Source organism: Bufo gargarizans, chromosome 4 (genome assembly GCF_014858855.1).
Source record: "Bufo gargarizans isolate SCDJY-AF-19 chromosome 4, ASM1485885v1, whole genome shotgun sequence".
In the NCBI taxonomy this organism is placed as follows: Eukaryota; Metazoa; Chordata; class Amphibia; order Anura; family Bufonidae; genus Bufo; species Bufo gargarizans.
In genome coordinates, this window is record NC_058083.1 from 220,033,831 (window position 1) to 220,319,114 (window position 285,284).

Below are 285,284 nucleotides of genomic sequence, written 5' to 3' on the forward strand. Positions count from 1 at the left end.
AGCTTTTCACACACTTGGTAATGATATACGGGAGGTTGCATCGACTGTTTCATTCTCTGCAGTTTTGCCTGTGCATAACCTTCAGCATGACAGGAAGATGCGCATTAAGGAATTGAATGTATGGCTTGGTGAATGGTGTCTGAACCAAGGGTTTGGCTTTGTGTCTCATGTTAGCTCTCGTTGGAATGGAAAAGAACTGTACAAGAAAGATGGTTTGCATCTTTCTCTCAAGGGAACGAATGTCCTTTGCTAAGGAGCATTTAAACTAAGAAAGGGGGGGGGCAAAAGAGTGATAATCTAGCAGTCCGACTGCCCCCCGGAACAATGCCAGAAGATGCCAGTAGCACATAGGTTAAGAAATGACAAGCTCAGAGTCTTGTCTACAAATGCTCACAGTTTAGGAGAAAAGATCAATGAACTTGAGTCTATAATGGCATCTGAGAAAATAGATTTACTGGCTGTTACGGAGACATGGTTCAATGGGAGTAATGACTGGGATATAACCATACCAGGGTTCTCTCTATATAGGAAAGACAGAGAAGGCAAGAAAGGGGGAGGGGTGGCCCTGTATGTGAAAGATAGCATCAAATCTAATTTAATACAAGTTAGCTAGACCAATTTAGAGTCAGTTTGGGTTACATTGCAGCTTGATACTCCTAAGGTAACTTTTGTAGGTGTGATATATAGACCACCTAGCCAAGTCAAAGAATTAGCTGATCTACAAGTTGAGGAAATAGCTAAAATTACATTGAAAGGGGAAGTTATCATTATGGGAGACTTTAATCTTCCTGATGTAAACTGGAAAACCAAAATAGCTAGTTTTGCCAGGAATACAGATATTCTAAATTCCCTACTGGCATTATCTCTACAGCAAGTAGTGGAGGAGCCAACCCGGAAGGAGGCCATTTTAGATTTGGTATTCACAAATGGGAATTTGGTATCTGATATTACTATAGGGGAAAGCTTGGGATCTAGTGATCACCACTCAGTGTGGTTTACTATAAGTACAGTGACTGAGTCACACCACACAAAAACAAAAGTTTTAGATTTTAGAAAACTGACTTTTATAAAATTAGATGAGGATGACAGGCAAATTTATAAGATTAGGCAGAGAGAGGTTATAAGAGCTTCTAAAGCATAGGCAGAAGAGAAATTAGCTCAGTCAGTGAAAAAAGGTGATAAGACATTCTTCAGATACATAAATGAAAAAAGGAAACTAAAACAAGGAATTACCAAATTAAAAACAAAAGAAGGAAGGTATATGGAAGAAGATAAAGAACTAGCTGAGTGCCTCAATGAATACTTCTGTTCAGTTTTTACAAAGGAAAAGGACTTCAGTTAGGAAGGAAGACTAATGAATCTTTTGATGCACGTGTCTTTACAGAGGAAGAGGTTCTAAGTCAGCTGTCTAAAATTAATACAAATAAGTCACAGGGGCCTGATGGGATACACCCAAAGCTATTAAAAGAGCTTAGCGGTGAACTAGCAAAACCATTAACAGGTTTATTTAGCCAATCACTGGTAATGGGAGTCGTCCCAAAAGATTGGAAATGACCAAATGTTGTGCCCATTCACAAGAAAGGTAGTAGGGAGGAATCTGGCAACTATAGGCCAGTAACCCTGACATCAATAGGATTGTTGAACATCTAAAATCCCATGGATTTAAAGATGAAAAACAGCATAGGTTTACTTCAGGGAGATCATGTCAAACTAATCTTATTGATTTATTTTTTATTGGGTGACTAAAATAATAGATGGCGGAGGTGCAGTAGACATCGCTTATCTAGACTTTAGGCCTCTTTCACACTTGCGTTGTCCGGATCCGGCGTGTACTCCACTTGCCGGAATTACACGCCGGATCCGGAAAAACGCGAGTGTACTGAAAGCATTTGAAGACGGATCAGTCTTCAAAATGCTTTCAGTGTTACTATGGCACCCAGGACGCTATTAAAGTCCTGGTTGCCATAGTAGGAGCGGGGGAGCGGTATACTTACAGTCCGTGCGGCTCCCGGGGCGCTCCAGAATGACGTCATGAAGACATCCTGATGCATCCTGAACGGATTTCACTCCATTCAGAATGCATTAGGATAAAACTGATCAGGATTCTTCCGGCATAGAGCCCCGACGACGGAACTCTATGCTGGAAGAAAAGAACGCAGGTGTGAAAGAGCCCTATGTAAGGCTTTTGATACTGTCCCACATAGAAGGCTTATCATTAAAGGGTTTGTCCGGGTTCAGAGCTGAACCCGGACATACCCTTATTTTCACCCCGGCAGCCCTCCTGAGCCTGGCATCGGAGCATCTCATGCTCCGATGCGCTCCTGTGCCCTGCGCTAGATCGCGCAGGGCACAGGCTCTTGTGTTTACAATAACACACTGCCGGGCGGTAACTTCCGCCCAGCAGTGTGTTCGGTGACGTCACCGGCTCTGAGGGGCGGGCTTTAGCTCTGCCCTAGCCGTTTTACTGGCTAGGGCAGAGCCAAATCCCGCCCATCAGTGCCGGTGACGTCACCGGGGTTCCTGTCAGCCCCATAGAGAGCCCCGGTACGTCACCGGAACTCAGAAAAATGCCTTTGCCCTGCGCGATTTAGCGCAGGGCAAAGGAGAGCATCGGAGCATGAACTGCTCCGATGCTCATGTCAGGGGGGCTGCCGGAGGGGAAATGGAGGGCTGTCCAGGTTCAGCTCTGAACCTGGACAACCCCTTTAAATTACAGTCTTTGTGCTCCCATATTGTTGAATGGATTAGGCAGTGGCTGAGGGACAGACAACAGAGGGTTGTAGTCAATGGAGTATATTCAGACCATGGTCTTGTTACCTGAGGAATCTGTTCTGGGACCCATATTGTTTAATATCTTTATCAGCAAAATTGCAGAAGGCCTCGATGGTAAGGTGTCTTTTTGCTGATAACACAAAGATTTGTAACAGGGTTGATGTTCCTCTAGGGATACACCAATCGGAATAGGATTTAGGAAAACTAGAGGAATAGTCAAAAATCTGGCAACTAAAATGTAATGTTGATAAGTGCAAGATAATGCACCTGGGGCGTAAAAACCCAAGAGCAGAATCTGAGGAGAGGGATTTAGGGGTCATTATTTCAGAAGACTTAAAGGGAACCTGTCACCAGTTTTATGGTGTCCTAACTAAGGGCAACATAAATAAGTGACTGATTCTCTTAGCAAAATGCTGGGTCACTTTCTTTAATTGACCCAGTCAATCTGCCAACATCTTGTATTGAAAAGCTCCAGCTCATAATGATGAGTCCTGAATATTCATTAGCTCCTGACTCTCCCCGCCCACCTGCTGCTGATTTGAAATTTTTTTTCCCATATGAATCAGCAGCAGGTGGGCAGGGGAGTGGCTATAGCTCTGAATTAAATATACGCTGGACTCACTGACATCACACTGGACTGAAATCTGCTCATTAGCATGCAGCATCTTTGTGTGTATATTATGAGGTAACCATCTGTCCCACCAGTAAGTGAATACATCTAAGGTACTTTTTAGTAGTTAATGAGTGTATATAATTAGTTAGATTATAATCAAATATTCACATGACAGGTTCCCTTTAAAGGTAGGCAGATAATGTCATAGAGCAGCAGGACATGCTAGCAGAATCCTTGGGTGTATAGGGAGAGGCATTACCAGTAGAAAGAGAGAGCTGCTCATGCCTCTCTACAGAGCACTAGTGAGACCTCATTTGGAGTATTGTGCTCAGTACCGGAGACCATATCTCCAGGAGGATATTGATACTTTGGAGAGAGTTCAGAGAAGAGCTACTAAACTGGTACATGGATTGCAGGATAAAACTTACCAGGAAAGGTTAAAGGACCTTAACATGTATAGCTTGGAAGAAAGACGAGACCGAGGGGATATGATAGAAACTTTTAAATACATAAAGGGAATCAACAAGGTAAAAGAGGAGAGAATATTTAAAAGAAGAAAAACTGCTACAAGAGGACACAGTTTTAAATTAGAGGGGCAAAGGTTTAAAAGTGATATCAGGAAGTATTGCTTTACTGAGAGAGTAGTGGATGCATGGAATAGCCTTCCTGCAGAAGTGGTAGCTGCAAATACAGTGAAGGAGTTTAAGCATGCATGGGATAGGCATAAGGCCATCCTTCATATAAGATAGGGCCAGGGGCTATCCATAGTATTTGTATATTGGGCAGACTAGATGGGCCAAATGGTTCTTATCTGCCGACACTTTCTATGGGAACGCAACTAAACAGAATGGAATGCATTTTGGAGCACTCCGTACTGTTCAGTTCAGTTTTGTCCCCATTGACAATGAATGGGGACAAAACTGAAACCCCTATGACAGATCTCAATACCAGAAAACTAAAATGCTAGTGTGAAAGTAGCCTAACAACTGGGTCACGGAGGCTTGGATGGCGGGTAATTTGTTGAATTGACCATCCTGCTTCTCTTAGTTCAATGATGCGCTTCTCCTCAATGTCTGTAAACTGGGTAAATTTTCTTTGAATGCTTTGTAAAGGCATGTCTAGCAGTCAACAACCTCTCACCAAGAGATACACTACCCAAAAGTAGCCTTTTAGAGGGCAGCGTCGAAAGCATTTTTATGCCCTCTTGTGGCAAGACCCAGTGTCTTATCAGACCACACCTATATTCTTTTATATACCTGCCTGAGCCATAGCTTCAAGTCGTGTTTTGGGTGCCTTATTTTATTTTTTTGGTCAATGAGTGTAGAATAACCCCTTCCGGCTGCCCCAATGTAAAATTACGTTTGAGGCCATAGCCCAGGGATAACCAACCTGCGGCTCTCCAGCTGTTGCCAAACTACAACTCCCAGCATGCCCAGACTGCCTTCAGCTTTCAGCCTACAGCAGGGCATGTTGGGAGTTGTAGTTTTACAGCAGCTGGAGAGCCACAGGTTAGCCATCTCTGCCATAGCCAGTAACAAAACAGCAGGCAGCTGGGACTAATGTATGTTATTGACGATCACACATTTAACCCCTCAGATGTCATGGTCAAATGCAGGATGGATTTGATTTAAATCATAGTTTTCCACATAAAGACAAATTCTTGCTGGTATAAGTTATAATATGCAAGTAGATGTAGATTTTTAGAATAACAACTTTTCATATTAGTTTGATTAGGTTGATTCTGTATTCATAGGTGTGTAGAAGTTAGGATTAAGGTCTTTTTCTCAACTCTGTTCATGTTATAACATTTTTGCTGTGAAGAAGAGGCATGTGATCTCTGCTGAGTCAAATTCAGTTTTGGGAACTGCAAAAGTAAACCAAGCATCTGTGATAATATCTTGTAGGCAGAGAACTACCCAATAATCTTACAAAAACCTCTGGAAGAGCATGGCATTGTGAATGGATTAATGGAATTTATTTACCCAAAAAATTAAACATATACAGCCTTATTGTACATAATTAAAAAAATAATCTTTATTTCATGATGGAATAACCTTTGGATGGTAATATATTTTCCTCGAAAAATTTTTATATAAAAAAAATCTGATTTAAATTAAAAAAAATCCGAGTTTTTTCTATTTTTTTTATTTTTATTATTGATTTTTATCCACCCTGGTCAAATGTGATCACAACATCCGGGAGGTCAAAAACCAGGAGCAGGGGAGCCAGATGGTGTGTGTGTGGCAACTTCGGTCCTCCTGAATGATCTGAGCCTGCCGCACATAGGTTCCTTCGGAGAGTCTGCCTGTGACAGGGCTCCATAGGAAAATGGTGTAATCCCCATAGATTCCAATGCTAATGCCTTGGAGTCTATAAGGGAAGCAATCTTATGATTTATTTTTAAAGTTCCCTAGGGGAACTACAAAAAAAAAGTGTAATAAAATTGCCTCCCTTTTCCCAAAATAAAAATACACAAATGATTTAAAAAATAAACATTATGGGCATTGCCGAAAATGCTGATTCTATTAAAATATAAAGCTATTTATCCCATATAGCAAATGGTTGAACGGGAAAAAAGTCAAAATGTCCAATTTGCCTCTTTTTGGTTGCTTCACCTCCCACAAAAAATTGAACAAAAAGTGATCAAAAAGTCATACACATCCCAGAATGGTATCAATGAAAAGTTTGGCCCCTCAGTAAATAAGCCCCACACAGCAAAACACACAAAAATACAAAAGTTATGAAGGTCACAATATGGCGATGCAAAGATAAAAAAAAATTCCAAAGTGTTTTTTTTTTTGTATTAAAATACAAAATCGTTGGTAATCGTATTGACCCAGAGAATAAAAGTAGGTAGCAGGTCAGTTTTCCTGCATATGAAATGTGGTAAAAACAAAACTCGCAAAACTGGCGGAATTTTTAATTTTTTATTGAATTCCACCCAATTTGGATTTTTTTTTCCGCTTCCCACTACATTGTACAGGTGAAACTCGAAAAATTTGAATATCGTGCAAAAGTTAATTTATTTCAGTAATGCAACTTATAATTAGAATATTGTGAAAAGGTTCAATATTCGAGGCCTAAAGTGTTGCATTCTAGTCAGCTAACTAATCCATACCCCCTGAGCAAAGGGTACCTCAAAATTGTGACTTTGGGGTTTTCATAAGCTATAAGCCATAATCCTCCAAATTATAACAAATAAAGGCTTGAAATATCTCGCTTTGCATGTAATGAGTCTCTCATATGTTAGCTTCACCTTTTAAGTTGCATTACTGAAATAAATGGACTTTGCACGATATTCTAATTTTTTCGAGTTTTACCTGTATGTAACTATAAAAGGTGCTACTAGAAATCACAACTTGTTTGGCAAAAAACAAGCTCCCATATGGCTATGTGAGTGGAAAAATGAAAAAAAGTTATGGATTTGGGAAGGCTGGGTACTGCAAATGGCAGCGGCAGCTAATCCTGTAGTCAATGTGTAGGTCCATGTACAAAGAATTCTCAATGCCATAACCTCTTTAAAGTATGTTTATAACTGACGTACGTTGTAGCTGAAGTCTAAAACAGCCTCTAGCTGGCGTAGACTTCCGCTTCTTGTGCATCTCACACAGGGGATCAGGACTGGCATATGGGAACCCCAGTCTTGATAAATGTCCCTCACTGAGTATTGGACATCATTAAACCAACGAGCAAAAGAAATGAACAATTTAACTTTGGAATTAAGATTTTTACTTTATTTCCAGAGCGGAAAACCTGTATTGTATTCAGTGGCGTACCAAGGGGGGGGCGGGCCGCCCCGGGTGCCACTCACAAGGGGGGTGCCTGACGGAGTCACCCGTCCCCGGCTCCATCCACTGCTGCGACGCGACTCCGCCAGGCGCCGGCTTCGGTCCGGTGAAAGGATTATTGCGGCGGCGGGCGGCGTGCAACATGACGTGACGACGCGACGCCGCCTTCACGGATCAGAAGAAGGATCCATCCATTATACCAGCGGTCGGACGGCGGGCATCATCAAAATAAATGTGAGACACGAGTAAAGTAAATAATTGTGTAATTAAGGGGGGGGTGTACCGTGTAATTAAGGTGGGGAGGGAGGGGGTGTAATTAAGGGGGGGTGTTATTAAGGGGAGAAGAGAGGGTGTAATTAAGGGGGGGTGCAGGATTTGTTCATTTTATTGATGGGGATTTGGATTTTTTTTCTTTTTGGTGCAGATGGAAAGTGATTTTTTTTTAAGGGGATGCAGGTTTTTATTTTATTAACCACCTCCGGACCGCCTAACGCAGATGTGCGGTCCGGAGGTAGCAGCGCTGCGCACAGCAACGCATGTACGCGTCATCTCGCGAGACGCGAGATTTCCTGTGAACGCGCGCACAGGCAACGGAAGGTAAGCGTTAGCGAGTGGATCTCCAGCCTGCCAGCGGCGAACGCTCGCTGGCAGGCTGGAGATGTGATTTTTTTTTAACCCCTAACAGGTATATTAGACGCTGTTTTGATAACAGCGTCTAATATACCTGCTACCTGGTCCTCTGGTGTCCCTTTTGTTTGGATCGACCACCAGAGGACACAGGTAGCTGTGTAAAGTACCACAAAACACCACTACACTACACCCCCCTGTCACTTATTAACCCCTTATGAACCACTGATCACCCCATATAGACTCCCTGATCACCCCCCTGTCATTGATCACCCCCCTGTAAGGCTCCATTCAGAGGTCCGTATGATTTTTACGGATCCACTGATACATGGATCTGATCCGCAAAACACATGCGGATGTCTGAATGGAGCCTTACAGGGGGGTGATCAATGACGGAGGTGATCAGGGAGTCTATATGGGTGATCACCCCTCTGTCATTGATTACCCCCCTGTAAGGCTCCATTCAGACGTCCGCATGTGTTTTGCGGATCCGAAAGTTTGTAATAAATATTATTGAAAACATTGAAAAAAGTTTGTGCATGTTTTCTTAACTTTCTTGGGGGGGGGGGGGGCAAACAAAGGGTTCGCCCCGGGTGCCAAATGCTCTAGGTACGCCCCTGATTGTATTCCATGAAATCTGTTTGGCTCCATTCTTGCCGGTTACGTGTCGAATTCGGCACTTCTTTTATTTTTGTTCTAAGGAAGATCGGAAATAAATAGCGCTGATGTGAAAGAGCCCTTACAAGTATTTTTGTATACTGCTTTGATTATCATTGTCAGTGTTTTGAACTATTACTGTCCAGGTATTAAAACATCAGCAACTGGTATGTCTCATTATTTATATAGCACCCCAAAGTATTCTGCAGTGGTTTACCATTAGGGAACTAACACACAACAGCTTACAATGTAAATGGAATGGGAGGAGTGACACCGCAGGTACAGGGGGATATGCAGGGGCAAATGAATGTACAGAATATTGCAACAAGGGTAGCCAGATGAATACACAATGGAGTGGAGATATTTGTGAGCAGGTCAGGGCATGGACGATGGTGGAGTGACACAGACCTTCTTGAAAAGGGTTTGAGGTACACGTCAAAGGGTTATCTCATGATTAAAATAAAAAATTAAAATCATATAGTACGTGACAATCTCTTTCTAACAAAGCTAGAATGAGCCTTGTACCTCACATGGATTCCGGGATCTCCCAATTCGTTCCTCCTGCTGCTGTGTTAAATGTATTTCAAGCTGGCAGTTCAGGGGGCTTGTCCTTTCTCAAGGGATGTGTCCTTTCAGCTGCAGCTCTCTGCCTATAATTGTCACTGGAAGAACAAACAGCAGCTGGTGCTATACAGATATATACACCTGATTTTTCGCTTTATAAGACACACCTGGGTTTTTGAGGAGGAAAATAAGAAAAAAATTATTTTGAACCAAAAGGTGTGCTTTTGAACTAACAGTGGTCTGTGGATGACGCACTGTACTGGGGGTTCTGTGGATGACGCACTGTACTGGGGGTTCTGTGGATGACGCACTGTTCTGGGGGATCTGTGGATGACGCTTATGGGGGGGATCTATGGATGACACTGTTATGGGGGGGGGGGATCATCTGTGGATGACTCATATATATATATAGCATCTTATGCTATATATGTGTCATCCACCGATTTCCCCCCCTCCATAACAATGTTCCTGTGTAAATAGTGACCCCCAATACAGGGGGTGGAGGCCGGCAACTGCTGTTGGAATTGTAGTGGGGCCCGGTGCAGTCACTGTACTCTATTACACCGGGCCCTGCTCACAGCAGTTTTTATATGTAAACTGTAGTCATGGGAGCTTTGTTAAAGTATTGCAATCCTCTGTAGTACTCACTATTAAACTACTGTAGCATGCCTGCCGGCAGCGTAACGTCACTCCCTCCCTCACGCGCCTGCTCCACCGGCTTCATTAATAACGTGGGAGGAGCAGGTGTATGACTGAGTGAGTGACGTTACGCTGCCGGCCTGCCTGCTATGGTAGTTTGATAGTGAGTACTACAGAGGATTGAGATACTTTAACAAAGCTCCCATGACTACAATTTACATATAAAGACTGCTTTAAGCTGGGCCCAGTGTAATAATAGAGTACAGTGACTGCACCGGGCCCCGCGCGATTCCAACACATTTGCCGGCCTCCAGCCCTTCCTCCCTCCCCGCTGATACATCACAGGCTGCGCTGTGCAGCATAGCGGCCGGTGATGTATCAGCGTCACCAGAGTAAATAATATAAAACGAATGCTGCCAAGACGCACTGCCATTCCCCCCCCCCCCCCCCCAAATACAGGACAATGACCCCAAACACACCTCCAGGCTGTGTAAGGGCTATTTGACCATGAAGGAGAGCGATGGGGTGCTGTGACAGATGACCTGGCCTCCACAGTCACCGGACCTGAACCCAATCGAGATGGTTTGGGGTGAGCTGGACCGCAGAGTGAAGGCAAAAGGGCCAACAAGTGCTAAGCATCTCTGGGAACTCCTTCAAGACTGTTGGAAGACCATTTCAGGTGACTACCTTTTGAAGCTCATCAAGAGAATGCCAAGAGTGTGCAGAGCAGTAATCAAAGCAAAAGGTGGCTACTTTGAAGAACCTAGAATATGACATATTTTCAGTTGTTTCACACTTTTTTGTTATGTATATAATTCCACATGTGTTAATTCATAGTTTTGATGCCTTCAGTGTGAATCTACAATTTTCATAGTCATGAAAATAAAGAAAACTCTTTGAATGAGAAGGTGTGTCCAAACTTTTGGTCTGTACTGTATATAGAAACTAATACCACATCTAATATACAGTTAAACATGAGGCGCTTAGCAAATATAGTTTGATCAAAAATATCTGTGCTCATCCACCACAGCAAGGTGACCTCAGTATGGATGGGAACCTACTCTAATCCCTAATTCTATGCCTTACATGGTGATCTAATTTCAAGGAGAGCCGAACCCACATATAGACTTCTCACAAAAAGTGTGTGATATTTGGCTTGTGGGTGAAATTTCAGGATGAACCTAAAATACATTCTAACCTTTACAGGTGAACCTAATGTGACCTCTAAACTTTTCAATGCACATGCCTAACAAGGAGCTTAATTAACTGGTGTTTAATCCTTTAATCGCCCAATACATTTCCTGGTTTAATTAGAATTGGTATTTCAACAGTCCTCCTCATCATACTGTTCACAATTTGACACCATGAGACCAAGATGACGCCTAACAATTGATCAACAGTACCTCACCATTGCGAGTCTTCAAGCAGGATGTTCTCAGACGAAAGTGGCAACTGAGCTTAGAGTGCCACAGAGTGCCATCAGCAGGTTGCAATGGAGATACAGAGAGACTGGAGGAGCCACAGAAAGGCATAGAAGTGGACGTCCTTTGGCCACATCCCACACTGATGACCACTTCATTGTGAGCAATGCCCTGTGGAATCGCATTATTAATGCCACACAACTCCAGGCACATATAAGGGAGGTGAGAGGCTAGGTTTCACGTCAGACCATTCGAAACCATTTACATCAGTGTGCTGGAGACATCAAGGAGAGCACTATGTATCAGCCGCTGTTGTCACCAGACGAGCCTTTGGTGGGGGTGTTACAGTGTAGGGCAGTTGTGTCTAGTCAGTACAGAACTGCCCTACACTTTGTGAATGGTACAGTGACAAACCTATACTACTTGAATAACATCATTAATCTAGTCATTGTGCCTCTCTGCATGAACAACACAGGCTTAATTTCATCTTCATGGACGACAATGCGCCACCTCATCGAGGTCGCATCATTAGGGAATGGCTGCTGGATATTGGGGTACCTCAAATGGAGTGGCCTGCACTTTCTCCAGACCTGAATCCCATTGGAAGTCACTGTGTAGAGGCTTGTAACTCTGTACCCCAGAACTTCAATGACCTGAGGGCCGCCCTTCGAGAATAGGGTGATGCCATGTCTTAGCCGACAATAAGTTGACTTGTGAACAGCATGAGATGTCGTCGTCAAGCTGTAATTGATGCTCAAGGCCACATGACAAGTTTTTGAGACATTGACATTTTTGGTGGGGGTATAACCACCGCTGTTATTGGCTTTTGTTTCAATAAATTGTTCGAGATGAGGAAATCACCACTGCATGCTTCTACTTAAAGGCTCTACTTTCATCATATAATATCCCTGTACTGTGAACTTTTTACTTTTTCCATAAATTTCACTGGAAAGCCAAATATCCCCAACTTTTTGTGAGTAGTGTATACTGTGACTGCTATCTCTCTGGGTTAGCAGGCCGTGACCAGTTGTCACACTGTGCCAGCGAACCTTCTCTGATCAGGCAGAGCAGACTCAGCTATATACATATCACGCGATTTACAAACAGCCTGTGGGAAGAATGGGTTAGTGATAACAACCAACATGGAGGCAGTCACACGTCCAGATACATGCTGCAAACTCAAGTCAGAATTAGTACATCCTGCAGGGTAAAATAAATACGCAGGTGCACATACTCATAATGAATGGGAAGGCAAGGCATAGCAGCATTCTATAAAAGTACAGTATATGATCTATATATAAACTAATTCCACATCTAATATACAGTTAAATATGAGGCGCTTAGCAAATATAGATGTGGTATTAGTGTATAGATGATATACTTTTCCATGTGGAAATTGACCTGCTGTGTGTATTTAGAAATACTCAGTTGGTTATGTAATTATTATTTTTTTTTGTGGATTTCCAATACAAGGATGAGATTTGTGGAAAATCCACACCAGAAAACACAAATAATAAATCTGCACAGAAATCCGGGGGAGTCCTCTCCTGCATAACGGAAACGGGACAGATCCGTTATGCAGCCCATAAACTTCTATTATGACGGAATGAATAACAGAATGCCTCTAAAGGCATACCATTATGCATTCCATCATAGAATTGCGTTATGATCCGCAGTAAAAGAATCCATAACGCAATTCTGCTTTTACCAGTAAACTAATTTTTATAAGCGGAAATTCGCTCATCTCTACTTATAATCATTATCATTCATTATGGTATTACGATTTGTCCTTAAAAAATGTTGACTGTCTGTGATTTGGGGATAAGTTGTCCACAAAAAAGAAAAATTATGGTTGACAGCCCTGCATGTCACCCCACGAGACCTCATGTCATCATCACGATCTCTTGCCCCATTCTCATACCCCATAGGCCTCAGGCCTATAAGACTGAATGGCTGAAAGGGGAACCATATGCCACGTCGTAAACTGCCACTCCCCCTCAGAGGCAGGTTGGTTACCACCTAATGCAAGGTACTCATCTTGCCTCATGGCAGAAGCAGGCCTGGTGGGAAATGAAGAGTAGCATGTCTGGTCCGATACTACAAGAGAGCTACTGTAACACAAATTGCTGAAATGGTTGACCCCTGTCCACTACCAAAAGTGCACATGAGCATTAGAACTGGACCATGGAGCAATGGAAAATTTTCCATTTACATCATGTAGAGTGAATCTGCATCACTTACCCATACCTCCCAACTTTCTAAATGAACAAAGAGGGACACATTGTGTCCGCACTAGGCCATGCCTCTAACTCTGCCCACATCATAACTATGCACCTAATTCCAACCAGTCATCTTAATGCCCCCACATAGTAATTATTCCCCCTTCATGCCATCGAAATGTATTTATTCCCACATTGTGCCGCCTCACATAATTATGCCCAGCTGTGCCCCCAGTAATATGCCCAGCTATATGCCCAACTGTGCCCCCAGTAATATGCCCAACTATGTGCCCCCAGTAATATGTCCAGCAATTTTTGTCTACACTAGGCCACGCCTCTAACTCTGCCCAAAACATAACTATGCACTTAATTCCAACCAGTCCTCTTAATGCCCCCACATGGTAGTTTTTCCCCCTTCATGCCACAGTGAACAGTATTTATGCCCGCATTGTGCCCCCTTACAGAATTGTGCCACACTCTGCCCCCAGTAATATGCCCACTTATGTGCCCCCTCATGGAATTATGTCCTGGCTGTTCCCACAGTAATATGCTCTGTTATGTGCCCCCTCATGGAATTATGCCCAACTGTTCCCACAGTAATATGCCCTGTTATGTGGCCCCATTAATATGCCCCCAGTAATATGCTCAGTTATGTGCCCCCTCATGGAATTATGCCCAGCTGTTCCCACAGTAATATGCCCTGTTATGTGCCCCCATTAATATGCCCTGTTATGTGCCCCCAGTAATATGCCCAGATGTGCCCCCAGTAATATGCCCAGTTATGTGCCCCCAGTAATATGTCCAAGTATGTGCCACCAGTAATATGCGCAGCTATGTGCCCCCAGTAATATGCTCAGCTATGTGCCCCCAGTAATATGCTCTGCTGTGCCCCCAGCAATATGCCTAGCTTAGCTGTCCCCCAGCAATATGCCTAGCTGTGCCCCCAGTGATATGCCCAGCTATGTGCCCCCAGTAATATGCTCTGCTGTGCCCCCAGCAATATGCCTAGCTTAGCTGTCCCCCAGCAATATGCCTAGCTGTGCCCCCAGTGATATGCCCAGCTATGTGCCCCCAGTAATATGTCCAATTATGTGCCCCTCACAGAAAGTTAAAAAAAATAAACACCACATACTTACCTTGTTCCTAGTAGCAGGACATCAGCTGCTCTGGTCTGTGGAGGAGGTGGAGCCAAGGCTGCCGGCCCGCCCGGCCCCCGCGCAGACAAGAGGTGTGGAGAGCCGGCAGAGGGGGGGAGGAATGATGGAGCAGTGAGCGGATGCTGGCTCTCTGCTTCATCATAATACACAGGCAACTGTCCCTGCTTCCTATGGAAGAAGAGACAACTGCCAGAAAGCGGGACATACCTCCCCTGTACCAGGACAGCCTCTGAAATCTGGGACTGTCCTGCCGGATCCGGGGTGGTTGGGAGGTATGCTTACTTGGGAATGAGAGCACCAGGATGCACTATAGGACTAATGTTAGGACTAACGTTCTTGGCAATGTTCTGCTGGGAAACCTTGGGTCCTAGCATTGATGGGGATGTTACTTTGATAATACCACCTGCCTACGCATTGCTGCAGACCAAGTACACCCCTGTATGGCAGCAGTATTCCCCAGTGGAGGTGGTCTCTTACAGCAGGGTAATGTGCCATTGAGGAACATGACAAAGAGTTCAAGGTGTTAACTTGGTCTCCAAATTCCCATTGTTCAATTCAGTTATGCATCTATTTATACATTATATTTATACGTTGTGCTTGAAAAACATGTCTGATCAATGAAGCCCCGCCTCACAACTTACAAGACTGTCTATCGTAAGTAATATCAGGTTTAAACTGGTCAGAATGTCTGGTTGGATAGTTTATTGGCCAGCACCGATGCTGCAATCCAGAGAAAATAGCCCTAGTCCAGGGCTGGCCAACCTGCGGCTCTCCAGCTGTTGTAAAACTACAATTCCCACCATGCCCTGCTGCAGGCTGATAGCTGTAAGCAGTCTAGGCATGCTGGGAGTTGTAGTTTTGCAACAGCTGGAGAGCCGCAGGTTGGCCAGCCCTGCCCTAGTCACTTGGTGCAGCATAACCCTGCCTCTCTCTCCTGCTTGCGTCATCGCAGGGAGGAGGAGTTTGATTGGATTGGCGATTCAGCATGTGCACTCCTGCTCCATTCAGAGACATCGGGAGACAGTGAAACTTAATCAAATACCTATTTGTTACAGCTCTGGTGACCACGTGGTTCTTCTTGTAATCGCCAGTTCTAGAAGAGGCAGTGACACTTTTACTGTTTTCATTCTATTAACAGCATTCATTGAGCACAATGGGGTCGATTTATCAAAACTGGTCTAAAGGAAAAGGGGCTTAGTTGCCCATAGCAACCAATCAGATCGCTCCTTTCATTTTCAAAAAGAGCTCTGAAAAAAAATTCCCCTTCATTTAGCATTTTTATTATATGACTATTAAATGGTTCAGATATGACATTGGCCTCACATGGTCAGTATTTTTGCATCAGTATCAGTATCAGTGCCAAGACCAGCAGTGAGTCCAAAATACAGAAGAGGCACAAATATTGTTTTGATAACTTTTCTCTGTAGGTTCCACTCTCCTGTTTTTTTGCTTACAGATACTGACTGTGTGAAAGAGGCCTATGTCTACTAATTATACTGTAATAACTATCCTTGTTTTAAAATATAATGTATAAATAGTGCCACCTAGTGGTAAATACATTTAAGGTCTTCCCTTTTTTTTAGGCCCCTTTTACACCAGCGAAATTTCCGCGCGGGTGCAATGTGTGACGTGAACGCATAGCACCCGCACTGAATCCTGACCCATTCCTTTCAATGTGTCTGTGTACATGAGCATTTTTTCACGCATCAGTTCTGCGTTGCGTGAAAAACGCAGCATGTTCTATATTATGCGTTTTTCACGCGGCCCTGCCCCCATAGAAGTGAATGGGGCTTCAGTGTAAAACACATTGCACCCGGAAGCAAGTGCGGGTGCAATGCATTTATCACTGATGGTTGCTAGTATATGTTGATGGTAAACCTTCAGGTTTTTTATCATACACGTGAAAAACACATTGCACCCGCAGGGAAAAAACTGAACAACTGAACGCAATCGCAGACAAAACTCACTGAACTTGCTTGCAAAATGGTGCGAGTTTCACTAAACGCATCCGGAGGCAATCCGTCACACTCGTGTGAAAGACGCCTTGCTTCCTCAGATGGAATGTTATCCTGATTTTGGTTTAAAAGAATAGACAGTGCTCTTGCTGGCTGACATTACAAGCTTCTGAGTGGCAAGGGTAAACCCAGAGGGCTGGGATCACACATTCCGCTTTTTATGCATTTTTTTGAGCCAAAGCCAGAAGTGGATCCGGCAGGAAAGAGAACTATAATCCCTTCATTTACTTTCTAATTTCTTTCCTTCCCACTCCTTTTGAATCCAATCCCACCTTTGTCTCATAAAGCTGCAAGTAAAAGAAGTGCGACACAGATTTTACATTTTATCCTATGGGGAAATTAAAGGGGTTATCCAAGACTATTAAATGCCCCCCATACGCCCGGGCCCCTTACAATGAATATACTTACCTGGCTCCCAAACCGCCACTGTTACTTCTCCCTGTGCGCCGATGAAAACATCTTGTGTCGGGAGGGTGGGGGGCAAGCCTCCCTAGCATCACTGGTGATGCTAGGGAGGCTAGTATATTCAGTGTGAGGGGCCCGGGCGTATGGGGCGCATTTAATAGGCTTGGATAACTCCTTTAAACGCTCTACAAAAAAATAGAGCAGATTTACTAAACCCATAGATGGTGTACCAGATTAATTACAGTGGCTGACGCTTTTGTAATTTTGGGATATTTTTTCTTATTTTTTATATGAATAAGGCCTCATGCTGTCACGGTGTAAGGGGAGGGGAGGGGAGGAATACCAGAATGACAACAGAAGGAAAATAACCAGGAAGTAGGCCTCAAGGCTAGGGAAAGGAAAACGGTGACCACCTATGAAAACCCTAAACCTAGCCCTGACTCCTGTCAGTATGAATAGACCCTGAAGGTGGGAATATTCATACACCGTAAACCTAGGCCCTAGTAACCCTGAATATCCCTAGGAGTAGTGACAGGGTCTGAGACTACTGTTTCCTTCCCAGATGAACGAACCAGCATCTCCCTGAGGCCTAGTGCAGTGACCGGGAACGGAGTACACTGACGCCACTTATGCAGTGGGTCAGGATACGGGTGGTTAATAGTCTATAGTTTGTTCGTGACGCCAATTGCAGCGTGCACAGGGTACCATCACAGGGCCCTTCCAAGGTGTTATAACGCACTTCCCAGGTTAGGAATGCCAGAGTGGTGTGATGGCCTATAATGTCTCTATATGTAGTGATAATGGTGTCAACGGTTTCTCCTACCTGGGTACAGCTGGACTCCTGGCTCACTTGCAATAAATTGGAGTGTAGTGATAGTAGGAGTAATAGGAGGAATTTTGCAGCAGAAATGATGTCCAGACCTTTAGGTGAAGTTCAAACTTTTCTTTACTGAAGAAAACTGGTATCCAAGCAGAATACAGCTTTGGTCTTTGGGTCCAGCAGGTTTTGGCAATGGTTGGCAGGAATGAATCTTCTGCACTATAAATCTGGAGCTTGCAGGAAAAGACATCTGCTTAGTAGCTCTGTAACTGTGGCAGGAATTTATCTTCTACTTTGTACTGTACCTTCTGCTTTGTGGGGACAGACTAGCTTGGGGGTTAGATATGGGATGTGATAGGATAACCTAAAAATATGTGTTTTTAGGGAGCACCTAAAACTGTGGATGTGAAATAAACTGATTGCTTGGGGTAGGGCATTCTAGAGAACTGGTGCAGCTCAGGAGAAGTCTTGGGGACGGGAGTTAGAGGTTCAGATCATGGCGGATGTAAGGGTACTTTCACACTTGCGTTGTTTGATTCCGGCAGGCAGTTCCGTTGCCTGAACTGCCTGCCTGATCAGGCAAACTGTATGCAAACGCATGTCATTTTTCTGAATGATCAGGCATTTTTCAGACTGATAAGGATCCTGATCAGTCTGAAAAATGCCTGATCAGTCAGAAAAATGCATTGCAATACCGGATCCGTTTTTTCCGGTGTCATCAGGCAAAACGGATCCGGTATTTATTTTTTTCTCATTTTTAAAGGTCTGCCTGATCAGTTATTTTCCGGTATAGAGCCCCTAGGACGGAACTCTATGCCGGAAAAGAAAAACGCTAGTGCGAAAGTAGCTTTAGTCATATGTCATTAGCTGAATGGAGGGGTCAGATGGAGACAGAAATGAGGGAGGATATGTAGGGGGTTGCAGCACTGTGGAGAGCTTTTTGGGTGAGAATGAGCACTTTAAATTGATTCCTGTACTGTATGGGCAACCAGTGCAATGAATGACTCAAAGTAGAGGCATCGGAGTAGCGTTAAGGTGGATTTACATGGGCAGATTATTGGGAACAAAAGTCCTGAGAATGCTCGATCCCGACAATCTGCCCATGTAATGGTGCAGCGGATCACCCGATAAGGGAACAAAACACTGGTACATCAGGTGATCCTGTCGTTCGTCCAGGCACACCAATAATCATTTCTGGGCAGCAGATTGTGCTGTCTAAACAGAGATCTGCTGCCCAGAAACAGTGCAGCTGTATGAGGAGTAGAGATCGCGGTAGCCATTCCTAATCCTCCTACTGTGGAGGAGATCGCTGCATGTAAATGCAGTGGTCTCCTTCACTGAATGTGCAGCCGACTTTCGGGAGTGCTTCCTTCACAACAATCTGCTGCTCTGCGTGTGTAAATGCGCCTTTAGACAGATAGATCAGCCATGGCTACTGCAATTGAGAGGGGAAAGTCTGGTGAGGGGGAGACTGATTAGTAATGAGTTACAGTATTTGAGACGGGAATGGATGAGTGCAACAATGTAAGTTCTTGTTGTTTTCAAAGTTAGAAAAAGGCGGATTTGTGTGCATGTGTCACGGTTCCTCCCATGACAGAGGTTAGAAGATCTGAGAGACTGGCTGCATGTGAGATTATCTGACAGTCTCTCTGTTTTCACTTGTTGCAGTGTTGTTGGTAATGACCACACCTCTTATCTCAGGTGCAGTTTGTGGTCATTACTGCTCCTCTATTTAGTCTTGACTCACACTTTATACCATGCGGTTGATATTCTCTGCCTGGAGTTGGAAAAGCTGGAGTGTGGTCCTCATCTGAGTTCCTTCTCATCCATTTTCTATTGAAGATAAGTGTACTTCTCTTTGTATTGTGTTGTTCCCATTTTCTCATTGTTTACTAGTGTAACACCCCAGAGTTGTGTTACTACACTCCTCTACTCCGCTACTATCTTCTAAGAGCTTTTACACTGTCATCAGATATAATTTACATCATGTCTTCACCTATGTGCATGTAAAACCATGTTAAATACAATTATTGCTGTAATTTTCCAGGTTGACCAGCAGGTGGCAGCAATCCATTGGTAAGGTACAAGGTTCTAGTTTAGTGTATCTATGCTGGAATGGCTTATTCCAGCTAAGCTCCCCCTTTGTGGAGGTGTGGACTGTTCCCACATCCTGCCTCATGGGTAGAGAAGGAAGTTAGATTCAGTGTAGCCTCCCCCGTGCTAGGGGAAGGATGTGTGATAGCCTTCAGGAGTCCCCCTGTATTGGGAAGAAAGCAAGGATCTTGTCTCGGCTGAGACATTAATCACATCCCCAGCCTGAGAACCTTCAGCCTCAGCTGGATGTCAAGAAAGCAGACAATCTCCAGAGTTCCAGGACGAAAGCATTTCCTGAGAATATATCTCTGAGTCAAGTCCAGAGACCTAGGAGAAGCCATTCCCCAACCCCCTTCAGAATCATTCTTCTGAACCTGATCCATCACTATCCACTGCACTCCATGTACTCAGAAGCAGTACAGATATCAGCTGGTGATTGGCTCATGCATGGCTTTATATCTACTCCCTTATTTTGCTAAGATGGTCGGATCACTATACAAATACAGCACTTGTTACCTCATGTGTCACCTCTGTCCCCTCATAGAGTGTAAGCTCTTGTGAGCAGGACCCTCATTCCTTTTGTTTTAGCTGATGACCTGTTTGTTGCTATGTTATTTATGATTAAAGGGGTATTCACATCTCAGACCATGGGGACATATCACTAGGGATCTGCACCTACAATGAGAACGGAGCAGGGAAATGAACAGAGGGTGCACTGTGCATGCGCAACCGCCCTCCATTCATTTCTATGGGGCCGCCGAAAATAGCTGAGCACTGGCTCGGCTATTTCCATCTGCCCCATACAAATGAATGGGAGCAGGGGCCGCGTGTGCTTCTATTTACTTCTATGGGAGCAGCAGGGAGCAGAGCTTGGTGGTGGACGGACCCCGGAAAATCCGGGGTCCTCAAGCCACAGCTCCCCCTGCTCCGTTCTCGTTGTAGGTGTGGGTCCCAGAGATGGGAACCGCACCTATTAGACAATGGAGGCATTTCCTAGTAATATGCCCCCATTGTCTGTGATGGGAATACCCCTTTAAGTTTGTACTTGAACCCACTGAGTTATATGTCAGTGCTATATTTATAAAGATTATTATAATATTTTGGTCTGTAAACCACGGATCCAAGAAACAGATACCTTTTATGCAAATTCTGTATTTTCCTCACTCCCATCAATAGAAAGGGCAATTCTTGTCAAAAAGATAGACCAGAATAGGACATGTTGTATAATTATATAAACATATTACTATATGTGTATAATATCTTAATATCCCTGTAGGAAATAATTACAAATCACATGCTGCAAATCTTATTACACAACTACTTCCTTTAGGACAGGTTATCTACACTGACCAAAAATATAAACGCAAGACTTTCGGTTTTGCTCACATTTTTCATGAGCTGCACTCAAAGATCTGAAACATTTTCTAAATACGCAAAAGACCCATTACTCTCAAATATTGTTTACAAATCTGTCTAAATCTGTGTTCGTGAGCACTTCTCCTTTGCTGAGATAATCCATCCCACCTCACTGTTGTGGCATATCAAGGTGCTGATTAGACAGCATGAATATTGCACAGGTGTGCCTTAGACTGCCCACAATAAAAGGTCACTCTGAAATGTGCACAGTTTTGCCTTACTGAGGGGGAAGGTCAGAAAACCAGTCAGTATCTGGTGTGGCCACCATTTTCCTCACGCAGTGCAACATATCTCCGTCGCATACAGTTGATCAGTTTGTTGATTGCGGCCTGTGGAATGTTAGTCCACTCATCTTCAATAGCTGAGCGAAGTGGCAGAATATTGTCTGGAACTGGAACACACTGTCATATACGCCGATCCAGTCATCCAGAGCATCCCAAACATGCTCAATGGGTGACATGTCTGGTGAGTATGCTGGCCATGCAAGAACTGGGATGTTTTCAGCTTCCAGGAATTGTATACATATCCTCGCAATATTACTACACTACTACGCAATACTACTACTATAATATTGCTACAACATGAGGTGATGGTCGTGGAAGAATGGCACAACAATGGGCCTCAGGATCTGGTCAGGGTATCTCTGTGCATTCAAAATGGCATCAATAAAATGCACCTGTGTTCGTTGTCCATAACATACTCCTGCCCATACCATAACTCCGCCGCCACCATGGGCCAATCGATCCACAACATCGACATGAGCAAACCGCTCACCCACAGGACGCCACACACGCTGTCTGCCATCTGCCCTGAACAGTGAAAACCAGGACTCATCCGTGAACAGAACACCTCTCCAACGTGCCAGACGCCATCGAATGTGAGCAGTCAGGTCCAGACTCCGATGAGGACGACGAGCATGTAGATGAGCTTCCCTGAGACGGTTTCTGACAGTTTGTGCAGAAATTCTTTAGTTATGGAAACCGATTGTTGCTGCAGCTGTCCGGGTGGCTGGTCTCAGACGATCATGGACGTGAACATACTGGATGTGGAGGTCCTGGGCTGGTGTGGTTACACGTGGTCTGCGGTTGTGAGGCCGGTTGGATGTACTGCCAAATTCTCTGAAACACCTTTGGAGACTGCATGCCAATTGAACGCTCCCTCAAACGTTGCAACATCTGTGGCATTGTGCTGTGTGATCAAACTGCACATTTCAGAGTGGCCTTTTATTGTGGGAAGTCTAAGGCACACCTGTGCAATATTCATGCTGTCTAATCAGCATCTGTGAGGTGGGATGGATTATCTCGGCAAAGGAGAAGTGCTCACTAACACAGATTTAGACAGATTTGTGTACAATATTTGAGAGTAATGGGTCTTTTGTGTATGTAGAAAATGTTTCTGATCTTTGCAAAATGGGAGCAAAACCGAAAGTGTTGCGTTTATATTTTTGTTCAGTGTAGCTTGCTGAAAAATATATTGTTATGGTGCTTTAAACGAACTCTTCCTGCGTACTTCATTCGGGCAGGCTGTTCTCTGAATGAACCGGATCTGGCGCTGCCAGATGTGAACGGGATTACTCATGAACCCAATAAAATATAATGGGGTCCGGCAAACATTCCATTCGCATCTGTCTGACAAGTGGAGAACCTGCCGGACACAAACCGCTGCATGCTGTAATTTGCGGACCGCAAGACACTTACGGTTGTGTGAATAGGGTGCATTCACACGACTGGAATTCTGCAATTTTGCAGAACGGGTGAGAGCCCCTTCATTTCAATAAGGCCGCAAAAGATGCGGACAGCACACCGTATACTGACCGCATCCGTTCCGCAGCCCCGCAAAAAATGTTCTATTCTTGTCTGCAATCGAGAAATGCTGAACGCACATGGTTGGTATCCGTGTTTTGCGGATCCGCAATTTGACAAATTAATGTCACAATACAGTACTCAGTCCCACCCCATACCTTGTTCAATTATATCGCCATACAGGGCTCAATTTATAACAGCATTTAGTGCCCACTAACTAGGCAGCAAGGGCCTGGTGTAGGATAACTGGTGGTAAGGCTACATTCACACGAGTGAAAAAAAACGATAAAACTGTTTTATTCACTAATGCCTTTCTGAGAAACGGACGTTAAAAATGGTCTCTTCAATTGTATGGGAGCTGTTGGTCCAGGGAAATGGAAAACATAGGATATGTCCCAATTTTTGACTGCTGTTATTCATGGACCATCAAAATAACGGCCATGTGACTAACATTGTTCCTGTGTGACAGCTGTTAAAAACACATCCATCAGGCGCATGTTTTTCACTCGTGTCAATGTAGCCTAACGGCAGGAGCTAAGTATGGACCCCTGTACTCTATACTGCTGTCAGTGATGGACAGGTACAGCATTACAGCGCACCGGGGCGGGATTCAGTCAGCAATCTGGTGATTTTAACCACAAGGTAGGGAGAACTAGCTCAAATCGGCTTATTTCAACCCCTGCCAGTATACAGTACTCAAGTAATGCTAAATAGTGCCCAAATAATGCCTCGCATAAACAGAATTAGGCCTCATGCACACGATCGTTGTTTTGGTCCGCATCCGAGCTGCCGTTTTTTCTCGGATACGGACCTATTCACGTCAATGGGGCCGCAAAAGATGTGCTGTCCGCATCCGTTGCACCGTTCCGTGGCCCCGCAAAAAAAATATAGCATGTCCTATTCTTGTCCGTTTTGCGGACAAGAATAGGCATGTCTACAATGGGCCGCCCGTTCCGTAAATTGCGGAAGGCACACGGGTGGCTTCTGTTTTTTTGCGGATCCGCGGTTTGCAGACAGCAAAAAACAGCACGGTCGTGTGCATGTAGCCTAACTATGTAAACACGCACACAACAGTGCACACCAATGTATTGTTTTTTAGGCCAAAAAAGGAAAGCTCTGTATGGATTTGCATGTTTTTGCCACATTTTTGTACATGCATATGCAGAAGCTTGTCTTATGATTGTATCTTCTCTTGTTCCCACACAACTGGAACGAAGCATGTCGCAGCAAGAGCAGCGCTGACTGACGCCCGGAGCACTATAGTGTTAAAGTGGACTTCCAGCTGTTAGAACAAAAAGACACAGGGCGTGTGTCACAGGGTGTAATAAACCTTTAGCAACATATTGTGTCATTTTCTCATCATTTTGCTAGAGAGATCAGTCTCTAGAGCTTATTCACACGTCAGTGTTCGGTCAGTGATTTCCATCTGTGATTTTGAGCCAAAACCAGGTGCGGCTCGGAACAAAGAACAGGAGCAGATCTTTCCCGTAGGCCCCTTTCACATGGGTGAGAATTCCGTGCGGGTGCAATGCGTGAGGTGAATCCGGACCCATTCACTTTAATGAGGCTGTGCAGATGAGCAGTGATTTTATGCATCCCTTGTGCGTTGTGTGAAAATCGCAGCATGCTCTATATTGTGCGTTTTTCACGCAACGCAGGCCCCATAGAAGTGAATGGGGCTGCGTGAAAATCGCAAGCATCCGCAAGCAAGTGCGGATGCGCTGCGATTTTCACGCACGGTTGCTAGAAGACGATCGGGATGGGGACCCGATCATTATTATTTTCCCTTATAACATGGTTATAAGGGAAAATAATAGCATTCTTAATACAGAATACTTAGTAAAACAGTGATGGAGGGGTTAAAAAAATTAAAAACAATTAATAAACTCACGCGACGCCCGTGTGAAAGAGGCCTAATACCTTATGTCTGTGGAGGCTCCAGTCCTGATTTTGGCTCACACTAATAGAAAACACTGAGGTGTGAATAAGGTCTTACTTAGGCTGCTTTCAAACAGACAGAATTCATGCACACAACCATATTTTTGGACTGTGGTTCGCAGATTTTTATATGATATGGGTCCGGAAAAAAACAAACGGACAGCACAGGGATGTTATCTGTGTGTTGTCCGCATCCATGTGGCCAGGCCACAGATTATAGAACCTGTCCTATTTTTGTTCGCTTTTTTTTATTACAGTTGGTTCTGTGGAAATCGTGGAATGTTCACTAACCGAATCCTTATTTTGCAGTTCTGCGATTTGCGGACTGTAAGGGTCCATTCACACGTCTGTGAGTGTGTTTACATCAGTTCCGCAAATTGCGGAACGGGTGCGGACCCATTCATTCTCTATGGGGAAGGAATGGATGCAGTCAGCACACAGTGTGCTGTCTGCATCCGCATTTCTGTAGGGCCCCCCCCGTTCTTCCGGTCCAGGACAAGAATAGTCAGTTCTATGGGGTGCCGGCCGGGTGTATTGCGGAACAGCAATACACTACGGACGTGTGAATGGACCCTAAAACAAATATTGTCGTGTGCAGGAGGCCTCAGTGTTTGGTCAGTATTTTTCAGCCAAAACCAGGATTGGAGATACCAAATTTATATGAAACATAGAATGTGTCTGCCCAATATACTGAATACTATGGATAGCCCCTGGCCCTATCTTATATGAAGGATGGCCTTATGCCTATCCCATGCATGCTTAAACTCCTTCACTGTATTTGCAGCTACCACTTCTGCAGGAAGGCTATTCCATGCATCCACTACTCTCTCAGTAAAGTAATACTTCCTGATATCACTTTTAAACCTTTCCCCCTCTAATTTAAAACTGTGTCCTCTTGTGGCAGTTTTTCTTCTTTTAAATATTCTCTCCTCTTTTACCTTGTTGATTCCCTTTATGTATTTAAAAGTTTCTATCATATCCCCTCTGTCTCGTCTTTCTTCCAAGCTATACATGTTAGGCTACTTTCACACCTGCGTTTAGGTGCGGATCCGTCTGGTATCTGCACAGACGGATCCGCATCTATAATGCAAACGCTTAGATCCGTTCAGAACTGATCCGTTTGCATTACCATGAACAAAAATGTTTTTGTTCATGATAATGCAAACGGATCCGTCCAGACTTACATTGAAAGTCAATGGGGACGGATCCGTTTCAAAATAGAGCCATATTGTGTCAACTTCAAACGGATCCGTCCCCATTGACTTACATTTTAAGGCTACTTTCACACTAGCGTTCGGGGCTCCGCTTGTGAGTTCCGTTTGAAGGCTCTCACAAGCGGCCCCGAACGCATCCGTCCAGCCCTAATGCATTCTGAGTGGATGCGGATCCGCTCAGAATGTATCAGTCTGGCACCGTCTGTCCTCCGCTCAGCAGGCGGACACCTGGCCGTGCGGAGGCAAACTGATCCGTCCAGACTTACAATGTAAGTCAATGGGGACGGATCCATTTGAAAATAGAGCCATATTGTGTCAACTTCAAACGGATCCGTCCCCATTGACTTACATTTTAAGGCTACTTTCATACTTGCGTTCGGCGTTCCGCTTGTGAGTTCCGTTTGAAGGCTCTCACAAGCGGCCCCGAACGCATCCGTACGGCCCCAATGCATTCTGAGTGGATGCGGATCCGCTCAGAATGCATCAGTCTGTCACCGTCTGTCCTCCGCTGCGCTCAGCAGGCGGACACCCGAACGCTGCTTGCAGCGTTCGGGTGTCCGCCTGGCCGTGCGGAGCCAAACGGATCCGTCCAGACTTACAATGTAAGTCAATGGGGACGGATCCGTTTGAAGTTGTCACAATATGGCTCAATTTCAAACGGATCCGTCCCCCATTGACTTTCAATGTAAAGTCTGGACGGATCCGTCTGAGTAACTCTCACACTTAGAATTTTTTCTAAAATATAATGCAGACGGATCCGTTCTGAACGGATCCCAACATCTGCATTATAGGAGTGGATCCGCCTGTGCAGAAACCAGACGGATCTGCTCTGAACGCAAGTGTGAAAGTAGCCTAAGTCTGGACGGATCCGTTTGCCTCCGCACGGCCAGGCGAACACCCGAACGCTGCAAGCAGCAGTTCGGGTGTCCGCCTGCTGAGCGGAGCGAAGGACAAACGGTGCCAGACTGATGCATTCTGAGCGGATCCGCATCCACTCAGAATGCATTAGGGCAGTACGGATCCGTTCGGGGCCGCTTGTGAGAGCCTTCAAACGGAACTCACAAGCGGAGCCCCGAACGCTAATGTGAAAGTAGCCTTAAGGTCCTTTAATCTTACCTAGTAAGTTTTATCCTGCAATCCATGTACCAGTTTAGTAGCTCTTCTGTCACGAGGGTGTCAAGAACCACGCCTGACTCCGTTATACCCGGGGTCAGGAAGTCGCAGCGGTTGGCTGCGCGCTCTGTGTAAGATAGGGCTGTTTCCTTATGATAGCTTTCTGGGTTTGCTTTGCAAACCCTGTTGGCTCACTCAGGGATCCGTAGCTAATTATCCTCAGCTGTTCCTTGTCCAGCACTCCCAACCTCCTTATATTCCCCTCTCACACTTCTCTGGTTGCCAGATATAGAGCTTCCTGCCTGGACTTCTATACTGACCCACTGGAGCTGTGTTGCTGCGTTCTCTGGTTGTTGGTCCAGAATGTTTCCCTCCGGATCCCTGTTGGACCTTTGGGGTCTGCTGTGGTCGCCCACCTGGGTCTATGTGTTTGTCTGCATTGTCTGTCCTCTCCCTGGTTTTTCCCTCTTAGTGTCAGTGGTGCGGACTAGCGATCCCACCGGCCCGTTCACTATCTAGGGCTCACTTTAGGGAAAGCCAGGGTTTAGGCACGTGATCGCCGCACAGGTGAGGAACCCGTCTAGGGACGTCAGGGCAGTCAGGTGCCAGCCGCAAGGTGAGTCAGGGGTCACCACCTTTCCCTCTCCCTTGGGCAGGGCTTTCCCTTTTCCCTCCCTGTGCGTGACGCTGGTCATTACATCTTCTCTGAACTCTCTCCAAAGTATCAATATCCTTCTGGAGATATGGTCTCCAGTACTGAGCACAATACTCCAAATGAGGTCTCACTAGTGCTCTGTAGAGTGTCATGAGCACCTCCCTCTTTCTACTGGTAATGCCTCTCCCTATACACCCAAGCATTCTGCTAGCATTTCCTGCTGCTCTATGACATTGTCTGCCTACCTTTAAGTCTTCTGAAATAATGACCCCTAAATCCCTTTCCTCAGATACTGAGATTAGGACTGTATCACTGATTTTATATTCTGCTCTTGGGTTTTTATCAACATTAAATTTTAGTTGCCAGATTTTTGACCATTCCTCTAGTTTTCCTAAATCCTTTTCCATTTGGTGTATTCCTCCAGGAACATCAACCTTGTTACAAATCTTTGTGTCATCAGCAAAAAGACACACCTTACCATCGAGGCCTTCTGCAATTTCGCTATTTAAGATATTAAACAATATGGGTCCCAGAACAGATGCCTGAGGTACCCCGCTGGTAACAAGACCATGGTCTGAATATACTCCATTGACTACAACCCTCTGTCGGTCCCTCAGCTACTGCCAAATCCATTCAATAATATGGGGGTCCAAGCACAAAGACTGCAATTTATTGATAAGTCTTCTATGTGGGACAGTATCAAAAGCCTTACTAAAGTCTAGATAAGCGATGTCTAATGCACCTCTGCCATCTATGATTTTAGTCACCCAATCCAAAAATCAATAAGATTAGTTTGACAGGATCTCCCTGAAGTAAACCCATGCTGTTTTTCATCTTTCAATCCATGGGATTTTAGATGTTCCACAATCCTCTCCTTAAGTATGGTTTCCATTAATTTCCCCACTATTGATGTCAGGCTTACTGGCCTATAGTTGCCCGATTCCTCCCTACTACCTTTCTTGTGAATGGGCACAACATTTGCTAATTTCCAATCTTCTGGGATGACTCCTGTTACCAGTGATTGGTTAAATAAATCTGTTAATGGTTTTGCTAGTTCACCACTAAGCTCTTTTAATAGCTTTGGGTGTATGCCATCAGGCCCCTATGACTTATTTGTATTAATTTTAGACAGCTGACTTAGAACTTCTTCCTCTTTAAAGAGGACCTTTCACTAATATACAAACTCAAAACTAACTATACCTGTGGGCAGAGCGGCGCCCAGGGGTCCCCCTGCCTTCTAAATCACCGAGCAGTGCACAGAGCTATGCGCCTCCTGTCCTGGCCCGGCGGTCATGTGAGTGCCAGGGTCGGAAGAGTGCAGGAGCTGTCGGGTCTTCTACAGACCTCGATCAAGCCTCTCGGGGGGGGGGGGGGGGGGTTTTCCCCTGTAACTTGGGCTACTATGTCAGCCCCAGTTACAGGAGAAATCAATAGTTAAAAAAAAAAGTGAAGTTAAATGTCCCCCAGAGGTCTTGTATGACTTTATGGGGGACGCAAAGTGTAAAATAAAAAATTAAAACCACCATTAAAAAAATTATAAACTGTGTTAAAAAAAAGAAGCCATTTTGTCACCTTACATCACAAAATGTGCAACACCAAGTGATCAAAAAGGCGTATGTCCCACAAAATGGTACCAATAAAACTGTCACCTCATCCCGCAAAAAATGAGTCCATACATAAGAAAATCGGTCAAAAATTTAAAAAAAAACTATAAGAAAATCGGTCAAAAAATAAATAAAAATATAGCTCTCAGAACATGGACACATTAAAACATAATTTTTTTGTTTCAAAAATGCAATTATTGTGTTAAAGTGAAACAAATAAATACATTTAAAAAAGTATACATATTAGATATCGCTGCACCCTTAACAACCAGCTCTATAAAATATCACATGACCTAACTACTCGGATGAACACCCTAATATTTTTTTAATAGAAACTGTTCCAAAAAAGCCATTTTTTGTCACCTAACATCACATAAAGTGCAACACCAAGCGATCATAAAGGTGTATGCCCCCCAAAATAATACCAATCAAACTGTCACCTCATCCTGCAAAAAATTAGATCCTAACTAAGACAATCGTCAAAAAATAAAAATACTATGGCTCTCAGACTATGGAGCCACTAAAACAATTTTTTGGGTTTCAAAAATGCTATTTTTGTGTAAAACTTAAATAATCAAGAAAAAGTATACATATTAGGTATCACCGCGTCTGTAACGATCTGCTCTATAAAAATGTCACATAACCTAACCCCTCAGGTGAACGCTGTAAAAATAAATAAATAAAAACTGTGCTAAAACAACCAATTTTTTGGTCACCTTGTCCCATAAAGTGTTATAATGAATGATCAAAAAATCATATGTACCCAAAAATGGTACCAATAAAAACGTCAACTCTTCCTGTAAAAAACGAGCTCCTGCACAAGACGATCGGCAGAAAAATAAAAAAATATGGCGTTCAGAATATGTAGACACAAAAACATAATTTTTTTTTCAAAAATGCTTTATTATGTAAAACTGAAACAAACAAACAAAGAAAGTAGACATATTTTATATCATAGTGTCCGTAACACCCTGCTCTATAAAAATAGCACATGATCTAACCTGTCAGATGAATGTTGTAAAAAATAAAAACAGTGCCAAAACCTTGCCTTACAAAAAATGTAATATAGAGCAATTAAAAATCATATGTACCCCAAAATAGTACCAATAAAACTGGCACCTTTCTCCCCTAGTTTCCAAAATGGGGTCACTTTTTGGGAGTTTCTACTGAAAGGGTGCATCAGGGGGGCTTCAAAAGGGACATGGTATCTAAAAACCAGTTCAGCAAAATCTGCCTTCCAAAAATCATATGGCGCTCCTTTCCTTCAGTTTACGACCACATGTGGGGTGTTTCTGTAAACCGCAGAATCAGCGTAATAAATACTGAGTTTTGTTTGGCTGTTAACCCTCGATGTGTTAGATGTGTTAAAGAAAAAAATGGATTAAAATGGAGAATCTTCCAAAAAAGTGAAATTTAAAAATTTGATCTCCATTTTCCTTTAATTCTTGTTGAACACCTAAAGGGTTAACAAAGTTTGTAAAATCTGTTTTAAGTATCTTGACGGGTGTAGTTTCTACAATGGGGTCATTTATGGGGGGTATCTACTATGTAAGCCCCACAAAAGTGACTTCAGACCTGAACTGGTCCTTAAAAAGTGGGTTTTGGCAATTTTCTTAAATATTTTAAGAATTGCTTCTAAAATCCTAAGCCTTCTAACGTCCTAAAAAATAAAATGACATTTACAAAATGATGCCAACATAAAGCAGAGAACTTGAAATTTTGAAAATTGATAATTTTTCTAAATTTTGGGTAAATTGGGGATTTTTTTTATAAATAAAGGTGAAATATATTGACTCAAATTTATGACTATCATGAAGTACAATGTGTCACGAGAAAACAATCTCAGAATGGCTTGGATAAGTATGAGCGTTCCAAAGTTATTACCACATAAAGTGACACATGTCAGTTTTGCAAAATTAGGCCTGGGCAGGAAGGGGGCAAATGATGTGAAGTGGTTAAACAATGAAATATTACATTCAATGGAGGAAAAGTCACAGGGTGCGTTCACACGACGTATGTATTTTGTGGTTGTCAAAACGCACATCCGCCAAAAATACGGATATGAAAATATGTCCATGTTGCATCTGTTTTTTTTGTGGACCCATTGTCACAATAACATGACTATTCTTGTCACCAAAACGAAGAAGAATAGGACATGTTCTATCTATTTTGCAGAACCGTGGTAGGGATATACGGATGCAGAAAGCACACATTTTTTGCAGCACCATTTAAATGAATCCATATGAGTCTATATCCGATCCGCAAAAGATGCGGATCAGAAATGTGGTCAAGTGAATGGGGCCTAAGGCTGTCACCTACAAAAAACAAGGTTTCTTGCATTACCTTTCAAGACATTACATTTATACTACAGCTTTTGCTGGCTCAGGGGCTCCCGTTCTGGCACTGTTCATGGGGGCACTGTAAGGGTATGTCCACATGGGGTTGACCTACGCCATAGCAAAATCAACAACAAATGGTGCAGAATCCATAGCAAAAATACTGGTTTTCCATAAAGGTAATCGGCGTCAGAAGTTGACATGTTTCAGATTTAAAATCCACATGGCAGGTTTCTTTTTAAACGCTGTTTCAACTAAATTTTGTCACAACTGGGTTTTTTATGCAACCCACCCCCCGCTTCTGAAAAGGGTGGGGGGGGGGGCCAGGCCTGGACCATCGGCCCCAGCGCTTTTATCACCATTTACGCCACAGAATGGCATAAATGATGACGGAAATCTATGCCAGCTTCGAGTGAGAGTAGATTTCAGTCGGGTGCAAGGACTCATATGAAATGCCTGATCTGGCAGCACAGGACCCATCAAGACTGGCATAACAAACGCTGGTCTTGATAAATCAGAGCCTTAGGTGGTCATTTGTTAATCTGAAATACAGAACACCTAAATTAGGCGTATTTCAGGAGCAGATTGCGGCAAAATGGTTAGCTGCATCATAATCTGCGACTTCTCCCCGCTCACGGCAGGCCCGTCTGATTTACCATTTTCTACGCCTATTTCAGGCGTAGAAAATTGTCTAAATGTAAGACAGCTCGGAAGCTGACATCTTACATTTAGAACTGGCGGCAGATCCACCACAAGATTAGGGGTTTAATAAGACCGGCGTCTAAAACCCTGGTCTTAATAAATGTGCCCCACAATTTCTATCCTCTGGAAAGGTTGCAAATGTTGTCTGGGACTAGTGATGAGCGGCAGGTGCCATATTCAATTTCGTCGAAATTCGCGAATATTCGCTTGAATATTTGTCTCATATTCGTCGAAATCGAATATTCGTCATTATTCTAGTTATCGCGATTAATATGCAATTTAAATAATCGCGTACTGCGATTTTAACTTAAGGTAACTTTCCTATTGGTTTGATATCTAGAATTAGTGAAGATGACGAATGTATTCGTCATATTCCTCAAAACGAAGATAACGAAGTATTCTCCATCTTCGTTTTAGCTATCTATTCGTCAACTTCGCTAATTCTAGCAATCATATAGGAAAGTTGACTATAGAGACAGCTAAGTTTTTAATTCGCTGTGCGATAATATTACTTTGCTTTTTTTTATAAATAAAATAATTATAATACTTGATAATTATTATAATTATTCTATTTATTTAAAAAAAAAGCAAAGTAATATAGTCGAACAGCGAATTAAACTTAGCTGTCTCTATAGTCAACTTTCCTATTTGATTGCTAGAATTAGCGAAGTTGACGAATATGGAGTTAAAACGAAGATGGAGAATACTTTGTTATCTTCGTTTTGAGGAATATGACGAATACATTCGTCATATTCGTCATCTTCGCTAATTCTACCAAGCAAACCATAGTAAACCAGGTCTAAGTTGAAATCGCTATGCGATTACTTCAAGTTATATTAATCGAATTGCGATTTCAACTTAGAGCTGGGTTTCTAGTAAGTCTGCTTACTAGAATTAACGAATATGGAATATAGCAGTGCTAAGTTGAAATCGCAATTCGATTAATATAACTTGAAGTAATCGAATTGCGATTTCAACTTAATTCTCACATCCAACAGTACATTCTAGTATGGAGACGTTCCCATGGTGATGGGGACGCTCCATGAGCTCGGAAGTCGGCAGAAGCGGCAACGGGCACTGACTGGAGCAGCCAGGAAGCCAAAGAAGCCAGGAATCCTCAGGACAGGTAAGAACTACTTTTGGGAAGTGGGAAAAAAATAAATCTAACAATAAAAAAAAGAATATTCGAAATAGCGGATTTATAGTGCTTTATTCGAAATATTCACGAATTCGCGAAGTACCGATATTCGCTAAAAAAAATTGCTATTCGAATATTCGCGCTCAACACTATCTGGGACCCCAATTGCTATAATGGGGAGCCCCATTTGAACAACTTGGATAGTTGGGGTTTGAAAAGAGTGGCGCTCAAATACGCATCCTGCTGCTCTTCTAGTCTATGGTGCTGAGAGAAATTCCAAAGACAGGTTGCGTTAAATGGATCAGGCAGACTGTTCCAGCAGAGATTAGCCTGGCGGAATTCACCGGATCCAGCCTAGTCAGCAAAGGGGGACTGGGAACTTAAAGAGGTCCTGGAAAAAAAAAAATAACAGTGGCCCTATGTTGTGGGTGGGTCCAAATTAACAGAAGGTGGGCAAAGACAAAAGAATTTGTAGGGACCAGCAATACCGTACAGTACAAAATACCGCCTCAGCAGAACCAAATACCACAGTGCAACACAAAATACTGCCCTATCACCATACTGAGGACCGCAATGCAGCAGAGGTCAGAGGTACCGGATGTCAACATCAGACCGATATGTACCTGGCCAGCGCCACTCATGGCGGGATGTGGCTGGATCCCATTATAGGCCGGATCCAGTGAACGGCCAGACGGACACCATTGAAATCAATGGAACCAATTTTAACGGTTGCTTAGGAGTGCACAAGTCTAACTGATGTTAAAAACATGTACGCTAGTGCAATATGGCATTTTAGGGGGTTAAAAAAAATCACTCATCTCATCCACTTTTAGGGGTGGACTTGGAACTTAAAGGGGTTGTCCGAGTGTTTTTTGTTTTGCGCTTTGTATGTTTCTAACTAATCAAATGTAAAGTCTTTACCATGCACTTACTGCATCCCCAGTTGCTGCTTTCTCAGCGTTCTCTGAGGGTCACATGACCTGTGATGTCAGCCTCTCTCCCTGCTCTGATGATGTATCGGGCACAAAGTAAAAAATACAATGCAACAGCTCTCTGCAAACCAAATAAAGTACAAAAAGTATTCTAATGCTAATGCTTTGCCTATTATGTAAAATAGAGACACTTGGCAAATACATTTTGTACAAAATTATTTGGTCCCGTCTGCCACACGTCAAGGCGATCTCTGTAAGACGGGAACCTAACACTAAATTCTACCTGTTATGTGCCATGACGGCTACCATGCAATTCAGGGAGTGTAGGTTCCACATGCACGCTGGGCCCACCATATTTTTTACTTTGTGTTTTCAGCCACAGCAAAGTGCGTCTCCTTCTCCCCTGGCTGTAGCGCTGTCCAATCGCAGCTCAGAGTGTCATAGCCAGTGAGGTTTTTTTCTTTTTTTCTCCCTGGCTGTGACGCTCTGCGCTGCGATTGAACAGCGCTTTTTGTGTGACCCGTATGCAGAACCATTCACTTCAATGGGGGCCACAAAAAAAATGGAAAAGACTCCGTGTACCTGCCTTGTCGGTAAGGATAGAACTGTTCTGTTAAGGGCCGGCCCTAATTTTCCACAAAATGCAGAACGCACGAGGCCGGTATCAGCGTTTTGCGGATCCGCAATTTGGAAAACATCCAACGCTAGTGTGCATGAGCCCTAAACAGATTTTTAATATATTTTTTTAACTCGCAGGGACTGCATAACATCCCATTCCCGTAAAACACCAGGACTAATCGGTCCCGTTAGACGATGAAGTCCGTCCTAGTGACAGCTGTTGGGAAAGAAGCCATCGGGCGATCAGGTGACCCCCGAGGAATGCCGAGTGTGGGGGCAGAGAACCCCAGTCTATCCCACTCCAGCGCTCGACTGACGCGCGCCTCAACCAATGGGAAAGCAGCTGCTTGGTGAAGCCAGCCAATCAGCTGCTCGTCCCGGCCGGCGGACGTCTCGTACATCCCAGTTTGAAAAAATAGCAGAAGAATGAGCACAAACTTGGCTGCCTGCGGCTGGTAGAGGAGACTGAGGCGGCTTCCTCCAGCATGGTGAGTGTCCTCATTACCGCACGTTCTGCGGACGTGTCTGTATTGGGCTTGGTGTTTTGCACTGCGTATTATCCGTGCGTCCTGTGAGTAAGGGGTTAATGGTGCTAATTCATCGTCTAATGGGAGTGGGGACGTCCATCAGTCTGACAAGCTGTGTGTGTTACTGGGTTAAAGGGGAACCCCAGTGTCATTCCACCATGAGGATTTCCACAGGCAACAGGGTGGCCCTGCAGTAGATGCCCTGGTGGCATGTGTTCAGCCACTTTGGGCCTGATAGCGGAGATCCACTTTAATATCACTCTGTCTGATAAGCCCAGCTATGTCACTGGTAAGAATGGACTTCTCAGATCTCCTTGACTTTCTTGTCCTGCCGAACATTTTCCAGCACCCTTGACATAGCTGAGAGATCGCCTCACCACCTACCTGTCCGGCACTGTGCTCACAGCAGCGGGGGTTAGGCTACTTTCACACTCGCGTTTTGTGTGGAACCGTCACGGACGGATCCATTCAGATAATGCGACCGCCTGCATCCGTTCGGATCCGTTTGTATTATCTGTAACATAGCCATGACGGATCCGTCTTGAACACCATTAAAAGTCAATGGGGGACGGATCCGTTTTCTATTGTGCCATAGAAATCCGTGTGTGCCAGGACGGATCCGTTTGGCTCAGTTTCATCAGACGGACACCAAAACGTTTAGATGTCCGTCTCCAAAGTGGAATGGAGACAGAACGGAGGCAAACTGATGCATTCTGAGCGGATCCTTATCCATTCAGAATGCACTAGGGCTAAACTGATCCGTTTTGGACCGCTTGTGAGATCCTTGAACGGATCTCGCAAACGGAAAGCCAAAACGCCGGTGTGAAAGTAGACTTACCTGGGAAGAGCGGCTACACAGCGACTGACAGGCTGAAGAAAGTTACTCCATGCACCGTCATATAGTAACCAGTCTGTGCTGACGGAAGTTTCAAATGTTCACAATGTCTGATAAATGTGGGACATGTTTTAAGGGGATTTCTGAATATTTCATACTGATGACTTGTGTATCCTCAGGATAGGCTATCAGTATGTGTTCGGTGGGGGTCTGACCCCCGGCACCCCAGCCAATCATCTGTTCTGATCAACTACTTCCATCCCCCTTCGGGCATCTATTCTTATGACTCTATTATTCCTGCTAGTTATGAATGAATAACTAGCGGTCTGCGACGAAGGTCCAGCTGGGGGTGTCCCTGTGCAGTGTACCGCTATCCAATTAGTGATCCCTGTCATGTAATTCTTTTCTGTCGAATTTGCCTGCACGTGACACGTGGCCAAAAAGTACAAACCTCACTTTAAAAGGGCTCATGCACACGACAGTATTTTCCGTTCCGTATACGGACCGTATTTTGATTCCGTATAAGGTCCGTATTTGGAATCATTAATTTCAATGGTCCGCAAAAGATGCGGACAGCACTCTGTGTGCTGTCCGCATCCATTGTTCTGTTCCGTGACCCCGCAAAAATTATGAGACGTCCTATTCTTGTCCGTTTTGCGGACAAGAATAGGCATCTTTATAATGGGCCTCCTGTTCCGTTCCGCAAATTGCGAAAGTCACACGGACGGCATCTGTTTTTTACGGATTTGCAACTTAAAACGGCACGTTCGTGTGCATGAGCTCTAAGGTCTCTTGCACACGTATAGCTTTTTCAGTATTTTGCGGTCCGAAAACAACAGATCCGCAAAATATACTCATGACGTCCATGTGCATTCTGATTTTTGCGGAACAGAACAGCTGGCCCCTAATAGAACAGTACTATCCTTATCCGTTATGCGGACAATAATAGGACATGTTCTATCTTTAAACGGCAATACAGAAACGGAAGGCATATGGAGTACATTCCGTTTTTTTTGCGGACCAATTGAAATGAATGGTACCATATACGGAATGAAAAAAACAGAACGTGCAAGTGGCCTAAGAATGCTTGAGGGTAGATTCCGAAATTGTAAATTTACAGCAGATTTCACCCCTCACGGTACAATGGGGGAAATAGAATGAAATATCCACAGGAAATCCGGAACGACTGAAGCCGTCTGCAACAGTGAATGGGGTTAGGCTGCAAGGGCTTTGCTTACATCTGCCCCTCTTCTAGTGTGCCATGACTGGTTGGCACCCTCCTTGCAAAAATAGCGTGTGAGCTATTTGGTAAATGTGCCGTATGTGGCGGCTTTATGCTGATGTCCATGATGGTTCCTGTGGCACCGCAGTGTCATACCGCTGCTTGGCTTGGTGTAAGGGTGTAGTCACATGGTGCAGTCAGTTCGCAGTTTATTGCTGTGGTAAAATCATGGCCTCAGTTTAGCAGCAAAGCTCGGAGAATGTGTATCTTTGCAGAGTACGGTTAATCCTTGTGTACTGCGAGAGAGCGCAGCTCCTAGTCCAGACATTGGGTGCCAGGGATTACTGTGGATTAGAACTGGGGTCCTCCTCCTACAGAAGATCAAGTATGATTAAGGCCTCATTCACTTGGGGTGCGAGTAGTGAACGCATAGCCTCTGGGTCAGGATTCAGTCCGTTCGTTTCAGTTGGTGTGTGCACATGAGCATCATCCCTGCGTTCAGGAAAAATCGCAGCATGTTCTATATTGTGGGCTCCAAAGAAGTGAATGGGGCTTGTGTGAAATACGGACAACATCGGGATTCTCTGGAGGACATTTACTAAGCATGTTGCGCCAGAATTGTGGTGTAAAGTGTGACAAAAAGAATGGCGTTTTGATTTGCGCCAAATATATCAACTATTTTCTCCAGAATTTTCACCGTTAAGAATGCATCTCGCCAGAAATGAGTTATAAAAGTGGGCGTGGCTATCACATTTGCGCATATTACACCTCATTTATCATCCTCTTATCGGCAGAAATGGCTCAAATTGTTGCGGACAACTAAGCCAGCTTACGTCGTGGTGTTTTGTGTAAAAAGTCACGTTTATGACATAAAGATGCAATTTTTTTGTCAAAAAGTCGCATTTATAGGAACAAGTGATAGGTAAGTATTAAAGCAGGATGCGTTTTATTTTTATCGAATATAAAGGAGCTAAACAACACTGGTTTTATCAGTAAATTGACATCTAACTAAACAATAACAAACGTCTCCAGTCTGCGACAAAAGTCGCAATTTACCACTGGGAATGTTGCAAATATGTTTCGAAGGTCGCACGTGCGGTCTTGCAGGGGGTTGGCTAAAATGGCACATTTCGGTAAAAAAAAGTCGCAAGTTTAGTGCAAGTTATATTTAAAAAATTCACATTTTAAAAGTGGTGCGTGCCTTGTGATATATGAGGGAAAATAAATTGCCACTTTTGATTTGTAATGTTAGTATTTTTGGGCGCTAATTAAGCCATTATTGATAAATGTCCCCAAATGTGTTCTTCACTGATGGCTGCTAGGAGATGTAGATTGCTATTCTTCAGATTTTCTTCCGGTGCGTGAAAAAACATAAGCAATCAGGATACAATCCAGATGGAAAAACAAACGCTGAACACAATCGCAGAAAAAACTGATTGAACCATCCGATTTTTCCCTGAACAGATCTCGACACAATCCGTATCCCTTTTGTGAAGGAGGCCTGATAGTACAGGGCACCTGACATGTGCAGCAGTGTATGTATACACCCTCTAGCAGAATTGCCTCCTGAATAAATATATGTTATAAGAAAGTACAAGGAATCCTCGTGGATGATAGGTACGTGTCACCGAGGTTGCTGGCCTTGGTGGAGTAAGAGCCGGTTTTTATGTGTCAGCAGCAGTTGCTGTTTGACACATTAATACTTAGTATGGCTGTATAGCTGATCCGGGACGGCTCTTACTGGGAGTAGACAAAGTGCTGGGTGGGGGACTACTCCCCATGTTCCAGGCCGGGTTTTGCCAGGCCTAAAAACCAACCAGCATTGCCAGGTGAGGAGGATTACCTTAGTATGACAGTGAAGCTCAGGAGGTGTGTATGCTGGGATCTGAGGCTTGTGCCGTGCTGGAGGGCTGAGATCCGTCTGTAAGGGAAACAGGCCCCCTAAAAGCCTGCTATGAACTGCTGGAGGCAGAACTGCCAACAAGGTGATATGTGGACTTTCCAATGTGTGTGAACTAACACCAAGACTGCAAAGTGAGGTTTTGTTTTTTTCCTTATGTGTAAATCAACACGGAGATTTTATTTAAGAACTGGTAACTTGCCTCTGTACTGTGTCCGCACACCCTGTCTACCATAGCGAATCCCCACAATATAGATTACCTTATTTTTCACCCTATAAGATGTTGCCCATAAGACGCATCTAGGTTTTAGAGGAGGAAAATAAGAATTTTTTTTTTTTTTTACATTAGCCCTCAGCTCAGACCCCCAATGTGAATGACCCCCATGTCAGAGCTAGTGAAGAGCAAAGCGAGCTTCGGATGCTACATCCGAAGTCGCTTCACTAAAAACTTGGGATTAATGTTGTACGGGGATTTGTCTCCATAAAGCACTGCTTTCCGAGGAGGCGAAGTCAGTTATTCCTGAAGTCACGCAAGACTTTGGTACTTGATTTTTAAAGTGGAAAACCACTTTAAACTTGGATCCGAACTTGGCTTCGGTTCTGACTGGTACCATGGAGCTGAAGCCGAGTTCGGTTCAAAGCTTTAAAGTGGATTTCCTCTTTAAAAATAAAATACCAAAGTTATTAACAAAGTTTTGTGAGACTTCACAAATAACTAACTTCACCTCATCAGAGGCCGTACATTTTAATGCTGTACAGAGACGGATCTGAAGCATCCGAAGCTCGCTTCACTCATCCCTACTCAGAGCTGACAGCCCTTCAGTAGTCAGAAGCTATCCAGGCGCTGTGCATGGAAATTATTACAATGCACTTGTCTGAACAAGCCCTTAGGAGATACAGGGAGGGAGAATCACAAGGTGTCTCTTTTTACCAGGATTCAATGCTCCACAGCTAGAAAGTATGGGAACAAATATCTAAGGGTCCATTCACACGTCCGCAAATTGCAGATCCGCAAAATATGGACACCGGCCATGTGCGCTCCGCATTTTGCGGACCGCACATGGCCGGCACTATAATAGAAATGCTTTTTCTTGACCGTGACTGCAGACAAGAATAGGACATGTTAAAAAAAATTGCAGGGCCGCGGAACGGATGCAGACCCTATTTGCGGACGTGCGAATGGACCCTAAGAGTGACATTGTGCAGACAGATATATACCGTATTTTTCAAGCTATAGGACGCACTCCCCCCCCCCCCCCCCCCTGCAAGTGGGGGGTGCGTCTTATGGGGCGACTGCGCAACGTCAGCGCTCTGTGATCTCATGCTGTGCAAAGACCAGCAAGAACACTAGGTCTCATGGGCAACATCTTATAGGGTGAAAAATAAGGTAATCTATATTGTGGGGATTCGCTATGGTAGACAGGGTGTGCGGACACAGTACAGAGGCAAGTTACCAGTTCTTAAATAAAATCTCTGTGTTTATTTACACATAAGGAAAAAAACAAAACCTCACTTTGCAGTCTTGGTGTTAGTTCACACACATTGGAAAGTCCACATATCACCTTGTTGGCAGTTCTGCCTCCAGCAGTTCATAGCAGGCTTTTAGGGGGCCTGTTTACCTTACAGACGGATCTCAGCCCCCCCACAAAAAATCTACTTACCTTTCCTGCTCCTGAGACCTAGTGTTCTTGCTGGTCTTTGCACCGCATGAGATCACAGAGCGCTGATGTTGCGCAGTCGCTTCATAAGACGCACCCCCCACTTGCAGGGGGGGGAGGGGAAGTGCGTCCTATAGCTTGAAAAATACGGTATATATCTGTCTGCACAATGTCACTCTTAGGGTCCATTCGCACGTCCGCAAATAGGGTCTGCATCCGTTCCGCGGCCCTGCAATTTTTTTTAACATGTCCTATTCTTGTCTGCATTTCTATTATAGTGCCGGCCATGTGCGGTCCGCAAAATGCGGAGCGCACATGGCCGGTGTCCATATTTTGCGGATCTGCAATTTGCGGACGTGTGAATGGACCCTTAGATATTTGTTCCCATACTTTCTAGCTGTGGAGCATTGAATCCTGGTAAAAAGAGACACCTTGTGATTCTCCCTCCCTGTATCTCCTAAGGGCTTGTTCAGACAAGTGCATTGTAATCATTTCTATGCACAGCGCCTGGATAGCTTCTGACTACTGGAGGAAAGTACATATACGACCTGTAAGGCCTTGTTCACATCTCCATCAGAGCAGACCACCGGATCCCCACTTTCCAGCATAAATGACGGGTTTCAGCCGGACAATAACTCTGGGATGTAACTTTTTTTTTTTTTGTCTCGCTGACGGCCGGCATTTGCGCCGGATCTCCGAAACGGAGATGTGAACAGGGCCTTAGACCAGCATATACCTGGTGATACAGTTCAATATCCCCTCTGGTGCGCTGCAGAACGCTGGAGGCGAACTGAAGAGAGATCTGATCCCATCATTTCCTATGTGATTGTTCATAGTCATCTGGGCCACCACTGATGACACCAGATGTCCAATAGCGCTGGACAGAGAAAAACGCTGCATACTGCACTATCAGTCTATAGAAGCTGGTGCAGTACACCTATATATTGGTTGTGTCCAGCTACTGGTCTAAACCAACTGATCTGTCAAGCGGGCCTAAGAGGTGGCAGCAGGTTGGTAGCTCAGTACTTCTGCAGACCTACATGTACTGTCCTGACCGCCATGTCCGCAGAGCTCACATCCATGATGGGGGAGATTGGAATGTTTGCTTTGTCCCTGACGTTACATTGTATGTTTTTTCTAACAAAGCCTTTTACTGTTGTTTTTTGTTGGTGTAGCGTGGCATTTGATGAATGGTGGTAGTTCATAGATTATACATTATTTATTCCGGATATGAAGGCAATGTGATCCTCTGATATTTCATTATTTTTCTTGTTTCATTTTACTCATTTATATAGCGCTACTATATTCTGCAGCGCTTTACAGACTTGATCATTGCTTGCTGTCCCCCATGGAGCTCACAATCTAAGGTATGTGTGGGAGGAAACCGGAGTACCCAGAGCAAACCTATACGAACACAGGGAGAACATACAATGTATACATGTGAATGGATCACGGTGGTGAAGTCTCAGATTTTGGATCTTACCTATAATCTAGAACAGTGATGGCGAACCTATGGCACGGGTGCCAGAAGCGGCACTCAGGGCCCTCTATGTGGGCACCCACGCCCTGAAAAAATTCTATGGCATAGCAATATGCTTTAGTCTTTTCCTGCCATTCATCATCCCCAGGACACACTATGAACAGCACAGGCAGCGTATTAAATGTAGGTTATTTATCTATTATAGATAAATGATAAAGGACATGAAAGATATATTATATTGGTATTTAGGTTAAATTGTTATGTCGGCACTTTGCGATAAATAAGTGGGTATTTGGTTGCAGTTTTGGGCACTCGGTCTCTAAAAGGTTCACCATCACTGATCTAGAATGAAAGAAGACCTCTCCTTACATGTCTTTTAGTAGTTGCTTGCATTCCCCTTATAATACTGTTTCTGGAGCGTCTTTTCATATACGGTAACTTTGTTTTGCCATTCTTCTGTTATTACCTATAGAAGTTTATTAATGAATGTAGTAATGTGTGCAGTAAAGGTCCAGATGGGTGTTACCCATTGGGGGAGGAGGGCTTCATAGTCTGGCAAAGGCACAGTGTTGAAAACTGTATGAAGCTATAACATCTGCATGTACCCTTATGTGTATGTTCCTTCAACCAAAGTGTGGAACGTTCCTCTGGTTCTTGGTTCATGTGCTGCGTTCATCTGTGAGTGCTGATCCCAAAGAACGGGGAAGGAAAGTATAAGGCAGCAGGTCACTGCAAGTAGTTGGCTAGGGCTACTCTTAAGGGGGTTATTTAAGTGGCCCCCCTGCTCTTCACCTTTTCACCCCTATACAGGGATCTGGAGTCCACTGCAGGGGAACCACCAGGCCACTCACTACCTCTTGGAGTAGTCTCCGTTCAATTGCGGCTGACCCAGGCAGGTCATGAGCACAGAAGGGGACAGGCAAAATTGTGGTTGGTTTCCTATATGTCTATCCCTTATTTCATCATGAATGTCTATACTTGTTACTACAGGTACACTACGTGGACACCTGACCATTATAGATACAGTATATGACTTATTCCGGACTATGGCCTTTGATTTGGTGTTTAGCTCCCTTTTTGCTGCTATAACAACCTTCACTCTCTAAAGAGGCTTTCCACAAAGGTTTCGAGGGGCACATTTGTGCTGGAATAGGAAAGGTCCTTCCCTAAAGGGCCACAAAGTTGGGAGCATGCTTTTGTCTTAAAGTTGTGCCACCAGCATACAGTAATTCCTTCTTGTTGGTCATGTCATTGGGGAGGGACTGGAGGGACTCATGATGGCTCATTCCCTGCCTGCCTGCTGGCTGCTATTTCAATGTGCAGTGCGGAGCATGCAGCTAGTTGCAGGCAGGCAGGCTGCGGGCCAAGCCAGTTGGACAGAAGACATATAATTGGGGTAATCTGATAAAGATAGGCAGAGAGTGACATTACACCTTTTAATAGCTGCCCGTCCGGCAGCTGTGATATATAGGGTCTCTTCTCTCTGCAGCGTGAATTCTGTCGGAGTCGGATGGAGTGTGGGACTAAGTTCTTCTGACTGACTTTCCCGCCACTCGCTGCTGTACTGCACTGCTCAACTCAGCCTGGGCGTCACCTGATTCTGACATTAGACGTCGGTGGGCGGAGACTGCACCATGGGAGCAAGCGAGGAGGAGCGAGGTCGGCCGTTGCGGGAAGCAATTGGTAGATAATGATGCAGGGGCGGGCGGCAGCGGACGCAGTTTTTGAAGCGATGACATCACAAAATACAGCGGTAATTAGGAAACAGCGATATCGCAGTTTTTTTAATACCGCGGTATTAAAAAGGGGGGAGGGAGGGAGGGCGAGAGGCGGCACAGAGGATTAGGAGGCGGCGCAGAAGTCTGGAAAGGCGACGCTGGGCACAAACGGCGGCGGGTGCAGACGGCACCTAGCATCCATTAACATCCCCTTGGGCACCTTATTTGTTTGACATGTTAGTAAAAGCTGTTTTTTAGCTAAATAAGCCCACAGATGACATTTATAAGCCCATATTAGCAATCGTGAAGACGCCCTGAACATCAGCATATTTTTAGCTGACAGGGGTGAAACCTGGTGACAGAATCCCTTTAATGTGTTATGTTATTTAGACCCAGCTCTCAGCCTTCTATCTGACTGGCTAAGCATGCTGAGTGCTGTGTCCATAAATCATAACACAGCTCTATGAAAATTACTGTTTCTAGCTGCTGTTGTCCACAGCAGCAAGAAAACAGTAATCTTCATAGTCATGTTAAATGATCACTATAGTGTCAGAAAAACAAAGCGGTTTTCCTGACACTATAGTGCCCTGAGGGTGCCCCCACCCTCAGGGTCCCCCTCCCGTGGTCCCCCTCCATGTTGCCAAGATAGACGCCAAATGAAGGGGTAGTTGCAGGAACAAAATACTTTAATGGTATCGATAAAATATATATGTAATTAAGACACTGAGTGCAGTTCCATAAAAAGGCCCAGCAAAATCCTCAGCACCAGGCCCATGATGCTCTTAATCCGGCCCTGGTCCCGGCACCACATTGATCATCCATCCTGAGCCCCTGTGATAAATCTGGGCAGGTCTAGACAGCCGGGCTAAAGGTGCTATTACACCAGTGTTTCCCAACCAGTGTGCCTCCAGCTGTTGCAAAACTACAATTCCCAGCATGCCTTGACAGCCTTTGGCTGTGCGGGCATGCTGGGAGTTGTAGTTTTGCAACAGCTGGAGGCACACTGGTTGGGAAACACTGTATTACACTGCCCCATCATCCACATCCATCAGCGCTCGTTTGCTGTGACCTGATTACACAGGCCAGGCTGATGCATACTGATTGCTGGAGGAACTATTGCTACCACAGTTGTTCCACCCCATTCTGTTCAATCACTGTCTGCAGCGAATCCCTGGTTACACAGAGATATATGCTACTGACACTGATGAAAAATGCCCATCAGCCCATGATCGGCTGCTTGGTTATCCAGGCCAATTGTTGTGAATGAGCATTTGTAAGAACTCTTGTTTTTTATAATTGGCCTGAAATCATGCAGTCCAATAGGGCTATAATCTTCTGCCGTCTACAAGCTTCGTAAATCTGGGCATGGGTATGGTATTGCTGATCTTCTGCTACAGATCTTTCCTCTCCGGCCCGCGCCGGCTGTGAAATCGCTGATCTTCTGCTACAGATCTTTCCTCTCCGGCCAGCGCCGGCTGTGCTATTGCTGATCTTCTGCTACGGATCTTTCTTCTCCGGCCACGCCGGCTGTGAACTCGCTGATCTTCTGCTACAGATCTTTCCTCTCCGGCCAGCGCCGGCTGTGCTATTGCTGATCTTCTGCTACAGATCTTTCCTCTCCGGTCAGCACTGGCTGTGAAATCGCTGATCTTCTGCTACAGATCTTTCCTCTCCGGCCAGCGCCGGCTGTGCTATTGCTGATCTTCTGCTACAGATCTTTCCTCTCCGGTCAGCACTGGCTGTGAAATCGCTGATCTTCTGCTACAGATCTTTCCTCTCCGGCCCGCGCCGGCTGTGAAATCGCTGATCTTCTGCTACAGATCTTTCCTCTCCGGCCCGCGCCGGCTGTGAAATCGCTGATCTTCTGCTACAGATCTTTCCTCTCCGGCCCGCGCCGGCTGTGAAATCGCTGATCTTCTGCTACAGATCTTTCCTCTCCGGCCCGCGCCGGCTGTGAAATCGCTGATCTTCTGCTATGGATCTTTCCTCTCCGGCCAGCGCCGGTTGTGCAATTGCTAATCATCTTTTTTTCCTCACTAGAGACTTCAAATTATGATATTTTCAGTCTCCAGCTGAAAGTGTTATCAGTGTGATTAGATGATGTAGTTTTTACTTTGCAGCAGAGATCCATTCTGGTGACACGTTGTTTCCACCCCATGTGCCTCTAGGAGAAGGAAATTATTGGCAAAGCCTAGTATTTTGGATTGGTTGACCTGCCTTTCCTCTAGTTCATTCCTTGTATTAGTCTTTGGCTCCAGCCCTCGATAAGAAGGTCTGTCTTTTATGGTCCCATGATTCTCCACTCTACCTCCCCCTTTTCATATTTTTTTTCGTTAAGAAAATCCATTTACAAAATGAGCCCTATTTACCATAAAAACGAATCTGTTCCTTGGCTTACTTTTTCCTTGCTCCTCACAGACTGACGAGCTTTCTATGGCACTGGCAATTTACAGGAGAGAATCTAGACTTGGGGCAAGCCCTGCACATGCCAGTAAAAATGCCTCTTTGACTCTTAGTATTGGTGTACATCGATAAGTTTTCTTTCCCACTGCTTCTTCCTAGACCTTCAGGACAGTGGAGGGGATGCAGGACTCCTCATTGTACTTGCGGCCCATGCTTCCCAACCTTCCAGTCTGTTCTACACGGCCTATCTTATGAATGTGCACACTTTACTCATGAGACGGAAGGAGCCCGCATCTGACCTGCAGAAAAGCGGATTGGATGCGGACCCAAACCGGGGCCGTGTCCATGAGCCCTTACTTGCATGTGTATGTAACAAAGATCATGTGCTTTTTTCTACATTGGATGTCTTGTGTTAGCTCCAGTCTTATGTTTCCATTAGGGCTGCTCGGTCACATCTGGAATGACCGTGGCTCCCCTGACCCAAACTGCATCACAGTGATTTATGATAAAAATCAGTTCCTATCTGATCTGGGGTCTATTGTACTGTACTCCCATGATGCTGTACAATAGATCCACAATCCGATATGAACCGACTATCATAAATCGTTGTGATGCAGTCCGTTCAGGTTCGGGGCATGCGGCCAACACACGGTCATGTGAATTAGCCCTTATAGGTGACTATCAGGTACCTGTTTCCTAGAAAGTTTCTGCTCCTGAACACTGATGACGTTGGGATCTGCATAAGGCCCCTTTCACACGCGCGTGACGGATTAGGTCCAGATGCGTTCAGTGAAACGCGCACTATTTTGCAAGCAAGTTCTGTCAGTTTTGTCTGCGATTGCGTTCAGTTGCTCAGTTTTTTCTGCGTAACCGTCTTTTGGGCGATTTATTGGCCAGTGTCAGTGGGCTTTAACCGATCGTATCCAATTTGTGCTCATCTTGACTAATGTTTTATCACTATTTTCACTATAATGATATCTAAGTGAATGGGTTTGAGCTTTTATCTCTGTCAGTGTCACGCTGGTCCTTCAGTAGTCTCTGATGCTGGACTGCAGGAAACCATCCGAGGTGGTTGACCCCAGCCGTCTTATCTCAGTGACTAGCAATGTAATGGGGAATTCTTGTCTTTGCAAAGATGCGAGTGCATGTGGGAGGCTATAGCATCTTACACTGGTTACTAAGGGAACGGAGACGGAAGAATGTGTGATCTATTGTGTGCCATGTGCTTCCCTCTCTTCCTCCAGTCTCTGACTCACTGCAGGCATCTCTATGGCTTCCTTTCTTCCCTGCCATTTCACTGCAGCTTTTAAAATATGAACTTAATGGGATTATACCACCAAAAACCTTTATCATATACCCATGGCTGGGACCCCCTAAATCACAAAAATGGGCAACCGGAGTCCCCCGTTCCTCCTCACTGCACAAGCATGGCAAGGAGGACTTTGACTATAGTGGTGGTTGAGCGTGTGCACTGGGACTCCAGTGAAAGTCTATGGGTCTAACTGAGACAGCCAAGTACACCACATGCTTGATAGCTGCTCCATTTATGTTATGGGGGGGCAAAGGGGACTCTGAACCTATGCTGTGGATGGCTGATAAGTGGCCTTAGTCTAAAAACTCCTGTAAGAAATTAATCGGCAGTGAATTTTTGAACCTAATAATGGCATAGAGATAGTTTGTATGGCTGAGAGAAGACATCTGTTCAGCCTGTTATCTTGCAACTTGATCCAGAGGAAGGTAAAAAAAACATGAGGTAGAAGTCATTTTAGGGGAAAAATTCCATCCCGTCTCCAATCACATTAAGGGTCCATTCACACGTCCGTTTTTTTCTTTCCTGATCTGTTCCGTTTTTTGCGGAACAGATCAGGACCAGATCTGGACCCTTTCATTTTCAATGGGTCCTGGAAAAAAATCGGACAGCACAATGTGTGCTGTCCATTTCCGTTGTTCCGTTCCGCATGTCCGATTAAATATAAAACATGTCCTATTCTTTTCCGCAAAATTCGGATCCTAGGACAATACAAAGTCAATGGTTCCGCAAAAAACGGAAGACATTCGGATGTCATTACGTATGTCATCCGTTTTATGTGGATTCCGTTCCTGGAAATTAAATCCAGCAAACAGAAACTTTTTTTTTTCAAAGAAATCCAAACAACTTTATTTGCTTATTGAAATTTATACATGTTTCCGTTTTTTGCAGATCCGCAAAAAACGGATGACATACGGAAACATTTTCAGGAACAACGGATCCGCAAAAAAACGGACCGAAATTCGGGATATAGAAAAATACTGTGAATGTAGCCTAACTCCTTGGGGCAATGACCTTTCTCCAGAAATCTAATAACATAATAATCTGCAGTATTATTACACTCCATACATACATCCAGGCCCCTCTTGAACTCTTAGGCCTCTTTCACACGGGCGTCATGTTTTTGGCACGGATAAGATGCGGGTGCGATGCGCGAGTGCAAAACATTGTAATGCGGGTTGCACACACACGTGAGAAAAATCTGCATGTTTGGTACCCAAACCTGAATTCTTCACAGAAGTTTGGGTTGGGTGTTGTGTAGATTGTAATATTTTCCCTTATAACATGGTTATAAGGGAAAATAATAGCATTCTTAATACAGAATGCATAGTACAATAGGGCTGGAGGGGTTAAAAATGTTTTTTAAAATAATTTAACTCGCCTTAATCCACTTGTTCGCGCAGCCCGGCTTCTGTTCTGTCTTCTTCTTTGAGGAATAGGACCTTTGATGACATCACTGCGCTCATCACATGATCTTTTACCATGGTGATGAATCATGTGACGGACCATGTGATGAGCACAGTGTCGTCATCAAATGTCCTTTTCCTGTGCACAGCAAAGATGATAACAGAAGAGCAGCTGGGTTGCGCAAGCAAGTGGATTAAGGCGAGTTAAATTATTTATTTATTCTTAACCCCTCCAGCCCTATTGTACTATGCATTCTGTATTAAGAATGATATTATTTTCCCTTATAACCATTTAATAATGGAAAATAATAATGATCGGGTCCCCATCCCGATCGTCTCCTAGCAATCGTGCGTGAAAATCGCACCACATCCGCACTTGCTTGCGGATGCTTGTGATTTTTGACGCAGCCCCATTCACTTCTATGGGGCCTGCGTTGCGTGAAAAACGCAGAATATAGAACATGCTGCGATTTTCATGCAACTCACAAGTGATGCGTGAAAACCAACGCTCATGTGCACAGCCCCATTGAAATGAATGGGTCCGGATTCAGTGCGGGTGCAATGCGTTCACCTCACGCATTGTACCCGCACTGAACTCTCGCCCGTGTGAAAGAGGCCTTAGTAAATTCACCATCACCACCTCCTCAGGCAGAGAGTTCCATAGTCTCACTGCTCTTACCGTAAAGAATCCTCTTCTATGTTTGTGTGCAAACCTTCTTTCCTCCAGACTCAGAGGATGTCCCCTCGTCACAGTCACGGTCCTGGGGATAAATAGATGATGGGAGAGATATCTGTACTGACCCCTGATATATTTATACATGGTAATTAGATCTCCTCTCAGTTGTCTTGTCCCTAAACTGAATAACCCTAACTGTGATAATCTTTCTGGGTACTGTAGTCCCCCCCCCCCCCCCCTTTCCAGTTATTACTTTAGTTGCCCTCCTTTGAACCCTCTCCAGCTCTGCTATGTCTGCCTTGTTTACAGGAGCCCAGAACTGTACATCGTACTCCATGTGTGGTCTGACTAGTGATTTGTAAAGTGATAGGACTATGTTCTCATCACGGGCATCTATGCTCCTTTTGATGCAACCCATTATCTTACTGGCCTTGGCAGCAACTGCCTGACACTGGTTTCTACAGCTTAGTCTGCGGTTCACCAAAATTCCTAGGTCCTTTTCTATGTCAGTGTTACCCAGTGTTTTACCATTTAGTACTGTATGTACTGGAGACTTGCATTGTTCCTTCCCATGTGCATAACCTTACATTTGTCAGTGTTAAACCTCATCTGCCACTTCCCTGCCCAAGCCTTCAATCAGGGGCCTAGCTAAAGGCTCATGGGCCCTGGTGCAAGAGTTCAGTTGGGCCCCCTTCCCTCAGTGTTTTGTGGCCAGGGGCAGGAAAGCACATAGCCTTCGTGCTACCTGAGGTAAAAATTGAAACATTACCCCGTGCCAAATTCTTGACCTAACCCCTTCTTTCCACCCAGAGGTGTAACTTGACCAGCATGGACTTTCTATAATACCAGTCTTTTTTCTTATGCGGCTGAAGGGTCCTGGGCCCCCTCAGGCTCCTGGGCCCAGTAGCGACTGCTACCTCTGCACCCCCTATAGCTACGCCCCTGCCTTCAATCTATCCACATTCCTCTGTAGCTGTTTACTGTCCTCTCCCGTGGTAATCACTTTACACAGTTCAGGATGGTGACAAGACTGAAGCGTTGTGCTGCAGTTTTGAGACCCTGTGCCGGATCTCAAAACCGGAAAGCGCAATATAGATGTGAAAGTAGCCTTAGTGTCATCTGCAAAAAGTGATCTTTTACTGTGCAAGCCTTCTACAATATATAAACATATTGTAGAGAATGGGGCCCAACACTGACCCCTGTGGTACCCCACTGGTGATGGTGACACTTCCCCCAGTCTTTATGTACAGTGGTCCTTCAAGTTACAATATTGGTTCCAGGAGGACAATTGTATGTTGAGACCATTGTAAGTGGAGTAATCTGTTCCAAAGCCCCAAAATGTCATTCAAGATGAGAGAAAAGGAAGATGGAAAAAAAAAATAAGCAGATAATTAAGACAGATAAGACATGTCCTTATATGTAACAGTCAGGAATGGCTGCTAACTAGCAACTAATCCAGCTATTTTACTAGAGAGGTGTTCTTGATTGGTTGGATCTGAGTCTGAGACATTGTATGTTCAGTCTGGTTTCAACTGATGATGGGTCAGAAAAGACCATTGTATGTTGAAAATATGGTATCCTGAGGCCATTGTATCTTGAGGGATCAATGTACTTGCCTTTTATGTAGTACAGTATGAAATCAAGATATGACATACGCATGGCTATGATGTATAGCATATTCTGTATGCGCTGCCGTGAACAGCACCTATTTTGTTAGGAAGAGCATAAAATCAAGTCGCCAGCAGGCGTTGGGGTAGGTCGCTGCCTTTTTACAGTGGCCTCGTTTTAAGCACTGCCTGGGTCTCCCATGCAGCAGAGGCTTGGCTCTTACATGAGAGCTGGGCTCCTGATCTAATGGCACGGACCGGCAGAAGCACTTGTGGAGATACAGGATGAGGCTCTGGAAGCGCGCCCCTGACAGTATCGCACTGCGCTTGCGCTGTTCTTACCGGAGAAAGGCACAACTGCACTTCACTGTCATAGGAATACGTTTTTGGATGGTTTACAGCTGGCTTTATTTGTGACAATGGATGTATTATTGGTTGAGGGGATCAGTTTTTGATGCCATTTTCTACAAAATGTTTCTGAAAGTTTTTTAAAATATTTCAGACTCTTATGCAAGAAGATCGTTGATGTACTGCACAGAATTACAAAACTTTCATGTGAACTTCTGACCCGCCATTTTCTGTAACTTCTAATTAAGTTGGGTGAGGTGGTGTCATATAACAGCTGTGATAACAGTCCTCCCCTCTGTCCGGGCTTGGTCATTACAAACTGGTCGGTTTTTGGAACTTTGTCATAATTCACATATGAAGTTATAATTAGCTGTGGCAAATGAAATTGTCAGCCAAAAATACTGAAAATTGCATTTTTTGTGTTCGTACTACCACTCAAAAAGATGTATGTACCCCAAAATGGCACCAATAAAAACTCTCATACATCTCTATGGATGGAAAACTACACAGGGGCAGCCTGGAGCGGCCCTGCCCACAGTTCACCCGAATTTGCATCAAAATAAAAAGAAGTATTTCTAAGGAATCGAGGACCGGATTTTCACACGAGAGATATGGTTATGTTTCAGGACATCTGCCATACATAACAGTATGCTGATTGTGAAACAGATTTTAGAGTTGACAGACTCCCTTTTAGGGGTCAAGGTCTGCTTCTGTGCCTCCAGATGTACAGTGTATGTAACAGTATTCCTATATGATTGTATGCACTACTCTCAAAAAGTTGGGGATATTTGGCTTTTGTGTGAAAATTATGGAAAATGTAAAGTTCACACTACAGTGATATTATATCATGAAAGTAGGGCATGTAAGTAGATGCATGCAATGGTTATTTTCTCATCTCAATCTATTTATTGAATTAAAAGCCAACAACAGCGGTTGGAATACCCCCACCAAAAATGTCAATGCCTCAATAACTTCTCATGTAGCCATGAGCATCAATTGCAGTTTGACAAAGACGTCTCGTGCTGTTCACTTAGTCCTCTTATTGTCTGCTGATGCATGGCATCCAACTCTTAAAGTGTGGCCCTCAGGTCAGTGAGGTTCTGGGGTACCGAGTTATGAGCCTCTACACGGTGACTCAGCTGATCCCATAGGTTTTCAATGGGATTCAGGTCTGGAGAAAGTGCAGGCCACTCCATTTGAGGTACCTCAGTCTCCAGCAGCCGTTCCATAAGGATGCAATTAAGCCTGTGTTGTTCTTGCAGAGGCACACTGACTGGATTAATAATGTTATTGAAGTAATAAGGGCTTGTCGCTGTACCATTCACAAAGTGTAGGGCAGTTCTGTATTGACTAGACACACCTGTCCACACTGTAACACTACCACCACCAAAGGCTCATCTGGCTGATGCATAGCACCCTCCTTGACGTCCAACATCGTTGGCGGCCATCATTTCTGTTCAGTGTGAATTGACTTTCATGAGTGAACAGTACTGAGGCCCACTGGTCCCTCATCCAGTGTAGATGCTCTCTGGCCCATGCAAGACGATAACGCCTGTGTCTGGTGGTGTGGTCAGGTACCCTTGCAGGCCATCTAGCATGCAGACCAAGCTGATGTAAACAGTTTCAAATGGTCTAATGTGACACTTGGGTGCCTCTCACCTACTTTAAATGTGCCTGGAGTTGTGTGGCATTCATCATCTGGTTCTGCGGGGCATTGTTGACAATGAAGCCAATTATCAGTGTGGGATGTGGCCAAAGGACGTCCAGTTCTCAGTCTTTCTGTATCTCTGTTGCAACCTGCTAATGACACTCAGTGACACTCTAAGCTCAGTGGCCACTTCCATCTGAGAACATCCTGCTTGAAACCTCGCAATGGCGAGGTACTGTTGATCAATTGTTAGGTGTCATCTTGGTCTCATGATGTCAAAATGTGAACAGCATGATGAGGACTGTTGAAATACTAAATGAACCTGGAAATTTATTGGGCCATTCTTGGATCAAACACCTGTGAATTTTGCCATTAAAGGGGTTGTCTCATCATAGACAATTGGGGCATATCGCACCCATATAGAGAACAGAGCCCCGAGAGTGAAGGAGGGCGCACTGTGCATGCGCAGCCGCCCTCCATTCATTTTCTACGGGGCTGGCTATTTCCGTCGAGCCCACAGAAGTGAATGGGAGCGGTGGCTGGTCATGCGCGGTGCGCTCCCATTCACTTTTATGGGGAGCCGGCTTGGTGGTGGCCAGACCTGAGTCCTTCAGCCACCACCTTGCAGGGATTTGTTCCCGATGTAGGTGCGGGTCCCAGTGGTGGGACCCGCACCTACAAGACAATGGGGGAATATCCCATCTTTGTCTTATCAGGGCATATAGTGTCATAGAAGGGGGAACCCTTCTGTTAGCTAGAGATACTGGGGGTCATTTATCAAAGACCAATAGTTTACACCAGTCTTCGATACTCCATTTGCTGCTGGAAGATGTGCTTAAAGGGGTTTTGTGACATTTAATTTTTACTGATGACGTATACTCAGGATAACCTATAAGTATCTGATCGGTGGGAGTCTGACACTCCGTGGCGCTCACGTTTTATTGTCCACGTGGCCTAGGCTGAGCTGCAATACCAAGTACAGCCGCTATAAAATGTACAGAACTGTGCTTGGTGAGCTATGAGGAGGACACTATGCTCACCGATGCGCCACTTGCCTTCTAAAACAGCTGATCAGCGGGGGTCCCGGTTGTCGAACCACTACCAATCAGATACTGATGACCTATCCTGGGGATAGGCCATAAGTAGGGATGAGCGAACTCGAACTGTATAGTTCGGGTTCGTACCGAATTTTGGGGTGTCCGTGACACGGACCCGGACATTTTCGTAAAAGTTCGGGTTCGGTGTTCGTCACTTTCTTGGCGCTTTTGTGATGCTTTCTTGGCGCTTTTTGAAAGGCTGCAAAGCAGCCAATCAACAAGCGTCATACTACTTGCCCCAAGAGGCCATCACAGCCATGCCTACTATTGGCATGGCTGTGATTGGCCAGAGCACCATGTGACCCAGCCTCTATTTAAGCTGGAGTCACATAGCGCCGCCCGTCACTCTGCTCTGATTAGCGTAGGAAGAGGTTGCGGCTGCGACAGTAGGGCGAGATTAGGCAGATTAACTCCTCTAAAGGACTTGATTATTGATCGATCTGCAGCTGTGGGTCATTGAGCTGCTGATACTCAATTGCTCACTGTTTTTAGGCTGCCCAGACCGTTTGTCAGTCACTTTTTTCTGAGGTGATCGGCGGCCATTTTGTGTCTTGTGGTGCGCCAGCACAAGCTGCGACCAAGTGCATTTAACCCTCAATGGTGTGGTTGTTTTTTGGCTAAAGCCTACATCAGGGTGAAGCTGTCACACCAAGTGCATTTAACCAGCAATAGTCTGTTCATTTTTTGGCCATATACTACATCAGGGGCAAGCTGCGCCTGTCACCAAGTGCATTTAACCCTCAGTAGTGTGGTTGGTCAAGCTGTCACACCAAGTGCATTTAACCAGCAATAGTGTGGTTATTTTTTGGCCATATCCCAGTCTAATTCTGTCAGTAAATCTATACCTGTCACCCAGCACCTAAATACTAGGCCTCAAATTTATATCCCGCTAAATCTGTCGTTACTGCTGTACTGTTCTGGCTGGGCAAGTTATTTAGTGTCCGTCAAAGCACATTTTTTGTTCTGGGTTGAAATACAATTCCCAATTTAGCAATTTCCTAATTTAGTGGTTTCTGCTGTATCAGAGCTATTTGAAATCTATCCCTAAAAGGGTATATAATATTCAAGGTGCACATAGGGTCATTCAGAATAACTTTACACACACGCTACTGTGCATTTCCAAGTCTAATTCTGTCAGTAAATCTATACCTGTCACCCAGCGCCTAAATACTAGGCCTCAAATTTTATATTCAGGTGAATTTGAATACAATACATTGGGCCAAATAATATTTTTGTTGTTGTGGTGAACGATAACAATGAGGAAAACATGTAGTAAATGACACGGACGTGGACATGGTCGTGGTGGTGTTAGTGGACCCTCTGGTGCTGGGAGAGGACGTGGCCGTTCTGCCACATCCACACGTCCTAGTGTACCAACTACCTCGGGTCCCAGTAGCCGCCAGAATTTACAGCGATATATGGTGGGGCCCAATGCCGTTCTAAGGATGGTAAGGCCTGAGCAGGTACAGGCATTAGTCAATTGGGTGGCCGACAGTGGATCCAGCACGTTCACATTATCTCCCACCCAGTCTTCTGCAGAAAGCGCACAGATGGCGCCTGAAAACCAACCCCATCAGTCTGTCACATCACCCCCATGCATACCAGGGAAACTGTCTGAGCCTCAAGTTATGCAGCAGTCTCTTATGCTGTTTGAAGACTCCGCTGGCAGGGTTTCCCAAGGGCATCCACCTAGCCCTTCCCCAGCGGTGGAAGACATAGACTGCACTGACGCACAACCACTTATGTTTCCTGATGATGAGGACATGGGAATACCACCTCAGCATGTCTCTGATGATGACGAAACACAGGTGCCAACTGCTGCGTCTTTCTGCAGTGTGCAAACTGAACAGGAGGTCAGGGATCAAGACTGGGTTGAAGACGATGCAGGGGACGATGAGGTCCTAGACCCCACATGGAATGAAGGTCGTGCCACTGACTTTCACAGTTCGGAGGAAGAGGCATTGGTGAGACCGAGCCAACAGCGTAGCAAAAGAGGGAGCAGTGGGCAAAAGCAGAACACCCGCCGCCAAGAGACTCCGCCTGCTACTGACCGCCGCCATCTGGGACCGAGCACCCCAAAGGCAGCTTCAAGGAGTTCCCTGGCATGGCACTTCTTCAAACAATGTGCTGACGACAAGACCCGAGTGGTTTGCACGCTGTGCCATCAGAGCCTGAAGCGAGGCATTAACGTTCTGAACCTGAGCACAACCTGCATGACCAGGCACCTGCATGCAAAGCATGAACTGCAGTGGAGTAAACGCCTTAAAAACAAGGAAGTCGCTCAGGCTCCCCCTGCTACCTCTTCTGCTGCTGCCGCCTCGGCCTCTTCTGCTGCTGCCGCCTCGGCCTCTTCCTCCGCCTCTGGAGGAACGTTGGCACCTGCCGCCCAGCAAACAGGGGATGTACCACCAACACCACCACCACCTCTGTCACCAAGCGTCTCAACCATGTCACACGGCAGCGTTCAGCTCTCCATCTCACAAACATTTGAGAGAAAGCGTAAATTCCCACCTAGCCACCCTCGATCCCTGGCCCTGAATGCCAGCATTTCTAAACTACTGGCCTATGAAATGCTGTCATTTAGGCTGGTGGACACAGACAGCTTCAAACAGCTCATGTCGCTTGCTGTCCCACAGTATGTTGTTCCCAGCCGCCACTACTTCTCCAAGAGAGCCGTGCCTTCCCTGCACAACCAAGTATCCGATAAAATCAAGTGTGCACTGCGCAACGCCATCTGTAGCAAGGTCCACCTAACCACAGATACGTGGACCAGTAAGCACGGCCAGGGACGCTATATCTCCCTAACTGCACACTGGGTAAATGTAGTGGCAGCTGGGCCCCAGGCGGAGAGCTGTTTGGCGCACGTCCTTCCGCCGCCAAGGATCGCAGGGCAACATTCTTTGCCTCCTGTTGCCACCTCCTCCTTCTCGGCTTCCTCCTCCTTTTCTTCCACCTGCTCATCCAGTCAGCCACACGCCTTCACCACCAACTTCAGCACAGCCCGGGGTAAACGTCAGCAGGCCATTCTGAAACTCATATGTTTGGGGGACAGGCCCCACACCGCACAGGAGTTGTGGCGGGGTATAGAACAACAGACCGACGAGTGGTTGCTGCCGGTGAGCCTCAAGCCCGGCCTGGTGGTGTGCGATAATGGGCGAAATCTCGTTGCAGCTCTGGGACTAGCCGGTTTGACGCACATCCCTTGCCTGGCGCATGTGCTGAATTTGGTGGTGCAGAAGTTCATTGACAACTACCCCGACATGTCAGAGCTGCTGCATAAAGTGCGGGCTGTCTGTTTGCGCTTCCGGCGTTCACATCCTGCCGCTGCTCGACTGCGCTACAGCGTAACTTCGGCCTTCCCGCTCACCGCCTCATATGCGATGTGCCCACCAGGTGGAACTCCACCTTGCACATGCTGGACAGACTGTGCGAGCAGCAGCAGGCCATAGTGGAGTTTCAGCTGCAGCACGCACGGGTCAGTCGCACTGCGGAACAGCACCACTTCACCACCAATGACTGGGCCTCCATGCGAGACCTGTGTGCCCTGTTGCGCTGTTTCGAGTACTCCACCAACATGGCCAGTGGCGATGACGCCGTTATCAGCGTTACAATACCACTTCTATGTCTCCTTGAGAAAACACTTAGGGCGATGATGGAAGAGGAGGTGGCCCAGGAGGAGGAGGAAGAGGGGTCATTTTTAGCACTTTCAGCCCAGTCTCTTCGAAGTGACTCAGAGGGAGGTTTTTGGCAACAGCAGAGGCCAGGTACAAATGTGGCCAGCCAGGGCCCACTACTGGAGGACGAGGATGAGGAGGTGGTGGAGGAGGATGAGGATGAAGCATGGTCACAGCGGGGTGGCACCCAACGCAGCTCGGGCCCATCACTGGTGCGTGACTGGGGGGAAAGGCAGGACGATGACGATACGCCTCCCACAGAGGACAGTTTGTCCTTACCCCTGGGCAGCCTGGCACACATGAGCGACTACATGCTGCAGTGCCTGCGCAACGACAGCAGAGTTGCCCACATTTTAACGTGTGCGGACTACTGGGTTGCCACCCTGCTGGATCCACGCTACAAAGACAATGTGCCCACCTTACTTCCTGCACTGGAGCATGATAGGAAGATGCGTGAGTACAAGCGCACGTTGGTAGACGCGCTACTTAGAGCATTCCCAAATGTCACAGGGGAACAAGTGGAAGCCCAAGGCCAAGGCAGAGGAGGAGCAAGAGGTCACCAAGGCAGCTGTGTCACGGCCAGCTCCTCTGAGGGCAGGGTTAGCATGGCAGAGATGTGGAAAAGTTTTGTCAACACGCCACAGCTAACTGCACCACCACCTGATACGCAACGTGTTAGCAGGAGGCAACATTTCACTAACATGGTGGAACAGTACGTGTGCACACCCCTCCACGTACTGACTGATGGTTCGGCCCCATTCAACTTCTGGGTCTCTAAATTGTCCACGTGGCCAGAGCTAGCCTTTTATGCCTTGGAGGTGCTGGCCTGCCCGGCGGCCAGCGTTTTGTCTGAACGTGTATTCAGCACGGCAGGGGGCGTCATTACAGACAAACGCAGCCGCCTGTCTACAGCCAATGTGGACAAGCTGACGTTCATAAAAATGAACCAGGCATGGATCCCACAGGACCTGTCCGTCCCTTTTCCAGATTAGACATTAACTACCTCCCCTTAACCATATATTATTGTACTCCAGGGCACTTCCTCATTCAATCCTATTTTTATTTTCATTTTACCATTATATTGCGAGGCTACCCAAAGTTGAATGAACCTCTCCTCTGTCTGGGTGCCGGGGCCTAAATATATGCCAATGGACTGTTCCAATGTTGGGTGACGTGAAGCCTGATTCTCTGCTATGACATGCAGAATGATTCTCTGCTGACATGAAGACAGATTCTCTGTTACGGGACCTCTCTCCTCTGCCTGGGTGCTGGGCCTAAATTTATGAAAATGGACTGTTGCAGTGGTGGGTGACGTGAAGCCTGATTCTCTGCTATGACATGAAGACTGATTCTCTGCTGACATGAAGCCAGCTTGTCTGTTACGGGACCCCTCTCCTCTGCCTGTGTGCTAGGCCTAAATATATGCCAATGGACTGTTGCAGTGGTGGGTGACGTGAAGCCTCATTCTCTGCTATGACATGCAGACTGATTCTCTGCTGACATGAAGCCAGATTCTCTGTTACGGGACCTCTCTCCTCTGCCTGTGTGTGTGCTGGGCCTAAATATATGCCAATGGACTGTTGCAGTGGTGGCTGATGTGAAGCCTCATTCTCTGCTATGACATGCAGACTGATTCTCTGCTGACATGAAGCCAGATTCTCTGTTACGGGACCTCTCTCCTCTGCCTGGGTGCCGGGGCCTAAATATCTGAGAATGGACTGTTCCAGTGGTGGGTGACGTGAAGCCAGATTCTCTGCTATGGGACCTCTCTCCAATTGATTTTGGTTAATTTTTATTTATTTAATTTTTTTAAATTCATTTCCCTATCCACATTTGTTTGCAGGGGATTTACCTACATGTTGCTGCCTTTTGCAGCCCTCTAGCCCTTTCCTGGGCTGTTTTACAGCCTTTTTAGTGCCGAAAAGTTCGGGTCCCCATTGACTTCAATGGGGCTCGGGACGAAGTTCGGATCGGGTTCGGATCCCGAACCCGAACATTTTCGGGAAGTTCGGCCGAACTTCTCGAACCCGAACATCCAGGTGTCCGCTCAACTCTAGCCATTAGTAAAAAAAAAAAAAAAAAAAAAAGTATGATGAAACGCATCCTCAGCCAGTTCATGCACCTAGATTGAAATCTACTCCATCCCCAGACTGGAGTAAATTTCAGGTGTGATTTATGACTGGAAAAGGCTTAAATGTTGGTGAATTTGTCAGGGCAGATGGCCCTGTCTCCCTATGCCTGTCCCATTGTTAAGGACAGTGTAAAAGAATCATGTGTGCCAACATTTAGGCACACCAGCGTTTAAAGAAATGCAAAATGGGGTCTCTTGCGACTTTTCTACTCCAAAAACTGGAGTAGGGGGTAATAAGTGACCCCATTGTGTGATTACTGGCAGATTCCCCCGATGATAATGGGTTTGAAGGTGTTTAAACTGTCAGATCCCTGGTTGACACTCCGTTTAAAGGGTATATCCCATGAGTAATGTAAAAAATTAAAATGAGACCTCACATAGCACATGACCATCTCTTTCTAACAAAGCTAGAACCAGCCCTGTACCTCACATGGATCCAGAGATCTCCCCATGTATTGCTCTGCTAGATTTATATCACGCTGGCAGCTCAAGGGGCGTGTCTTTTCTGCTGCAGCTCAGGGGGCGTGTCCATGCTCTCCCTATCACAACTCAGGAGGCAGTTGAAGATGAAACTGAGCATGTGCGGCCATCTCAGTGAGCAGGACAAAGAAATAAGAAAAAAAACTGCAGGTGGCGCTATACAGATACATTTTATTGAATAACTCGGTATCTATGCTACATTTTTTTTATTACATAAAATTACAAAAGTATTCAGATGCAGGTACTGGTTTGAAAACTGTAGAATATTTTTTGTGGTTAAACCCCTTTAAGCCTGGTGTACATACATAAGCTGAAAAACATTTGCCGTTTCTAAAAAACAAGTGTCACAAATCTGAGATGTGACAATATTTGTTTAGAATCTTTAGAAATGCATAGTTTACATTTACACCTATCTGAGTTCTCATCCATACCAGTGTGTAGGACAGTAGGCCAGCACCGTGTAGACGTCATTCTAAAATAAGCATCACCTACCAATACCTCTTCTTCCCAAAAAATAAGGAAACCATGTTGTGAACATGTTACATGCTACAATATTTAAGCAAGCAAAAGCATTTTCAAGGGCGAGGTTCCCCAAGGAAAGGGTGTATTTTCCACATTACGTCCCTAAGTTGGCTGAATGTGTGAGTTGAAGTTTATAGCTCGCTGAGACAAAATTCTGCATGTGTGTACCCGTCATTTTCCAGCCTCTTTATTTAAAATGCTCTTCGAGAAGCATTAAATGTTGGAAGTGGATGATGTCATATGCCATGAAATATTAATGATAACAATTGTGGGGGAGATTTATCATTTTTGGTGGTGGTGCCAAATGTATTAAATGGCACACAGTAATAATATATTTGGCACACCTGCAATGTGGTGTCTACCTAATGTGTGTAAAAGTGCACCAGGCGGTTGCCTGCATGGAGTTGCGACTTCTTAAAAGTCGCACATCATAAATGAGACTTAAAGGTGTTCTATACTGAAATCTTGACCTACTTGTCACTCCACTTCTAACAGTTGCAGTGTCGCCAAGTGTGACCAGATAACACCAAATGTCACACACGGGCATGACTTGTCACTTTTTAACTCCACGAAACTGTCTATCCTGTCTACAAGAGTCACACGACAATTTTTATAATGATAGTCTATGGTGTTGCACTGCGAATGCGGATACATTTTTTGCTTATGTCGCAGTTCGACACCATAGAATATCATTATAATAATTGCTGTGCGACAAAATGCGCTACAAATGTCGTTGTGTAGCGCTAGCCCTAGGCTTAGTGTTGTGTATGGAGACACCTATTAATCAAGAAAGAAGAAGCCAGTGGAGATCTGCCCCTAAAGGGAATATCTCACTTAAGCAATTGGCACTTATTATGTAGAGAACATTAATACTAGGTACTTCCTAATGTATCTGGCCACAAAAGAGATCGGCGCCTTTTCCTATAGTGTGTAAGCTTGACCACCATTGATGGATTGCAGGGTGGTCGTAATCATAGAAATGAGAAGTGTATAATGTGATGGAAAAATAAATCCAGCCAGCAAAGGAAGCAATATGGACAATAACAATACATTAGTAAGTGCCTTTTGTTAACTTTCTCTATATAATAAATGCCACTTTAAGAGGGATGTCCAAAGGGAGGAGCAGGATAGCAGTTGCCATAGATCATTGGCATTACAATCATTTATTATATCACTATGTAAGTACATACTGAATGCTGCAGTGAAGACCCCATCTCAAGTCTTCTTGAAGAACCCTTATTTGGCATATCTTTTCCCAGACATCTGCTGTGTATTTGTGTGCTTAAAATGGTTGTCTGGTCCCAAAACCAATATAGTTATTGCCCTGAAAGGGTGTAAATAAAATAAAGAGGACTCGCCTATTCACCGCCACTCTTTCTCTATGGCCCCCTTCACACGGGCGTCGCTGGGTGAGAGCCGGATGCATTCCGGGAAACCCACGCGAGTAGGCACTACATTGCAGTCAGTTTTGATTGCGTTCGTTGTTCATTTTTTTTCCGTGTGAGTGCAATGTGTTTTGCACGCGCGTGAGAAAAAACTGAATGTGGTACCCAGACCCGAACCCAGACTTCTTCACAGAAGTTTGGGTTTGGGTTAGGTTTTCTGTAGATTTTATTATTTTCCATTATAACATTGTTATAAGGGAAAATAATATCATGTCAATTGAGGGTTAAAAAATAATAAAAGCATTACTCACCTCATGCACTTGATCACGCTGCATTGTCTTCTTCTTTCAGGACCTGCAAAAGGACCTTTGACATCAGCGCAGGTCCTGCTGAATGAAGACGTCATCAAAGGTCCTTTTGCAGGTCCTGAAAAAAAAGACCATGCCGGCTGTGCGATCGAGGATGAGGTGAGTTAATTTTTTAAATAAATTTTTCAACCCCATGAGGCACATTTTACTAAGCATCCTGTATTAAGAATGCTATTATTTTCCCTTATAACAATGGTATAAGGCAGTGATGGGCAAACTGCGGCTCTCCAGATGTTGCAGAACTACAACTCCCAGCATGCAAAGGCTGCCTACAGCTTTCAGCCTACAGCAGAGCATGGTGGGAGTTGTAGTTTTGCAACAGCTGGAGAGCCGCAGTTTGCCTATCACTGGTATAAGGGAAAATAATACAGGGATTAGACTTTAATGGGGTTACTCATCCCTATCATCTCCTAGCAACCATGCGTGAAAATCGCACCACATCCGCACTTGCTTGCAGATGCTTGCTATTTTCACGCAGCCCCATTCATTTCTATGGGTCCTGCGTTGCGTCAAAAACGCATAATACAGAACATGCTGCGATTTTCATGCAACGCACAAGTGATGCGTGAAAATGACCACTCATCTGCACAGCCCAATTGAAGTAAATGGGTCTGGATTCAGTGCAGGCGCAATGCTTTCACCTCACGCTTTGCACCCGTGTGGAATTCTCGCCCGTGTGAAAGGGGCCTATGGCTGGGCCACTGTGCCTTTTATGGTCATCTGCTGCTTGGGGATGAGAGGCTCAGTGATGGAAGGTAAATAAGTGAGTGACCTTTTTGTTTTCCTTATTTCTCTGTCCACCTCACAGAAGTGGTCACACATGCTCAGTTCCATCATTCAACTGCCACCAGCTGATCTATTGTTAGAATCTGTGACAGTTACAGGGAGAGAAGGTTGCAGCAGAAAGGACATGCCCCTGATAAGCAGTGGCGTACCAAGGGAGGGGCGCCCCGGGTGCCACTCACAAGGGGGGTGCCAGCCAGGCCGCCTGTCTTTAAAAAAAAAATAATTATATTTTTTATTCTTCAGGGCCGCACCGCCGATCGCCACAGGCGGCGCGGCCCTGGATGTAATTGCGGCCGCTGTGTGCTGTGGGGCAGGGGAGGGAGAGGCGTGTCCCTCCCCTGTTCTTCTGATAGGCCGCAGGCACTAATGCCTGCAGCCTATCAGAGGCCGGCTCAGGCAGCGCGATGATGTCATTATCATCGCGACGCCTGAGACCGGCAGCACACAGCAGGGACACAGGCCGGAAAGGGCTTGCATTGCTGCTGAGCTGATGGAGGTAAGTATTCGTTTTTGTTTTTTTTCCTCTTTGCGGGGGAGATCTGGCACTATGGGGGGGGGGGGGAATCTGGCACTATGGGGGGGGGGGGGGGGGAACTAGCACTATGGAGGGGCACTATGGGGGGTCACTATAGGGGGAGATCTGGCACTATAGGGGGGAGATCTGGCACTATAGGGGGGGAGATCTGGCACTATAGGGGGGAGATCTGGCACTATAGGGGGGAGATCTGGCACGATAGGGGGGAGATCTGGCACGATAGGGGGGAGATCTGGCACGATAGGGGGGAGATCTGGCACGATAGGGGGGAGATCTGGCACGATAGGGGGGAGATCTGGCACGATAGGGGGGAGATCTGGCACGATAGGGGGGGAGATCTGGCACTATAGGGGGGGAGATCTGGCACTATAGGGGGGGAGATCTGGCACTATAGGGGGGGAGATCTGGCACTATAGGGGGGAGATCTGGCACTATAGGGGGGAGCTGGCACTATAGGGGACAGCTGGCACTATAGGGGGGGGGAGCTGGCACTATGGGGACATTTCTTACTGGCACATTATGGGGGGGCACCATGGGGGTATCTGTGGGCTTTTTTTTTAAATTATTGGCACATTCTGGGGGGCACTATAGGGGAGAGCAGCACTATGGGGCATCTGGTGTTACTATAGGGGCATTATTTGGGGGCACTATGGGGAAGTGGGGGCTCTAAAGTGGTCTTTTGTATTGGAACATTATGGGGGGAACTGGCATTTGGTGGCACTAAGGGGGCATTTTTTTACTGGCACATTATGGGAGGCACTATGGGGGAGTGGAGCACTATTGGGGCATATGGTGGCACTAAGAAGGGGCATTTTTTTACTGACACATTGTGAAGGAGGAGCACTATAGGGGCATCTGCTGGGGGCACTAAGGGGCATTTTTTTACTGGCATATTATGGGGACACTGTGGGGAAGGGGGAGAGGAGCAGTATGAGGGCATTTACTGGGGCACTATATAGGGGTATTTTATACTGGCATACATTATGGGGACATTAGCTCAACTGCGGGCACTAAGCGGGGGTATTTCATGTACTGTCATATTATAGGGAAAATTAGTACTACTAGGGGGTATCATGGGGAGCTATACTACTACTGGGGGCTATGAGGGGGTGGCAGGAAACTAATGTCTGTTTCTCAATCTCTGCAGAGACCGGGAGATGGCAGAAAAATCATCATGGCGGTCTGGTTTGAATGGAGAAGATGAGGAAAGAGAACGTCTACATCAAAGGTGACATCACTGGATGTAAGAGGTATGTGGCGCTATGTAGGAGAGGAGATGCCCCTTATGAACCACTGATCACCCCTGATCACCCCATATACACTCCCTGATCACCCCCCTGTCATTGATCACCCCCCTGTAAGGCTCCATTCAGAGGTCCGTATGATTTTTACGGATCCACTGATACATGGATCGGATCCGCAAAACACATGCGGATGTCTGAATGGAGCCTTACAGGGGGGTGATCAATGACAGAGGGGTGATCACCCATATAGACTCCCTGATCACCTCCGTCATTGATCACCCCCCTGTAAGGCTCCATTCAGACGTCCGTATGATTTTTACGGATCCACTAATACATGGATCGGATCCGCAAAACACATGCGGATGTCTGAATGTTTTGTAATAAATATTATTGAAAACATTGAAAAAAGTTTGCATGTTTTCTTAACTTTCTTGGGGGGGGGGGGGGGGGGGTGCCAAATGCTCTAGGTACGCCCCTGCTGATAAGGGTGGGTTCACATCTGCGTTCTGGATTCCGTTATGGCTTTCTGTTATAATATGGTTATAATGGAATCCATAAGACAGAAGTCAAAACGGAAGCCTTTAGAGGCTTTCCGTTTTGATCCGTCTTAATAGAAGTCTATGAGAATAACTGATCCGTCTGGGTCCCGTTATGCAAGACGGAAAACAAAGTCCTGTCGACAGGACTTTTTTCTCCGTTCTTTATAACGGAAACGGGACGGATCCGTTATTCTTCCCCATAGACTTCTATTAAGATGGAAAGCAAAACGGAAAGCCTCTAAAGGCTTCCCTTTTGCATTCCATCATAATACAAGTCTATGGGCAGCAAAACAGATCTTTCGTTCCGTCTTATGGTTTCCGTTATTTTCCGTTATAACCATTTTATAGCGGAAAGGCATAACGGAATCCAGAACGCAGATGTGAACCCACCCTAAGACCTTCTCTCTAAGCTGCTAACATGAGAACATCTAGCAGAACAATTGGACAAGGAATGGGGAGATCTCTGCATCCATGTGAGGTACAGGGCTGATTGTTACAAATGAATAGCACATCATAAAGTCCTAAAAATAGATGCTCTAGAATTGGGGATCACATGGGCGATGCAAGTAGAGCAGTAAAGCAGACATGTCAGGAGACGTGGTACCGTATTATTTTGTGCCTGATATTTCCATAGCTTTACACAAGGAGATTGCATAGGCCAGTGGTGGCAAACCTATGGCACAGGTGCCAGAGGCGGCACTCAGAGTCCTCTCGGTGGGCACCCATATCCTGGAAAAAGTCTAAGGTGTGCCAATATGCCTTAGACTTTTCCTGCCATTCATCAGCGCAGGGCGCACAATGAACAGCACAAGCAGCGCACTGAATGTAGGCAGGATATTCTAGCTAAATGATAAAATACATGGGAGATATACTATATTGGACTGTTTATCCATGTTGGCACTTTGCGATAAATAGGGTTTTGGGTTGCAATTTGGGCACTCGGTCTGTAAAAGATTTACCATCACTGGCATAGGCTCAGTTCCTGCATATTGCCCTGGTTAGATGCACAATGTAACATTTGAGTGAGATGGAGTATAATTCTCATGACTGCACCATGTGTTGTGTGCAGTTACTTATATTGTTTCTGTGGCTTCCATTGACAGATGATGTTAGGGGGGGGGGGGTCTTGAGAGGCCCATGAGACTTGGCCCAAAAGCGTCAGTAGATCTTGTTTAGGCCTCATGCACACGACCGTAGGTGGCTCTTGCCCGCTTTGAGGCCCGCAAACAGCGGGTCCACAATATACGGGCACGGCTGTGCATGGACTGTATCAATTGAATGGTTCCGCAATCCGGGAGATGTGGTGTGGAACGGAGGCACGGATCAGGAGCCCACGGAAGCACTATGGAGCGCTTATGTGCCTCTGTGCCGTAAAAAATAGTGCATGCACTACTTTTTTGTGCTGCAGACCGTTGGCTGCGGATCGGAGACCCCATTTAAGTGAATTTGCAGTCCGCAGCATGGGCATGGGCTGGCACATGGTTGTGTGCATGAGCACTTACAGTACAAAACTGTCAGTTGAATGCTTAGTCGCCCAACACCTACCCCTTCCAAATATAGAAAGAGTGCAGTAAGTGGCTGCTAGACACCTGTGATTAAAATCCAGCAGCTCGACCCTTCTCTCCTCCGGACATAGGAGTAAACGTTAGGGGGTTGGCTAGTAGAGCCTTAAAGGGAACCTGTCACCATGAAAATGCCGTGTAATCTGCAGGAGCTGAGCAGACAAATATGGGAAAATATTCAGTAAAACTTGTTTTGTTCACTTAAATTCCTGCTTATTCTGGGCTTCGAAGTCAAGGAGCGGTCCTATCAGTGATTGACAGCTATCTCTGTGTATACAGGCAGAGCTGTCAATCACTGATTGCAGTCAGGGAGGCGGTCCTATCAGTGATATACACAGAGATAGCTGTCAATCACTGATGGGACCGCCTCCCTGACGGCAATCGGTGATTGACAGCTCTGCCTGTATACACAGAGATGGCTGTCAATCACTGATAGGACCGCCTCCCTGACTGCAATCAGTGATTGACAGCTCTGCTTGTATACACAGAGATGGCTGTCAATCACTGATAGGACCGCCTCCCTGACGGCAATCAGTGATTGACAGCTCTGCCTGTATACACAGAGATGGCTGTCAATCACTGATAGGACCGCCTCCCTGACTGCAAAGCTCAAAAAGAGCAGGAATGAAAGTGAATGAAATGCAAGTTATTACTGAATGTTTTCCCACAGACTATGGGGGAGATTTGTCATCTCCCTGTTATGCAAAAGTGGCATTAAAAAGTTTAAACTTTTGAAAAAATAGTCACAAGTGCCTTTTTTTACACTGGCCTTGCCAGACTTCAAAAAGGGGGCATGGCAAGTACGGGAAGGGGGCATGAAGCCATAGCTTTCTGTTTAGGCACACAGACTACTGGAGGATGCGCCTAAAGTATGATGGGCGCAGGGGACATCAAGACCAGCGCAGAGAGCACCTGTCCTGACAAATGTCCCCCGTACAGATCGGTCTGCTCAGCGCCGGCAGCTCAGACACCAGGTGACGGGTTCAGTGATCTGTACGATCCTGTGTCCGTCTCTGGTGGAGAGCAGCCATCTGTGTAGCACATTCCCTGTAGGCAGGCCTCCTCCAGTGTTCTCTGCTCTTCTCTGTGGGCAGAGGCGAGTGTGTGTCATTTTGGGAAACATCTGTTTTCTAAGTTTGTTCCATAGTTATGAAGTATAAGCAGGCTAAACCACAGATATGGAAGGTTTGTAAAACGCGCTTAAACTTGTGTCTAAATGCAGTAAAAATGATCTGCCCGTGGTGTTTTCATGCTGATATACCAGTGACGAGGATGCACAGGCCTGGCCCATATACCTGCATGCTGTTATATAGTCTGCTCTGGCACAAACCCTATATGATTTGAAGTACACAATGCACTTTTATTCTTTTACTTTGTAATTTATATGTCCTTTTTGAGGTTGAAAATCTCTAAAATGCAAGTTTGGTTATCTCTATGGCCTATAACTAAGCAGAGCACTAGTACCAGAACATTATGATCATTTACCCTGTGGACCACGCTGAAGACCTTTGACTTTTTCCCTGCACTGTGGGAATCCTGGCTACATAACTGTTAGTGTCCATTCACACGTCTGTGTGTGTTTTGCGAATCCACGGATTCGTGGATCCACAAAACACGGACATCGGCGATGTGCGTTCCGCATTTTGTGGACCGCACATTGCCGGCACTTAAGGGCTGTGTGCAAGAGGCCTAAGGGAGAGTTCACATCACCATTTCATTTTCTGGTTCGCTGTGTGATAAGACTGTCCCCTCTGTTTCTAAACGGCCAGAGGCATAATGGGACGTTTAGGGGAAAAGGGGAATTGGCCCAGAAATGGCACAACAGCTAGAACAGGTATACACTAGGCATACAAGAGCCTGTACATTCATTAATGTGTATGCGTTATGCCTTTTATGTGAAGTGTATGTGAAGTTAACCCCAGTATCGCACTTGCCCTTGAGAAGATTATGCTGGGTTAAAGAGGTTCTCCAGGTTTTTAATATTGATGATGTATTCCCAGGATAGGTCATCAATATCAGATCTGCGGGAGTCCGACACCCGTCACTCCCGCCAATCAGCTGTATGAAGGGAAGGTGCGCGCGTGCCAGCTCCTTTCTCTCTTCCTGCTCACTGCTGCTGTGCTGTGTCTATGGCAAGCAGGAAGGGAGACGGCACGCGCACACTGCGCACAACTTCCCTTCATACAGCTGATTGGCGGGAGTGTCGGGTGTCGGACCTCCGCAGGTCTGATATAGATGACCTATCCTGAGAATAGGTCATCAATATTAAAATCCCAGAGAACCCCTTTAACTCTTTAATGCCCTCTGGTACATGCTTTTACATTGCTTTCAGTTTGGGTAAATGCTGTTCTACTATTACAGTCTCTGTAACAACAGCATTTCTTCTAGGGGAGCTAACAATTCTGCCATACGGCGCCAAAAACAAATGATGTGTAGGAAAATGAGGTCTTATTGCATAATCAACTGTTGCTCTAATTAGCCACCTTACTTCTCTGGTCCATTAGCGGTTACTTCTGACTTTGTAGGAAATGGGATTCTCCGGTATGGAAGTAGCTTAGTGGTAATGTTGACCTTGGAAAAGCAGGATACTCTTTAGACTGACAGTGGCGTCTATGGGACAGTAGGGCGTTAATGCATTTACGGCTGTACCTAATTTGTGCAATCGGTGACAAAATCTGTAATAGATCTGGATGTTTCATAACCAATCAATTCTTTTAGAAGATTGAAACTGAGAAGAAAGTAAGATCAAAGGTTATTGTTATATGGCTCCTAAGAGAATACTTTTTGCATGCATGGAACGGATTGAATACTTTTACCAAATCAAGAGTTACATAGTACACCTAGAGGAGTAGCTTCCCTTATGCAGATTAATGTCTTAATGTCAGATATATATATATAATGGTGCTTATGAATAATAATGTATTGATAATGTCATGTATGAAATCCATTGATGTGAATGTACTGTAGCAGACTGAGACATTATGTTAATGATATGCCTCTGTCATCCTGGGTATAAAAATCTATTATTTGAGAAAAACGTTATCATTCTACCATGCCATAGCATCATACACTTTGCATTCTGTAGTCTGCCTGCCTTTTCGACTAGGGATGAGCGAACTTGTGTTTCCACGTTTCATACAAGCATCAGGTTTTCTCAGAATTCCGTTATGGATTCCGCTACCGCCGGCCATAAGTTATAGTCCATGGGAGCGGAATCCATGACGGAATTCCTAGATAACCCGAACACAAGTTCGCTCATCCCTATTTTTCATCTCTATTATCTGCCTTGCTGCTCATCTCAAATAAACATGTAAGTTGCTGCCCAAGAAGAATAGTTTCAAGAATTCCCTTCAGCTGCGGGCGAAGTCCAGCAATGTGCAATGTCTACACTGGCCGTGCCTGTAGGTCCCCAGGGGCCTGTGTAAAGTAAAGGAAAAGAACTCTTGCTGCTCCAGCACTGCTAGGCCTGCAGCGGTCATGTGTCAATCATTGTTCCCCAGTCTGCTGTTGCATTGGGGCCCTACGGGCACTATCGGTGTGGACATATCTGCTTTTGGCACTGTGTGGCAGAATCATTTGGGCCCAGTTGTCCGGAATTTTAGTAATTTGTGCTACGAGCCTCCACGTGTCTTGACCTGTTCCTTCATTGGTAATGTAGCTATCATTTCAGGTTGCTTAGCACCTGGTTGTTGCTGTATTAGTTTTTTAACACTTTTTATGTGTTGATTCCAGGATGGCATTTTCTGCTGAAAAGATCAGCCTGGGAGGATGGGAAGTATGGAAAATCCAGATTTAGAGGAGTTCCCTCCTCCACCTCCTGAAGGTAAAGTAAGAGCCAAAGTTTACACAATCGGTTGGGGTTAATACGCTGTATACAGACTATATAATGCCTTTACCACATTGATGGCACAGGATATGCCATAAGTGTCTGATAGATGTGGCTCCCCCCCCCCCCCCTCCAGAACGGGTCTCTTGCCTATTGAAGCTTGCTTTGCTACGCAGTTTCCATACCTCCCACAGAAGTGAGTGGGAGTTGCGCAAGCGCCGCCGAATCTCGGGAGCTTTTACATACATGTATGTGATGACTTTTATATGTAGTGTTTTATTCATGGTAAGAATACCGTGTGTGGGATAGTTGAGCGCGGCCTGGTGGCTCTTTGCTCAGAAGTGATCTTTTTTGCTTGCAGTGGCAGAAGGGAAATTGCTGGAGCACTGGGTGATATGAGGGGGCAGTGCGGTGGAAAGAGCTGAGGACAGAATCTGAATTGTTCCCATCAAAGCTCCCTTGTCACTGGTGCTTGACACACTCTGAAGCCTTCATAAAAAGGGAAGATTATGTGAAATGGCAGGCCGCACAGCTCCTCCACCATAAATGCACATCACTTGTTTGCTACAATAGCTAGATTGAAAAAACGGACATGCTTTTTTTTTTTTTTAACCAGGCCATTTTTTTAGGCATGTGCTCTCACAATTCATCTTTGTCTATTATATACAGACATATCATTATGGTATGCACATTGTATAGTATAATTACAACTGAAGATTTACTCATTTTCCTAAATGTTGTGTGTAATGATGGCGAGGAGATAAGACTTTTATATTTGAATATATTTGCCATGGTGGCTGTTGTGCAGCAGGCTTCCCCTCCACTGTATTGGGGTGGGCGGTTATACATGTCATAGATAAAGTCCTCCCCGCAGGTCAGTGCCCATGTGGATGAGATCTGTGTGGCTGCAGCTCTCCTTGCCTCCATGTATACAGAAAGACACATAGCTGCCATCAGCATATGGTAAGGGAGCAGGGGACCACTTTCCTCATAGGGGACCCATAACCGTTTCTTTCTTAAAAACTGTTTAACGCACAGTTTTTAATTTGGTATAATAGCCCAGTTGAGCTGTCATTAAAACCTGCTGTCTCTTCAGTTATAGCCAGGAATTCAGGTGGTCTGGTGTATGTGAACTCAAAGGCCAAGATTTACTAATGTGTCTGTGCCAATTATGCCAACAAGGAGGTGGGGCTTCACAGCAAAGGGCTAGGACCTAAGATGTACCATTTTACGCCAAAATTAGATAGATCATTAGAATATGATCATTTGGAGTCCGACACCAGGGACCCCCGCCATTCGGGTGTTTGAGAAGACACTGGTACTTACAGTAGCACAGCAGCCCTCTACCAGCTTTGCCTTGGCCATGGGACGTGCCCTAGGCGCATCTCAGTCCGATAGAAGTGACTGGGGCTGAGTTGTGATTCAATGTACGGTGATGTGCTTGGTGGGGGTCTGACAAAATATCTTGGAAAACCCTTTTTAATGATATAACTATCTTACGTAGATTGGCTGGTTTCTCCATTGTCAGATTGTGAAAGCAACAGTGTGTCATGCAGGTCCTGCATCCATAATACAGAAAAGTAAAATGAATATTGTAATGACAAAACTGTAAAGATTAGGTTAGTCTTTAGGGCTGGTGTAAACAGCCAAGTGCTGTACTCTGCAGACTTGGCTCCATAGGGTTTGAATGGAGCCTCTCACAGTCCTACACATGCTTGACCATGGTCCTGCCTAAGGAGGAACAGGGGTCTCTGAGCTTGTGTTTTTTTAATTTTCAGTGGGACCCCAGCAATCATATCTCTCTCACCTATCCTGTGCAAACCTTATTTTTTGTAGGACAAGTTATAGTTTTTAATGCACTATTTTGGGTACATGTAATAATTGAGCCAGCTGTTTAGCTAAAAACCCCTTTGTTTACGTCAGTAAAAAGACTTATAGTGGTCCCTAAGGAGTTAATAAGGAAATTAGGGCTGCAGCTAACGATTATTTGAATAATCAATTAGTTGCCGATTAATTTCTACGATTAATCGGGAAAAACGACAAAATTACAAAACAGAGAGGTTTATATGATCTTACTTGAAAAATGATGTTCAAAGGCCATATTAAAACAAATTGTGGACGACACTATTAGGGGGGCTCTGTGGACGACACTATTAGGGGGGCTCTGTGGACGACACTATTAGGGGGGCTCTGTGGACGACACTATTAGGGGGGCTCTGTGGACGACACTATTAGGGGGGCTCTGTGGACGACACTATTAGGGGGGCTCTGTGGACGACACTATTAGGGGGGCTCTGTGGACGGCGCAGTTATGGAGAGGGGTATCTGTGGACGGCGCAGTTATGGAGAGGGGTATCTGTGGACGGCGCAGTTATGGAGAGGGGTATCTGTGGACGGCGCAGTTATGGAGAGGGGTATCTGTGGACGGCGCAGTTATGGAGAGGGGTATCTGTGGACGGCGCAGTTATGGAGAGGGGTATCTGTGGACGGCGCAGTTATGGAGAGGGGGATATGTGCACTGTTATGGGCATAACAGTGCACAGATCCCTTTCCTCATAACAGTGCACAGATCCCCCTTCCCATAGCAGTGCCATACACAGACCCCCCTCCCCATAACAGCCCCGGCCCCGATGCTTATAAGTCGGACTAATCACGTCTGCATCTTTATTTTACCTTTTTACAATGACGCTCCTGTAACAGCCAGGCAGAGCGGACGGCGGCGCAACGTCACTCACTCACGTGACGCACCTGCTCCGCCCACCTCATGAATGAAGGAGGCGGAGCAGGCGTGTCACGTGAGTGAGTGACGTTACGCCGCCGTCCGCTCTGCCTGGCTGTTACAGGAGCGTCATTGTAAAAAGGTAAAATAAAGATGCAGCGACCGCCCGCATAGCAACGAATCGGCGATTATTCGATAACTGGATTCGTCGACAACGAATCCAGTTATCGAATATAATCGATTACATCGATTAATCGTTGCAGCCCTAAAGGAAATGCTCTAGTCTGAGGTCCTGACAGTAGCCATCTATGAATCGTAGACACACACTGCATTATGTCTATTTTATCTGATGGCATTTAGCTTGTTAGCATTGTTCTCCTTTGATACTGCTGTAGTAAAATGTAGTATTTTTGTTTGTGCATCAGTCTTGGAAAATGCTGGTATTGATGAGGATGAGGACGAAGGCGAGAAATTTGATTTTGATAGTGGAGATGATGCTCCGGAAGCAGATAGGCAGCCACTCCCAGTGGCCGAGGATGATCTAATTGACATGGGGCTTAACCTCCCCGATCCTCCAGGTATGATTATTTTTTATTTTATTTGTATTATAGCGTCTGATCTCTTTTATTTATTGTAAGGTACTTTAATTATTATATTAGAGAGATACATAACTTGCTCTTACCTAGTATAAATTTTTTAGTGGAATACTGCATTTAAGGCTTTCACACAGCCATGTATGGTCCATGAAATGTGGTCTGCGTGATGGTCACATTTCCCAGACCAACCACAGCTTGTGTGAGCTGAACTCACAGCATCACAGTGATATACAGGGTGGGCCATTTATATGGATACACCTTAATAAAATGGGAATGGTTGGTGATATTAACTTCCTGTTTGTGGCACATTAGTATATGTGAGGGGGGAAACTTTTCAAGATGGGTGGTGACCATGGTGGCCATTTTGAAGTCGGCCATTTTGAATGCAACTTTTGTTTTTTCAATAGGAAGAGGGTCATGTGACACATCAAACTTATTGGGAATTTCACAAGAAAAACAATGGTGTGCTTGGTTTCAACGTAACTTTATTCTTTCATGAGTTATTTAAATAAAATGTGTTCAATGTGCTGCCCATTGTATTGGATTGTCAATGCAACCCTCTTCTCCCATTCTTCACACACTGATGGCAACACCGCAGGAGAAATGCAAGCACAGGCTTCCAGTATCCGTAGTTTCAGGTGCTGCACATCTCGTATCTTCACAGCATATGCTCATAAACTTGTACATAACTCATAAAAGAATAAAGTTGCGTTAAAACCAAGCACACCATTGTTTTTCTTGTGAGATTCCCAATAAGTTTGATGTGTCACATCTTTCTATTGAAAAAACAAAAGTTGGATTCAAAATGGCCGACTTCAAAATGGCTGCCATGGTCACCACCCATCTTGAAAAGTTTCCTCCCCTCACATATACTAATGTGCCACAAACAGGAAGTTAATATCACCAACCATTCCCATTTTATTAAGGCTACTTTCACACTAGCGTTCGGGCGGATCCGTCTGCATTAAAATGGCAAAAAAAAAGCTAAGTGTGAAAATAGCCTCGGACGGATCCGTCCAGACTTTCAATGTAAAGTCAATGGGGGACGGATCCGCTTGAAGATTGAGCCACATTGTGGCATCTTCAAACGCATCCGTCCCCATTGACTTACATTGTAAGTCTGGACGGATCCGCACGCCTCCGCACGGCCAGGCGGACACCCGAACGCTGCAAGCAGCGTTCAGCTGTCCGCCTGTCCGTGCGGAGGCGAGCGGAGCGGAGGCTGAACGCCGCCAGACTGATGCAGTCTGAGCGGATCCGCTCCATTCAGACTGCATCAGGGCTGGACGGCTGCGTTCGGGTCCGCTCGTGAGCTCCTTCAAACGGAGCTCACGAGCGGACCAGCGAACGCTAGTGTGAAAGGAGCCTTAGGTGTATCCATATAAATGGCCCACCCTGTATAATGTTGTGAGATCAGCTCACAGGAGCCTCATGCGGTCCGGGAAATATGGACAACATACGACCATGTGAAGACAGCCTTATAAGAGGGTTGTCCTGATAATTGCCCTGCAGGTTTATTGGGGATTCAGGTTCAGTGCTGATAGCTTTAGCTGAATCTGGATATTGTTTATTGCAGCCTGTACTCCAGCAGTGTACTGCGGATGGGAAATGCAGCAATCTTGCTCCGTCTCGGGGGAAAGAGAACAGTTTGGATACATTGATGATTCACTAATAACGTTTTCCATTTATTAACTGCAAACCTATATTTGAAATACTTTTATTAATATAACAGTCTGCTTCTATAAATTAGATCTACCATTAGAAGATGATTGTGGAGCCATACTGCAAGATCCACCAGCTCTAACTGATCTGAGTGCAGCACCAAAGAAAGTGAACCCGTATTCTGTGATCGATATTGCGCCATTTCAAGAGGGAGAGCCTACTCCTCTAGAGTCTCCGTCTGCGGAAGACTGCTCTAGTCCTCGGGTGCCAAGTGGTTATTCTGTTCCTGTGCCATGTGGCTATGCCGTCCCTTCCAACTTGCCCTTATTGTTGCCAGCGTACTCCACACCAGTTATAATCCGCAACATATCTGTTGATGAACAAGGTCAGACAGTGAACATTTTGAACGTGTCTTAAAACATTTTACGGTTGTTGTTTTTGAGTGCTTAAAGGCTATGTACTCCTCCTGAATATTTTTTAATAAAGACTAATTTAAAAAATATTTTTAGCACAAAATGAGAAAAATGCAATTATAAAAAAAAAAAAAAGGTGTACGTGGCCTTTAGGTACAGATCCGTGATGATTCCCTGTCCCCCTAGATCTGCTACCTTGACTAGTGGTGACATATCATTAAGAAGTGCGGATGAGTAACCACAGATCACTGGCCAATCACAAAAACAAGAACACGAAGCGGACAACTGTGCCTGAACCCCATGCAGTACTCTGCAGGAAGATAAAAATGCAAGGAGCCTTGGAGAGCCCTTTGATTCTTGCAAGGTGTAAGGGTCCTAGAGGACAGATCCCACCTATCAGTAAATGCCACATTCTTGTGTGGGAAAACCCTTGCTTGAAGTATTTGCTTAGGTACATTTTCTCAGTGTGCAAAATGGTACACCGTAGAAATTACAGTGGCATACAGTGTGCAAATAACAAGTTATATAGGGTTCCCAAATAGTACTGTCAAACATTGTTCAAATAATAGTGCCATACTGTGTCCAAATGACAGTGCTCTCACACTCGGAGCCATGTGCTTCCTCATTTATCTCAAGGCCAGAGACTTGTTCGTTCAGCCAGTCACCTAAAGGCACATTTACATGTGCTGAGCAGCAGCAGATTGTCGGGAAAGAACGCGGTCGGCTGCTCGGGCAGTGGAGGTAAAGCGCTACATTTCCATGCAGCAATCTCCTTCACAGTATGAGGGAGAAGGACCGCTATTGTGATTGCTTAGAAAGCACGATCTGCTGCCCAGAAACGATAATTTAGGTGTCTGCTCGAATGACAGGACGTTACGATGAACAAGCGTTTCGCTCATTCATCGGGTGATCAGTGGCACCTTTGGACGGGCAGATTGTCGAGAACGAGCGTTCGAAGGTTAATCTAAATCCACCTTAAGTCTTGGTACTAACAGATCATAGATGCTTTTACAAACAATTTAAACTTGTATGCAAAAAGGAGAGCTCCGGCACACGACTAATACTGATGCCCAACATGGCCAAAATTAAAGCTCCATACTGGCAGTCATTGATGGGCAGCGCCGATGGCTATTAAGGTGCTTGTTGTTAATAACCCCTTAGGCTCCATTCTCATGTCCGCAATTGTGGTCTGCATCCATTCCGCAATTTTGCAGAACGGGTGCGGACCCATTCATTCTCTGTGGGGAAGGAATGGATGTGGACAGCACACAGTGGGGATTTCTGGGGCCATGTGTTTCTATCCAGGACCTGGCATTTTCTTATTTGTATACATGGGCCCACTTAAAAAGTAACTACATGTTAGTAAAATGTTTGATATATCATGGTGATGTGAAAGGTTTTCATTGGAGGAGGTCGGAGTGCTGAGACCCCTGCCGATTGCTAAAATGAGAAGTAAGAAGCACTCAGGTGAGCACTGTTTTTCCTCGCTGCTGAAGACTGCCTCATGGACTTTCTGTTGAGGCTGTCTCCATTTCTGTCTTTAGTAGCTAGGAGAGACACCGCTCAGCCTGCTCGTTGTTTTAGCCATTGGTGGGGGTCTCGACACTGAAACCCCCACTAATCAAACTCTTCTTCCTAGGCCAGTGACATTTTGTTCATTTGTCACATGGCCTATTTGCAGCTCAGCCCTATGCAAGTCAATGGGGCGGAGCTGCAGAACCAAGCAGAACCACTATTAAGGGGATGGTGCTGTGCTTGGTAAGCTGTAAGGAGCCTGCGGTACTCTCTGGAGATCCACGGCTTCCTCAAACAGCTGATCGCCCAGGATGCTGAGTGTTGGACACCCGACCATCTGATATTGATCCCGAGGATAGGTCATCGATATTATACTCTCATAAAACCCCTTTAAAATTGTGTTAATCCTTCCTTTCCTCCTCTTCATCATAGACTTTTATTCTCATGACAATAAGTGTATTGCAGTCTGCAAACTGCGGAACTGCAAAACACTGTTACCGTCACGGTGGTGACCCGCTGACTTAATGGGTCCATGCTCAGCATGTTGTGGCGAAGTATAGGACATGTGTTATCGTGTTCGGCTGCATGGATGCGGAAGCACACGGAAACCCTTTCATCTGCTTCAGCATGTGTGCAGTTGTTTGGCAAATTATCAGGAATGAACATTACAGCAAACGCTCGTTCCCAATAATCTACCCATTTAAAGGTGCTGCCAATCACCCGATGAACGAGCAAAACGCTTGTTCATTGGGTGACATGATTGTTCACACAGTACATGAAAGGAAGGTTTCTGGGCAGCAGATCGTTCTGTGTGAACAGTGATCTGTCGCCCAGAGACCACGAATCTGCGTGAGGATGAGCATTGGTAGTAGCCATCACTACTACTACATCATACAGTGGGGAATATCCCTGCATGTAAATGTCACTCCTCACCTCCACTGATGAGCAGGCAATTATCAGGAAGGAAAAAGTCCCATTCCGATAATTGCCTGCACCATCGGCACATGAAAATGACTAACTGCATCAGTAAGAGCGATTGGACAAGATAAGAGGCATGAAGTCGTACTGTATACTTTTAAGGCAGTCTTGATTTCTGAACTGTCACCTAGACATTAAGGGATGTTCTGGTCACCATTTGCAGGCGTTCAAGAGGAGGTGTCTAATCCTCACTTTCATCTTGTGGACGTGGACAACAATCATATAAGGTATACAACACATATTACAGTTTGTGTGTCTCTTTTTTCTTTCTATACTGTCATATATTTTATATGTGAGGGGAGCTCCATCCCAAATTTCAATACGTTTTCGGGTATTCTTACATATTCCCCCAGAGGAAAGACCAGAAAACTAAAACAAGATGTGATCAGACACTGACTAATATTGCTGTGTTACATATTAGGCCCTTGTCCGCTTCCACCGTTACACACGTGGCTGTATGTATACTAGATGTATAGCGTCACCTAATGGACATACATAGAGCTCTACAGCCACTGAACAGCGAGGCTCGTTTTCTCCCTTTATTCTCAAGTATATGCAGTTTGGATTACTTTACTATGTTTAAAGGGAACCTGTCACTGGGATTTTGTGTATAGAGCTGAGGACATGGGCTGCTAGATGGCCGCTAGCACATCTGCAATACCCAGTCCCCATAGCTCCGTGTGCTTTTATTGTGTATAAAACCCGATTTGATACATATGCAAATTAATCTTAGATGTGTCCTGTCCCTGACTCATCTCACGTACAGGACTCCTCTGAGGTTCATTTGCATATGTATCAAATCATTATTTTTTTACACAATAAAAGCACACAGAGCTATGGGGACTGGATATTGCGGATGTGCTAGCGGCCATCTAGCAGCCCATGTCCTCAGCTCTATTCACAAAATCCCAGTGACAGGTTCCCTTTAAACATAGTAAAGTAATCCAAACTGCATATACTTGAGAATAAAGGGAGAAAACGAGCCTCGCTGTTCAGTGGCTGTAGAGCTCTATGTATGTCCATTAGGTGACGCTATACATCTAGTATACATACAGCCACGTGTTACCGGTGGAAGCGGACAAGGGCCTAATATGTAACACAGCAATATTAGTCAGTGTCTGATCACATCTTGTTTTAGTTCTCTTCTGGTCTTTCCTCTGGGGGAATATGTAAGAATACCCGAAAACGTAAACTTTGGACTCCATTTGAGCCTGCTTTCCATCTGTGCGCACTATTTTCTGCAGGAAACAATAGTGCGGTAGAGTAGGCGATTGTGTCATTGAAAACAAATGCAACAGAAAGCAGGTCAAACGGAGTACAAAATGTCATTTTTGCCACATTGAATGAATCTAATGTAGGATATGTGCGAGTACGGTTTTAGATATTCAGACATATCCCCCCGACAGAAAGCTCCCTGATGTGAACGCAGCCCTTATATCCTGCAGGTGCCTGTACTGTACTCGCGTGGTATCTCAGGAATGAGTCTTATGTTGCGGTTATGTTTATACTCATCCTGTATGCTTCTGTTCGCCATGATGGCTTTACATTCTCTCTGGTGCAACACTATTTATTTAGTTACAAGGGCATTCTATCTACTACTAGATAGTGTTTTATTTTTTTAAATTTATTTATGATTTTGATAGTTATCTTGTTCGGGTCATGTATTATATTCATCCCTGTGAAGGGGCCCTTGGCTTTATCAGGAATCGGGGCCATGGTTCATGTATATGTATTAATTTTTATTTTATTTTATTCAGTCTGTCTGGTAATGTGTTATCTTACATATATTTCATGTGCTTTTGGGCTGTATATTTTTACCGTATTTTCTGTTGTCATACTTGGACAAGAATATGTCAGTATTGTGGTGTCACTTCCTCATTACAGTGAAGATTTCCAAGCCTTCAAAGAAGAGGACGTGTTGGCAAAATGGGTGTCCGATCCTGCAAATACAGAATGGATGGAGAGTAAATACAATGACTTACATTATCTCCACACTTCTTTATTCTTTATAACTTGCTTCCTGAACATTTTCCATCTCACATCGTTGCCTAACCTTATTCTCTTCTGTTGCGTCTTTGACGAGATTCTTTCAGGCAATGTAATGTAGTTCTAACAGCAGAGCTCTTGGCTCTCTCGACTTGCTGGTGCAGTATTAGTAGTTTGTATTTAGTGTTTTGTCTTGTGCCATTCCTTTGTTATTCCTCTTGGAAATATACGAATAGGTTTAGCACTGGGTCATTGGTCTGGCATTGTCCAATTTAGCGCCAACCATGTCAGGCTGAAAATGGTAACGCCTTAATGTCCGTTTTTCATTCATTTCCAGGAAGAATAGTTCTATGTAGAGTTCTTAAATCATTGGTATTTCCTGGGGAGCACAAGAGTTTACTAGAACAGACATGTCAGGAGAGGTGACAGCAGCGTGATATGGTAACAGACGTAGTGTGTGCGGTCAGTGCTGTGAGGAAGGAGTCTGCTGTATATTGGATCCTCTTCTCCTACCGCTGATTGACAGCTTTCTCTCTATGCACAGTAATAGGAGAGATCTCTCAATCATTGGCAGGAGGATGAGGGGAGTTAGCATGTCATGAATGCATCAGACTCCTTCCTCTCCGTGCTGAAGTGACAACATACACCTGGTTACATAATCCTTTTAGAGTAAAGGTGTCCTTTCAGCAGGTCCCTACTTTATTTCATTTGGTTTAGATGGCGCATTTTGTGTAACTACCAGTTGAGCAGCAGTTGTCCCATTTAGCCATTTCTGCAGCAAGATGGGACTAAGCGCTGGCCCCAGGGGTCTGGGCTTATGAAGGCATCTGAGCGGGCCTGAGCTCCGCTGTTTCCGTAACTCCCATTGTGGTGAATTGGAGATTGTTCTGCTGCGCTTTTTGTGTAGCACTAATTCACTATAATGGGTGAGTGATGGCCTGCTCAGCCGTTTCCATAAGCCCGACCATCTGGGGCTGGCGCATAGTCCTATCTCTCCAAGGAAATAGTGAGATGGAACAATCCCTTTAAGGACACTAAAAACAAACATGATTATTTTGGTATGGGTGCTATCCTGTGTCTTTTCCTCCTTTTCGTCATTTCTCATCAACTTCCCGTCATTTTTTTCCCAACTGCTGCTTTCACTGGCAACTACGATATCCACTGTAGTCACTAGCTGCACCCTGTGTCAAGTGGGCACTTGTCTCTTTAGGCCAAGCTGAGCCGTTGGTACAAAAATCCTCATATTATTTAGTTGATAAATATATATATTTTTTATGTTTTTAACATTGCCCTGATTAAAATCCATGGCACTTCATGACACCAGGGCATGCTACTAATTTACATTTCAGTAGCTTGCCCATAAAATAGGTTTCTGGTATAAATACAGTTGATGAATATATTACCTTGAATGGCTATTTTTTTCAGTGCAGAAGTTTCCATGCCCTATGCAGTGCATGAACTCTGCCTCATCTGCTGGGCTCCATATATTGCGTCATAAGTTACTATATTCTTGGCATTTATACAGCATTTTCAATGTGATCTGAAATGTTGCCCCATCGGTGGCTGCCAGTACCTGGTGTACCCTGAATATTGATTTATTTTCCTCTTTCTTCCTCCTTCTGTATTTTTTCTTCCATCAGACTCATAAGGCTGTACATACTAACTGCTACGTGGTGACATTTGTTTGACATTTTATATTCAATGTGTACAGCTATGATATTGTACACATTTTTTATTACTAAACTATATTTCCTGTTATTTAAGTATGTATGTGATTTGCTTTTATGTTCTTTCTAGATCCTGATGAAGTGATTTATGATGACGTTCCAAGGGAAAACTCTGATTCAGCTACAGGTATTCCTTATGACAGTGTGGTCTTTAAAGCCAAAAAAAAGGGAAATTTAGCATCAAATCTGTTTGTCAGTATTTATTTAAAGAAGTCCTCGAGGTTTCCTCCTTACCAGGGCTCATTTACCTCAGTATATGTATGCTCGCCTTTTTTTTCTCACTGGTGGTCATGAAATATTTAGGTATAATCACTGGAATTTGTCTTTCTTGTGGGAGAGTTGTGTTTATATACAGCAGTCAATCTGAGGAGACAGAGCTGCACTGGGAGAGAAAACTACAGCCTAAACCAATGGTTAGGGAGGACTACCTTAGACTTCCCTATAGGGTTGATCTTGCTGCGTGCAAGGACCCCTCTCTTGTAGCAATCTGCTGTGCCTTTATTGGGAAATTCCTTTTTATGCTAATTCAATTGCCGGAGCACCGAGAGGTGAGCCTAGCCCCTCGGAGCACCACTTCACCACTACCTTTAGGAAGTCCCATATCCTGAGATCTGGACTGCGTTGACTAAGACCTTTCTGGTACATCTGTGAGATTTCAGGTCCAGGCATTGGAACAGTGATGATGCCTTGCACTGAACTCTCACACGTACGCTGGCGAGAATTTAGTTGGCAGAGAAGGGAGAGCTGAATAAGATCTAATGCGCATGCACTGACTGAACTCTCGCCGACACATGTGCGAGATTCCTGGGTCAGGCATAGTGATGGTGGCTGGCCCTATTAATTACTGGGAGAGAGAGGAGGTGACTAAGGCAGAAATGCAGACGTTAAGTGGTGCTCTGAAGGGCTAGGCCTCGCCCTTGGTGCTCCGTGCACCTCAATAACATAGAAATAAAGGTAGGACATTTTCATTAAAGACACATCATATTGCTGCAAGAGAGGGGTGCTTGCACTCAGCATGATCACCCCCAGCCAGGCAGGATGCCTAGTTTACTAAGGTTGATCATGGTAACAGATGCTCTAAGTATTTTAGTCCCTTCCATTTCCCAGGCTCGCATAAAAAAATCTATTACTGCAGGTATGCACCCCTTTATTATCTCAAAATAATTCACAAAAAGAGGAGAATGCTAAAAAAGGACCAAAATAACAAATGTTTATTATTAAACATTTGTTATTTTGGTCCTTTTTAGCATTCCCCTCTTTTTGTGAATTAATTTTCCATTTCCCATAAACCAATGCATTATATTATTTTAGATACTGAGGAGATGATTTATGATGATGTGGAGAATGGAGAGGAAGCTGGAAACAGCTCTTTGGATTATGGATGGAGTTCTAGTGAATTTGAAAGCTATGACGAGCAGAGCGACTCAGAATCTAAGCATGGTGCCCCAATCTCTTTCCTCAGAGGAGGCAGCAAGAGACATGTAAGTGTGCTATTCTCCCTCGACCTCTTTACATCATACTGCACTGTTTCCTTCTATAATAAAGGGAACCTGACTCTGATTTTAAACCTGCAATATCGGTGAAAATACATTTGGAGATTACCAATTCTGTATTCAGATTACTAAAGACATGTTGGCTGGTCGTTGACGAAAAATTAAAGTATCTGGTTGGCATATGCAGCACTTAACCCTGCCTTGTAGGGCATGTAGTGTGTACAGAAAATGTAGTTAACTGTTACTGCCACACCCTGTTCTGTGTTACCCATCAATTGAGCAATGGCCAGGTTCACATAGTACAGTTTTAGTGCTTTTTTTAAGCTAAAAAAAACCAGTGGATGCAATAAAAAAAAAAAAAGTACTAGTATATACTGTATTTCCCCAGTCGTCTCCATGACAGCACATCCTGAGACTGACTTCCTCTGATAGGACAGGAACAAACACAGAGCGGTTAAAAACCCCACCCCTACCTCTCATCGCCAGTGTTTTTTCCCGTCCTGCCAGGGAAGGAAGACCAGAGAGGGGCTGGGAGCTCTATGGGGTTCCTGACAGTGTCTGTAACTCAGCAGGCTTTTACCTGTACAGACCGAGGTCGGTTCTGGTGGCGCGGCTCTCCCTCCTCCTGCATGGTCTGTGCCCGGGCCTCTGGCGATGTTGTTGGCCCCGGTGAAGTTCTCTCTTGTAGCGGTCCAGGAGGGCTATATGCGGAGTGGCAATATAGTGGCTGGAACGACGCTAGGACACGCTTCCCTCCAGCCGCGGGGTGGTGATGTCGGACACAGAGGGGGAGTGGCTTTGCGTCGTGACGTAAATCCGGCGCATGCCCGTTGTATAGAAGATTGCGCCTAGCAGTTTTCACCCCTGGTTGTGCCTTTTGGCTTTCTGGTGGACGGGACCTGTTGATGATGAGTGCCCCTACCACACCTGGCTCAGGATCGGAGCCTCCCACTTCCAGGGTCCAGTGAGTAGCCTGTGTCAGGCACCCTTCTTGTATGGTTGTTACCCTGTAGTGGTTGACCCTTCTCTCCCTTATATGTTTCAGGGAGAAAAGGAGTCTTCCTCCTCTATTAAGGTTAAGGCCAGGAAGTGCGGCTTGTGTTCAAAACGTCTGCCTTCTTCTGGGACTAAACCTTTGTGTAAAGAATGTACCGCATCGGTTAAATCTGAATCCACTAGCCTGTTGGAAGACATCAAATCCATGATTCCAATTCAGTAAATCCTGATCTTTCGGATACTGATATCTTTGATTCAGGACTATAATAAATCTGAAGCCACTGAACAAATATATCACCTATCGCAGATTCAAGATGGAAACAGTAGGGTCTGCTGTAAAACTCATCAAGAAAGGGGCTATGATGGCCACGATAGACCTCAGGGATGCATACTTTCACATCCCAATCCAGAAAATAAAAGATAAAATAAGATTCGCAGTCCGGCTGGAAGGAAGGATCTATCATTATATTAAACTCCCTTCCTTTCAGAATATCTTCTGCCCCTCGCATCTTCTCCAAGATCATGGAAGAGGTAGTGGTCTTCCTAAGCCAGAAGGGGATACTAATAATTCTGTATCTGGACGATCTTTTAGTCATAGCAGAAAATACGGATCTTCTTCATTCCCATCTTCAGGTGGTTCTTTCTCATCTTCAGGCCCTGGGCTGGATAGCCAAAAATCCAACCTCCTTCCAGACAATCGGAGAGTATTTTTGGGCATCCTTCTAGATTCCGTCCTCCAGAAATCTTTCTTACCTTTTCCCAAAGATCCAGGATCTGCAGCTCAGAGTCCAGCAATTCCTGAAAAAAAAACATTTACTCGATCAGAGAGGGCATGAAAATTCTAGGACGCCTCTCGTCCTGCATTCCCGTGGTTGCCTGGGCTCAATACCACATGAGACCTCTGCAGGACATCGTCCCCAGGAAATGGAACAGGTCTAAGTCAACCCTGGACCAGAGGATATCTCTAAACAGGGAAGTAATAATCTCCTTTACAGTGGTGGCTCAGAGACGAGAATCTACAGACGGGGGTTTTCTGGAATCAGGAAGACGTTTTCTCGTTGACAATGAATGCCAGTTCCTGTGGCTGGGGCACCCTTGCAGCCAGAAGTTCCTTCCAGGGGACTTGATCCGAACCTCAAAGGAGGATGTCGTCCAATTACAGGGAACTTCAGGCAATATGGGAAGGTCTCAAAGCAACACAGGCCCAGTCAAGAAACCGTCATGTACTGGTCCACTCGGACAACTCCACAGTAGTGGCTTTCATACGACATCAGGGAAGCACAATGCCCGGTCATCTTCAGTGTCTCTCAAGACAAATTTTCTCGTGGGCAGAGACGAATTTAAGATCTCTCGCAGCGGTGCATCTAAAGGGCTCCCTCAATATAAGGGCAGACTTTCTCAGTCGGCAGAGACTAGATCCAGGCGAGTGGTCTCTTTCTCAAACAGCCTTTCGGAAGATCCAGGTTCATTGGGGCAGTCCGAGTCTGGATTTGTTCACATCAAAGAAAAACCACAAAGTGTCTCATTACTTCTCCCTCAACCCAAGGGATCCTTGTGTGGCGGTAAACGCCTTCACTCAGGATTGGACTTCGGGTCTTGTTTATGTTTTTCCCCCAATTCCGATGATTCCGAAGGTCCTGCAGAAATTCCAGACCGAGAAATGTACCCTAATCCTGGTGGTCCCCTTTTGGCCCAAAAGGGGCTGGTTCGTTCATCTGCGATCCCTCAGCCGGGAGTATCCAATTCTGTTTTCTCCGACAGAGGACCTTCAAACGCAGGGTCCAATCAATTATCCGAACCCCAGGCTTCTCAAGCTGTCAGCCTGGTTACTGAACAGTCCATCCTCCTAGGTCTGGGTCTATCTCAGAGGGTGGTAGGTACCATAATGCTCACTAGGAAGTCCAATACCTCTAAGGCATATCTTAAGGTTTGGAAGAAGTTTGCCTCCAGTCTACTCCCAATATCCCTCTCATTCTGTATTTCCTTCAGGATAGTTTGGATATGGGTCTCTCCCCAAACACTCTAAAGGTGCAGGTGTCTGTCCTGGGTGTCGTTTATAACACCAATTTTTATGATTTCCCCTGGGTTTCTAGGTTCTTGAAAGCTGCAGATAGGCTGAACCCTAAAATTAAGAATATGGTAGTTCTGTGGAACCTAAATATAGTTATTTTAGGCTTGTCAGATTCCCCGTTTGAGCCTCTAGATTCTCTGTCTATCAAGTGGCTTACTCCTAAAACATTTTTGTTTTGGTAGCAATATCCTCTGCAAGGAGAGTATGTGGACTTCAGACCCCGTCCATCCAAGAGCCCTTTTTAGGACCTTTGAGGATAAGCTCATATTTAAACTAGACCCCAGTTTCCTCCCAAAGGTATTATGTACATTTCACTCTCGTTCCCTCGTTCTGTGCCAATCCCAGAAATGAACAGGAAGCGAAATTCCATAATCTAGATGTGAGAACGGCCGTTCTTTATTATTTAGATGTTACCAGAGAATAGAGGATAGACAAAAATTTGTTTGTACAGTTTTTTGGCCCTAATAGAGGCAGGAAAGCGGCAAAGAGCTCTATACTCTGTTGGGTAAGGAATGCTATTCCGGAAGCATATAGAGCTTCCGGTAAAGAACCTCCTCCTTCTCTCAGAGCCCATTCAGTGAGGGCAGTGTCTACATCCTGGGCCGAAAGGGCCTCTGCCTCCTTAGAGCAGATTTGCAGGGTGGCCACTTGGAAGAGGGCCCATACCTTCACTGAACATTATAGGCATGATGTATTTGCCAATGAGGACATGGCCTTTGGACGCAAGTCCTGGGTGCTGCAGTCCCTCCCAGAGTTTGTTTTCACTTTTTTTTTAGTTCTCAGGATGTGCTGTCATGGAGACGACTGGGGAAATAAGTATTACACTGACCGGTAATCCGGTTTCCTGGAAGTCCCCCTAACAGCACATATTTCTCACCCTATTCTATTCTTTTCAGGCTCTACCCTTTATCCTGGTTTCCATTAAAATACGATGGCGATGAGGGGTAGGGGTGGGGTTTTTAACCTCTCTGTGTTTGTTCCTGTCCTATGAGGAAATCAGTCTATGGATGTGCTGTCATGGAGACTTCCAGGAAACCGGAAAAGTGGCAGTGGGTGTTATTGTCCGAATGCTAATGACCACTTTCATTATGGAAGTGGTTTTCAGCATGTGGGAGGTGCGGGGAAACGCTGCGCGGCTGTACTCACCCTCCCTGATGTTCTTCAGGGCCCTGCTCTGCACAGTGTCCTTATGGTGTACAGCATCACAACGTAGTGCATGTTGGCATGCACCATGACATTACGATGTCCGACGTTAGGTCACAGTGCAGTGTGGACCAGAAGACCAGGGAGCAGTGAGTGGCAGAATGGTAGCGCTATGCGGAGCAATCGATTTTTGTACGTGTTTTTTTTTTTTTTTTTATTATTATTATTATTATTATATTAACTGTTTCATCTGGGGTTTTATCTGAGGCCTGATGGGTGAGTCTGATCTGAGGCTGATGGAGGTTGGGGGGTCTAATCTGAGGCTGATGGAGCTTAAGGGTCTGAGGGTCTGATTTGAGGCCTGATGAAGGCTGGGGGTCTGATCTGAAGTCAGATGAAAAATATATATTTTTTCTTATTTTCCTCCTCCAAATCCTAGTTGTGTCTTTATAGTCTGAAAAATATGATATTGTAAGTCTCAACCTGTCGTCAAATTAATGCTGGCCTCTTTGAGGACAGCATAAAGTGGTGAGAGACACTGATTTCAGCTGTCTGTCATTCATACGCTAATATTAGGTGGTTGCCAAGAACTTACTGTATAATCATTGCAGCCCTTGCCAAAAAAGTCGCAAAATGCATGAGGAATCATGGGTATTCATGAGCTCCTTCTTTCCCATGATTGACAGATTTGTCCTTGAGTACAGCTACACGTTAAAAATTTTTAATACAATTTTTGAAACCAAAACCAGGTATGGATTTAAAAAAGAGAAGTAGTATCTGCTCTTAAGGGTCCCATTCACACGTCCGTTTGTGTTTTGCGGATCCGCAAAACACGGACACCGGTAATGTGCGTTCCGCATTTTGTGGACCGCACATCGCCGGCACTCTATTGCGGACAAGAATAGGGCATGTTCTATTTTTTTGCGGAAGGGAAGTGCAGATCCGCAAATGCGGATGCGGACAGCACATTCCGTCCCCGTTGAAAATGAATCTGTCCGCACTTGTTCCGCAAAATTGCGGACCCATTTTGCGGACGTGTGAATGGACCCTAATACTTTCTCTCCTTTTTATATGGACATATGGCCGTACCTTTAATCATAAGCAGGTGGCTGGGAAGGAGAAGCTCATGAATAACTGTGACTCCTCTCAAGCAACCATGACTCTTTTCTGGCACAGGCTGTAATGATTTTACAGCAAGTTCTTCCTTTAAAAGTTTCTTCTCTTCAGGGTTTGCCTAAAAAAACAAAAAAGTGGATCAAACTGCCCTATATGAACCTGGCCTAATAAGCAGTCCAATCTTGGCTGCTACTCATGGAGTAGAAAGCTTTTTTGTTTAGAGGTCACGGTCTTGGCAATTGTCTACCTCATATGCCTGGTTAGATGATAGATACAAATGAACATTTTATGGGCTTGGCAAGTCTTTGTATAAGGCCATCTTGGTGAGTTTCACCCAAACATTCAACGACTGGTTTACATTTATTTCATGCTCTGTTATTGTGATCTACGCTTATTTATGTGATAAGGCAGTTAATAATCGTATATTCATTCTTCGCATAACACGAGCTAACAGGCTGTGTCTTTGTAGAGGATTACCACCCAGGAGCTCTTTACCACATTACATTATGCATTACCCGTCCATGTACACATTTCACTCTCGCTCTTCAGAAGAATATGTCTATTACTGTTTGTTTCCTATAACTTTAGATAACACTGGTGCTTCTAATGTATAATTACAAGAGGGTACGTTTAAACATTACATTAACAGTGTCCCGAGCAGCCAGCAAGTGATGCATCTGGCTCTCTACATTCCTGTAACCTTGGGATGTGTGTTTCTGCACTGCCTTAACGTTTTGGCTTTCCGTTTGTGAGATCCGTTCAGGGCTCTCACAAGCGGGGTCCAAAACGGATCAGTTTTGCCCTAATGCATTCTGAATGGAAAAGGATCCGCTCAGAACGCATCAGTTTGTCTCCATTCAGGCACCATACGCCTGACGAAGCGGAGCCAAACTGATCCGTACCCCATTGACTTTCAATGGAGTTCAAGAAGGATCCGTCATGGCTATAGAAGACATAATGCAACCGGCTCCGTTCATGACGGATGCATGTGGTTGTATTATTGTAATGGAAGCGTTTTTGCAGATCCATGATCCGCAAAAAACGCTAGTGTGAAAGTAGCCTTAGGCCTCTTTCACACGGGCGCCATGTTTTTTGCCCGGATAAGAGGCGGGTGCGTTGCGGGAAAATGCGTGATTTTTCCGCGCGAGTGCAAAACATTGTCATGCGTTTTGCACTCGTGTGAGAAAAATCGCGCATGTTTGGTTTGGGATTGATGTTCTGAAGATTGTATTATTTTCCCTTATAACATGGTTATAAGGGAAAATAATAGCATTCTGACTACAGAATGCATAGTATAATAGTGCTGGAAGGGTTAAAAAAATAAAAAAGTTAACTCACCTTATCCTCTTGTTCGCGTAGTTCGTTCCCGGTCTGTTCTTTGCTAGCTGTGGGCTTGGGCTGAATGACCTGTGGTGACGTCAGATCACATGCTCCAATCACATGGTCGATCACCATGGTGATGGAGCATGTGATCTGACATCACCACAGGTCCTTTAGCCCAAGCCCACAGCTAGCAAAGAACAGACCGGGAACGAACTACGCGAACAAGAGGATAAGGTGAGTTAACTTTTTTATTTTTTTAACCCTTCCAGCACTATTATACTATGTATTCTGTAGTCAGAATGCTATTATTTTCCCTTATAACCATATTATAAGGGAAAATAATACAGTGAATAGACTGTCACCTAGCAACCATGCGTGAAAATCGCACCGCATCCGCACTTGCTTGCGGATGCTTGCGATTTTCACGCAACCCCATTCACTTCTATGGGGCCTGCGTTGCGTGGATTATCGCACCGTAACGCACAAAGAGGAGCATGCTGCGATTTTCACGCAACGCATAAGTGATGCGTGAAAATCACCGCTCATGTGCACAGCCCCATAGAAATGAATGGGTCAGGATTCAGTGCGGGTGCAATGTGTTCAACTCGCGCATCGCACCCGCGCGGAATACTCGCTCGTGTGAAAGGGGCCTTAGAGATTACCTCTCTCCATTGCTGGAATAGTTGGGTTTATGTCACTTTTGTGTTCAGCAGTGAAGTTTGTAATCGGCTTGTCCATGCAGTTAGCGTGCTGGCCAAAAAATGTGTGTGCCAAGAACTTATCTCTTGAACTCGCCCAAATTAAAACCATATTTATCCAGAAGATTTAAAGGGTTTGTGCAGTAGCTTAAAGAGGTATTCCGGTTATAATGATTACATTTAATTGTTTAGAGAACAGGATGTTGTACAATTTTCTAATACACATCTATTTAATATTTTGCTTGCATACACTCATTATATCCATACAGTAGCCTTTCACTTTCACTAAAAATATTATTGACAACATCACCTAGAGACAAGCGGTCCTTTTACATCACCTAGAGGTAGGTGGCCATGTAAATGCATACAGTAATGTAGTTACTGTAATATCCACAATAAAACCATTATTCCAGCACTAGTTCTATTTATCACGTGGATGTGTCCTGTGTGCTGATCCAGCACATGTACATAATTTAACACTTTAGCTTACTGAATGTCAGAAGTTACATGATATGTAGGGTGTCACATAACAGATGCCAGAGGTAGCACTACATTTTTTCCGGAAGAGCAAAAACACTCCTCTTACCATTTTTGAGGAGTATTTTTAGCTGAGGAGAAGTACGAAAGTTGCAGTAATTCAACTTAATAATATGTAGGCCGAGATAATGTTAAGGACTTATTCACATCTGCGTTGGTGGCTCGATTTGGGGCCTTTGTCACAGATTCTGTCAAAAAGACCTGACAAGCCTTGCATGCAGAACTTTTTTGTTTAGTAAAGAGACCCAAACGGAATTTAAACAGACTCTGTTATAGTTAATGGCGTTTTATCATCTCCGTTTGGGCCAATTATGTGCCCAATCCGGCACTTCTGTTTTTTGTTATTCTCCACATCTGATGGAGCAGAACAACAGAAATAAATAGCAGTGGTGTGAACATGGACTAAGAGGTTGGTATTTATGCAGGAGAACCATTACTAGTTTAAAGGGCCCTTCACACAGACCAAGAATCGCACAGATTATTGATAAGTGTTCATAGTAACGCTCATTAGCGATGATCCGGTGTAAATGTACCACAGATTACCTGATGAGCGAGCCGAACGCTTGTTCATCGGGTAATCCAGTCATTTGTGCGCATGCAAAATTCATTGTTTACCGGCAGCAGATTATGCTGTGTACACATGACCGCCTTCCAGCAAACGAGACAGTATGGGGAGGAGTGATGTCATAAGCGATCACCCCTCCCCATACTCTGGAGGAGATCACTGCATGTAAATGCTCGGAACGCTTCCTTCCCGACTATCTGCTGTAATATCGTCCTGTGTAAAGGGACCTTTAATAACATCAGGCAATTATAGCAAAGTGATAAAGTACAGTCCAATATAGTGTATCTTCCCTTTACTTTATCACTAGCATTTAAGAGACAAGACAGACGGGTCATAAAAGTGAAGGCTCCACTGACGGAAAGAATGACTAGGCCGTAACAGCCTTCAGCATACAGGTGGCATAGCTGCCCAGAGATCCATGGAGTTAGGCCCCTTTCACACGGGCGAGTTTTCCGTGCGGGTGCGATGCGTGCGGTGAACGCATTGCACCCGCACTGAATCCTGACCCATTCATTTCTATGAGACTGTGCACACGAGCGGTGATTTTCACGCATCACTTGTGCGTTGCGTGAAAATCGCAGCATGCTCCTCTTTGTGCGTTTTTCACGTAACGCAGGCCCTATAGAAATGAATGGGGTTGCGTGAAAATCGCATGCATCCGCAAGCAAGTGCGGATGCGGTGCGATTTTCACGCATGGGTTCTAGGTGACAGTCTATTCACTGTATTATTTTCCCTTATAACATGGTTATAAGGGAAAATAATAGCATTCTGAATACAGAATGCTTTGTATAATAGTGCTGGAGGGGTTAAAAATAATAAAAAGTTAACTCACCTTCTCCTCTTGTTAGCGCAGATGCCGGTCTGTTCTTTATCTGTGGGCTAAAGGACCTTTGATGACGTCAGATCACATGCTCCATCACCATGGTGATGGACCATGTGATTGGAGCATGTGATCTGACGTCACCTCAGGTCATTCAGTCCACAGCTAAAGAACAGAGTGGCATCTGCGCGAACAAGAGGAGAAGGTGAGTTAACTTTTTTATTATTTTTAACCCTTCCAGCACTATTATACAAAGCATTCTGTAGTCAGAATGCTATTATTTTCCCTTATAACCATGTTATAAGGGAAAATAATACAATCTTCAGAACATCAATCCCAAGCCCGAACTTCTGTGAAGAAGTTCGGGTCTGGGTACCAAACATGCGCGATTTTTCTCACGCGAGTGCAAAACGCATGACAATGTTTTGCACTCGCGCAGAAAAATCGCGCATTTTCCCGCAACGCACCCGCCTCTTATCCGGGCAAAAAACATGACGCCCGTGTGAAAGAGGCCTTACAGGCATGTTTGGGTGCTCTGAGACTTCATTAGCACTGGAACCCTCCAGCAGTGGATCCTATGACTATAACATGTCATATACACATATGACCTGTAACACGGGAGTGAACCAGCGCTATGGAGAGGGACTATCTCCAGACTAAGGACTGCGGAGAGGCCTCCCCGCCACTGTCTGCCTCTCACAAACCCTGCTGCACTTCAAATGTAAAGGGCCACTTCAGAGTAGCAGCGCCAGGGGCATGCCCCCTCCTCCTTTTCAGAGCATACACACACTGGAGGCTGCAGTGCCACGGCTCATTCTCTGCCCATACACCACACGACGGATGAATACACATGCTGCACAGATGTTACCCATGCCCCCTCTAACCACAGTGCCCCTCACCACACAAAAACGGTAGCTAACTTACTGAACTCATCCAGAGTAGCAGCTGAAGGCACAGCAGCAGCCATGTTCACCAGTATGTAGAGTGTGGGCAGCACCCGCTGCTAGAGCTGCCTGGTGTGCGCCTGTCGTTATATATGAAGATCGCAAGTGACTGGTAACAACACTCCTTGCTGTACGGAGCTTTGTTATTGGATATTTCAGGCACCAGCAGCATCGCTCCACTACCTGGGCAGTTCACAGCGCACCCTGCGCTCATGAATGCAGGGAAAAGTCTAACGCATATTGATACACGTGAGGCTTTTTTTAGGGAATAAAATGGCCTGAACAGGCGATCTGTGACTGAAGTTATGTACGCAGAATTTTAAATACATATATATTAGAAAATTGTACGACTTCTCATTATATAAACAAAATAAAAACTGGAATATCCCTTTTAATATTGATGACCTACCGTATTCTCAAAATAAGGCATCAATATCAATTTGCCTGGGGTTCAACTCAAGTGAATGGGATGGAGCCGTTGTAATTACACAGCAATGCCACTCACAGTGCAGCTCTCGCACCAGTGCCATGACCCTTTCAGACAGCTGATTGGTTGGGGAGACAGGGACCTAGTAATATTTAGGCTACTTTCACACTTGCGGCAGAGTGATCCGTCAAGCAGTTCCGTCACCGGAACTGCCTGCCGGATCCGGCAAAACGTATGCCAACTGATGGCATTTGTAAGACTGATCAGGGTCCTGATCAGTCTGATAAAATGCCTGATCAGTCAGAAAAATGCTGGATCAGTCTTTCCGGTGTCATCCGGCAAAACTGGCATTTATTTTTTTCACCTTTTTTTTTTATTTTTTTTATTTTTTTTTTGGTCTGCGCATGCATGCACGTATTTTGAATGCCAGATCCGGCACGAATACCTTCCTATGGAAAAAAATGCCGGATCCGGCATTCCGGCAAGTCTTCAGTTTTTTTCGCTGGAGATAAAAACGTAGCATGCTGCGGTTTTATCTTTTGGCTGATCAGTCAAAAAGACTGAACTGAAGACATCCTGATGCATCCTGAACGGATTACTCTCCATTCAGAATGCACGGGGATAAAACTGATCAGTTCTTTTCCGGTATTGAGCCCCTAGAACGGAACTCTATGCCGGAAAAGAAAAACGCTAGTGTGAAAGTGCCCTAAGCCACCTCACAACCCATTTAACCCCTTAACATTGAAAAGTTCAGAATTTGTCTGAAGAAAATCTAGTGGGACACAAATGCATTTTAACCCCTTAGTGACATAACTAATTTTAGGCCCAGTAATATTTCCCCCCTCTGTGTCCCAGTGGTCACAACAAAAAAAATGTAAAATATTTTTATTTTTCTTCAGTTTAACTATACGAGACCTACAATTTTGCAGAACGGATTGTCGTTTGTTTTTGGCAACCATTTTGGGGTTCATATAGTGTAGTACAGGCACGCTCAACCTGCGGCCCTCCAGCTGTTGCAAAACTACAAGTCCCAGCATGCCCGAACAGCCTACAGCTATCAGCCTACAGCTGGAGGGCTGCAGGTTGACCATGCCTGGTGTAGTAAATAACGTTCATTATTTTATCTTTTGGAACAAAAAAAATTGCAATTTTGACATAACATGAAGTTTTAATATATGCAAATGAGTCTCTTGGAGCAATTTGGGCGTTGCCGTTGCAGAGAGAGCTGAGCCAATTGCTCCTAGAGGCTCATTTACATATATTACATATATTAAAACAATGTGGGCACATATGAACACAGGACCAACACAAATGTCTTCAGATGCCAAGTGCACATGTAACAGGTCAGTCAGTGTCTTGGGTACAAATCTGCTGACAGATGCCCTTTATTACATTACTATGTTTTTTCTGTATGTGATTGGGCATTAATATGTACTGTACGGTCATTGCTGTCTTGAGGGCTATGTGCTAGGATTTCTGAGCCGAGCCTTTTTAGGCCAAGGAATGATGCAAGTGTTCAGGAATGTTTCAGCAAATTCCTTCATCTTGAGTGATTATCCCGTTAGAGAGTTACTGTATTTTTCCTTTAGCAGCATGTTCTATCTGGAAAAGGAAAACTTTTTGATTTTATTAGGCTGTATAATTTTAGTTTAACCCCTTTAAAACATACCAAAACTGAAAACACCCCAGACCCAGTGCAGTGAATCCTCATGTGCACTTGCTGTATGTAGGGTTTCTGTTCAGTGCTCAGCCATGTGCTTCCTAATACAGATGCAGGAAGTCATTATCAGGATCTTGACTGAAATGTCTGGTTGAGCCCCCTGGGCTGGACCTTGTGAAGGGTCCTTTGAAACAGGCAGATTTCTACCCATTACCGTCCACCGATCGGCCTTGCAGCATGTTGATCAGTGCTTGTTAAGTGGCAATCACATGCAGTAGTCATAATGAGAATGGGGACAAATCGTATTAACACAGGAAAATGCGCTACAGAAAATATTTGATCATCTGCCTGTGATGATAATGAGATGACTGCTGAGAAATTATCTCTACAGGATAGGAAGTGTCACTTTTTTTTTTTTTTTTTTTTTTTTTTTTTTTTTTTTTTACAACCCAATAGAGTAGGTAATTATTGCACATCATTGGCCTAGCTAGGCTGTAGGTACTGTAGATGGATGGTTTCTAACCATCTGTTTCTTAATGGTGGCCTGCTGAGGACCAGTGGGCTTGAAACGCAGAAGCACACTCTGAACTTTTGTGTCTGATCTTTACATTAGGTGCTTTATCTGGATCATTTATAGATTCAAGGTTTTTTATGTGAAGCGGTGGCAGACCAGCTGATGTTTGCAGGAGTCAGATATGCATCTACAGAGTGAGGGAGCTTCTGTATGATGAAGAGGGTTCCAGGGAATGCAGACATGATTCCTCTCAGACTTGTCCTCTGGGCTTGGCCGACTGACAGAAATATTGGCATTATGGTAGCTTATATGGCTGACAGGTAAAAACAGAAGTTAGAAGAATTCAGTAGAAGCTTACAAGGCTTAAGGATTCAAAAGCAGTCTAGTTTTCGGGTTAGGTGGCGCACTCTACGAGGGTTGTTTGCCAAGGATTATTTCAGGTACCTTTTTTTATGTTGTGCCAAGGGATTGGTAAGACCCTGCAGTGCTTCCAGACAGATGGATTAAGATAACGTAACATACCAGATCATGTTCCTGCGGATACAGTATCCAGAAAATGTAGAGTGAAGAGTAACCCTGTAACTCCTATACGCACCATGACATTACTCTACGTTGTGGATGTGCATGGAGTGTAAGAAGCGGGCACTGGCTTTGCATTACAACTGACAACCGGCCGCAATGACCGGGATCGGTGATTGTCGCAGTCAATAGCAACCGTGGCATCTGGGAAGTTAAACAGAGGGAAGGGTCTCCCTCTGCCATTTGATCGGACCTGTAATTTTTACAGATATGGTAAATGAAATAATACCATAAAACTATACCTGTCCTGTAAAAAAGAAAAGAAAAAACAAGCCTTCATACGGCTATGTGAATGGAAAAAAAATGTGGAAAAATAACGGCTCTTGGAATGAGGGGAGTTTTCCATTCAGGCCTCTCAATATATGATCAATGCAGCTGCCATTGAAGAGGACCTGTCACCTCAGCTGACATGCCTTAGTGTATTCCACATGAAATAACAATTTCTTACAACTCTGTGTTGTGCTGTTTCTCTGTTGTTCTGGGTTTTACCATCCTCCGTGTATTCATAGATTTCTTGGAGGAATAACAGAGGGACAGCTCACATTATAAGAGACGTTTCCTTGGAATTTTTTACTATAGGCAGGAGAGCTAATCGATTCTCTATATATGTGCATGAGTTTTCAGCTAAAAGTGAGTGTTAGGCCCCATGCACACGGCCGTGTTTCACAGCCGTGTGCGGGCCGTGGAACCGCGGCCTGGATCCCTCCTGAGAGCAGGAGCGCACGGCGTCACTGGTTGCTATGACGACGTGCGCTCCCTGCTGCCGCCGCAATACAGTAATACACTGGTATGATCTATACCAGTGTATTACTGTACTGTGCCGGCAGCAGGGAGCGCACGGCGTCATAGCAACCAGTGACGCCGTGCGCTCCTGCTCTCAGGAGGGATCCAGGCCGCGGTTCCACGGCCCGCACACGGCCGTGTGCATGGGGCCTTAGGGTGTGTTCACACATCGTCTTTTGTCTACGGAAATTTGGTGTGGATTTCGCACTAGTAAGCACTAGAAGCTGTATGAAATCTGCCTGGCATTGTTTTTTAATAGGAGGCAGTGACCGCACGAGAAAGTCCTTGGTCTCCAGCCATGTACAGTGTGTGCTCTTTATGTCTTCACTGCCTGGCCCTGTCAGTCAAAGCGGCGGGGGCATGGACACTAGGGGAAGTGAGTGGAGCCTCTGGTGCAATGAAGCATTGCGGCGCTGCCCTCGTTGCACGCAAAGGCTAATTATCATGAAATTATATTTCTCTGAATTGGGGGCATGGGCAAGGATCGGAGAAAAAGGATTACACTTTGACAGGTGCACATCTGAACGTGCGACTGGTTTTACTTACAGGTACCAGGTGACAGATTCACTGTGAAAAACGTTTTAAAAGGATCTTCTGCGTTTCCTGAGCATGGCCTGGCTCTATAGTGCTCTATATAGAATGCCTACCTAAACTACCACAGTGCTGGTATTGCCTGCTCGCACAGATAGTTGTGTCTGAGATTCAGGTGCCCAGATTTTCCTTTTACTCCAGGATGGGCGCACACCCTTTATAAATACAGCCATTCTGACTATTTCAAAAGGATGGGGGAAAAAAATATATTAAAAAATGCTCAAGTGTTGCATCTCAATTCACGCAGATTATACCATATTTCTCCGTTTAGCTTTCTCAGGACCTTACACGTATAAAACAGCACTACGAGCAAAAGATGAAAGATTTGGTGGCAAACAAAGTGGGAGGAGTAGAGATCCAACAGTTAAAACAAAAACATGAACTCAAGGTGATGTAGCCGAGATTCTAGCTCCTGATTTAGCGCATGAACAGTACGTCCTCCTAGAGCCCTCGTGTCACACCATTCTTTACCTACCTCTCTTGTGCTCTGTGATTTAGGTGCAGAGACTGATGAAGGCTGCAAAGGAAGGCACAAAAGACGGACTTGAGAAAACCAAGGCTGCTGTGAAGAAGGGTCGCTCCTACATCAGAACAAAATCTTTTGCTTTGCATGGTACGGTCTATTAACTCTTTGAATTTTAGGTTGAGATTCAAATGACACGGCTTGGAGAAGCTGCCCCTGGGTGCTTCCTGTGAAGAGGACATGTATGCCAATATGGTCATTAGCACCCAGCTTTTTCAGACCTCTTAAAGGGGTTGTGTCACTTCAGCAAATGGCGTGTATCATGTATGAACGTTCTCTACAAGGCACTTACTAATGTATTGTGATTTTCCATATTGCCTCCTTTGCTGGCGTGATAAAAATACATTTCCATCTTATTACACAATACTTGTATTCAGGGTTTTTTGACTACCCTGCAATCCAGCAGCGGTGGTCGTGCTTGCACGCTATAGGGAAAAGCGCTGGCCTCCCTGGTGGCCGGGACAACGGGTGTACGTGTAGGCTGGTGCTTTTTCCTATAGTTTTCAAGTACGGCCACTGGTGATGGTTTGTAGGGTGGTTGTAACTAGGCTTGTGGTAATCGGCCTACATATAATAGCTCTTAAGACGATTTGTTCAAATACTTACATTTTAATGATGTATCTGTACAGCATTAAAATGTATTGGCTACGCGGACCCAAAGTTTTTGAACGAATTGACTTCGGATCTATGATCCAAAGGTCGATTCCCTCAAGCCTAGTTACAACCACCCTACAAACCATCACCGGTGGCAGTACTTGCACACTACACTACGTGCAGAATTATTAGGCAAATGAGTATTTTGACCACATCATCCTCTTTATGCATGTTTTCTTACTCCAAGCTGTATAGGCTCGAAAGCTTCTACCAATTAAGCATATTAGGTGATGTGCATCTCTGTAATGAGAAGGGGTGTGGTCTAATGACATCAACACCCTATATCAGGTGTGCATAATTATTAGGCAACTTCCTTTCCTTTGGCAAAATGGGTCAAAAGAAGGACTTGACAGGCTCAGAAAAGTCAAAAATAGTAAGATATCTTGCAGAGGGATGCAGCACTCTTAAGATTGCAAAGCTTCTGAAGCGTGATCATCGAACAATCAAGCGTTTCATTTAAAATAGTCAACAGGGTTGCAAGAAGCGTGTGGAAAAACCAAGGCGCAAAATAACTGCCCATGAACTGAGAAAAGTCAAGCGTGCAGCTGCCAAGATCCCACTTGCCACCAGTTTGGCCATATTTCAGAGCTGCAACATCACTGAAGTGCCCAAAAGCACAAGGTGTGCAATACTCAGAGACATGGCCAAGGTAAGAAAGGCTGAAAGACGACCACCACTGAACAAGACACACAAGCTAAAAAGTCAATACTGGGCCAAGAAATATCTCAAGACTGATTTTTCTAAGGTTTTATGGACTGATGAAATGAGAGTGAGTCTTGATGGGCCAGATGGCTGGATTGGTAAAGGGCAGAGAGCGCCAGTCCGACTCAGACACCAGCAAGGTGGAGGTGGAGTACTGGTTTGGGCTGGTATCATCAAAGATGAGCTTGTGGGGCCTTTTTGGGTTGAGGATGGAGTCAAGCTCAACTCCCAGTCCTACTGCCAGTTTCTGGAAGACACCTTCTTCAAGCAGTGGTACAGGAAGAAGTCTGCAAGGTAAGAAAAACATGATTTTCATGCAGGACAATGCTCCATCACACGCGTCCAAGTACTCCACAACGTGGCTGGCAAGAAAGGGTATAAAAGAAGAAAAACTAATGACATGGCCTCCTTGTTCACCTGATCTGAACCCCATTGAGAACCTGTGGTCCATCATCAAATGTTAGATTTACAAGGAGGGAAAACAGTACACCTCTCTGAACAGTGTCTGGGAGGCTGTGGTTGCTGCTGCACGCAATGTTGATGGTGAACAGATCAAAACACTGACAGAATCCATGGATGGCAGGCTTTTGAGTGTCCTTGCAAAGAAAGGCGGCTATATTGGTCACTGATTTGTTTTTGTTTTGTTTTTGAATGTCAGAAATGTATATTTGTGAATGTTGAGATGTTATATTGGTTTCACTGGTAAAAATAAATAATTGAAATGGGTATATATTTGTTTTTTGTTAAGTTGCCTAATAATTATGTACAGTAATAGTCACCTGCACACACAGATATCTCCCTAAAATAGCTAAAACTAAAAACAAACTAAAAACTACTTCCAAAAATATTCAGCTTTGATATTAATGAGTTTTTTGGGTTCATTGAGAACATGGTTGTTGTTCAATAATAAAATTAATCCTCAAAAATACAACTTGCCTAATAATTCTGCACTCCCTGTATAGGACAGGGATGGCCAACTTGTGGCTCTCCAACTGTTGTAAAACTACAATTCGCACCATGCCCTGATGTGGGCTGATGGCTGTAGGCAGTCTGGGCATGCTGGGAGTTGTAGTTTTGCAACAGCTGGAGAGCTGCAGGTTGGCCATCCCTGCTATAGGAAATGTGTGGAGTCAAAGTATTTGAACGAATCGACTTCGGATCTGTGATCTGAAGGTCGATGCACTTAAGCCTAGTCGTAACCCCAAAAAATGTATAAAGACGACAAAGGAGGCAATGTGGCCAATCGCAGTACATTAGTAAGTGGCTTGTATTTACTTTCTCTACGTGATAAATGTCATTTGCTGAAGTGAGACAAGCCCTTTAATGGTATATCTGTTTAGTTATGAAGTGATAAATGATTTGCATAACAGTAATGCCTTTCTGCTAGTTGATTGCTAGCCCTGTGTGGAAGCTGTAACAGGTCTGTTCACACATGTGATCTGCAGTAGCAATCTGAGGCTGGCATTCTGCCATGGATGTGCTGTTGATGTGCCATTTCATCCTGCCTTTAAAGATTCATAGGGTGCACTGTCTTACTGCCTTCCTAAGCTTCCTTAGGCTTCTTTCACACGTCAGTGTTTGGTCAGTGATTTCCATCAGTGATTGTGAGCCAAAACCAGGACTGGAGCATCCAAAGAGATGAGGTATCATGGAAAGATTTGCACCTGTTCTGTGGTTTTGGCTCATGCGCCAGTCCCCGGAAATGTAATGGCACATGCACAGGCAGGAGGGTGCCTCTTGAGCAACAGGGGACAGCCCCTCGCTGCTCAAGAGCTCTTTGATTCAGTCATCTCTACTTCAGGATACCCATAATATTTCAGCTTAGCACAGTTTGTAACGGACTATGCATTAGGAGGTTTGCAGACTGGAGTATTTTTTAGGAAATGTCTCAAAGTGGGTTAAACAATAAAAAAGTCATATTTACCTCACTGACCTCCTGCCACTCCGCTTCCAACGCTTACCAGACCCCCACTGGTCTCTGCTTCCTAGTCCCGTCTTAACACTTAGAGGCAGGTGACCGCCATGGCCACTGTTTGCCTGAGCTTGCTTTTCCTGTGTGACGAGATGAGACCAGTGGGGACCTAGTAAGCTTGGAACCAGAGTTGCGGAGGGTCGGTGAGGTGAGCATACTTTTTTTATTTATTTTTTCTCCCAACCCACTGTGATCCTTTTCCTAAAAATGTCTTACCCACTGGACACCCCCTGTAAGCACAGAAAAGAACGACGTACTTTCGACCACGTCTGGATACTGAGAAGACATTAAAAAGTCAGCAGTCAGTATTCACCAATAGTGGCATTCCCTATGCTGAATGTATTCATACACGGTAAAGTAAGTATGCTTTAGGCGTCATACATGCAGGCAGCCACATGGCGTCCATTACACACATTTCGTTTTATTGTAAAGTATTTGTTCCAGCATGTAGTAGATCTGCTCCCTGCTATTAGTTGCAGTCTATGTTTTTGAGCCTTTAGACGTATTGCATTCTTTGGTTCTACTTGTACACATAAGAACGTTTTTGTAAAGTTTATATTGGATAAAGCTAATATGTTTTCTTTGGATTTTAGACCGTAAATCTGTTTGTATTGAGGATGAAGAGTTAAATTTATTCATCGATGTGGACTGTGTGCATACTGAGGCCATCATGTCCCCGATGCCAGAAGGACTAACCCAGCAGCAGGTACACCATTCTCTAAATACGTATATAATAGCGCCATTGGCCTGAATTATACAGTATGTCTATTGTATATAGTACGTAATTCTACCATACAGTGCTGACTTTGCATTGTTTTGTTGAGACCGCCATCTAGTGGACAGTCTAGTCTATGATGTAGAGACACAGGCTAAGGCTATGTATACATCATGTTCAGCCCTACGTTTGGCCAAACTTACCCTCCATCGGGCAAATTAAGTCCTATGGATAAGCGTGTGGTTTTAGCCTCCATCAAGCTTGTGTAGGTTGGTATACCTTTTTCCCCTCCAGATTGGTGTAGTAGGCTGCAGATTGTCATACATAGGAGTGAAGCAAAACAGTATAGCCTGCAGTATGTCTTTATTTACAGTAGGAGCCTCTTGGTGATTTTATTTACACCATATACCATGGGATATTTGCAGCCTCCAACCTCCTGAGGCTTGCTCTTAATGTGATGTGAACTCGGCCCAAGCAGTACGTCATTAGGAGTAAGGTTACAGTCACTCCGTATCCATTGTTTTGTTCGGTGGGACTGTTAGGGGGCAGCAGGATGATACCACCATAGTCAGCGTATGCTGTGTGCTGGGAGATTTTCCTGGCAGTGCACCACAATTTAGAAGAATATGATTTATTGTACTAGAAGACTACATAAGTTCTTCTGCTTTAAACCTCTTTTATTCTTGTCCCTGGATCCGGCACCTCCGTCACTTTCATTGTTCTGTTTCTATGAAGGAACAGAACAATGGAAATGATGTCGGAGGTGTAGCAGCAATATGAACCTGGCCTTAGACAGCCCGAGCCCGGTGATGCCGTATCCATCCTTCACCAGGTCCTGACTGACCTTAACCTTTTCACTACCAGAGTTTTTATTTTATTTTTTTCGTTTTTACGTTTCATTTTTCTTCCCTATTTTCCTTGAGCCATAACTTTTTTTTATATTTCCGTTCACATTGCTGTATGAGGGCTTAATTTTTGTGGGACAAGTTGTACTTTCTATTGCCACCATTAATTATGGCCTAAAATGTTGTGGGAAACGGTAAAAAAATTCCAAATGGGGTGGAATTAGAAAAAAAAAACGCAATTCCTCCACCGTTTTACGGGTTTTGTTCCCACAGCGTTTCGTTTGCAGCAAAACCGACCTATTCCCTTAATTCTTAGGGCTGTTTCACACGAGTGGATGCCGTGCGTGGCATCCGCTCCGTGAAAGAGTGCCAAGACCCGATGCAGACTGCAGAGGCACGGAGCATTAACATGACTGATAATGCTCAGTGCCTCTCTGTGATCTCTTTACTACGAAATCATCGTTGTCACTGCGATTTCGTAGTAAAGAGCTCACAGAGAGGCACGGAGCATTATCAGTCATGTTAATGCTCCGTGCCTCTGCAGTCTGCATCGGGTCTTGGCACTCTTTCACAGAGAGGATGCCACGCACGGCATTCGCTCGTGTGAAACAGCCCTTAATTCTCTGGGTCAGTACGATTACGATACCCCTTATGTATATATATACATATTATTTTTTTTATGTCTAAATAGTGTAAAAATACATTTAAACTTTGATAACAAAATGTTTATTAGTTTTTTTTTTTACATCACCATATTCTGACCCCCAAAACTTTTTAATACTTAAGCCCCTTAAACGGCTCAGTAGACATATTTTTTGCGGGACAATACGTAGTTTCTATTGATGCCATTTTGGAGTGTGAGTGACTTTGTGATCACATTTTTATTTTTATTTTTTGGGGTAAGAGAAGCAATGAAAAATGGCAAATCGTCCATTTTTACCCCTTTTTCTGTTATGCCACTCGCCATATTGGAATTTTTTTTTCTTTCTATTTTAATAGTATGGGCATTTTCGGTCGCGGTGATACCCATGGTGTTTATATTTATTGTTATTTAGGTATTAATTTTTTTATTATACAGAAATGGGGGTGATTAAAACTTTTTTTGAAAGATTTTTTTTAACTTTTTTTTTTTAATTTTTGAGGCTCATATATGAGCCTATAAAGTATGGCTTTTTTTATTTTGTTCTATATGGGAATTTTTTAAATGTGATTTAAACTGAATATTGCTCATTTCTTATCCTAGCCTACCAAATAAACATACGGATGCGGACAGCACACAGTTTGCTGTCCTTATTTTTTGCGGCCCCGTTGAAATGAATGGGTCTGCATCCAATCCGCATTGGCTGAGGGGGGTGGGGGGCTTCCAACGATAAATAGAATTTTTAATTTTGGCATGGAGGGGCCGAGTTAGTGATGGGCAAGGCAAGTCTCTGCTTGTGTAAAGGCCCCCCCCCCCCCCATACACATAAGTGTATTGCATAGCTCAACCTGCAGATAAAGGCAGGTTCGGCCAGCAGTTTAATACTGTATATATGGGCAACTCTTTACAGATGAGGTCAGTAAGGAGGAGGGTAGAAGGGGATCAGGCAAGATAAATATTTTCACCCAATCCTTTTGCTCTTCCCAGGAGATAATTGGTTGTGTCTGGTAGTGTCCTTTCCTATCCCATTTGAATACACATTTGGCTGAGCCGAACATATATGTGTATAATGGGAGTTGTGAGGGAATCGGGACAGATAACTGTCGGCCGACGACTTTTGAGTGTGTATGGCTGCCTGTAAAGGGGTTGACTGGTTTTCTATAATAATGACCTATCCTCAGCATTTACACCTGCTCACCGCTAGCAGGTAAACGGGGAAGAGCTCTGTGTTCTCTGCAAACAGCTGATCAGCGGGGGTGCTGGGAGTCGGACCCCTGCCGATCTGATACTGAGGATAGGTCATCAAGATTGACATAGAATCTTGATATAGAACATATCAAGATTGTGGGCTCTTATGGGCAGAGACCTCTCCAATTGGAATGTGCCACAGCATATGTTGGCACTATTTTAATAAAGATTGTAGTTTTTATAGAGCTCCCCTATGTACTACATTATGAAGTGCCAGCACTAGACCTGCTCTATGCTCTGAGGGCCTTCTGTTTTACCTATATTTAGTATAAATATGCTTCCCGCTGTGAGGGTATAATTGACTCTAAGGGTACTTGCGTTAGAGGATTACAGCAGGCAGTTCCGTCGCCGAAACTGCCAGCCGGATCCGGAAATCTTTATGCAAACAGATAGCATTTGTTTCCGGATGCGGATCCATCTGACAAATGCATTGAAATACCAGATCTGTCTCTCCACTCTCCAGTGTCATCTGGAAAAACGGATCTGGTATTTATTTTTTTCACAGATTTAAAGGTCTGCTCATGCGCAGACCGGGAAACCGGATCCGGTTTTCCGGTACTCTTGGTACTGGATCCGGTATTAATATATTTCAATGGAAATTAATGCTGGATTCGACATTCCGGCAAGTGTTACGGAATTTTGGCCGGGGAAAATACCGCAGCATGCTGCCAAATACTGTAAGAGGGACTGAACTGATTCATACTGAACGGATTGCTTTCCATTCAGAATGCTTTAAAATAAAACTGAAGCGTTTTTTTTCCGGTATTGAGCCCCTAGGACGGAATTCAGTGTCCAGCATTCCATGCATTTTTCCTCTGTCTCTTGAACTCATTCCATCACTCCCCCTGGTCCGCTGGCCATGTAACACATTGCTTTGTAGTTCTGTCTGTGCCCCCAGTGAACGGGAATTAGATGAATGGAGAATGAGGGTGATGGGAGGTGGCAATGTGGCAGCACATTTCCTCCTACAAAGCTGTCTGAGTTCAGGCTGGCACCCCCTATACCTGTGGTGGGCAAACTTATTAGTAAAATGAGCCAAATATCGACAAAACAGCGATTTTATTTTTTTTGAGAGCCAAATTTTTTAAACTTCAAATATATAGGAAGGTACATTATTTACTTTATAAGGGTATTCCTAACCATCTGAACATACCTTTCTCAATCCTCGACACTACATCTTCTTTCACTCCACAACATTTCACCCTATAAGACGCACGTAGGTTTTAGAGCAGGACAATATGGAAAAAAATATTTTTCATTTCACCTCAGGTCCGACCACTAATCAGAACCCCATTGTTAATAAGACCGCCCTGAGATCAGATGTCAGCTCAGACCCCAAAGTAAATGACCCCCTCAATCAGACCTCAGATAAATGCCCCATGCCTCTCATCATCCCCATTATCATCCATGATGCCTCTCATCATCCCTTATTATGATTCTCATCACCCCATTGCATCAGATCAGCCCCAAGTTTCATCAAATAAAAAAGCACTTACCACTCTGGCTCCTGGATGCCGCTGCTCCTCACCACCAGCGCTCTGTGTTCCTCCTGCTGTCGGCTGTGCTGTGAACTGGCGTTCACAGCGTGACGTCACAGAGCGCCTCACACTGTGCGCAGAGCTGCACAGCCTACAACCGAGGACCAGGAAGCGGTGAGTACAGATCCTTCACCGCTTCCTGGTCTTCACCCTCCTGCCTATTTTTGCTACGGGCAATGAAAATGCTATCGCACTGTACATGTGAGCCCACACCTGGAAGAGCCAATATCAGGGGGCTAAAGAGCCGCATGTGGCTCTAGAGCCGCAGTTTGCTGACCACTGCCCTATACTATTCTGTGAAAAGAAATCCGCCTTTTACTCCTGGAGAGCTGAAAGGCAAACAATTGGTTAAGGCCTCCAAATACAGTAGACATATGTGCTCCATAACTGGGTGCAGAAATGTTTGTCTTGTTCCTCTCCTGGTAGATTGAACCACTGTGGCATTTATTAGATCCCCCCCCCCAGCATTAGCAGAGAGGTGCCATATTAAACCTTTTCATTCCAGGATCATTTTCCCAGTTTTGAAGTATAAGATAAGATATTATCCACCCCACAAATCCATTATATTTTCTGCACATTGTTAAAATGCCACCCAGCTTTTTATAATCATGGGCGTCTTACTGCAATTTTGCATCAGACTAACTTTTTTTTTTTTTAAATGCATGGAAATTCATGTTTCTGGCTAAAAGTCTCAAGACCCAAGCAGAATCTTAGAAACATGTCGTGTATCTGCCTGTATATGCGGCAGTTGTCAGTCATTGGTGAGGGAGGTGGGAGAAAGCAAGCAGGCGGAAGAACCCTCTTCATGAATTCAGCAGACTCATAAGTGTATGCTGTCCTGATGTCGGCGGCCCATGCCTGGCGCTGTCTTGCTCCCCGAATAGACACGGGAACTGATCCACTTACTATACTACTGCTGCTGATTCTGTCCCACCAGACCTGCTGACGCTTCTTTACCCGCCATTAGTGTTGTCTGGCCACCAGTATTCCAGCGCAATGTAGGCCGCAACCTGTACTTGCTGGGAAGCCCTCATCTCTCTACCTGCAGGGTGTGTGTGCTCCCCAGCTCTTAAAGGGCCAGTGTGTGCATGTGCTAATCTTCACTAGGCAATGGCTGCCAGCCCTGGGGAACTTAAGGCACCTTTCCCTAGGCAACAATAGGTTGTCTAGCTTGCTAGTCCCTGTGCATTATTTGTTGTCTGTCTGTGTACGAACTTCTGTCTGATTTCTGGATTCTGACCCTCTGCCGCCTAACCCATGCCTGATCACTGTACTAACTCTGCAATGCTTGACCTGACCTTTTTGGATTGTTTCTCGGATTTGCACAAATGGCTTGCCCTGACCTTGGCCTGTCCCTGACTACAAGTTTTGCCTGATCTCTCTGTACTATTTGAGTGCCTCTGACCTCATTGGGTCAGAAGTCAACCACACCGCAGCTATTCCAGGAGGTAGCAGCCTGGTGGTTCCCCTGCAGTGAATTCCAGATCCCTGTATAGGGGTTCAAGGGTGTATACCAGGGGACTGCCAGGATAATGCCCTTGGGAGTAGCCCAAAGTCAAACTGGTTGGGTGACACAGCTGTATTCTGTTTATTAACCAAACCGCACAATTGTTTGGGCCGATAATACAGTGGACCTGACCCTATAGTATGCATCTCCTACATAGGGTAACATATTCTAGTAACAGATACGCTTTAATCAAAATTATTTATAACCCCACTAAATCAAATAGTTATAAAAGTTCTAAAAAAAATAAGGGTAAACTACCCATCCATCAGATGTTATCGATATGACTGTGAGCTCCTATTTCCAAAGTAAAGGAGCACGAGATGCCCTATGGTACAATTTGAAGCCATTTGACCATGGGAGTTATGAAGGATCTGCAACATACTAATCTATTGTGGCTGTCAACAATGTAAACTTGACAGGATGGACCCCAATGGCAGTGTGAACAGAGCCATAGTTGTAGGAGGCTCCGAACCTCATCATGAGAACGGGGAAGCAGGATTATTACATCTTATATTTAGCATTTTTTTAGACCTGGAGTGACATGCTGCAATATTGAATGGATTGTATTTGAATTGTATTTTCTCCTGTTGATGGGGAGATATCCCATACCACGGTTTATAGATCCCAGAATAGTATTTCTATTATCTGTAATAAAACTGTGAATTATTTTTATAGGTTGTTAGAAGATACATTCTCGGATCGATTGTGGAAAGCGAGAAAAACTATGTCGACTCATTGAAACGAATTCTCGAGGTACTATAAGGTTTTTATAACCATTGCAAAGTAATGTGTCTGGGCATAAACTATACACATAAAAGGCTGAGATGTCAAGCTGTAAAGTTGGATGCAGCTCATATTTTAAAGGGAATGTGTCCTGCAGTGTATTTAATTTTAGTTGTATTCATTTAGATTTCTATAGATGATAAATAACTTTTGGACTTTTCTTAACCCTTAGGATACCAGCGCCGTACATGTACGGCGCAGAAATGCGGGACAGAAATCCCAGCGCAGTACAAGTACGGCGCGCTGATTGGGCGGCTGCAGGAGCTGCGCCTACTATATCGGAGGCAGGGGTCCGGCATCTGTATGCTCCGGCATCTGTAAAAACACCAATGCCGGCGCATTAACTCTTGCACGGCCGCGGCACGAGTGCGGTATCCTCATGGGTGCCGGTGTCATTGGGGTCCCCGTTCTGCTGTGACAGGGACCCCATGGTAGCCTGATGCCTTCCTTAGGAATCGTGGCTGCCTTCCGGGAGAGCCTGTGAGATCCAGCCCCCTAGATCTCACAGGCAAGCAGACTGTAAGCGTATTACAGTGATAATACACTTACAGCCAATGCATTACAATACAGAAGTATTCTAATGTATTGTAAAGGGGATCAGACCCCCAAAAGTTGAAGTCTCAGAATGGGACAAAAAAAGTTTCAAGTGACTGACAGCCGGCAGTTCGTCTGGCTTTTCTGAACTCTCTGCATAAGCACGGTCAGTCACAGCCAAGGGGCAGGGAAGAGAGCGTGGTTATCTTGACTTGAAGCAAGGAGGCCGCTGCCCCCTTGACTGCAAGCATGACTAGAGAAACGGGCGGGGGATAAAAGAAGGTTTTCTGAGCTTTAGCCGCATCAGCCTTCAGGAAGAAAATTATGGTCGGAAACACGCTGCTGGTTACTGTCAGGTACTGCTGGCGGCTTGGGATGTTTTTTGGAGGTGACTGGTTCCCTTTAAAAATTATCCCAGTGAATGCTGCTTTCCAAAAACCATATGGCATTCCTTTCCTTCTGCGCAATGCCGTCTGCCTGTACAGCAGTTTACGACCACATATGGGGTGTTACTGTAAACTACTGAATCAGGGCAATAAATATGGAGTTTTGTTTGGCTGTTAACCCTTGCTTCTTTAATGGGAAAAAAATGGATTCAAATCTGGCAAAAAAGTGAAATTCTGATATTTCATCTCCATTTTCCATTAATTCTTGTGGAACACCTAAAGGGTTAAGGCTACTCTCACAAGCTGCCCCGAACGGATCCGTCCAGCCCTAATGCATTCTGAGTGGATGCAGATCCGCTCAGAATGCATCAGTCTGGCTCCGCTTGGCTTCCGCTCTGCTCAGCAGGCGGACACCCGAACGCTGCTTGCAGCGTTCGGGTGTCCTCCTGGCCGTGTGGAGGCAAACGGATCCGTCCAGAGTTACAATGAAAGTTAATGGGGGCGGATCCGTTTGAAGGTGACACAATATGGTGCCATTTTCAAACGGATCCGTCCCCCATTGACTTTCAATGTAAAGTCTGGACGGATCCGTCTGAATACAAATTACACTTAGACTTTTTTCTGAAATATAATGCAAACGGTTCCGTTCTGAACGGATACCATCGTTTGCATTATAGGAGCGGTTCCGTCTGTACAAATACCAGACGGATCTGCTCTGAACGCAAGTGTGAAAGTAGTCTTACAAAGTTTGTAAAATCCGTTTTGAATACCTTGAGGGGTGTCGTTTCTAAAATGGGGTAATTTTTGGGTGGTTTCTATTATGTAAGCCTCACAAAGTGACTTCAGACCTGAACTGGTCCCTAAAAAGTGGGTTTTGGAAATTTAGAAAATTTTAAGATTTTCTTCTAAGCATTCTATCTATTATAAAAGTAGAGAAATTGAAATTTGGAAATTGTCAAATTTTTCCAAATTTTTGGTAAATTTGGTATTTTTTACAAAAAATTTATAAATTTTACTTTTACCATTGTCATGAACAATACAATATATGACGAGAAAACAAAATACCATAAGTAAGTGTTTTAAAGTTATTACCAAATAAAGTGACACATGTCAGGCCTGGGATTTAAGGTGAAAAGTGGCTCGGTAGTAAAGGGGTTAAAAGGATCTGTTTATTGTGATGCTCTGGTGGCCAGCATGAAAACTGCAATATTTCACAATCTTGTTATATGGGTTAATCACAGCACCAGTTTTTAAACATTATGTTTATAATGACTACCTGATATGTCGCTTTCTGACAATATGTTACCTTTAACCTTTAGAGGCCCCGGCGGTTTCCGTTTTTGTTTTTTTACTCCAAGTCTTACCAGAGCCATAATTTTCTCGCCCAGTTTCCTTGGGGGACACAGAAGACCTTGGGTATAGCTCATCTCCATAGGAGGCGTGACACTAAGTGAGAACTGTTAAGCCCCTCCTCCACAGCTATTCAGCCTGGAGAGAGAGACTGCCAGTTTTTGCTTAGTGTCCAAGGAGGCAAGACACTCCCTGCTACTGCAGGGCTGTTTTTCTCCTGTTTGGTTTTCTAGTTTTGATTTTTGCTTTTTTCTTTTTCTTCAGATCATCAGGGACAACAGAGACGCACTAGACCTCTCTGTTTCTCCCGGGGTCGAGCTGCGCCAGTGCCGGTCATCCGCACTGCTGCCTCCCCCACAGAAGGCAAGGTGGACCAGGGCAGCCCAGCTCCCCTGCATCCCGCCAGCGCAAGGGTCGCCCGCACGCCAAGTCCCTCTTCCAGCGTCCTGCCACTACGGTGCCAGTAGCTGAAGGGGCGACCCTGCTGGAACGGACCGAGGGTGAAGACGGCTGTGGTAAGAGAGAGTCTTCTCCAGCCCTACGTTCCCCTCATTCCCTCCCCGGTCTCCTGCGTGCTGGACCCCCATACTGGTCCCTGCTGGACCTAGGCTGGCCCCTGAGGTGTCGTTGGGAACAGCCATTTTTCTGGCTCCAGGGCTGTCTCTCATATCCAGCTGTTGCCCAATAATCATATAGCCCCACACCACCACCATACTGGTGACCGCGGGGCGACTATACACTGCCCCTTCATAGGGCATTGCACAGGGGTGAGCAATGGATTGCTGTGGAGGAATTCTGCTTTAGGACCGGAGACCCGCTCCTAGCTGCCTCTGACACGGGTTATGCCGGCCCTCCCCCTTACCGGTCGCAGATTCAGTACAGGGGGCCCGCGCTGACTGCCCTGTCCCTCCTCCACGGGCGCCTGGTCCGTTAGGGCAGGGGGTGCAGTGCTGGACTTCAGGGTCCCCCCCCCCCGCCCTCCTTACCGGTGTCTAGGGCCAAGGGCCCGCTCCAGAAGCTGCCGGACGCAAGGCCCTCACGGCCTGCATGTACTGAGCGCGATGCTCCAGCAGGCCCCGGCTGTCTGTTGAGGCTTCCGGTCGGCCGGGTGCCGCAAACTTTTGACCCAGGCTTCGGCCTGCACGGCCGCAATCCGGCGCTTTTATCTCTGCCGGTCCGCGGGGTGGGCACCCGCGGCCGTTAGTGCATGCGTCAGCCGGCTCCCTCCCGGTCCCGGCCGACCGCCGGTACTCCCGGTCGGCCGGGCGCCGCGAAAATCTAGGCCCCGGCTTCACGGCCTACTAGGCCGCAAACTTCCAGCCTCGGTTGGAGGGGGCGGGAACTTCTCGCGGCGCGAATTCTTCCCGCCTGGAGGTCCCCCGCCCCCAGGGGATCGCAGCGCCGCCCCCTAGGCCGGATGTTTGTTAACCTGTTGGGTACCGGCCGCCAGGGGCCGGCTCCCATCTAGAGGACACCCTCTATGTTCTGGGCTTCCTGGTGGGCCTGTATGAGATTGTGCCCCTGTATGGTGGCCCCTTTTTTTGCCTCAGAGTGGCTGTGTTTTAAAAAAAAAAAGAAAAAAAAAAAAAGAATAATGAAGTTAATAAATAACGGAATGGTTGCGCAGGACGCTGCAGCCTGATGCAGTAGTGCTGGCCGCACGCTATGCCCCCCTTCCGTAGGCGGCATGTTGCGATCCTCGGCTGCGGTTCTGGCCAGCTACATGTTCCCCTTCTAGGCGGACCCTTGCCATCTCCCGGGATACGGCGCTGACCAAAGGCAGGCGCCCCGTCTATAGGCAGAACGTCGCCTCTCCTGTTACAGGTTGGCCATGTGCATCACTCTCACTGGATTTAATGCCGGACAGGTGCATGACCCCCTTCTGGGGCAGAAGAATTGCACTCTCACCGGATACAGTGCTGGCCATGTGCACGACCCCCCTCCTTGAGGAGCGCGGCACTCTCACTGGATTCCTGCCGGCCGTGTGTGTAACCCCCTTCCATGGCGGTACGCTGCACTCTCACTGGGTTCGCTGTCGGCCATGGGTATAAAACATGTGCACGTCCCCCTTCCATATGCGGAACACTGCACTCATTGGATTCACTGCCGGCCATGTGCACGTCCCCCTTCCATAAGCGGAACGCTGCACTCTCAATGGATTCGCTGCCGGCCTTGTGCATGACTCCCTTCCATAAGCGGTAGGCTGCACTCTCATTGGTCTCGCTGCCGGCCTTGAGCATGCCTCCTTCTCTCGGGCGGCATACATACTCTTCCTGGCTGGGGTTGTTCTCTCGCGGTAGGTTGCTGGCCACGTGCTTGACCCCCTTCCATGGCGGGGTGCTTGCACTCTCACCGGATCCGCTGCCAGCCATAGGCATGGCCCCCCCCCCCCCCCTTCCTTGGGCGGTGGACCGCACTCTCGCTGGCTTTGCTGCCGGCATGGGCATGCCTCCTCTCCTCAGGCGACATACATGCACCTTCACTGACGGTGTTTGTTCTTGCGCCAGTACGTTGCTGGCCATGTGCATGGCCCCGTCCGTGGCGGGGTGCTCGCGCTCTCCTGGGATGCGATGCTGCCATGTGCGGTTCATTGCACCCTCACCGAATACGTTGCTGGCCAGGAGCATGGCCCTCTAAACATGGGTGCGCTGCTTGCACTCCCTTTGGAAACGGTGCTGGCCTTGTGCATGACCACTTCTCATTCCGTGGGCGGTAATTTGCGCGCTCATGAGATTCGCGGCTGTCCTTCTCTTGGAGATCTCCGGCTCTTGTCGGCGTTCGGTCTCTTGTGTTTCCAGGATGTCCGCGCAAAGGGTTGATGGCCTCCAGGGTGGCTTTCCTACGCTCTCTGTGTCTATTGCTGTGGTTACCGCACCAAGGGCAGGGTTCTGCTTTTGGTGTCACCGTTCATTTCACCAGAGCGGTCGGTGCCTCCTGGGCCGGAGGCATAAGGCTTCGGCCATGCTTTTGTGCAAGGCGGTCGCTGGTCTTCCTTGCGCACCTTACTGGGTTCTACAGGGTGCGCACTGGGGCTTCGGCGTCTGCTGCCCTGGGCCGCCTGGTCTGCAGGCGGCGGTTTCTTGATGCCTTCGGGTGCTTTGCCTTGGTGCTGTGGTCCCTCCCCTCTTGGACTGCTATTGAACGTCCCAAGGTCTTCTGTGTCCCCCAAGGAAATTGGGCGAGAAAACGAGATTTTTGTATAACTTACCAGTAAAATCTCTTTCTCGCTCTTTCCTTGGGGGACACAGCACCCACCCATTCTTTGTTTCCGAGTTGTTTTACCCGTTGGGTAGTTGGCTTGTTGGTTCCACTTTTGGACTTTGCCTTTTCTCACTGCTTGGACACGCAACTGGCAGTCTCTCTCTCCAGGCTGAGGGTATAGCTGTGGAGGAGGGGCTTAACAGTTCTCACTTAGTGTCACGCCTCCTATGGAGATGAGCTATACCCAAGGTCTTCTGTGTCCCCCAAGGAAAGAGCGAGAAAGAGATTTTACTGGTAAGTTATACAAAAATCTCGTTTTTTCATTTTTCTGTTCACATAGCCGTATGTTGTACTTTATAATGTCACTATTTAATATTGCATATGATGTAGTGGGAACCTGAAAACAAAACATCCAAATGGAGTGGAATTGGGGGGAAAAAAACGCAATTCCGCCACAGTTTTATGGGTTTTGTTTTTGCGGCGTTCCCTATGCGGTGAAACTGACCTGTTACCTTTAGGCCCCTTGCAGACGAGCGTGTCCGGATTAGGTCCGGATGCGTCCCGGTGCATTGCTGCAAACCTGCGTGAGTAGGTACCCAATTGTAGTCAGTTTTGACTGCGATTGGGTTCCGATGTTCAGTTTTTATCGCGCGGGTGCAATGTGTTTTGCACGTGCGTGATAAAAAACTGCATGTGGTACCCAGACCTGAACCTCTTCACAGAAGTTCATGTTTGGGTTAGTTGTAGTGTAGATTGTATTATTTCCCCTTATAACATGGTTATAAGGGAAAATAATAGCATTCTGACTACAGAAAACTTAGTACAATAGGGCTGGAGGGGTAAAAAATAATTTTACTCACCTTAATCCACTTGTTTGCGCAGCCGGCATCTCTTCTGTCTTCATCTGTGAGCAATAGGACCTTTTGATGACAACACTGCGTTCATCACATGGTCCATCACATGATCCATCACCATGGTGATGGATCATGTGATGGACCATGTGATGAACGCAGTGTTGTCATCAAAGGTCCTATTGCTCACAGATGAAGACAGAAGAGATGCCGGCTGCGCGAACAAATGGATTAAGGTGAGTTAAATTATTTGTAATTTTTTTTTTAACCCCTCCAGCCCTATTTTACTATGCATTCTGTATTCAGAATGCTATTATTTTCCCTTATAACCATGTTATTAGGGGAAATAATGATGATCGGGTCCCTATCCCGATCGTCACCTAGCAACCGTGCGTGAAAATCGCACCGCATCCGCACTTGCTTGCGATTTTCACACAACCCCATTCATTTCTATGGGGCCTGCGTTACGTGAAAAACGCACAAAGAGGAGCATGCTGCGATTTTCACGCATCGCACAAGTGATGCGTGAAAATCGCCGCTCGTGTACACAGCCCTATAGAAATGAATGGGTCAGGATTCAGTGCGGGTGCAATGCATTCAACTCACACATTGCACCCACACGGAATACTCGCCCGTGTAAAAGGGGCCTTATTGTCTGGGTAAGTGCGATTATGGCGATACCACATGTATAGATTTTCTTGTGTTTCAATAGTGAAAAAAGTAAAAATGTTTTTTTTTTTACTGCCGTATACTTTTTAATTTTTTTTTCTGTTATGCCAGTCACTGTATGTTATAAATACTTTTATGTTTTATTAGAACAGGTGTTTTTGGAAGCGGTGATGCCTATGATATGATATTTTTTTTTTTTTATTAAATTCATTTCGATTTTAAAAGAGACAGTACAAGCAATCCTTAGATTTGTATTCTGTGATGGATATTTATCACAGAACACAGCATTCAGTATATTCCAATACAATGCTGCCACTTGCAGGCCTGTATTGAAATATATACCAGTGATAGCCTGGAGTCTGCTTGAGGCACTGATGCCCATCACTGGCATATAACAACTTCTCCAATCTCAGCCGGGAAAGGTGTTAGGAGTGTGGGAGCACGTGGCTCCTGCATTTTCACTGCTCAGATGCCATGGTCGCATTTGACCATGGCAAGTGAGGGGTTAAATGTCTGGGATTGGCCTTATGTCTGATCACAGACATTAGCCCTGGGCCAGTGCTGTTTTAAACAGCAACAACCTGGTGGCTCTTGCGCCCGCTGCGCTCCTAAGTGTGTGCCATCTTTAACCCCTTAGTGACCACCCATTATGCCTTTTTTACAGCGGTCACTAAGAGGCCTTAGGCTGGGCCACCGCCTTTTCACTGCTGCCCGGTCTGAGAGCTGCACTCCTGTTCTAACAGCCCGCACCGGCAGGCGTTCAGATCCGGGCTATATAACCACTTACATGTGGCGGTCAATGGCGTCCGCAGCATGTAAGTGTTGATAGAGGGAACGTACTCCCTTCGGCACCCTGCAAATGCGATTGGCTGGGACCTGGTGTAGGACCCAAGCCTGCCTTGAGTGTTTCCCAGGAGTCTGCGCCTCTCTGGTGGAGCCTGCTGGTCAGTCATTGTAGCACTGACATTAAAATAGAATGTACAATCCCTAAAGTGCATTGCATTTTAAAAGCAATCAAAATAATGCCTGTTATAGCTCCCTTGTAGGACTATTAAGTGGTTAAAAGAAGAGGGGGAAAAAAACATTTATTAAATAAAAAAATTCAATAAAAAATATGCTTTTTTTTTCCCCATTGAAAATACACTTTTCAATAAAAAATAAAAAATGCAAAAATAAAATCTCCTCCACATGTTTGGTATCATGTATGCCAAAGGTCTTCAAGGGGTTAACCAAAGCTTAGTTCTCCTTGTATGTTACTAGTCAAGTGTCATTTAGAAATATATTTTAAAAAAGTTGTTGAAAGGGTCACAAGTTTTGATCCAAGTGCCAAGAACCTCTTTGATCACTAAAATGAATTATTATTTATTATTAAAGCACCATTCATCCCATAGCGCTGTTCATATGAGTACAGGGGTATACATACATAATACAGACAATTGCACTAAGCATGAACAAGACGAGTTACAGACTGGTACAGAAGGAGAGAGGGCCCTGCCCGTTAGGGCTTACAATCTACATGCTATGGGAGAAGGACACGTAGGTGAGGGGTATAATTGGGTATAATGCTGTGCCCTATTTGGGGCTAGTTAACTGTATATCGGACTTTGTATTAGACTGCACCACTTTCCTCAACTCCTGGGGAAAAAAGCATGCACTGTGTTCAGCCATGTCTGTTTACCATGTTGTCGTGCCCATGGGGGCATCTCACTGCCCAGACCCCAAGTGATCAAAATTTGCCAATGCAGACATTTTTTAATGTTTTTACTTTCAGTGACTTGTGATCTGTCTCTTCTCATTGCCAGCATATCATGAAGAATGGCCCACGCTTTCTATTGTGCTCCTATTATTTACCTGCAGCCCATGGCTATATTGAAGTATTTGCTTAAAGAGACATTGTGCATCTACACCTATGCATGTAGCCACTGCACACCGGACACAAAACCCTTGTGATATGAAGGGACACAAAGCCTACCTTACATGGTGGGAATAAACCGATTGGAAGCAGGTGGCAGTTAGAGAATAGTACATGTGTTTCCTCTCCCTGGTATTACAGCGGTGCCATGCCAGAGAGTTTTGTTCTGCTCACAGATGTTTAGTACGTGTATTCTGTGCCAAGGCCATTTCTGTGCAGATGTCACCTTTATTTAGTGTATCCCCATAGAGTCCCATTTGACAAAGCTGCTATTGCTTGTAATCATTTGTATTATCAGCAAACCATTGGGGGGCTTGTACTGTACTAATTAGGAGTTCACATAGGAACATAGTCATTTTCTGGGGAAAGCAAAGCCTAAGTATTGTAATTACTTTGCTAATTGAAAAAAAGAAGAAGAAAAAAAGCAGGAACAAAATTGGTTTAAAGGGAACCTGCCATCAGCTTTTTGGCTAGGACTGTGCACAATCATGGCAACCATGCCCCTGTAACGTTTACTAGAATTTACTTTATCCAGAGAGTTAAAGGGGTCGTGCAGGGGTTGGCTCTTCAATATCAGATTGGTTGGAGTTCCTCTTTAAAATTGTCTGCATGTCTTCTTCTTTGTAGAGGCGGCGTGGTGTAATTACAATTGCTTGTCTCCTCCAAGACGCTGTAATTAGCAGGCAGGTTATTTTCGAAGCGGAAGCAGTGCTAGCATATGCACACCTACCCTTTCAAACTGCTGATCGCAGGGGCGCCTGAAGTCGTACCTTCACTGATCTGATATTGATGATCTCCCCTGAGGATAGGCCATCAGTATTAAACCACTGCACATTTCATTTAAGCTTATATAATACCTGAGGGAGTCTGGGCGGTTCCTCAACCTTGCATAGTCATGGCGTCCTCTTCCAGGCTGACTGACCTCCTCCTTGCCTCTGCTATTGGCTGTGAGGGGGCGGTCAGTCAGGAGGTGTTCTTACACAGGGGTTTGTGGCCCTGCAAGGCCTCAGGACTGCCCACGTGACTCCAGGTATCACATTTTCCTACCTCACTCGGCTGTTTAACCTGAACTGCCTGGGGAAAGGGGATTCCGACAAAAGTACCAGGGGCATGGTTGAAATGATGGTACTCTATTCTAGCTGGCAGCCAATTACATTTAGTAGCTATGTTTCCAAATATGTAATATTTTAATTATATTTATTTAGATTATATTTTTACTGTTTTTCCCTCCAATTCCAGAATTACGAGAAGCCATTGTGTGATATGGAGCCCAAGCTGTTAAGTGAAAGGAAGCTGAAAATAGTGTTCTATCGGATAAAGGAAATTCTCCAGTGCCACTCGCTGTTCCAGATTGCTCTTGCCAGCCGGGTGTCTGAGTGGGACTCCACAGAAAGGATTGGAGATGTGTTTGTGGCATCGGTAAGTGAAATGGCAAACTCAATATTTGTGAAATTCTTGAATATTCTTCTTACACCTGTGAAATAATATTGCAGCAGTGACTGGTGGATCTAGCTAAATGTTTCCTCCTGGAGTTAGTGATCATAGACGTTAAGACCTCTCAGGAGACATGCATCTGCAGTTTTTTCACTCCAATCCCTAGAAATGTCTATTCTCGTCCATAATATGGACCAAAATAATCCCTGTTCTATAATTAACGGAACGGACATACTCCTGTGGACAGCAGACGGATGACATCTGTGTGCTGCTTTTTGGTTTTTATGTTTTTTTAAACCCATAGAAATGAATGGGTCTGTGTGCTATCAGCAACTGATGCAAAATACAGTTGTGTGCATGAGGCCTTATTCAGGCTTTTTCCCATAAAACTACAGTATCTCACAAAAGTGAGTACATCCCTCACGTTTTTGTAAATATTTTATCTTTTCATGGGACAACACTGAACATATGACACTTTGATACAATGTAAAATAGTCGGTGTACAGCTTGTATAACAGTGTAAATGTGGTGTACCCTCAAAATACCTCAACACACAGCCATTAATGTCTAAACCGCTGGCAATAAAAGTGAGTACACCCTTAGTGAGAGTGGCCAAATTGTGCCCAATTAGCCATTTTCCCTCCCCGGTTTCATGTGACTCATTAGTGTTACAAGGTCTGAGGTGTGAATGGGGAGCAGGTGTTACATTTGGTATTATCGCTCTCACCCTCTCTCTTACTGGTCACTGGAAGTTCAACATGGCACCTCATGGCTAAGAACTCTCTGAGGATCTGAACAAAAGAATTGTTGCTCTACATAAAGATGGCCTAGGCTATAAGAAGATTGCCAACTCTCTGAAACTGAGCTGCAGCATGGTGGCCAAGACCATACAGCGGTTTAACAAGACAGGTTCCTCAGAACAGGCCGTGCCATGGTCGACCAAAGAAGTTGAGTGCACGTGCTCAGCGCCATATCCAGAGGTTGGTGCTGCCAGCATTGCTGAAGCGGTTAAAGGGGGGTGGGGGGGGGCAGCCTGTCAGAGCTCAGACCATATGCTGCACACTGCATCAAACTGGTCTGCATGGCTGTCGTCCCAGAAGGAAGTGAAATGAAAGCACCAAAGCTGCGTTCATATGTGCGTTGACTTTCCCACTATTCTGCTCCATCAGAAGAACTGAAAAAACCTGATCTGTTAAATGGATGGAATAACGAATACAAAATGGGAGCACCTTCTGTTCCTATCTATCTTTCATTGACTTAAATACAAAAAAAAAAAAATAATAGTTCCTTTCAGTCAGGTTTTTATTTTTGGTGGAAATAAAAGTACAGCAGATAGGCTTTTCTGTCACATGGAATAACCTGGCGGAATTGACACATACTGGGGCAAACTGAGCACAGAATAACCCATTCAAACTAATTAGGGTTAAGACGGGTTAGTTATTTTTTTCCTGATTATCTGTTCCTCTGACAGAACAGAATAAGGGTACATTCACAGACCGTATGTAGAACGCAGATCCACAAAATGATATCTGTGTGACGTCTGTGTTGCATCCTATAGGACATGTTCTATCTGTCTGTGGAACGGACATATGGAGGCGGAAAGCACAGGCCTGATCTGGACCGCAAAATACATACCGTTCACGCTCAGTCCGAGAATCGCACCACAGGTTCTGATGAGAATAACCCTTCCTATTGATGTTAGTGAGGAAAAATAGAAATGCTGACCGGAAATTGGACACGATTGTGGGCATGAGGGCAGAGTTTAATTTGTTTGAATGTTTTTGTTACCTTTACACAAAAGTTTCTTATACTCGTACTTCTCAATTCTTACCTCTGCAGTTTTCAAAATCCATGGTGCTCGATGCTTATAGCGAATACGTTAACAATTTCAGCACTGCAGTTGGGGTCCTCAGGAAAACATGTGCCACCAAACCAGCTTTTTTGGAATTTTTAAAAGTAAGTGTGTCTTTGTATTCCTTTGCCCCAGCTTTACTCCTATTCATTAGTTGTGCATACCGTTTATTACAGAGCTTAAACTGCTTTCTTCTGCCTGTGTACATAAAGGAAGAAATTCTTCAGGACAACCCCCTTAGACCTGTGATGTTTTCCTTCCTGGCAAACGCCTGCTTGTTAGTGGGGGTGACTGCTGCACAGTATGGGGAGGAATGAGCGCTAGTGCCGTTACTTGCCCCCATACAGAATCATTTTTTATGGACAGCAGATGCTGATTAGACAACATGATCTGCTGCCCACAAACAATAATACAGGTGACTGCGCCAAGGATCTTATTACCCTATGAACGAGCGTTTCGGATAATCATGGGCACCTTCACACCGGCAGATAATCGCCAATGAGCGTCAATCTGGCAGTGTAGAGCACCCTTCACTTTGTCTGTTTAGATCAGAGTGATCAGCTGCTCTTTGCTCCATCTACTACAAGGAGGCAGGAATAGGGTCACCCCATGTCCATTTTCAGCAGTCTATACAGTGCTGGTTTGCTACAGATGAAAAGAGCTTCCTCTCTCTATTAGGGCTCATGCACACAGCCGTGCCCATATTGCGGCCCGCGAGACATTTACTCGATGTTCTATTTTTTTTGCGGAGCAGACGGATCATGAACCCATTCAAGTTAAATGGCTTTGGATCCATCCATGTTGTCCGTGCATTGGGGACCGTGTGCATGAGCCTTTAGGAAGGTGGTCATCAAATGGGAGTTCAATATCTGCAGTCACTGGAACGTATCGGAATTACACGTGCATCTTATTGTGTATTATTTGGTTGAATGTTACAGTTGGGGAAACTTAGGACTTTAACACTTCAACAGGTTCTCATGAATAATATAAAAGTAATCTTTAAATAGGTCGTAAGTTTACATTTTAGGACAGCCTATCTATAGTTTAGTTGATGAATGTCTGTTCACAGTCACAAGAACTACTTATGGGATTGCTGAAGCGTAGCAGAGTACAATGCTCAGCCATCTCTGGCAGGCCCATAAACATGAATGGAGCAACCATGCACGTGTTCAACCACCACTACATTCATATGGCGGGGACCCCGTTCTTGTGAATGCTGGGGGTCATAGCAATGATCAGTCCCTTACCACCTATCTGGTCTTTAAAACTTGGGATAACCCATGTAATGATCATATGAGAATTGCTACTAGCACCACATACTGTATAAATACATGCGATCAACTACTCATCCATGGTGACTGGAAACATTGGATTCTCAGAAGTGAATTCATTTGCAGCAAATAACACAATCCTTGGACATAGTGTGACTTTCTTGCTAGACAAAAAAAAACACTTTTCTTTTCAAATTCCATACCTGCTGCATCATATGGATCTGATAAAGCGTGAAACCTTAAGGGTCCATTCACACGTCCGCATAATTGGTCCGGACCCATCATTTAAATCAGGCTGCAAAAGATGCGGACTGCACACCGTTTGCTTTCCTCATCCAGCCAAAAAATAGAGCATGTCCTATTCTTGTCCGCAGCCACGGACAAGAATAGGCATTTCTATCATAGTGCCGGCCATGTGCGGTCGTGTGAATTGACCCTTATCCTAATGAATCCTGATGAATTGGATATTAAAGTTTCTTCTGTGCGATTTTGTTTTACGGATTGTATTGTGAAATGTCTGAGAATTAAGTTCAGTCTATGGAGAACCTCCTGCTTTAGGACCTATAGAAGCTTCATATCTCTGACCATGACGTCATGTGCACATCCTCATTGACCTTTTCTCTGTCCTTCCTACAGCATGTCATGGAGACTAATTTGTCATTATTTTTGAGTATTCTAGATCACAAAAGGTGATGTACGGTGTGCTTTGAATTTTTGAAACCTGTAATAGATGGTGCTGTGTTCAGTTGTGACGTGTTCATATAACAGTACAGTATTGCATGTGTGTTACGTTTGTGTGAAAGAGAACCTGTCACCGCTCCTGACATGTCTGTTCTAGTAACTACTTGCATGCCCCATGTAACAACGATTCTGGAGCATCTATTCTTATGACTTTATACTGTACCATTCCTTTATTAATCCCAATAGAAGTTATGAATGCTATGAAGCTCCAGGTTGTTCCAGGTGTTCCTGCACAATCTGACACTATCCTCTCTGTGCGGCTAATGTCAGACTGTGCAGAGACACCCCCCTAACTGATAGGACCCTTATTGCAGACTTCTGTAATTCATTCCTAAACTTCATGTAGGAATAATAGAGTATTAGCAGAACATATATGAAAAGATGCTCCAGAATTGTTATTACAAGGGGAATTCTTTTAGTTACTAAAAAGACATGCCTGGAGAGGTGACCGGTCCTCTTAAAATGGATGCCGAATATTCTTGTTTTAGTAAAATTGCCTTGCATACTTGAACTCTCTGGCACATATATACAGTATACATATATCTTCATATATCATACATATATCTATAATATTCAGCACCCCTAAACCTTGTACATTCTACATCTCCTAAATTGTGAATGGGCTGTAGCCACTCTGTATTTCTCTGTAAGCACTGTTGTGCAATTAATAGTATAATCACAAGTGATACGCAAAGTGCTGTGTTGGATAGTGGTATGTATCACGCAGAGACTGTGTTTGATACATCCAGGAATTATCCGATTACCGGAAGGTCTGTGCTCACTGGGCGATTTAACGTTCTGTGCACAGTCATAATCTCCGTCCAGTGAACTCTAGTAGTCATACAAAATCCAACATCAAAAAATACCTTGGGCAGATTTACTAAGCAAAATGTTCCTGAATTCTGGCTCAGAGTGCACTAACAAAGCAACGTACTTGTCGTGCAGTTTATGTGCCTGGTTTTGAATAGGGGTTATGGCTAAGGGTACTTTCACACTAGCGTTATTCTTTTCCGGTACTGAATTCCGTCCTAGGGGCTCAATACCGGAAAAGAACTGATCAGTTTTATCCCCAAGCATTCTAAATGGAGAGAAATCCGTTCAGGATGTCTTCAGTTCAGTCACTGAACTGCGTTTTGGACGGAGGAAATACTGCAGCATTCTGCGGTATTATCTCCGTCCAAAATTCCGGATCAGTTGCCAGAATTCAGGATCCGGCATTAATTAACATTGAAATGTATTAGTGCTGGATCTGGCATTAAAAATACCGCAATGCCGGATCCGTCCGTAAAAATGTGAAAAAAATATATAACGGATCAGTTTCTCCGGATCCGTCTACAAATGCTGTCCGTTTGCATGCAGATTGCCGGCGGGCAGTTTTGGCGACGGAACTGCTTGCCGGATCACTCTACCGCAAGTATGAAAGTAGTCTTAGAAAATTTCAGAAATGTACCAGATGTATTAATGGTATGCACCATCATTTTGGTGCAAGATCCTAGTGTAAAGTACAGCTTTCGAAAGGTGGTGAAGGGAATAGAAAAGTGTCTGGCGCCACTGTCCTACATTTGGTCTATCCTCTGCCTGTCTCATTTAGGTATTTCTGAAAAACAAGCGTGCCCTTCAGTCATACATTCTGTGTGCTTGTGAATAAGTTGGTATGTTTATCCCTCTTAATCCAGAAGAAGACACGATGGGACATACCAGTTTGCCCTAATGAGGTACAAATCGCCACGTGGCATTCAGGATGGCTCACTATTCAAAGAAAATGCCCACAACAGCACCATAGGCAGGTTGTTCATTGTCTGGACTCCTTGTAATCTGACTGTTGCCACGTGCCACCTTTTTATTGGATTTTTTGTCTTATGTGGTGCATACTTGTACTGTAGGTCCACGATTCTGCCGTCAGTAGCCACATTTTGGCATATCACAAAATCAGGAATATTTAAATATGTGATTGAAGCCACTTTTGCAGTGATCATTAAAAGGAGACTGCCAGCATTTTTTACGTCAGAAAGCTGCTGACCACACTATTTAGATGAGGGAGAGAGTAAGGACTCATTCATACGACCATGTGAAGCCCGTCACTTGAATGTGTCCGCGATTCCTCCGTTCCGCAAAAAGATAGAGCATGTTCTATATTTTTATGGTGCTGAGGCACTTAACGGAACCCCAGAAGACACTCCGTAGTGCTTCCGTATTGTTCCGTGCTTCCTTTCCGCATCTCCGGATTTGCGGACCCATCGAAGTGAATGGGTTCGCATCCGTGGCAACGGGGCAGCACATGTTCATGTGAACGAGCCCTAAGGCAAATGTGCCTTGTGTAAGGGTCATACAGGTAGCAAGACCGAGAAATCAAAGTTTTAATCCTCCTGGTGCGGCGACCGCAAGGTTCTGGGATGTGTTCAGTGAAAAGAGCCCGGGGCACTGAACGTTAAAGGGAACCTGGGACATGGTGTCTGAGCTGCAGGCAGCAGGGTATAGAGCAGGAGGTGCTGAGCAGACTGATATGTAGTTTTATGGGAAAAGGGTTACTGTCCTATCAGTGACTGACAGCCTTCCCTCTATCACTGTGTATACAGAGAGAGCTGTCAATCACTGATAGGGCCGCCTCCTGGACTTCAAAGCCAAGATTGAGCAGGAATTTAAATGAATAAATTACAAGTTATACTGAATATTTTCCTTGCTTAAAACTATATATCAGTCTGCTCAACTCCTCCTGCTCGATAATAGCCTGCACATTCACGTTTTCATGGTGACTGGATCCCTTTAAGGGACCACCTCCTGGGCACTTTTTGTCATAGTGCCAGAGGAATTATAATGTCTTTGCCATGCTACCTGCAGGACCGGTATGATTTAAACTGTTCAAAGACTCCCTTTAAGTTATCTGAGAAATAGTCTATTGGTGTGGAAATGCGTGTGTATGGGGAGGTTCATCAAGCCCTGTGCTACCAAATTCTGACTTCAAAAAGTCACAAAATGGGAGTTTGCAACTTTTTGGGATTATTTGGCCATCAATGTGTTTATATTTTGCATTATTACTCCACTCCAGTTTTGGAAAGTGGCATGGTTAGCCTGTAAAGTTGTGCAGTTCTGATACTGATAGCCTATCCTCAGGGTAAGTCATCGGTTTCTAATTAGCTGGGGTCCATCTCCCAGCACCCCTATTTAATGGGGTTGCAGCGCTCACACAGGTATTTCGTCCTCCTCACTGATTAACTGCTGCGGTGCTGTGTAATTCCATCTGCTCGACCCATTGACGTGAACTGCATGACTGCACTACCACTACAATCTAGACGGCATGTAGGACACAGTGCTTACATGAGTGTCAGGACCCTTTCAAACAACTGATCAGTGGGGGTGCCAGGAGTCAGACCCCCACTAATCCAATATCATCACATTGCACAAACCTTTGGACTTAAAGATTATCATTATTATTTATTATTAAGGGGTATTATTATTATTATTATTATTATTATTATTATTATTATTATTATAAGGGAATAAAAAAATACTACAATAAGCATGAACAAGAGGAGTTACAACCTGGTACAGAAGGAGAGAGGGCCCTGCCCACGAGGGCTTACAATCTACAAAGGATGGAGGAAGGACATAGGTGAGGGTTAGGCTGGTCATGGCGGTATGGTGGGATCAGGGTTCCTGTAGGTGGTAGGCTTGTCTGAAGAGGTGGGTTTTCAGGTTTCTTTTGAAGGTTTCCACGGTAGGTCAGAGTCTGATATGTTGCGGTAGAGAGTTCTGAAGATGCACCAATTTTATCAGACATCAAGCAACATTTGAAGAATTTGGTGTAAATTATGGCAACACTGACTGCGAAAACTCCTCTTATGATAAACCTCCCCCAGTGATCAGCATTTGTGTTACAGCAGAGTCCAGACTGCAGCCCTGATCGCATCACTCTGTACGGTTTGATGATGAAGCCAATCCAGCGCTTCCCACAGTTTATCCTCTTGTTACAGGTCAGTTTTTTTCAATTATACAGTTTTTAGATTTCAGTAACCAGATTCTATCCAGTTTGATGCATGACATAGTGCTGGGTTGTGCAGAGAATGAACGGAGTAATTTCCTGCATGGGAGAAAAAAAATCTGTGCCATAGTAGCAGTAAAAGAATTAAAACAAATTCTGTGCCCCTTAGGCCCCTTTTACAAGGGCAAGATTTCCGCGCGGGTGCAATGCGTGAGGTGAACTCTGGACCCATTCATTTCTATGGGGCTGTGCACGCATGGTTGCTAGGACCCGATCATTATTATTTTCCCTTGGTTATAAGGGAAAATAATAGCATTCTTAATACCGAATGCGTAGTAAAAATAGGTCTGGAGGGGTTAAAAAAATATAAAAAAATAATTTACCTCCCCTCATCCACTTGCTCGCACAGCCCGGCTTCTCTTCTGTCTTCTTCTTTGTTGTCCAGGATGAAATGGACCTGTGGTGACGTCACTGCGCTCATCACATGGTCCATCACATGATCCACCACCATGGTGATGGATCATGTGATGGGCCATGTGATGAGCGCAGTGATGTCACCACAAGTCCTTTTCCTCAAAGAGAAGCTGGGCTGTGCGAAAAAGTGGATTAAGGTGAGTTACATTTTTATTTAATTTTTTAACCCCTCCATCACTATTTTACTTGGCATTCTGTTTGAAGAATGCTATTATTTTCCCTTATAACCATGTTATAAGGGAAAATGATAAAATCTACAGATCACCTAACCCAAACCCGTACTTCTGTGAAGAAGTCCGGGTTCGGGTCTGGGTACCAAACATGCCGATTTTTATCACGAGCGTGAAAAATGCATTAAAACGCTTTGCACTCGCGCGGAAAAATCGCATCTTTTGAACCCAGCCTTACTTTTATTTTTATTTTTTTTCTCTGGACCAGACCTCATTTCAGTTCAGAGCCGCGACACAATCTGATGATGGTACCAGCCGTCTCCATGCTAATATAAAAGCTACGATGCAATTGGTTGCCATGAATGATCACTAAGAGTTTTGATAAATCTGCCCCAGTGTCTATTTATATTCTTGGACTGGAGCTCATAGACTTTACAACCTTTTTGTTTTTTATATTTTTTATTTGCAGGATATGTTGAAAAACACAGTGAAGGGTCATCCTGATCGACTTCCCCTACAGATGGCTCTGACAGAGCTGGAAACATTAGCAGACAAACTCAACGAGAGGAAGCGAGACGCAGATCAACGCTGTGAAATTAAGCAAATCGCCAAGGCAATGAATGAAAGGTACCTCAACAAGGTTAGTTACTGGTAATAGCGGGGGATGAACAGGGTGCACACAAACATGAACTATTAAGATATTTGCGGTAAAGTAGTTCTGATTTTGTCACAATTGGTCTGATCAGTTACCATACGAGACAGTACTTTTACATAAATTAAAGGCTATGGACAATTTTGTGACATAATTTTTTTATTATTGCTTTCTACTTTTCTTCTGCTGAAAATCACTTTTCAATTGGTCGTAATGAGAATTTTTAAACAGTTTGTCCTCTGCAGCCTTCAGGTTTTTACTGCCTTTGCAGGCTGTTCTTTCTGCTCTTCTCTGAAATCTGTCAGAGAGTTGCTGTCGGCCTATCTGTAGTTGGGAACACTCATTTAAAGGAAATGTGTCACCAAAAATTGTATCTGCCAGTTAAAACCAAATAGTGACATCTCCATTTTTCTAATCCGTTTTTATTTTCTGATTGCAGATTTTTTATTCTATTTCCTAAACATGATTATGGGGCGGCCATCTTGCCTTAGCTTTACGGCAGCCCCACGGGCCAGTTTTCTAGGCATGCTCTGTGACCTGTGCAGAGGTCATTGTACAAGGAAGGAGTAGATATGCTTTGACAATCACCCTGTCTCATCTGTCATTCTAATTCTGCCTGTAATGATATCGCCTCTGTGTATAGATAAGCAGGGCACTGTACAGACCAAGAAGTGGCGCCTATTATTAGGCTTAGTGGCCAGTGCAAAAACTGCAGGATTTTAGATACAGTGACATGAAAAAAAAACATCATCAAAAATTCTTTATAAAATATGTTAAACATAAAAACGTGATTTAAACAGTAGGTCATTTTCTGACACATTCCCTTTATGCTAAATTCTTATCAAACTGATAAGACTTCTTCTTATACAGGGTTTGTCTCCCTTTAGCAAGTGGCATTTACTAATGTATTGTGATTACAGACAATAGCATCCAACTGTCCCCAATGGGGCTCACAATCTAAGGCCCCTATCAGTATGTCTTTGGAGTTCAACTTTTATTTTCTAAACCAGATTGACAAAATGAAATCTGATTTGCTATAGCCAACACGGTGCTCCTGGGTCAGTTTTGGCCAAATAGATGGGGCCCAATGTGTAACCAGTCATCTTTATAATGGTGGGATCTCCATGTCTATTCATGTCAGTAAATTGACAAGCTTTTCAGAGTGTATCGCATAGAACAGCTTTCACATACCATACGCACCGCTCTATAAATGTAGCTGACACTTTGCCAGGCCTCTGACAGGAATAATGTGGGTGTTGAAAAGCGTTTCAGTGGTAAGCATTTCACGTTTTATATGTTAACTGAGTTTCTCAATTCACAAACCCGTTAAATAAAATCAGTTGGTAGTAACAATCTCTAAAATCAGATAATATTTAACATGGGACGATGCAGAATTGCGGTGCAGAAAAGTAGAAAATATAAACTGGCAAAATTCCGATGGCTAACCCCTTCCCGACATATGATGTAATAGTCTGTCATGGCAGCAGGTGCATTCCCGCATTACGTCATGGTGATCGTGTGGGCATCGGAGCAGTGCGCGCCCGATCACTGCATGGGCCCGGCAGTCCGTGGTAGCCGGGCCCCTGCTGTATCCGCCGGCATCGCTGTATAAGCCGGTGCCGGAGGATTAACCCCTTCTATGGCGCAATCAGCGCTGACCGTGGCATTGAAGGGATTTGCGGCGGGTGAGGGAGCCCATCGGGTCCCTGCGCTGTTGCGGCGGGGACCCAAAGGGTGAGAAGGCAGCCCGATGCCGTGCAGAGGCTGCCCAATGCCTTGCACGACATTGGGACCTGCCTTCTACGGGTGCCCAGGAGATCCAGAGTAATACACTAACAGGCAATTCATTACAATACAGATGTATTGTAATGCATTGCAGATGGGATCAGACCCCCATAAGAAATAAAGTTAAAAAAAAAAGTAAAAAAAGGAGTTTTTAATAAAAAAAAATAAACTTTTGAAGTAAAAAAAGAAAAAAAGACCCTTTCCACTGATTTTATATTAAAAAAAGAAAACACACACATATTAGGTATCAACACGTCCGTAACGAACGGCTGTATAAATATATCACATGATCCACCCCATCTGATGAACACCGTAAAAAAAAAAAAAAAAAAAACCTGTACCAAAAAAAAGCAATTTTTGTCACCTTACACCAAGCGATCAAAATGTTGTATGCCCCCCAAAACGGTACGGTCACCTCATCCCGCGAAAAAAGAGCCCCTGCCTGTCACGCCCTGCCCTGTGAGAGGCCTGAGAAGATCTGACAGACTTGCTACACATGAGTCTATCTGACAGATTGTTCTGTTTCTCTTTGTTATGGTTTTGGGCAGGATCCCACCTCTCCACAGGTTCTGCTCATTAGCTATTTAGTGGTGCTATTTATACCCGCCTCTCACTATAGCCCATGCGATTTATATTTTGCTTCTGGGGTTCTCAGCTGGTGTTTGGTCGATCTCCTGCTCCCCGTCAGTCTTAAGCTAACTCCTACTCCTTCTCTTTTGTTGTGTGTTCCGGCTAGGCCTCAGGAAGATGCTGGCTCTTGCACCTAGCGCTAGGTACTGGTTGTCTTATCTCCAGCTCCCTAGCTGAGGGTTTGTTTCAGTTTCAGCCAGGCTTAGGTTCCAGCGCATGAGCACTTCCACCTTAAGGATTTGCTCATGTTGTCAGCAGTCAGGGAAAGGCTCAGGGATTGGGTGGTGACCTTTCCCTGTTCCCTAGCTTTGGGCCCTAGCCTGGTGTTTTCTTGCTTTTGTTGTATTTGATTTGCTTCCTTTCCCTCATCTACTGTGACACTACCTAAGACAATCGCCCAAAAAAAAAAAAAAAGATAGCTCTTAAAACATCTTTTTTTTTTTTTTGTTTCAAAAATGCAATTATTATGTTAAAGTGAAATAAATAAAAAAGGCGATCAAAACGACGTCTGCCCCCAAAATAGAACCAATTAAACCATCATCTCATCCCACAAAAATTTGTTTCAAAAATGCTCTTATTGTGTAAAACTTAAATAAATAAGAAAAAGTATACATATTAGGTATTGCCACGTCCGTAACGACTTGCTCTATAAAAATATCACATGACCTAACCCCTCAGGTGAACGCTGTAAAAATAAATAAAAACTGTACCAAAACAACCAATTTTTTTGTTCACCTTGCCTCAAAAAGTTGTAATAATGAACAAAAAAATTTATATGTACCCAAAAATGGTACCAATAAAACATCAACTCTTCCTGCAAAAAATGAGCCCCTGCACAAGACGATTGGCAGAAAAAAAAAAAAATTGTGTTCAGAAAATGGAGACACAAAAACATATTTTTTTTTCAAAATTGCTTTATTATGTAAAACTGAAACAAAGAAAGAAAGTAGACCTATTTGATATCACCGCGTCTGTAACAACCTGCTCTATAAAAATAGTGCATGATCTAATCTGTCAGATAAACGTTGTAAAAAATAAAAACAGTACCAAATCAGCCATTTATTAGTTACCTTGCCTCACAAAAAACGTAATATAGAGCGATTAAAAATCATATGTACCCCAAAATAGTACCATATATATAATATAGTTGCGATTTTTTTCATAAATAAAGGTGAAATATTTCATGAAGTACAATGTGTCACGAGAAAACCATCTCAGAATAGCTTGGATAAATAAAAGCGTTCCAAAGTTATTACCGCATAAAGTGACACACATGTCAGATTTGCAAAAAATGGCCAGGGGTAGAAGGGTTTAATGAGGGAAGATTATTCTAAGGTCAGGTTTGTGATGTATCATGGTTGACCGCTGTCATTTTGTCTATTTCCCCTGAAATGTAGCTCCTCAGTAATGGAAGCAGATATCTTATCCGATCAGATGACATGATAGAAACCGTGTACAACGAGAAGGGCGAGATACTGAAAACTAAGCAGAGACGTCTCTTCATGCTGAATGACGTACTGATGTGTGCCACAGCTAATACAAGGTTGGATGTGGAAATTACATGTTTTTTGTCTATAAAAAGAAATAATCTGTGAGAAATAGTATTAAAGGGGTTCTCCGGGCTTTTAATATTGATAACCCGGGGATAGGTCATCAATATCAGATCGGCGGGGGTCCGACACCCCCCCCCCCCCGCGCTGATCAGCTGTTTGAAAAGGAGGTGTGCGCCATGCCAGCGTTGCCTCCTCTTCACTGTTTACCTTCTTGCCGTCGCCTCTGCAGCGGTGAGCAGGTGCAATTACACCTAACTGTCCCATTCATTTCAATAGGACGGATCGTTCCCATACACTTGTATAGGAGCGATCCGTCCGATTGAAATGAATGGGACGGCTTGGGTGTAATTACACCTGCTCACCGCTGCAGAGGCGACGGCGAGAAGGTAAACAGTGAAGAGGAGGCAACGCTGGCATGGCGCACGCCTCCTTTTCAAACAGCTGATCGGCGGGGGTGTCGGGTGTCGGACCCCTGCCGATCTGATATTGATGACCTATCCTGAGGATAGGTCATCAATATTAAAAGCCCGGAGAACCCCTTTAATGTAGTAGTGGAAAGTCAGAATATAAAAAGATAAAAAGGTCCCACTTTAAATTGATGTCTGCACTATTAATACGGGTTTGAGTAATGCTCACCACTGCTTTGTATTACATTGATTTTTACTTATAATACATGTTATTGTGATTTAATTATGAGCACTTATACTCTGGCAGGGGATGCTGCATGGTGCTACTGAGCCAGCAGATGGCACTAGCATGCACTTATCGAAAACAGAGCCTAGTCTGGGAGCAAGAAGTTTTACCAGTGCAAATCTAATTTTATGTCACAATTTAATGAGAAAATGGAAAGAAAAGCGCAAGGAAATAAAATGAATCTGTTTTTATATGTGATCGTATTTATATACACCTGGACTACATTATCTGCTTCCTTATATGCAGGCTAAAAATATCCATATGAATCTGGTTTTAAACTATGTTTTTTTTATTGTCAAGTAAGTGTGAGAAACTGTACTTATAAAAGTGAATGATGTGCTCAACAGCGTAATAAATACGTGCAGATCTAATACTGGTATCTTAAAGACGGTCCTTATACGTCCATCTGAATAAGGCTACTTTCACACTGTAGTTTTGGCTTTTGGTTTGTGAGCTCCGTTCAGGTCCAGAAGGGATCAGTTTTGCCCTAATGCATTCTGAATGGAAAAGGATCCGCTCAGAATGCATCAGTTTGCCTCCGTTCAGTCACCATTCCGCTTAGGAGACGGACACCAAAACACTGCCGGCAGCATTTTTCTGTCCGCCTTATGGTGCGGAGCAAGACACAATAGGAAACGGATCCGTCCCCTATTGACTTTCAATGGTGTTCATGACGGATCCGTCATGGCTATAGAAGACATAATACAACCGGATCCGTTCATGACGGATGCACGCGTTTGTATTTTGGTAACAGAAGTGTTTTGCAGATCCATGACTGATCCGCAAAAAAAAACGCTAATGGGAAAGTAGCCTATTCTGTATGATGATGTAGCACAGGTCATTTAGAAGCTTCCTTTCTATCTTAGGTCGTCTAATGAGGGCAGCAATATGGTAACAAGTCAGAAATACTTACTGAAATGGAGTGTACCCCTGGATCATGTTGAAGTTATTGAATATGGGGAAAGTGAAGAGCAAGGAAATCAGACTCTGTTTTCCGCCTTGCATACAGCTGAGAAGGTTGTTTGTGTCAAACCAAGTAAGTACCTGATAAACCTGAGAGACACAGAGATCAGTGGTAGAAATGTCTATATACTTGTAATGGAGTTCTAATTCTTGGAGCTTTCTTTTGAGATTGTCATTTTATATTGTTAGGCCAGACACAGACGAGCGAGTTCAATGCAAGAAAGTCGCATGTGGCACTGTGAGCTCCCGTTCTGCCCTCCGCTCCTCTGACAGGATCACACAGCATTATAATGATTTGTAAGTTGGACCCTGAGAGACCTGGAATCTACTGAATTACACGGACTGCTTTATGTCACTGTAATTAAATAGATTATAGGTTTCGCAAGAACACACAGCATTATAAATCCTTATAATGCTGTGCAATCCTGTCAGAGGAGCGGAGGGCAGAATGGGAGCTCACACGCCGACAGTTTCTCACATTCTCGCTCATCTGTGTCTGGTGGTGGTATTCAGTTTTCAATGCATTTTCCCCCCTGAGAAACAGCACTACGCCTGTCCATGTGCTGTGCCTGGCATCGTAGGGGATCCCAATTCCATTTACTGTAGGTATGACCTGCAATGCCAGAGACAGTCCATGGACTGAGGTGACTGTTTCTGGAAAAAAATTATCATTTTTCAAAAACCTGGGCAAACTTTTTGAGTAACTACTTTTTGAGTAACTAAGGCTTAATTATTAAATTCTGACAACTGGTCTGACTTCTGACTTATAATGTTTTATTTTGTTAGGGAACGTGTAATCAGAAAAGGATTCAGTGTGTTTTTATGAATTTATTTTTTATTATTATTATTATTATTATTATTATTATTTTTACAATCCATATAAAAGAATCCTAACCCCTTCCTGACATCCAACGTACATGTATGGTGGATATCAGGTCTTTAAAGATGGCTCCCGCTCCGGAATAGAGCGGGCACCAAAGGAACCAGCTGTTGGCTGTGGGTATTGGTATTGGCATTCAACCCCTCAGATGCCATTGTCCCTGATCTCTGCCTCTCCCAGAATGGTGTTCCTTGTAAGTAATGAGCCAGAGCTGTATAGGATAATGGAGAAAATTCCATTACTCTCTACAAGTTGCAGTCTGAGGATTGCATGTTGGGGTCTACTTGGGTCCAGCTAAGAAAATAAATTATGAAAGGCCCTTTAATGTACATAAAAAATGTGAATGTCAGGTGATCATGTCTCCACGTATTAAAACTGAAGTTACAGGCCCAAACCCTGAGGCTGCACTGCTGATAGATTCTGATGGCAGCATATTTATTTCTGATTTGTGTTGTGGAGATCAGGGGAAAACAATCTATATAGGCAAGAGCATTTGTCACCCCCTTAAAGTCTGTCTGTCATTATATGCTACATAGGCAGTGACCCAAGAGAGGACAGCAGTGGTGGTGCTAGTGGCTAGGATATGAGTAGTAGTAGTCACAGTAGCTGTCCTCACTCTGGTGCTTCCCCTGGTACATCTTGATTTTAGGGCTCCCAACTGATGTTAGGTGGGTTGTCTTCAGTGTAGGTGGGTTTCGTGTTGCAGGCAGGGCTTCCTTGGAGTGCTAAGAAGGAGTGATGATGCAACAGTGCAGAGAGGTAGTGCAAGGCAATGATGAGGCTAGATTTGGGGGTATCCACTTCACTGTACTTTGCTGAAATAATTCTTGCAGATGATGCATGCACTTGTAGAGCCTATCACAGGAAATTATTACTCTCACTATAGCAATGCAGTGTCCAAATGTGGGGTGTAGTGTTTTAACAGATGTCCAGTTTATCTCAGAAGTAAGGCAGGGTGCATGAAGCTTCTCCCTAACTGAATGCAGTGAAGTCCACAGACTCAATATGTGTGTTCTCTTTCACTGACAACTTGTCCACAGTCACTTTTATGGTGTAATCCCGTCTGGTGCTTCTCTCTGGCACCAGCTAGCCACTTTAGCTGTTGGTTGCACTCCACACTGTCCTACAGTTCCCAGCTCATAGGGATGGGGCCAGCCCACCCTAGTAACTGAGTCTAGGGAAAGGGATTAACAATTTCTCCTATACGGAGCCTGTGGGAAATAATATACATAGTAAAGTCACATAACCCCATTTAGAAGTGAACCGTAGGGTCACTGCGCATATATGAGGACAGGTCCACTTTATTATTAGTCCAAATGGCACAGAAAATGTTTTGTTATTTGGCCAATAGCAGCTAACTGTCACGGTCCTCCCTGTGACAGAGGTGAGAAGATCAGATAGACTTGCTGCACGTAAGGCTATCTGACGGGTCTCTCCGTTTTCCTCTTTGTACAGTCCTGATCAAAAGTTTAAGACCACTTGAAAAATGGCAAAAAATCATATTTAGCATGGCTGGATCTTAACAAGGTTCCAAGTAGAGCTTCAACATGCAACAAGAAGAAATGAGAGTGAGACAAAACATTTTTTGTGCGTTAAATTTAATGAAAACAACGAATAAACTGAAACAGGCTGTTTTTCAGCTGATCAAAATTTTAGGACCACATGCCTTTTAAAAGGCCAAATCTGTGCAAAGATGTGGATATATTGTCATTTTCTGTCAGGTAGTCACACGTTGTGATGGCAAAGGCAAAAAAACTCTCCCTTTTTAACATGGTCGGGTTGTTGAACTGCATAAGCAGGGTCTCTCACAGCGCGCCATCGCTGCTGAGTTGAGACGCAGTAAGACAGTCATTTGGAATTTCTTAAATGATCCTGAGGGTTATGGAACAAAAAAGTCAAGTGGAAGACCCCAAAAAATTTAATCAGCACTGAGCCGGAGGATCCAATTGGCTGTCCGTCAAGACACTGGACGATCCTCGACTCAAATTAAGGCCCTTACTGGTGCTGACTGCAGCCCCATAACCATCAGACGGCATCTGAGACTGAAGGGCTTCAAAAACAAAAAACGTCTTCAAAGACCTCGTCTCCTTGAACGCCACAGAACTGCTCGTTTGGACTTTGCAAGAGAGCACCAAACATGGGACATTCAAAGGTGGAAGAAATTTTTATTCTCTGATGAGAAAAAAATTTAACCTTGATAGTCCTGATGGTTTCCAACGTTACTGGCATGACAAGCAGATCCCACCTGAGATGTTTTCTACGCGCCACAGTGGAGGGGGCGCCATAATGGTCTGGGGTGCTTTTTCTTCAGTGGAAGAATGGAGCTTCAGGAAGTGCAGGGGCGTCAAACGGCCGCTGGCTATGTCCAGATGTTGCAGAGAGCATTCTTCATGACTGAGGGCCCTCGTCTGTGTGGTAACGACTGGGTTTTTCAACATGACAATGCTGCAGTACACAATGCCCGCAGGACAAGGGACTTCTTCTAGGAGAATAACATCACTCTTTTGGCCCATCCTGCCAAACAGTTCCAGACAGTGCGGCCATCTTCACCACTTGGAGAAATGTTCCCACTCACCTCATGGAAACGCTTGCATCAAGCATGCCGAAACGAATTTTTGAAGTGATAAACAATAACGGCGGAGCTACTCATTACTGAGTTCATGTTTGGAAGTTGGATTTCTGTTTTGGGGGGGGTTTCGTTTTTTTTTTTTTGGAGGTGTGGTCCTAAATTTTGATCAGCTGAAAAACGGCCTGTTTCAGTTTATTCGTTGTTTTCATTAAATTGAATGCTCAAAAAATGTTTTGTCTCACTCCCATTTCTTCTTGTTGCATGCTGAAGCTCTACTTGGAACCTTGTTAAGATCCAGCCATGCTAAATTAGATTTTTTTTGCCATTTTTCAAGTGGTGACCATGCCTTTTGATATTTCCTTTTGGAGTTGCTAGAGCTTGTTTGTCTTGGATCTCCTGCTTCTCCATACATCTCAAAGCAAAGTACTAGTTGCCTTTTCTGTTTGTTGTTCTCTGATGTGTTTTGGTTCTAGGCCTCAGGGAGATGTGGGTTCTTCATCTGGGAAGGAACCAGCTGTCTCGACTCCTGCTACCTATCCTAGGGCTTGTCAGTTTTAGCAGGGCATAGGTATCTGGCGTATGATCATTTCCGCCATCAGGATTTGCTCATACTGGCAGGAGTTAGGGAAAGGCCTAGGGATTACTAGCAGGTCACCATCCCTCTTCCTTAGCTTTTGAGGCCTGGATGGAGTCTATTTCCTTTTGTGTGTATCTGGTGTTTTCCTCTTCCCCATTCCCCGTGACACTAACCAAGAACAGAGCTGAGCAGACACCTCCCACCACCAAGTCAGCAGTTATTAGCCAGACAGGTCTATGTTTTTTGTACTGTTTGAGCTAAGGCTACTTTCACACTCGCGTTTGGTGCAGATCCGTCATGTGCTAGATTGTGTAAAAGAAAACAGATTAGTCCCCATTGACTTACATTGTGTATCAGAACAGATTTGTTTGGCTCAGTTTCGTTCGACGGACACCAAAACGCTGCAACACTCCAAAGCGGAATGGAGATGGAACGGAGGCAAACTGATGCATTCTGAGCGGATCCTTTTCCATTCAGAATGCATTAGGGCAAAACTGATCTGTTTTGCACCGCTTGTGAGATCCCTGAATGAATCTCACAAACGGAAAGCCAAAACTCCAGTGTGAAAGTAGCCTAAGAGTAGAACAGAACTGTCCCCATACTATGCAGACCTCTAACAGATACAGATCTATTTTAGGCTGTATTCATTTTCTGCCATGGTTTTCCAAAATTGCGGTAAAAACAGCACTGCGGCCACAACGCCCCTTATATTGTAATGTACACCACAGGATATTTTGTAGTTTCTGCTTAACGAGGACCTTTCACCAGAATAAAACTTCTAAACTAACTATAAAGGCATGTAGAGCGGCACCCAGGGACCCACCTGCACCTACTGTTATACCTGGGCGCCGCTCCGTTCTCCCGTTATTGCCTCTGGTATCTTCATAGTTAGGCTCCACCCAGGGGAACCTGCCGGCGCCTCCTTCCCCCATGCTGCAGTGCTGGCCAATCACAGCGCTCAGCTCATAGCCTGAGAGGCTTTTTTCTCTCTCAGGCTATGAGCTGAGCGCTGCGATTGGCCAGCGCTACAGCATGGGAGAATGAGCCGACTGCAGGTTCCCCTGGGTGGAGCCTAACTATGAAGATACCAGAGGCAATAACGGGAGAACGGAGCGACGCCCAGGTATAACAGTAAGTGCAGGGGGGTCCCTGGGTACCGCTCTACATGTCTGTATAGTTAGTTTAGAAGTTTGATTCTGGTGAAAGGTCCTCTTTAAAGTGAGGCCAAAAAACATCTGCTGATATTTGGAGTCTGGGAATATTTTAGACAAATTTCCACCTAACTGCATTAAATCGTTGATTTATATCAGGGATGGCCAACCTGAGGCTCTCCAGCTGTCGCAAAACTACAACTCCCAGCATTCCCACACTGCCTACAGCAGGGCATGGTGGGAGTTGTAGTTTTAGAACATCTGGAGAGCCGCAGGTTGGCCATCCCTGATTTATATGGTCTCCATGTAAGAGTTGGAGTAATCTGGTGAATGATTTCTGAAAAAGTTCATTGTCCAGCCCTGTGTACAGACATCTGGAGTGCTCAGCACCCTGATTTGCTCATCTAGTGGACGGACTATAACTAACTAGTGGGAAGGAAATGAAGTTTTCCTTTTACATAGATGCAAAGCTTCCTTTCATTACATTCCTGTGAAGAATTCTGCTCCACATCTATATGGTCAACACAGACCCCCTTGTCCTGAGAGTTTGGTCTTGTCACTATAAGCGACATGATTAAAGCTCCTGATCTGCTCTGATTGCATTGGCACCATTCGGAAATGTTTCTTCACACAAGAAGACCATTCATTACACTCATTAGCATTTCTGAATACCAATTAACTGCTTAGGGCCCACATGCTTCCTGGACGACCAACAGTATACCTAAGAATGCAAATTACAGATCCACTTTTATTACATTTTTAAATATATATAATATTTTTTCTTACCCAGTTGGATTGGCAAATAGTTATACTTACCTGCCCCCAAAGACTTCTGTTTCATACAAATGCCTATTTCAGCTCAATCATTGACATAGCCTTATCATCTTATTATAACCTTTGGACAGAACATCTTTTTTATCTGTTATGTTACAGTTTCCACTTTCCTATCCATCTCCTTACAATTTTTATCTTAGAGTATACAGTGTGCGCCTTTTAGCATCTTCTGACATTGTTCTGATGTTTAATATTGATGACCTATCCTCTGGTAATAGGTAGTTAATATCAGATCGGCTGGGGTCCGACATCTGGCACCCCCCTGATTGGCATCTGCACAGCGCACCGAGAACAGTGCCATCCATTGGGTAACAGTTGTACTTTGTATTCACTTGAGTGGGGCTTGGCTGTGCCTAAGCCATGTGACCGATGTCATGTGATGTCACTGGCCTAGAAAGAGGCCGCAGCACTCACCTGATAGCTGTTGTTTGGATGGCTGTAGTCGAACCTCATCCGATCTGATATTGGTAGCCTATCCTCAAGATAGGCCATCAATATGAAAATCCCTCACTACCCCTTTAAGACATTTTTTAGATGATCCCACAAAAAATCACTCCAAAATATAGCTCCCACTGTGGTGGTCCCAGCTCATCCACATATTACATGTCCAGCCATTTATTCGAATGGCCTGCAGATAATGCACAATAACGGAAGTCTGCGGTGTTTCCTGGTGATAAGAGCTGATTGGTGAGGGTTTCTCAATCCATCTGAATTCTGGGCCAGTTTCAATATATAAAGGCTTGTGAAAATGAGAGGCCATTTAATACGATATCCATCACACATATTGAAAGGTGTCGTGTGTTGTCCATTTCACTCACCACCATATGAAGCTCTGTAAACGGAAGCAACCAGTCCTGCTCACATTCTAGGACAGGCTGCTGATGAACCATTGTCGTTTGAAATTAAAAATAATGATATGCAGCTTAGTTTTATGTCAAAAACAGTGTAATCTGCAGTAGATCCTTAGGCTACTTTCACACTCGCGTTTTGTGCGCATCCGTCATGGATGGATCTGTTCAGATAATACCACCGTCTGCATCCGTTCAGAATCGATCTGTTTGTATTATCTGTAACATAGCCAAGACGGATCCGTCTTGAACACCATTGAAAGTCAACGTTTTCTATTATGCCAGATTGTGTCGGAGATAACAGATCCGTCACCATTGACTTACATTGTGTGCCAGGACGGATCCGTTTTCTAGTGTGCCAGATTATGTCAGTGAAAACGGATCCGTCCCCATTGACTTACATTGTGTGCCAGGACAGATTTTGGCTCAGTTTCATCAGACGGACACCAAAACACTGCAGGCAGCGTCTTGGTGTCCGCCTCCAAAGCGGAATGGAGACTGAACTGATGCATTCTGAATGGAAAAAGATCCGGTCAGAATGCATTAGGGCAAAACTGATCCGTTTTGGACCGCTTGTGAGAGCCCTGAACGGATCTCGCAAACGGAAAGCCAAAACGCTAGTGTGAAAATAGACTGATTCCCATGAATTCTGTTAATAATTTGCATCATGTATAGTGCAGTGTGTATTAAAGCATGGACCCAGCATAGCTGTCATTGATCCTTTATACACAGAAGCAGTGATGCCAGTGTGAACAGAGCCTAAGCGTGTCAGTGTGGACTGTAACAAGAAGTCATGTAGCTTTGAAAATAAAAGAAGTGATATAATTGGTTGCCATGGGATTTTTATGCTTTAACATTTTCCTTCTTTTAGTATTCTGTATATTTAATTAACAATTAACATTATTCCATCTGTACATCTACAGATAAATTATACTTGGGGCCTGGACAACTTTATCAAGATTTACAGAATCTACTGCACGATTTAGATGTTGTAAACCAAATCTCTCAATTAGTATCACAACTAAGAGGAAACTATCAGGTAAGCACTGCTGAATTTCTTATTACCTGATCTGAGAGCAATGTGTAATACTATGAGAAGATAGAGGAACACGCCATTTTTAAAAGGCTAGGGAAAAAAGGATTCCAGAGTGTGGAAACCTGACCTCCCCCTTCCATGCCAGTGTTTGACAGCCTTTTATTGTATGAACATGCTGCAGATATTCAATTTTCATCTTAAAGAGAATCTGTCAGAAGTTTTGACTATGCAAAACTGCTGACCTCAGTGTTATGAGGAGTAGTGTGAATATGAACTTGTATTCCCTCAGGCACTGCTTTTGCAAGTGCTTTCTGCATTGAGCTGCTGCACAACTCCTTCCCTCTCCTCCAAGTAACAGCTTTAGCAGTCAACCAGGACACCTCTACAGCTGTCGGGCAGAGGGGCTCCACCTCCTGGGCACTTGTGGGAGCAGTGTCTGGCAGAATAAAAGCTCCTGTTCATAATACTCCTGATAATAAATATTCCACAAACGGTATGCTTGTAGTGCTCTCCCCTTCCCTACTTAAGTGCTGTCAGCAGTGTAGCATGAACAAAACTACTGACACTCAATTTAAGTACATCTGGCTGCTTTAGAAATGAGTTTGCCTTTGTATTTTCACACAGTATAACACTTGTACTTAAAGACGTTACATAATAATTAAGATCTTCTGTTTAGAAATACCAGTATAGCAACTGACTGAAGAGGACATAGCTATATCTTATTTATACGAGAGAAAACATTTGTTGGCACAGTTTTAAACCCTTCAACCCCGGGCCTGTTTTCACCTTCCTGCCCAGGCCATTTTTTGCAAATCTGACATGTCACTTTATGTAGTAATAACTTTAAAACGCTTTTACTTATACAGGCAATTCTGAGATTGGTTTCTCGTCACATATCATACTTCATGACAGTGGTAAAAATGAGTAAAAAAATATCATTTTTATTCATAAAAAATTGGAAAAATTAGCAAATTTCCAAATTTTAATTTCTCTACTTTTATAATATAGTAATACTTTCAAAAATGGTAATTACTTTACATTCCCCGTATGTCTACTTCTTCATGTTTGGATGATTTTGAAAATTACATTTTATTTTTTGTGGACATTAGAAGGCTTAGAAGTTTGGATGCAAATCTTGAAATTTTTTGGAAAATTTCCAAAACCCACTTTTTAAGGACCAATTAAGGTCTGAAGTCACTTTGTGAGGCTTACATAATAGAAACCACTCAAAAATGACCCTATTTTAGAAACTACACCCCTCAAGGTATACAAAACTGATTTTACTAACTTTGTTAACCCTTTAGGTGTTCCACAAGAATTAATGGAAAATTGAGATGAACTTTCAGAATTTCACTTTTTGGGCAGATTTTACATTTTAATCAATTTTTTCCAGTAGCAAGGCAAGGGTTAACAGCCAAATAAAACTTAATATTTATTGCCCTGATTCTGCGGTTTACAGAAACACCCCACATGTGATCGTAAACTGCTGTACGGGCACATGGCAGGGCGCAGTAGGAAAGGAACACCATATGGTTTTTGGAAGGCAGATTTAGCTGAACTGGTTTTTAGATGCCATGTCCCATTTTAAAGCCCCCCGATGCACCCCTACAGTATAAACTCAAAAAAGTTACCTCATTTTGGAAACTACAGGATAAGGTGCTAGTTTTATTGGTACTATTTTGGGGTACATATGAGTTTTAATTGGTCTATATTACGTTTTTTGTGAGGCAAGGTAACCAAAAAATGGCACAGTTTTTTGTTTTTGTTTCTTTTACAGCGTTTACCTGAGGGATTAGGTGATGTGACTTTTTTATAGAGCAGATCGTTACGGACGTGGCAATACCTAATATGTCAACTTTTTCTTATTTATTTAAGTTTTACACAATAATGGCATTTTTTAAACCACAATAATGATATTTTAGTGTATCCATAGTCTGAGAGCCATAGCTTTTTTATTTTTTGACCGATCCTCTTAGGTAGGGTCTAATTTTCTGCGGATTGAGGTGACGGTCTGATTGGTACTATTTTAAGGGGCATACACCTTTTTGATCACTTGCTGTTGCAATTTTTGTGATGTAATGTGACAAAAATGGCTTTGCTTTTTTTTTTTTTTTTTTTTTTTTACGGTGTTCATCTGAGGGGTTAGGTCATGTGATATTTTTATAGAGCTGGTTGTTACGGATGTGGCGATACCTAATATGTGTATATATTTTTTTTATGTATTTCACTTTAGCACAATAATAGCAGTTAGTTTTGAAACAAAAAAATTATGTTTTAGTGTCTCCATGTTCTGAGAGCTGTAGTTTATTTTTATTTTTGGGGCTCATTTTTAGCGAGATGAGGTGGCTGTTGTGATGTAAGGTGACAAAAATAGCTTTTTTTATTTATTTTTTTTACACCGTTTTTTTATGTGTATTTTTTTATGGTGTTTATCGGACAGGGTGGATCATGTGATATATTTATAGAGCCGGTCATTACGGACGCAGCGATACCTAATGTGTGTGTGTGTGTGTTTTTTTTTCTTCTGTTTTTTATAAAATAAGGGAATTTTATTACTTAATTTTATTAACCCCTTTTATTACTTATTTCACCTTAAGGACCAGACAATTTTTTGCAAATCTGACCAGTGTCACTTTAAGTGGTGATGACTTTAAAACGCTTTGACTTATCCAGGCCATTCTGAGATTGTTTTTTCACCACATATTGTACTTCATGACACTGGTAAAATCAAGTAAAAAAAAAAATCTTTTTTATTTATAAAAAAAAAAACAAATTTACCCAAATTTTTTTTTAAATGGCAAATTTCCAAGTTTCAATTTCTCTACTTCTATAATAGATAGTAATACCTACAAAAATAGTTATTACTTTACATTCCCCATATGTTTACTTCATGTTTGGATCATTTTGGGAATTATATTTTATTTTTGGGGGATGTTACAAGGCTTAGAAGTTTAGAAGCAAATCTTGAAATTTTTCTGAAATTTTCAAAAACCCACTTTTTAGGGACCAGTTCAGGTCTGAAGTCACTTTGTGAGGCTTACATAATAGAAACCACCCAAAAATGACCCCATTCTAGAAACTACACCCCTCAAGGTATTCAAAACAGATTTTACAAACGTCGTTAACCCTTTAGGTGTTCCACAAGAGTTAATGGCAAATAGTGATAACATTTCAGAATTTAGGTTTTTGGGCAAATTTCCATTTTAATAATTTTTTTCCAGTAACAAAGCAAGGGTTAACAGCCAAACAAAATGCTATATTTATTGCCCCGATTCTGTAGCTTGCAGAAACACCCCATATGTGGCCGTAAACTACTGTACGGGCACACAGTAGGGCGTAGAGGGAAAGGTGCGCCGTATGGTTTTTGGAAGGCAGATTTTGCTGGACTGTTTTTTTGTTTTGTTTTTTGACACCATGTCCCATTTGAAGCCCCCCTGATGCACCCCTAGAGTATAAACTCCATAAAAGTGACCCCATCTAAGAAACTATACCCCTCAAGGTATTCAAAACTGTTTTTACAAACTTTGTTAACCCTTTAGGTGTTGCACAAGATTTAATGGAAAATATAGATACAATTTCAAAATTTACACGGCAGGGCGCAGAAGGAAAGGAATGCCATAGGTTTTTGGAAGGCATATTTTGCTGGACTGTCTTCTTTGACACCATGTTTTTTTTTTGTTTGTTTTTTTTTTATGGCGTTCACCATGCCAGGAAAGTAACATGACCGTTTTTTAGATCAGGTCGTTACGGACGCGGCGATACCTAATATGTGTAGTGTATTGTATTTTTTATTTTTTATTCAGTGATAAATGTTTTTTTTTTTTTTTTTTTTTTTTCTTTTTTCACTTTTCTTTTTACTTTTTTTTTTTTTGACCCAGACCCACTGGTTCTTGAAGATCCAGTGGGTCTGATGTCTGTATAATACAATACAGTACACTATATAGTGTATTGTACTGTATTTTACTTACACATTGTCTGAACAGATCTATGCCTTTAGCACAGATCTGTTCAGCACCATGGACAGCAGGATGCCTGAGAAGGCGTCCTGTTGCCATGGGAACCTTACCCGTCTGCCACAACTGAGCAGACCGGGAAGGGTAAGGAGGGGGGCTGTCTGGGGGCTCCCTCCCTCTGTAACCTGTCTGGGGGCTGCAAAGGCACAGCAGCCCCCCGATGGGAAGAGGGAGGGAGCTCTCTGACTTTTAACCTCTTCCATACAGCGGTCCGTACGGCCCGCTCTATGGAAAGGGTTAAACGGCTGACATCAACAGCACAGATGTCAGCCGTTTATACCAGAGTGTCAGCAATGAGAAAAATATATTTTGAGCAATTTAAATTTTCTGATCCCCGCAGGCAGGTTTGAATTGACCTGCAGTTTGCGGCGATCAACGACACGCGCATTTAGCCGAGGTGCCTGCTCAATGATTTGCACTGTAGAGTTTCAGCTGGCCTAGTGCCTGCAGCCTATCAGAGGCCGGCGCAGGCGGCGTGATGACGTCATCGCGCCACCTGAGCCATACAGCGTGGGACACAGGCCAGAAGAGGCCTGCATCGCATTACTGACATGGAGGGAAGTATGTGTTTCTTTTTTTTATTTTTATTATGTACATTACTTTTACTGGCGGGGGCTGTTATTACTGGCAAAGGGGGGGCTGTTATTACTGGCAATAACAGCCCCCAGTAATAACAGCCCCTCTGTGCCAGTAATAACAGCCCCCAGTAATAACAGCCCCTCTGTGCCAGTAATAACAGCCCCCCCGGCTGTTATTACTGGCAAAGGGGGGGCTGTTATTACTGGCACAGAGGGGCTGTTATTACTGGGGGCTGTTATTACTGGCACAGAGGGGCTGTTATTACTGGGGGTTGTTATTAATGACACAGAGGGGCTCTTATTACTGGGGGCTGTTAATACTGGCACAGAGGTTAGCTCCACAAGGTTAGCTCGCACAGGGTGCCTGAACACCTAAGGCCGGCCCTGATAGTAACAATACATTAGTAATTGCCTTGTATTAACTTTCTCTACATGATATATCCCATTTGCTGAAGTGAGACAACCGCAACTTTTAATGCTAAAACTTACCTAGGCATTTTTTTTCTACATGTTCCTTATCTGTTATGAAACAAGTGACATTTTCAAGTCCTAACCAAAAATATTTTTTTAAGAGGGAAAGTTGCCTAAGAATTGTTAGCGGGGGTGAAATCAGCCAGGTAGTTGGTGTTAGAATAGCCTTTCAGTCAAACAAATTGACCACAATGAAGAATCTGAATCATTTGGAGCATGTTTGTGATGGTTGACATCTCATGGAGCCTTCCTGCACCAAATATGACTGAGTAATCTAGAATGCTGCTTACAGACAGGCTGTCATAGACTCCTATGGAAAGTGTGTGTCTTGGTTACCAGACTGTGACTATATCTGAGGAGGTACACTGTGTGACAGTATAAATGTCATGTAACATCTGAGCCAAGCCTCCTATCACTTTACATCTTCTCCTTTTCACAAAATAAACTTTTCTCCAGAGACTGGGCTCAGCTTTTCCTCAGTCAGAGCATAGAGGGCGTTAGGAGGAAGTCACCGGTCTCAGTCTGGCAGACCTTCTGCAAGCTCCTCAGATTAGGCCAATTTATAGAAATCTTGGGGTCCATGTACATCTCCCCACTGCTGTCCTGCATGTTCACCAACAAGCTGTGCTGCAGAGCAAAATGTAATATTTTTTGCATGGCGACCATGTAAAATTAATTATTATATGGCTGCTTCCTCTAAGGCAGTGTTCCCCAACTTTAGTCCTCAGGACCCACCTACCGGTCATGATTTGAGAATATCCAACGGAATGTACACCTGAGGTAAGTCCTGAGGCATTGACACTAATTATATCACCTGCTCAATACTAAGGAAATCCTGAAAACACGACCACCTGGTGGGCCCTGTGGACTGGACCTGAGGAACACTGCTCTAAGGCAATGTTCACATCTGTGTTGTATGCTTCATTGGGGGTCTCCATCACAGATTCTGTCTCAAAGAGTGGACAGAAGTCCTGCATGTACAAATAAGCAGACACCTGAATGAGAACCGAGGAGACCCCATTATAGTCAATAGGGTATGTTCCGCTCCCTTGATTTCAGTTATGGTGCTGAATCTAGCACGCATGTTACTTTCGTTCTGTTGACGGAGCAGAATAATGAAAATAACTAGCCGTGATGAGAACGTGGTCCTGTGCTCTCGGAATGATAGTTAAGAATATCAGATCCTACGGACAGTATTGCTTTAAAGCAGGGATGCCCAACCTGCGGCCCTCCAGCTGTTGCAAAACTACAACTCCCAGCATTCCCTGATAGCTGAAGGCTGTCCAGACATGATGGAAGTTGTAGTTTTGCAACAGCTGGAGGGCCACAGGTTGGGCATCCCTGCTTTAAAGGTAAATTCCAGTATTATAAAGTGTTGTCATCCAACCTCTGGAACCCCACCAATCCTGAGAACAGAAGAGCTGCAATTCTGGTTTAGTTCTGCATGCCAGTTTTCCTTCCGGCACTGTGCTGCATGGTAGGGGTCCAGGGTACCGCTATGCAGGTTAAACAGTGCAGGGCAGGCATTGCTATGTCCTCATCATTCTCATGGGAGCTTAAAGGGAACATGGATGGCCAGAGCGTGTGCCACTTTTAGTGGTTCCTTTCAGTGCCTAATGGAAGAGGTTCCTGAATTGGAGACCCATCTATAACATCCATATATCATTATAGGGCATATCATCAGGGGGTACAATATTAAGTGTTTAGTTATCTGGATGTTCAGGCACACATTAATATCATACAGCAAAAACCTATTTTACGTTGAGCATATATTTCCAGTGTTATGTCTTTAATGAAATGTCTACAGAGTGGAAACTTAAATTAAAAACATTAATAAATGGTCATTTTGCGGTTGCCTTGATATTTAACATATTTTTGTTATTAATACAGGCCTCATTGACGTTTTTCCATTCAGAGTAAATTTGTCCCATGTGTTTTACTGAATAGTTGTAAGCCAGTCAACTAATGGTCCTCTTGTGTAAATCAGAGTTGTCAGTGTCTCGACATACATGGACTAATGGGTCCAGGAGGGGACACAGCCCATTTGGTGAACTGAGATCTAGTCTTTGATCCTTTTTTTGTTGTTTTTTTGTTTTAGAACTTGAATCCTACAGTTGCCCAGGACTGGTCTTCAGGCTTACAAAGACTGATCTTGAGGAAAGAGAATGAAATTCGAGCTGCAGACCGCTGCAGAATTCAGCTCCAGCTTCCTGGCAAGCACGACAAGTCAGTGGCATTTGTTTTTGATGATTTTTCGGCCATGGTGTTCATACACAGCATAAATTTCGAGGCACTGTAACTATTTCAGTCATGCATATTCCTTTTATCTTCAATTTGAAATGTGTTTCAGATCAGGACGACCCACTTTCTTTACTGCGGTCTTTAATACTTTTACTCCTGCTGCAAAGCAGTCTTGGATCAATAATTTACAGATGGCGAAACTAGCTCTTGGTAAGTCATACAGTAATGGTGGAAGAAGTCTTTTATGTACCTCAAAGTAATTCAGCGTTACTCCACAGGCACTTGAGCAGCGGGCAATTTCCCACATGAAAAGTTGGGAAGTATGGATTGTGTTGGTCGCACCTGTCAGTTTATTCTTAAAGGGGTTTTCCGAGACTTCAATACTGATGACCCATCCTCAGCATAGGTCATCAGTATCTGAACAGTGGGACCCCTGCAGACCAGCTGTCTGAGAAGGCAGCAGCGCTTGTAATAGTGACCTACTCGTAAACTTTTCCTAGGCCAGTGACCACACGTTCATCAGTCACGTGGTCTAGTAGCAGCTCAGCACCATAGAAGTGAATGAGGTTGAGCGTGAGGTCTAGTACAGACGCTATACAATGTGCGGCGCTGTGGTTGGTGAGCAGAGAGAAGGCTTTGGCGCTCACAGGATTGCCGGTGCCTTCTCAAACAGCTGATCAGCGGGGTCCTGGGTGTCGGACTCCCACCGATCAGATACTGATTACCTGAGGATAGATTATCAGTATTAAAGTCCCTTTAACATTTATTATTATTCTACAGATAGATTTAATAGCGCTGTATATATAATGCCTCAATTTATACTATTCTTTGCGCTGTAGGATGTTCCAGATGATAAGAAATTCCAAAGATTAAAAAAAGAGCAGTTTACTGTTTGTGTCTTTTGTGCAATATTGTCTCATGTAGAATGTAAAATGAGGCAGAAGCCTATGTCACATCTGATGTTACTACATTTTGTTGCCCAGCTATTATGCCATTATAACTTTGCCAGCCACAGTGCCCATTAAAGGGCACCTGTCAGCAGATTTGTACCTATGAGACTTACTGACCTGTTACATGTGAGCTTGGCAGCTGAAGGCATCCGTGTTGGATCCATGTTCATACGTGCCGTGTTAATATATGCAAATGAGCTTCTAGGAGCAACGGGGGCGTTGCCTTTACACCTGGAGGCTCAGCTCTCTGCTACTGCCGTGCCCTCTGCACTTCTATTGACAGGACCAGGTATGATGACTTTTATACTCCCTGTTCCTGTCAAAGTACAGAGGGTGCGGCAGTTGCAGAGAGAGCTGAGCCTCTAGGTGTAATGGCAACGCCCCTGTTGCTCCTAGATGCTCATTTGCATATATTAAAGCATCATGTTTCTCAGCAATGCGGGCACATATGAACATGGGACCAACACAGATGCCTTCAGCTGCCAAGTGCACATTTAACAGATCAGCCAGTGCCATAGGTACAAATCTGCTGACAGATGCCCATTGACCTTGCCAGTCTTTACCTCATCCTGTAAGCCACAGATGTGCAGTATGCACCCCCTGTCCCCGAACAGCTAACTAGGTAGTAGAATTGTGCACAGGCAGGAATTCATGGTGGTATAGTATCTAAGAGGGGGAGAGAAGGAGACGCCAATGTTAGCAAACCTGCAACGTTGGCAGGACTGGCTGACCGACTAATGTGTGTGGTGGAGTCCTAGCTGTCACCAAGCAGGAGAGTGCATGTGGGAGAAGGATCAGTAATATTGGATTTTAAGGTACTGTAGCTAATCCTCATTCTCAAGGAGGTTCTCTGCGGAGTCTGGCTGTGGCTTAAAGATCTATTCTGGTTATGAGAAGTTATCGCCTATCCTGTTATAGAATAGGGAATATCTATTACATTGGTGGGGTCTATCCGCTAGGACAATCGCCAATCATGAGAATGTGGGTCACATAGACTGAAGTGAATAACACAGGGGGTCAAGCATGCAATGTGCCCCTCCATTCATTCTCTTGGCGATAGCAGGGTGCAGTGAATGGTGCATGCTACATTCTACATTCATTTTCTGTGGGAATGCCAGAGGTAGCAAAGTAGAGTGCTTGGCTATTTCCAGCAGTCACATAGAGTGTGGGGTAGATCTTGTGATCGCTAGAGGCCCAGGAGTTGGTCCACCACCGATCTAATCCCCTAAAGTCCATTAGTGTACAATGCACTGCCAGAAATGTGGTGCATAGTCTGGCAGTCGTGCTCCAGAATTTGAAACGTACTCCGGCTATGAGCTGGCGTAGAATTCAGCTATACTTTACACCATATTTCATTGTAAATTATAGTAAATCCAGTGGTCCGTAGAGGCCAAGCCCCTCCCACTATACCCCACCCCCCTTTTTCTCGCCCAGTTTCCTTGGGGGACACAGAAGACCTTGGGTATAGCTCATCTCCATAGGAGGCGTGACACTAAGTGAAGACTGTTAAGCCCCTCCTCCACAGCTATACCCTCAGCCTGGAGAGAGAGACTGCCAGTTTTTTGCTTAGTGTCCAAGGAGGCAAGACACTCCCTGCTACTGCAGGGCTCTTTTCTCCTTGTTTAAATTTTTATTTTTATTTTATTTTTGTTCCAGATCATACAAGGGACAACAGAGACGCACTAGACCTCTCTGTTTCTCCCGGGGTCGAGCTGCGCCAGTGCCGGTCTCCCGCACTGCTGCCTCCCCCACAGAAGGCAAGGTGGACCAGGGCAGCCCAGCTCCCCTGCATCCCGCCAGCGCAAGGGTCGCCCGCACGCCAAGTCCCTCTTCCAGCGTCCTGCCACTACGGTGCCAGAAGCTGAAGGGGCGACCCTGCTGGAACTGACCGAGGGTGAAGACGGCTGTGGTAAGAGAGAGGCTTCTCCAGCCCTACGTCCCCCCCCCCCTTTCTCCTGCGTGCTGGACCCCCATACTGGGGCCTCTGGGTGCTGCAGGGCGGCTGTTCCCTGCTCCCTCTCCTCCCCTTCTGACCTCCATCAGAATAGGTTCAGCCGCATTGCCCCCCTTCTTCCCTTGGGGGGGCGGCGTCCGGTCACCTGAGGGCCGGATCGTGCCCGCGGTTGATCATTCATCTGCCTGCCGTTATCTCTGTGCATTAGGCCTTGCACTCAGGGCGCTTTGTCATAGAGTGCCAGCTCTTCGTCCCAGCGGCTCCCTATCTGGCCCCCCATTCCTTACCAGGTGCGCTGTTCAGGGCCTGGGGCCCGTTCCTGACTGCAGGGGTGTAAGGCCTCGCCTCTGGTCCGCGGGGTGGGCTCCTGTGGCCGGCATGTACAATCCGGCCGGGCGCTGCAAATTTTTGGCACAGGTTTTTAGGCCTGCTGGGCCGCACCTCCGGCACAACTTTCTGGGACCCTGACTCTTCCGGCCCGCGGGGTGGACCCCCGCGGCCGGCATGGGACTTCTGAGCGATGCTCTAACTGGCCCCGGCCGACCGTCATTGCATTCCGGTCGGCCGGGCGTCACAAATTCTGGCCCAGGCCTCGCGGCCTGCTGGGCCGCAGTTTCGGCGCTCCATCCGGGCCCCTGACTCTTCCGGCCGCGGGGTGGGCTCCCGCGCCCGGTGTGTAATGCGCCACTCTGGCTCGGGTCCCGGCCGGTACATTGAACACTGTGCGGCCTCGGGCGCCGCAAAAATTTAGGCCCCGGCTTCTCGGCCTACTAGGCCGCAAAATTCCGGCCTCTGTTGGAGGGGGCGGGATCTTCTCCAGGCGCGAATTCTTCCCGCCTGAAGGTCCCCCCGCCCCCAGGGGATCGCAGCACCGCCCCCAGGCCGGATCCTTTAACCCTTTGGCTACTGGCCGGCTCCCAATGGGACTGTTTGGCTGGCCCTCCTTTCCTCAGAGAGCCTGTGCCCCTGTATGGTGTCCCCCTGCCTGCCTCAGGGAGGCTGTGTTATCATTATAAGAAATGGAGGAATAACGGAGTAGTTTCTTGTGGGCTGCGCAGGACGCGGCAGTCTCATCTCAGTAGTGCTGCCTGTATGCATGCCCCCCTTCCATGAGCGGCATGTAGCACTCCCTTGCTGCGGCTCTGGCTAGGTGCCTGTTCTCCTTTATAGGCAGAATTCGTCACCCTCTCCAGTTGTGGTGCCTGCCATGACCCTCCTTCCTAGGTTGGATACGGCACTCTCCCTGGCTGCGGGCTGGCCTTGTGCATGACCCCCTTAGGCGGATTACTGCGCCCTCACCAGATTCGGTGCGGGCCATGTGCACGACCCCCTTCCATAGGCGGAACGCTGCACTTTCCCTGGATTCGCTGCCGGCCATGTGCATGACCTCCTTCCATAGGCGGAGTGCTGCACCCTCACTGGATTCGCTGCCGGCCATGTGCACGACCCCCTTCCATAGGCGGAACGCTGCACTTTCCCTGGATTCGCTGCCGGCCATGTGCATGGCCTCCTTCCATAGGCGGAGTGCTGCACTCTCACTGGATTCGCTGCCGGCCATGTGCATGACCCCCTTCCATTGGCGGAATACTGTACTCTCACCGTGTGCGGTGCTGGCCAGGTACATGACCACCTTCCGCAGGCAGGACGCAGTACTATCGCTGGATTGGATTCACTACCGGCCATGTGCATGACCACCTTCCATTGGCGGTATGCTGCACTCTCATTGGCTTCACTGCCGATCTTGGGTATGCCTCCTTCCCTCAGGCGGCATATATACACTCTCACTGACTGGGGTTGTTTCTCTCGCCGGTAAGTTGCTGGCCATCTGGATCCGTTTTCAGCCATGTGCATGACCCCCCCCCCCCCTTCCATGGGCGGTGTGCTGCACTCTCACTGGATTCGCTGCCGGCCATGGGCATGCCTCCTTGCCGCGGGCGGCATACATACACTCTCGCTGACTGGGGTTGTTCTCTCACCAGCACATTGCTGGCCTTGTACATGATCCCCATCCTTGGCGGTGTGCTCGCACTCTCCCTGGTTGCGATGCTGACCATGTGCATGTCCCCCCCCCCCCCCTTTTCGGGGCGGCATCCTGCACTCTCGCCGGATACGGTGGCCTCTAACAGGGGTGGAATGCTTGCACTCCCATTGGATACGGTACTGGCCTTGTGCATGACCGCCCCTCGTTCCATGGGCGGACTTTTGCACGCTCACGTGATTCACAGCTGTCCTTGTCTGTGCTGAACTGGTACTTGTCCCCATTCATTGGCGGAGTAGTTGCACTCTCACGAAATTTGGTGTTGGGTGGATTATTGCACAATCATTTGATGCTAGGATAACCCTGTGCATGTCCCCCTTTCACTGGGTGGACCTTCTACATTCCTGTTGGATACCGTGCGGCCATGTGCATGACCCCCGTCTAGGCGGAATATGGTTTGTCCTGCTTCTCTGAAGTGGGTACTGGCCTTGGGCGTCGCCCCCCTTGTTGGGGCGGGCCTTGCACTCTTGCCGACTGCGGTGTTTGCCAGGTACATTCCCCCTTTTCTGGGCGGACTGCTTGCGTTCGGTCGCATGCCGTACTAGTCTTGTGCGAACTCCCCTTTCGGTTGCACTTTGCTCTTCTGTGGATACTGGGACTCTGTGACTGTCCCTCTTCGCTGAGTGACGTTTTGCAGTGAGCGGATGTTCTGTGCGCTCTGTGCGTTGTTTGGGCCGTGTATGCCTTTTCCTCCTGTAGGTGGTTGGCCTTCTCACTGCTTTCGGGGCTGCTCGAACGTGTGCCTCCCTTCCTTGCCGCTGGCCTTGCACGCTCTGAAGAGATCGTTCTATCCACCTGTTCCGGATGGGCCCTACTTGCCGTCTACTGCACTGAGCTGGGTGGTACTCGTTCTCTAGTTTGGATTGTATATTGCGGTCCCGTTGTGACGGTGTCCACCATGTTCGTGGGCCCTTCCACCTGGGTTGTGTTTGTGGTTCCTAGAGGCGTACCCATTCGTCCTCCCGCAGCATTGCTTCCCTGCGTAAGCGGTCACATGGTCAAGAGTGCTGTTCGCAGCGCCCCTCGGATTCTACATTGACTCTGGCGGGACTACGGTTCCCTCGCCTACTACCATTTTCTCCTCTTCGGATGCAGTGTGGTATGTGTCCTTCCTATTGGCGCCTTCTGCGCTTCAGTCTGATCTGCTACCAGGTTCGGGACGCTCTTCTCGGGAAGGTCACCCAGCTTCTCTTGGGTGCTCGATTTCCCAGGTCCGAAGGACCTCCACTTTGGGTTCTTCAGGGTGTTCGCCTTCTGCGAGGTGGTGAGCTGGACGTTTCACAGAGTAGCAGGGGTTCTGCTCTTGAGCTGTCCTATGGCTTCCCTGTTGCCCACTCCTCCTTTCGATTGGAGGGTGTTTTGCCGGCCTCTGTCTCGATTGCTTTTTCTCGCCGACTCTGTTTTGTCTCCCGCTCGGGGCATATCACTCCGATTGTGGCTTCTGCCTCTGGGGAGCGCATGGTTGTTCACTTGGATGGTTCCGGTGTTCCTTGTGGTCTCATACCGTCTCCCTCATTCTCACTGGCAGTACTAGCTGTTTCCGGGTCTACCGCGTTCTGTCCTCTCGCTGGGTGCAGATTGCGTTTTTCCATTCTGGGTAATGGTCCTGCTGTGAACTTACCTTCTCGGTACCTGGGAGGACTACCCTTCGGTCGAGATTGTCCTTAGATCTCCCGCGCCGAGACTGTAGAACCTTGGTGACTGCGTCGACATGGAATTTAGCCTGTTGGGTCCTGGCATCTGTCTGATGCTGGGTGGACCCTTTCAGTTCCTTCCGTCTGTCCTAATGCTACCCCACTCCGGGTGGATGCGGGACGACGTTGCTCGGGGGCGATGGGATCGGTTTTGCCGACCCTTCGGCCCATGTTACTGGTCTGCGCCTGATCACATTGGGTTTTCTCCCGCTCGCCCAAGCGGTTCCAGCGGGCACGCTAGTCGTCGCTCCTGGCTGTGCTTTGTCCAGGGTCTGTTGTAGGACTTAGGTTTTTTTTGCCTGGGGTTCTGTGGGAAGCTGGGGTTCCCCCACTCTGACATTCTTTCTCCATGGTTCTGTCTTTCTCCAGTCCGGCCTGGACCTGGGACTCTGTTGCTTGGCATGTCGAGTGTCGGCGCTGTCCTTCCTCTTTCAGCATTCCCCAGCCCTCTGGGCCTGTCATGACCTCCTTCCTTGGAGCGGCTCTTGGTTTCCTTTGTACGGCCCTCCGGTACCGCCCTGGGAACTACATACTGGGCTCTTGGCGCTCCAATCTTTCCCTTGGAGCCGTTACAGAGGTTCTCTCTACTCCTTCTGTCCTGTACGGTTGTGTTTCTGTAGCCATCGTGTCTGACGGGTGTCTGAGTGGCGGCCCTTCTTGTTCCGAGTCTTATGTCTTTCCTCGGGACGGGGCTGTTCTCCATCCCGTCTTTTCCTTCCTTCTGAAGGTGGTGTTTGTCTTCCCCGGGAACGGACACTTCACCGGTTGGAAGTTGTTTGGGCCTTTACAGTTTGTACTTGGAGATCTCCGACTCTTGTCGACGTTCGGTCTCTTGTGTTTCTGGAGGTCCGCGCACGGGGTTGACTGCCTCCAAAGGTGCCTTTCCTCCGCTTTCTCAGAGTAGCTATTGCTGTGGTTGCCGCACCAAGGGCAGGGTTATGCTTTTGGTGTTACCGTTCCTTTCACCAGAGCGGTCGGTGCCTCCTTTTTTGCAAGGCGGTCACTGTCTTCCTTGCACTCCTCCTTACCGAGTTATACGAGGTGCATGCTCGGGCTTCGGCGGCTGCTGCCTTGGGCCGCCTGGTCTGCAGGCGGTGGTTTCTTGATGCCTTCGGGTGCTTCGCCTTGGTGCTGTGGTCCCTCCCCTCTTGGACTGCTATTGAACGTCCCAAGGTCTTCTGTGTCCCCCAAGGAAACTGGGCGAGAAAACGAGATTTTTGTATAACTTACCAGTAAAATCTCTTTCTCGCTCTTTCCTTGGGGGACACAGCACCCACCCATTCTTGTTTTTTCTTTACACGGTTTCCGAGTTGTTTTACCCGTTGGGTAGTTGGCTTGTTGGTTCCATTTTTGGACTTTGCCTTTTTTCACTACTTGGACACGCAACTGGCAGTCTCTCTCTCCAGGCTGAGGGTATAGCTGTGGAGGAGGGGCTTAACAGTCTTCACTTAGTGTCACGCCTCCTATGGAGATGAGCTATACCCAAGGTCTTCTGTGTCCCCCAAGGAAAGAGCGAGAAAGAGATTTTACTGGTAAGTTATACAAAAATCTCGTTTTTCTGCGCTTTTGAAAAATGAGAAGCACAAAAAGTCGCAAATATTGGGTGCGCCGTAATATGCAACTTTTTAACGCCACAAAATTGGCAAAAAGGCTTTTGCAAATCTGCCCCATTTACCTTGTTAGAAATAGTGAATACATATATTTTATCTTTTCTCACAGGAGAGGAGAACCAGCTGGGTTGGTTCTGCCTAGAAGATGAGGGAAACCAGATCAAAAAGGAAAAGCACCCCTTGCTCGTCAAGCACCTTCCCGTGATCATGTCGAAGCAGCAGGAATTTAAAGTGAGTGGGTTTTAGATGCAGCCGTTCTACGTTGTCTTGGTATCTACAGAGCTGCTAAGATCTTTTTTCAGAATATATTTTGAAATTCAGTAACTGTCCTTCTTGACTTGGCATTGGGAGAACATAGACTGCAGGCCCATCTGGTCTTGTCAGTAAATAAGCCACATACAGACAGTCGGGTGCCAGGCATGGCCTTATTAATAGCTGTAGCTTACCTTCCACATGATTAATGTTACCTACTGTATAGGATCTAAGTGTATTTATAGAGCCAGGTATGGACATAATGTTCTCTGACCCAATTAGCATTTCCCTGATTTATTTTCAGATTGAATGTGCTGTCTATAATCCTGAACCTTATCTCAGTAGTGAAAACGATCCTGATACTCTTTCAGTGCATCATGGATTTCTGTGGGTAAGTGACACCTCTTAAAGGGTCCGATTTGTAACTGGTGCTTTGTACCCTGCAAAAATTAACCCTTCTGCTGCAAGGACAGTTTTCACACATTTCTTGCATAAAAATCTGATGGATTAAAAATGGGTAGTGACAATACCACATTACACTCCTGGGTGCCTTCTAACAGTGCTGCATAAAAATGGCTAAAAGTCTGACCCAAGCGGAGCCTTGAACGCACAACGCCTCCTAAAAAAAGTTCAAGATGGGCAGACTTCATGCATATCCCTTATTCGTCCAAAACTGTAGAGATCAAAAATCTGCAGTAAGAAGTAAAAAAAATTATGTTCTAAAAAACAACTACAACATGAAAATGAACCAATTCTAGCAGCATCCCAGGGTCACTGGAGGCTGTTATCTCCGATTCATCTCTGTACAGGATTAGAGATGACATGATCAGGCATCATCACAAAATGCTCCATTGTTTAAATCAAGTTTTTATGTTAAATAGGCAGAGTTCACATCACCGTTTATCTTTCTGTTCTTCGATCCGTCAGAAGAATAGAGAAAAAAAAAAACAGATCCTGTGGCACCAGTTAGGGTCCATTCACACGTCCGTAAGTATTTTGCAGTCTGTAAATTGCAAGGATGTCGGTGGTGTGCGTTCCGCATTTTGCGGCCCACCCATTGCTGGCCCTATGATAGAAATGCCTGTTCTTGTGGACAAGAATATAGGACATGCTCTATCTTTTTTGTGGGGCCACGGAACTACTAACATCTTTTGCGGCCCCTTTGAAATAAATAGGTCCGCACCTGTTCCCCCAAATTGCGGAAGGGATGCGGACCCAAAACTACAGGTGAATAGACCCTAATGCATAGGATCGTTTTTTTTTTTTACAAAAATAAAAAAACGGATCCTGTTGCATCAGTTGTCATCCATTTGAGCCTGTAAAAAAGTACTACATGCAGGACTTTTTTTTTTCTCCGTCTGAAAAAACAGATCTCAGACAGAAATGGCTCAAGCGAATGACAAGTGATGCAACAGGATCCGAGGTCTGGAGAGATACGCTGCAATATCACCAGTTGTGATTGTGTGTTATCCATAGAGAGGTGATATCTTTCATTGTGATTCTGTCTGTGATGATAATGCAATGGTTACTCAAAAGTTACCTGTACAGAACAGGAAGTCTCAACATAGTATAATACCCAGTGCGACAACGTAATGATTTTAGGTATTTTTTTTTTTTTTTTTTTTTACTATAGTGACCCAAAAAAATAAAAATAAAATCTGTTTAACGTAAAAACATGATGTAAACAATAGGTCATTTTCTGCTGACACATTCCCTATATGTCACAAGCAGCTTCCTCCCTCCCTACATAGACACTGAACCTCGACTTGACTTCAGATGAGTGCTGCTCTCTCTGAACTGAATCTATAAGCTGTATCCTTTAGATTTCAGTTGTGCCAGTCTTGGAAAGTCCTGATGTATCATATATGTCCTTGCCACTGACAGGATTAAAGGAGACTTAAGAGAAAAATATGTCTGCGCTGCTGTTCTGCTTGCAGATGTCAGATGTTCTCTTGTCACAGAGACCTTGGATACAATCTCCATAAGTATACACTACTACTACCGTGTTAGCTAGTCAGGATTGGGGATTTGGATCGACACCGTGCCCACAGACAACACTGAACCTGGGGGTGCAGCCTCAAGCTCTGGGCATGTACATTGAGACTATCACATCAGATCTAGTGGTCTAGCATGAGGGAGACAAACTGTGTTCCCTTTAAGCCTTTGTAGCTAGTCCACAGGACATTTGGGCACCAGGGCACTGTTAAAATGGGTAATACAATATTACCATACCGCTATATTAGCTGTAAAGCAGCCTAATATACAGAGCCACATAACATCCAGACGGACAATATTAAACAGAGTCCATGTTTGGCCCAGAAAAGGATATCTTCAATAGATCTGGTGGTCTACAATGAAGAGATTAATGAGCGCATCCCTGGTGATCTGGGGCAGTAAAGGTCTTAATGTCAATATACATTGTGGCGAGTATCACTGGTGGTCTAGGGCAGTGAAAGGGTTACTGTAAATATTATTAGTCTAGCTGAGTGAAGGGGGTTAATGTCCACATGCGTCGTAATCTAGAGGGTTTATTTTATTATCTATGGTAGCCTAGGGTGCTGATTGAGTTATTGTGACAACTCCTAGTTGTCTAGGACAGTAAAGAAGTTAATGTAATGTTCTCTGGTGGTTTGGGCAATGAAGGGGGTTACTGCAGGGTAGTGAAAGGGTTGATGCTTCAGCATGGTCCCAGCTTGTATAGGAGATAGAGAGGACCACACAGCTGTAACTCTATGACTGTAAAGCTTTCTCTATAATTGGGTAGAACAATTCATTATTGTTATTGCCGAATTGTTAAAGGGGTTCTCCGGGCTTTTAATATTGATGACCTATCCTTAGGTCATCAATATCAGATCGGTTGGCGTCCGACACCCAGCAACCCCGCCGATGAGCTGTATGAGGAGACAGTGTGCGTATGTGCTGTCTCCTGTCTCTCTCTTACTGCTCACCGCTGCGGTCTATGGCAAAGAGAATAGACAGCAGCAGTGGACAGGAAGGGAGAAGGGAGACTGCATGTTCACGCCGTCTCCTCATACAGCTGATCGGCGGGAGGTGCCGGGTGTCAAGCCCCCACCAATCTGATTTCAATGACCTATCCTGAGGATAGTAAAAGCGCTGACAACCCCTTTTAAACGCCATTTTATATGGACCTATGAAAGGGCAAGTGAACAACCTAGCAAATACTTTGATTATTGATTGCATCTTTTATGTGTGCAAAAAAATCAAACAGGAGATGTGCTGCTGAAAATATGTGAGCTTTATGGGGATGATCCTAGCTACAATCATTTGCTCCGTATATGATGATTGCTGCATTTAATTGTATCTACCACTGAACACGGATCAATATGCTATGTCGCCACTGTGCCCACGTCAAAGGGGAGAGCTCAGGGAGTCTGTGCGGGCATTTAATTGTATGTACCACTGAGCATGGATCAATATGCTATGTCGTCACTGTGCCCACGTCAAAGGGGAGAGCTCAGGGAGTCTGTGCGGGCATTTAATTGTATGTACCACTGAACTCTGATCAATATGCTATGTCGTCACTGTGCCCATGTCAAAGGGAAGAGCTCAGGGAGTCTCTGCGGGCATTTAATTGTATGTACCACTGAGCATGGATCAATATACTATGTCGTCACTGTGCCCACGTCAAAGGGAAGAGCTCAGGGAGTCTCTGCGGGCATTTAATTGTATGTACCACTGAGCATGGATCAATATACTATGTCGTCATTGTGCCCATGTCAAAGAGGAGAGCTCAGGGAGTCTGTGCGGGAACAGCTTTTGCCTGAGCTTCTACTGCGCAGCTTGGAGGTGACACTGGAGAGAACCAAACTTGAAAGCATCACATTTAGAAGGATCAGTAGGTGCCGCTTTCATTCTGTGTTAGTCCACTGGGACGCTCTATGTACAGACACGTAACTGTTAATGACTGATTTATCGCCCTCCCGTGCTGTGGACATCACTCCTGGCTTTTTGTTTGTTGCCTCTTAGATTGGCAGCTGCACTAATCAGATGGGGCAGATCGCCGTTGTTTCACTTCACAACCGTAGCCCGAAGGTGATAGAATGTTTCAACGTAGAGTCCCGCATACTGTGCATGGCGTACGTCCCTGAGGAGGAAAGACACAAACTATCAAGTGATGTCCCAGATACCGAGTGTGATTCTACCCGAGCACCAGATGTGCCCACAGTTTGCCTGGGCATGGAGGAAGGAAGGTAAGTGTTATACATGGGCATGTGTCTTGTGGAGGTCAGAGGGGATATGACATATTACATTAGGAGCCACAAGCTGATCTTTCGGTTTTATAGATATTCCTGCCAAAAGTAATACCATCTTGAAGGCCTTACGATACAGATTTAAGGCTAATTAAAGAAATGGTAAGAACTTGACGTCAGCGGATTTTAAAGCTTCTGGTTGCCTAGATACCAGTATTTATACCATGTACATGCATATTAATACTCCAGATGTCTGATATCACAACACCCTAGTATTAGTAGCTACAAAAAAAAAGAGCAGAAGTTTCCCATAAAGCAGTATATAATAGCGATAACATGCCAATTAAAGGGGTTGTCCCATGACAAATAAGTATCCTCCACCCACATGATAAGGGGGTAAGTGTCTGATTGTGGGGGTCTAACCACTGGGGCATCCGCTGTTCATGAGAACGGGGACTAGGTGTTCCCTCATTTGGACCAGCAGTCAAGCATGCACAATGCTGCCCCTGTTAACTCTATGGGACTACAGCCGATTACTCTGCTATCTCTAGTATTTCTACAGAGATTAATAGTCACTGCCGCTCCTTTCAAAAGGAAACACGTAATTCTCCTGATTAGTGTGGGCCCCAGCAGTCTGATCCCTGCCAATCAGACTATCCTGTGCTTAGGAGAGTAAGGCTCCATTCACACGTCCGCAATTTCGTTCTGCATTTTGTGGAACGGAATTGCGGACCCATTCATTCCTATGGGGCAGTATGATGTGCTGCCCGGACACAGAATTGCGGATCCGCACTTCTGTTCCGCAAAAAAATAGAACATGTCATATTCTTGTCCGCCATTGCGAACAAGAACAGGCATATTCTATTAGTGCCGGCAATGTGCGGTCCGCAAAATGCGGAACGCACATTGCCGCTTTCCGTGTTTTGCGGCTCCGTGTATCCGCAAAACACGTTGCGGACGTGTGAATGGAGCCTAAGAGTTTGTCATGGGACAGCCCCTTTAAGTACATATATCCAGAATATACTGCATATGTATGTTTGATTTCGTTTTGTCTTCCTGCTGATGCCACTATAGTGCAATTACACTCATCATCACCTTATTATGTTTGGTGTGTCATAATAGAAGTGGGATCTCGGGCACATATTGTCGTTGAAAGATTCTGCCTAGCAGATAATAAGGCTCGGTGATAAGTCTTGCAACCTCTTATTTTTATGTATGTCATATTTTACCTTTTTTGTAGGGCTGCAACTATCGACTATTTTTGTAAGCGAGTATTCTATTAATTAATCGAGTACTCTAATAAAAAACTAATTAAAAGAATGTTTTTCTTTATAAAAACTCATCAGCCCCCCCCCCCCGCCCCCCCCCCCCCTACCCCAGTGCCACCATCTTCCCCTCCTAGCCATGTCCCCTGCGCCAGTGAAATACTTACCTCTCCTGTAGGGGCGCCGCTCTGGGCTCATCTATCTTCTTCTCCCCTCGCGTCACATAGCGTCAGGTCATAGTGCACGTTTACGTGCAGTATGTCCTGATGATGTGCCAGGAGGAAAGTGCAGCACGGTACGGGTAACAGCAGTGCTTCACTCGCGCTCCATGGTCACATTACTCAAACGAATCCTCGATACAAGACTTTTTTTTTTTTTTTTTTCAAATTACTCAATTCCATTGAGAAATAGTTTCATTCCTAGTTTGTTATTCCACATCAGAAGTCAAGTAACTGCTCAAAGGGGTTGTCCCAGGAAAAATAATCTACAGTTTTCAAACCAGCACCTGGATCTGAATTCTTTTGTGTTTGCATGTAATTAACATTTTGCATAGCCACTGAGTTATTCAATAAAATCTGTAGCGCCACCTGCTGTTTTTTGTTTTTTGTTATTTCTTTGACCTGCTCACTGAGATGGCCGCACATGCTCAGTTTCATGATTCAACTGCCTCCTGAGCTGTGATAGGGAGAGCATAGACACGCCCCCTGAGCTGCAGCAGAAAAGACACTCCCCTGAGCTGCCAGCGTGATATAAATCTAGCAGAGCAATGAATGGGGAGATCTCTGGATCCATGTGAGGTACAGGGCTGGTTCTAGCTCTGTTAGAAAGAGACTGGCATGTACTATATGCTGTCTGATTTTTATTTTTATTTTTCACATTTGCCATAGGATATCCCCTTTAAATACATTGTATTTCTAATTGTATAATGAACTTGAGTTGTTGAGGACTTGTCACCTCTCCTGGCGTGTCTCGGGGTTTATCTCTGGATAGGTGGTCATCATTATCTGATTGGTGGGGGTCCAACACCCGGGCCCCTTGCCGTTCAGCTGTTTGAGAAGGCATTAGCGCTCACAGTAACGTCACGCCCTTCTCGCAGCTTTGTCTAGGCAGTGCGACGTCACGTTTATCGGTCACATGGCCTAGGCGCAGCTCAGCCCCATTGAAGTGCTGAGATACCAAGCACAGCCGATGTACAGAAAGCTGCAGCACTACTGATCAGCGGGGGTCCCGGATGTTGGAACCCACCGATCGGATACTGATCATCAGTTCAAATGCCTTGGAAAATCCCTTTTAACTTGACAACTGGGCATTCCCATTGTCAAAAAGGGTGTGTCTCTACACAGACTGGCAATGGCAGCACTGATTGGATAGTACCCCACAATGTATGTGCACATCCCCAACACCCAGATGTTATTTAATCACTCATTTATGAAGAATAATAGAGGTACGGTATGAAACGGTGTTCTAAGGCTACATTGACAGTAGAGTTATGAAATCCAGCAGGCTGTTCTGACAGAGAAAAGCCTGCCAGGGTTCACCATATGCAGCATTGCTGGACAGGCCCAGACATTGACTGTTATAGGATCTGATGGTTATCGGGCCAGTTTCCAACATAAATGGCGGCTTTTAGCTGGACAAATACCGCAGCACGCAGTGGTTTTTGTCAGGCTGACGGCCGGCATTTGTGACCGTACAGGCATAGGAGAGACAGGAGAGCTGACAGGTCCTTGCCATGCACACACACAGCTGCTGGTCAAACACTTGTATCTGATCAGAAAGGTTCTGCAGGAATAACAACTTCCATTTCTCTTTTCTCCAGTATATGCGTTTATAAAAGTAGCCAAGGTTCAAAAAAGGTTCGACTGCAGCACTTCTTTACTCCAGAAAAAGCCACTGTCATGAGTCTCGCTAGCATCCCACGAAACTTGTACGCAGGACTGGTGAATGGCAGTCTTGCGGTCTACTCAAAGATGGAAGGTAAATTTCAACTATAAGCACTTGCCGATGGAATATTTCTGTAAATGTACTAAACGGTATATGCATTATGCTGTAAGATAGAGTCCAGCATTCACCTCTTGACACTTAGGACTTTTATTATTATAATTTTTTATTTTATTTTTTTTAATTTATTTTTTTAACCTTTTTTTTAGGTTTAATTTGGCGGAAAAACGCTAATTATTATTAAAAAGTAATTTTTTTAAATATAGATTTTTATTTCTTAAATATAAAAAATGACACAAATTAATTATTGCAATGGTTTCCCTGTTTTGTGACAATAGTTTTCATATATAACCATGTATAGGTTTGAGCGAACAGGGCCACTATGGTGACTTTTTTTTTTTTCTCACTGTTAACACTGTAACTGGGGCATCCCCTCTGGGAGCATGACACTCAGGCAGAGCTGATCTGGGTCTCCTTACACCCTTCAGCTCTGATACTGCCCCAGACACCCCCGGCGGTCACGTGACCGCTGGGACTAACAGATGAAGCAGCTCTGCCACTTCCTGCTCTCCACCTTGCGCTCAGGTACCACTCTCCTCCCGGCACAAGAGAAGGTAGAAGCGGTAGTAAACCGCTCCTGTCTTCTCTTGTGTCTGTCAGCCGGGACCTGACCTGCTCCTGCTGGATTGCAGGAGTAGGATCTTTAAAGGGGTTGTCCAAGTTATGAAAAAAAATATATATTTATAGCACTGTAAATCTTATGGGCAGCAATATATAATTGAGTGAAGCAAGTTTTAGGTAAAATAACATCTATTTCCTAATTTCCTGGTTCTCTTCTGGGCCTTTGTTTACCTGCAATAACAACAATCTCTGCCCCTCCCCCAGCTCTGCAAAGGGAGTGAATAAGTCTGCCCTGAGTGACATGTCTGACTGCTGGGATACTCAGCAGCATGTTGTATGTGTAGGACCACAAGTCCCAGCTGTACAATGACACTGCTGATACACACAGGATCTTTCCCCTACCTATTCTTGTGCAATGCTCTGCAGAACTCCTCTAGTCTGTCAGCTCCTGTGCCCAGCATTTGTCTCCTCACTGCCTGCAGCTACTCAGTGAAGCCTTCAGCCCTGAGTCTGTGCTCCTGAAGGGGTTAATCTTTTCTGAATTATCCAGTGGGAGGGAGCCAAGGGGCAGACAGCAGCATCTCAGCTGGTGCAGAGGGGCATGGCCAGCACAGTGACGTCTCATGTACAGACTCATATCTGCTCGCTCAGGCTTGTGCACCAAACATCAGAGCACGGAGAGAGGCTGACATCACAGGTCATGTGACCCTCAGTGAAATCTGAGAAAGGAGCAACTACAAATGCAGTAAGTGCATGGTAAATCTGTTACATTTGATTAGTTAGAAACATACAAAGAACAAAAATATAACTCGGAAAACTCCTTTAATCCCAGCAATGATCAGCACTGGGATCAAAACGCTGCCTGCATGTGTATATACGTGCTATCTACACGGGGCATGTGCAGATAGGATGTATATACCCAGTGGGCAGTCAGGAAGGAGGTTAATCTCAGTAGGCCAAAAGATTTGTACTGATAAAAAACAAAACTAAATCAAGGCTTCTGTCAATTAGTGCCATAATATATTGAACAGTCTAGCAGAACACTTACTCATACTTACTGCTCCATTCAAGCTTCTGGAGGCAGTTTTGCAACTTGAGAGAACAGAAGACCCTGTTCCATCAGTCGGTGAGGGTCCCAGCAGTCTTACATGTAAAAGTGGTGCTCGTTTGGCCCATTTGCATCGAGCAGTCATCAGTACTGTATGTGACCGAATGTTCATTAGTAGAATTGTTCGGGCAAAAACTTTCATTGTTGGCAGCAAATCCCCATTTACACAAGGCGATGTAATGCCAACTACAAGCAAGCAATTGTATAAAATGATTTTAAAAAAAAGTTTATAAATGTTTATATAATCGCAGTCATTTGCTGTTCCTTTTTTTTTTTATATATACTGTACAGAAAATTCTCTCATCCATGTCACCCAGTTTTTTTTTCTCCAGTTTTGAACAAAACAATGTAACTTGTGCAAAAAAAAAGTGAAAGCGTGTCCATTTCTGTTTAACCAGTTAATTACCATTAACATCATAATTTGTTTTGCTAAACCATTGCATTGCTCGCCTACGAGTCTCCACAGGCTGCATGCTAAGCAGGGCTGTGCTGTCTTCAGCTGGAGGGCTTGTTTTTATAAGCATTGACCTATTTTCCTATGATGAGGCTGTCTATTTAGCAGGCATATTGAGCAGATTGCTAGGGTATGCTACTTTTCATTGGAGGACACAGTGAAATCTGCTGCCGCTTTGCACTCTAACAAGGTCTATGAAGGCAGTCTCACAATTCCAGTGCAAAGAGAAATACTTTTGTAAGGCTCATTTCACACTAGTGTTTCTGCTGGATCCGGCAGGGTCCAGCAAAAACTCTTCCGTTTCTGATAATACAACCGTCTGCATCCGTTATGAATAGATCAGATTGTATTATCTTTAACATTTCTTTAACACTGCCAAAACGGATCCGTTTTGAACTCCCTTGAAGGTCAATAGAGGACAGATCCGTTTTCTATTGTGGTAGAAATCCTTCCCTTTGACATGCATTGGGGGTCATGACAGATCTCTTTTTTCCCAGGACGGAAAGCAAAATACAACATGTTGAGGTTTGCTCTCCGGTCTGGGAACGCAACTAAATGGAACAGAATGCATTATGGAGCATTCCGTTGTCTTCAGTTCAGTTTTGTCCGCATTGACAATGAATGGCTACAAAACTGAAGCGTTTTTATTTCCGGTATTGAGCCCCTATGACGGAACTCAATACCGGAAAACTTTAACGCTAGTGTGAAAGTAGCCTAATGCATTGCTCACAGAAGCCATACTTATAATTTTACCTTCTGACTTGTCCTTAGATGTCCATTAGATTAGTAATGACAACTCCTATATGGCAGTATTTTTCCAATAATAGGCAGATCATCAGTTTAAGGCAATATAATATATCACAAGAAGCAAGCACCACAAAACATACTCAGAAAAGGAAGGGTACTGCCCATGTGCACAAACTCATACACCCAGGCAAAAAACCACATGAAAGCGAAAAAATTGCGAACGCCCCAAAAATTACAAAGTGTATTCACATGATTTTTATTAATATCTAATAACATAACCTAATAATTCATGAGAGGTTTATTTAAATATACATACAGCTCCCTCCTCCCACAACATAAGGTCCAATCCATGTATGTGCAAACCCAATAAGGTGACAAGTGCTTATGAGGTGCTGGAATATAGGGTGATTAGAACAACTCTAAAGTGACATCAAATAGCGTCAATTTGAGATGCAAAATATCTGAAGAACAAAAATAAAGAAAAGATAGTATGGCTACGTCAGTAACGATCTGCACTAGACAATAATGATGGTCAACACCACAAAAAAACATAGCAGAATTGCTTATTACTTTTTGTGTTGAATAAGCAAAAATAATTTTTAAAGCAATCAAAAAGTGTTATGTACCTCAAAATGATACCAATGAAAACTACAAGTCGTCCCTCAAAAATCAAGCCCTCTGACCATAGAAAGAAAAATAAAGTTATGGATCTTGGGATGTGGCGATACAAAAACATTTTATCCTTTGTAAACATAGGTTTTTACTGAGCAAAATATGTATTTGGTATCTCTGAATTCATACTGACCCAGAGAATAAAGTTATGTTATTTATGCCAAAAAATGAATTCTGCAAAATTTATAATGTGAAAACTCACTGGCAGTATTGCTATCCCCCCCCCTTCCCCCAGAAAGAGTTAATAAAAGTTAATCCGTAAGTTATGTGTATCCCAAAATGGCACCATTTAAAAACTACAACTTATCCCACAAAAAAAGCAAGGCCTCCTAAGGCTACATAGACGGAAAAATAAAAAAGTTATAGCTCTTGGATGGCGACGATAAAAAAAAAAATCACTTAAAAGCCACGAGGAATTGATAGGTAATGTATATAAGTTCCAGGACATTTCCTTCTGCAATTCCTAAGTGTAAAGAGCTTTTCTTCCTACTGAATGAAACAGGAAATTTCATTGTTCTTCTTTAAATTCTAACTTTAGCTTGTTAATTGTGCCTTTTGGATAGAGAGTGGGGTTTCTTGGCTGTGAAATCTGTGAGTTTTAATCCATAGCATTCTGCTGTTCACAGAGACTCATGGCACCAGATTGTAACCACACTGAATGTCGGTGCCGCACAGTCTATTCCAGCGGATAATGACAGTGCCCTTTACAGTCACTAGCCGTCTAAATCTGATGGTTTAAATAGGTCTCCCTCCCTAGAATGGCAAGATTATCAACCCTTGTATTGTGTTTTATGTGCCGAGAGCATGAGGCAATGCCAACGATGGCTTAATAATGCTTTCTAAAGCAAAAAATGAAGAAAGGCCTTTTTTCATTTTCAATTTCTAGCAAATGCATGTTTTTTTTTTACATTTTTGCCTAGGTATATATAAAAGCATGGCTTTAGCCTACATTGGTCTGTATTTCCAAGTTAGATCCTCATTGTATTCGGAAATTCATCTGTACTATAACTGTATACACCACAAAGGTCACGCAGGGAGCTGCATAGAGGGGTGAGGTCAGGCCTACAAAACGTCAGCAGAATTGTGACTGGTATTAGGGATGAGAATGGACCATAAGAGTATTGCAGAGCCATATTTCCCTCATACCATGCAATGGAAGCCTATTCACATTAGCCATGTATACAAGTAACCTGCAATGTTTTATTATTTAGATGGATCCTGGGACACAGAGTCTCCAAAGCTGATAAAATTGGGTGTTCTACCCGTTCGCAGTTTGTTAGTAATGGAGGGAACTATTTGGGCTGCTTCTGGAGGACAGATATTCATAATTGGCAAGGAGAGTTTTAACATAGAGGTAATTATGATTAATTCAAGCAATGCGGCTACATATTGGAGATTTTTCTTAAACATGATGATTTCATATGGTTGGAACTAAGATAGCCAGTCATCCATCCAAACATCTAGAAAACTTATCATTAGGGTCCATTCACACGTCCGTAGAATGGGTCCGGATCCGTTCCGCAATGTTGCGGAACGAATCCGGACCCATTCATTCTCTATAGGGCCGGAAGAGATGCAGACAGCACACAGCGTGCTGTCTGCATCTGCATTACCGGAGCGTGGACCCGATCTTTCGGTCCGCGGCTCCCGAAAAAAAAATAGAACAATTGCAGACAAGAATAGGCCGTTCTATGAAGGTGCCGGCCGGGTGTATTGCGGATCCGCAATACACTACTGACGTGTGAATGGGCCCTTATGAGTTTTATTAAAACAATATGAAATGATGGTGACCCTTTTGGACAAACATTTTGTAAGGTATGGAAGGAAAGCTGATGTAGAGGTGATTGAACTATATTGTAAATCGGTGTATTCCATCATTTGGTAGTCTGCTACCTAAACTCCAAACCATGATTTAAAAAAGAAATGTAGGGCCTGGAAACCCTTTAAAGAAAAACTTGGGCTCTCCCCTGCCATATTATCCAAAAAATAAGTAAATACCCCGAATTCTAAAATAACTAATGATTACACATAGTGTAATAATGTGCGGACATAGTGATGCCTGTAAACTGTAGTTATACCCAAGCATGCCGATGAGATGTTTTCCATTAGTGTAGTCATCTTCTGAAGTGAGCCAAGTGGAAGGATACTGTTCTAATCCCACAATTACAGTATTAGTAAAGCCTATTGACAGTCATGCTTATGCATCGGGATGAAAATCTTCCTAAAAATGTCAGCTATTTGTATTATTGACAAGTAGGAGCGGGCATGAACACCTGCAGGAGTTTTGTTCCCTACATGTACTTCAGCGGATTAGACCAGGTACGCTCAATGTTACAAAATATTTAGCCTCCTTGTAAGTTCCCCATAATAGTAAGGCCTCTATGGAACACATGTAACCGAGCATTTCTGACTGGTTGTGGATTGCCAGTCAGGTATCAAGGAGTTTCCTCTATGACATTATTGAAAATGATGACCTGTCTGTAGAAGTGACCATCATCTGAGTACATTTGGCAAATTAAAATGCTCAATAATATTTCCATGTATTTATTGTAAGTTTTTGTAATGACAATACATTAATGACAAGACTTTGGGCAGGCAGGATCTCTCTATGAAGTGTTTCTTGGTCTACTAATTTAAAATAATCTGAATTGTTTCCACCTTGAATTCCCAGCATCAATTTGAGGCTCACCAAGAAGAAGGCATGGTGATTTCACACATGGCAGTCGCTGGGGTTGGCATCTGGATTGCCTTTACATCTGGCTCAACTTTGCGTCTGTTCCATACAGAGACCTTCGAACACCTTCAAGATATTAACATAGCTACGCCAGTACACAATATGTTATCAGGTAGGTTAATTTATTGCATTTTAGTCAATAGTTTATGATCACATTTAGTAGTTTGGGATCTACTAGTAGTTCTCTGACAGGTCCTGATTAGATTACAATGCTTTAAGGTGACCATACACTGGAGATTTCAGACAAGTAGTCTTATATGGTTGGTCTATGAAGTATTTTATTCTGCATGACAGTGCCTTAAGTGAAAACGTTAAGTTGGTCACCTGGCCTTCTGCTATGATCTGTGATCTTGGCTTCTATCGCTAGGGAGAAAATCTGTTTGGCACAAATGCTGTAGCTTTACATGTATAATCAACAACTGCATCTGACCGTGAATAAGAAAGTCCAGCATATTGGATTTTGCAGGAGTCCCTGTTGCCATATTTCCCAGGCCGAACAATGCTTCTCTGACCCAAACTCAGCATGATAATGATTTATAATGCTGTGATTTCTTGCCACACCCTGAAGTACTGTACTCATGTAATGCTGTGAGTATAGTACAGTAAACCTGTGGTCGGGCAGGATCTCACAGACTTGTAAATCACAATTCTGTGAGTTCAGGTTACAGGTGCAGTGTTTGGTTAGGGAAATGCCGCTGTCACACAGACCAAACACGAGTGAAATTAGCCTAAAACGTTGGTCTTGAGATGTTTCTCCACTTTATACAACACCCTTTTACTGGGAACGTCTCTTTTATACTTTAATCAGGCTGACTGATATGTGCTTCAGTGAAGAGGTCCATGCTGCAAGTATGCCATGCCTGTGCTCCTTGTGAAAAATAAGCAAAAATCAATGTGGGAAAACCTCGCTTTTGCTAAAGCCAACTTGCTTTTCAAATGTTGAGCACCTTGAGCAAGTCCAGCCTGTGACTTAAGCATAATTACTTCTTTTGTGTATTGTTAAAACCTCGCCAGTTACCTACCTCTGCTATAAAGTATGCTAGCTGATCTGTACAAAATGAAAGCAGACTATTTTCTGTGCGTTTCTTCTGTTTCCCTCCACAGGAAAATTCTGATTGGTTATAATGGGAGCCTGTCGCACAATAGGGAGGAAGGGGGGTTCCCTCACCTATGTACTTAAAGGGTTATCCCATGAAAAATATTCTACCCTTTTTTTCAGACCAGCAGCTGGATCTGAATACTGTTTCTCCATTTTCTTATATTTCTCTGTCCACCTCAGTACCATCATTGATATCACATCAACATGTGAGAACTCGCATGTCCAGTTCCATTCTTCAACTGTCATCTGCAATATCTACTGTTATAATATGACTGTTACAAGAAGTAAACCGCTGCAGAAAGGACACATCCCCTGAGCTGCAACTCAGAGATAAATCTAGCAGGGCAATGACTGGGGAGATCTCTGGTACAGGACTGGTTCTAGCTTTGTTAGGCCTCTTGCACATGACCGTATGGATTTTTCTGTATTTTGAGGTCCGCTAAAAAAACGAATCTGAAAAAAATACGGCTGACGTCCGTGTGCATTCAGTTTTTTTCAGTTTTTTGCGGATCAGAACAGCTGGCCCCTGGTAGAACAGTACTATCCAATAATAGGACATGTTCTATCTTTGAATGGAAAAACGGAAACCAAAACCATACAGAGTACCTTCCGGTTTTTTTTTTTTGCAGATCCATTGAAATTAATGGTTCTGTATACGTATATGGAATGCAAAAAACGGAATGTAAACCGAAAAAAGGCAAGAGGCCTTAGATTGTCATGTACTATATGATGTCTGGGACATCTCATCAGTCATGGGATAACCCCTTTAATCCCAACAGTCACATTAAAATTGGGGAAAAAACATCTCAAAATGTCACATTTTATTATAGATTTTGAATTTATGTCTGACGTTAATATAATTTGTGCACAACTCGAGTGACTTAATTTTAACCCCTTAGTGACGTTACCAGTTTTAGCCTTAAATGGGCACTAACTTTTCAAACAACTTCTTCTCAAGGGTCACTTTAGGTGAATCTGAGCAAATCTGTAAATCAGTTTGATTAAAAATGTTAGTTATCCACCCTCAAAACACTTCTGAAATCTCTGCCACTAGGAGTTTCTCTTGTAGAAATTTTGCCCTCCGCTCACTGTTGATAGGTGAATCCTGTCCTTAGCAGCATAGACGGACTGAAGGAAGTGAGTGGGTCTTTGTACTTCTGAGCTCAGTAAAGAGGCCCCTTCCCCCTCCAGGAGTTTGAACACAGCAGAATGCTCAGCATCTCAGACTGTTTTCTGCGTATGACAACCACATTTTCCCTCCAGTACATAACAGCATTTCCTTCTTACTCCAGTCATAATAGATTTAATTTATGAAGTGCTTGAGTGCCTCTGCATGTGTTGGTTTTAGCTTGTTTGTTAGTCATCATTCCTTACTGGACTAAATCTGCATCCGTTTACATAGTAGTTTCCCTGTCTATACTATAATCAATGTGTCATCGTGTTCTGGATCTTTCCTCTCATACATTTTCCCTCTTTCCATAAACTGTCTTCCTTGACCTTCAATTACTTCTCCCTCTCTGTGCTGGCATAATGTGTATTCAGAGTCCTAGATCTATGTGCTAGGAGGATAAACTGTTTCTTACACACCATGTGTACTGAGAATAGGTGCAGGGATTAGGATAAAGCTCACTGGTGATTGGCTTAGAAGTATAGGAAAGGAAGTCTAGAGCAGTGTAGTATTGGCTGACGGCCTGCGTGTGGACATGCCCCCAGGCTTGAGGAGAACTGCTGGATGCAGGGGCAGCTGGGGGAGGCTGCAGTGGATCCTCACACTGTCCCCAGCAAAAGCAAAAGTTAATTTGTGATAAGCTCTAAAATGCAGTTACCCTTTAAAGGGAGTCTGTCACCACATTTGGACATTATAGACCGCTTACATAGCATTCTGGCATAACTTTAGATGAATCAAATGGTACCTTTGTTGCGTTCTTCTGCTGTTCACCATACGGCAAAAACCGGCTTTTATTTATATGTAAATGAGGGTTCGCAAGAGCCCAGCGGCGGCATTAACTTCTTTGGCGCCCAGGCTGCTCATCCTCTTTTTTTTAATATCCCCGCCCCAGCCTGTGCCCGCCCTTCTCTTCCTTTGCATCCTCCTCCTCTCCCAGCGAAATTCCGCGCCTGCGATGCCCTCCTTCTCCTGCGCGACTCTGATCCACCTCCTTGAGCTGGGTTTGCGTCGTTGGCTAGAGCATGTGCAGTAGCTACACCGATGCCGTGCCCGCAGTGGGCATCGCAGTGCACATGCCCCGGCCAAGCGAGGCAGAGCGCGGGATTTCGCTGGAAAAAAGAAGCACGCAAGGGAAGAGAAGGACGGGCAGAGGCTGGGGCGGGTATATTAACAAAAGAGGATGAGCAGCCTGGGGTCCAAACAAGTTAACGCTGCCCCTGGGCTCTTGCGAGCCCTCATTTACATATAAATAAAAGCCAGTTTTTGCCGCAGGTGAACCGCAGAAGAACGCAACAAAAGTACCATTTTAATCATCTAAAGTTATGCCAGAACGTTATGTAAGCGGTCTATAATGTCCAAATGTGGTGACAGACTCCCTTTAAAAACTTGTGACAGGTTTCCCCAATGTGTTTCATTTTTGCTATTTTATTTTCAGGGTCAATAAAAAAAAACTATAATTTTAACAATAGTGGGGTTTATTTTTATGGCGTTCACTGTGTGGTATTAGGCCGAATGAACACGGCCGTGTTCCGCGGCCGTGAGCGGTCCGTGGTATGCCGGCCTGGATTCCTGCTGACAGCAGGAGCGCACGGTGTCATTGGTTGCTATGACGCCGTGCGCTCCTGCTGTCAACAGGAACCCAGGCCGGCATACCACGGCCGTGTATATTCGGCCTTAGTAACATGTTATTCTGTGGGTCAGTATGATGATGATGACAATTTTTTTTTATAGTTTTTATTATATTATAATACCTGCACAATAAAAACACTTGTTTTTGCGTTGCTGCATTCCAAGACCAAGAACATTTTTTATTTTTCTGCTGACATAACAGTGTAAGTGCTAATATATTAGATTCCCCTCTTGTGATAAATGTTACATGCTATTACTGTAGCGTGTAACGTTTATTGCTAGAGAAGCAGTCTGCGTATTGTCTGGAACTTTATGGATGTTTGTGTGTGTGTAAGGTGGGGGGTGGGGGGGGGGGGGTTATAAGTGTTTTGGTGTGACCTATTTGACACTGTGAACCGAACACTTGGCCTAATTTGTCGCAGAGGAAAAGACACCTATACTGTATGTGACAATCAGAGAGCAAGTATGATGGAGGAGAGGGGGATAGTTAAAGAGGACCTTTCATGGGTTTATGTTTTAGAAACTGGTATGCTTACCAGATAGGGCGTCCCCTACAGATGCCAGCAATTTTTTTTTTTCTAAAACGCCCCTCTGTTCCAGCGCTGTGTCCCCAGCTGTTTTTGGCTGCTGATATGTTAATTTAGACCATAGGTACAGGGAGGAGGAGACGTTTGGTTTTCTCAATGGATGTCTTCTTCTCCCTGGCTGTAGTGCGGTCCAATTGCAGCAGGGGGGCGTCACAGCCAGGGAGAAGGTTAGCTGTTTTTTTTTCTCCCTGGCTGTGACACGCTCCACTGCGATTGGCCCGCGACTCCTTCTTCCTGGCTGTAGCGCGGGCCAAGGGAGAAAAAAACAGCTAACCTTTTCCCTGGCTGTGACGCCCTCTGCTGCAATGGGACAGTGCTACAGCCAGGGAGAACAAGACATCCATTGAGAAAACCAAATGTCTCCTCCTCCCTGTACCTATGGTCTAAATTAACATATGTTACAGCTGTGTATCAGCTAGAGATGTTAAATTGGTCTTGTTTTAAAGTTGACAATCCAAGCTTTAAAACAAGAACAGAATTAACTTCTTTGCATTAGGACACATAGGGGGACATTTATTAAGTAATATACACCACAATAGTGGCTTATTAAAGTCACAGGTTTTGTTACATGCCATTTTTGCAGCAAAATCTGACTTTTCCTCCTTCATGCCACTTTTCAGAAGTGGCAGGGAAGCAGGCAGGCCAAGAGTTCCGGCAAATTCTCAATTTTCCATGCCATAAATCTATGCCAGCAAGAGGGCTGGCTTACAGTTAACGGGACACTGTCACCTGGATTTCACTTACTGAGCTATTAACATTACCACATCCGTCTCCATGATTTACATATAAAAAATACTAATATTAGCTAGACCCGTGGCGCGACTTGCCGGCGGAGGACGGAGGAGCAGGAGCCGGTCTAGCGAAGCTGGTGCATGCACAATGAGTTCTGTAAGGCCGATGCCAGGACACCACGTGGGCAATGATGTGTATCCAGGGCGCATGCACGGTATTACGGGCACTTCACAAACATTACGTCGGCGAAGAGGAGTGAATAAATTAGCAGTGGGGCGGTTCTGGGCTCCGAAGTAATGGGCGTGGCTGGGCTCCAACGGCCGGAGGGACAGCCCCTTTGGCTCCTTATTGAGGTAATTAGCATATTAATAAAAGCGATTTTATAGACAAATTACAAGACACAGGGCAGTAATACTAGTATATTTTAATGTAAATCACGGAGACTGATGTGGTGATGTTAATAGCTTAGTAAGTGAAATTCAGGTGACACTGTCCCTTTAAATCTGTCACACAGCCTGCCGAATGAAGTACCAAACTTATGTAGTGGCCTGCGCCTCTGCATAACTTTTGCGCTTCCTCTGGCAGCACAGAGGAACTTAAGGCCAGTGTGGAAAAAGCCGGTCTTAATAAATGTCCCACATAGTCTTTAGAAATCAGGTTGAGAGTGACATCAGCTGAATTTTCAGCTTTCAAACACGACCAGACCCCCATCTCTAGCTGCTACACATTATAAAATTATAAAGATAGAGTATTTATTTTTTCATCTTATTCCATATTTTTTATCCAAAAGTTGCACCTTAGGTGTCAACACACCCCTTGTCCCAAGATCTGTGGTCCTTCAGCAAGATTATTTGAGGTTCATAATCTCTGTTACCATGGAAAGACTTTTCCATCATCAGAAGCACTTCTGAACATAAACCCTTGACTTCTTTGTACACCATGAGGTCAGCGCAAACTGGTGACAGCAACCCTAATTTAAAATCCGTTCCTTTTTTGGGGGCAGTGATTTTGAATCCGTTGGAGGAGAGCCACAGTTCCTGAGTATTTAGACGCCATTGCGTATATCCTGCTCGAGCTTCTCACCAGGGATTTTAGGGCATGATTGTACAGAAGCAAGTTAGTGCCCCTGTGTTTGAATTGGGGTCTCTGTTACCAGTTTATGCTGGGACAAGATAGGGCAACATAAACCAGCTTACAAAATCCCTTTAAGAGAATACTGAGAACCAGGGCCGTCTTTAATATTGATTGGACCCTGGACAAAAATTTACTTGGGCCCCCTGGATCCCGCCTTCCCACACCTTAGCAGGCAATCACGCCCTCCACCACAAACACCAAAAATCCACACATCTGGTAGAGTACAGTGAATTACTGTAAATACTTCCAGTTCTGAAGACTCCAGCGGCTCAGGATCAGTGCTCTGGGCTCAGGCTGGAAGTGGACACCGCTCTGCAGGAAGGAGACCAGGGCTCGGCTCACCCTAGTGTTACAGTGCACCCCAGCACCCCACAGTATGCAGTATAGCACCCTATAGTATACAGCACCACACAGTATGCAGTATAGCACCCCACACTATACAGTACCCCACAGTATATAGTAGAGCAGTATAGCAGCCCACAGTATACAGCACCCCACAGTATAAAACACCTCACAGTATACAACACCTTACTGTATACAGCACCCCAAACTATACACGATACAGACCCCCACATTATACAGTACAGCAGTATAGCACTCCACACTATACCGCACCCACAGTATACAGACCCCCACAGTATACAGTACAGCAGTATAGTACTCCACAATATACAGGCCCCCCACTATACAGCCCCCACACAGTATACGGCCCCCCACACAGTATACGGCCCCCCACACAGTATACAGGCCCCCACACAGTATACAGGCCCCCAAACAGTATACAGGCCCCCACACAGTATACAGGCCCCCACACAGTATACAGGCCCCCACACAGTATACAGGCCCCCACACAGTATACAGGCCCCCACACAGTATACAGGCCCCCACACAGTATACAGGCCCCCACACAGTATACAGGCCCCCACACAGTATACAGCCGCCCCCACACAGTATACAGCCCCCCCCCACAGTATACAGCCCCCCCCCCACAGTATACAGCCCCCCCCCCCACAGTATACGGCCCCCCCCACAGTATACAGGCCCCCCCCACAGTATACAGCCCCCCACAGTATATAGCCCACCCCACAGTATACAGCCCCCCCACAGTATACAGGCCCCCCACAGTATACAGCCCACTACACAGTATACAGCCCACTACACAGTATACAGTCCCACACAATATACAGCCCCCCACACAATATACAGCACCCCACTATACAGTAGTTTACAGTATATTAACATAACAGCCCCTGTCACCTTTTTCTGATGTAATCTTCACACAAAAAAGCTCCACAGTTAAGGGCTCTTTCACACCTGCGTTCTTTTCTTCCGGCATAGAGTTCCGTCGTCGGAGCTCTATGCCGGAAGAATCCTGATCAGTTTTATCCTAATGCATTCTGAATGGAGGGAAATCTGTTCAGGATGCATCAGGATGTCTTCAGTTCCGGAACGGAACGTTTTTTGGCCGGAGAAAATACCCCAGCATGCTGTGCTTTTTGCTCCGGCCAAAAATCCTGAAGACTTGCTGCAAGGCCGGATCCGGAATTAATGCCCATTGAAAGGCATTAATCCGGATCCGGCCTTAAGCTAAACGTCGTTTCGGCGCATTGCCGGATCCGACGTTTAGCTTTTTTAGAGTGGTAACCATGGCTGCCGGGACGCTAAAGTCCTGGCAGACATGGTAAAGTGTAGCGGGGAGCGGGGGAGCAGCATACTTACCATCCGTGCGGCTCCCGGGGCGCTCCAGAGTGACGTCAGGGCGCCCTAAGCGTATGGATCACGTCATCCATGCGCATGGGGCGCTCTGACGTCACTCTGGAGCGCCCCGGGAGCCGCGCGGACTGCAAGTACACCGCTCCCCCGCTCCCCGCTCCTACTATGGCAACCAGGACTTTAATAGCGTCCTGGCTGCCATAGTAACACTGAAAGCATTTTGAAGACGGATCCATCTTCAAATGCTTTCAGTACACTTGCGTTTTTCCAGATCCGGCGTGTAATTCCGGCAAGTGGAGTACACGCCGGATCCGGACAACGCAAGTGTGAAAGAGGCCTAACTTCTGCAACACTCCTGCTAGGACCTGTGATGACCTCATAGCCATGTGACCAGTAATTGCTAGGTTACTGGTCACATGGTGATGATGTCATCTAAGGTCCTAGATCACAACGTTAAAGTACACGGACAGCTTGACACCCGGGGCAGTAGCTAGCAGGGCTCAAGAGGCAGCTGCCTTGGGACCCCAGGAGCAACTGGGCCCGGGGCAGCTGCCCCTTTTGCCCCTTGGTAAAGACGGCCCTGCTGAGAACACTGATATCTCCACACATTATGCATTGGGGTTAAGGCGGATTCTGTGCCTCAGAAGGAAGGTTTCTGGTTAACCCACAACATATAAACGCCTCATTATCGTAATAAAGGAAAACTAGGACATATTTCCGTAAAATATTGTCAGGCAGTCTTCTAAACTGTCTTTCAACATCGAAGCCTGAGTGTGTTTGCACTTTTGACAGGTAATGTTTATGCAGTGAAGATTAAGCGTCTTGTTTTTTATCTCATTTAAAAATATTCCATTTGTCGTTTCAATGGAATAAACCTTGTTGCTAAATTCTGTACAGCAGGAACATTAACAGACCGCAGTGGAAATTTGGAGGAAGTAGGAAATATCCCTCTAATATGTTTTCCACACATAGAATGACATGATAAGCAATGCTGCATACTTAGGACTGGATGAAGGGTTATCGCTCAATGCCATATGTGTCACTAAATGTTCCTCACGATGAGTCCACTTTGAAGATCAAATAATAAGAAAAATATTCATGGGTTACGAACTAGGAGCAAGAAAAATAAATACACCACTGCATAATGTATTCCTCTGTAAGGACCGGAGGCATGGCGGGGGTACAGCAAAGTGTAACAGGAGTACAGCATATGGCAAACAATGTGTTCAGCAGCAGTCCCTACAGGGATGGACCATATTTTCATGGGTCTCAATAAGATAGTAACACACTGTGATGCACAGGTAGTATAAAGACAACAGAACAGGCCTGTGGTTAGAAAAAGAAAATCGCAGCCCCTCATAGATGTATTTTAGATGAAGTGCAATCACAAATGTTATGTGTGGGACTATGTTCACATAGCGTTTATGATTTAAAGGGGTTGTCCAGCCTATACTACGTGATGGCCTAGACTCAAGATAGGCCATCACTAGCTGATCAGCGGTGGCCTGACACCCCGCACTCCCGCCATGTAGCTCCGTTGCAGGAAGTCAGTGCTGGAACTACCAAGCACTGTCAAATATGTTGTGGACAACTGGTGCCAACTGAGCTACAACTGATCAACAGGGGCGCGGGGTGTCAGATCCCCACCCATCAGATACTGTTGGCCATCACTTAGTAAAAGCTGGAAAACCCCTTTAAGTTCAGCGTGCCTGAATAGCTTAGGTTTTTTCCTTTCATCATCTGTTATTACACTTTTTTTTTTCTCTCTCCATGCTTGCCGAGGGTGTAGGCTGTAAGGTTGAGTTTTGTGTATTTGAACCAAGCAGATGTCTCCCCTACTGTTTCGGCTCCCCTTTCACAGCATGCAGTGTCAGAGACAAACTGTGGGAGAGAGACTGCAGCTGCACACCCCTCCACCTCTTCTTCCATTTAGTGTTTTACACTAGACAGTTTTTTTTTTTTTTTTTTTTTTTTGTGGGGATTGAGGAAGTTTCAGTACTTTCTACAAAAAGCCTGCAGGTACAGACTACTGGCTGCTAGGGAGGATGATGCAACTTTCCCCAAGTTTCATGCATTTACAGTACATGACCAAAATTGGTCTAAAATAAGGTCCATGAAAATATAAAATATAAAATATCTTGTTTCATATGAGGCTGGATCTGCTTGGATTTGTGTCCCCAGTAGCACGCTGCTATCCATGTATTCTTTATAAATGACATGTGAATCTGATGTAGGCTATCCACACTTAAAAGGGTTGTCTAGGTGTTTAATACTGATTACCTCTCATCAGGATATGGCAGCAGTATGTAATCTGTGGGGGGTCAGACTTCCAGCACCCCGCCAATCAACTATTTGAAAAGACCGCAGTATTGGGGCTCATTCAGATGGCCGTATGTTTTGTTCCGCACCCGTTCTGCATTTTTGCGGAACAGGTTCAGATACATTCATTTCAATGGGACCGCAAAGGATGCAGACAGCACACAGTGTACTGTCCGCATCTGTTGTTCCATTCTGCGGCCCCACAAAAAAAATATAGTGTGTCCTATTCTTGTCCACAATTGCGGACAAGAATAGGCATTCTCTATAAGAGTGGCAGCCATGTGCGGTCCGCAAATTGCAGAACGCACACGCAGGCATCCGTGTTTTGCAGATCCGCAATTTGCGGACCACAAAACACATACGGCCGTCTGAATGAGCCCTTGCAGTGAGTGCCTCTGCCTCCTCTCAGCTTACCAAACACAGCGCCGTCCATTTGATAGTGGCTGTGCTTGGTATTGCAGCTCAGCCCCATTCATTTGAATGGGAGTGAGGTGCGCCTAGGACATGTGACCAAAGGATGTAATGTCCGTTGCCTAGAAAGAGGCCACTGGACTCTCAGGCGGATATATCATCAGTACTAACCTCCTAGACAACCCCTTTAAAGCATGCCAGTCAGTGCCATTATATATAACCTATCAAAGCAAGTACATGCATTGAATATATGACATTTGGGTGAAATGCTATATGTATGAAAGCTCTTGTGCCATTATATGCGCCACAAAGTAGGTGTTCAGAGACGCCCTTCATGTGGCATATTTACTAAACCTGATATCATAGTGTGCACTTGAGTCCTGCGCACATATCAGACAAGCCCGGCACAACATAACACATCAAACAAGCGGAGCACTGCACGTGCAGTCATTTGTTAACCCCATGGTGCTGTAAAAATGTTAAATTTTTTTCATCTTTTTCTCTTCTGGCATTTTAAGAGCCATATGTTTTTATTTAGTTTTCTATTCACATTGCCGCATGAAGTTTTTTTTTCTTCAGGACAAGTTCTTGTTATGTTTTAATACAAAAAAAAAAACATTGCCATGGGGTACGAAGAATAACCCTAGTTTTTATGAATGGTGGGCTCGGCTAGACACTATTGAGGCCTATAGAAGAGTGGCAAGGAAATTGGAGTGATGGCTCCCCGAGGGGGCAGGCTCCCTTACTCGCTTCAGGCTCCCAAGATCCCTTATATTGGGAATTTTTGGAAACAGAAGTCAAGGTAGATATTAAAATGCAGACGGATCCCGCAGCAGGGAAACAAAAGGGATGGGGTGGGTTAAAAGGAACAAGTGTATTAACTTGTATAAAGTATATTTGTAAATTTTAACTGGTTGATATGAGAACTTGTATATTTGCTCCAGAAAATAATAAAGGATTAAAAAAAAAAAACGGGACCATAGGGTCAGACATTTATCCTCTATCCTATGTGACAGCCCCCTTTAAAATGGATGCCCGTTCTTCTGCTATGTGATCAGCAGTCCATCATCCCACCTTCACTTCAGAGGGAGCAGTGCTGCACTAACCAGCTCCATCCACTGTAGAACAGATGGAGCTGTATAGATCTAGTGCTGAATTCCAGCACCGTCCGCAGTTACTGCAGAACAGATGGGTCCGCTGATTATCGTGACAGGCTCTCCTGAGGATAGGCTTTCACTTGGAAAAGGGTGGACAACCTTTACACTGGCCAGTTACCGGTAATTATTATAGCTCACAGGTTTCCAAGTAATTGTCCTGATTGAAAATGATCAGACCCTCTTTGGTTGACTTTTTAAACTACTGCTCCTGTCATCCTCTGCAAATGCACCTTTATTCTCTTCAGTCACCCACTCATCTTGTCAACCTACTGTTGCACTGGAGCAATTGGAAAAAAGTCAAAATCACTACTTTGGTATCCTATTTTGGTATGTAATGCACATGTGTGTCCATGAAACCTTACTAAAATGCTGGCAGTAGAGATGCATTTCAACAGTCTTTTATACGCTTCCTGTAAAGCACGTCATGTCATAACCTTTTCCACATGTGTAGTTATAATTAAGGTCCAAGGTTAATCATTAGCACGTAGATTACAAAAGGAAAATACTCCAGGTGCCCCCAAACAATGCTTGAACGTTGACCAAGTGATGATGCAGATCTGTCCAGTTCCATTTCATACAAGGCAGGGCTAGAAGAATGACTCATAGACAGTACAAGCAAGTAAGCAGGTGTTCAGCAGCTCCCGTTCTCCTCTTTCAGAGCTACTGCTTATGCAAGACATTTATGATGATGATTTTCTTTCCAAAATCGACAACAAATTACATAGCACTGCACTGTATAAATAACGGACCCTTCTACAGGATCATTGGAGCCACTGTGGCCATCATATGTCCATAATCTGAAAAAAACATACTGATCAGTGTGCACGTTTTAGATGTTGGGCTTCACTAGGGACAAGGACCAGTGCATAGGTATGGAATGTGGTGAAGCTTCATCATACATAAATGATGCTCCAAGATGCCCAGTCTCCTTTACTAAAGTCAGAAATTTCTACCAGCACTCAAACCTCTAGAACCTATAAATACACCGTTTGTGGCGACGATTGACATTGTTCATTTCCTGGCAGTTTCTCTTTACTCGAATACTGGGTATTAAACAAATTCTTCTCTGGCATCGTTCACTAATGTTCTAGTGTAGGAGTATCTGTTTGCGTCTTTGTGGCTGCTACAGTGTGAGTCAGAATACCTGCCATGGTTTTGTGTTAACCACTTACAACAGTATGTATTAGTGGGTTGCTTTAGATTGCAGAACCAGGAGTTAGGTTTATATATTTAATAAATAAAAAAAATCGTGAATTCAAGACCCCAAAATCTCAGTACATTTTATTTCAACCTAATTTTGCTTTTAAATGAGGTTTTTCCCATTTAATATCTGGATGGTTGGGTCCAACACCCTGCAACCCTGCCAATCCGCTGTTACCGAGTAGCTCCGACACTGGAACTACACATCTTCATCCATTGAAGTGAATTGGAGTGGTGCTGCAGTAACCAGCTCCATCCACTGCACAATGCAATGAGCTGAGTAGTTCCAGAGCTGGACTTATGGTCCCTTTTACACTGGACGAGCATCGGCCAGATAATCGCGCGTTCGTAGGAATGGTTGTTAGCGATTATATCGCTGTGTAAAGGCACCGCTGATCACCCAATGAACAAGCAGAACGCTTCCTTCCCAACAATTGTCTGCATAATCTGTCAGTGTAAAGGGACCTTTACTCTCGACAAGCGATTGTCGTGATTGTCAGGGTGCTGGACCCCTGCTGATCTGATATTGATCTCCTTTACTTAGGATAGGCCATCAATATAAAATTCCTGGCAAGCCCCTGTAAAGGAACACTAAACCTAGAAATAAATGATAGTACAATAGATAACCCCCCCCCCCCCCCCCCCATTGTTCGTAACTCTACAGTCTCCTGCTGATCTCTTCCATTTTCAGATGGAATCCAACTGAGGATTCACCAAGAGGGTGGTATTGGCAGTCTTTTTGCCTTACTGTAGACAGAGCAGAGGCGGAGGCTCCTGTTGCAGCCAGTTGTCCTTTAGTCAGACACAGGACAGCGAGGAAGAGGACAGAAGATTTCTTTATATATTGCTCAGTTTTAATTGTACAAAATTGTATCAAAAATAGAGTAGAAGAACTTACAGGGATATTATTTTCTTTTTTTAATTTTTTTTTTTATTGTGCATTGTTTTATGTTTATCGTTTCTTTAAAGGGGTTCTCCGGTCCTACCTAAAAAAAAAAAAGAGCCAAATCTAACCTGTGGAGAGAAGATGAAGCTAGCCATACTACCCTCAGCAGCAGCAGCATTTCCATGATCCTCTAAACAGTCGCGTGACAGCTCCTGTCTGTTTTTCTTTGGATGGCATTTGAGAACGCTGTGGAGGTCACTGTTGGGGGGACGCTGTGGAGGTCCCTGTTATGGGGGGGACGCTATGGAGGTCCCTGTTATGGGGGGGACGCTGTGGAGGTCCCTGTTATGGGGGGAACGCTGTGGGGGTCCCTGTTATGGGGGCTCAGTATGAGTGATGGGGCTCACACAAAACTTATATGGTTGTGTGCACAAAGCTTTATATACACACTCCAGCAGGCAGTCTCCTACAACATAGGGTTAGATACACTGCTCAGCAGGCTGTATCATAAATGATAGGATTAGATACACAGGTAATTTGATGTGCTTGCTGATTCACGCTGTTTTATTGCAATCTGGAAATGGTGGGGGAAGAACCTTTGGACGGTCATTGATCTGATTTAGACACTGTGTGAGAAATAGACTGTGCAGCCAGGCTTTATCAATAAAGTTACATATTCAACAAAACGGGAAACTAGGATAGTAAACAGATCTGCCAGGATAGTCTGATGCCCAGACAGGGAAAGAGAAAGCACAGAGTTAGGAGCACATAAAAAGAACTTTGATTTTCGAACCGGACAATCTCTTTAAAGCGACTGTCCAGTCTTGAGCTTATAATTGATATGTATGCCAATAACTTTTATGTAATGATATGTGGTCATGATGGTCAAACACCAGGGCAGTGTCATTTTATTGATATGTGAGAACTGTCCTCTACTGCCATCTTACTAGAGGAGGTCATTGTGCTTTACTAATGATATCCGTAGCAGACTTTGGAAGATGTTTGTCCCAAAACTTTTTTTTAAGCATTTTAATTTGCTACAAAGCTAATCTTTCTATTATATGAAAACATAGTCTTATGTGGTGGTAATTAGTTTTTTCTTTTAAGAAACTGTAATTTTTGTTTTTTGCATTTCAGGACAGCAGCGTGTTTCTGTGACTAGCTTACTGGTTTGCTATGGATTGCTAATGGTTGGAACAAATCTTGGTGTCATTGTAGCATTTCCAGTCCCTCGTCTACAAGGAATTCCAAAAGTGACCGGTAAGTATTGTCTGAGAAAAACTGAACAGTATTAGCTGTCATACACAAGAATATAAAGCCCAAGTGATCTGTTGTCATGTATTTCTACAAAGGTGGTGTGCATAGCCAGAACAAGCAACACTGTATCAAAGGGTAAAACACATACCTTATTTTTCGCTTTATAAGACGCATCTGATGATAAGACGCACCCCAGATTTTAGAGTAGTAAAATAAGATTTTTTTTTTTTATTTTTTTTTTTTTTTCCATCATACCTCATATCAGATCCTCAGATCAGACCCCCATAAATATCAGGACATCACATCAGACCCCCATATCAGCCCTCCACAATAGACCTCAGAACAGCCCTTTTCTTTCAGACCCCCATCAGACTAAAATAAAAAAAACTTGTCTTGCCTCTCCTGTGCCGTGGCTCCGCTCCAGGTCCGGCGGTCTCATTAGAAATCCCTCAGGCCCACACTGCACTGTCACCTGACTTTGTGCAGTGTCAGGTCAAAGTGTGCGCAGAGCCCTAGCAAGAAGACCAAGGAGGGTGAGTATCGGAAGCGCTTGCAGAACTTCTTCCCTTCTCCTGGCACCTAATGCATACCAGTGAGCACTTCCATAATTGAAGCGCTCACTAGTATTCGCTTTATAAGACGCACGGCCATTTTCCCCCTACTTTTGGGGGGAAAAAGGTGCGTCTTAGAAAGCGAAAAATACGGTATATAGCGCCAACAGCTTTATGGACTTTAAGGCCAAGTTTACACTTCAGTGATTTAGTCAGAGATTTCCATCAGTTATTGTGAGCCAAAACTAGGTGCGTATCAAAAACACAGAACACAGACCCCTCTGATATTGATGGCCTATCCTTAGGATAAGCCACTAAAGGGGTTGTCAGAGTTATGAAAAAATATAATATAGCACTGAAAATCTGATGGGCAGCAATATATAACTAAGCTAAGCAAGTTTTATGCAAAAAAATATATCTATTTCCTCATTTCCCTCGTTCTTTTCTGGCCCTTGTTTACATGCAATAAAAATAATCTCTGCCCTTCCCCCTGCTCTGCTAAGGGAGTGAATACAAGAGCTGCCCTGAGTGACATGTCTGCCTGCTGGGAGACTCTGCCGCATGTTGTATGTGTAGGACTACAAGTCCCAGCTGTATAATGACACTGGTAAGGGAGTGGATACAAGTGCTGCCCTGAGTGACATGTCTGCCTGCTGGGAGACTCAGCAGCATGTTGTATGTGTAGGACTACAAGTCTCAGCTGTACAGTGACACTGCTAATACACACTGGCTCTTCCCCCTACCTTCTTGTGCAATGCTCTCTCTAGTCCTTCAGCTCTTGTGCCCAGAATTGTCTCCTCACTGCCTGCTGCAGCTACCCAGTCTGTGCAGCTGAAGGGGTTAAGAATCCTAGGATAGAGCAGACAGCCCGGCAGTAAAGGGGGCGTGGCCAGCACAGTGACGTCTGGTTTACAGGCTTGTAAACAAAGTTTATCAGAATGGGGAGAGAAGCTGACATCACAGGTCATGTGACCCTGAGTGAATTTTGAGAAACCAGCCACTGGAGATAAAGTGAGTGAATTGGAAAGCTGTTACATTTGCCCAGAACATAGAACAAAAAATAACTCTGACAACCCCTTTAATATAAAAGCCCCTGTAAAGGAACACTAAAAATAGAAATATATGATAGTACAATAGATAACCCTACCTCCATTGTTCATCAGTCTACAGCCTTTTGAACAGTCTCTTCCATGTTCACAATGAGCATCGTCTGCTTAATCTGTCAGTATAAAGGAACCATTACTCTCGAACAAGTGATTGGCAGGGTGTCGGTCCCCTGCTGATCTGATATTGATGGCCTATCCTTAAGCCTGTATTACACAGGCCGATTTGAGCAAGTGATTATCCGGCGGGAAGCGTTCCCTCCCAGCAATTGCCTATTATCTAGTGGAGGAGACCGCTGCTATTACATGCAGTGATTTTCCTCTGCAGCATGGGGAAGAGCGATTGCCATGCCATTGTTCGTCCCTATACTGTCTAGTGGTTTGCCGGCAGCAGATCGGAATTGGACAATACAATCTGCTGTCGGCAAAAGATTATTTTTAAGCGTGCTGAAAAATCTGAATTGCCCAAAATATGAGCCTTTGCTTGTTCATCGTGCAGATGGCGGCAGTATTACACTGCAAGATGATCGATAATGTGCGTTCATACGAATGCTCGTTAGCCATCATCTGCCGAAAAATCGCCAGGTGTAATGCAGCCTTTAGGGTGCTGGCACACAGTGCAGTCCTGACATGCATTCAGGATGCAGTTTTCAATTTAACCAGTTTAGCAGCCTCGTTAAACCATGGTGTTCTGCATAGTGGAAATTATTAAGTAATTTCAGCTAGCTCCAATAAAAAAAAACTGCATCCTGAATGCATGTAAGAACTGCACCCTTACGATAGTATTCTTTCTTGCAAGATAAAACACACAGCAGACTTAAATTACAGTAATGTAACTCTAGTTTGTACTTAGTGTAAGGGCTCATGCACACGACCATATGCCCTCCGAGACATACGGTCCGTGAGCGGGCCATATGTCCCGGAGCAGCATACATTGTGCGCACGGGAGCTCAACCTATGATGCTGTGCGCTCCCGTGCGCACGATGTATGCCGCTCCGAGACATATGGCCCACTCACGGACCGTATGTCTTGTAGGGCATACGGTTGTGTGCACGAGCCCTAAGTCGGATATGCAAAAACCGCATACGCGACATCTATCAGCACACTTAGGTGAATTACCGATGATGTTAGTCACTTGAGCACAAGGACCACCTGAAGAAGGGTATGATGGAACATAGTTTGATATAGAAATGCTCTGGCCAGTAGCGTTCTCTGTGTGGATTGTGCACAAACTGCATTGTGGCATTGTAGGAGTACGGATCACTACATGGGACATAATCTCCATCCATGGGAGGAAGAAGCCTGAGCTGGAAATGGTCATGAAGTTGACCTTTCACCTGGTGCATGTTTGCAGTGTTAGCTACATCCTGCTTCATAGATTGCTGGCTGACTTCTTCACACATGTGTAACACCCAGTGATCTGTGATGTGGGTGAAGCTGTAAAATATTAGCTCAGTGTTTATCCTGCGAGTTCAGAGCAGATAACGCTGCCAAACTAATGGAATCTCTCACCAACTTCTTTATTTGTCTTGCAACTCAGAACTTCGGAAACCTGACGATCTTGCTTATTTGACACAGTCGTTGTTTTCTTTCGTTTAGATTTTTAGGCCGGTCACATTGCTTTTTTTTTCTTGATAAATGTGTTCTTTTTATCTTGTTTTTCTAAACTCTGCTTATAATGGCATCAACACTGGTAACCATTTTAAGGAACTAAGGGAAAGTTTTTATTATTTTTTTATTATTATATCCAACAGATCTTTCATCACTTTGAACAATGATTCCAGATATAGACAACCAAATGGGTATACATATGGGTATATATTAGGGGTGCACCGAAATTCAGGCGGCCGAAAATGCGCCTAATCCATTTCGGCCGATATTGGTACATATCGGCAGAAAATATGGTTGCTTATATACGTTCGGCCGGCCGGCAGCGCCCCTCATGCTGTGCCTCCTAAACGCTTGCCGCTCTAAAGAATCTCCGGCTCAGTGCTGCGCAGCCTGCTGTGTCTGCTCTGTGCTACTGCTGTTGTTAGTGTAGCGTGGCCGAGCTCTGTTCGTTCCGCGGTACAGGAGCTTTTGTTTCCTGTACCCGGCCGGACTGACAGGAAGTGCTCACTTAGTGTGCACTTCCTTTCAGTCCGGCCGGGTACAAGAAACAAATGCTCCTGTACCGCGGACCGAACAGAGCTCGGCCACGCTACACAGGCTACACTAGAGGTGACAAGGGAGGGGGGGGTGTAAAATGAGAGTGACAAGGGGGGGGGTGTAAAATGAGAGTGACAAGGGAGGGGGGTAGAATGAGAGTGACAAGGGAGGAGGGGGGGGAGTAGAATGAGAGTGACAAGGGAGGAGGGGGGGGAGTAGAATGAGAGTGACCAGGGAGGGGGTAGAATGAGAGTGACCAGGGAGGGGGTAGAATGAGAGTGACCAGGGAGGGGGTAGAATGAGAGTGACCAGGGAGGGGGTAGAATGAGAGTGACAAGGGAGGGGGTAGAATGAGGGTGACAAGGGGAGGGGGTAGAATGAGGGTGACAAGGGAGGGGGTAGAATGAGGGTGACCAGGGAGGGGGTAGAATGAGGGTGACAAGGGATGGGGTAGAATGAGGGTGACAAGGGAGGGGGTAGAATGAGGGTGACAAGGGAGGGGGTAGAATGAGGGTGACAAGGGAGGGGGTAGAATGAGAGTGACAAGGGAGGGGGTATTAGGTTAGGAGGTAGAATGAGGGTGACAAGGGAGGGGGTAGAATGAGGGTGACAAGGGAGGGGGTAGAATGAGGGTGACAAGGGAGGGGGTAGAATGAGGGTGACAAGGGAGGGGGTAGAATGAGGGTGACAAGGGAGGGGGTAGAATGAGGGTGACAAGGGAGGGGGTAGAATGAGGGTGACAAGGGAGGGGGTAGAATGAGGGTGACAAGGGAGGGGGTTAGAATGGAGGGTGACAAGGGAGGGGGTAGAATGAGGGTGACAAGGGAGGGGGTAGAATGAGGGTGACAAGGGAGGGGGTAGAATGAGGGTGACAAGGGAGGGGGTAGAATGAGGGTGACAAGGGAGGGGGTAGAATGAGGGTGACAAGGGAGGGGGTAGAATGAGGGTGACAAGGGAGGGGGTAGAATGAGGGTGACAAGGGAGGGGGTAGAATGAGAGTGACAAGGGGGGGTAGAATGAGAGTGACAAGGGGGGGTAGAATGAGAGTGACAAGGGAGGGAGGGGGGGGGGGAGAGTGACAAAGGAGGGAGGGGGAGAGTGACAAGGGAGGGAGGGGGGAGGGGGGGGAGAGAGTGAATTTTTTTTTAAAATAACCACTTTGGGTGGCATTGTGTGTATAATATCTATGTATCTGTTTAACTTTATATTTTAATTCACTTTCCTTTTTTTTTACTTAAAAAAAGTATTTTAAAAGTATTTGGGCAAAAAGGCAGTTTCGGTTTCGGTCAAGGGCATCCTGAATTTTCGGTTTCGGACCAGAATTTTCATTTCGGTGCACCCCTAGTATATATATACAGTACAGACCAAAAGTTTGGACACACCTTCTCATTCAAAGAGTTTTCTTTATTTTCATGACTATGAAAATTGTAGATTCACACTGAAGGCATCAAAACTATGAATTAACACATGTGGAATTATATACATAACAAAAAAGTGTGAAACAACTGAAAATATGTAATATTCTAGGTTCTTCAAAGTAGCCACCTTTTGCTTTGATTACTGCTTTGCACACTCTTGGCATTCTCTTGATGAGCTTCAAGAGGTAGTCATCTGAAATGGTCTTCCAACAGTCTTGAAGGAGTTCCCAGAGATGCTTAGCAATTGTTGGTCCTTTTGCCTTCACTCTTTGCGGTCTAGCTCACCCCAAACCATCTCGATTGGGTTCAGGTCCGGTGACTGTGGAGGCCAGGTCATCTGGCGCAGCACCCCATCACTCTCCTTCATGGTCAAATAGCCCTTACACAGCCTGGAGGTGTGTTTGGGGTCATTGTCCTGTTGAAAAATAAATGATGGTCCAACTAAACGCAAACCGGATGGAATAGCATGCCGCTGCAAGATGCTGTGGTAGCCATGCTGGTTCAGTATGCCTTCAATTTTGAATAAATCCCCAACAGTGTCACTAGCAAAGCACCCCCACACACCATCACACCTCCTCCTCCATGCTTCATGGTGGGAACCAGGCATGTAGAGTCCATCCGTTCACCTTTTCTGGATCGCACAAAGACACGGTGGTTGGAACCAAAGATCTCAAATTTGGACTCATCAGACCAAAGCACAGATTTCCACTGGTCTAATGTCCATTCTTTGTGTTCTTTAGCCCAAACAAGTCTCTTCTGCTTGTTGCCTGTCCTTAGCAGTGGTTTCCTAGCAGATATTCTACCATGAAGACCTGATTCACACAGTCTCCTCTTAACAGTTGTTCTAGAGATGTGTCTGCTGCTAGAACTCTGTCTGGCATTGACCTGGTCTCTAATCTGAGCTGCTGTTAACCTGCGATTTCTGAGGCTGGTGACTCGGATGAACTTATCCTCCGCAGCAGAGGTGTATCTTGGTCTTCCTTTCCTGGGCCGGTCCGCATGTGAGCCAGTTTCTTTGTAGCGTAGCGCTTGATGGTTTTTGTGACTGCATTTGGGGACACTTTCAAAGTTTTCCCAATTTTTCGGACTGACTGACCTTCTTTTCTTAAAGTAATGATGGCCACTCATTTTTCTTTACTTAGCTGTTTTTTTCTTGCCATAATACAAATTCTAACAGTCTATTCAGTAGGACTATCAGCTGTGTATCCACCTGACTTCTCCACAACGCAACTGATGGTCCCAACCCCATTTATAAGGCAAGAAATCCCACTTATTAAACCTGACAGGGCACACCTGTGAAGTGAAAACCATTTCAGATGACTACTTCTTGAAGCTCATCAAGAGAATGCCAAGAGTGTGCAAAGCAGTAATCAAAGCAAAAGGTGGCTACTTTGAAGAACCTAGAATATGACATATTTTCTGTTGTTTTACACTTTTTTTGTTATGTATATAATTCCACATGTGTTAATTCATAGTTTTGATGCCTTCAGTGTGAATCTACAATTTTCATAGTCATGAAAATAAAGAAAACTCTTTGAATGAGAAGGTGTGTCCAAACTTTTTGGTCTGTACTGTGTATGTGTGTATGTATATATATATATATGTATGTGTGTGTATATATATATATATATATATATATATATTTTATATTTATTAAACCAAATGAATATACAGTAGTATAAAAGCAGACACTTGATTACTTATGGAAGATATTCTCAGATTTCTCTGTAGCGGTTTCATTTCTTGTTGTTTTAACCTAATAACGCGCATACTCCAAAAATGTTCAGCACAAGGTGCTGGTAATTAAGCTGCCGCACTGTAAGTATATGGCGCAGGTTTTGAAGGAGAAGAATGAACAAGTTTATGAACGAGATAGACGAGACTGCAAATCATAATGAGGTGGTTATTATGGGGGACTTCAACTACCCAGATATAGACGGGGAAACTGAAACTTGTATATCTCATAAGGGAAACAGGTTCTTGGCAATAACCAAAGATAATTACGTCTCCCAACTGGTTCAGGACCCGACTAGAGGGACGGCCATACTGGACTTAGTATTAACCAATAGGCCTGACAGAACAACAGACGTGCAGGTTGGGGGACACCTGGGAAATAGTGAGTATAAAGTAATAACCTTCCAATTATCATTCAAAAGAGCGTTTCTACAGGGAGGAACAAAAATACCAAACTTCAAAAAAGCTAAATTTAGCCAACTAAGAGAGGCCATAGGCTGAACTAACTGGGACAAAGTCCTCAAAAATAAAAATACAGCCACAAAATGGGATATCTTTAAAAACATCCGAAAATCTAATTGTGAGAGGTACATACCGTATGGGAATAAAAGGTTAAGGAACAAAAAGAAACTAATGTGGATAAACAGAACTGTAAAGAAAGCAATAAATGACAAAAAGAAAGCATATAAAACACTAAAACAGGAGGGTAGCACGGAAGCACTGAAAAACTATAAAGAAAAAAATAGAACATGTAAAAAACAAATAAAAGCGGCCAAACTAGAGACCGAAAAATTAATTGCCAAAGAGAGTAAAACGAACCCTAAAATGTTCTTCAATTATATAAATGTTAAAAAGTATAAATCTGAAGGTGTCGGCCCTTTAAAGAGTAATGAGGGGGAAGTCGCAGAGAGCGATGAGGAGAAAGCAAAGCTGTTAAATATTTTTTTCTCCAATGTATTCACTGAGGAAAATAAACTGTCAGATGACATGCAGAATGCGAAAATAAATTCCCCATTAAAAGTGTCCTGTCTGACCCAGGAAGAAGTACAACAGCAACTTAAAAAGATTAAAATAGACAAATCGCCAGGACCGGATGGCATACACCCCCGTATCCTAAAGGAATTAAGTAATGTCATAACCAGACCCTTATTTCTGATATTTGCAGACTCTATACTGACAGGGAATGTCCCACAGGATTGGCGCATGGCAAATGTGGTGCCAATATTCAAAAAGGGTCAAAAAACAGAGCCTGGAAACTATAGGCCGCTAAGTTTAACATCTGTTGTGGGTAAACTGTTTGAAGATTTTCTGAGGGATGCTATATTAGAGCATCTTAGCGGAAATAAGCAAATAACGCCATATCAGCATGGCTTTGTGAGGGATCGGTCATGTCAAACTAGTTTAATCAGTTTCTATGAGGAGGTAAGTTCTAGACTTGACAGCGGCGAATCAATGGATGTTGTATATCTGGACTTCTCCAAAGCATTTGACACTGTACCACATAAAAGGTTAGTATATAAGCTCGGACTGGGAGAAAACATCTGTATGTGGGTAAGTAACTGGCTCAGTGATAGAAAACAGAGGGTGGTTATTAATGGTACTCACTCAGATTGGGTCACTGTCACTATGGGGTACTTCAGGGGTCAGTATTGGGCCCTATTCTCTTCAATATATTTATTAATGATCTTGTAGAAGGCTTGCATAGTAAAATATCAATTTTCGCAGATGACACTAAACTGTGTAAAGTAATTTACACTGATGAGGACAATATACTACTACAGAGGGATCTGGACAGATTGGAGGCTTGGGCAGATAAGTGGCAGATGAGGTTTAACACTGATAAATGTAAAGTTATGCACATGGGAAGGAAAAATGCAAGTCACCAGTACATACTAAATGGTAAAACACTCGGTATCACTGACATGGAAAAGGATCTAGGAATTTTAATAAACAGCAAACTAAGCTGCAAAAACCAGTGTCGGGCAGCTGCTGCCAAGGCCAATAAGATAATGGGTTGCATCAGAAGGGGCATAGATTCCCGTGATAAGAACATAGTCCTACCACTTTACAAATCGTTAGTCAGACCACACATGGAGTACTGTGTACAGTTCTGGGCTCCTGTAAACAAGGCAGACATAGCAGAGCTGGAGAAGGTCCAGAGGAGGGCATCTAAAGTAATAACTGGAATGGGGCAACTACAGTACCCTGAAAGATTATCAAAATTAGGGCTATTCAATTTAGAAAAAAGACGACTGAGGGGAGATCTAATTAATATGTATAAATATATCAGGGGTCAGTACAGAGATCTATCCCATCAGCTATTTATTCCCAGGACTGTGACGAGGGGACATCCTCTGCGTCTGGAGGAAAGAAGGTTTGTACACAAACCTAGAAAAGGATTCTTTACGGTAAGAGCAGTGAGACTATGGAACTCTCTGCCTGAGGAGGTGGTGATGGTGAGTACAATAACGGAATTCAAGAGTGGCCTGGATGTATTTCTGGAGCGTAATATAATAACAGGCTATAGCTACTAGAGAGAGATCGTTGATCCAGGGAGTTATTCTGATTGCCTGATTGGAGTCGGGAAGGAATTTTTTTATTCCCCTTAAGTGGGGAAAATTGGCTTCTACCTCACAGGGTTTTTTTTTTTTTTTTTCCTTCCTCTGGATCAACTTGCAGGATGACAGGCCGAACTGGATGGACAGATGTCTTTTTTCGTCCTTATGTACTATGTTACTAGAAGAGTAAGAAGCTGCCACTTCTTCTGTAAGTCCCAACAATCACCAGATTTAGGTGTTCTTTGCCCAGGGCAATGCATTCTGGGTCTAAGAAGATCTAAATCAACCCTGCCTGTGTAAAATGCCCCAACAGGGGGGCTGTTTTCTCCTGTGACCTGGGCTCCTTTGGATGCCCACAGAGCAAATAAAGAACTGAGAAATTGTAAAAGTCCCCCAGCGGACATTTATGACTTGTTGGAGGACATATGCGGTTTAAAAAAAAAATACAAATAAGAGAAGAGGAAAAGAACGCTCAGCTAACCAAAATAGACAAGCAGCACATGACCCAGCATTGATTTGCCACTTGTGGACATGTCACACAGAGACCTGTCATTGGCTGCAGCAGTGCATGTGACCCCATCTATCTGGAAGTTTACAGGATGGCGAACGTAAGACCAGCAGGGAGCAGGTGAGTATCTTTTTTTCAGCAAGTTTTAGTTGAAATTTTAAATCGAAAAAAAGCTGGAAATCCCTTTAAATAGGTCGCCTCACTTCAGCAAATGGCATTTATTATGTAGACAAAGTTAAAGAATCCACTTACAAACGTATTGTGATTGTCCATATTGCCTCCTTTGCTGGCTTCATTCATTTTTCCATCAAATTATGCACTGCTCTTTTTTAGGGGTTATGCCTATGCTTCCACCGTCCTGGCCACAAGAGAGGCAGGCTTTTTCCTATAGCGTGCAGGTGCTGCAACAGCTGCTGGATGCAGAGTGGTCGTAACCGCTGGAAACGAGCAGTGTATAATTTGATGACTCAAACCAGAAAAGGAGGCAATATGGAAAGAACCTTTAAGGACTTTTCTGACCTGATTATTAACCCCTTATGGACTGGGCTCATTTTCACCATAAGGACCAGGCCATTTTTTGAAAATCTGACCAGTGTCACTTTATGTGTGAATAACTTTGAAACGCTTTTACTTATCCTGGCCATTCTGAGATTGTTTTTTTTCGTCACCTGTTGTACTTCATGACACTGGTAAAGTGGAGTAAAAAAATAATAATTTTTATTTATAAAAAAAATACCAATGTTACTAAACATTTGCAAATTTCCAAGTTTCAATTTTTTTATTTCCAAAAATAATTATTACTTTACATTCCCCATATGTCTACTTCATGTTTGGATCATTTTGGGAATAACATTTTATTTTTTTGGGGACGTTACAAGGTATAAGTTTAGAAGCAAATTCTAAAACCCACTTTTTAAGGACCAGTTCAGGTCTGAAGTCACTTTGTGAGTCTTACATAATAGAAACCACCCCAAAATGACCCTATTTTGGAAACTACACCCTCAAGGTATTCAAAACTGGTTTTACAAATGTTGTTAACCCTTTAGGTGTTCCACAAGAGTTATTGGCAAATAGAGATGAAGTTTCAGAATTTCTATTTTTTGGCAAATTTTTCATTTTAATCAATTTTGTCCAGTAACAAAGCAAGGGTTTACAGCCAAACAAAACTCAAAACTCTATATTTATTGCCCTGATTTTGTAGTTTATAGAAACACCCCATCTGTGGAAGGGAACACCATATGGTTTCTGGAAGGCAGATTTTGCTGAACTAGTTTATTTACACCATGTCCCATTTAAAGCCCCCCAAAAAAGCCTATTGTCTTAAGTAGGGGCTCATTTTTTGTGGGATGAGAGGACGGATTTATTGGCACTATTTTGGGGTGCATATGACTTTTTGATTGCTTGCTATTACACCTTTAGTGATGTAAGGTGACAAAAAAAGCTATTTTTTTGTCACCTTACATCATAAAAAGTGTAATAGCAAGGGATCAAAAAATGATATGCACCCCAAAATAGTGCCAATAAAACCGTTCTCTCATCCCGCAAAAAATAAGTCCCTACTTAAGACAATAGGCTAAAAATAAAAAATAAACTGAGACTCAGACTATGGAGATACTAAAATGTTTTTTTTGTTTAAAAAAGGATATTATAGTGTAAAACCTAAATACATTTTAAAAAGTAGACATATTAGGTATTGCCGCGCCCATAAGAATCTGCTCTATAAAAATAACACATGACCTAACCCCTCAGATGAACACAGTCAATAAAATAAAAACGGTGTAAAAAAAAACTTTTTTTTTATATCGTTTTTATTTTATTTTTTTGACTGTGTTCATCTGAGGGGTTAGGTCATAAGAGCCATAGTTTTTTATTTTTATTTTTAATTTCTGGGCGATTGTCAGTGGCTAAATAGAATTAAAATTGGGCAAGGGAATTATAAATTTTGTACTCCATGGAAGGGTGGTACTCCCTGAAGCAACCATCAATGCAGAGGCCCGGATGATCGGGGCACCTGTCACACTGAGTGGTGGTGTCCTTCCGTATCCCCCTCCTGTGATGCACTCTGTACTTTTTTGGGGACTGTCCCTTCTTTCCAGTATGGGGGACTACACCTGAAAAGTGTTGGCCAGGGACGATCCAGACCCCTCCAGTTCCCGAGGTACTCCAGCCTGCTCTTTCCCGGTCAGAAAAGGTCAGGTCCTTGAGGACTGCCTCATAGCACTGGAGGAATATCCCTGTGTTGCCAGGGCTCCGGGACAGCACAAAAGAGTTGTACAAGGCAACCTGTACAAAGTAGACCGCAACTTTTTTGTACCATGTCCGGGTTTTGCGCATGGTATTATATGGCTTGAGGACTTGATCAGAGAGATCAACTCCTCATATATACCGATTGTAGTAGACTATGCAATCGGGCTTGAGGACCGTTGCCGCGGTACCTCGCACAGGGACAGGGGTGATGCCATTACCATGAATTGTAGACAGTACAAGGACATCCCTCTTGTCCTTATATCTGACAAGCAACAGGTTTCCACTGGTAAGGGCACAGGTCTCACCCCTGGGGATAGGTACCAGGAGGGGGTGGGTAGTGAGGCCGCACTGATTTTTCCGCACGGTCCCACAAGCGGACGTGGATCTGTCAGCGAGGGACTGGAACAAGGTGATGCTAAGTGTAAAAGTTATCCACGTACAGGTGGTAACCCTTATCTAGCAGTTGGGTGCATAAGGTCCCACACAAGTTTCCTGCTAACACCAAGAGTGGGGGAACATTCTGGGAATCTTGCCCCTCGTACACACGAAGGTTGTGGTACACTCACAAAGTTTGTACAGCTTCACGCCATACCTCGCGCGCTTAGAGGGAACATACTGGCGGAAAATGAGTCTCCCCTTGAAAGCAATGAGAGACTCCTCAACAGCGATCTCCCTTCCATGTACATAGGCCTCCAAAAATTTGGCCCCCAAGTTATCGATGACCAGCCTGATTTTGTACAGGCGGTAATAGGCAATATCACCGTGGGGGGGGGACATGCTGCATTATCTGCATAATGCAGGCATTTCCGAATTGCCTCAAAACGGGAGCGTGTCATGGCCGTACTGTAAAGTGGGGTCTGGTAGAGGATGTCCCCACTCATCTCGGCTGCACTGACCGGAGTCCAGCCACTGGGCCTAGCCAAAAAGGAGCCGGGTGTTGAGCATTGAACTGTTGGGCGTACAAGTTTGTTTGCTCCACCATCAGATTCACAAATTGGTCACTGAAAAAAAGACTAAAATAGTCATAGTCAGTGAAGCACACTGGGAATCTGGATTCCTGGTTGGCCCAAAAAATCAGGAATCTCAGGCTCAAAATGCTCTGGGATACACCATGCAAGTTCACCGGTAGGGGACTCGGGTGGACTTATCAGGTGGTCTGGAAAACTAGTACGAGCTGCTCATACTAGTGTGGGCCACAGGGTCCCTGGCATGGCGGTCCCCTTGCTCCGCCTGGCGGCGTCTCCGCCACCTTGGGGGCTCATCATCATCGCTAGATGAGGAGGAGGAAGCGGATGACCAGAGGAAAGTGGGGTCATCCTCATCCTCACTGGGGCTCTCTGAGTCGGAGGCAAGTAGGGTGTATGCCTCCTCGGCCGAGAATGTCTGGCAGGCCATAGGGGAGTGTGTGTGTGCGTGTGTGGGGGCTCGGGTGTTCGCGATGGACGGACGCTAAGAGTGCTGGCCACAGTCAACGCACGGACACAAAAAAAAGTGCTTGCGCCCCAAAAAGTGTGTGTGGCAGGGGGGCAAGCTGCAGCACCCCTGGGGGGGTCTAGGATCACACAGCTGAGTGTGCTGTGGACCCTAGACACCCGATCAGTGTGATGCAAAAATAAAACTTTTCCCTAAACTTTCCCTGACTATCCCTACCTATCTAAGCTCTCCCTAACCTGTCCCTATTGTACCTTTTTAGTGCCAGTTTGCATTATGGTGGCTCAGTGGGGGTGCTGGGCTGGACGCTGCTCATCTCTCCACGGCTCCTGACACAGAAAGGAGGAGAGCAGAGCTGCAGTAAGTTAAACCTCCCGCCCACCCCAGAAGCCAATCGGAAGCGACCCTGAGAGGTGATGTCACAATCACCTCTCAGGATCGCAGGATGGTGATTGGTGGTGTATTATCACACCACCGATCACCATCCTTTTCCAGGTTATCTGGTCACCAGAAACACGAATAACCCGGAAACGCAGAAAACCGCAGGTCTGAATTGACCTGCGGTTTACTGTGATCGCCAATACGGGATTCACAGGACCCACCTTGGCATTGTCCCAGGGTGCCTGCTGATTGATTTCAGCAGGCACTCTGTTCCGATCACCGCGCGGCGGTGATCGGAAATACACAGGGCGCACAGGTACGCTCTGTGTCCTTAAGTACCGGGACATCAGGGCGTATCTGTATGCCCTGTGTCCCCAAGAGGTTAAGGCGATAAATAAACCACTGTTATAACACCCTTGCTTTCAGCATTTTTTGTCACCTGCCTAAAACTTCTGCACGGTAGTTTCTATATTTAACCCCTTAGGGACCCATGACGTACCTGTACGGCATGGTTCCCCGGCGGGAGGTGATCGGAACCCGGTGCCTGCCGCAAACCACAGGTCAATTCAGACCTGCTGTTTGCTGCTTTTACCTGTTGCGGCGGCGGTGGTGCCATCTGGTCCCCATGGGGCTGTAGGGAAGCGGGCACCGTGTTCCCATGAGGCTGTACAGAAGTATTGGAATGCATTGTAAAGGATTAGACCCCCAAAAGTTCAAGTCCCAAAGTGGGACAAAAAAGAAAGTGAAAAAAAAAGTTTTCCCCCCAAAAAATTTAGTTTCAAGTAAAAATAAACAAAAACATAACTTTTCCCAAATAAAGTTAAAAATATCTGGTAAAAAAATAGGGGGAAAAAAAGTATACATATTAGGTATCGACCGGCTCTATAAACATATCACATGATCTAAGCCCTCAGATAAACACCGTAAAAGATTAAAACTGTGCTATATAAACCATTTTTTTGTCACCTTACATCACAAAAAGTACAACAGCATGCGATCAAAAAGGCGTTTGCCCACCAAAATAGTACCAATCTAACCGTCACCTCATCCAGCAAAAAATGAGCCCCTACCTGAAACAATCGCCCAAGAAATATAAAAACTATGGCTCAGAATATGGAGACACTAAAACATAATTATTATTTTTTTAAAGCTGTTATTGTGTAAAAGTATACATATTTGGTATTAAAACGTTCGTATTGACCTGCTCTATAAAAGCAGAAAGTGTAATAGCAAGCGATCGAAAAAGTAATATGCACCCCAAAATAGTGCCAATTTAACCATCATCTCATCCCGCAAAAAATGAGACCCTGCCTAAGATAATCGCCCAAAAACTAAAAAAAAATATGGCTCTCAGACTATGGAAACACTAAAACCATGATTTTCTTTTTTTTTTTTTTGCATCAAAAAAGAAATCATTGTGTAAAACTTGCATAAATAAAAAAAAAAGTATACATATTAGGTATCGCCGCATCCGTGACAACCTGCTCCATAAAAATACCACATGATCTAACCTGTCAGATGAATGTTGTAAATAACAAAAAATAAAAACGGTGCTAAAACAGCTATTTTTTGTTATCTTGCCTCACAAAAAGTGTGATATAGAGCAACCAAAAATCATATGTACCCTACACTAGTACCAACAATACTGCCACCCAATCCCGTAGTTTCTAAAATGGGGTAACTTTTTTGGAGTTTCTACTCTAGGGGTGCATCAGGGGGGCTTCAAATGGGACAAGGTGTAAAAAAAAAAAAAAAAACAGTCCAGCAAAATCTGCATTCCAAAAACCGTATGGCATTCCTTTCCTTCTGCGCCCTGCCGTGTGCCCTTACAGCTGTTTATGACCACATATGGGGTGTTTCTGTAAACTACAGAATCAGGGCCATAAATATTGAGTTTGGTTTGGCTGTTAACCCTTGCTTTGTAAAAGTAAAAAATATATTAAAATGGAAAATCTGCCAAAAAAGTGAAATTTTGAAATTGTATCTCTATTTTCCATTAATTCTCGTGGAACACCTAAAGGGTTAACAAAGTTTGTAAAATCAGTTTTGAATACCTTGAGGGGTGTAGTTTATAGAATGGGGTCATTTTTGGGTGGTTTCTATTATGTAAGCCTCGCAAAGTGTCTTCAGACCTGAACTGGTCCCTAAAAATTGGGTTTTTGAAAATTTCTGAAAAATTTCAAGATTTGCTTCTAAACTTCTAAGCCTTGTAACATCCCCAAAAAATTAAATATAATTCCCAAAATGATCCAAACATGAAGTAGACATATGGGGAATGTAAAGTAATAACTATTTTGGAGGTATTACTATGTATTATAGAAGTTGAGAAATTGAAACTTGGAAATTTGCCATTTTTTGTAAAATTTTGTATTTATTTATTTTTAAATAAAAATGATTTATTTTTTTTAATTCTTTTTACCAGTGTCATGAAGTATAGTATGTGACGAAAAAAATTATCTCAGAATGGCCTGGATAAGTCAAGGCGTTTTAAAGTTATCAGCACTTAAAATGACACTGGTCAGATTTGCAAAAAATGGCCAAGTCCCTAGGGTGAAATAGGGACGAGTCCTTAAGGGGTTAATATATACACACTATATGGACAAGTGTTGGTACGCCCCTCTTAATCAATGAATTTGGTCGTTCTAAAGAGCTCACTAAATTTGAGCATGGTCCAATAGGATGCACCATGTTAGTTTGTGAAATTTCTACCCCTACTAGATATTCCACAATCAATTTTCAGTGGTATTATTGCAAAGTGGAAGCATTTAGGAACCACAGCAACTGAGCCATGAAGGGGCAGACCACATAACTTACAGAGCGGGGGCATCAAGTGGTGAAGCACACAGTGCAAAAAAGTCACCAACACTCTGCTGACTCAATAACTGCAGCGTTCCGAACCTTCTGGCATTAGCACATCAGCACAAAAACTGTGCACGGGGAGCTTCTTGACATGGGTTTCCATGACCAAGCAGCTACATGCAGGTCTTACATCGTGAATAACAATGCCAAGTGTCATCTGGAGTGGTGGAAAGCCTGCAGTCACTGGTCTCTGGAGCCGTCGAAACATGCTCTGTGGAGTGATGAATCATGCTTGTATGTCTGGGTTTGGTGAATGCCAAGAGAACGTTACCTGCCTGACTGCACTGTGCCATCTGTAATGTTTGGTGGAGGAGGGTTAATGCTCTAGGGTTGTTTTTGAGGGGTTGGCTTGGCCCTTAGTTCCAGTGAAGGGAAATCATAATGCTTCAGCATAGCATGAGGTTTCAGACAACTGTATGTTTCAAACTTTGTGGGAAGAGTTTGGGGAAGACTTTTTTTCTGTTCGAGCATGACTGCGGCCCAGTGCACAAAGTGGAAGAATTTTACTGGCCTGCACAGAGCCCTGACCAGAACCCAATATAACACCTTTGGGATGAACTAGAATTAAGAATGCAGGCTAGGCCCTCTTGTCCAACATCAGTATTTGACCTCACAGATGCTCTTCTAGAATTATGGGCACAGACACACTATGTATGACAGCAGGGCTTTATTAACAGTGTGACATCTGTACAGAGAATATACAGCATATGTTGTTCTTATGTACATAGCATTGTAAGAATGCGTAATGTGGTAATAAATGACATAATGACTTTTTTATTTATTTATAGGGAGAGGACTGGTATCCTACCATGCCCACCATGGTGCTGTCAAATTCCTTGTAATGGCAACTGCTGTGAACAAAAAGCACAAGCGGACTCCAAGTAGATCTAGCCAGACTTCAAATATGGAAGAGAAAAGAGAGGACTCTCGCAGTGCTCATGTACAAAATGACGAAGCCGGTACTTCTGCAGCCAGCAACAACAATAATGACAGTGCCGTGTGGCTTGGGGGCTCCATGGGGTCCATTGCACAGAAAAGTGACTTGTCTTCCTCCTCTGGCTCTCTCACGCTGTCTCATGGTTCGAATTCATGTGATATTGGGAGGGAAGATTGCACTCTTTATGATCTTCTAAGTGACCCAAACGTGCCACCACAAAGTGGCCGAAGACAAAGATCAAGGAAACTTAAGGCGGACTCTGTCATGGTTATCTCTGGTGGACAGGGCCACAGAAGAATAAACAAGAAGCATAAACCACAGCGTCAGGAAGAGCCGGTTTCTTCTGCTATGGTTTGGCAGATCCCATTGTTACACATTTAATGACACACAGGAGTACAATAAATGTGTGCCATAGTTCATACAGTATTCTGCTGCATCTGCGCCTTCTCCTTCTTAGGTTTCTTCGTTAACACTTCACCGTCTTCTAATCTGCTGCCCTCTAAGTCTTACTCAAACTATTCATATAATCTATATAAAATACTGGGATGTCACCTTATGAGAAATCTATGCTGCAGCTAGGGCTGAAATGATTCATTGATGTAATCGAGAGAAAAAAATCCTCGATGCAGTTTAAATCACATGACCACGGAGCGTGAGTGAAGTGAAGCTTCTCACTTACCGCTCCGTGGCCTCCCGTCGGCACCGCAATGCAGGACCTTGCTGATGGCAGTACCATCATGGGGGCACTGGGGGACACTGCATGGAGGGGCTGCTGCTGATCTAATGGCACTGGGGGACATGGTGAATGGCATAGGAGGCACTGGTGAAGGGGGACATCATGGCAATCTGGATGGCATGGAGGGGCTGATGGCAGTGCCATCATGGGGGCACTGGGGGACATGGCATGGAGGGGCTGGTGATCTGATGGCAGTGGGGGACATAGTGGATGGCATAGGAAAAGGGGGACATTTTTATAAAGTAATACGTTATTTTAAGAAGGTTTTTCTTAGATTACTCGATTACTTAATCGTTTACTACAGCCCTAGCTGCAGCCAATGTCCTATGGAACAAGCACTAATGACCACAAATCTCTTTTTCTTGCCTGTTTCTTCTGACGTGATGAGCTATGAGCTGGCCTCTGTTAACAGGTGCAGTTATTGACATGAATATGAGTATCCTAGTGTATGAGACATACTGTACTGGAAAGTGATAAGCCATTTTATATGTGTGATAAATGAGGGAAATGTACACAACCAAACTGTCTTTTCACAAAAAAATGGAACATGCCATGAATATTTAGTGGTTACTCCGTGCTCAAATGAATGTCTGTCATTATGTTATTATACATGTAAACCAATGTCTTACCACTAAAGTTTATGGGCCTAGTTTATGGATGGGCGAATGTGAGTAAAAGAGGTATTTTTGAATTGTAATATGTCTGGGCCAATGATGACATCTAATAATATACACTTTACATGAAATATAATGGTTTAAAAAAAAATGTATTACCAAAAAGAAAATACATTTTGATTAAAATACATAGTATGGCTGTAATTCTGAGGATTTGCTGTCTGTGTCTCCAGAAAAAGAAACCATGACCCGAATTTACTAATCCTTAAAATGACATAAGCTTAGCCCGGCTGTCTAGACCTGCACCAGATTTATCACAGGGGCTCAAGCTGGATGATCAGTGTGGTGCAGGGACAGTCACTTTTCCCTGACTCTATACCAACTATTGGTTGGCTTACTTTGAAACAGATTTTTACTCCAGAATTTCACCAGCTCCCCTGTAAAGCATGTAAAAAAAAAAAATTCTAAAATCTCCAAATCTCCAATCAATTTTTGCAACTTTTTTAGACCAATTTTTGACACACACACACATTAGTAAATATAGGCGTATGTGCTTATTTTTGTCACAGATCAAAGTATCTTTTTTGCCATGACCTGTCAGTATTTGGCTTTCAGTTCAATTTCTATGGCCCTCGGTTGTCACACTATATTGGCCAATGTAGTTTCAATTAATATAAACCTTTAAAAGGGCCATTAACCGCAGAAGCAAAAAAATTAAAATAAAGAGAGAGAACAACCAACAAAACGTAACATAATCTCCTTATTTTACTTGTTCTTGTTTTGTCAGATGTCACAATTGCATACCATGGGAAAAAAAAAAAAAGCAGTGCTTTGTCCTCTCAGGATGCAGCCATGTCTTCTCCTCCTTCCCATCTCTGATGAGTGCATGTTAGCTAGGAAGTTTAGGAGGAGAAGGGGACTGGTTTAGGCTACATACGTTTTGTCCATATATGTAGCAAATATTCACAGTTGTCCTGATACTTTATTTATGGATGTAATGTATACAGAATGTATGTACCAAGTATGGATTCCATTGCTTTCCCTGGACCCTGAAGGGCTAATCTGCCTAGCTATGACACTGTTAGGGAGTAATGATATTTATTTAGTTAGACTTAATCTTCCTTCACACGTCAGTGTTTGTCAGTGATTTTCATCAAATACTGTGAGCAAAAACCAGGAATGGCGCCTTTAAATGAACAAGGAGTTATGGAAAGCGTTTGGTAACATTATCTGGATGGTGTGTACCGCTCCACAAGACTTGTAATCCAGCTTTCCAGCACTGAATAATGTCAGATTTGCCTTCAGACACTGAGAAATCCCTTCTACCTATATAGGCAAACTTGACATTCAGGCACCTGGAAAAGCTGGGTAACACTTTCTGTAGTGTCAGAGCCCTGGTACTGTGTAGTACACCTGCACACATACAGGGGAGGTTTTGTAAGAAGCTGCTGAAGTCGTTCCATTTCCTCCTCTTTCACAGTGCTCTGACTGTCCATTCAAGTAAATGGAATAATAAGCCCTGCCCCACTCTGAGGAGGTCATGCTGGTGCACATAGAAAGAAGAGTCTGTGGAGCTGAAGATGGAGGGGCTGGTACTGGTAGGAAGGATGCATTTATCCGACTGCAGGAAATCTGCCAAAACTGCTTTCTGTAGCAGCTAGCAAATGTCCACGCTGAAAAAATTATAGACCAACTATACTTGCATGTTATGCTTTTTTTTTTTTTTTTTTTTTTTTTTTTTGTTCCTCAAGGTTTGGTAGTCCTTTAAAGTGGATCTCAGGATTTTTGCAGCAAAGCTTGAAGGGGTTATCAGATGTGCACATTCATTCCTCCAGTTACTCTGCTAGATTTATTTCAAGCTGGCAGCTCAAGGGCAGTTTTTTTTTTTTTTACTGTTAGGCCTCATTCAAACGGCCGTCATTTTGGTCCGCATCCCAGCTGCAATTTTGGCGGCTCGAATGCAAACCCATTCACTTCAATAGGGCCGCAAAAGATGCGGACAGCACTCCGTGTGCTGTCTGCATCCGTTGCTCCGTTCCGTGGTCCGCAAAAAAAATCTAACCTGTTTTATTCTTGTCCGTGTTTTGCAGACAAGAATAGGCGGTTATATTCATGGCTGTCCGTGCCGTTCCGCAAATTGCGGAACGCACACGGATGCCATCCGTGTTTTGCGGATCCGCGGTTTGCGGACCGCAAAACACAACGGTTGTGTGCATGAGGTCTTATGCTACTTTCATGCTAACATTTTTGCTGGATCCGTCAGGGTTCAGCAAAAGCGCTTCCGTTACTGATAATACAATCGTCTGCATCCGTTATGAATGGATCCAGTTGTATTATCTGTAACATAGCGAAGATGGATCTGTCATGAACTCCATTGAAATTCAATGGAGGACGGATCCGTTTTCTTTTTTTTTTTTTTTTTTTTTTTCAATCTCCATATTTTATTTATGATACAAAAATACATATCGACATGACATTTATAATATCTTAAATGTTGAAATCATCCCCAACCCGCCCCAACCACCCCCCTCCCTCCCAACCTTGCAGGGAAAAAAAAAAAAAAAAAAAAAAAAAATTAATGAATTAAGCCGTAACCCACTCTCCCCACAGACCACTCCATTTTAAGTAGGCTCCTCTCTGTTTATACAAGATCTTCTCGTACGGACGGATCCGTTTTCGATTGTGTCAGAGAAAACTTATCCGTCTCCATTGACTTGCATTGTGGGTCATGACTGATCCGTCTTGCTCCGCATCACATGACGGAAAAAAAAAAACGCAGCTTGCCTCGGTTTGCACTCCGGTATGAGAACGCAACCAAACAGACGGAATGCATCTTGGAGCATTCCGGTCAGTTTGGTTACGTTTTGTCCCTATTTATTGTCAATGGGGACAAAACAGAAGCGTTTTGTTTTTTTCGGTATTGAGACCCTATGACTGTTCTCAATCCGGGAAAATATTAACGCTAGTGTGAAAGTAGCCTTAGTCACTTCCTCTCTGTTTCAAGATTTCTGCTTGTTGTCAGTGCATGGGAACATTTTTGTTTACAGATCTTGACAAAATGTACCGACTTAAATCTGCCTCCTGTACAAAGAATATAATGCATCAGCCCCTAGAGCAGGGATGCTCAACCTGCGGCCCTCCAGCTGTTTTAAAACTACAGCTCCCACGATGCCATTCTGTAAGATGATAGCTGTAGGCTGTGAGGGAATCCTGGGAGTTGTAGTTTTGCAACAGCTGGAGGACCGCAGGTTGAGCATGCCTGCCCTAGAGCATCGACTGTTTCTACAAATATAAAGCAAAGGTGGCAAACTTATTATACAGTGATTAAAGGAATATTCTTTTGGGGACATCCTTAGCACCCCATTGATCATTAGAGCAGGTCCACTGTGTCCCCCATTGCTCTTTAAAAGGAACTTGTCACAATGAAATAAAATGCAATCTGCAGACAGCGAGTTATAGAGCAAGAGGAACAGAGCAGATAGTTTTGTGGGAAAAGATTTAATAAAACTTTATACATTTAATTCTCCTATTTCTGATTGTATTTTTCCCCTTCGCCTATGACAGCACCCATGGAGAGACCGCCTCCTCCTCCTCCTCAGGACAGTAAACAGGAACCAGAAACCACCTCCAGTTCTGTTTCCTGTCCTAAGGGGACAAGAGGGAAGTTAGGAACCGCTATAGAACATAGATAGAGCTGCGGGCGCCCCGGCTGTTTTAATAGTATTAAGGAGGGCTTTATACGTGTCGCGTAAGTCTCCCTTAGGAGCTGCTGCAGAGTCTGGGCCTCTTTCTCTCTCCTCCCTACTCCGCTCCTTCTCATTTCAGGAGGGTTTCTGCCTTCCTGGACGTCTGCGGACCTGTGCTGCCATGTTCACTTGTCTGGCTGTTGGCTGTGGGTGACGTACCTCCGGGGCGGCAGTAGAGGGAAGCGTGTGCTGTAAGCCTGAAGTGGGGGGAGCCGGGGTGCGCGCCTGGAAGAGAAAAGCCCAGCCAGCTCACTGCCTTGCTGGGTGAAGAAGCGGGCAATTCCTCCATCTGGAAAAGAGTGTCTAGGCAAGGAGCAGTCTCAGCGCGCAGAAACCACTAATGATATGCCGGTATTGCGGGGGGGTAAAGGGGTGATTCCCCTATATGCATGATGCTGATTACTCATGGGGGTCATCTTCTGTGTTTAGGTATCTAAGGAGTCTAGAAAGGTCTCCAAATCTAAAGACAAGCGTTTTGCTGTATGTAAAAAGAAGCTACCCTCTGCCTGGGCAAAGCCCCTTTGCCAGGCTTGTGTGAGCAAGTTGATGGAGGAGGAAGCTCCGTCTCTGATGGGCAGCATCAAGCAGATGATCCGGGACAAGGTTAAGGAGTTGGTTAGCGGTCTACTAAAGAGCCGCCCTAGTACCTCTGCAGCTGCACTAATCCCCCCTCTAGCGACAGTGATGTACTTTCTGGATTGGAGTAAGAGGGAGAATGGCTTTCTTCAAATGAGTCCTCTGATGATGAAGCCGCTTTTTAATGCAGAGAACATTAATTCCCTAGTGAAAGTAGTAAGAGCTACTCAGTGGCATGCCTGGGTGGGGGCTTTCCGCCCCGGGTACTGGCTCTCAGGGGGGTGCCAGAAGCAATGAGCGCTTTCATCAATACAGATGGAAGCACTCATTGCTTTTCCCTTTATAATGCACTGCATCTTTTAAAGGGAATACTAAAAGTGAGTGCTTCCAAAATGGATGCGAGGTCTGACACGGGTCTGGAGGTCTGACTGGGGGGGGTCTGGTGGTCTTATGGGGGTCAGGGTGTCTGATATGCGGGTCTGAAGGTCTGATATGGGGGTCTGGAGGTCTAATGGGGGTCTTATTTGAGGTCTGATATTGGGTCGGGGTCTTACATGGAGGTCTAATTAGGGGTCTAATCTGAGACCTAAAACTGGGGTGTGACATAGAGGTCTAAAGGGGGTTTAGTCTGAGATGGGGGGGGGGGTCCCATTTAGGGTTTTATATGGGGGTCTGATCAGAAAGGAAGAGGGGATTTTTTTGTACTAGTGCATAAAATAAAGGGTTGTGGTGGTACCAGTATTTTCAGGGGGACTGTTTCTGCAGGAAAGTATTGGGGAGCACAGTGGACACAGTATTGGGGGTGGCAGGATGGGGTGTTGAGAAGGTGGGAGGATGATGGAAAATAAGATGTCTGTCTGTTAAACTCTGCAGAGATGAATCGTGGCTGAAAGAAGTCACCATGGCGGTCTGGTCTAACAGGAGAAGAAGAGGAAAGAGAATATCTACATCAGAGAAGAGAAGTCACTGGATGTAAGAGGGTATGTGGTGCTGTATCCTGGAGCGTTGTATGTAATGTTTTCCAAGTATATCTTTTAAAGGGGTTGTCCGCTTTTTTTTTTTTTTTTTTTTTTTTTTTTTTGTACGAGTGCTGCCTTCTCTGCTCTGTTTACCTGCTCATCACTGCAAATGCTATGGCGAGCAGGTGAACAGAACCGAGAAAGAAGTTCTCATATGAGCGCTGTACTCTATTCAAACAGCTGGTAGCACAGAGATCATTACTACTATGGAGGGGGCACAGAGGGCATTACGAACGTGAAGGGGGCACATTGGGCATTTCTCTTATGGAGGGCGCACAGAGCCAGAGGGCATTACTACAATGAAGGGGGCATAGTGGGCATTATAACTGTGAAGGGGGAACAATGGGGATTTCTACTATGGAGGGGGCACAGTGAGCATTACTACTATTAAGGGGACACAATGGGGATTATTACTGTGAAGGGGGCACAAAGAGGGCATTACAACTGTGAAAGGGGCACAATGGGGATTATTACTGTGAAAGGGGCACTGAGAGGGCATAACTACTGTGAGAGGGCACAATGAGGGCAATACTACTGTGAGGAGGTCCAATTTTTTAAAAGTATTGGGGGGGGGGGGGATTGCCAAATACCCTAAGCACACCACTGGAGCTGCTATGGGTTTAGATGACTAGAAACGGCCGCAGTCTGTTCAGGACTCTGTTTGAGGGTCTGGGCCATAAGAGAAGAAAGGTCTTTAATGTGCATATAAATATTTAGACTGTTATTGCAAAAGAATGGAAAAAAACAGGAAGTTTTTTATTCCTTCCTCTGTTAAGCGTAAATACCCCTTTGACGAGGAGGTTTCTGCCTCTTGGGATAGAACCCCGAAGCTGGATGCCCTGGTAGCCAAAATAGCTAAAAAAAGCTGTGCTTCCCTTTGAGGATGTGGGTTCTCTTAAAGACCCAATGAATAGTAGGGCTGAAATGTATTTAAAGAAAAATTGGGAAGCCTTGGCGGGGGCCTTTAAACCATCTATCGCAGCTACATTGGTGGCTAGATCCCTTTAAGGCATGGATGAAGTTGAGTTGGAGGATCACATTAAAGGAGGTACCCCTAGGGAGCAGTTGTTATCCTCATTCCCAACTTTTTATAATGGCCTATGTTTTCTGACTGATGCTTCAGCGGATTCTTTAAGATTATCGCCCAGAGTTTCTGCCTCATCCAATTCTGCTCGTAGAGCTATCTGGTTAAAAAGCTGGAATGGGGATGCTAGCTCAAAAGCAAAACTTTGCGCCATTCCGTGTCAAGGGGAATACTCTTTTCGTCCTTGACGATCTACTTGAAAAGGCCTCGGATAAGAAAAAAGGCTTTCCTTCCACCAGTCAGCAGCCCCTTAAAAAAAATCCTTCCGCCCCTGGTTTAATAGAGAGGGTTTCAGGGGAAAAGAGAGATCTAGATAGTTTGCGGGGGCAGCCAAGAAGTCAAAAGGCTTTCAAATAAACAGCCCCAATGACTCCAGGCCTCCAGTGAGCGGTCGTCTGTCTCACTTTTCAAGTCAGTGGCATAAAATCTCCAACAGCCCATGGATAAATTCGGTATAAGGAGGGCCTAAAATTAAAGTTTCAGAAGTTGCCGGAGTAAAGATTTCTGATAACAGATTATCGTTCAGAGCCCCCCAAAACAGGCAGCCATCATTTCAGAGTTTTTTTCCCTCTTACAAAAGAGAGTATTGGTGGAGGTTCCAAAGCAGCAAGAGGGTTTTACTCTACTCTATTTCTTGTAAAAAAAAAAAAGCCAAATGGTTCTTTTCGTACAATAATAATAAACTTAAAATGTCTGAACTGTTATCTGGTGTACAAAAAATTTCGGATGGAATCCATCAAGTCAGCAGTGAACTATCTCTTTCCAGACTGTTACATGGCCACAGTGGATCTCAGGGATGCGTATTATCATGTTCCTATCCATCCCCACCACCAATGGTTTTTGAGAGTAGCAGTTCACCTAGAAAACAGGATCCTCCATGTTCAGGCCCTTCCCTTTGGACTGTCTCAAGCCCCAAGTGTTTTTACAAAGATCATTGCAAAGATGATGGCTCATGTGAGAGAGAAGGACTTAGCGATCATTCCCTATCTAGACAACTTTCTTCTCTTCGCCCAGTCAGGTCACATCTTGGAAGAACAGATTTCCTGGTTAAGGGAAGTTCTGGACAAGCTAGGATGGGAGATGAACATGGAAAAGTACAGTTTGCATCACAATCAGCAGTGCAGCTTTTTAGAGATGATCCTAGATTCAAAATCCAAGAGGTGTCTGTTGTCCTTGCACAAAGCTCAGCTGATCAGATCAAAAATTCAGAGCCTTCTGTCTCGGCAGTTAGTTTCCCTGAGGGAGGCCATGTCTGTGCTGGGGCTCATGACTGCCGCTATTCCGGGGGTGGAGTGGGCCCAGTATCACTCAAGGCCCCTACAGATTCAGATTCCGGAGGTTTGGGACAAATGTACACTCTGTCTGGAGGTGGAGTTTCATCTAACAACCCAGATGTTGTTTTCTCTGGAGTGATGGATGAATGTAAAAAATTTACAGAGGAGTTCCATGGCACAGAGATGCAGTCCCTGTCCCTGACCATGGATGCCAGCCCTTACGGTTGGGGGGCCCATGTGGAGTCTCTTCTGCTGCAGAAAACATAGGACTTCATTTCCCGGTCCCAGTCTCAAAATTTCAAAGAGCTGAATGCTAACATGTTAGCATTGACTCAGAGGCTTCCGATCATCAGGAGCAGAAATGTCAGAATCTATTCAGACAATATGACAGCAGTAGCCTATATCAACAGGCAGGGAGGTACCTGGGCTCCGAGTCTGATGGCCCTAAGCCACCAGATATTCAACCTGGAACAACTTGATCGCAGATTTCCTCAGCCGTCATCATCTATCCCAGAGCGAATGGTCCCTAGATCAGGGGGTTTTCAACAAGATTTCTGCCTTATAGGGTGTCCCGGAGATAGACCTCTTTGCCACCAGGTCAAACAGAAAGGTGGGGGGGGGGGGGTATTTTCTCTTTCCCCGAGGGAACGACCAAAAGCTGTGGACGGATTGGCTCAGTCCTGGAGAAGGGGTTTTCTTTATGCCTTCCCCCTGAAGCTGTTGCCAAGGGTCCTCAAAAAGATCAGGGAAGATTGTGCTACAGTCATAGTGATAGCTCCCCTTTGGCCAAGGAGCATTTGTTTTTCCGGGCTCCGCAAGATGTCGATAGCCATCCCTTTGGTTCTTCCAGTATTCCGGGGACTTCTAGCTCAGGGTCCAATCCTTCACCCAGAAGTAGAAAGTCTTCACCTGACTGCCTGGCTATTGAGAGGGACATTTTAAAGAGAAGGGGTCCCTCTGATGAGGTTATCACTACTCTGTTGGCGAGTCGTAAGAAGGTCACTTCAGAGATTTATTTGAGAGTCTGGAAGGCTTTCTGCGGATTGCCGATAGACCAGTGGATGTACTAGAGGCTCCAGACATTCTGCTTGTGTTAGAATTTTTGCAGGAAGGTTGGAGAAAAAAGCTTAGACCTAGCACTTTAAAAATGCAGATTTCAGTCTTAAGTGCCTTATTTGAGTTTAAATTGGCAGGTTATCCCTGGGTTGGGAGGTTCATTACTGTAGTTTCAAAGTTATCCCCAGTTTGTAAAGATAGATTCCCTCCCTGGGAATTAAACTTAGTTCTTTCAGCTCTCACTTCAGATCCATTTGAGCCTATAGATAGTATTTCCCCTAAGATGCTTTCCCTAAAGCTGGCCTTTCTCCTAACCATTACCTCTGCTAGGAGAGTTAGTGAGATCGCTGCTCTTTTCATTGACCAACCTTACTTAAAAATCCTGGAAGATCGGGTGGTCATTACTCCTGATCCTTCTTTTTTACCAAAGCTATCTTCTTCCTTTCACCGTTCCCAGGAGATAGTTCTACCCTCCTTCTGTGCTTCTCCAAAGAATGAGAAAGAATCAGAATTCCATTGTTTAGATGTGAGGAGATGTATAATTCAATATCTGCAGGTCACTCAGCCCTGGAGGACACCCATCCTATCAGGGTAAGAAAAAGGGACCCGCTGCATCTTCCTAGACTATTGCTAGATGGATCAGACAAGCTATTTACTTAGCGTACTCATCCAAGGGAGCTGTTCCGCCATCGGGGTTCGGGGCTCACTCTACTAGATCAGTCTCCACTTCCTGGGCAGAGAGGGCTTTTGCTTCTATAGAGCAGATTTGTAGGGCTGCCACCTGGAGTTCCCCTCATACTTTTTTTTAAAGCACTATAGACTACAGCTGCCTTCTAATAAAAGCCTAGTTTTTGGCCATAAAGTACTCCAGGCTGTGGTCTAGATTCAATTAGATTAAATCTCCATGGGTTCTGTCATAGGTGAAGGGGAAAAATGGGATTCCACTTACCGGTAATCGGTTTTCTTTAAGCCTATGACAGCACCCGACTAATTCCCTTCCCCTTTAAATGAAAGAAAATATGTATATCCCCAAAAATATATATATCATATTATGATGTTTCTTAGTATGGAAGGGGTGGTCCCACCTTTAACACCTTAAGGACCCGGCTCATTTTCATTTTTTGCAAATCTGACCAGTGTCACTTTATATGGTGATAACTTTAAAACGCTTTAACTTATCCAGGCTATTCTGAAATAGTTTTTTCGGCACATATTGTACTTCATGACACTGGTAAAATGAAGTAAAAAAACTAAATTTTTATTTATAAAAAAAATACAAAATTTACCAAAAATTTGTAAAAAAATTGCACATTTCCAAGTTTCAATTTCTCTACATCTATAATACATAGTAATACCTCCAAACATATTTATTACTTTACATTCCCCATATGTCTACTTCATGTTTGCATCATTTTGGGAATGATATTATATTTTGGGGATGTTACAAGGCTTAGAAGTTTGGAAGCAAATCTTGAAATTGTTCTGAACTTTTCAAAAACATATTTATGGCTCTGATTCTGTAGTTTACAGAAACACCCCATATGTGGTCATAAACCACTGTACGGGCACACGGTAGGACACAGAAGGAAAGGAATGCCATACGGTTTTGGAAAGGCAGATTTTGCTAGACAGTTTTTTGGGGACACCATGTCCCATTTGAAGCCCCCCTGATGCACCCCTACAGTAGAAACTCCATAAAAGTGACTCCATCTAAGAAACTACACCCCTCAAGGTATTCAAAACTGATTTTACAAACGTCGTTAACCCTTTAGGTGTTCCACAAGAGTTATTGGCAAATAGAGGTGACCTTTCAGAATTTCAATTTTTGGGCAAATTTTCCATTTTTACAATTTTCTTTTCCAGTTACAAAGCAAGGGTTAACAGCCAAACAAAACTCATTATTTATGGCCCTGATTCTGTAGTTTACAGAAACACCCCATATGTGGTCGTAAACCACTGTACGGGCACACAGCAGGGCGCAGAAGGAAAGGAATGCCATACGGTTTTGAAAAGGCAGATTTTGCTAGACAGTTTTTTTTGGACACCATGTCCCATTTGAAGCCCCCCTGATGCACCCCTAGAGTAGAAACTAGGGATTGACCGATATTGATTTTTTAGGGCCGATACCGATAATTTGTGAGCTTTCAGGCCGATAGCCGATAATTTATACCGATATTCTGGGAATTTTCATTTTTGAAAAAATAAAATAAAATTCCCACAAATCTGCTGAAAATTAATGTTTATTGTTAATGTGTATTTTTTTTTGTAAATCTTTCTTTTTCATTTATATTTAATATTTTGGTGTTTTTATTTTTGTAACTTTTTTTTAAACTAACTTTTAGCCCCCTTAGGGACTAGAACCCTTGTCCTATTCACCCTTATAGAGATCTATCAGGGTGAATAGGAGCTCACGCTGTCCCTGCTGCTGTGTGCTTTGTGCACACAGCAGCATGGAGCTTACTATGACAGCCAGGGCTTCAATAGCGTCCTGGCTGCCATGGTAACCGATCGGAGCCCCAGCATTACACTGCTGGGGCTCCGATCGGAGGAGCAGGGGAGGAGGGGATCCTGTGGGGGGGCGCACTGCGACTGGGGTGGGGGGGCCCTATGCACCACCACTGCTTAATACTGGGGGGGAGGGGGGGCGCACTGCGCCACCAATGCTTAATACTGGGGGGGCTTGGGGGGGAGGCGCACTGTGCCACCAATGCTTAATACTGGGGGGGAGGGGGGGGCGCACTGCGCCACCAATGTCTAATACTGGGGGGCTTGGGGGGGGGGCACACTGCGCCACCAATGAAGCTTAATCTCTAATTTATTCATATACAGGAGGCGGGAGCTGGCTGCAGGATCACATAGCTGGCTCCCGACCTCTATGACAAGTAGCTGCGATCCGCGGCACCTGAGGAGTTAACTACCGCAGATCGCAGCTACAGCTCATAGAGGCCGGGAGCCGGCTATGTGATCCTGCGCAGCCAGCTCCCGCCTCCTGTTTATGAATAAATGAGAGATTAAGCTTCATTGGTGGCGCAGTGGCCATAGCTTCTCCCCTCCTCTTGTCCCCTGTCCTTTCATTGGCGGCAGCAGCAGCAGCACAGGGGGGAGGAGACACTGCTCCTTCTCCCCTGTGCTGCTGCTGAGGGAACACGGAGAGCGCTGTCAGCAGCGCGATCTGTGTTCCCCATACGCTATCGGAATATCGGCAAAATAAATGCCGATACCGATAGCGTTCAAAATCCTGAATATCGGCCGATTAATATCGGTAAATCCGATAATCGGTCGATCCCTAGTAGAAACTCCCAAAAAGTGACCCCATTTTAGAAACTACGGGATAGGGTGGCAGTTTTGTTGGTACTAGTTTAGGTTACATATGATTTTTGGTTGCTCTATATTACACTCTTTGTGAGGCAAGGTAACAAGAAATAGCTTTTTTGGCACCGTTTTTTTGTTTGTTATTTACAACATTCATCTGACAGGTTAGACCATGTGGTATTTTTATAGAGCAGGTTGTCACGGACGCGGCGATACCTAATATGTATCCAATTTTTTTTATTTATGTAAGTTTTACACAATGATTTCATTTTTGAAACAAAAAAAATGTTTTAGTGTCTCCATAGTCTGAGAGCCATAGTTTTTTCAGTTTTTGTGCGATTATCTAAAGTAGGGTCTCATTTTTTGTGGGATGAGATGACAGTTTTATTGGCACTATTTTGGGGTGCATATGACTTTTTGATCGCTTGCTATTACACTTCTTGTGACATAAGGCATAAATGGCTTTTTTTTTTTTTTTTACACCGTTTTTATTTTTATTTTTTTACAGTGTTCACCTGAGGGGTTAGGTCATGTGATATTTTTATAGAGCCGGTCGATACGGATGCAGCGATACTAATATGTATACTTTTTTTTTATTTATGTAAGTTTTACACAATAATTTCATTTTTGAAAAAAAAATCATGTTTTAGTGTTTCCATAGTCTAAGAGCCATAGTTTTTTCAGTTTTTGGGCGATTATCTTGGGTAGGGTATGATTTTTGCGGGATGAGATGACGGTTTGATTGGCGCTATTTTGGGGTGCATATGACTTTTTGATCGCTTGCTATTACACTTTTTGTGATGTAAGGTGACAAAAAATTGTTTATTTAGCACAGTTTTTATTTTTTACGGTGTTCATCTGAGGGGTTAGCTCATGTGATATTATTATAGAGCTGGTCGATATGGACGCGGCGATACCTAATATGTATACTTTTCTTTATTTATGTAAGTTTTACACAATAATATCATTTTTGAAACAAAAAAAAATCATGTTATAGTGTCCCCATCGTTTTTTTCTTTTTTGGGGCCATTGTCTCATGTAGGGTCTCATTTTTGGCGGGATGAGGTGACTGTTTGATTGGTACTATTTCGGCATACATGCGACTCTTTTGATCACTTTTATTACCTTTTTTGGAAAGTAAGGTGGGCAAAATTTCAATTTCCTGATAGTTTTTATTTTTATGGCATTTTCCGTGCGGGGAAAGTAACATGACCGTTTTATAGATCAGGTCGTTATTGACGCGGCGATACCTAATATGTGTAGTGTATTTTATTTTTTATTTTTTATTCAGTGATAAATGTGTTTTTAGATTTTTTACTTATTTTTCACTTTTTTTTTTTTTTACCCAGACCCACTTGGTTCTTGAAGATCCAGTGGGTCTGATGTCTGTATAATACAGTACAGTACAATATATATTGTACTGTACTGTATTTTACTTACACTGAACAGATCTATGCTTTTAGAGAAGGCGTCCTGTTGCCATGGGAACCTTCCCCGTCTGCCACAACTGAGCAGACGGGGAAGGAGGGGAGCTCCCTCTGTCCCCCCATCCATCTGGGGGCTGCAAAGGCACAGCAGCCCCCCCGATGGCAGAGGGGGGAGCTCCCTGACTTAACCCTTTCCATACCGCGGTATGGACCGGTACGGACCGCGGTATGGAAAGGGTGAAACGGCTGACATCGCAGGGATGTCAGCCGTTTATACCAGAGTGTCAGCAATGTGCTGACACTCTGGTATACACCACTGACCACCAATGAAAATTCAGCGGGAGGCGGGCGGGGGATCGCGATCCCGCCTGCCGCACCGCCCCCGCAAACGCCCACAAACCGCCCCCCTGCACCCCGCCACATAAATGCATTCAGGTGTGCGGGGGGGGTTAAAAAAATTAAACTTTGGCCATTTTTAAGTTTCTGATCCCTGCGGTCAGGGACCGCAGGGATCAGAAACTACATAAAGCGCTGCAAACTGCAGGTCTGAATTGACCTGCGATTTGCAGCGATCGCCGATTTAGGGGGGACCCCCCTCAGCATTGAGCCTGAGTGCCTGGCTGTGTGTAACAGCCGGCACTCAGCGCTGTCACCATGTCTGCAGACATGGTGACAGTTTAAGTATACTCGTCCTAGGTCCTGAAGGTGTTAAAGTGGTTTCTGGTTCCTGTCCTGAGGAGGAGGTGGTCTCTCCATGGGTGCTGTCATAGACTCAAAGAAAACAGATTACCGGTAGGTGTAATCCCATTTTTCATGGGGGAGGTGCTATCAGTGACTGACAGCTATCTATGTATACACACTTACACAGAGAATGCTATCAATCACTGATAACACCTCCCCATGTACAACTATCAGTGACTGACAGCTATCTATGTATACACACTTACACAGAGAATACTATCAATCACTGATAACAGCTCCCCTGTGTACAACTATCAGTGACTGACAGCTATCTATGTACAGTATCTCACAAAAATGAGTACACCCCTCACATTTTTGTGAATATTTTATTATCTTTTCATGGGACAACACTGAATATATGACACTTTGATACAAGGTAATGGCCAGTGAAAATGGCCATATTGTGCCCAATTAGCCATTTTCTCTCCCCAGTGTCATGTGACTCATTAGTGTTACAAGGTCTCTGGTGTCAATGGGGAGCAGGTGTGTTAAATTTGGTGTTATCACTCTCTCGTTCTGGTAACTTTAAGTTAAACCTGGCACCTCATGGCAAAGAACCATTGCCAACAGCCTGAAACTGAGCTGCAGCACGGTGGCCGAGACAATACAGCGGTTTAACAAGACAGGTTCCACTCAGAACAGGACTCTCCATAGTCAACCAAAGAAGTTGTCTGGACATGCTCATTGTCATGTCCAGAGGATGTATTTTGAAACTAGATGTATGAGTGCTACAGAAGTTAAAGGGGTGGGGGGGTCCGCCTGTCAGTGCTCAGACCATACACTGGATTAAATTGGTCTGCATGGCTGTCATTCCAGAAGGAAGACTCTTCTACAGATGACAATAAGACTACGGACATGGATTACTGGAACCATGTCCTATGGTCTGATAAGACCAATATAAACTTATTTGATGGTGTTGAGAATGTGTGGCGGCAACTAGGTGAGGAGTACAAAGACAAGTGTGCCTTGCCTACAGCAAGCATGTGGGGAGAGTGTCATGGTTTGGGTCTGAATGAGTGCTGCCAGCTGTGGGGAGCTACAGTTCATTGAGGGAACCATGAATGCCAACATGTACTGTGACATGCTGAAACGGAGCATGGTCCCCTCCCTTCAGAAACTGGGCCGCGGGGCAGAATCCCAACATGATAGCGACCCCAATCATACCTCCAAGACAACCACTGCCTTGATAAAGAAACTGACAGTAAATATGCTGGACTGGCTAAGCATGTCTCCATAACCAAACCCTATTGAACATCTGTGGGGCATCCTCAAAAGGAAGGTGGAGTGCAAGGCCTCCACCATCCACTAGCTCCTTGATTGTCGTCATGGAGGAGTGGAAGAGGATTCCAGTAGCAACCTGTGAAGCTCTAGTGAACTCCATGCCCCAGAAAGTTAGGGCAGTGCTGGAAAATAATGGTGGCCACACAAAATATTGACACTTTATGCACAATTTGACCATTTTAACTTAGGGGTCTACTCTCTGTTGTTTAGACATTAATGGCTGTGTTGAGTTATTTTGAGGGAAAAATCAAACCACGGTCACCTGACCAAAAACTCCTTTTAGGGGTCCTATCTATATGTTAAAACTTTAACCTTTTTATTATTTACTTTTAAAACAAAAATACTCGGAGAAACCAATACTACAAGGTAATTTAAAAATATCAGGTTGCAGTTACGGGCTAAGTCAGTTAGTTTGTCTTTTTTGGGCTGCTGTCGCTCGCTCTACATTCTATTTAAGAGGTGGTTAACCTCATGGATACTCTGTGACCATGTATCGCCGCAGGTTAGCAGGTGTGTTTTCAATGGTGAATTGTTTGGTGTCCCTATAGGTTCTAAGTATGGGAGTTTCTATTGTAAATAGATTTAAATGTTTTCCTATATCCCAATGCGACAGACATCCATCATTCATTCACACATCTCACACGCTGGGAGATCAGGCAGTTTGCCTCTGAACATTTGCACAATATGTATTGAGCTAGACAATGATTGCGACCCTACTGGTTGTGGATCTTGCCCTATACTGCAACTGACTTAGCCCGTAACTGCAACCTGATATTTTTAAATTACCTTGTAGTATTGGTTTCTCTGAGTATTTTTGTTTTAAAACTAAATAATGAAGGTTAACGTTTTAACATATAGATAGGACCCCTAAAAGGAGTTTTTGGTCAGGTGACCGTGGTTTGATTTTTGTTACAATCTCCTGAAGGCCCTATAGCAGTGATGGCGAACCTTTCACAGACCGAGTGCCCAAACTGCAAACTAAACCCACTTGTTTATCGCAAAGTGCCAACACAGCAATTTACCTTGAATACTACAGTCCAATAGAGAATATCTTCCATGTACCTTATCATTTATCTACAATATCCTGCCTACATTCAGTGCACTGCCTGTGCTGTTCATAGTGCGCCCTGCGCTGCTGAATAGCAGGAAAAGTTTAAGGCATATTGGTACACCATAGACTTTTTCCAGGGTGTGGGTGCCCACAGAGAGGGTTCTGAGTGCCGCCTCTGGCACCCGTGCCATAGGTTCGCCATCACTGCCCTATAGGGACAAAAATCTGGTTATTTTGAGGGCACACCAAATTTACATGGTTATACAAGCTGTACACTGACTACTTTACATTGTTTCAAAGTGTCATATCTTCAGTGTTGTCCCATGAAAAGATATAATAAAATATTTACAAAAATGTTAAGGGTGTACTCACTTTTGTGAGATACTGTATACACACAGAGAATGCTATCAATCACTGATAACACCTCTCCCATGTACAACTATCAGTAACTGATGACAATCTATGTATACACACTTACACAGAGAATGCTATCAATCATTGATAACACCTCCCCTGTGTACAACTATCACTGACTGACAGCTATGATCTGGCGGTGTAAATGCACCGCCAATTAACTGTTGAAGTAGCCAAAAAGAAAGGTAAATGTAACGCACAAGAGTGACTACGGCCCCAAGAGGTGCACTCAGTCGGGTGGACTCACCCTGTCCACTCCCAGAGACAATAAATATAGAATAAAATTAACTGGGCACTCTCAGGATATCTGAACCAATTGAAATTTATTAGCATATATAGCCATAGCACTGAGCAACAGTATATATTGGCGGTAATAGTAGACACTAAATATCTATATATATAAAAACACACAACATGCAGTAATATCATATAAAACAACTGGAAAATAGAGATCTAAAAATGTAATAAAATTGGAATACTCGATAATAAAATGTTCGTATAAATATTCAGCCGAATATTTGTATGGAAAAGTCAGATACTGGTAGCAATAAACGGTGTCCTCTAATATTGTCCTATTCGATTTGATCACAGGGGTATCCAAAACTACAGTCCCAATATGTGGTCAACTGAACCAACTTTAAGCGGCGTCCCGCTTATCACATCCACCAGCAGCGTCCCACTGGACTAAAAAGTCATATGAATAAAGGTGCTGGATAAAATCAAACGGTCTTACCATCTCCCTTGATAGTTCAACGAAGGTAATAATGTGGTCCTCTGAGTCTGTAGACCGATAGTTTGTCAATAGATTTACACACTGGCAATTGTTTGGCACATGTATTCAGGCCTTCCACATGGACTCAGGCCTTACAGGTTGTATTCCAAGTGAGCCATTCGTGTGACAGACGATTCCTCCACTGGGTGGAGCCTAACGATGAAGATACCGGAGGCTATACCGGGAGAACGGAGCGGCGCCCAGGTATAACAGTAAATGCAGGGCTGGTTCTAGGTGAAATGGGGCCCTGGGGCGAAAAAACTTTTACAGAAGAAACTATATTTTAGGGCACAGTGTAGAGGTATACTGTATATTGTGTGGCACAGTGTAGCGGTATACTGTACATTGTGGGGCACAGTATAGAGGTATACTGTACATTGTGGGGCACAGTGTAGTGGTATACTGTACATTGTGGGGCACTGTGTAGGCTATATGTGTATAACATAGACATACTTCATATGAAAACTTACAATTACTTGGCTTGGCCCTTGGGGATCTCGGACGCCACTTCCACACTTTGGCCGGGGGCTCGGCGGAGCTGATGTTGTGTTTAACCTAATGAGAAAGATTTCATAATAAGAATTTGGAGAAGGGGCAGAGGGATATCAGAGCAGGGAGAGGCTGGTGCTGCTACTAGGGGGTCATACCATGGGGGAGTAATAACGCCCACCATAATGCCCCCCCAGTAGAAATAATTCTCCTTATAATGGGTCAGTGCAAAAAATACCCCCCTGTAATGCCCCCAGTTGAGCTAATGTCCCCATAGTGCCTCCATAATGTGCCGGTATAAAATACCCCTATATAGTGACCCCAGTAAATGCCCCCATAGTGCTCCTCTCCCCCCTAGGGCCCCCCATAATGTACCAGTATAAAATGCCCAATATATAGTGCGCTAGTAGATGCCCTCAGTGTCCCCCATAATTTGTAAGCATAAAATACCCCTTCTCAGTGCCCCCGTAGTAGTCCTCTCCCCCCCTTCCCCATAGTACCCACCACAATGTGTCCCAGTATAAAATGCCCCTATACAGAGCCCCCATATAAAATATCCGTTCTTTGTGGCCTCAGTAGATGCTCCTATAGTGCCACCAATAATGTGCCAGTAAGAAGTGCCCCCATAGATGTCCCCCAATAATGTGCCAGTGAAATGTGCCCTCATAGATGCCCCTTAATCATGTGCCAGTAGCCTGAGCCCCCATCAACATGTGCCAGTAGCCATAGGCGCCCCCCCTATCATGTGCCAGTAGCCATAGGGCCCCCCTATCATGTGCCAGTAGCCATAGGCGCCCCCCCTATCATGTGCCAGTAGCCATAGGGCCCCCCTATCATGTGCCAGTAGCCATAGGGCCCCCCTATCATGTGCCAGTAGCCATAGGGCCCCCCTATCATGTGCCAGTAGCCATAGGCAGCCCCCCATGAACATGTGCCAGTAGCCATAGGTGGCCCCCCCTATCATGTGCCACTAGCCATAGGACCCCTCCTATCATGTGCCACTAGCCATCAGTATTGTACAGAGAAAAAAAAAGGAAAAAAAAAATAATATTATATACTTGCCTCCTTGGCAGCGATGCGATGCAGGCCTCTTCTGGCCTGTGTCCCGCGCTGTGTACGGCTCAGGGCTCAGGCGGCGCGATGTCATCGCGCCACCTGCGCCGGCCTCTGATAGCAGGGCTCCAGACTAAAAAAAATACCTAGTAGCCATTGGCTCCTGAACTGAAAAATTTAGGAGCCAAATTAAATTTTTAGTCGCCAAATCGAAACCGAATGAAAATTTTGGTATGGTGACAACGCTACGCCGATCAGATCGGCGTAGGGTTGTTTCAATACCAAAATTTTGATTCGCTTTCGTCACCATAAAAAAGTATTGCGATACTCAATACCACACAAAAAAGCCACGTGCATTTCGCATTTTATGAAACATTCGGCCCATAATTGAACAGTCCTATCCTATTTTGTAAGGTGACTAAAAAATGGCGAATGCTCACCGCATAGGAGATATTTTTTAATAATTTAATAGTTTGGACTTTTCGGACGCAGCGCTATGTAATATGTTTATTTATTGTATATATTTTTTATATGTAAAATTGGGAAAGGGGGGATTTAAACTTAATATTTTAGAGTACTTTCACACTAGCGTTTTTCTTTACCGGCATAGTTCCGTCACAGGGGCTCTATACCGGAAAAGAACTGATCCGTCATATCCCCATGCATTCTGAATGGAGTAATCCGTCCAGGATGCATCAGGATGTCTTCAGTTCAGTCATTTTGACTGATCAGGCAAAAGATAAAACCGCAGCATGCTACGGTTTTATCTCCGGCGAAAAAAACTGAAGACTTACCTGAAGGACGCATCAGGCATTTTTCCCCATAGGAACGTATTAGTGCCAGATCCGGCATTCAAAATACCGGAATGCAGGATCCGTCCTTCCGGTCTGCGCATGCCGGTAAAAATATGTAAAAAGATACAAGACGGAGAGATGGATTCATTCTTGCAATGCATTTGTGAGATAGATCCGCATCCGGATGCATCTCATAAAGTCACATCAAGATCGGCGGATCTGGCAGGCAGTTCCGACGACTGAACTGCTTGCCGGATCACACTACCGCAAGTGTGAAAGTAGCCTTAGTGTTTGTGTTTTATTTTTACTTACTATTAGCCCTCTTAGGGGCTGGAACCCTTGTCCTATTCACCCTTAGGCCCCTTTCACATGGGTGAGATTTCTGCGCGGGTGCAATGCGTGAGGTGAACAGATTGCACCCGCACTGAATCCGGACCCATTCACTTCTATGGGGCTGTGCAGATGAGCAGTGATTTTCACGCATCACTTGTGCGTTGCGTGAAAATCGCAACATGCTCTATGTTGTGCGTTTTCATGCAACGCAGGCCCCATAGAAGTTAATGGGGCTGCATGAAAATCGCAAGCAAGTGCGGATGCAGTGCGATTTTCACACTTGGTTGCTAAGATGAAAGTCTATTCACTGTGTTATTTTCCCTTATAACATGGTTATAAGGGAAAATAATAGCATTCTGAATACAGAATGCTAAGTAGAAGGTCAATATAATAAACATTATATACACCCCAGTATAATAAACATTGGTGGCGCAGTGCGCCCCCCCCCCAGTATAATAAACATTGAGTACGCCCCCCCAGTATAATAAACATTGAGTGCACCCCCCCCAGTATAATAAACATTGATTGCGCCCCCCCAGTATAATAAACATTGAGTGCGCCCCCCCAGTATAATAAACATTGAGTGCGCCCCCCCAGGATAATAAACATTGGTGGCGCAGTGGGCAGTGCCAATGAGGGTTAAAAAAAAATAAAATAAAATTAACTCCTCCAATTGATCGCGTAGATGCCGGTCTCCTGTTCTTTCTTTAGGACCTGTCAAAAGGACCTGTGGTGACATCACTGTGGTTATCACATGGTACATCATATGATCCATCACCATGGTAATGGACCATGTGATTAGCTCAGTGACGTCACCACAGGTCCTGAAGAAAGATCAGGAGACCGGCAGCTGCGCAATCAATTGGTGGAGGTGAGTTAATTTTTTATTAATTTTTTTAACCCTCATTGGCACTGCCCACTGCGCCACCAATGTTTATTATACTGGGGGGGTGGCGCACTCAATGTTTGTTATACTGGGGTGCTGGGGGGGGGGGGCGCACTGCGCCACCAATGAAGATAACTGACGTGTTAATACAAATACAGGAGGCGGGTGCCGGAATCAAATAGCCGGCACCCGACCTGTATGATAGGGGGCTGCGATCAGCGGCAGTTAACCCCTCAGGTGCCGCTCCCTGTCATAGAGGTCGGGTGCCGGCTATTTGATTCCGGCACCCGCCTCCTGTATTTGTATTACAGGTCAGTTTTCTTCATTGGTGGCGCAGTGGCCACAGCCCCTCTCCTCCTGCTCCCATCTCTCTTCTTATTGGCGGAGGCGGCGGCAGCAGCAGCAGCACAGGGGGGAGGGAGAGAGCCCCCCTTGCCTCTATGGAAGCGCCGGCCCTGCCTAAAGTTAGTTGTGGACCGGCGCGGGGGGCCCCTAAGGACTCGGGGGCCCGGGGGCAATTGCCCCCCTTGCCTCTATGGAAGCGCCGGCCCTGAGTAAATGCAGGGAGATCCCTGGGCGCCGCTCTCCATGTCTGTATAGTTAGTTTAGATTTTTTATTCTAGTGAAAGGTCCTCTTTGGGTAGAACTGTTGATTGCATAGCCTTATATGTCCAGGCCTTTTGATTGCATTTGTTTTCTGATTCAGCATCTTATTTTGTCTGTTGTGTTGGATCAGGGTAGTCTAGGAACTTTTAGCTCTGTTGGTGTGGGTATTGAAGTTTGTCTAATTGCGGAGTTGCTTTTGATTTTTCTTGGTTTTCTTACTTGGTTGTTTTTTCAGAGGAGGGTCAGTTCATATAACTTTATGTTCACTATCATTTATCCACACTCAGGCCCTATTCACACGACAGGTTTTTTTTGGTCCGCATCCAATCTACTTTTTTTGCAGATCGCACACGGACCCATTCATTTCAATGTGTGCTGTCCGCATCCGTATGTCTGTTCCGCAGGCCTGCAAAAAAGATCAAACATGTCCTATTCTTGTCCGTTTTGCGGCCGAGAATGGGCATTGTTAGGGTGCATTCACACGACTGTATGTATTTTGCGGTCTGCAAAATGCAATATTCGCACAAATATGGATGGCATCCGTGTTGCATCTGAGTTTTTTTTTTGCAGACCCGTTGTAACTATGCCGATTCTTGTCTGCAAAACAGACAAATATGGGACATATTCTGTCTCTTTTTTTGCGGAGATGCGGAACAGACATATGGAGAAGGACAACACATGGTGTGGTGTCCGCATTTTTTGCGGACCCTTTGTAATGAATGGGTCCGCGGATCAGATGCGGACCAAAAATACACTTGTATGAACATGGCCTTATAATAGGTCCGCAAAAAACAACAACGATGCAGCATGGACATCATCTGTATTTTTTGCTGATCCGTGTTTTGCAGGCTGCAAAATACATACGTTCGTGTGAATGCACCTCAACCTGTATTCCATACCATCTCTCATCTACTATCTACTCCATTGATCTCCCATCTCCTGCCTTCATCATTCAGTACCTTTCATCTATTGGAGAGTTTGTTTCAGTACATTATTACCTGCCCATGTTGAAACACGCTTAATGGTTTTTTTTGGTTTGTTTTTTTGCAGCTGTTCTGTAGTTATGTAATCCTGCCTTACTGTATGTCCTAGGGGTATCTGAATACCAAGAGACATTATTAGTACTTGGGAAACTGACTGCTATAGATGAAGTCGGGTCTTTAAGGCTACTTTCACACTAGTGTTTTTTGTGGATCCGTCATGGATCTGCAAAAACGCTTCCGTTACGATAATACAACCGCATGCATCCGTCATGAACGGATCCGGTTGTATTATGTCTTCTATAGCCATGACTGATCCATCTTGAACGTCAATGGGCAACGGATCCGTTCTCTATTGTGTCAAAGCCGTTTGGCTCTGCTTCGTCAGGCGGACACCAAAACGCTGCAGGCAGCGTTTTGGTGGCTGCCTCCAGGGCTGAATGGAGGCAAACTGATGCATTCTGAGCGGATCCTCTTCCATTCAGAGTGCATTAGGGCAAAACTGATCCATTTGGACCTCTTTTGAGAGCCCTGAATGGATCTTACAAACGGAACCCAAAATGCCAGTGTGAAAGTAGCCTAATTTGTGTCTTTAAGTTTGATATTCAATTCATGAATGAGACGTCAGATAATGTTAGTACATCCAGACATCATGTTTTCTAACTATGTTTGAAAACATTACTTATTTTAATGAAATGAGAGTTCTGTCCAGTTAGTGGCTTTTGAAGTCAGACAGTGAATTACTGAGCATTAGTCTGTATTTATATAACCCAGTTACTGCATCTCCAGCTTATTTATAAAGCTTCCCATAAAGACCAACTGAGCTTATAATAAGCCACAGGCTACTTAGGAAAATATTTGTAGTCCCTTACCTAGTGAGAGGCTAATGTATGTGGGGCACAGGCTGCTTTCGGCATGCTGTCAATTCCATTGTTTTTCTGTTCTCTGAAAAGAGGTGTTTACTCTTGACACATATGAGAGAAGTTTATTTCTTCTTGGTCGTACCGTATACAGACAGTACTTTTACAGACAGTTCCTTTAACCCTTTCTGGCCATCCACCATACATTTACGGCTGAATTCTGGTCTTTCAAAATGGTGCCCGCTCACGGGCGCCATAGCCTCCGGGTGTCTGCTGTTTTAAACGGCAGACACCTGGGGATAATAAAGTCATAGACAATGTAACCCCTCGGATGCGGTGATCAGTTGTAACCACGGCATCCGAGGCAAATGGAACAGCTTCACTGTAATTAGATTGGGGAAGCTGATACTTGGTCTGGATAGGCTGGGGGTTACCAAGCCTATCAGAGGTATATTCCAAAGTAGAACTGCAGGTATATTCTAGTGTAGGAAAAGCAATCTGACGATTACATGTTCAGGTCCTCTCAAGGCGGCCTTAAAAACAAAAAAAAATTAAACTACAAATAAACCCCTTTCCCCATAATTCAAATAAACAATAAACAATATCATGGGCTTCACTGCATCCAAAAACACCCAAACTATTAAAATACAAATGCATTTACCCCATGGTGCACACTCTAAGGCCTCTTGCACACGGCCTTGGTTTGGTTCCGCATCCGTGCCGCATTTTATGCTCTGATGCAGAACCATTCACTTCAATGGGGCCGCAAAAGATGTGGACAGCACTTCGTGTGCTGTCCGCATCCGTGGCTCCGTTCCGTGGCCCCGCAAAAATTGTAGATCATGTCCTATTCTTGTCTGTTTTGCGGACAAGAATAGGCATTTCTATAATGGGCTTTCCGTTCCGTAAATTGCGGAAGGCACATGGGCGGCATCCGTGTTTTGCGGATCTCCAATTTGCGGACTGCAAAACACGGCACGTTCGTGTGCAAGAGGCTTAACAGAAAGGAAAATCAAAGGGGACGATTTAACATTTTTTTTTTTTTTTTTTTTTTTATGCTATACCTCCCAAAAAATTTAATAAAAGGTAATGAAAAAATCATATTCCAAAATGGTATCAATAAAAACTGCAGATCAGCCTGCAAAAATTTAGCCTACACACAGCTCCGCAGACATAACTATAAAAAGGTTATGCTTGTGACGATTTGTCAAGGAAAAGAGAGAATATTTTTTTTCCTGTTTTTTCAGTATTAAAACACAAGATAAAGTGTGTAAATGTGGCATCGTTGTAATTGTACTGACCTGGAGAATGAAAGTAACGGGACAGTTTTTCTACATAGGGAATGCTGTAAAAACAAAACCCATAAAGTTATGACAGTTTTTTTTCCCCACTACATCTTATGCAATATTAATAAGAAAGTACAACTTGTCCCGCAAAAAAACAAGCCCTAATACGGCTATATGATTGGAAAAGTTATGCTTCTGGGAAGGCAGGGAGTAAAAAAGTAAAGTGCAAAATCTAAACTTTCTGAATGGGTTAATACAAAAGCAACATGGTTTAGCTCAGATAAACAGCTGATTTTTCTGAGGCAGATGAGCGGGTGTCACGCTGCGGAATCGCAGCGCAGCACCCAGCCTGAACTTCCAGAACTGCTGGGGTTGCATAGCATTATATTGATTTATGAAGATATGTAACCCTTAGAGTTCTGGAATGTATTGTAGAACACTAACATAATGCTGCTCGTACAGTGCCTAGCTTGCAGTTGCTGACCAGACACAAATTGTCATTGTGTTTAATCACACAGTGACAGAAGGGTAATGGCAGCTGTCACTGAGAGCTGACCATCTTTATTGCCATGCAGGAAACTATGCTGCTGATCGCTGTGATTTAATGGGTCAATCACTGTATACTGGCCAATTTTTGTATTGATGAAAATGGGCCTAGGCTCCAGGGACTGATTCATCTGTTGTGTGAGATCAGAGCAGGACATCATACCTATGTTGGTGGATCACAGTGTTTTTTTTCTTCAATAAAAAATTTATAAAAAAAACTCTCAGTACTAAATTGCTATTGTTCCCCCTCCAGTGACCCCAATCCTTTCTCTATATTATTATTATTTTTTTTACATAAATGCACTTACAAAGTTAGGGTTTAGTTGAGTAGGGAACAGTTATCAGTTAATATTCTAGCACAAGTGGCAGAATTTATTTTAATAAATATTTTAAGGCTTGGTATTGTGCATTTGTAGTAAAGGAAATGTGTGACATTGAAAATGCTGGCATGTTAGAAGATTGAGATATAGTTTTGTGGGAAATGATTCAATTTAAGTTATACATTTAAATCACTGCTCATTTGGGCTTAAGAGTCCAATAGGTGGTCCTACTCATTCATCGGTCAATATGATGGGTTCCTTTAGAGAAAAGCTGAAATATGAATGTTTTTTTTATTGTGAATAGTGTGAAGGGGTTGTAGTCCTTTTAGGTCCATATGTAGCATATATTAAAACGAAGTGAGCTTAGAAAATTTCACAAATGTTCCATAAATGTATCTATAAGGCCTCATGCACACGACCGTTGTGTGCATCTGTGGCCGTTGTTCCGTTTTCCGTGATTTTCTGCAGACCCATTAACTTTCAATGGGTCCGTTGAAAACTCGGAAAATGCGCCGTTGTTCATCAGCGTCCGTGATCCGTGTTTCCTGTCCGTCCAAAAAATATAACTGTTCACGGACCCATTCAAGTCAATGGGTCCGTGAAAGAACACGGATGCACACAAGATTGCCATCCGCGTCCGTGATCCGTGGCCGTAGGTTACTTTCATACAGACTGATCCGAAGATCCGTCTGCATAAAAGCTTTTTCAGAGCTGAGTTTTCACTTCGTGAAAACTCAGATCCGACAGTATATTCTAACACAGAGGCGTTCCCATAGTGATGGGGACGCTTCAAGTTAGAATATACTACGAACTGTGTATATGACTGCTGCCTGGCAGCACCTGATCTCTTACAGGAGGCTGTGATCCGTACAATTAATCCCTCAGGTGCCGCACATGAGGTGTTAATTGTGCGTATCATAGCCCCCTAGAAGAGATCAGGGGCTGCCAGGCAGCAGGGAGCAGACCCCCCTCCCCAGTTTTAATTTCATTGGTGGCTAGTGTGCGGCCCCCCCTCCCTCCCTCTATTGTATTAATTTCATTGGTGGCCAGTGTGCGGCCCCCCCCCCCCTATTTTGTATTAGTTTCATTGGTGGCCAGTGTACGGCCCCCCCTCTATTGTATTAGTTTCATTGGTGGCCAGTGTGCGGCCTCGCCTCTCCCCCCGATCATTGGTGGCAGTGGAGAGTTCCGATCGGAGTCCCAGTTTAATCGCTGGGGCTCCGATCGGTAACCATGGCAACCAGGACGCTACTGCAGTCCTGGTTGCCATGGCTACTTAGCAATATTAGAAGCATCATACTTACCTGCTGCGCTGTCTGTGACCAGCTGGGCGCTCCTCCTACTGGTAAGTGACAGATCATTAAGCAATGCGCCGCACAGACCTGTCACTTACCAGTAGGAGGAGCTCCCGGCCGGTCAGACAGCGCAGCAGGTAAGTATGATGCGTCTAATATTGCTAAGTAACCCTGGCAACCAGGACTTCAGTAGCGTCCTGGTTGCCATGGTTAACGATCGGAGCCCCAGCGATTAAACTGGGACTCCGATCGGAACTCTCCACTGCCACCAATGATCGGGGGGGAGAGGCGAGGCCGCACACTGGCCACCAATGAAACTAATACAATAGAGGGGGGGCCGGGGGGGCGTACACTGGCCACCAATGAAACTAATACAATAGAGGGGGGGGGGGCCGCACACTGGCCACCAATGAAACTAATACAATAGAGGGGGGGGGCCGCACACTGGCCACCAATGAAATTAATACAATAGAGGGAGGGGGGGCCGCACTGGCCACCAATGAAATTAAAACTGGGGAGGGAGGGGGTCTGCCCCCTGCTGCCTGGCAGCCCCTGATCTCTTACAGGGGACTATGATACGCACAATTAACCCCCCTCAGGTGCGGTGCCTGAGGGGTTAATTGTGCTGATCACAGCCCCCTGTAAGAGATCAGGTGGTGCCAGGCAGCAGGGGGCAATCATGTACACAGTTCTTAGTATATTCTAACTTGAAGCGTCCCCATCACCATGGAAACGCCTCTGTGTTAGAATATACTGTCGGATCTGAGTTTCACGATCTAACTCATATCCGACAGTATATTCTAACATAGAGGCGTTCCCATGGTGATGGGGACGCTTCAAGTTAAAATATACCATCGGATTGGAGAAAACTCCGATCCGATGGTATAATGGGGACTCCTGACTTTACATTGAAAGTCAATGGGGGACGGATCAGTTTGCAATTGCCCCATATTGTGTCAACGTCAAATGGATCTGTCCCTATTGACTTTCATTGTACGTCAGGCACGGCCAGGCGGACACCAAAACGATTTTTTCGTCATGTCCGTGGATCCTCCAAAAATCAAGGAAGACCCACAGAAGAAAAAACGGACACGGATCACGGACCTACGGACCACGTTTTTGCGGACCTTAAAAAAAAAAAAAAAAAACTGTCGTGTGCATGAGGCCTTACAAAAAGAAATTGCCATAATGTCTTGCCATTTATTTATATACCGTTTTATATATTTTAAATTCTAAAATAATCTGTGAAAATGAGGGTGAATCCCAATTTATTTTATCATCCTCATCCCACTCAGTCGTAGCAGGGCTTGTTAACCAGGTGAACCTAGCTGAAGCAATGATATACGTTGCCCTCAGGCACATAGAGTCCTTAAAGCGAACCTTTCACCTGCATTTCACTTAATAAACCATCAAAAGTACCTTATAGATCATCCTCATTGTGTTATCATACAGTCTTGTCAGGCTTTTCTGCCATGTATATGCATGAAAAAAATCGCCTTATAAAGTACTCTTCTCCAGCTCCACAAGTCACGATAGAAGTCAAGGGGGTAGCCCTTCCCACACTCCAGGCTGTAACTCCCCTGCCCTAACCCCGCCTCTATGCTGTCTAATTGACACCCGGCTCAGTCGCCGGGACCGCACTTGTACAGGCGGCGCATTCCCCGTCGGCCTCAGTAGCAGCGCGATCCCGTCTATCGCGCGGACTCAAGCGCGATCCTGTAACTAAATTAGATTACATCAAGATCTCGCGCCTGCGCCGTAATGGTATTCAGTCGGCGCAGGCGCACCTCAATGCGCCTGCGCCGACTGAATACCTTACAGTGCAGGCGCGAGATCTTGATAGCATACAGGGCAAGCCAGAGGACGATCCCGCTCACTGGCCCTGTCAATCAACATAAGGAGGATCGGAGTCTTTAGGATCGGAGGATGTGGCTGCTACCAGCAAGTAGCCGCCCTACTTGCTGGTAGCAAGGTCATTTGCATATTTTAAAAGCACGTTTTTAACACAATCTACTGAACCAAAATGATTAATTAGATTATGTAGGCATAAATCACAGTATAGTGATTATAAGTAAACAAAAAAAAAAAAAGTTTAGTGGGGTGACAGAAGCCCTTTAAATATAGTAACTTAATCAATATAAACCAAGAAGTGGCGCCAATTATTAGCCATAATGGCCAGTGCAAACACTGCAGGATTTTTGGTTTTAGTTTAAATATAAAAAGTGACATGGAAAATAAAAAATAACATCATCAAAATGAATTAAAAATATGTTAAACATAAAAAAGTGATTTAAACAGCAGGTCATTTTCTGATGACACATTCCCTTTAAACACCCAGAATTTACTCCATTCTTTTGTGTAAAAAAAACACAGTGAATTTTGTAGAGTTGTTTCTGAAAAAAAAAATCTTAATTTGTGAGTCAGTGGTCTATTGTAAAAGACAGTTGTATCTTGGGCAGTTTTTTTTTACAAGGAAATGAGTCTGATATGGTAGTGAATTTTATAAATGAGAGACAATGCCACCGTTCCCCTTTTACCGTTCCCCTTTTATCTGGTTTTGTGTACAGATATACAGCTTTAGCTTGGCTGCTCTTCCCCCTTCAAATGCACTCCTATTCTGGTAACAGGCATTAGGAATAGTGGGAATCATATGTATCCACTGCAGGATAAGGTTTTATCACCTTTAGGCCCAATTCACACGTCTATTTTGGTCCGCATTTTGCGGAACAAAATTGTGGACCCATTCATTTCTATGGGGCAGCACAATGTGCTGCCCAGATACGTAATTGTGGACCCACACTTCCGGGTCCGCAATTCCGTTCCCCCCAAAAACAGAACATGTCCTATTCTTGTCCGCAATTGCGGACAAGAATAGGCATATTCTATTAGTGCCGGCGATGTGTGGTCCGCAAAATGCGGAATACACATTGCCGTGTCCGTGTTTTGTGGATCCGCAAAACACGTTACGGATGTGTGAATGGACCCTTATACTGACGATTATTAGGCAAGGTGTTTAGTAGAAAAAACATACATGGCCTGTGGCTGTTATGGCAGTGGGTGTGGAACCACTGAGTCAACCAACAGATTTGACTTTGATCTAAACCTAAGTGCGTTATCCTGGCAGTCCCCTGGTAATCACTCTCTAACCCCTATACAGGGATCTGGACTTCATTTCAAGGGAGCCAACAGGCTGCTACATCCTGGAGTAGTTTCTGTGTGGTTGACAGTTGACCCACGGGGGTGAGAAGCACAGTTGTAGAGCACTGAGGGGTCAGGCAAAATCATAGTCGGGGGCAGACTGAGGTCATTGCAGAGGAAATACTGTTTTTTCCGCCCTATAAGATGCACCTAGGTTTTAGAGGAGGACCATAAGGGGATAAAAAAAATTTTTCATTAGACCTCAGGTCAGACCAGTAATCAGACCCCCAATATTAATCAGACCTCAGATCACCGCTCCAATCAGATCCCCAATGTTAATAAGACCCCAATAAGACCTCAGATCAGACCCACAATAAGACCTCAGCTCACACCAAAAAGTGACCCCCAATCAGACCTCGGATATGAGCCCCAATATAAATAAGACCCCATTCAGACTTCAGATCAGACCCCCAGTCTCAAATTGGCCCCCCATGCCTCATTTGATCTGTCCCCAGCCTCATATAAGCCCCCATGCCTCTTTTGATCAGCCCCCAGTCTCATATTAGCCCCCATTCCTCTGTTGACTAGTCCCAGTCTCATATTGGCCCCCGAGCCTCTTTTGATCCGCAGCTTGCCACTTTTGATGAGCCCACATGCGTCTTTTGATCAGCCCCTATTGCTTAAGAAGAGCCCCATGCCTCAGATGACATAAAATAAACAAATCGCTTACCTCTCCTGCTCCGGGCAGTGCTGCTCCTTACCGCCCACTATCTTCTTCCTTCTCCTCCCTCGGCTGTGCTGTGAACCGGCGCGCAGAGCGCGAGGTCACAGAGCACTCTCACGCTGTGTGCAGCTACAGCACTGCCGACAGCCAAGGACCAGGAAGCGGTGAGAACAGAGCCTTCACCGCTTCCTGGTCCTCCGATACTAATGAGCGCTTCCATAATGGAAGCGCTCACTAGTATTCACCCCATAAGACGCAGGGGGGGAAAACTGTGTCTTATGGGGCGAAAAATATGGTACTTGCAATATGGTATATGGTCTTAGGTTAGGGCAGGCAGTGAAGGGTCAATACAGAGATCAGGCACACGTCAGATCAGGCAGCAAGGGTCAGAATCCAGGCATTAGGCAGAAGTTTGGCATACAGGCAGACAAGCAAATACAACAGACCTTTGCGGGAAACTAGTTAGCTAGATAACCTAATAGGTCAGGTGGAGTGTGCATGTGGGCGTCTGACGTGAGATGCTAAGCTCCGCCTCCCCCCTCACTCTCACTGAAAGCTATGGAGTTAGCTGGCCATGTGGTGGCTGAATATGGTGGAGATGCTGGGTGCCAGGACGGCTTGAGATGCACTGAATGTCAGGCGTAGTGAGATAGAAGGCCACTGCTTCTCCTGGCCTGGATTGGAGTGCTGAAGGCAAGGTTGCGTTTGTAGAGGAGGCGCTGAGCACTGGCAGTAAGCGGGTCAGTGCCGGTAGTGGATGGAAGAGATGACAAGCTGGGGTGCAAGCAGACATGCTGGAGGTATTTGCTGGAGGTTGCAGGAGTCCCCCGAGTGATGGTGGTAGGAGCAAGGGGAGGTGAATTGCGCATTTTGTGTGGCACTATTGGCTTTGTATTCCCCCCCCCCCCCGCAATTATACAAATCTTTTGCCATAAATAGTGTCTCCTCCACGAAGGAGTATGGGAAAAAAAAAGGGACTCGTGGTCCGTACTAACATCTTATCTCTCTCCTAACAAATATTACAATTGCCTCCTATGAACATTGAAACATGCTGGGATTCCTTTGATATATATGATTATTCTAGACTTGTCTACTCTGATTAAGGAACTCCTGCTGCTGCTAACCCGTTAACCCTCTGCCTTCAATGTACTAATCGCCGCTATAACCAATGTTGTTTTTGCAAAAGATGGACCTTTAATTTTAAAATCTTGGATGAAATAGGCTATACTTGGGATGCAGACTGTGATTTGCTCCTCTTTCCCTATTGATGGACTGTGGTCACAATGTTTAGCTGCTAAATTGCACGTTTATATATAAGTTGACCTTGGATAAAGGAACTTTACTTGAAATTGTTAGCCTTCAACCCTTAATCTACTAACTCTGGGTGAAAGGGAAAGTTGTACTATAACATCTGGACTTGGATAAAGTTCTCACTTGTGGGTTTGAGGAGGCCGTATTACTTTGGTTATTGACATTTAAATTCAAAGCTGATATACTTTGGGTCTGGCTGTTAACTGTTAATTTTAGTTTGGAAAAAAAGAGAAGATCAGGTGGGGCCCAGTAAAAATAGGAGATCTGGAACTGGTCTGGAGACTATGCAGAAGCAAAATGTATTAAGTTTTGGTCCCTACAACCCCCACAATGACATCTGTTGACTCTGGTAAAGAATCAACAGAGGGAGTAGACTCTTTGTTGAAAGGAGATTTATCATTGAATGATTCGGTGGGGCAGGAAATGCAGGATATAACCATGGTAGTTAATGAGAAAATGGTTAAAGAGATTTTTCATACAGTGACCAGACTTGAAAATATGATGGGGAAATTGGTCTCTCAGATCAGGCCAGTTAAAACAGATGTGGGTGTCCCTGCCGGACAGGCCTTGCCTCTGAAGTCTTCATGGTTGCTTGTCCCCTCCTGGGCTTGCATTGCCTTAAACTCCAAGCTAAGAGAGCTTGAAGCCAGGAAGAAGTTCATAGGACTAAAGATAAAGTAAGCGACAGACAACAACTAAACTAAGTTCCAGCAGAAGAGGAAAAGTTCCTGTTTTACCCAGATAACATAGCAGAGCTGAGAGAGCTACAGACATAGCAGAGCTGAGATTCTTACAGAAGTGTTTGCCTGCCAGAATAAGCCAATACCTGCCGATGACAAAGATACTGTTTGAAAACTGGATTACTGTTCTATGCCAAGTAAAGTTGTGTTCTACGTTATTACAAGTCTGGGCTCAATTATTCCTTCATCATCCAAGTTATTCATCTCTTTTGCACTTGCTTTGGACTACACCACGTCTGGGATCCAAGGATATCCATGTAGGAGCACCATGACACGTGCACCACTCTGGCAATCCTACATCTGTGTACTAACACTACCATCTACAAAGGGGACTCCATGTCCTCATTGCTTAACTGCAACTGGTGTCACGTTTACTTGCTCTATAAGAGGGACATATTTCGTAGAAATGGGTTTGATTAGAGATGATTTAGTAAAGGTGAGAGAACGATTGCAGGTAATAAAGAATAGAACGTAGTGGAAGATTTAACGCATAAATTGGAGAAGGAGGTAGCATCCCTAAAACAAATAAAGGTGGTTATGGAATACAAAGTAACTGAATTGGAGGATAGGGCAAGGAGAACTAATCTGAGATGTGTAGGAATTCCAGAAGGTGTAGAAGGTTCTAATTGTGTGAAATTTATGGAGAAATGGTTTCTTGAGAATTGTAGTTGTGGGGTACTCTTTCTAACTTTTTTGCTATAGAAAGAGCCCATAGGGTGTGTAGCAAAAAAGAGTACCGGGGAGTATCCAAGAGTAATTTTCACACAAAAAAGCTCCACAGTTAACTTCTGCAACACTCCTGGTAGGACCTGTGGTGACCTCATAGCCATGTGACCAGTAATATTGCTAGGTTACTTGTCACATGGTGATGATGTCATCTAAGGTCCTAGATCACATTCACAGCTCTAACAGTACGATGCATGGACTCAGTGCCGGCAGGCATGGCATGGCAACACCCCCTGTGTAGCTGACAGCCTGACACCCAGGGCAGTGGCTAGCAGGGATCAAGAGGCAGCTGCCTTGGGCCCCCCAGAAGCAACTGGGCCCGGGGCAGCTGCCCCTTTTGCCCCTTGGTAAAGACGGCCCTGCGAGCAGGTGCTGTTGTGCCTTCACCCTGTATCGCGGTGTGCAGCTGCTGACGCCTACGGAGCCTTCTGTGGATGCCCGTGGAGTCTCATGTCTCAGGTGATCCGTCCCCGCTGGTCTGTGGTCCGTGTTTGAGGGAGCCGAGGCTGTAGATGAAAGCCCGTCGAGGTACCCATGGTCGCCCGCTGAATATCAGGTGCCCTGTTCTACCTTCCCTCTGATTTGTGCATCGGTGGAATCGAACCTAGGAAGATATTTTGTGCTGGGGGGGCATCTAGCGAGGTGGCCTGTTAAGTCTGTCTTTTGGGTGGATTGGGCACTGGGCATTTTTCTCTGAGTGTAAGACCGTGAGGGCTGTGGGAGGTTTTTTGCCCCATTGGCCGCAATATAACTTTAAATAAAATACCCCTTGTCAAGTTATCTGGCTATATAGCCGCTGCAGCTTACATCCCCCCTGCTAGCTGACCTATATTGCTATTTGCGGTAAAAGGGCAAGTGCTCCCTTTTGATCTCATCTGTAAAGCTGAGGTCTTGGTGTGATATTTACTCCAGGGGTGCCTCAGAGGAAGCAATTAACCCAAGAGTTTGACATATTCGCTTGTACGGATACGCCCTCACAGTCCTCTGCCTGCACGCTCCTACCGTACCATCTGAAACCGCCGAAGTGTTTATGTACTCAACTGGACTTGCTTTTTGGTAATTTTTTATGTACTCAGCTGGACACTCTTTTTGTTAATTTTTTTTCTTTTTCCAGTTCCTATATGTATTTCTTCCATAGGTATTCAGTCTATATGTTCCCAGTTTATGTGTATTTCTCTCACATGTACTCAGTTTGTGTACTTACCTGTCTATATACGTACATATGCTAAACTTGGGACATTTAGGTGCCTTTGAGCACGAGATAGACTGTCTGGGTCATTACAGTTAACATTGGGCCTTTCTTATAATGGTCCGCACTACCAGTGGGACTGGCATTGGAAAATATTTTGTACCTTATTTGGATTGGCAAGAATACTAGTTCTGATACGTGGGAATTGCGCATCTAGTGCATACCTGTGGGGTTTCCCAAAATGATGCCTAAGTATCGTAAATCTGGAGGGGTGCCCTCACCGAAAGGAGGGACAAGGGGTAGCCCCCAGGCTCAATTAGACAGATTTTTGACGTCACCACAACCCAAAACTAGGGGAGGTGTGCAAAGATCTGCTCCACAGGCTGAGCTGGGAAAGGTTAACGCGGACCGGCTAGAACTGGGTACCTTAAAATCTAGTACACCCCAGACTGAAGGTTTGGACAGCATTAATAAAAAAAAAACTCTCCGATATACTGGGAGTTGTAAATTCCACCAGCACCTCAGTTGCAGAGCTGGCCTCCTCCCTTTCAGTAGTTCAAGGAGACGTTACGATAATTAGAGATGAAATGACAAAATTAAGACTGAAGGTCAAGGAGTTTGAATCGGCAGTTACCTCTATTACCAATATCAGAGAATAGTGTGTTAAAAAAGAGATTAGAAGAGGTAGATCAAGATTGTTTTTGGCTTAGAAGGAAAGTGATAGATCTGGAAGATAGGTCTTGTAGGTACAATCTGAGATGAGGTTGGAAAGAGGTTGATGGGTAATGTGTTATACCTTATTAACCATGTTGTAGGGTTTTGTGGGGGTGGGTATAAGGGAGGGATTGGCTGTCGTCATTGGTTCTTTGTATTCACGTGTCTCTCTCCTAGAGGGGAGAGCGGGACCTGACTCTATACATCATTTATGGTACGTAACATTCTATTCTGGAATGTGAGAGGTTTGGGAGACAGAGTTAAGAGGACAGTGGTGTTTGATCTTGTGGTCCGTCATCTGCCGGCTATTGTGGTACTATTAGAAACTCATGCATCAGTAGATAGGCTGTATACATTGAAAAGAAAATGGGCTACTTTAGAATACCACGCTTACTTCTCCTCATATGCAAGAGGGGTCAGCGTATATATACACCGTGGGGATGGAGTTTCAACCGATTGATAATATGATTGCTAAAGAAGGGAGATTTGTTTTTCTGCATTGTTTTTGGAATGGACAGGAGATTATATTTGCGTTTATTTATATCCCTCCACCGTACAAATCTACTGTTTTTTTCTATACTTTCCAAATATATAGCTACAAAAAATCAATGCTTACTATTAGTTGCCGGAGATTTTAACTCTGTCCCTGATCCTGAGTTAGACCGCTTTTCCACCTCCTCTGAGCGAAGTCGGACTTGTTCTCCTTTGAGTACCATTTGCCAGGAGATGGCGCTGGTTGATATCTGGTGCCACCTCTATGGCAATAAGAAAATATTTTTGTGCTTTAATCAGTCCTATGGGTCAATATTCTGTATTGATCTGGCTTTTGCAAGTCGAGATTTGAGTCACGAAATTACGAAAATGAAGTATGAACCTCATGGAATCTCAGATCACTCCCCTGTTTTGCTTTCTTTCAGGGAGGTGGACATCCCAGCCCCAGGTAGAATTTTTTAATTTAATTTGCATTGGTTTGATGTGATAGCAGAGCAACATTTGATTGATCTTGATATACAGGAATTTTGGGGCTTCAATGTAGGCTCTACGCATATATATTATGTGTGGGATGCATTGAAGGCCCATATAAGGGGCTTATACTTTACTAAATTTAACAGGTATAGATCTGAACTGCGCCGAAAGGAGCAACAGTTGATAGAGACAATTAGGAACCTACAGGGCGTACTGGCCGACAACTATAATGAACAATATATAACCCAGTTAAAGGAGGACAATTCTCAGCTTAAGATATTTGTGTACAGTAAAGCACAACATAAACTTTCTTTTTCAAGGCCAAAACAATTTCTGTGAATCGGATAAAACTGGTAAATTCTTAGCTCGTTTAGTTGCCAACCAGAGAGAAGCTACTAGTATAAGGGAGATTAGGAATTCAAGGGGTAATAAGGTGAGGTCCCCAGAGATGATTAGGGAGGAGTTTGTGAAATACTATTCTTCTCTCTATTTGTCCGACCCTACACTGAGTTGCGATGATATGGGTCAATACCTACAACAATTGGGGCTCCCCTAGTTAGATCTCCAGGACAAGGAAATGTCCATTCTTTTGGAGGAGCTACGATCAACACCCCCATTGCTGAAATATCATTCATCTCCAGGTCCAGACGGTTTACCATTCGAATTGTATAGGTACCACGCTAAATCGCTTCTTCCCATCCTTTTGCGGGTGCTGAATGAGTCCTGTCTACTTGGTTCTTTACCTCCATCATTTAAAGAGGCAGTGATCACCTTGGCCTTGAAAAAGGATAAAGATATATGCGATATGTGGTCATATAGACCCATATCGCTCCTAAACACCGATTATAAAATCTTTGCAAAAATCCTGGCTAATCGTCTGAAGAGGGTCATTGCCTCTCTGGTTCATCCCAACCAGACAGGATTCATTCCGGGTCGGCAAATACAGATAAGTCTTTACAGGGTGTACCTGAATCTCTTTGTGGGGGGTAGTATAGACCACTCCATCCTGTCTTTAGATGCCGCAAAAGCATTTGACAGGATGGAGTGGCCTTTTCTGTGGTCTACGATGTCTTATTTTGGCTTGGGGAATGTATTTATAGAAATTACTCAAATGCTATATGAACAGCTGTCAGCTTGCATTAATATTAACAGTATCAGTTACTCCCTTGTTATGATGCGGCGAGGGATGAGACAGGGGTGTCCCCTTTCTCCCCTCCTTTTTGCCCTATTTATTGAACCGTTAGCCTGTAAGATTCGATCAGATGACCGTATAGATGGCTTTGGGGTGGCAGGAGTAAGCGATAAAATAAGTTGCTATGCCGATGATGTTATTTTCTTTTTGGATCAGGGATGGAAAATCCTTCCCTATGTGATGGAAGCAATAGAGGAATTCGGAAAATTGTCAGGCTATTTGATTAACTGGACTAAGCCATCGCTCCTCCCGCTGAACCGCAAGGCCGTAGATGAGGACAGTGGAGTTCGGGTCCTCTCTCCCAATGAAACCCTGGACTATTTGGGGATGAAGATTGGGGTTCCCATAAATAGATTTTATGAGCTTAATTTGGCCCAGGTTTTGAATAGAGTTAAGTCTAAAATATGCTCTTGGCAGAAATTGATACTGGCTCAGACTGATCGAATAGCATTGGTTAAAATGATCATTCTGCCTATTGTGATGTACCCGATGTGTGCTTACCCGGACTCGATGATATTTTTTTTCCATAGACTGGAGACTCTTATTAACGATCTAATATGGGGAAGGAAGAGGGTGCGCATAAAACAACGATGTTGTAATTTTAAAGAGTTTACTTGCACAATATTTGATTCAGGTTATGGATAAACCAATAGAGAATATTTTTACTTGTTTGGAATCTGGTTACTTGGGTTTGAGGAAGTCCCTATTGATACCCTGGACCCTACAGATTTGGAATAAGCTTAAGATGATACTTAAAGTTTATCCATCTTGTTTTCACCCCTCTGTGGGAGAACAGGAACCTGGTGGAATTCCTCAGAATCACAGATTTTACTTACTGGCTCCGTAAGGGGGTTGTCAATGTCACCTTTTTTCTTTGAGATATTTTAAATCCTATTTAGAATTTAATTGCATTGGTAGCACACCACTAGATTTGTTTATGTATTCAAGCTTAAAACACGCATATGAGGCCTCTAGCAACAAAGGCTATATTTTTCCATGGGAGAATTAATTTTTTGATTATTGTTTTGCTCAGACAGATGAGAGGGTCAAGATAGCCAGTCTATATTGCAAACTTCGAATGGCATTGGCAACCATAATTGTATTTAAAAGCCCAGATAAGTGGGAGCAAGAGTTGTGTTGTCTTCCACTTCATTGGACTAGTATTTACAGAAATGTAAGAGAGGCCACAATCTCTAACGCCCATAGATTAATTCAATTCAAGATCTTGCACCGATTATACTATACGCTAAAGGTCCAAGCGAAATTCCCCCAAAATAAAGGCCGAGAATGCTGCTGTCCGAAATGTGGATGTGTGAACGCGGATTTCGCCCATTTACTTTGTGACTTTGGCAAATTAAAATGGTACTGGGAACAGGTCATTGTATTCCTACAAAGGGAGTCCTCTTCTTCTTATAACCCTGAGGGGCTAATGGTGATGCTGGGATATTATGCCTCAGACACGGTAATTATGGTTCAGGCCAGACAGATTTGGATGAGGGGTCTGATGGTGGCAAAAGTTATCCTAATTAAATATTGGGGATTTGTCTCCCTACCCTCAATAAATGAATGGATACAGTATTTTTCGAAAAACTAAAATTTGAGGATATGGAAAGGAAATGGAGAACGGCACGTGTGACTTCTTAGACATAATTTATATTGTACTCGTAACTGTGTTCGATAGAGCTGTAGTGACGACAGCCAATTGGGAAGGAGGGGCGGTGGGTATAGGTTTATCTGTTGGATATAAACCCGGAATCTAATGTGATATGCATAAAATACATAGGATACAGTTTTTTCTTATAGGGTTGTTGATTGTTGTCTACAATTGCTATCTTGTATTTAGCAGTTTTTTTTTCTGTTTTAATGCATGTCTCATACTTTGTATTTAAATAAAAGATTTAAAAAAAAAAAAAAAAAAAGGAAAGGGGTCCCTCTCTCCCAAATTGGTATTTATAATTCTTGGCAGCACAATTCGAATACATAAAATTTGGTAAGTTCTTTTTTTTTGGGAAAGAGGAGATAATGAATAAGGGTCTCAAGAATTATCAGGTTAGTTTGTTAGAGGTTTTAGAATCGGGTATTTTGAGTAAAAAAATCACTAATAACCACTAAAATCAATGATTCCATCACACGATGGAATAGGATACAACTTGACGTTCTGCGAGCCATGAATAGTTTTTTATTTTGAAATAAAGGATTGAAGGTGCTGATCATACTTTATAAGAGTGAGTAGTATCTATTTCTCACCTACAAATATACCATATTTTTCGCTTTATAAGATGCACTCGCCCCCCCCTTTGCGTCTTATAAAGTGAATACTAGTGAACGCTTTCATTATGGAAGCGCTCACTAGTATACATTAGGTGTTTGGAGCGGGGAAGAAGCGCAGCAAGGGCTTCCAGCACTCACCCTCCTCTGTTTTCTTTGCTGGTGCTGCAGCTGCACTGTCCTGACCCCCAGTACAGCGTCAGGACTTAGTGCGCACACTATGACCTGATGCTGCACGCTGTCAGGTGACAGTGCAGCGCAGGCCGAAGAAGACGGGGGAGTTAGACGACAGACTCGGAGCAGAGCCGCGGCGCAGGAGAGGTAAGGAAGTTTTTTATTTTATTCTGATCTGAGGTCTGATAGGGGTTAATAATAAAGGGCTGATTTGAGGTCTGATGGGGGTTTTGACATGAAGGGCTGATATGGGGGTCTGATATGATGTCCTGATATGGGGGTCTGATCTGAGGATCTGATATGAGGTCTGATGAAAAATATGTTTTTCTTATTTTCCTCCTTCTAAAATCTGGGGTGCATCTTATAGTCGGTTGCATCTTTATAAAGCTAAAACTACAGTATATAAAGAATAATATATGGCTTAATTGTATATAAAGAAGATTAAAGCGAGCACAGTGGCCCTTTTAGAACTAGAGGGAGCATGTGCACCCTAACGGCAGAATGGGAGATGCTAGATTTAAAGTAGGAGTTACAGAGCTTCCCCGGCGGGCCCGAGAATGTGTAGAGAGCAGAAGGTGGGGCCGCACCGCTGGGACCTGAATTGCTGGAGAGGGTGAGCGAGACAGCAGTGGCCCCAAGCCTCAATTGCAACAGTGATACTGTATGATAAATCAAACAGACCTCTCAAAACTCTAAAGGTGACCATGCACATTAGGTAGAAGTCGGTTGATGGTTGAACTGCAGTTAAATAATCATCTGATTGGTGTTCAATTCACAGACGCAGCCATTCACATTTAAGTTCGCTTTGGCCATTCCAGTTGTTCAAATGTCCCACACACGTTCCATGAAACTCGGTGGTGGACAAAAGATCTTTCTGGGAACACTCTTTGAACGAACGCCTATCGGACAAATATTTAAACACAGCCGACTTGTTTTCAAATGATAAGCGTCTGTCATCGGTCAGCTAAAACTATAGTTCAATTTCAGACGATGAACTTTCGTTTTGGTTGAAGTTGTAGTTTTGGACAGAAGGACAGATCCGTTCTTCTGCCTATAGACTTGAATTATGACGGAATGCAAAACGGAAGCCTTTAAAAAGGCATTCTGTTTGCTTTGCATCCTAATACAAGTCTGTGGGAATCAGACCCATAGACGGATCCGTTATGCTTTCTCATAGACTTCTATTAGGACAAAAAACAAATGGAATGCCTTTAAAAGAGAACCTGTCACCAGGATTTTGTGTATAGCGCTGAGGACATGGGCTGCTAGATGGCCGCTAGCACATCCGCAATACCCAGTTCCCATAGCTCTGTGTGCTTTTATTGTGTAAAAAAAAAATATTTGATACATATGTAAATTAACATAAAAGAGTCATATCTTACTTGTGTGACCAGAGAAGAGTCATATTTTCAAGCTCTGCCTCATCTCAGGTTAATTTGCATATGTATCAAATCGGGTTTTTTTTACACAATAAAAGCACACAGAGCTATGGGGTCTGGGTATTGCGGATGTGCTAGCGGCCATCTAGCAACCCATGTCCGCAGCTCTATACCCAAAATCTCGGTGACAGGTTCCCTTTAAAGGCTTCCATTTTGCATTCTGTCAGGGCATCCTGTTATTTTCCATTTTAACCATGTTATAATGGAAAGCCATAATAGAATCCCTAACGCTAGTGTAAAACCACCAAAACTCTGTTACTTGGGTACTATATGACAGTATTATTTGTACCATCTACCTGCTACATTGGGATCGTCAGACTTGGGAAAGTCCTGGGCCCTCCTTAGATGCTTGTAGCCATTCTTTGCATCAGTTAATTAATTGTTGTCTTAAAAGACTTCCCAGTATTAACTCTGTAACTTGGAGACTGTATGATGGTATTATTTGTGTTATCTACCTGCTACATTGGGATCACCAGAGTTGGGAAAGCTGATGTACAGGGCCCTCCATAGATACTTGTAGCCACTGTTTGCATCAGATAATGACATAGAAACACATATCCACTGTTTGCGCCAAATAATTGATCGCAGTCTCTATTAACTCTGTTACTTGGGTATTATATGACAGTATTATTTGTACACTTCACAACTAATATTTGTGTAATTATGTATGTTTGTGTAATAATGTAATTATTTCTGTATAAATATGGTTATCATTTTGATTGTCCTATAGTTTCCATACAGTGGAACAATTTTCATCTTATAGCTGTAGATCAGATTTTGAGATATATATAGAGACTTCTAAAGACTTGTAACTTGGTAACATGGACCAGGCAATAAAGCATCATTCCCACGACAGTGTTTCACAGATGTGTGCTGTACATGTTCTCCACGGACAGCAAACATCCCCATTCATTTTATTGTGTGTATTCAGAGATCAGTGTTTTGGCATGGTCTGTGGGTCCGTGTTTGTAGCACGGATGCATGCTCTATTTTGTCTGTGTTCATGGATCCATCACGCCCATTATAGTCTATACCCTTGTTTCGCGGATCATTAAAAACAGATGCTTTAAAAATTATTTTTCAGCTGTGCAGGGTCAGTGAAACACGGATGGCACACAGACAGCAAAAAATGGACACACGGACCCAACACTGATCTTTCACGGGCAGTTTCACGGATGCATCACCGACTTCTCAACGATTTGAGCATGGACAAGGACTTGTGAATGAGGCTTAACTTTCCAGATTATGGCTTTTGGAACACATGCAATCATCTATTATCACCACTTCAGGACAATACAGCTTTATATTGACCACAAGTGATCCTAGAGACCCATGCTTGACTCGCCCCTAGGCCCCCTCAATTACCTCAATGTGACATATTAGAATGGCTTGTCAAACCTCCTTTATTAAAGAAAGAAGTACTGTACAAACAAATGTAGGCATATATATTTCCTCCACTTACCGGTGAGATTAAAAAATATGTGTATGAAATTGAAAGTTTTCTTTAGAAATCAGCAGCTATATTGTGATTTATGTACAATAACAATATGTTACAATGTGTCAAGTGTAATAGTCACCGTCTGGATATAGAAATGCAATATGGCAAACCTAACCGCACATATTGATGGAGAGCCCCACATTACAAGTGATCTAATAAGACATTTGCCGTGTTATGAATATATACAAATTTCCGACCAGCACATAAAGAAACCCATTGTAATAGAAGAACAATGTCCACACAGATTTCCACTGTTTACCTAGAAACCCATTCATGGATCACTCAGTGCTTATTTTAAGTGGAATACTTTTCTGGTTCACTCCCAAGCTTAGGGAAACTATTCCACATTTCATATTTCTCTCCAGTGTTTTTTTTTTTATTGTTTTTGTTTCTACATATCTTTTAGCAGGAGTGGAACTAAAAGGAAAAGATCCATCTTGTGAGTGAAGTTTATGTCCAGTCTTTTGATTCAGTAAGGCCAATGTAGATGGGTAATTCAGCAAAGAGAATATAAGGCTAAGTTCACACATCAAGGATTTGCAATGGGCAAATCTGATGTGTGTTTTTACTAGCGGATCCTTGGCAGAAATCTGGAGCTGACACTCTGATCCACACAAAGATTAGCAGCATTGTCCTTCAATGGGATTAATCTGTTGCTTTTGCATGTGGACCCTACAGGGAAATTTCCCGGGGGACTAATGCCCAGGGGACTGCCCAAGCCTTCCTCATTTCTGACAGCCAAGTATATAACAATCTGATGCTTAGGAAATTTATATAGTTTCATACTGTGGTGCAGGCAGCAGTATTTTATGCTGCTCTGTGGTATTTCGTTCCGCTGGGGCGGTAATTTGTTCAGCACTATGGTATTGCTGGCCCCGCCTACATTTGTTGACCCTGCCTACCTGGTTTGCCTAGCCTTCTGTCAATTTAGACCACAACTACAACATGGAGCCATTTTTATTTTTTTTCCATGGCCACTTTAAGTTCCCAGTCCTCCTTGTGGTATCCATGAGATAATGATGCTATATGGGGTTTTTCCTCTTACATGTGAGGGGTTATGGAAACCCTATTCATTTGCATAGGAGTTGGTTTGAGGGCTAATTTCTCTCTCATCTGGTCACCCAGATCTTCTTATTTGCCCCTATGTATAGACACATGCCCATTGAATCTGTTTAGTGTGAAATATGATCAATTAACAGTAATATGTCTAGCAGAGATGTTTCTGACAGACCAGAAGGATTTTTCAGTCTAGCTACTGTATCATTAAAGGGAATCTGTCAACAGATACTTTGATATAAATTCATCTGCCCTGGGAGACCTGCGCTGCTCACCACATTGTACTGCTCTTGGTCCGATCTCCATATGTGCCCCTATTGTACAAAAATCAGCCCATTATTTTTATGCAAATTAGCCCCTGGTGTTGTCATTGGACCCATAAGCTTTGCTCACTTGCCTTGATGTCCACTCCCCCACTTCTTTTACAGGCAGTGAAGACATACTCACAACTGGCCCTGAATTCTTGCTGCAGCATATTCGGGGCATACGCAGTACTGGCCTGGAGATCGCCCATCTGTCCGATGATCTCCAGCCCTGTACTACATGTGTGCCAAATGCATTGACGCAAGTATGTCTTAACTACTTGACCATGTCCGGTGTGGGTACAGACATCAAAACAAGTGAGAGGAGCCTCTAGGTGCAACAAGGTGCAACTGCAACGCTCTGATTGCCCCCAAGGACTAATCAGCATAAAAATAAAAGCCTGATTTGTCCACATTGGGGGCAGATAGTAAGTTCGAACCAAGAGCATTAGAATGGGGTGAGCAGCACATATCTCCCATGGCAACTGGATCTATATCGAGGTATCTGACTGATTCGCTTTAAATATGCTAGACAAAAAACCCTGCATGATGATCTTGGGGACCACAGCCAGGCATGTAGAAAATCCCAAAACAAAAATTCCTCCTTTTATGTGGTACAATCCTCAAGTTCAAAACTTGAATTTTAGTAGGGCTAATATTACTTGATCAAAGCTTGTTTATTTGTTTATAACCATGGTTATTCAATTAGTTAATACACTGACACATCAAAATCTTCTTAAAGTAGAGTTGAACATGGCGTAGGCTCAACAGATATGTTTTTTTCATCCTTTTTTTTTTTTTTTTTTTTTATATAGTTTTTGGGTATTGAAACCAATACATTAATTTTTCCTTCTGTTCCCACAGACTTGACTGTAACATGGAGTGATGGGTTCACAGGAGCGCCACTCTTCTAAAGCATAACCTTTTAATGATTCAATAATAAAAGCCAATACACCCTCATTACAATGAAAATAAAATAAGTCAAAAAGAAATTCAAAACCTAATGCGGAATAACTATTCCAATGGCTTATGATTGTGGAAGGATAGGCAGACATCTCATAAGCCATGGAAGGGGGCGATATCCCTAATATTGTCCCTATTGCTGCCACCCTACCTGCAAGCGGAATAGCTGCCCCGATATGGGCAATCCTGTGTCTCGTGCCTCCTGATGGCTCTAGGAGGACCCTGACACGGGGAAATATTCCAGCAATGTGGAATAGTGGCCCTAAATTTGGACCTGGACTAATATAAATACCAAAAATAACAACCATACACAATGCCCCAGGTGGGGTGACAAAAACCACCCAATGATGTATAGTGAAAACAATAGTGATACAACAGGATCCAGAAATAAGTGTCCGTAAAAATATCCTACACCGTTCCTACGCGTTTCGCCTAGTTGATTTCAGGCTCCTCAGGGGACATACCAAACAAAAAAGTACCTGTCGCCAAAAGTTTTCAACAGAGCAAAGAAAAGACAAGGTTTTACTTATGTAATAACAAGGTAGTCGTTATTATGAAAACTAACTACTAGATAAACTGTTGGATAGCCTTTAGCTAGAACCAGAGATGTACAAGTTTATAGCCTTGGCCTAGGTCAATACCGGGTGCCTCATTTTTTACCCCTCTCTTGTGCCAAAAAAGATATCCTGGGCTGAGCAGTAATATTAACTTACTTGAAGAGGCACCTGACGTATAGGACAATAGATAAACTTGCGGACAGATATAACAATATTAATTAGATATAGTATCCATAGATGTTACTTCATGATTAGCCATCAACAACCAGTGTGTCAGCATAATAAGCCCACTCAGATGTATGATATACAAAGTAAACTGGTGGAGCCAGCGGTACTTGCGTGCCCATGGGATGTATAGAGGTGACCCTTAGATGTCCTCAGGTGTAGAGGGGCGGTCTATGTGGAGATGTGGACGCATCCCTGGAATATTTCCCTGTGTCAGGGTCATCCTAGGGCCATCAGGAGGCACGAGACACTGGATCGCCTCTATCGGGGCAGCTATTCCGCTTGCAGGTAGGGCGGCAGCAATAGGGCCAATATTAGGGATATCGCCCCCGTCCATGGCCTATGAGATGTCTGCCTACCCGTCCACAATCATAAGCCATTGGAATAGCTATTCCGCATTAGGTTTTGAAATTCTTTTTGACTTATTTTCTTTTCATTGTAATGAAGGTGTATTGGCTTTTATTATTGAATCATTAAAGGTTATGTTTTAGAAGAAGGGTGCTCCTGTAAATCTGACTTAAATGACCACATTCTACTACATTCCCTTGAAGAGGGTTATGTTCAATCTGGGAGTGATCATTTCAAAAAATAAAAAATAGTGACCTAGTCTATCAGTATATATGTAGCACTTATCATAGAGATGACTATATACAACCATCTAAGATTTCTCAGACTAAATCCACTACATTTATCGGACGGCCATATGGTCAGGGTTCCTGATGCAGCTTTGGAAGCCAAAACCAGGAGCAAATTAAAAAAAGAGACGTCGTATCTGTCCTTTATATGATCCACTCCTGCTTTTGGCTTACAAACCCACATACAGGAACCTGGCCGTGTGGCCGGACCTTTACTGTACCTTTTAATTATAGCCAAGGAGGAGATGTACATTGATCATAGCTTGCCATTGTGAACCAACCATCAATTTATTATCAACTAGTAATTACATAAGAAACATATTCACTGAGTGATTTCCTTGTGATTTCTCATTGTGGTGGGAATGATTGCTTCTAGGAAGGTTTGGGTGATGTACAAAATCAATGTTTAATAAGGTGGAAATAGAAATTTGGCAGTGTAAGCTTGGCAACAGAAAAGCAAACAAAAACTCAAGCAGAATCAAGATTTGCCATATAAAATCCATGTCATAACTAAATATTTGATTTATTTTATATGCAGAGATGTCTACAAATATATTTATTATCCAATATTTTTAGTTTGCAATCAGAATAAAAATATCCATGGCCTGAATCATATGATAGCAGGGATAAGCATTCTGTTTGATATGTAGCATAGTAGCATGTAGCATAGTACTATATCTAGGGAGTGACATGGCCAAAAATATTGACTCACAGGGGCAGATTTATTAAGCTGACATAGTTGCCCGTAGCAACCAGATTCCACATTTCATTTTCTACATTTAGACAGTCAGTGGATACACCGAAGTTCTGCGCTTCTACATAAATTCAGCGTATCCACCGCCAGCTGAAGGGGTATTAAGACCGGCATCTAAAACGCCGGTCTTAATAAATGACCCCCAATATTCTTATTGCATGTGTATTGCGATTATACTTTTTATTTAAAATGCTCTATTCATTGCATAGTAATATTCTTATTGGGTAACCCATTTAGAAGCCTCAGATTTCGAATGATTGATATGAAGTCCCAAAATCTGTGAAGACAAATCAGGAGTTTTATACAGGTTAGAAAGAGATACCAAAGGTAACATCAATAACAGCATATCATCCACAAATAATGAACATTTCTGGTCATTTTCACTAAAATTTCCCTTTTATATCAATCTTAGGCCTCATGCAAACGAATGTTGCACACAGACCGCAATGCACGGGCACTGACCGTAAGGCCGCCGCATGCAGACGTGGACCAATTCACTTGAATGGGGTTCACGATCTGCGTCTGATGGTTCATGCACTACTTTTTCACGGTGCGGAGGCACGGACAGAAATGATGACCCAACCAGGTATATGCTAATAAAGACATAAACAATTCAGAGGTACTGTATATTGGCACAGGGGTTACCCATTTGGGGGACATAGGTATTCTGGTATATTGACATATTGGCCAAAGTAGTGATACTATGTGGTGGATTATACAGAATGCCGTTTCATAGATAAGACACCCTGTAGTGGAATAAGTACCGACCCGTGGCAGAATTCTAAGTACAGGCACAAGCGCAGTATACCTTTAGCGAGTGAGGAGCAGTCACCCCGAGCATGCGCCTTAGAATGTAAACGGGCCCAGGAGAGGAAGGAGTATGGCGCATGCGCAGAAGTGCTCGACCTTTTTTAGGCAGGAAGGGTAGATAGGGATTACTAATAAAGTTTTTCAAGCACCTAGAGTGCTACATGAATCAACATGTGAATCACGCATCAGCAATAGATAAACCCACCCGGAACTAACCCATTCCTGATAGTTTTAACAGTCTGATCCCAAGAGGTTTATATATGTGTATCTTAGTAACTCTAATAAAGATTTAGTTAAAGATTTAGTTTATATAGTATAAGAATGAGGCGGCTCTCTATGGCTCAAAGGGGTGGAATAAGGTGCTCAATCCAAACAAAGCGTACCCAACGCTTGTAGTGGAGGAGAAGTAGGTGAAAATAGAGGGATGGCACTCAAAACATTTGTGATGTATGGATGAATTATTTATTAAAGAGTGGCTAGGTATGCCTGAGTGAATAAAAGGTAAATAAAAACAATGTCATAAAACAAATCGCTGATAAATATAAATATCCACAAATATCCAAACGTATAATCAATATATAATCAACATATTGGTGGTAAAATGGTGTATTTAAATGTCAATTAGTAAAAATCCTGTTGGAAAAAATCCTATTGAAAAAGGAAGGTTTTATAGATCTGTTGAAGAAGAATCTGTAGAAGGAAAATCCAATCTCATGATGCGGTATCCAGTGGAAAAAATTTAGATAATAAAACCTGATCCTAAAATGTCAATTGTAGAAAAGTCCTGTTGTAGAAAAAACGTTTGGTAGACTTACAAGTGTCTCCTTGTAACATGGATATCACATTAGATTTGGTATAAAAGTTTCTTCACAGGTCCAATGAAATGGGCTGTATATAAAAAACTACTGCTGTATAAGCAGGTACATTACCCTCCTGATAGCCGTTGGTGGAATGGTGAGCGGCTCCTGCCTGCAGAGCGGCGTGCACGTGCGAAGTTCCCGCCCGCTGAGTGTTCCGGCCGTGCAGTCGTCACTTCCGGTGACGTCACATGCGTTTGAAGGAAATTTTCCCGCTCGTTTTGGTATCGGCTTGCCACGTGGAAGCTAGTGGCGGGAAAAGGCACTGCAGTTTTACAGGAGGGAAAAAAAAAGATAGCTCCGGAGCTTCTGTTTAGTTATAGGATCCTTTTACTTGGTGCTAGCTAGTTTGAATAGGCTGACTCAATACCCCATACGCGTTTCGGAGCGTGCTGCTCCTTCTTCAGTGGGAATGAGTCGCCTATTACTTTTTGAGAATTGATATGGGTCTAATTGGATCCAACTAGTGATTGTGGGAGTGGTCCAGAATTTTTTCTTGGTGTTGGGTAAAATGTGTCCTGGATCTTTGGAGGCAGAATTGGGATAGGTAGAATATCTTCATGGGTGTACATATATTGTGTCTGTCGCATTGTTATAATAGATAGCTTAAGACAATAAGATGAAGATGAAAATAATGGGATGATGATAAAAAATACAGTAGAAATGCAATAGAATTTGCACTTACAAAAATATAGAGAATATAAAAGTATATAAAAAGAAAAATTAAATAAAAATAAAAATGTAGATATATATAAAAAAAATATATGAAAAAATTCACATATTGGTCTTGACATGGGATGATTTTCATTTTCATTTTGGATCTGATTGCATCCTAATATCTTCAAAAATGGTGTGGATGGAGTGGTTGATAGTGGATGTGGAGAGAGGCTCACCCCGGAGGAGGGGTCGGAGTGCTGATAGACAGCCAGACTATGACCCCAATTCCTAAGGTGGGCACCCCGCCAAGGTCAACAAGATGGATGTACTCCATTTCGTATCTTTTATAGGAAGCCAAAGATTTCCATCTCTGCATTGAGACCTCTCAGGATCATTGTGTCAAATTCTAATATTTCCCTATTAGGATGCAATCAGATTAATATACCACTTTCTGATACACAGTCGATAACTACTGAGAAGTGATCACTACAGGTCCTTCTAAAAAAATTAGCATATTGTGATAAAGTTAATTATTTTCTGTAATGTACTGATAAACATTAGACTTTCATATATTTTAGATTTATTACACACCAACTGAAGTAGTTCAACCTTTTATTGTTTTAATATTGATGATTTTGGCATACATCTCATGAAAACCCAAAATTCCTATTTAAAAAAATTAGCATATCATGAAAAGGTTCTCTAAACAAGCTATTAACCTAATCATCTGAATCAACTAATTAACTCTAAACACCTGCAAAAGATTCCCGAGGCTTTTAAAAACTCCCAGCCTGGTTCATTACTCAAAACCGCAATCATGGGTAAGACTGCCGACCTGACTGCTGTCCAGAAGGCCATCATTGACACCCTCAAGCAAGAGGGTAAGACACAGAAAGAAATTTCTGAATGAATAGGCTGTTCCCAGAGTGATGTATCAAGGCACCTCAGTGGGATGTCTGTGGGAAGGAAAAAGTGTGGCAGAAAACGCTGCACAAAGAGAAGAGGTGACCGGACCCTGAGGAAGATTGTGGAGAAGGACCGATTCCAGACCTTGGGGGACCTGCGGAAGCAGTGGACTGAGTCTGGAGTAGAAACATCCAGAGCCACCGTGTACAGGCGTGTGCAGGAAATGGGCTACAGGTGCCGCATTCCCCAGGTCAAGCCACTTTTGAACCAGAAACAGCGGCAGAAGCGCCTGACCTGGGCTACAGAGAAGCGGCACTGGACTGTTGCTCAGTGGTCCAAAGTACTTTTTTCGGATGAAAGCAAATTTTGCATGTCATTCGGAAATCAAGGTGCCAGAGTCTGGAGGAAGACTAGGGAGAGGGAAATGCCAAAATGCCTGAAGTCCAGTGTCAAGTACCCACAGTCAGTGATGGTCTGGGGTGCCATGTCAGCTGCTGGTGTTGGTCCACTGTGTTTTTATCAAGGGCAGGGTCAATGCAGCTAGCTATCAGGAGATTTTGGAGCACTTCATGCTTCCATCTGCTGAAAAGCTTTATGGAGATGAAGATTTCATTTTTCAGCACAACCTGGCACCTGCTCACAGTGCCAAAACCACTGGTAAATGGTTTACTGACCATGGTATTACTGTGCTCAATTGGCCTGCCAACTCTCCTGACCTGAACCCCATAGAGAATCTGTGGGATATTGGGAAGAGAAAGTTGAGAGACGCAAGACCCAACACTCTGGATGAGCTTAAGGCCGCTATCGAAGCATCCTGGGCCTCCATAACACCTCAGCAGTGCCACAGGCTGATTGCCTCCATGCCACGCCGCATTGAAGCAGTCATTTCTGCAAAAGGATTCCCGACCAAGTATTGAGTGCATAACTGAACATAATTATTTGAAGGTTGACTTTTTTTGTATTAAAAACACTTTTCTTTTATTGGTCGGATGAAATATGCTAATTGTTTGAGATAGGAAATTTGGGTTTTCATGAGCTGTATGCCAAAATCATCAATATTAAAACAATAAAAGGCTTGAACTACTTCAGTTGGTGTGTAATGAATCTAAAATATATGAAAGTCTAATGTTTATCAGTACATTACAGAAAATAATTAACTTTATCACAATATGCAATTTTTTTTAGAAGGACCTGTATAACATTATATATATATACACCATTCAATATGTCTTATCGTATCATATGTATAGCGATCTATTACATTTTACAAACACTTCCCATTTCACTATACATCCAGTCTACATATTATTAATATACACATGTCAAGACCAATATGTGAATTTTTTTTATATATATCTACATTTTTTTTATTTATTAAATTTTTCTTTTTATATACTTTTATATTCTATTTATTTTTGTAAGTGCAAATTCTATTGCATTTCTACTGTATTTTTACCATCATCCCATTATTTTCATCTTCATCTTATTGTCTTAAGCTATCTATTATAACAATGCGACAGACACAATATATGTACATCCATGAAGATATTCTACCTATCCCAATTCTGCCTTCAAAGATCCAGGACACATTTTACCCAATACCAAGAAAAAATTCTCGACCACTCCCACAATCACTAATTGGATCCAATTAGACCCATATAAATTCTCAAAAAGTAATAGGCGACTCATTCCCACTGAAGGAGCAGCATGCTCCGAAACGTGTATGGGGTATTGAGTCAGCCTATTCAAACTAGCTAGCACCAAGTAAAAGGATCCTATAACTAACTAAACAGAAGCTCCGGAGCTACTGTATCTTTTTTCCCCTTCTGTAAAACTGCAGTGCCTTTTCCCGCCACTAGCTTCCATGTGGCAGGCCGATACCAAATCGAGCGGGAAAATTCCCTTCAAACGCATGTGACGTCACCGGAAGTGACGACTGCACGGCCTGAACACTCAGCGGGCGGGAACTTCACACGTGCACGCCGCTCACCATTCCACCAACGGCTATCAGGAGGGTAATGTACCTGCTTATACAGCAGTAGTTTTTTATATACAGCCCATTTCATTGGACCTGTGAAGAAACTTTTATACCAAATCTAATGTGATATCCATGTTACAAGGAGACACTTATCTCACAAGTCTACCAGACGTTTTTTCTACAACAGGACTTTTATACAATTGACATTTTAGGACATTATCAGGTTTTATTATCGGGATTTATTATCTAAATGTTTTCCACTGGATACCGCATCATGAGATTGGATTTTCCTTTTACAGATTCTTCTTCAACAGATCTATAAAACCTTCCTTTTTCAATAGGATTTTTTCCAACAGGATATTTACTCATTGACATTCAAATACACCATTTTACCACCAATATGTTGATTATATATTGATTATACGTTTGGATATTTGTGGATATTTATATTTATCAGTGATTTGTTTTATGACATTGTTTTTATTTAGCTTTTATTCACTCAGGCATACCTAGCCACTCTTTAATAAAAAATAATTCATCCATACATCACAAATGTTTTGAGTGCGATCCCTCTATTTTCAAAGATTTAGTTTAAGTTATATTAGAGAGGTTGCAGACACACGCTCAGGTCCAAGAAACCAACTAATTTCTTCTGAGGCACGGATAGAAACACCATAAAAGCACTCCGCAGCAACCTTCCGGATTGCGGGCCCATTTGGGCTGCAATACGGCCATGGCCGGGCAACAGTCATGTGTATGAGGCCTTAGGCCTCAAACACGCGGCCGTTCTTTTCATCCTTGCTTTCATTTCTTGCACTAACCCATTCATTTCTGTGGGGTCATGCACACATCTGTATTTGTGGATCAGTGGGGCTGTTCCACAAATTATAGAACATGTCCTTTTCTTGTCTGCATTGTGGATAGGAATAGCCATTTGTATTGATGGAAGTGAGGAAAATGTGGCATTCTCACAGAAGGTATCGATATTTTGCGGATCCGTGGTTTCCGGACTGAAATACAGATATGGTTGTATGCATGAGGCCTCATTTTGCATAGGTAGAGCCAGAGTCTCAATAGCCAAAATGAACAATCAAGGTGAAAGAAGACAACCTTGTCTAGTGCCACGATTAATGGCAAAAGCCTCTGAAACAAATCTCTTAAGGGGAATGTGTCATCAGAAAATTACCTATTGTATAAATCAGGTTTTTGTCATTCTCTGCAGTTTTGCCTGTGCATAACCTTTAGCATGACAGGCAGATGCGCATTAAGGAATCCAATGTATGGCTTGGTGAATGGTGTCTGAACCAAAGGTTTGGCTTTGTCTCATGTTAGCTCTAGTTGGAATGGAAAAGAACTGTACAAGAAAGATGGTTTGCATCTTTCTCTCAAGGGAACGAATGTCCTCAGTGAACAGTTCAAAGTATTTGCCAAGGAACATTTAAACTAGGGAAGGGGGGAAAAAGAGTGATAATCCAGCAGTCCGACTGCCCCCCGGAACAATGCCAGAAGATGTCAGTAGCACATAGGTTAAGAAATGACAAGCTCAAAGTCTTGTCTACAAATGCTTGCAGTTTAGGGAATAAGATCAATGAACTTGAGTCTATAATGGCATCTGAGAATATAGATTTAGTGGCTGTTACTGAGACATGGATTAATGAGAGTAATGACTGGGATATAACAATACCAGGGTTCTCTCTATATAGGAAAGACAGAGAAGGCAAGAAAGGGGGAGGGGTGGCCTTGTATGTGAAAGATAGCATAAAATCTAATCTAATACAAGTTAGCGAGACCAATTTAGAGTCAGTTTGGGCTTTGTTGCAGCTTGATAATCATAAGGTAACTTGTGTAGGTGTGATATATAGACCACCTGGCCAAGTCAAAGAATTAGATGATCTAATAGTTGAGGAAATGGCTAAAATGACATTGAAAGGGGAAGTTATTATTATGGGAGACTATAATCTTCCTGATGTAAACTGGAAAAACAAAATAACTAGTTCTGCCAGGATTACAGCTATTCTAAATTCCCTACTGGGATTATCTCCACAGCAAATAGTTGAGGAGCCAACCCGGAAGGAGGCCATTTTAGATTTAGTATTCACAAATGGGAATTTGGTATCTAATATTACTGTAGGGGAACGCTTGGGATCTAGTGATCACCAGTCAGTGTGGTTTACTATAAGTACAGTGACTGAGTTACACCACATGAAAACAAAAGTTTTAGATTTTTGAAAAACTGTCTTTTCTAAAATTAGATTAGTGGTATACGAGTCCCTATCAGACTGGAACAGTTTCAATGGAGTCCAGGCGAAATGGGACTACTTAAAAGTGTCACTATTGAAGGCAACAGATAATTGCATTAGGCTTGTCAGTCAAAGCAAAAAAAAAAGGGAAGAGACCACTGTGGTACTCAGCAGAAGTGGCCAAAATCATTAAAAACAAAAAGATAGCATTTAGTAATTATTTTTAAAAAAAGAGGATGACAGGGAAAGTTATAAGATTAGGCGGAGAGAGGCCAAGCAAGTTATAAGCACTTCTAAAGCACAGGCAGAAGAGAAATTAACTCAGACAGTGAAAAAAGGTATAAGATCTTCAGATACATAAATGAAAACAAGGAATTACCAAATAAAAAACAAAGGAAGGAAGGTATATGGAAGAAGATAAAGAACTAGCTGACTGCCTCAATGAATACTTCTGTTCAGCTTTTGCAAAGGAAAATGAAGGAAAAGGACCTCAGTTAGGAAGACTAATTAATCTTTTGATGCATGTGTCTTTACAGAGGAAGAGGTTCTAAGTCAGCTGTCTAAAATTCATACAAATAAGTCACAGGGGCCTGATGGGATACACCCAAAGCTATTAAAAGAGCTTAGCGGTGTACTAGCAAAACCATTAACATATTTATTTAACCAATCACTGGTAACAGCAGTCGTCCCAGAAGATTTGAAAGAAAGGTAGTAGGGAGGAATCGGGCAACTATAGGCCAGTAAGCCTGACATCAATAGTGGGGAAATTAATGGAAACCATACTTGAGGAGAGGATTGTGGAACATCTAAAATCCCATGGATTGAAAGATGAAAAACAGTATGGGTATACTTCAGGGAGATCATATCAAACTAATCTTATTGATTTTTGGATTGGGTGACTAAAATAATAGATGGAGGAGGAGCAGTAGACATCGCTTATCTAGACTTTAGTAAGGCTTTTGATACTGTCCCACATAGAAGGCTTATGAATAAATTGCAGTCTTAGAGCTTGAACTCCCATATTGTTGAATGGATTAGGCAATGGCTGAGGGACAGACAACAGAGGGTTGTAGTCAATAGAGTATATTTAGACCATGGTCTTGTTACCAGTGGAGTACCTCAGGGATCTGTTCCGGGACCCATATTGTTTAATATCTTTATCAGTGAAATTGCAGAAGGCCTCGATGGTAAGGTGTCTTTTTGCTGATGACACAAAGATTTGTAACAGGGTTGATGTTCCTGGAGGGATACACCAAATAGAAAAGGATTTAGGAAAACTAGAGGAATAGTCAAAAATCGGGCAACTAAAATTTAATGTTGATAAGTGCAAGATAATGCACCTGGGGCATAAAAACCCAAGAGCAGAATATAAAATCAGAGATACAGTCCTAACCTCAGTATCTGAGGAAAGGGATTTAGGGATCATTATTTCAGAAGACTTAAATGTAGACAGACATAGTCATAGAGCAGCAGGAAATGCAGAATGCTTGGGTGTATATGGAGAGGCATTACCAGTAGAAAGAGGGAGGTGCTCATGCCGCTGTACAGAGCACTAGTGAGACCTCATTTGGAGTATTGTGCGCAGTACTGGAGACCATATCTCCAGAAGGATATTGATACTTTCGAGAGAGTTCAAAGAAGAGCTACTAAACTAGTACATGGATTGCAGGATAAAACTTACCAGGAAAGGTTAAAGGACCTTAACATGTATAGCTTGGAAGAAAGACGAGACAGAGGGGATATGATAGAAACTTTTAAATACATAAAGGGAATCGACAAGTATTACTTTACTGAGAGAGTAGTGGATGCATGGAATAGCCTTCCTGCAGAAGTGGTAGCTGCAAATACAGTGAAGGAGCTTAAGCATGCATGGGATAGGCATAAGGCCATCCATTATATAAGCTATAGCCTAGATAATTGCATTAGGCTTGTCAGTCAAAGCAAAAAAAAAAAGGGAAGAGACCACTGTGGTACTCAGCAGAAGTGGCCAAAATCATTAAAAACAAAAAGATAGCATTTAGTAATTATTTTTAAAAAAAAGAGGATGACAGGGAAATTTATAAGATTAGGCGGAGAGAGGCCAAGCAAGTTATAAGAACTTCTAAAGCACAGGCAGAAGAGCCTAGACTTAACATATTTCAGGCCTAGTGGTCAGCAGATGATGTAAAAATGAAAAAAAATTCATAACATTTCTAAAAAAAAAGTGTTTAACATAAAAAGTGATTTAAAAAATAGGTAATGTTCTTGTGACACATTCCCTTTAATTTGTACAGAAGCCATTGGTTCAGCATGCAGACCCGTATTTCAAATGCATGTATTTAAAATCCACATAGCGTGTCAAGTTGTGGACATTTTCTGCGGCATCTGGATGAGATTGTTTCGAATCTCCTACACTTTGCTAATACTGTGTACACAGTGGATCTTCCACATCCAATTCCGCTGCGGAAAATTTACAGTGTACCCGCCATGTGTGGCCATGCCCTTAAAGTATGTCAAAGTGGAACTGATAGGGTGCCTTCACAAGTGGCAGAAAATTCCGTGACTGGAAATCAGTGCCATTCATTTAAATGAGGCAGCAAGCACATGGATTTCTGCAAGCTTCATTAAGGTGAACTGATTTTCAGTCGCAAAATCTGCCGTGTGTGAAGGTACTCATACTCTGAAAATCTGCAGGAAAATGATGAGTATTTTGGTGCAGAACAGTGTAATTGCTGTTGGTTAGCGGCAGAATTCGCCCTATGCATTGCAAAGGATGCGATCACCGGTAAAAACACCTTGACATGCCACGGATTTAAAATCCACACCACATTTCAATTTATGTGCAGATTCTCACCCACTCATTCTTCAGATTTTTTTCACGCAATTCCGCAGCAGAACATCCGCAGTATATTCAAGCACCTGAAGAGATGTGATCTTCTTGTTTCTGACTTTACTCATTTCCATTTTCGGATAACCAAGCATGTCAGAGGTCTATCTCCTCGTCTAATCATGTTTATTGTGCAAATCATCCGTCCCGGTGTGATTTCCTGACTCGCGTCCACAGGATATATGTAGATTAAGGCCCACAGTCATGCGCTGAACATCAATATAATGGCTGTTTTCATTGTATTAGTGAAGTATTTGTACATTGAGTCTTACACCAGATGTTCACTTCTCAATGGCTCTCAGACTGAAAGTTTAGAGATGAAAGCTCCGGTAAAATCTATATTAAATCTAAATGAAGAATGAATTAGTCCAGCCGGTGGCTGCAGGGATTTGTAATGAGATGCTTAAATAAGAACATGTGAGAATCCGATCTCTACCGCAGAAGCAGTAAAAGACTATAAATGGAGATGGGGCAGATTGAGGTGTTCTCTGTGCTACATTGTTCCCAGCATACATCACAGGAAGGGGCCCTGTACGTAATACAGTACACTGGTCTATCGTGGTTATTACAGATCAGATGGATCAAAGTACAAAGCAATAAGCTGAGTCCTAGGAAGATGAAAGCACAGCCCTGTACGCTGATACTTACTATAGCAAAGGCACTTTTATGTGTTTGTATGGTACAGTCTGTTTAGGGTTAAATAATGGAAGGGCTCATCCACATCTAATGGAACTGCTGTGGGTTTTGCAAGCAGAAAATCAGCAATGGATTAAAGTACCAGGCTTTGTAGAAATTTCATCCACGTGCTGTGTATATTTTCTATGCGGAAAATAACCTGTGCAGAATTTGAAATCTGCAGCGTATCATTTTCTTACATGGAAGAGTCACAGATTTAATGCAGATTTTTCCTATTGAGCTCAAGGTGATAGTCAAAATACCTAACAAGCAGCAGATTTTGCTGCAGATTACCTGTGGATCTGCAGCAAAATCTGTAAGGGTACTTTCACATTAGCGGCAAGGAACTCCAGCAAGCTGTTGTGGCGGGTAAACAGCCTTCCTGATCCGTGCTGCTGCTAGGGCATGCGTGCCCCTGGACTACCGCTTCGGCCCCATTGACTATAATGGGGGCGGGTCAGCATTCCGGCGGCAGCACAGCAAACATACCGAGAGGCGGCCAGAATAAAACAATGACATGTCATAGTTTTATTCCGACAGCCTCTCGGCATGTTTGCCATGCTGCCGCTGGAACTCTGGCCCGCCCCCATTATAGTCAATGGGGCCAGAACGGTAGTCCGGGGGTACGCGTGCACTAGCGGCAGCATGGATCCGTCAGGCTGTTCACCCGCCGGAACAGCCTGCCGGAGTTCCTTGCCGCTAGTGTGAAACTGTCACCGCCAGATATCTGAGAAGCTCTGACAGACGTTCTTCAGAACCTCTTGCTTGAGGTTCTTTTGTTTTGCTTTCGTTTTGTCATCTCGTTCCCCTCTCTCAGCTGTCATCTAGTTGCACTGATTGCATCCCTTTAAATCCCCTCCCATACTGCATCACTTTGCGGTTTATACAACTTCCTGGATTGTGCTCATGCTGGATGCAGCAACTGATGCTTCTACAGATAAGTCTGTTCCTTTATTTGTGTTTTCCTGTTGGCTTGATCCTAGGTGATCCTGACTCCCTCCGTATTAGGTGTAGGGAGTTGGTGGTCGTGTCCCCTCACTATTATAGGGTGTTCAGGTGTCATACAGTCGAGGCACGAGGGTGGGCAATTATCTATAATAGAGATCTTTGCATGGGCTGAGAAGTCAGGGAGAGCGCTAGGGCTTTTACAGGGCTCACCCTTATGTTCCTTCGTTTGGGATCAAATCAGTCGGATTTTCATTTACTGTCTTCTAGTTTTCTGCAACACCCTCCGTGACAGAAACTAGCCTAAGTTTATAAATAAATAAAAAAATAAAAAATGGCAAGTGAGCCTTGGAAACACAAGGGAGGTATGTATTGTCTTTATTTTTGTCATTTGTCTGTTTTCCGCAGGGGAAATCTGCCATCAAACCTGCACCCAAGCTCTCCTGATGGCCACAGGCCAGATAACGATCTGATGCTCAACCTCCGCAGTTGTCCCCCTGAACTCAACTGTATTACCATCCTCAAGATGATGATGCAGTTAAACATTATCGAGAGGGCAGCAGTATTTTGTGCTGCACTGTGTAGTATTTGATTCTGCTGGGGTGGTACTTTGTGCTGCACTATGGTATTGCAGGCCCTGCCTATTTATGTTGTCCCATCAACATGGGGCCCAGGGGCGTAGCTAAAAGCTCATGGGCCCTAGTGCAAGAGTTCAGCTTGGGCTCCCATCCCTCAGTGCTTGTTAGAAAGGGGCAGGGGAGCATGTAGCCTTCCTGCATTGAAAGGGCACCCCCTCATGCCAAATTCTTGACCTAACCCCTTCCCTCCAGCCAGAGGTGTAAATTGACCAGCATGCACTTTCTATAATGCCAGTGTCTTATGTGGCACAAGGGTCTTTAGGCCCCTCAGGCTCCTGGGCCCGGTATCGACTGCCACCTCTGCACCCTCTATAGCTACGCCCTTGATGGGGCCAGCTTTAGGTTTTTTCCAAGGCCACTTTAAGTTCCAAAGCCTGCTGCCTTCCAGCAGATCCGGTTTGTCCGGCCAACAGCCTGCATTTACGCTGGAACAGGCTACTGGAACAGCCTGCCAGATTTGAACCACAACTGTGAACGTACTCTCACAGGTCTGGTGACAACAGTAACAGGTAAAAAAAATAATTGAAGATACAAAGTATAGTTAATGAGGACACTTTCAACAATATATAAAAATATAGGATAAAATGATAACAGTCCTGAAATTTTACTAGGTAATATATATGTAATAGCTGGTGGCCCAGCAGTTAAAGTAATAATAATGTATCTATTATAAATTCATAAAAACTTAATAACAGGATGTCCACACAATAATCAAAATACTTGGAAGTAATAATAGATATTAAATTAGTTATAAAAATATTCCAGAACAGTACTTAAATTAATAATAAAATGTCAAATGATCTTAATAAACATCATTACTAATATAAGATGCTTTCTGCAGTATATGAATGCGCTCAAGGCTGCAGTTGTCCATCCATAGATAGTATAGTAGCTGTTGTAGGATTTTTTCTACATTCAATGCACAAATCATCCAGCTGAATGATAAGGCTGGGTTCACATCACTGACTTTTTTCTATCTAAAATAATGGATCTCAGATGGAAATGACTAAAACGGATGAAAAGTGTGCATATCTTAGCATAACAGATGCTTAACCCCCTCCCGACCAGCACCGTACATGTATCGCGCTGTGGGACGTGACTTAAAGTACCAGCGTGTACAGGTACATTGCAATTAATACATAGATGCCGATGCATTAACCCCTTCTACGCCGTGGTCAGCACTGACCACGGCATAGAAGGGGATTGTGGAGGGCATGGGTCCCCATCAGGTCCACGCGCTGTGATGACAGGGACCTGATGGCTGTGAAAGTCTTCCACGTGTATCAGGGTAATACACTGACAGGCAATGCATTACAATACACAAAGTTCCAAGAAAAAGTGCCCTTTTCCCAGAAGTCATATAAAATTGTAAAAAAAAAAAAAAAAAAAAAAAAGTTATTAGGTTTTGCCATGTCTGTATTGATCGGCTGTATAAAAATAGCTAAATGATCCACCCCGTCAGAAGAACACCGTAAAAAAATAAAAAATAAAAGAGCCAAAACCTTTCCTCACAAAAAGTGTAATACCAAGAGTTCAAAAAGTTGTATGTACACCAAAATGGTACCAATCAAACCATAATCTCATCCTCAGATATGAGCCCCTAGATAAGACAATCGATCAAAAAATATAAAAAATATTAACCTCAGAAAATGACAACACAAAAATAAGATATTTTCCTTTTTAAAAATGCTTTTACTGTGTAAAACTTAACAAAAAAAAATAGACATATTAGGTATTGTCGCATCTGTAAAAAGTAGCTCTATAAAAAATATCACATGATCTACCCGGTCGGGTAATTAATAAAAACAGTGCCAGAACAGTCATATCACCTTACAAAATGGTTAATATTGAGTGATCAAAAAGTCATGCACCCCAAAATGTTACCAATGAAAATGTCACCCCATCCCGCAAAACATGGGCCCCCACATAAGACAATGGCCCAAGAAATAAAAACCAATGGCGCCTATAAAATAACCCATCAAAATCTGTGCTGCAAAAGCCATATGGCACCCCTTCCCTTCTGAGTCCTGCCATGTGTCCCTAGAGTAGATTATCACCACAAATGGGGTTTTTCTGTATTTAGGAGAAAATGGGTAAAAAAAATTAAGGATGCTTTTTCTCCTGTTACCCCTTGTAAAAATGAAAAATTTGGGGCTCAAGCAACATTTTATTGGAAGAAATGAAACTTTTCATTTTCACAACCAAGTGTTTCTAAATTCTGTAAACCGCCTATGAGGTCGAAATGCTCAGTACATACTCAGGGGTCACTTTTTGGGGGTTTCCACTGTAGGGGTACCTCAGGGTCTCTTCAAATACAAAATGTCGCCCAAAAACCAATCTAGCAAAATCTGCCCTCCAAAAACCATATGGCGCTGCTTTCCTTCTGACCACTGTCATGTGCCCCTAAATCAGTTTACTACCACATATGGGGTATTTCTGTAAACTGCAGAATGAGAGTAATGTATATTGAGGTTTATTTTGCTGTTAACACTTGCTGTCTTGCAAGAAAAAAAATCAGCAAAAAATTTTTATTTTGAAATTTCACCTCCACTTTCTTTACATTTTTGTTGAACACTTCAAGGGTTAACAAGGTTTGTAACATCAGTTTTGAATAATTTGAGGAGTGTAGTTTCTACAATGCGGTCACTTATGGGTGGTTTCTATTACGTAAAAAAAATAGTTTTGGTAATTTGCTTGAAAATTTGAAAAATTGATTCTAAAATTCTAAGCCTTCTAACATCCTAAAAAAATAAAATGACGTGCCAACATAAAGTAGACATATGGGGAATAATGATTGATAACTATTTTATGAGGTATTACTATCTGTCTTAAAAGTAGAGAAATAAATTTTTTTTTAAATGTCAAGTTTTCAAAATTTTGGGTAAATCTTAGATTTTTTGGAATTATAAATAAAGGTGAATTATATCAACTCAACTTTGCTACTGTCATGAAGCATAATATATCATGTGAAAACAATCTTAGAATGGTTTGGATAAGTAAAAGTGTTCCAAAGTTATTACCACATAATGTGACACATGTCAGATTTGCAAAAAAAATGGCCTGGGATAGAAGGAGTTAAAATACAGGATCTCTTTTTTTTTTGTTTATTTTTCTGTTCTTCTGACAGATCAGAAGAACGGAAAACTAAATGGTAATGTGAACCTGACCTAACAGCAACAAACAAACTCTGTAGTATTAGTATTAACACTAGTGTTAAGTGAATCGAGCTTCGGATCATACAGTAGATTATATTGTGTTAGGCCTCTTGCACACAAACATTTTTCTTTTACGTTTACATTCCGTATACGAAACCATTCATTTCAATGGGTCCGCAAAAAAAGTTTCCGTATTTCCGTTCCGTTCAAAGATAGAACATGTCCTATTATTGTCTGCATAACGGACAAGGATAGTACTGTTCCATCAGGAGCCATTCTGCAAAAAAACGGAATGCACACGACGTCATCCGTATTTTTAGCGGATCCGTTTTTTGTGGACCGCAAAATACTGAAAAAAGACATAGGGTCGTGTGCAAGAGGCCTTAGGATGGCACTTTTTACCTTCTGTGTAACGCCTATCTCAGGGATGCTCAACCTGCGGCCCTCCAGCTGTTGCAAAGCTACAACTCCCAGCATGCCTGGACAGCCTACAGCTATTAGGGCATGCAGGGAGTTGTAGTTTTGCAACAGCTGGAGGGCCGCAGGTTAAGCATCCCTGGCCTATCTTCTCATAGATTGTAAACTCTTGCAAGCAGACCCCTAATTCCTCTTGTTTTAATTGATGTCTTGTTTGTTGCTATGTAATGCATGACTTTGTTTATGAACCTTCTAATTGTAAAGCGCTGTGAAGCGTATATATTTAGTATACACAGGGCCGGTGCAAGGATTTTTGCCGCCCTAGGCAAGATAAAATTTGCCGCCCCCCCCCCTCCTTATCAGATGATCTGCCCATATCATGACATCACATATGTTCCACCCCTTTCTCAGCATTTAAATGAAAAGAACTGCTATGTTTCCCTTAGGGTTAATCAAGCTTCTTGTAGCTGTCTCTTTTTGCGGACCCATACATTTCTATGCATTTCTATGCAATTCCGATCCTAAAAAAAAAATAGAACATGTCCTATTATTGTCCGCAATAGCGGACAAGAATAGGCTTATTCTCTTAGTGCCGGCAATGTGAGGTCCGCAAAATGCGGAACACACATTGCCGCTGTCTGTGTTTAGCGGATTAGTGGATCCGCAAAACACACACGGATGTGTGAATGGACCCTAAATGTGAGGTAAATTAGTTTCCAATGTAGTATTAATAACTAAACAATTAAATACACATATTGTATTGTCTACTTACCACCAGGACAATAAGATATGATCTGGTCTCTGGCTGCAGTCTGGCTCTGGGGACTCCCTTGTCACTCTCTTCTCCCCCCCCCCCCTTGTCACTCTCTTCTCTCCCACTCCCTCCCTTGTCACTCTCTTCTCCCCCACTCCCTCCCTTGTCACTCTCTTCTCCCCCACTCCCGCCCTTGTCAGTCTCTTATCCCCCCTCCCTCCCTTGTCACTCTCTTCTCCCCCCTCCCTTGTCACTCTCTTCTCCCCCCCCTCCCTCCCTTGTCACTCTCTTCTCCCCCCTCCCTCCCTTGTCACTCTCTTCTCCCCCCTCCCTCCCTTGTCACTCTCTTCTCCCCCCTCCTTCCCTTGTCACTCTCTTCTCCCCCTCCCTCCCTTGTCACTCTCTTTCCCCCCTCCCTTGTCACTCTCTTTCCCCCCTCCCTTGTCACTCTCTTTCCCCCCTCCCTTGTCACTCTCTTCTCCCCCCTCCCTTGTCACTCTCTTTCCCCCCTCCCTTGTCACTTCTTCTCCCCCCTCCCTTGTCACTCTCTTCTCCCCCTACCTTGTCACTCTCCCCCCCCTCCCTTGTCACTCTCCCCCCCTCCCTTGTCACTCTCCCCCCCTCCCTTGTCACTCTCCCCCCCCTCCCTTGTCACTCTCCCCCCCCCCCTCCCTTGTCACTCTCTCCCCCCTACCTTGTCACTCTCCCCCCTCCCTCCCTTGTCACTCTCCCCCCCCTCCCTTGTCACTCTCTCCCCCCCTCCCTCCCTTGTCACTCTCTTCTCCCCTCTCCCTCCCTTGTCACTCCCCCTCCTCCCTACCTTGTCACTCCCCCTCCTCCCTCCCTTGTCACTCTCCCCCCTCCCTCCCTTGTCACTCCCCCCCCCCTCCCTCCCTTGTCACTCTCCCCCCCCTCCCTCCCTTGTCACTCCCCCCCCTCCCTCCCTTGTCACTCTCCCCCCCCCTCCCTCCCTTGTCACTCTCCCCCCCCCCCTCCCTCCCGTGTCACTCTCCCCCCTACCTCCGTTGTCACTCTCCCCCCCTCCCTCCCTTGTCATTCTCCCCCCCTCCCTTGTCACTCTCTCCCTCCCTCCCTTGTCACTCTCTCCCTCCCTCCCTTGTCACTCTCTCCCTCCCTCCCTTGTCACTCTCTTCTCCCCCCTCCCTTGTCACTCTCTTCTCCCCCCTCCCTCCGTTGTCACTCTAACCCCCTCCCTCCGTTGTCACTCTAACCCCCCTCCCTCCGTTGTCACTCTAACCCCCCTCCCTCCGTTGTCACTCTAACCCCCCTCCCTCCGTTGTCACTCTAACCCCCCTCCCTCCGTTGTCACTCTAACCCCCCTCCCTCCGTTGTCACTCTAACCCCCCTCCCTCCGTTGTCACTCTAACCCCCCTCCCTCCGTTGTCACTCTCTTCCCCCCCTCCCTCCGTTGTCACTCTCTTCCCCCCTCCCTCCGTTGTCACTCTCTTCTCCCCCTCCCTTGTCACTCTCTTCTCCCCCTCCCTTGTCACTCTCTTCTCCCCCTCCCTTGTCACTCTCTTCTCCCCCTCCCTTGTCACTCTCTTCTCCCCCTCCCTTGTCACTCTCATTCCCCCCTCCCTTGTCACTCTCATTCCCCCCTCCCTTGTCACTCTCATTTCTTCCCCCCTTGTAACTCTAATTTCCTCCCCCCCTCCCTTGTCACTCTCATTCCCCCCCTCCCTTGTGACTCTCATTCCCCCCTCCCTTGTCACTCTCATTCCCCCCCCCCTTGTCACTCTCATTTCCTCCCCCCCTCCATTGTCACTCTCATTTCCTCCACCCCTCCCTTGTCACTCTCATTTCCTCCCCCCCTCCATTGTCACTCTCATTTCCTCCACCCCTCCCTTGTCACTCTCATTCCCCCCCACCTCTAGTGTAGCGTGGCCGAGCTCTGTTCGGTCCGCAGTACAGGAGCATTTGTTTCCTGTACCCGGCTGGACTGAAAGGAAGTGCACACTAAGTGAGCACTTCCTGTCAGTCGGGCCGGGTACAGGAAACAAAAGCTCCTGTACCGCGGACCGAACAGAGCTCGGCCACGCTACATTAGAGGCGCTTCCCTCCTGTCAATCCCTGTCTTCAGGCTGCGCCCGGGGCGATGCATGCACAATCATAGACGCGCCACCCCAGGCTGTAAAAAACTTGCAGCAGGACCGGCCTGGCCGCCACTTAACCAACGCTTTTTTTAAACCGCACGGGGCCGGTGCCCCCTGCTAAATTGCGCCCTAGGCGGCTGCCTAACTTGCCTTACAGGTGGCGCCGGCCCTGAGTATACACATGCCTGAAAATTAAGCTGAAAAGTCTGCTGCAGTTTTTGCTATTGTTCCATGATGTCAACCGCATGTATTACAAGTTGTTTTTTTGTGTCATGAAAATGGCAGTGGATTTCACTCTCCATGGCAAAGGTTGAAATCAGCAGAGGAGAACCGCAGCATGAATTGACCTGTTGCAGATATAAAAGGGTTCTCTGGGAATTAAAAAAATGAAAATACTGAAATATTACTTTACAATGAATATATTTCCAAATACCTTTCATTAGTTATAATGGCTCATTTTGTCTGGGGAGCAATCGTCAGCAAAAATAAAATGGCCGTCATCCTATTAGTACAAACAAAACCTGTCCTAATCACACAGGAGGACAAGTTACTTCACAACACTGAGGAAAAGTGTCTCATCCTCCTCTCTGCTCTGCTTGTCAGGGATTATCATCCTGAATACAGTTTAATAAGATCTTCAGCTGAATCTCTGAAGAATGGAGTCCATAAGGAGACATGAAGTACAGAGAAGACTAACAGGACAGACAGTGGGGCTGTGGAAATGGAGACTGCATACAAGTACTGCTGCTCATTACACACACCCCACCTCTTCTCTGTACTTCATGTCACTGTCACTGTACCTTCTGAGGTTAGAAGATTGGAGAGACTGACTGCACGTGAGATTAACTGACAGTCTCTTGATTCTCAGTGTTGTGGTTTGGTAATGACCACACCTCTTGCCAGGTGCAGCCCGTGGTCATTACTGCATTCCCTACTTAGTTTTGTCTCTCACTTCACTCCATGCGGGTGATATTCTCTGCTTGGATTTGGAAGAGTTGGTGTGTGGACCTAACCTGTGTTCCTGCTTATCCATTTTCTATAACATAAGTTGTACTGCTCTTTGTATTTGGTTGTTCCCCTGTTCTTGTTGTTACTAGGCCTCAGGGAGACGCTGGTTCGTTCGCCTGGGAAGGAACCAGTAGTCTCATTCCCTGCCACTACCTATGGCATTTCAGGGCTCGTAGGATCTAGGTTATGTATTTTCCCACTTCCAGGGTCTATTCATACTGACAGGAGTCAGGGCCAGGTTTAGGGGCTTCCTATGAGGTGACCTTTACCCTCTCCCTAGCCTTGAGGCCTAGTTCTGTGTCCCTCCTCTCCCCTGTATTCGTGAAATTATCAACTGCCAAAAACCGCCATTTTGTCCGGATCAGTGCAGCTGAGGACGTACCGTCGAATAATGTGGCGGCTTCTTTTGACACTTATGGTGGAGAGACACCTGTGGTTACCCCTTGTGACGAGCCTATGCAGTTAGGATGAGCTACTACCGGAACTGCTGGCAAGAGCTTTGGTCATATGAAGGGAGTCTGTTTTTGTTCTGGAAAGAAAGGACATTTTGTGACTATATGTCCGTACGTTCAGGTGAAACAAAAAAAAAAAACAACGTTTTTTATCCAACTTACTATTGGTGGTGTAGGTGGAGGAGCCAGAAAACTTACTTTCTTTTATTTACTGGTACTACCCAATTTCTCCTGTCGGCCGAGGTGGCGCTAGACTCCAAAACTGTGGGAATTGAGGTGTTTATTGACAGTGGAGCAGGGGTTAACCTAGTTGATGGTCAGTTTGTTCGTATCCATGGTTTGATAACAAATGCATAAAAAAATAAAAATAAATTTTTTCGGTGTTTGCAATTGATTCCGCTCCACTCACTGAAAAATGGTTATCACAAATTGTGCAGGACATCCGTTTAAAGGTGGGGGATTTTCATCAAGAATCCATCTTGTGTTTTGTGCTGGAGGGTCTCCCTGCTCCAGTGGTGCTAGGTTTACCATGGTTAACACGTTCAGGACTTATGACGAGTATACTCGTCCTGGAGCACTGATACTTAGCGCTCCATGACGAGTATACTCGTCATGGCATTAAACTGTCACCATGTCTGCAGACATGGTGACAGCGCTGAGTGCCGGCTGTTACACACAGCCAGGCATCCAGGGTCAATGCCGAGGCCCCCCGTATCGGCGATCGATGCAAACCGCAGGTCAATTCAGACCTGTGGTTTGCAATGCTTTCTGTAGTTTCTGTAACCCCCCCCCCCCGCACCCCTGATTGATTTTATGTCGGCGGGGTGCAGGGGGGGCGGGTCGTGGGCTTAGCGGGCATTGTGGGAGTTGCAGGAGGCATTGTGCCCGCCTCCTCTTGAATTTTCAATGGTGGTCAGTGGTTTATACTAGAGTGTCAGCACATTGCTGACACTCTGGTATAAACGGCTGACATCACTGCAATGTCAGCCGTTTCACCCTTTCCATACAGCGGTCCGTACGGACCGCTGTATTGAAAGGGTTAAGTCAGGGAGCTCCCTCCCTCTGCTATCGGGGGGCTGCTGTGCCTTTGCAGCCCCCAGATGGATGGGGTGACAGAGGGAGGGAGCTCCCCTCCTTACCCTTCCCCGTCTGCTCAGTTGTGGCAGACGGTGAAGGTTCCCATGGCAACAGGACGCCTTCTCAGGCATCCTGCTGTCCATGGTGCTATACAGATCTATGCTAAAGGCATAGATTTGTTCAGACAAAGTGTAATTAAAATACAGTACAAAACACTATATAGTGTATTGTACTGTATTATACAGACATCAGACCCACTAGATCTTCAAGAACCAAGTGGGTCTGAGTAAAAAAAAAAAAATGTAAAAAAAGTGAAAAAAAAGTAGATAAAAAAAACACATTTATCACTGAATAAAAAAATAAAAAAAGACACATATTAGGTATCGCCGCGTCCGTAACGACCTGATCTATAAAACGGTCTTGTTACTTTCCCCGCACAGTGAACGCCATAAAAATAAAAAAATTCAAACTATCAGGAAATAGAAATTTTGCCCACCTTACTTCCCAAAAAAGGTAATAAAAGTGATAAAAAAAATAGTACCAATCAAACTGTCACCTCATCCCACCAAAAATTTGCCCCTACATGAGACAATGGCCCAAAAAATGAAAAAATATATGGGGACACTATAACATGATTTTTTTGTTTGTTTCAAAAATGATATTATTGTGTAAAACTTACATAAATAAAAAAAGTATACATATTAGGTATCGCCGCATCCGTATTGACTGGCTCTATAAAAATATCACATGACCTAACCCCTCAGGTGAACACCGTAAAAAAAAAAAATAATAATAAACTGTGTAAAAAAGACATTTTTTGGCATCTTATGTCACAAAAAGTGTAATAGCAAGCAATCAAAAAGTAATATGCACCCCAAAATAGTGCCAATAAAACCGTCATCTCATCCCACAAAAAATGAGACCCTACCTAAGATAATCGCCCAAAAACTGAAAAAACTATGGCTCTTAGTCTATGGAGACACTAAAACATAATTTTTTTTGTTTCAAAAATGAAATCATTGTGTAAAACTTACATAAATAAAAACATTGTATACATATTGGGTATCGCCGCGTCCGTGACAACCTGCTCTATAAAACTACCACATGGAATAACGGAACAGAAGAGGACTTAAATCAGAGGAAAAGAAAACCTCGGATATGGAACAATGGATCCGTGAAAAACGGACCGCAAAACAACAGTCTTGTACATGAGCCCTAAGGGACATATTAGACTGTCCAAATCACCAGTTGATGCAGGGTTTTTCTTCGTTAAGAAAAAGGATGGAACTCTTAGGCCATGTCTGGATTTCCGTGAGCTTAATCGCATTAATGTCTGTGATCCCTATCCCCTTCCTTTGATCCCAAATTTGTTCAGATTGTCAGTGCCAAGGTGTTCTCTAAGTTGGATTTGAGGGGGACATATAATCTGGTAAGGGTCAAGGAGGGGGATGAATTGAAGACGGCCTTTAATACCCCTGAAGGTCATTTTGAGAATTTGGTCATGCCTTTTGGGTTGACCAATGCTCCTGCTGTTTTTCAACATTTCATCAATGACATCTTTCATCATCTGGTGGGCAGATTTTTGGTGGTGTATCTGGATGATATATTTTTTTTTTTCCCAGACATGGAGAAGCATCAGGATCACGTGAGACAGGTCTTACAGATCTTAAGGAAGAATTAATTGTATGCTAAGATGGAGAAGTGTGCGTTTGCGGTTCCGGAAGTGCAATTCCTGGGTTACCTACTCTCATCTTTGGGTTTTCGCATGGATCTGGAAAAAGTCTGTGCTGTGTTGGACTGGGATCGACCCGAAAATCTCAAAGCGCTCATGCGATTTTTGGGGTTCACCAACTACTACCATAAATTTATCTTGAATTACTCAACTGTTGTTAAACCATTAACAGATATTACTAAGAAAAGTGCAGATTTCTCAGTCTGGTCTGATGAGGCATTACAAGCCTTTTCAGTGGTGAAGGAATGTTTTGCTTCTGCTCCTATACTGGGGCAGCCGTATGTGTCACAGCCATTTATTGTGGAGGTTGACGCATCTGAGGTAGGGGTAGGAGCAGTCCTGTTGCAGGGTCCTTCACCTAGTAAATGGCGCCCAATTCTCTGTAGATCCCTCCAGTATCTCGTTCACTGGAAGGGTTACGGTCCAGAGGAGTGACTGTGGGTTCCAGCAACTGACGTTAACGCCTTGTGAAAGCCTTTCGCAGGGCTAATCTGGATAAGGTCGGTCCTGAGTTTCCGGAGGTCACACGAAGAAGGGGGGGTACTGTCACGGTACCTTCTGTGACAGAGGTTAGAAGACCGGAGAGACTGACTGCACATGAGATTAACTGACAGTCTCTTGATTCTCAGTGTTGTGGTTTGGTAATGACCATACAGGGAGTGCAGAATTATTAGGCAAGTTGTATTTTTGAGGATTAATTTTATTATTGAACTACAACCATGTTCTCAATGAACCCAAAAAACTCATTAATATCAAAGCTGAATATTTTTGGAAGTAGTTTTTAGTTTGTTTTTAGTTTTAGCTATTTTAGGGAGATATCTGTGTGTGCAGGTGACTATTACTGTGCATAATTATTAGGCAACTTAACAAAAAACAAATATATACCCATTTCAATTATTTATTTTTACCAGTGAAACCAATATAACATCTCAACATTCACAAATATACATTTCTGACATTCAAAAACAAAACAAAAACAAATCAGTGACCAATATAGCCACCTTTCTTTGCAAGGACACTCAAAAGCCTGCCATCCATGGATTCTGTCAGTGTTTTGATCTGTTCACCATCAACATTGCGTGCAGCAGCAACCACAGCCTCCCAGACACTGTTCAGAGAGGTGTACTGTTTTCCCTCCTTGTAAATCTCACATTTGATGATGGACCACAGGTTCTCAATGGGGTTCAGATCAGGTGAACAAGGAGGCCATGTCATTAGATTTTCTTCTTTTATACCCTTTCTTGCCAGCCACGCTGTGGAGTACTTGGACGCGTGTGATGGAGCATTGTCCTGCATGAAAATCATGTTTTTCTTACCTTCAAGACTTCTTCCTGTACCACTGCTTGAAGGTGTCTTCCAGAAACTGTCAGTAGGACTGAGAGTTGAGCTTGACTCCATCCTCAACCCAAAAAGGCCCCACAAGCTCATCTTTGATGATACCAGCCCAAACCAGTACTCCACCTCCACCTTGCTGGCGTCTGAGTCGGACTGGAGCTCTCTGCCCTTTACCAATCCAGCCACGGGCCCATCCATCTGGCCCATCAAGACTCACTCTCATTTCATCAGTCCATAAAACCTTAGAAAAATCAGTCTTGAGATATTTCTTGGCCCAGTCTTGACGTTTCAGCTTGTGTGTCTTGTTCAGTGGTGGTCGTCTTTCAGCCTTTCTTACCTTGGCCATGTCTCTGAGTATTGCACACCTTGTGCTTTTGGGCACTCCAGTGATGTTGCAGCTCTGAAATATGGCCAAACTGGTGGCAAGTGGCATCTTGGCAGCTGCATGCTTGACTTTTCTCAGTTCATGGGCAGTTATTTTGCGCCTTGGTTTTTCCACACGCTTCTTGCGACCCTGTTGACTATTTTGAATGAAACGCTTGATTGTTCGATGATCACGCTTCAGAAGCTTTGCAATTTTAAGAGTGCTGCATCCCTCTGCAAGATATCTCACTATTTTTGACTTTTCTGAGCCTGTCAAGTCCTTCTTTTGACCCATTTTGCCAAAGGAAAGGTTGCCTAATAATTATGCACACCTGATATAGGGTGTTGATGTCATTAGACCACACCCCTTCTCATTACAGAGATGCACATCACCTAATATGCTTAATTGGTAGTAGGCTTTCGAGCCTATACAGCTTGGAGTAAGACAACATGCATAAAGAGGATGATGTGGTCAAAATACTCATTTGCCTAATAATTCTGCACTCCCTGTACCTCTTGCCAGGTGCAGCCCGTGGTCATTACTGTACAATGCTGCGGATATGCCATAGGAAAATCTATGATGGCAAATTTGCAGCATTTAAGTCACATCACGTGTGGACATAGCATAAGTTTTGACCATTTTCAAATCAGGACATGTTTTCTGCATTACAAAACAGCTCTATGGAGCCCTAAATTTCCACAAAATCACCTTAAATTATACACATAGAGAATAACCTAGTTTAGCACCGGTGTTATAGCACTACAAATCCCAGCAAGTATCACTGTCCAGTAGTCTGAGAAGGTGCAGTGAACTAGTGTTTACTGATGGACTGGAGAAAAGAGCATAAAGATCTCTTTACACAGGACAATTTTGAAGGCTATTGTTTGGAGGGAAGGAACACCTGCTTGTCACTAGAGTAGACTGCTTAATTTACATGCAGAGACCTCCACCACAGTATGGGGAGGAGAGATCACTAATGTCCTCGCTTGTCCACATACAGAACCATTGTTTGCTGGCTGCAATTTAAATCGCAACAACGATTTAGGTGTCTGTGCGAACAAGCATATTACCCAACGAATGAGCATTTTGCGATTTGGTAATCGGCAGCACCTTTACACCACCAGCATTATCTGGTGGATTCTTGTCCAGTGTAAAGGGCCCTGTGCCCTAGGTCAGGAATGGACAACCTGGGGCTCTCCAGATGCTGTAAAACTACAACTCCCATGCCCTGCTGTAGGCTAATAGCTGTAGGCAGTCTGGGCATGCTGGAAGTTGTAGTTTTGCAACAGCTAGAGAGCTGCAGGTTGGCCATCCCTGCCCTAGGTGGTTGGATCTATGAGTAAGCATGTCTACTATCCAGAATAATTCTGCTGTCATCAAAAGCCAATGTGAGAAGCAAAAAAATAAAACAAAAAACAAACATACATTGGGGGTCATTTATCAAAGACTGGCTTTTTACACCAGTCTTTGATAGCCCCTGCACTGCTGGAGGAAGTGCCTAATTTATGACCAAATTATGACCAGGCACAGACCTTATCAATCAGGCTCACCTCCAGCAGTCCATGTCCCTGAAGTAGTTTTTGTTTCCAGGCATAATTGCTAGTAAATTTGCCAGGGCTGATGTTCCGCCCCTGACTTAGCCCCCGCCACTCCCTAGTGATGAGGATGGTGTAAAAATACTGTGCAACGAAATTTTGTCGCATGAGAGTAAAAATAAGTTGCAAAATGGCATTACGCCAAAAAGTTGCATAGGTTTTCTGAATAAATTACCCCCATTTTGTCTGCTTTTATGCTCCATATTTTTAGTAAAAGCTTTGGTAGAGTTGATACATTTTATTGGTAGATGAAAAGGTTAATAACAGTGGAGTAAGGGAAGGGGGGGGGGGGGGGGGGTCCCATCATGGACTGGAAAAGGGAAGTGGCAGAAGAGTTGTAACTTCTAATGCCCAACTGAACTAGTGACTAAATGGAAAAAGAAGATAATGATACAGGGTGTGGAGACCATTGCACATTGCTTCTTATATTGACTCCAGTAGGTTGTACTCTATAGATAGGGATATAATGTAGCAACATGATCAAGGAATGTAAGCACATTGCCAGCACAGACTGAAACTGGCACGTTGGCACCTGCAGCTTTAATATTTGTACAGTTATCATGGCCTGAAGTGATACAGTTGGATTATGCGTGGTAAAACAAGGAATGCAAAAACCGAGGTGGCCAGTTTTTCTGATCAAGACATGTTTCTGAACTGTGACAGTAGATCGACTGTACATATATGTTCTGATCTGGTAATATGCTTTCTAGATTCTATACCTTTAAAATGAGGAGCATTTTCATCCAGTGTTCAACTGGCCCATCAGAGTACTTGAAGATCCTGGTGGGCCCGAGCACTGAAACTATAATAGACCTTAATAAAACAGGGCCCCAAAGATCTAGCAGAAGACAATCTCATTTCGAGGTGATGTTAAGAGCAAAAATCAGATAAGAAGTGGACCTACCATATGTGGCCCTGCACAAGGGCCAAGTAGGAAAAGAGGCCAATCTCTATCTTACAAAAAAAACACCAATGCTTCCTAATGTCTATTTCATTGCATGTAAAGAGCTGTTAACTATTGTCCTAGCATTTACTGGTGGTGGATTACAATCTGGAAGAGAAGTTGACAATTTGCTACACTGAAGCTCAATGATGAACTCTTCACTCTCAAAAACTGTTACAACTATGGGAACACATACTTTTCTTTCACAGGGGCCCTTTGCAGGCTATGTTCGCCTGTGAACCAGATATCCTATTAAGGGTACTTTCACGCTACCTTTTTTTTTTTTTTTGGCACTGAGTTCGTCAAAAGGGCTCCATGCCGGAAAAGAACTGATCAGGCATATCCCCATGCATTCTGAATGGAGAGTCCGTTCAGGATGTCTCCAGTTCAGTCATTTTGACTGATCAGGCAAAAGATAAAACTGCAGCATGCTACGGTTTTATCTCCGGCGAAAAAAAACTGAAGACTTCCTTCCATAGGAAAATATATCTGTTTTTGCCGGATGACACCGGAAAGATGGATCCGGTATTTCAATGCATTTTTCTGACTGATCAGGCATTTTTTTGATCAGTCTTACAAATGCCATCAGTTGGCATACGTTTTGCCGGATCCGGCAGGCAGTCCCGGTGACGGAACTGCTTGCCTGATCACTCTGCCGCAAGTGTGAAATTAGCCTAAAGATCCTGCGTGTGCATTGATTACTTAAAAGTAAATGTGCACCTGCCCTGCATACATAAGCAGTTGGGCCCTCAGACAAATTTCCTCTGATGGATCCAGGGAACGGCACACGCAGGCTACACTAACACGGTAGACCCCAGAACTGCCCTGATGCTTCAGTTATGCCCACCCCTCCTCTTAAAAAAGGACTGTAGCCAACAATGCGGCGATACCTAATAAGTCAATTTTATTTTTTATTTTTTTGAATTTACACAATAAAATATTTTGGGGAAAAAAATCATGTTTTTGTGTTTCCATTTTCTGAAAGCCATATTTTTTTTATTTTTTGGGGCGATTGTCTTAGGTAGGGTCTCATTTTTTGCGGGATGAGATGACTATTTGAATGGTACCATTATGAGGCACATATGACTTTTTGATTGCTTGGTATTACGCTTTTTGAGATGTAAGGTGATAAAAAATAGATTTTTTTGGAACATATTATTTTTTTTTATGGTGTTCACCAGATGTGTTGGATCACATGCTATTTTTATAGAGCAGGTCGTTACGGACATGACGATACCTAATATGTGCTTTCTTTTAAACTTTATTCTATACAATAAAAGCATGTTTGAAAAAATCATGTTTTTGTGTCTCCATTTTCTGAAAGGCATATTTTTTTTATTTTTGGGATGATTGGCTTATGCAGGGGCTCATTTTTTGTGGGATGAGGTTTTTTGTGGGATCCTGGAGCTTGCTGGACTTTCCTGAAGCCTTCTTAACAAGAATTGAACCTCTTTCCTTGAAGTTCTTGATGATCCTATAAATTGTTGATTGAGGTGCAATCTTAGTAGCCACAATATCCTTGCCTGTGAAGCCATTTTTATGCAACGCAATGATGGCTGCACGCGTTTCTTTGCAGGTCACCATGGTTAACAATGGAGAACAATGATTTCAAGCATCACCCTCCTTTTAACAGGTCAAGTCTGCCATTTTAACCCAATCAGCCTGACATAATGATCTCCAGCCTTGTGCTCGTCAACATTCTCACCTGAGTTAACAAGACGATTACTGAAATGATCTCAGCAGGTCCTTTAATGACAGCAATGAAATGCAGTGGAAAGGTTTTTTGGGGATTAAGTTA

The 285,284-nt window shown here is 44.2% G+C and overlaps 1 protein-coding gene across 3 annotated transcripts; it reads left to right on the top strand.

Moving 5' to 3' along the window:
- Positions 1-35,644: 35,644 nt before the first annotated feature.
- Positions 35,645-208,111, top strand: ARHGEF10 (Rho guanine nucleotide exchange factor 10). Of its 3 annotated transcripts, none has more exons than XM_044288945.1 (29): positions 35,645-35,747; positions 72,052-72,142; positions 75,290-75,442; positions 77,211-77,507; positions 80,192-80,255; positions 81,913-81,992; positions 83,812-83,868; positions 85,053-85,222; positions 100,274-100,390; positions 100,501-100,615; positions 104,447-104,559; positions 111,022-111,099; positions 121,272-121,451; positions 123,306-123,422; positions 129,209-129,301; positions 130,423-130,593; positions 134,418-134,563; positions 136,133-136,302; positions 144,012-144,127; positions 151,285-151,412; positions 151,537-151,637; positions 159,783-159,904; positions 160,230-160,316; positions 163,913-164,136; positions 167,221-167,378; positions 172,156-172,298; positions 173,616-173,790; positions 188,851-188,973; positions 206,698-208,111. In XM_044288945.1, exons 2-29 carry the CDS (start codon positions 72,088-72,090, stop codon positions 207,225-207,227), a joined length of 4,083 nt encoding a protein of 1,360 aa, XP_044144880.1. In that variant the 5' UTR covers positions 35,645-35,747; positions 72,052-72,087; the 3' UTR covers positions 207,228-208,111. The 3 variants fall into 3 exon arrangements, with proteins under 3 accessions (XP_044144880.1, XP_044144881.1, XP_044144882.1); XM_044288946.1 differs by having other exon boundaries at positions 129,212-129,301; XM_044288947.1 differs by lacking the exon at positions 100,274-100,390.
- Positions 208,112-285,284: the final 77,173 nt, after the last annotated feature.

Coding starts and splice junctions, on each gene's coding strand:
- ARHGEF10 (XM_044288945.1), top strand. CDS start 72,088: ATGGGAAGTATGGAAAATCCAGATTTAGAGGAGTTCCCTCCTCCACCT. Junction 100,616..104,446: donor AAAATCTTTTGCTTTGCATG/GTACGGTCTATT, acceptor TTTGGATTTTAG/ACCGTAAATCTGTTTGTATT. Junction 104,560..111,021: donor AAGGACTAACCCAGCAGCAG/GTACACCATTCT, acceptor TTATTTTTATAG/GTTGTTAGAAGATACATTCT.